The sequence below is a fragment of the Struthio camelus genome, chromosome Z (assembly GCF_040807025.1).
Source record: "Struthio camelus isolate bStrCam1 chromosome Z, bStrCam1.hap1, whole genome shotgun sequence".
NCBI classification, from domain to species: Eukaryota; Metazoa; Chordata; class Aves; order Struthioniformes; family Struthionidae; genus Struthio; species Struthio camelus.
The window spans coordinates 39501172-39789529 of NC_090982.1; the positions used below are offsets into that span (position 1 = coordinate 39501172).

At 40.6% G+C, this 288358-nt stretch overlaps 1 protein-coding gene and 4 long non-coding RNA genes across 15 annotated transcripts; all 5 read left to right on the forward strand.

The window, feature by feature from the left end:
* The first annotated feature begins 44996 nt into the window (after positions 1-44996).
* On the forward strand, positions 44997-82613 carry LOC104150260 (uncharacterized). Its single transcript, XR_695558.2, has 10 exons — positions 44997-45266; positions 46807-46869; positions 57445-58384; positions 58482-58604; positions 65111-65223; positions 65320-65508; positions 65623-65787; positions 81230-81344; positions 82049-82282; positions 82550-82613. It is a non-coding gene; the product is annotated as an uncharacterized lncRNA (long non-coding RNA).
* A 397-nt stretch (positions 82614-83010) lies between these two features.
* Positions 83011-89137, forward strand: LOC138064766 (uncharacterized). Of its 2 annotated transcripts, XR_011138022.1 has the most exons (4): positions 83011-83202; positions 83349-83460; positions 88292-88547; positions 88972-89137. It is a non-coding gene; the product is annotated as an uncharacterized lncRNA (long non-coding RNA). The 2 variants fall into 2 exon arrangements; XR_011138021.1 differs by lacking the exon at positions 88972-89137 and having other exon boundaries at positions 88292-88666.
* Positions 89138-89688: 551 nt separating this feature from the next.
* LOC138064767 (uncharacterized) lies at positions 89689-100794 on the forward strand. Of its 2 annotated transcripts, XR_011138024.1 has the most exons (4): positions 89689-90213; positions 90663-90737; positions 94027-94171; positions 98582-100794. It is a non-coding gene; the product is annotated as an uncharacterized lncRNA (long non-coding RNA). The 2 variants fall into 2 exon arrangements; XR_011138023.1 differs by lacking the exon at positions 89689-90213 and having other exon boundaries at positions 90233-90737; positions 98582-100788.
* A 13269-nt stretch (positions 100795-114063) lies between these two features.
* On the forward strand, positions 114064-201812 carry LOC104150297 (zinc finger protein 608). Of its 9 annotated transcripts, none has more exons than XM_068927617.1 (10): positions 114064-114403; positions 117354-118611; positions 153887-154142; positions 191414-191501; positions 191994-194451; positions 196209-196626; positions 197188-197360; positions 198307-198460; positions 199720-199801; positions 200807-201812. In XM_068927617.1, the coding sequence occupies exons 2-10, from the start codon at positions 117724-117726 to the stop codon at positions 200811-200813; spliced, it is 4524 nt and encodes a 1507-aa protein (XP_068783718.1). In that variant the 5' UTR covers positions 114064-114403; positions 117354-117723; the 3' UTR covers positions 200814-201812. The 9 variants fall into 9 exon arrangements, with proteins under 9 accessions (XP_068783718.1, XP_068783717.1, XP_068783720.1 ...); XM_068927616.1 differs by having other exon boundaries at positions 114074-114403; positions 117203-118611; XM_068927619.1 differs by having other exon boundaries at positions 114074-114403; positions 117564-118611.
* A 19735-nt stretch (positions 201813-221547) lies between these two features.
* On the forward strand, positions 221548-245051 carry LOC104150258 (uncharacterized). Its single transcript, XR_011138039.1, has 5 exons — positions 221548-221833; positions 222225-222348; positions 228780-228905; positions 229007-229082; positions 244593-245051. It is a non-coding gene; the product is annotated as an uncharacterized lncRNA (long non-coding RNA).
* Positions 245052-288358: the final 43307 nt, after the last annotated feature.

Here is a 288358-nt window from a genome sequence, read left to right on the forward strand (position 1 = left end):
GCGGTGTAGAGCACTGGCTAATGATCTTCTCGAGGCTGATCTAATTGACCTGTGCACTCTAAGGCTTAGTGGCAGCTGGTTGGTAGAACATGTGGCTCTTCTCTGAAGGGAGCAATTTGCAAGAGCGCATCTGCCTAATGACCACACGAGGGTCTTCTCTAACCCATCAGGTGACGCATAGCTTCCCCGTTCCAGTGCCACCCTTGGCACTGCCCTTCCAATCATATGCGATAGCCTGTTCGCCACCAATGCAGCTGCGTGTACAGTGTCCGGGAGTATAATTTGCTATATCTGAAGATTCCTGTGGCAAAGATTTACTTCACTAAGTGAAGTAAATACCTATTGTTTTTAAATACAGTATATTTTTCTCTCTCACGCTCTCTCTCTGGTTTCAGTATTCTCTTTGCTTTTTTTCAGCAAAAGTGAATGCAGCTTTATTTAGGATTCTGATGTCTGAAGAAATCAATATGCATATTTCTGAACTTAGAGCAGGTAGTGAAAACAAGGGCAAGAAGAGAAGGCAACTTTACTTCAAATATTTGACATCACAGAGTTCATCTGAGCAGGGAGGTTTTAAAGAAAAATGAAAAAAGAGACATCACAAACTTCACTCTGATGAAGTATACCTCATAAAGGAAAACTACTTAATATTCCCCCAAAACATGCTGCTTTTTCAAGAATATGCACTCAACCCAGTCAAAAGCCTTCCTGTCAAGGCTAAGCAAGTGGATGACAGCTACAGTCATCTTCCTAACACACACATATCTATATATATGTGTGTGCCTTACAGAAGTTAACTACTTAACAATCTGTATAATCATGGAATAAAAATTCTTCAACCTTAATGACATATCTGTCAGTGCTTACCACTTAGACAGTCAGACGGGCCTCAGAAGAAGTAATCCCATTTTGAAAGAAGAGTCAAAAAAGGACTCAAAAGAGGTTTTTAATTTGTACAGTTCTACTCTAGATTTTTCTCTTTATACAATAACATGTACATCTTAGTCTTCTCTTTTAATACAACTGCAAATCTTGGGAAGGGAGTGCATGAATTAACTGTTTATCAGGTATTTCCAGCAAAGGGAGTTATCAATTCATGTTTAGCCTGAAGCTGTAAAATTCCTCATTTCACTGTGGGAAATTTCTGTCCTCCTTTGATTAATGATCCTAGTGGTCATTATTTGTATTTGTGTGAAATCTGAGACTAGGTCAGTATTCTGGGGTTTGTAGTTTTTTCTGTAACCCTTTTCCACACACCTTTTTACGCAGTCCGAGTTGCTTGATCTATTTCAGTAATTTCACATAAGAATTTTAATAAACCTTTGAAAAAATGTTCATTCTTATTAATTTTCTAAGTGAGAATGAATTGTTTTCATATGCTAAAAAGCAACAAAGGATAGCTTTGATGGGTTATGTCTACACGGTTAAAGGCAGAACTCGCTTCAAGGCAGCTAGACCTGAACTTGGTCCAGACTAGAAGCTGTGTAACCACATTAGCATGGCACTGAGCCCAAGCTAATAAGCCCTGCTAAGAGGCATTAAAGCAGTTGCACAACTTTTGGATAAGGCCTGGCTTGCCTCCAGCCAGCTTGGAGCATAAGCAGGATGAGCTCAGGTTTGTCAGGAAAAGACAGTGTAGACAGTGCTTCCGATCCCTGAAACACGCAAGCTTAACCTGTACTCCAAACTTGTTTTGTAGCTTAATGCAAGAAGGGAATGTAAAGCTGGCACGTATGAAAACTGTAGATCTTAGGCAGCGATATTTCGGAAGTAAAACTGTGCTTGTATATTTTACTTTCTGTTCTTTCAACTTGTTCCATTAACAGATCCATTTGGGAAGACTGTTTTGTAAATACTGCTTGAAAGGAGAGTAAGAGATATGCTCAAAAGACTTGAGCAGCAGTTATTTTCCTAACTTTACCCAAGTCTTTCATTTTTCTTCTTCATATAGAGGGAAAAATTTTTTTTTCCTCAGTTCAAAGCCATTTATTGCAACTGCTTTATAGTCTCCTGCCACTTTTCCTGGGTGCCAGAATCCATTCATTTAAATGCATCTATTCTTGTGGCTGGACTGAGGGATGAGCTTCTGTTAGCTTCCTAAAGCAGCTCTGCGAGTGCTTGCCTGCTTTTCTTGATTTTTTTTTTTTTTCTTCTGGGCAGAGACACCCAATTTCTCGAGGACTGCTTCTCTTCTGAAATTGTTGGTGATGGAGTGCTACTGGAGACCACGGTGTCGTCAGAACTAGGAGAGCTTATTACATCCCTATGAAGTAAAGACTTTGTAAGCCTTGTGCGCGTAGGAAGGCTGGAAGGATGGTGTACTTTTGTTCAGTTGGCCAAAAAAAGGCTTTGAAGAAATTGATTCTCTGGAAGGGCATCACAGAGCAGAGAATTGGGTTCCTCTGTTTGTCTGTCATCCAGTGTGACTTTTACTGTATTTTAATTTAAGTCCTATTTGGTCTTCCATAGAGTGAATTCTTCAGTAACTAGTTCTTGACTTAAATCACATTAACAATATACCTGAAAAGTATTCTCCTGAGTATTCCCATTTAAAAAAAAAAAAATTAATATTTGACAGTTTCTCTGTAGAGAGGAAAGAGCATTTGAAATAATGTTGGGTATTTTGCCAAGTCTGTCAAATGAGTAACACTTCCACTTTCTCAGCTCTGTCTCATTAAAATTGTATTCTAATTCTGTCTCAACTTGGTCTCTTTGCTTCATAAGTCATTGCCTGCTCATTACTTGTAGTGTGAGAGATGAAATTTATTCAAACCTGATAGCAGGGATAAGGAATTGAAAGGCAGGCAGCTGGGAGAAATGAAATTAGCTTATTCTAATGCTTTTTTGACAGGATTTTTTTCGTAGCCATGGGTTACTCTAAGTGTCAGTTTGGATTTGTGGTACTGTCTTTGTTAGGTTTGTTTGTTTCTTTTTTTTTTTTTTAAATACATACCATCTTAAATGCTAAAATATGCTTTCCTTTGTCACATCATTTGAAATAATGTTCAATATCTGTGTTGATAATAAGGTCACATATTACTTGCTGCAACCTTCTGTAATTATTTTATCATTATAGCTGTCCAAGAGAGAATACATTTTTGCAATTGTTTTAAAGTAGATTCTTCAGCACAGTATTTAGATAAATAGGATACATTCAGTAAGGTTTGGGCAAACAGTATAAAATGCAATATAACTTACGTGCAATTTAATGTGGCATACAGAGGGGAGCTGAGCTTTCTAACCCAAATATTCTATCTCAAGCTTTGAATGTCAAAAGAATACACTAAGGAATTTCTAATTTTGAATATAGGAGAGTATTAGAAGCAAATTGACTTAAAGCACAGCACTTTTCCAGTATAAAATTGAGTTGTTAAGGAATTATATGGTCTAATTACTGAACTTGGTATTTTTGACTACTTGGATTATGAACAGATATTGTCATTAACTAGCTAATTAAATTGACTGCAATAACAAGCAGTAATTTAGAAATATGTTCTAAATTAGTTTTTATATGAAAGCAAAGTCTTTGTTGATCTGTGCATGTGATTAATGTCAAGTGTCATGAATTAGCTCAGGGATCTCTGGTGGAGGAAGGGTGTTGCAAAGAGAAGTATCTGTATTTGACAGAAACAGATGCAGTCAGAGGAGCAGTTTCTATTCAATTAAAAACTTGAACTAGAAAATGTTAATGAATATGCATACATGTATTTTCTTGAAGGATAACAGACAAAGCATCTCAGTAAATAGAGAGTGAAATATATTTCTCTCTCTCTCAAAAGGCAAAGCTTTCTTTTAGCCACAATACAGCCGATGCTCTTATCCCAAAATCTTCCCGCTTGAATTACTTGAAATTTTGCTATTCAGCAAATGAAGTATTGGGCTCCTAATCTTTATATGCTTACATACAATGAACACTTTCAAGCAATCTGATTGTTAACATCTGAAGTGGCCTGTTAATTAAAGATGGTGTCTTAAAAGCCTTTAAGAATCTAAACATGAAAAAGCCCTATGTACTGTATTATATGCTGAGGATATACTAACCATACTCCTAAGCAGACCAGATTTTGATGCGGATACACTGCAGGAAATACATATTAATTGGACAAACTGATCAGTAAGGGAAGTCTTTATTCTAGATTTTGTTTTCCCTTCCTGTTTAATAGTTACATCATACTTTCCCAGTATTCCTTCTTCCCTTTTCAGTAGTTAGATGCTTTGAATGAAATGGTTTAAGCTGGGTTGTAAACGTAAAAGCATAAAAAATAAAGACGTAGTTGTGGAAAGGGAAGCTGTCCTGGATCTTTAGGGGGAAAAAAATTAAAGATGTCCACATATGCCAAATTACCTGAACTGATTTCTAAACAATATTTGGTACCAGATGAGATAATATGAGATGAATCTCAGAGTTCTCATGACATTAATCTGCAGCAGTCCAAGCCTCACAGCTCTCCGTAATCTCAGCTGGGGATGGACAAAAGGTCAGCTCAGATATCAGTCCTCCAAATAGTAACAAAATCCTGTAGGGAAAAGGGAGAATGGTAGGATCTAGATTTTCTTTTTCTAATCTTTTTTTATTTTTACACAAACAGAAATTAAGGTCTTTGGAAGTTTAAGCTTTCTATGGTTGATTAAGGTAAAGAGTGATAGCACAGAGTAAGCTTTCTCTTTCAAAGCCCACCTTAAAACGGCATTCACAGAAAATGATACTTTTAAAGAATCATTGTATATTATGCAATCATGTATGAGCATACATGATTACACACAAGCATATACCATAAACCATCACAAGCATATACCATAAATTGGGCAGTGACTTGAAAAGATCATTTTATGTATCTAATTTTCACTGATAATAGAGAACTACCTTTGGTGTTTATCTGATTCGAGTCAAACCTCAGGAAACAACTGATTATTCAGTCTGATCACAAAAAAACAAAACCTGTATCTCTGGGGTTCATTAAAATTGAAAATAAGCTTTTTGAAGGAATTAACCTCCTGACAAATATTTGAGTTGAACAAGATGTTATGTTTCATCAGATGTAAATCTCATAGCTATGAGACTCTTACAGCTCTTGAAATAGATAGGCTAAATACTCTCTACCCAGAGCCCTTAGAGATTTTGCCTATGAAGCTGAAAGTCCATTAGCAAGTACCTTTTAACAGGTATCAGTTAACTTGTTGACACACAATCTGTAAATGAAATAACTGTATTTAAGAAAGGGAATGAGCCAGAAAATAATTAATCTCAAGAATATGCAAAGCTTTAGAACAGTTCTGAAGGAAAGAATAACTGAAGGCACAGAAATAAGTAGAAAGAAGTAGAAAATTCAGCACAGGATTTCAAAGGTATCTCCTGCTAGATTAACCAGTGTCGATCTAGAAAATCATTTCTCTTATCAAAAGATAGATCTTTCCTATCATGATTATTAGTTCAGCAAGTTGATGTAGCCTTCCAATACAAGTAGTAGGAGCAAACTGTTTGAAGTTGATAAATTTGTGGGAGAAAACAAGGAAAGGGATTAATTGCAATGGTAACATGCTAGCCTTGATGACCCAAGAGGGCATAACCCCATCGTGTGTGTTCCTAAGTAGAAACAAAAGATTTTCAAGAAATTCTAAATAGAAGGTCTCAGAAACAAGCAAGTCTTGGAGAGCACATATCTGCACCCTGAATTTGTTACAGTTCTTACTTGGAGTAGTATCTGTGAAGAGGGCAGAATAGCACCAGGTAAGTGCCGAGAAGAAACCTTGGGGAATTGAATGCGAATGTTATCAAGTACCTGTGTTAAGATAGCATGAGACTAACAAAGAACGTCAGATCTGAGTCACTCCCGCATTTACATGTGCTGGGATCTGTTCTTTTGACAAATTAATTCCAAATGCCTGTGGACTGCTTACTGCGCTGCAGCAGGACTGTGCTCGGGCTGAGGGAGAGGGGGCTGGCAATTGTTTATGATTGTGAGTGACTTCATAAATATGTTTACAGGCAGAAATCAGTGAAAGTGGAAACAGATCATAAATCTTAGGAAGATGTATTACAGAAAATGATCATGAAATCGCACAAGTGTTCATTAAATGTGAAATACAGGTCTGATAAGCTTCTTACAGCTGACATGTTTTCAAGAGTGCCTATAAATAGTGAAGGCAAGGAGCAACAAGGAGAGAAGTTTAATATGACTTGTGTGTTGCCGGCTTACCAAATGAAATTAGACAAGTTCAAATGAGAAACGAAATGACCTGTCCTTTGGAAAGTGTAGGGAGGTAAGCGTAGCTAGATAGCCTGCAGAGAAACCACTGAACATGAAATTGTATTTGAAATTTAACACATGAAAATAGAATTCTGTTATGGCTGGAAACCAACAGCTTTTGGCCAAAGTCTTAAACCTATTTAAACAATTAAATGCCATTAAGTACCAATGGCATTTTTGTTTGTTTGTTTTGCACTTTTAGCTGCAACACTTAGGTTTGGGAGCATGTAGGTGCACGTTTGTTGCAATTTAGGTGCACATAGGCACCTACCTAGGTTTTCAGAACTGTGAAAAAAGACACCAGGATGGTTTAATTTGGGCAGGCATGGATGGTACTCACTGAAGTGAAGGTATTGGAAAGTAACTGCAACGAATATGGGATAAATTGCAACTAAGATTTCAGATCATCCATAAATCAGGTTCAAGACCTTTGGACTGAGCAGAGAGTTATTTCTTATTAGTGGACTCTTTAAAGAAATTTGTACACAACTGATTGAGTAACAGTGAAACATTCTCAATCGGTTAGCTCCCCCATAAGATTCCAGGTGAGTTAGTTAATGCAAAATTAATAAATGCCTCCATTCAGCCATGCTCCTCCTTGCTGTATCAGGTCAAGCACAAGATACGAAGCTTTTACTGTGTACAGAGAGTCTTGCTAGCCAAAACCTCCCTAAATGTAGACAAGAGCAGTGTTAGAAAAGTTCTGTCAGATTCAAAGATCTCCTGTTACTATCACTTACTGTGCCAAGATTGTGCCCCATAGTTCTTTAATGGGATTACCTGGCCATTGACTTCCCAACAGTTTAGTAGATTAAAGTCTAGATGCTACTTGTGAAACTGTGACTTTCCTTGAAACCTGGGGGAGCTGTTGACTCCACTGCAATCAGAATTTACCTCCATATAAAAAGCTTCTTGAACATTAGCTTTGTTAGGATTACATCCCAGGGAACACAAACAGGAGTGTCATTAGAAGACAGACAGTTATAATCAAACTGATGGGCCGGATATCAAGTCCTACAGAAAGAAAAAAAGGATAACTTTCTGTTGTGTGCTAACCTAGAGGAAACAGGAGGTGTATTGATTACAGATTTTATTTGATAATTCTTTTTTGTTTAACTAAGCCCAGACCTGAGTTCCTTTTACTTCAGAACCTAAAATCTGACAGCTCCGCGAGCATCAGAACAGGGTGATTCCTGGTTTGGGACCCACGTGCACCCTCTTAACTGTGTAATGGAGGGCAAATGATGAAGAGGGGCAGACATCTCCTGTTCTCTGATTCCAATATCAGCTCAGAAGTGAGAAAAAGGAGTTCTGTCTTTCTCCTTTTTTGCCTAGGCTTCTGGATCATTAGGATGGCAGGCTCTTCACCTAGCTCAGGGAGGGAAGGGCAAGATGTAGCTGTGCCAGCTGGTGACGTAATCCTGACGGTGATCCGCGACTCGTGTCGCCACAAGGTCAGCAGTTGTCAACTCACCAGGCTGAAGCCCTAGGCTCGAGCCCAGCTTAACTATAACGTGATCATACTCTAAAGAACGCAAATGCAAGGGCACTGATCGTACAGCCTTTTTGAGGACTGTTTGCGACTGTGAGGTTGCGCATGCCTACCCACTCACTGACCATGTAAAACAAGAAGAGCAGTGTAAACAGGTTTCAGGTGACTGAGTAGCTCAGTGGCTGCACAGGTCATTGCAGAAGGAATTGTTCTGAAACAGAGAAGGGCCTGTGCAAGCAGAAAGCTGTTATAAGCCAGGGACAGTAATTATTGATAGCCCTGTGTTATGAAGCAAAATATCCTGTCATCTATCAGGGGAGTGTGAGGTGTCACAGTTGCTGCTCTCTCCTATCTTATCTGTGTCTTTTTAATTGACTGTATTACTTTGTGATTGATGTGTTGACTTGTATGTGATTTCAAAAAAAAAAAAAAAAAAAAAGGAAGAAAGAAAAAGAACCAAGGCCACTAGTAAATATTGACCTTGTCATGTAACTTAGAGGAAACTTTCAAGGCCCTCGCTCTGTCCTGTGACTCAGGGAAAAAGGATAGGCTATGAGAACTTGATATAACTCCTAATTTTCATGCTTGCGTCACACACATGGCAACACATATTTCTGGAAAGGCTTAGTGGTCTTCTCTCCACAGTGCTTTTCTCCTGTGGCTTGAGAAATTGTTTACCTCTTGTCTTTGCTGAACCATGCTTTCCTGTCAATCTTCTGGGCATCTTGAGGAGGCAGCCAACCCCTTCTCTGAAACAATATGACTAATGCTTTTTTGGTTTTGCTGACCTCCTCTGAATTTATCTCAGCTCGGTGGACTTGCATAGTATTGGCTCCTTGCATATTTTCCAAAGGTTCTCTTAGGTGTAAATCTTGCCACAATGCCCCAGCCAAATATCACTCATCTGGAATGACAGCCACACATTTGCTATAGCTGTCATTCTGTCATTCATCTCAGCTGTTGTTGCACTTAAAGAAGGCCACCAGCAATGAGCTGCTTTTCCAGTTGCTGAAAAGGTAGCCAAGGCTCGCTCGCTGCTCTTCCCTCTCAGTCTTTTTCTGCTAGCTCCTTTGCTCCTGTTTTGCATTTCAGTGTAGTAGTACAGGAAGACATATGGTGGAGCTGCTGTTGCCAGCCCCGTTTTTTGTTTTTCATTCTGTCTCTGACTTGGAAAATGATCTCTGTGCCTCAGTCTCTGTGCCTCAGCTTTTACAGAGCATTTTATAAAGTCCTTTGAGATGTACAGATGAAACATATTACTCAGATACAACTTAGAATCCCATGTTTTCAATTAAGATATAAATGACAGACATGCATTCTAATTTTATATTTGGAAAACCATATAAAATATCTCTGGAATGTAATTTGTGACCGTGTGAAAGCTGACACTTGGTTTTAAAAGCAGCTTTTGCTTTTGTCTCTTTAAGCGAAGCCCTTTCTGTTGACGCATAGTTATTTATGGAAATAAATGTAACTTTGAATAAGTTAAGCTAATGGAGCTTGCGGAGCTTTAACATGAAGGGAAAGAGTTATAGCATGCTGGGAATTTTGGTAGGAGTGAAGCTACAAAGAAGTTGCCACATTTGTTTAAAGTGCGGTTAAAACTCTGGTTTGGGAAAAGACAAAAGGGCGTAGAATTGGGTAGTTACTTTATGAATGTGGGTGTGTAATGGAGAGAGCTCATTGGTTTCATAGGTCTGTGTTAGATTCCCACAGCCCTGAACAAACAGCTCTCAGCCTTATATTTTCTAAGCTTTTGTCTTCCCACTTTGGAATTCTGACTGTGGGCACATTACCAAGCCAACTGGATTCACTACAAAGCTCCAGTGTAGCTCTTTTTATCACAAAGATCAAGACAACAATTGTGTGCCTACAAGAAAAGAACAACTAAAACCATCGAGCAAACATTAAAAGAACAATTCTAGAGATAGTTGCCTTTGAACTGCAATAATGGGCAACATTGAGTCCTGAGATTTGAATTCTGAGTAAAAGGAATTCATTACTAACTGCCTTTCCTTGTAATTATCCAAGCTGCTGGCAACATATATTTTCAGCAGCATTAATTTTGTCCAACGTAATATTTTGTAGTCGTGCTGAACCCCACACAATGGCAGTATTGTAAATCTACTTTATGGAGTTAGTTTTGTTTATTATAGAGTTCGTATATGAAAAAGGAAGAAATCTAAATTTTGTGTTGGCTTCTCCCCAAACCGCAGAAAATGGAGTATTGTTTTACAAGAGCTTGTTCTGAAATATCACTTCCTGAATGTAAAAGAAGTATGGTATTTGTGCAGATGCATTCCACAAGCATGCACAATGTCCAGCTGAAAAAATATTGCAGGAGCAGACCAATTTTTTTCTTTCCAGAATAGCCCAGTTTCACACTTGGGGAGAAGGGGAGGGGGGAGGAGGAAGGAAACTACTATTTTTACAATAAATGCTTCATTTTGCGATGCCCAAAAAGTAATTTAAGTTGGAATCTACCAGACACCAGTAATTCAGGGTAAACATTGTCTGAGAATCTTTGACCACTGCTGCTTTAGTTCTGGCAGTTCGAATCTAAATCGTATAAATAGTTTCTGTGAATCATCCTGCAGTGTTTTATTCCTCTCCCCGCTTTTTAGTAGATTAGCTTTGGATTCATTGTTAATCAGCTGCCTGAAGTTTTATTTCATCTTGAAAGGAGGTTACACATTTGGAAAAGTCCTTCCCAGATTATTTTGGTTTGAAAAGAAAAATTGCAGAAAATACAGCGAGCTGGAAACATCCAGTCTTGGATTCCCTGTTGTGTGCGTGGATGATGAAGTATACATGTGATGTGCAGTCTAAGCAAACTGAACGTTATTTAGGCTCCTTGGTGACGAAGGGGACAACGTTTTCCATTTCCATTCATAGCAGTGTGGGCAGATAGGTAGTCCCTGTTTGGCTGCTTTGCCTCCTCTGGTTTCAAAAAAAAAAAAAAAAAACAATGACAATAGCCTCTGTGTGACCTGTATGGGGAAACTATTACCAGAGTGACGATTTCCACATGAATTAAGTATCAGGCTACTTGGTTTCTCCTCCAAGCAATTGAAAGGTTACAGGAATACCTAATGGAAATACATTTAAACATTTTGCTTTACCAGTTACCTCTAGGATGCCCTGAAGCTGGTACAAACTAGCAATAAGAGCACCATCCTATTAAGCTATGAAGCTTAGTAAGAAATCATTGCCCACCCCCTGCAGCTTCTCAGATAGCATCAATTCAATGTTAGAGTCCTTCTTTCAGACCTGAAAAAAGGAGCACTGGTATCCTAGGAAGGCGGGATATAGGAGGAGAGATTGAATCTTTTATAGCACCTGGATGATTTTAGGCAATGTTCTGGTTTAACTCTAGTGAGTTTTGACTTATGCTTTGCAGGCATGTAACGTAGTCCACTAAATCCATTAAAGCTCTGCTCCTACTTGAGAATTTTCCTTTTTTAAAACCGTATATGTTTTAAATCGGAACTACCCATTGCTTGTACACATTTAGAAAATACATTTCTGCTATCTAGAAAATATGAACTATAAATGAATTGTTAATAAGTTTCTAGAGGGTGTGTTTTGTTTTGTTTTTGGTTTTTTTAGCTTTCTAAATTTCATACAGTTGAAATTTTCCCAAATTGTGATATGTCAGTCTAGTAGTCATTTAAATTACTCAGGAAAAAGGGGGGGAGGAGGTGTCAGGAAACATCTGGTCAGTAGATGAGATTTACAGCTTATCAGAAATACAAACACTTTTTTTGCCAGATTTCTAGGTTAAGTGTCTTTGTACAAAGTAAAGAGCCCTCCTCATTTTCTCCACTCTGCTCTAACTAGGCCATATAAATCATGCTGACGTGTTGAGGCATCAACAAATAGAAGACCTTTCCTTTGAACTGAAACTGTAATTGGCCTAGATTTGTGGTCCTCTCACTTCAGGGCAGCTCATGCTTAGCATAGCCAAAAGCTCTGCTGCTTTAATAGCAGACGAAAGAATATCCTGACACTGCAGAGTTTCTCGGGGACAAACGTGGCTAGCATGGACATCTCTTCTGCTGCACTGCTAGTAATTTTGTCTCTTTCGTAATTGGATTATTTTCCGGTACAGTCAGCCTAAGAACTACTTTTCTGGATATTACATACCTCAGGGGCGTGTTCTGAAATCTAAATCATTAGTGTTCATAAAGTTCTTTGAAAGTCTAAAATGAAAAGTGCTGTAAAAATCTAAATGTTTATTTTTTTCGGTCTACTGTTTTAAGTACTAAAAGTTCCCATAATATCCATCAATAATTAAAAAGAAATACTTTTCAGGCTGTCAAAAACAGTGTCCATGGGATCATATTTATTTAGTCATAGCCCATCACGTTTTTATGCTAGATTACTGAAACATCTACATCTCAGGTTGATCTTTACTTTCCGTTTCTCTCTGAGGGTAATTATTGCCTAAGAATTACATCACTATTTTGTACCTAACCTTGGGATTTCCACCTGGGTTTTACCTCAGTAGTTACCTTCTGCTGTTGAAGTGATATCTACCATCCTGGAAAACAGCATTGAGGCTCTTTTCCTTTTTGTAAATGATTTGCCTTGGTAAATTGCCACAAGTCCAGTTATTCCAGAAAAGAAGTTTCAGTACTTTTTATGAGAGCTAGATGATAAGGCCAGCCACAGGAGAATAATGCAAGTGCATTAAATGTCCATCAAATGCTATTCAGAAAAGGCAATCAAAATGAAAAGAGTGTAAAAGGAAAGGAAGTGATGAAACCATATTATATCAGTACCATTAGATTTTAGGAGGTATGTCAAGTTACTTGTTTTAAATTATCTGATGTTAATAGAAAGGTGCTAATTTGGAAAGACCTACAAACGCAGAAGAATGTCAATAAAGCTCTAGCAGGAAAATTAAATATTATTCGAGTGTGTGTCTGAGGGAGAGAAAAATTCTCCTGTAGCTTGAATATGCAGCTTTAAGTTGGGAATTGCCATTAAAAACTGATCATAAAATCATGCATTATTTATATAGTTATAAGAGCAGCACTGGGTATCCCAAGTTTTATATTATTATGGGATTATTTACCTCCAGTTGCCAGTCTGCAGCTTATTAAACATAAAAGGCTAAGGTATTTTTTAAAATATTGTCTTAAGAAAACAAATTTTTAGATTAGCTTTCAAAACCTTAAAAAGGTGGAAATAATCCCCTTAACATTAATTGCTGTCATACTAAATGAACTGTTCTCGTTTATTTTAAAGCCCCCAAACAGAAATCTCATTAAAACACTATCCAGCCTCTAGTTTGAAAGTGAGGAGGGGCTTCTTCTGGGGGAGGGGGGGAATCCCCAAAGCAGAACACCTTCAGACCTTTGATTTTCACCTTTATATCTTGAAAGCATTTCTTGGTGTCGTACATCCATTGCTGACTTGGAAATTTGAAACTTAATTATATTGGGACTGCGAGGGGAACTGTTTAAATGTATCTCTCAATACTGATTCTGGCAAGTCACGGTCAGTCTTGACTGTAGGTGTTAGAAAATAGTTGTTTTCGTGTGTGGGAGGAGATGACTCATTGTGAATAGGAGCACAAACACTTCTCTCTGCCTTTTGTTCTATTTATCTTTGGGATGTTCCCTCGTTAATATTTGTGAGAGTTTTTTTAAAAGCTGATGAAGAGACTTGGGATACAATTTTTTTTTTTTCCTTTAGAGAGCAGAAAGACGAGCCTGAAAATTCTCCAGGCTCGTTCCTCGGGTGGTTGGAAGGCTGGGGAAGAGTCTGCATGTTGACACAGGTAGAGACAGAGTGAGGAGGAGACCTCTTTAATACTTTCTTAAGTCAGTGGTCAAAGTGGCAGTAAAAGTAGTAAAATAAGACCTACGGTGAAAACTTCTTCAGCCTCTAGCATGAGCTTCCAGAGTGAGGTTAAGTGCATGCAGTAATTTTTGCCATGTAGTCCCCTCTATCCCTTTTCAACTCTGAGTGAGAAGCACTGTCTACGGTTAGATCAGGACAGGCAGCATTCACAAGGAAATACATGGGTGTCATTGACATACTGTTCGTTATGTATTCCCTTGAGACTGCTGAAGCTTTCTTTGTCGCATTCTTTCTTTCAAAATTGACTTTTTGTTTGCATATTTGTGCAAAGCAATGGCTTAATATAGTGTATTTTCAGTGCAGAGTATCAAAGATCATTGTGGAAAACTCAGTGCTTGTTTATGCTATTACCTCATGTTAACTCAAATGGAAATCTGCGGTAGGTGATACCTTCTGGGCTGCCTTAGGAAGAGTGTTGCCAGGAGGTGGAGGGAGGTGATTACTCCCCTCTGTTCAGCATTGGTGAGGCCACATCTGGAGTGCTGGATCCAGCTCTGTGGGCTCCCCAGTATGAGAGAAACGTGGATCTGCTGGAGTGGGTCCAGCAAAGGGCCACAAAGATGATTAAGGGACTGGAGTATCTGATATACGAGGAGAGGCTGAGAGAGTTGAGGCTGCTTAGCCAAGAAAGAAGGCTCAGCAGCATCTTGTCAATGTGTATAAATACCTGATATGGGGAAAGGGGGCAGGGGAAGAAGATGGAGCCAGACTCTTCTCAGTGGTGCCCAGTGACAGGACAAGAGGAAAAACAGGCACAAATTGGAATACAGGAAATTCCACTTAAACATAAGAAAAAGCCTTTTTTTAATGCGAGGGTAGTCAAACACTGGAACAGGTTGTCCAGAGAGGCTGTGGGTTCTCCATCCTTGGACGTACGCAGAACTGAACAGGGCACAGCCCTGACCAGCCTGCTCCAGCTGAGCCTGCATTGAGGAGTGGGTTGGACTAGATGATCTCCAGAGGTCCTTTCCATCCTCAGCCATTCTGTAATTCTTCTGTAATTCTGTGATTTACCAGGAATTATTACATTGTGACTCAATATGCTGTGCAAGATTTAAATTAAAAAAGAATGATGGTCAGCTAATAATAGTCTGATAATTCCTGATCTTTTAATTAAATATAGAAGTGTGCAAATCTTGGATTTGCACTTTTTCTGAGCAACGTTCCCATGTACTTTCAGTCCTTCTAGGTTTTTTTTCTTTATATATATACATACATATATATATATTTTTAAAACAAATTAAAGACTTGTTTCAAACAGCTGACTCCATTCCTTTCCAGGAAAGGGTCAGTTACAATTGAAGGAAAAAGAGCAAACTCCTTTTTTCCATTTTTCTGATACCTGTGTGGATCTGTTAGGAAAAGCCTCATGACTCACTTTTGATGTATGAGACACGGAAGAAATAGTAGACACTGTGCTAAATGATCAGCCTGCAAACATAATCTGGGGCCACTCAGCCATGCACTATGCGCAACTCGGTCATGTGAGCAGGACCTGGCACTTAGGGGAGAACAAAAGTCCCCTTTATATCTCTTCCAACTTGTAAATTGATATATGCTGAGTAAACCACATTCTCAAGAATAATATCGATCCTAAAGGAACGAAACTGATTTTCCCAAAAGTGCCTATAAGGTTTGTTGCATCATTTGGGATTCGACCTTTCTATTCTGTGTTCGCAGTGTTAACCATTAATGTTTTTTTCCTTTTTAAAAACTGGTAACTGTATCTGCAGACAGCTATTTCTAGAATGCTAATGCTTGTGTATCCTTTTCTGTATGAACATGTGCATGTGGTGAGGTGACAATTTATTAATGTATCATTATACTCGCGCTGATCTGGAGAAAATGTCAGGTTAGTTAAAGTATTTGTTTTTTCAGAGAAATATAATTCTGAAGAATAATTAGGAGGGCCATAATAATTAAGAGGATACCATAGTTTAAGGAGGTTCCTTGGAGCACGTTTGGCGGATTGATAAAGAAGTCTTTTTTTTTTTTTAAGGTGAAAGAAAAAAAATTATCATTCTTAAACCATAAATAGTTTTATTCTGCGATAATGATACCTTGTAATAAATCACATCAAATGAAAAAGGAAGGGCGCAAGAATCTTAAACAGAGCCAGACACACAGCAAATTTACAACACTATTTTTTCAACAAAGGTCCTTTTCTTCAAAAATTGTCTATCTGGAGGAGATTGTCTGTTCACTTCAGAATAAAAACCTTTTACTTCAACAATTTGCATGGCTATTGCCCAGCTCTTTGCTTTCAATTAACATTCTTGAAAACAAAACAAAAAAAAATCACTTATACAAATGTTTATGGAAAACAAATAAAAACAGCTGTGAATGCCATCAAAGTGGATACATTATTTTTATTCCAGCACATGTTTGTGAATACTTTCTTGCAGTATTCTGCCAGCTCTAGCCTTGAATTTGGACTTTAAAAAGCATTTACAAAATTCTTTTCCTCCTCCCTCCATACCACCACATTTACTCACTCGCACTGTTATTTTGTTTTCCATATGTTATCTCTAGCAAACAGGCTTCTACAAAAATACGAATGCAGAAAAGCTTGAGGCGGAGGTATTTGACATATTTTCCTTATTAAAATCTTGTGATATCTTTCAAATATCTAAAACCTAAGCCCAAAAAGCAGCGAATAAAAACCATGCGCACATTGGTGTACCAGCTGCATCATAAACCACTCTACCGTCGCTCTGTTGGTTACCATGATACTTTCTGAGTACATAGTCTTAAAGTTAACACTGATCTGGGTTTTGCGTTGTATTTTGACAGGCAGATCCTGCCTCCTGACTGTATTAGTGCTGCATGGTATCTTTCACCCTTCACGGGAAAAACTGTGTGTAGTATTAATAATGTATTTCTTCGGGGGGAAAAAGGAATGCGCTCAGGAGTAGAACGACCGATGAAACTCCGACTGTCAGACCTCCGCAAGCGCACAAGTCGGCTTGCATGTGCCTCGCTCCTGAAAGGAGGCCCTTGGCAGGAGCATACAGACTAGGTATTAGTACACAAGCCTAGGCTGCTAGCCACCTATAGAGTCATTTACATTACAAATCCCGTTTTACATATGCACAGAGGATAGTTGTCTGGCTAAATTACGTTCACACGCTGTTGGATATGCAGTCCCACAAGGCCAAATGTGGACGTTTCCCCCAGTGCTACCGGTTCTGTTGGTTGTGATGGTAGTCCGCTTGTTTGCACCCGCCGTCAGGAAAACGACTTTGAATAATAGCTGTGTTGTTCTAGTTGACTGCCATGCGCTTATGTGCCAAGATTTTTTCTTTTCCCTAAAATTAACCACTGTTGTCAGAGTTGACAGTATTACTGGTGACAGTACCACTCTAAGCAAGGTGCCAGCAATTTTATCAGGATATGATATATGACGTTATCGCTTTCAGGATAAGACCTCTTGTACGAAGGCGGCACAGAGAGGAGGGAAAAAAAAAAAGGAAGAGAAGGTTACTCATATTAACCTTGTACATTTCTGCATGTAGGAAGACATACAGAATTCCTGTACAAATGTGCTGTTTTTAAAGGCATGTTGTTTTGATTTTTTTCCCTCTTAATATTTTTAATACCTCATAAAATACACCGCTTGTTTCTTTAATCGTACTGTAGATAACAGTACAACATTGGTGGTCTTTATTGTGTTTTGGAAGAGGGGGACTATTTGCTTGAAAGCAGTGCTAAAAAATAATAGGATTATTCTCATCTTTCATTTAGCTTAATAATACACTACATACATTTGTCAATCAAATTAGAATTACTGTCAGACCATAATAATGCATTTTAGTTTAGCCAATATCAGTCAGACCTGATTTATTTGCTTAATACAAATCTAATTGACTTTCAGGCTGCTCTTCTCTTTTCAGCTGTTAACCGACCAAGTACATCTTTAATTTCCAAGACCGATGGTTTGGTAGCAGTTGAGAGGAAGAATGATTTGCATAAGGCCCCAGAAGGGTGCCAAAACTCTTCACGCTTTAAACAACAGCCTTTATTATTCTGTAAGTGGATGTGTTGAATTTTCATGCTTTTGTTTCCAGTTCAGCCCTGACAGAAAAGAATAAAGTAGATTTTGCCAGCACCCCTGCTGTGCCCTGAGGGAGAAATTCAATGTGCCTCATTTGTCTTAATTGGAGAACCGCCCTTAGCACCAGCTTTTTCTATGAATATATTAGCATAACAGACAGAGAAGTCTAAGCCCACTTTTTTTTGGTAGAAGTATTTTTTTTTCTTTCTAAGAAAAATAAAAACTGGGAAGAATAGAATACATGCATCATTTCCCAGTCTTCTTACTATTATTGTTGTTGTAAAACACGCTATACAGAAAAAATGTAGCCAGCCTACTTCATCTCCTAGGTGTTGTTAGGAGCTGGGTAGAGAAAAATGTGATAAATACCATCTATGACAGAGAGCTGAAAGCTGATCTTTATTCTTCATAATGTACTAATCCTATATATTTGTTCTCTGCCTGGTTATGTTGCTTTTTCAGATGGAGGAGATAGTTTTACACACAAAGACTGATGGGCAGTAACTAGGAATGAATCTAGGAACAAAAAACAATCTCACAAAAGTGAATTTATTAACACCAAAACAAAATGCAGCTATCTCTGTCAAAGGAAGATTTCGAGCCCCACGCCTAGTCATTTGAGAAATGTTAAATTCATCTTCACGTTATTCATTTCATAAAAGAACTCTAAATCTGGACAAACAACCTGTGCAGTGTAAATCATTTCTAAATCAGGGCTCTTTCAGTGTCAGATTGAACTAATGGTATTTAAAGGATAGTTTTTTTAAAAAGAAGTATTTAGTTTACACGTTCCCATGACTGATATTAATCCCTACATCTGTTAAACCAGCTATCTATTGCTTGTACATGAAAAACATGCTGGAAATAGGTAATTTCTTACTAAAGTGTGATGTATACGTTTTCCTGGAAGTGTGGCTGCGTTTTAGAAACTGATGAATCCGTATTTAGTCTTGATATTTCCCCCCCGAGGGTCCAATATACTGCACCAGTCACATAGCCACTTAAATAGAAGCTTTCCATGGGTGCTGGAATAAAGGCTTGGTGGTTTGAGGTTTTGTAGGCGTCTTGTAGACATGATGAAAAATTAAAATATTCTTTGGGGCAGGATTCTTCAGTCAACTGGAGGAGTTAATAGCTTTGAGGTTTGATTCCAGCAGGAGCTGGGGTGGAGTCATTAGCATAGCCCCCGGAGAAATAACAAACTCTTAATTCTGATATTTACTCTTGCCTGTTCTCTGTGGCAATTTATCAAAGCTAGCCAGTACTGCAACATTAGAAGTCTTTCACACCTCTCTCTCCTCCTATTACTCATTACTGAACCATTTTTCTCTTACGTGCACACCCTCTCTAAAACATGTTCAGCTGCTCTTGGCTGGGATCTTCTTACATCTTGGAGAGTAGTAATAGAAGAGCTATTTGCTTTCTTGTGCAAACGGATCTGCAGAATAATTATTTAGCGTGATGTATTTTTGAAAGTATGTGGGCATCCCACACTGAGTGGTTTCATTTATGTTAGAAAAATGGCAATGGTTTACAATAGTTTTTCTGATAATCCACACTGTTTTGCTGAGCAAATAACCCAGGATATCAGACAGGCATGCATGCTTTCCTTCCCTCATTTTGTTGCCTTGCTCAGTTTCTCTCCTTCTTGGCACTCCTTGCCTCAGTTTCCAACCTGGAGCTACTCAGACCTGCCTAGTGGAGAAGAGTGTCCTAGACTAACCTTCTAAGAACTTAAAGAGAATATCCTCTTTGTTTATTGCCATGAAACTTCCATAGGTATTAATTTCTAATGGTTTGTTTCCTAGGAAGGAGGGTAAAAACTATTAGTGGAACTGCAGACAGGTTAATGGTAATATGCGGCACTTCTTGAAGTAATGAGATGGTGGGGGAAAATGCCTTATCTCCATGTCATGCTCTGTAATTTCCCACTTAAAGAAAATTGCAACAAATGGTTTGTGTAGAAACAAAATGGTAATCTAGGTAGCAGGACACGTTGCGAGGTTATATCATTGTTATTTGTCAACATGATAGGAAGCTCCTATGAACAGAATCCTCTTGATGGATTAAGGCATCCCCTCATTTTTCATAGCACTAAATGATGCTCTCCTATTGCAGAACAAAACGGATAATCCCAACCTGAGGAACATACTTTTTAAATAATTCTCTTGATTATTTCCACGTGTACCACACTGCACATCTATAACAAATCCTTGCTCTGTCGTGTCTGTTTGTGTTTTGAAAAGTGTTTCATTTCTACAATTTTCTTGGATGGATATGGCCTTCAGTGAGTTGGATTTGTTGTCTGACAGGTCCTGGGCAGTAGTGTAGCGTTGGGTCCTTCCCAAGGCTTTTCTTCTATTAAGTGCCTGGCTAGCCGGTTCCTAACGTAAAGACTGTGCGGCCCTATTTATTCATTGTGTCCCTATGTTGGGAAGTTGATAGCTGCGTTTTCCTTCCTCCGTATTGAATGGAATAGGTTGCCCCTACTTGACAGCGTTTGAAGAGCTTTCTAGGGAAGAACAGCCCCTGGGATCCATACAAAGTAAGAGAGGATGAGGAATGGTTGTCTGCTTTCCATAGACAGCACACAAATGATAAAGTATTATGAGGACTGCAGCGTGGAAGAGTAAATGGTTGTGGAGGGAATCAAAAAAATATCAACAGTTGGCTGACAAGTGGGAGCAGATTCAGAGTTGACACATTTTCTCCCATGAAGTATCCTCTCCTTGGGCCTGTGGAACACAGTGTATTACGAGCTTAGCTCTGTACTAATGGATTCAAGGTTGAAGTTAAATGTTGCAGATGTTTATTCACTAAAAATGCATGCACAACTGCAAAAAAGGATATGAACATGTATTCATTCAAGTTCTTTTTCTTTTAATTCAAAAAGGTATCCACTTTAAAAAATAACCCTCTATTAAGTCTTAGTGCACACCTAATCATCTGTTTCCAGTTATGCCACTCCATTTCTGAACTTTTGTGGATACACGAGGGCTGTCCGCATGTGCAGCGGCTTTATACATTCTCCATTCATTTTGGAAAATGAACAAAAGTCCCACTTGTGATGTTCACAAGGCTATCCCACATTGCCAGTCATTAAGTCCAACATTACCCTCACAGAGCATTGAAGGAGGGTAAGGATATGTTAAGCGTTCCAGAGGGTGCACAACCAAAAGGAGGCATTCACATCTTAAACACACAGACTGCACCTATTCATATGTAACATAAATAATGTTTTTTTTCCAGAAGTATGGTTTTCAAGACATAGCTTGCTGAGGGTAAGGTGGTGTCATTCTCACTGTTCATGAATAGGGCAGTGTGCAAATTCCGCAAGCCGCGTACCTTATGTGTAGCATCTGTGTCTTAAAAAAAAAAAAGTTCTCTCGGTCTGCATGTCACACAGCGTTACCACAGTAAGCACTTACTCCTAATCAAACTCCTGAATAAATAGGCAAATAAAATGCATGCAGTTTGCTTGCCCTATTCTGTGAGTTGCCTCTTCTGTAGAGCTGTGGTTAATGGAACATGAGCTTTTATGAAACTGTCTGAAATATTTGCAGAAATATTTTATCCTGAAATGATGTCTACATCTCTGTTTTCACTGATGCTGTTTCTGTCTGGAAGTAGTATACATTTCAGCAGAAGCAAACAAAGAGTTGTAATGTATGGCAGTGCTGAGTCTGTGGTGATGAATTACATAAATAAATTCTACAAGGAGGAAAAAAAGCCCTTTCCAAATATTTTTGCAAGATTAAAGGCTGGAACATTTGCATTGGCATGTGCATAACCTAATTAACTCTTGTGAACAGATTCCTAATGTTCAAAGGATGACTTAGTGGAGAAAAGGTTATGCTTTCTTTAATATTATTTTCATTATCCAAAAGTTGGAGGTATTTCAGTGCTCACTTGATGCCTGGTTCCTAAAATACTACGCAAATAAAGCACTGAATTAAAAACTTAGTATGAGTCTAGTTTTTAAACACTGAATCAATTGCATACAAGAAACTATAGTGATTGTAACTTCTTCATTTATTAATGGAATTACTGGAACATTAATAAATATTGGTGCTGCTGATCTCATAACAGACTCCAAAGATGGTTGTCTGCAGATGTGTTTTATAAAATGTTACTCTCCTTATCAGAAAGAACCCCAAACTTGGAGCGCTCCATCTAACTACTCTTGTGTTCAGCTTTCCCGCAGGCGCTTAATCCACTAAGTTACTGGCCTGCCAGAAAGCTATCAAAAGACATTTGTCACTGGATCAAAATCAAATATGTATCCTGACTGTTAAGAAGGGTTTTGTCGGACTAAATGACTGTACCATTTTAGACACTGCTGCAAGATTAACGATGACATTGGTTGTCCAATTTTCACCCTTGGGGCAGTATTACAAAGATGTGCCCTTTCTGCGCACCTGATGTTACGCATACCAAACGCATCGTTCCTTCTGCTGCGAATCTTAGTAACGGTCCGCGTTTCCCTGCTCCCCCTCCACAGAGAAAGATTAATATGGCATGGGCGCAGTTTATCTTGGGGAGGGGGTTGTTGGATGGAAGTATACTTGCTGGTACTATATTATGTGGGTTAATCTCCTAATCACAGAGAATACTTAACGAGCGTGCGTGGTCCCTGACAGAATGAGGCCTCTGGCATATATTTTTGAGCCAAAGCAAATGAACTGTTCCTCCCCATCATCATTCCTTAGATGTTAAAGCTATCAGTGAGCAACCTGCCTTCAATTAGCTTTATGTTCTCTGACCTGCTCCAAAGCCCCTTCCTCTCTTTGTTTCACAGCACCCCATCGCTAAATGTAAGCTTACTTTCGCAAGGAAATTCAGCAAATAAGGTTTTACATGGGCATTTTGCCCTATCCGTACATTAGAAGGCTGCTGGATAAACAGCACTGTTGGCACTGTTCAATTGCTGTGTAGTGTTTTTCTCCTAGGTGGTATGCTGAGCCACTCTTTGGTGTTTCCATTTGCCCTGATAATGACTTCACTTTTAGCTTCCAGCTTCATGATTTTCTTTTCACACGGTACTGAGCTGCTTGCTCTCTCCTGCTGCTCGTGTCAGAGGCAGTTGAACTTGGAGGTCAGCGTGAAGAGAAAAGAGCAATATAATTGCGTACCACAGAGGCCAGATGTTTAGTAAGATCGTGGGGAATCTTGTCAGGAAGCCCCACTGAAGTTCCTGGGAGATTCACCGCTTTCCCAAAGGAAACTGGAAAATCGTATCCCAGAAAGAATGGTAGTCATTCCTTGACAGTAACATGCCAAGAGAAAAATAAAATGGGCTTATTTTTGCCCTTTATTCTATAATACATCTTATCTCTCCTTTTCTACTCTTAGTTTCTATCCATTTTTTCCTGATCCATCCAAAGGATAAGTTGTAGCCGGGAAACTAATAAGCGCTCTTAATTTGTGGAAGTTTTGTTCCTGCTCCTAGTTATGAAACATTGACAAAGCCATCACAAACTTTTCAGACATTTATTGTACAAAAGTACAAAAAAAAAGGGGTTCTCTTCTAGGAATATTCCTTCAATAGTTCACCGCAACTAATTGAAAAGTTTGGCATCTCTTTTCTTCAACATTATGGCCTTATATGGCACAATAGCTAAAAAGTTGTGCATTCTGAATGTGGAAAATCATTATGAAATATGAGGCTAGACATCAGCTTTTTGAAAATCTGAACTTAAAATTCAATTTTATCATGCTAAGAGAAGTAGCATATCGAGGAATGAAAATGTAGATGGGTAAAGCCCAATTAACGACAGATGGGCAATGACCAAAATTCTGGCACCTTAAAAAAAATCAGTTTTATCGCATGTGATTTTTTAAGCGATTAGAACCATGAGTGTATAAAATATCATCTCAGTACTTGCCCCCTCAAGGTGCATGATTCAGGAAGAAGGTGCTCACACTTACAATTTACACAGACTGAAATTTAAAATAACTGCTGGAGGAGGAACCTTGAGGTCAATACACATTTGCTACTTGGTTAGTTGAGCTGGCCAAGTTCAACTTGTGAGATGAGCCCTGGTGAGAAATGTGGGAATTACAGTCTAGTAAGCACCACCTGTCATCTTTATTGTTATGAGGGTAAAAATTATAGCACAATACGAGCAGATTTCTGGTGCTAACCAGTTAACTTATTTTAATGGTAGTTTTTAAGAGAAGGAAATGAATTTAGGCTATATAGAAGATGTTATTTTTCCTGCCCTTCCCTGTTGGGTACAATTTCTTTTTTTTCTGTCTGATCCAAGATCAAGTCTAAACTGGGAAGTTTAAAAAAAAGAAAAAAAAAGAAAAAAAAAGTGCTGGACAGTATGAGCTTAATTGTTAGAGATGCAAAGTTACATTAAGGGCTACAACCTCCTACAAATATAGAGGGTGTTTTTGCCATAGGGTGATTTTTGAGTTAACAGAGAGAGAAAGTTGGCCCTTGTCTATCCATAGCTGTGGCAGGTTGGAGGTGAATTGGCTCTTCCCTTAACTAGCCTTTGCTTCCAACTTTAGCATCTTATTTTTCTCCCCTCTCCTGTCTGTGCAATATTCATGCAGGAGAAACGTGGAGGGTAGACTTCCCATGGAGGCCCTCTACTACCTTAAATAATGTTCAGGCACTAGTGGATGAAAAATCTCTTATGTAGACGGATATAGTAAAACTTGTATCTGAAAAAACCTTGTATTTCTGTCGTACTATATCCTGTATCGGTTGTACTGTAGGGAAATGTCTTTTTAGAACCTTCTCTTCTGAAATAATGCTAAAATAATATTCTTAACAGGCCATCAATCACATCTCCACTCCCACTTTTAAATACTAATTACAACTGAATTTCTTCTTTGGTCTGGCTAGTCTTCAGTAGGACACCTGAGGTAGCTCATTGTATGAAAAGTGAATAAAAGCATATGAAACTGAGGAGTTTCTTTGTCTTGACAGAGCATAACATATGCAATGGAAGCGTTAGCTTTCCTAAAAACTTAAGCCGGGAATGTCCTGTATGGGTATAAATACTGTTGTATAAAAAGAGAAGAATGCCGCAAAGGGGCATCTCTGAGAACTTAAGTCTCGTTCTTGGCACTTGAATATGGAGCCACTTTATCTTCCTGGCCCCAACACATGGATCCAGTAAACTCAGCTTTAGCTGGCTGATTCCAGTAACCAATCATCTCTGTGACAGTTTACTTTGTTGAGCTCAACCTTTACTTGTTTCACCAGCCGGGGAAGTTGTCCATTTCCTAGAGAGACATAACTGAACTGTATTATCCATCTAACAAGCCATTCTGCATCCCCAAGATGTGGATGTGCTATCTGTATTAGCACAATACGTGCTCTGCTGCATGTGTCTGAGCAGTCCTTTGCACGAAAATGTCCTTGTAATAGCGTCTGTCTTGGATATTCAATTACCACAGAAATCTACTGGCAATACTATTTTGTTCCTCTGCCATTAGTTGGATGGTATGTTGCTGATAAGCTGGGCAGTTCTGTCCTCAGTGATTCTGGATAAGAGAAGATCTATGATTAGGTTTGCTATGTAATATAGATATGACAAGACTCTTCAAAACGGTGTAGCCCCCACATAATTTAACATAATTTAAGTCTCTCATTTCCCACCTTATAATTATAATATATTAAGCTGTTTCAGAGATACTGAATATGAAAGTATACAGGCACTGAAGTATTTCTTGCCCTAATCTTATCAAGTCTGTAATATTTTAACAGAAAAGAAGGCCTAAATGCAAATTTCCATTCTCTTTGTATAACATTTATGCAGTAAAGAATGAGCTGAGTACACGATTTTTCATTTCTGGATAGCTAGGAATAGTAATGCATGAGCTGCAGAAGAGAGCATTAATCTCAAGCTGCTAAGAAATGAAATGTCGTAGAGAGCGACTTGTTCTTCACTGGCGCTTTCCCAGCATCGTTTTTTTCCCTAGCTGTAAGATTCTTCTTCGGGAGGGGGAAGATCGCACTTCTGATTATATTAGATTACAGCAAAGCTATAGTCTGTCATACATTGATTTAGATATTGTATTTGGAGCATGAATATCTCATGCATCCTTTCTTTCTTCTCATGTATATATAATTTTAAATCATTTTGAAGTTTGCAGGGGCTGGTGTAGGTCGAGGAAGGCTGAGATAGTTTTTGCATGTACTTTACTGTGTCACATTAGAGATAATTTCTAAACAGGACCTATCTTTTTTTTCGTTATTTTCTTTATTTTCTCTTTGTAATTTTAATTCAGGCTTGCAGCCACAGTTGCATGATGTCTTCTTGGTTGTTCTGACTTTTCTTTTGGCAAGCAGAGGTGCATTCTCATGTGAGCAGGAGCCTATGGATGCAAGTACTTGTAATAAAAACATGCCTAGTTTGACCAACTTCCTCATTCTCTAGTTGTAACATTCAGGAGGAAGGACACGGCCCTCTATTTAGTGGTTCTGGGCCATCTTTTTGACACTGCTTAGCCCTACTTCTGCCTTTGTCTTAGGAGCTAATTGGGACTTGAGTGATGTGAAGACTGTGAGTGAGTTCTTTGCACACAGGGGAGAAATTCACTCCTGGAGAATAATTACGTGTCCTTTGACATAAGGATTTTTTAATAGGAGTCAGAAGCTCCTCACACTTTTATGAGCTCCCTGTAATGTTAAGGTCCTCAGAAACCTAATCCTGTCATCTATTGGCACAAAGCTCCCAAGGACTTGCAGAATTTTGCATCAGTTTTGAGTTAGGATTATGGGTCTGATCCTACAGAATTATAATGATGATGAAGTCAGAAATCTGTCTTCTGATGATATGGTGGTGTATTTTATCTCACGAATCTCTTTTGCTAAGTTGCAGAAACATAAGGTACCACAGATATTCTGTAAACAGAACTCTCATTTACTTCTGTGTATGTTCTGTACACTTTGCATACTTCAATCATAATCATTTACAGTGGCCTCTTCTATTTAATTTTCATCTCTATTTCTCAGCTAGAACTCCTAAAATTTGTGTTATGTTTAGAAACACTTGGTAATAGTTTTGGAAATCTTGTCAGTCAGGCTGCCTCAAATTGTCATTGTAAATACAGAAGTCAGTTTGATTTCACAGGAAGAATTGTAAAAGTGTTCACGTATACCTGAACTGCTCGTGTGCGGATCAGTGGCCCTCAACAGCATTCTTGGAGAACCTAGGCCTTCTCTCAAATAATTAGTTCTGCCTTTCAAATAGAAATAGCCCTTCCAGAAGATCACTGGAGAACATATAGCACATGACAAATGTTATCGTACATCATGTAAACAGTAGAAAGCAAAAAAAGTATGTAAAAAAGTATAAATTATTTACATTTTGTCATGTGAAAGAGGAAAAATAGCAGGTTTGTGAGGCTGCTAGGACTTCTTCATATAGGGAGTGTGATTTCCTTGTTTCTGTGGTTATTTTTGTTAAGCTTTAAGTACTTATGGTGTGCTGTTAAGCTACGGTCTTTTTTGATACCTGTAACGGCATCACCAGCAGTAGCAAGATCAGAGTTTAAGGCTGTGTGCTTTCTCTTCTTTACCAGTTTTCAGGATCTTGCCTGACAAAAGTAGACTTCTTCAAGGAAATTTGTATTCACTGGTTTTGAAACAGATGGAAGTCCGGTGTTGTTGCTGTCAATGTGATCGTTACACTTTTAGCAGTTTAGGTCCTCTGGAGATCCATTTTGCTTATGAGTGAAGAAAGATGTCAATATATCTGCCTTTTAGATATGGCTGAAGCAATATTTCTTTGCAATAAATTGTTCTCCCTCAAACAATTCAATTAGTAATGGCATCTATAGTCAGCTTGGAATCCAAGTCACCTCATAACGTGACAGCAAATGCCATATCTTAGATTCACTTTGTTTCTCTCATTAGTGAAAGGCAATGGAGAAATTAATACTGCAATGTTAGTTCTTCAACTCTTGCTCTAATCATTCTTCTTTTAAAGCTGTATATTGATCCTATGTGCAGTGCAAAAATATTATCAATAACGCATTCTTTAAACAAGAAATTTCATTATCACAAGGATTTGCAAAAAATGGAACGTGTGTTTTAGCATTATGTTATATGCTTGAGCTCTCTCCACATTGTGAACAGTCAGCTTGGATAGTCGTGGGTACATCCTGCAAGCAGAATCGTTGTGAGAATGAAGGCTGTAGATGCCAGTGGAGATGGAGAGTTATCTACGGTGCAAGAGGCAAAGGTACAGATGCCTGTAGAGATGGAGAGGTATCGATGCCTATCAATAGGTATGGAAATGGAGAGGCATGGATAGGGATAGCTGTCGAGAGGTGTTGATGTCGATAGTCCTTGATGCCTACCAAGAGTAAGCTGGGTGCGAGAGCAAAAGCTGAGGTGTGTGTGGAGATGGAGAGGTATTGATGGCTGCAGCAGCAACATAATTTCATCTTGTTAATTCAGAGCTCACAGACTTGAGTGAAAACCGCTCTCATCTTCTAACTGAAAAACGTGCCTTAGCCATGCTATGAAACTTTCTTTAGGATACGTTCTAAATCCCACTGAAAAGAGAAATTCTTTCTATTCATGTCAAGGATTTTGTATTAGCCCTCAAAGATCAAATAACAGAACACAATGAAAGGAGAGAGGCAGGTAAAAGTATGCCAGTTTTTCTGTTATGCCCTTAAAGAAATTTCTCCACATACTTGTGTAGGGATGAAAACAACACCCATTGGGATCCTCATATATCTATGAATTGTTTGATTTTTTTTTTTTTTTTAGAAATTACTCTAGATGATCAACAACACCAAATTCACTTATCAGCTGTGCAATACCGTTAAATTCCTGCAGAGCCAGATGATTCATTGCTTTTATGGATGCTATTTTATGTCTTGTCATTTGTCTTAGAACAGCTACTCGTTCTCTGGGAGACAAATTCTCGTGTTTTTCTCTTTTATGTTTCATAATGTTTTCACTTTCTAGAAAATCAGCAAGTGTGTGGGGGCGGTATCATTCCTGTATTTGCATCTTTTTTTTCCTTCCATTATTGTTTGTTTGCTGGGTAGTGTAAAACATGTAGCACATACTTGGGGATTGCTTTGTAGCTTGCGACTGGGATGTGACAGTATTGTCATAATGAATCAAACTAATACAAATAGAAAGGCCTCTATTTTTCTATGGCGTATGAGCGTTAGTGGATTTTGAAGAAAATGAATTCAGTTTTATGAAAAATACTGAGTTCTGCAGTGCATTTCTCCCGCTATACCCAAAAGTTAGTTATACAGCACTTATCCAGGATGTGCTGCCTTGCTCTTCCTTATTGGCAGTACCTGACAACGATCTGTCTCCTGTATTGGTGTACTGGGATTTTAATGCTTTCTTCTTTCCCAAACAGGCTTCCATCTCGCACCTAAGAAAACTCTCCTGTTCATCAAAAGGATAAGGAACCTGTGAGTAATTCAACGTTATTACCAAGCTGTTAGTGGCTGTAATTTATTCCCCATACATCTTGACTGTAAAGGCATTTCTGTAGTATTTGTAATTCTAGTGTCCCGATGCCTCACAACAATAAGAAGACATTAGTGCCCCTAGAAGATGGAACTCTTCTATTTATTTTCTTTTCCAACTCATCTTTATTATTATATAGTGATTACTACTGTTCTGAAAATATTTTTGTGGCATCAAGCTTGCCTGTTATTGGTCTAAATGCAAGAGTGGCTGAATCCTTGGTATTTTAATTTGTGAATCATTTCCTTTTGTGTACCCAATGCCTTCATTTTCTTAAAATATTATCGGTTGAGTTTTTGCATGAGGTACTAGTCTGTTAAGAATGTTCAGTGTCAAGCATGACAATAAAAGTACAGTCGCAAAAGGGAGACGGCTATAGAAGGCATCACTGGCTGCAAAACTGTTCAACTTTCGGTTCAGAAAGGCCAACTTTGCAAGGCCAAGAAGGGAAGACTTGCAGCCTCCAGAAGCTCTACAACAGAGCCGCCTGGGAAGGCAGAGGGAAGCTATTTCCTAATTTGTAAGCCAAAACACATGAAAAGACAAAACAGTCTACTCTCTGTTCCTGAGGGCATGCAGATTTTTAAAAGAGGGAGGATAAGGGTGGTTTTCAGTGGAGGAAAAACCCTTATTCATAGCATGCAGGGAAAATGCATTAAAATCAACATTTAAAACAAAAGAGGATGTCAGTAACTAAATAGCAATTTATCTGTGAGATTTTTATATATGTGTATATATACACACACACGTATATGTATGCACATATGTATGAATGATATGATATGTTGCTCTAACTGTCCAGGAATCTCAAACTTGTGCAAATGCTAACTGATGAACCCTCACAACACTCCTGAGAACTATTTTACCAAGGAGGAAATTAAGCTACATAGGTTAACAATCTTCTCTATGTCCACACAAATCAGGTCAGCCCTGCTGATTCGCTGTTATTACCAACCATAACAAGGCTATTGTAATCCATTGCTGGTGAAGAATTGTGTTGTAGGGACAAAAGGAAAAGGGAGTGCTACTTCAGGATGGAAATGCCCACAGAACAAAAGCATTATTCTAAATTGGTTCTAGGAGTGGAAAATAAAGTTAGCGGCAATGTTTTGACTAGAAATGGCTTAGGCCCATAGGAGTCAGAAAGAAAAAGAAAAAAAAGAAAGCAAGCATGGTGGAAAAAAAAAGAGCCTTCACATTCAATATGCTTACTGTATCTTTACTTCTTTTTGTCCTAGTCACAACTTTTTTAATGACATGGTGAATTAAGTGTTTGACCTACGTATCTAGAGTTTTCAGGAGGAGTAATATCACAACAAAAGTCAATACTGGAGTTTTTTTACTCACCTCCTTTTCTGTGTCAACTCTTGGTACAGAATTAAGGCATCTACGATGCTAAGAGCAAACCGAATCCAAGGTTGGGAATTTTTTAGCCTTTTAACATTAGCTGCAATGATAAGAAACAGCTGTGATAATGGAGATCATAGATTTTTATTTCCTAAAGCTTAGCTGTATTGGATGAAAGCTCTTGAACATAACCCACTTTTAAGACCTGTGAGAAAACATTTTGATTAAGGTGTAGACTGCTGTGGGCTTGTTCGCACCTTGTATGAAGGCAAGAGGGGCTAAGGGGCTGTTACGCAGCTCCATCATACAATAAAGGGAAGTGGTCATGTTATACCTCCCACAACTTGAGCTTGGGGGAGATTGATGAGACAGGATGAGAAATAAGAGGTAAATTGGCCTTGATCCCTTAAAAGGCATACATAGACCACCTAGCAAATTTATGGTATGCATCTGTCACAGGACCCAAGTTAGTCCAATCCAGTCTAGCTGTAAGCTGCCCCACTGCAAGGTTAACGTGCTCTTTGTTTGTGCCGTGACGATACTGGGAAGTGTATTTCATAGTTCTTTTTTCCTGAGATAAATGAAACTGTTCAGTAATTTCCTAATTTGTGAAAGAGTAGGAGGAACTATGGGAGAGTACTGGAGGATTATGTGCATCCTCAGTGAGGTTAGCCTGGATTGAATTTATCATCTAATTTATGTGAGAGATTTTTGTGTGCGTATGACAGGGATGGAGATAGGTTCAAGAATACTAGCTCTGCATTAGGTTTTGAGCTGGTTTGAAAAGGAATTTGAAATCTAAGTTTCTCTGTTAATTTAAACTCTTCTTGAAATGGTGACTTATTGGCGTATGTTATCTGGATCTTTTGTCTTTAATTTCCTCAATTTCTTTCTAAATTGAACAACTAGACTTTAAATTGAAACAACTTTAGTTTGCCAATCTATCTACATCTGTATCTTTCTGTGCGCATAAATCCAGCCACATGGAATAAACTCTTTGTTATTTTTTTCTTTCATCTGATCTGCATTTGAAGTAGCAAAATAGAATGGTTCTGTTTTCTTCTATGGTCCGTTGAGATTTTTGTGATGATGCTTTCTGCTTTTGTGTGCGGGAACAGAGCCAGTTTATCATACGCAATCAGGAGCTTCTACCAAACAAGTTTATTAATTTCTGACCTACAGTAGATCTTGTCTTTTACAGATTGTGTCTGCTTTGAGCATTTTTGCCTTTCTTTCCACTACTAGCAGTAATATTTCCCACATTATTATTACCTTTTAATACTTACACATTTTAATTATGTGCTCACATATCATTCCCTATTTCGATTGCTCTCCCATTGTCCCTGAACATTCATGTCCTGATCCTACAAAGACTTGTTTACCATTGAGATTAAAGTTATAAAGGACAATTTAGGATCACAGAATAATTCATATTGCGAGGGACCTCAGGAGGTCTCTAGTCCAACCTCCTGCTCACTGCAGCGTCAGCTGTGAGGTCGGACCAGGTTGCTCAGGGATTTATCTGGACAAGTCTAGAAAATCTCCAAGGATGAACAAGGCACAGTCCCACAACCTGTCATCAGGTAAAACCAACTGAATGTGTAAGTTTTTGGAGGGCTAGTGTATTAGACAGAGGGTTATGGTATTTTGAGATATTCTGTAATACTACTAAATAAAATCACTCTTGGAAGTCATGTATGAGAGATGCTCAAAGGAACACAGATTGTGTGTATGTGTGTATATTTATGCATCAAAACTAATTAAGGTCCCAGACTATTATTTTTAATGGAAAGAACTCTTGTATAAAAAAAAAATGACCTATCGGTTACACACGCATTAAAAACATCCAGTTTTGTCAGTATTGCTTAGAGTGTTGCTCTCTGAGACAGCTGAGTTGATTTAGCATCTCACTACCCTTGTAAAAGGCAGGTCTCGTCCTCCTTTCTCTTCCCTTTATCTGGCTGTGTAATCTCACCCGTTCCCACATGCCAGTAAGCTAGTTTAGCTAAAAATACGTATTTTTTTGCCCCAAGGGTCAGTTTCTGCAGATTCAGTAAGCTGAATTTGCTCCTGCGCATGGTTAGGAACAGGAAGAGCAAGGTGGTGGGGAGGTGGCACTGCTCATTTTCAGGGCACCATAACATTAGATTGTTCAGCTGCTGTCAGTCTGCATCTTTAAAATTCTGTATTTTTGCTTAAAAGTAGGTTTTGGTAGTAATAATTTATACACAATTAAAGATACCATTAAAGCTAGATTAAGTGGGAGGAAGGACTACAAATATTTATTCTGAATCAAGCAGCACTGATGGTTGGATTTCCAGTAAAATGTTTTTTGGTTTTGCCCTGTTTTAGGAACATCATGTGTGTATGTATGGATATATGTGTGGGTATATATACATATACAGAAACGTACATGTATAGTGTTCCATAGTCCATGGAATTTTCCAGCTACATTGACTTTATGGTATCCTCTGACCCATTTTGAAGAAGTCTTTCCAGTGAGAACTACGCTGTATGTGATGGAAATCCATAAATTTTACTAAAATACCAAACCATCTGCTCTGATGGAACTTGTTAGCTAAAAGTTAGCTTAGCGAAACATATCAAATCATTATGACATTAAAAGAAATGGAATATAAAAGAGCATTGGCGGGATCTTACCACGCACTGTACACCAGCTTAGCAAAAATGTTCAGAAATTCTGAAGACTAATTCTGTAACTCAGATCCATTGTCCTGAAAATGTTCAGGATACAGAGCTAAGGTTGTGCATTCAGACTCCTGAATTCTTGTCTGTGCTACCATAATGTTCTCCTTACTATAAATTTTTGTATGGAATAAAAGGAAAATCCTCGGTGCTGCAAAATAATTAGTATGTGCAGATATCAACTGAGAGATGCATGCTCTTAGGTAGGAGCTCCATTTGGACTCGAAAAGCCCAATAAGCAAAGATCTCCCAATCAAAATCAAAAACAGAACAGAAAAACACAAACTGGAAAAATGTCAGTGTTTTTACTGTCTTGCGCTCCCTTGCCCAAACCCGTGGCTTTTATTTCCTCTCTCTCTCTAGAAACAAAGGTGTAGAAAACTCTTTAAAATGAAAGAACATTTAAAGGCAAGAGAGCACATTTTAATGCGAAAACGCTCCCGGTCTGCTTGAGGTGATCAGTCTAAACCTATCAGCAATGGGGCAGATAGTTAATGAATTATGAGATACTTGTATTTCATTTGGGGATCCCAGATGCAGGGAGTCCATTGCTATTGTTAAAACCCAGTGGAAAAACTTATTTAACCACGCTTTTAACTAGATCATTAATTGTAATTTGTTTCGTTGTTGCTGAAAAGTACTCCCATATAATATCAGTAAGGGTTAGAGAGAAAGCAAAATGTCTGATTTCTTAACTGAATGTGGGAAGGTATTTTAAAGATTACTGCATTTTTTTGGAGATTTAAGTCCCTTTCCAAGTGAGAGTATCATTACAAATGTTTACTTCTTCTCTTGCAATGCAGTCTGTTTTCTGCCTTTGCAGATACCAAGTGAGAGATCCTCAGACGATCTAATATAACCATTTGATTATCTTCTTCTGGCGTTACTCCCCACACGCGTCAGAAAATAAAACTCTCCATGACAGCGCATAACGAAATTACAGTAAAAACGGAAACGAATGTCACTAACAGTCAGCATATCCCAGTTTCACCCGTTTTCCTCTCATTAGTTTGCTTCCTCGAGCCAGGGCGAGAGCAGAGGCGTGAAGCGGGGCGCCGGCACCGAGGAGCCAGCACGAGCTCTGCGGCCCGGTGAAGCGGCCCGGCCCACGTGGATTTGGGTTGGAGACCTCGGGGCGGGCCTGGGGGCAAGCGTGGCCCGGGTGGGGTGTTTGGGAGCGCCGCCCCTGAAACGGCCGTGAGCGAGAGAGGTCGGAGGAGGGAGGCCCCGTCCCCGTGAGGCCTGAGGAGAGTGGCACGAAACGCCCTAGGAAGAGAGACGCGCGCGCGTGCGCGGCTCCAGCGTCACCTGCGACGCCTTGTCCAAAATGGCCCCCACACGACCCCGTTCGCACAAGGGATCGTAACCGCGTCGCTCCCCGGGGAAAATCAGCTGCGGAGGCGAACCCTGGCTCTTGTACGGGGATTTCACGAGCGTCTGCTGCTGTCTGTGACTAAACTCACGGTGTCAGCAGCTTTTAATCATGTTAGCTGAGGAATTAGTGCATGCCTCAACGCAATCTGTATCATCCGCCGTGAAGAAATAACGAGAAATAAGTGCTTTCTGCTGTCAGGCGAAGCCGGAGCAGCAGCAGCAGGGATCAGTCCGCAGCGACTTGGAGCCCTGCGTCGTTTCGCAGCCAAAGTCAGTAGCTCTCCCCATCCACGGCGGGCGAACGGGGCAAAAACAAACCGCTTTCTACGCGGTGGCAACGCCTGAAAGGGCTTTGCCTGCAGTAATCCGAAATCCAGGGCCAGTCTGTCCAGAACTCGGCACCACCGATCCTGAGAACCCACCCATAAGCACGTTCTCCTCCCTCTCCCCTCTCCCCCCCCCCTTTTTTTTTTTTGAGTTAATCCTCTTAAAGATTGTGCTAAGCAATGAAAGGACGGGATGAAAGAGGCCTTTTTCATTATGACCACATAAACTGCTTGTGTAAATGTTTCGTTAACACGCTGCTTGACCGGCGTTTAGTTCTCCCTTCCCCCCGTCGCCATGGCCCTGCTGCAGCCTGCCTTGGCTAAACCTGTGATTTACACGTGTAAGAGAAACATTCCCACACCTGAAGGCTGCGCTCTCCTTTAGAGGAGGAGGGAGCCACCCAAAAAAAAAAAAAAAAAAAACCATTGTGGACAACGTTTTAATTTACACTTCTTGTTTTCATGCGTGCTTAAGAAGATGGATTGCTTCCAACTACGCACCGGTTTTGTTTTTTATTTTTCTAAGGTTCCTCTGATATATGTTTGTCTCTCGCAAGCGCCCTCAGGCAAGCTGACATTTATTAAGCATGATGGGTTTGAGAAGATATTTATATGTTTTTATTTTCTTGGCGGAAAAGGCAAAGGGATTCAGAGGAGGTTTGCCCTTTTGTACACTCAAGTACAGGCAATATGTTACCCTTTAAGCCCGTGGGTACTGGTCAGCTTCCTCAGAGCCATGGGTAGAGAGAGAAAAAAGACTGTAAATTGTCAGGTGAAGGCTTACAGCATGTTTTTTCTTATATATTTGAACCAAAGGGTGTAGTTTTCTTTATTGAATAAGGCATCCCATAATTTTTCCCTCTACTCATATGATTACAATCGCCATGTTTTGTGTTCTGCAGCTAATCCTGTAAAGCCTGACCATTTGCATTATCCTATTCAAACAGAAATAAGATATTTTCCATACTGTCGTCGTTTCTCTAGAAAAAAACACGACCTGCACTGTGCACTGCTTCCTATCAATATTAGACACATGGGGCCAGCTAGATCTGCCTCATCAGCATAAACGTCCAGTAACTCTTTTGCAGCCAGTGGCATTACTCAAGGAAGGCTTCACTGGAGTTACTCTCCATTTACACTCATGCGGTCAGGAGTGGATTTGGTGCATCCTGCGTGATATTTGCGTCAATACAAAATGCATTTTCTCTTTTAAAGCAGGCATTATTTTAATCTAGTAAAGTAAAGTATTTTAATCTAGTAAAGAAAATGAGAAAATAACAAGAATTGTTATCACAATCAGCTCTCTTCCTTTTGGGAAGAATGTGTGAAATTATTATTATGTTTCCATTCTACCACAGCTCCTGTTACCTGCAATTACAAAAATAAATGGAAAACTGCTTTAAAATATAGCCCTTATATTGCAATCAAGTATTTCTTTTCAAGCCCCTTTTGTTGCATTAAGGTTAGCGCTCCTGCTTTGCTATGAGTTTACAGTTACTATGGCTAATATAAGTGCCACATTTAGTTTGGTGTATGTAAGCTTGTTTGCTGCCATGACCATGAGCTGGTTTCAAAGTGAATAGATTCATTTGGATCAACAGTCCCCCCAGGGGTAAATGCTTAAATGTATTCAACCTTCTTAAGAGCTGAAAAACATCAATACCTTCATAAAGCCACTTTGATTTGTATTGACTAAGGTTGTGCTGCTAATTCACATATATCATTGTTTACTTCACAGAGCTTTTAACATGGTATTTGATTTATAGAAATAGTGATTCAATTTCTACAAAGAAGTGGTAGGCTAAGACCTCCCCCAGATCCTTCCTGTAGCTCAGAAATGCTGAAAGTCAGAGAGAGGAAGCCTATCATTGCAATGCAAAAATTACTCAGTAAACGTTCATGCGCAGTACATATTTTACTGGCCTAGGAACAGGTAATAGCAATGTAGATGTGTCAGATAAAGGACAATCAATTATCTAAGCATGTCGCTAATGTGACTGCAACAAAACCATTGATTTATATCTCAGCAGAAGGTGTCTGTGAAGTGCATTTCTCATGCTCTACTCCATACATGTCAGTAAGAAACTTGTAAGGAAAACGGAGGAAAAAAATCTAAAGGTCTTTTTATTGTTCTTTTTTTCATTAAGAAAATATAACCAGCGATTCCCTACAGGAAACACTTAAAGCGCATTGGTAAACCCACATAAATGGCATACAGAGCCCCATACAAATAATTGCAGCACTTACATTTGGTATGAGTTTAGAATGTTTGTTTGATGCTACATCAAATACAGGCTTAAAAATGTCTTTCGTAGCTCATTAACTTTAGGCAGCTACAAACTGATGGCTTTAAATAAAAGTTTGGTCCAATACACCAAGAAGAAATTACTTTAAACATCTTAGTAAAGTTTTCCTGAACTATGTTCTTTTGGATTTTCCCTGGGTTGGAGCCAGATCCTACAGATTGTCAAGCTTATGTATATAACTGGGCTCACAGTAGTTTTGTTGAATGAAACACGATCAAAACTATACAGTTTTATGCCCAGGAGTTTGAATGGTCTCGCTTGGGCTGATCACTTGAGCCTCACAGAGAGCAAGAGTTTCTCTTCAGCGTTTCCACTGGTAGCCCATTGCACCGATGCAATCTTCAGGATTAAAAAAAAAGGGGGGGAGGGTACTGCAAAAGTTATCCTTTGCTGCTGTGAGGCCAGTGAGTGTGTCTTGAGTGCAGCATGGTTTTTCAACAGAGAGTTTCCTATCCATCACTTTCAATGGAGAAAGAGCCATTGGATACCAAAGCTGTAAGGCAACCTTTTCCCGCATTTGTGAGCTGCATAACTTTTGCAGAGGAAAGCTGGCTTAATTTGGGGGCTGAAATTGAAGATCTGGGTTATAGGAATGGTGCTGTCATGAAAGCAGTACAAACTCGAGGTTCAGAAAATAACAGCGGTGGAGCTGCTACTTTGTCAGGACTGTATTTTCTGGATTAAGCTGTTGATAAACAGAATATTTTTATGGCTGCAAGAGAAATCACAGTTCCAGGGGAGATAAACTTAGAAAGCTTAGACACACACTATAGGGCTCGTCAGCATCTCACAGTTAATTAAAGGAGTGAGTGGAAAGCATCAAGGCTTGCTCCCCTCTGCATGAATAATTCACTGCCTGTATCCATTATTAAAGCCAGTTACTTCACCACAATGATTTCCAGCCTGCGATGGATTGGTCTCAGAAATGAGAGATAAATTGCAACAAGGCTTGCAGCTATATTAATAAATTGAAAAGAACATTTATTTGCTCATCTAATTAGAACTGTAGTTTTTTCCAAATGGTGTAGTAATGCATTACCTTGACAGCCAATACCTGCTGCAAGAAATAATTAACAGAAATGCTTTTTATTAAATTCTGTTTCACTAAAAGCAAAAGTTTTCCTCATGATTTTGTTCCCTTTAAACTGTTTGTTTCAACTATTTTACAGTAGAGGTCTACAGTGGATTCAGCATTACTAAAGCAAATGAGATCTATGCGACTGAAGTGCCTGTAAGTAGTCATAAACTTGCAGATAAAATATGCATGCATAAAACAGTCTACTTTCACCAACTCTCTTTATTAGAGGTGTAATTGTATGATATGGCCTCTGAACAATATCTGAAGAATGCGATCATTGTTTCAAAGCTTTGGTTAATGTCACAACCAAATAAAATACTTCAGAATGAAGAATTTGCTAATTTTCCAACTATATTGGTCTAATAAAAGCTGTTACCTCTAACTGCAAACCTCATCTTGAATTCATTAACATCATTCTTATTTATTTTCAAATATATTTGCTTAGATTACCAGATAAAGAAATGGAAGGTATGAAGAAGTTTTCATATTGATGCAGTTTTGGACTGTCAAAGTAACTGAGATGTTATAATACCTCCTTCTCCATAGATGCATTTTAAATTAAAATAGAAGCTATAGCTACCAAAAGTTTAGCCTTCCCGTTCTTCAGCCTCCCCCAGCAGAGAAGAGACTGCGCTGTATTGCCAGGTCTTTGCATGAGGTTTGCAGATTTGTGCTTGTCAATCCAGTCGGTTGTTATAGCTGGGGCCAATGTACCAGTGGAAGCAGAAATGAGAGCGTGCCGTGGCTAGTCATCTCAGCTTACCCTTCCCAGAGTAGCAGGCCAAGAACCTTGAGTTTGATGTGGGAAAAGATAGGAGAGGAGCCAAAGGGTTTGAGAGATTGATAACGTGTGCCTGTCTGTATATGTACAAATATCCATATATATGTATAGGTATACAAATATATTTATGCAGTGGCCCATACTCACCATATGTTTACATGGGGAATGGCTTACTATATGACTTAGAGGAAAAAAAGGAGGTTGGTGATAAAAGGAAGGACCATTCTGAACAGACTAATTTTTTTCACTTCCTTATATTTTTTTAGTGACATTACGTTCTCAGTTTGTCATGTGCATAGGAAATATTTTCTAGTGACTGTTTTTCCTGGATGGTATTTTCCACTAAAAATGCTCTCCAAATAAACTGAAATGATCGGTCTTTCATTTAATGATTTTGGAATAATCTTTAAACAATTTTAGGGGAATAATAAATCCATGGATATGGAATGAGACAGCATGGCTGGGTTTGAACTTGCAATTGTTTTTATTTTGGGATCCAGGCACATAAAGAGATTTGAATGTGCAGCCTGCTTCCTTCTGGTATGCATTCATCCAGCATGGGAACATGAAGCTTGTGTGCTTAAAGAAGCATGTCAAAACTGCTTTGTTAAAAAGAAGGGGGTGGGGGGAGAAGCCCTAGACCAAGTGACAGGACTGAGTTTAGTGTGCTAATCATATTCGTTCTTCTTGTAACCTAAGGAGTTGCACTGTAGAATTTAAATGAAATGAATGGTGTTTCAGACAAGCGGTTAGTGATTTTATATGGTCACTGTCATTTTTCTTCTTCTGGGAATTCAATTTGTTCCTATTATGCCAAGGTCACAGATTGGGGAATCTTAGAGAACATTACTTCTCTGCCTTTGATGCAAAGGGTCAGTGGATTAGTACAAAGCAGAATTAATCCAGTGTGCTGGCTCACCAAATGATATTTAAGTCATTTTTAATGAATGACTAGGAGTTCCTATTAGTTTTCTTAAGGAAAACAGAAGCAAGCCTACAAACAAAACCTTCAAAAATGAATATTCAAAGAGAAGTATGACTTCATTGTCAGCTCTAATTGCTAGTTTTACCTTATTAGTAGAAGCTTTCTGTAGCTGAGTCTGACATACATTTGTTTGCACACTGTTATTAGTCAAGACTCAGTGAAGTCTTGTAATTAACACCTCCACATTATCTCATGCAGTGAAAGCAGAGACAAAAACAGATGACTCACTTTGTTTCAGCTTTGCTCTTGTTTTCTGATACAGAAGTACTTAAGAAGAAGTGTGAGCTCATCAGAGTGCCATATGGAGTCAACAGAAAGCATAAAGGGTTTTTTCAGGAAGGAGAGCATCAAAGTTTGTTAAGAACTAAAGGGTAAGGCCTCGTCTAAGCACAGTGTTACTGAGCCGGTTGTGGTGTAACATTTTACCAGTATAATTACATTGGTATTAGTCGTTGTGTTTGATTCTGTTTACACCAGTAAAAAACAAACAAACAAACAAACAAACAAAACAGTGCATCTGCCTGTGTAGTTTATTTCCCACCTAACGGAGGGAAACATTATACTGGTACAGCCTCTCTCGCCTCTCCGTGGTGGTGCCCACACCAAGGAAGTTGTACTTTTTAAGCAATCAGTAGCACAACATTTCCATGTTGGAAATTCCCTGCTAGAAGTATCACTCATCATGCGCTATGCATAAGTGGATTTTCTGCGCTTATCATCTACGTTTTACTTGAGGTTAAAACTCTACTTCATCATAGTCAGGCGCGAGTTCCTTATTGGAAGTTAAATATTCTTACGTATTATTTCATTAATGGGCCATAGGATAAATTGTTGGAGTATGTGCCTTAAACCAAGATGTAATTATCTTCTGAATATCTGGTTTCAGGAAAGTCACCTTTGTTAGATCAGGCTTATCTCAAAAGTAATTTGTCTGCGGAAATTCAAGTACCTAATTCACACACACATGCTGCAAAATTAAGGTTGTTGGGTGTTGTATTCTGTAATGAACCACACTTTTTTTTTAATGTGCTATTATAAGGGATGGGAGAAAACAAACAATATAAACCTCAAAAAGAAAAAAAAAAGCCCCAAAACCTGATGAAACAGTTACAACAATAAGGAGGAATTACTTTATTGCAGCAACAGCATAGCCTTTCAGTTAACGAGTATTCCCAAAGCAACATGGAATTCAGTCATTAAATTATTACCGTTGAGAGCTTGGCTGAGTTAGATATTCAGATAATAACAAAGCTTGTTTACTGGATGGAAGCCAGCCAAGAATATTTGAACAAGTAAAATGTACATGAAATTTCCCACAACTCTGAAATAGCCATCAGAAAGGGAAATGATCGAGAGTGATTGAATTCCACAGAGCTGCTGTCCTTGGCTGTAAGTACCCACATCCCTCATAGCAGAGCTCTGCAGTTTGATGCGTTTTACAGCATTACCATTGTTATTGATCTAACAACCCCACGTGTTCCTGGTTTATTATTTTGCTACTCAAGAATAACTATCTTAAATGATTAGGTCACAAATGTTATTGTATTATTGTGATTTGGAGAATATTATTACAGATAGGTCACTTCATTACTGAGATCCCAAAGGTGGTGTATATGGAAAAAACTACATTAGTTAAGTTCTCTGGAAGCTGGCAGGGGCTCATGCACAACTAAGGCTATCTGTATTTTATCTCTAGCCTAAAAATGCTGCCACTGAAGCATTTTCAGGTGCATACTACTGTGCCTATTCAGCCAAGCTATACTGAGTCCTCCTAAGGGAAAAATCTTTCCTAAAAAAACTTCAGTTGTCTACTGCAGGTTCTTCAGCTCTGGTTGCAATAGGTCATGGCACAGTGGAGTTTGTACTAAAATAGAATCCTGCAGTGTTTTGTAACCTTCAAATGGGGTTTCTAATAATAGCGTTGCTTCTTGGTTTGGGTACTGGCCCAATGACTGTGGACATCCAGAGTGAAGCACACGCTGTACACAAATCGAATCAAAATGTTTCTAGAGGGTATAGGCAGTACTCTGGGACACATTCATATTCTAGAAGTATTCCTGAGAGAAACGTTGCTGGACTGGTTTTGGAATAAGTACATCCAGACTGAAAGGAACTAAGTAGAAGCCCCAGCAACAGGAACTGGTCACACAAGCGTTTTGCTCTGTACATTAGGCTTGTCTGTACTAGTGCACGCGAGGACTGCAGCTGCCACAGTAGGAAACCGCTGCGCTGGTCTGCGCTTGGTTGAGATGATGTCCGATTGACCAAGTAATTGCCACCAGTGGAAATTACAACTTTCCTTTGGTATACTCCGTGTCCGCAATGGCAGCTATACCGTTTGCCTGCTACTCCCACCTGAAATGAGGCAGAGCAGGTCTATACTGGTATCACTGGGAAATGCACAGGATGAGCTAGCCTCGCCGTCACCACAGAGATGGGGAAACCAGTGGTTACGATGCTGTCCCTGTGGTAAGTGTCACAGAGGACACCGTCCTTGACTTTGCCCATCGTGCAGACCTGTTACGTGCTCTCGTGAAATCCCCCCCATCTCGCAGTACTTTTGTAAAAGGGGGCTATTACAATCTACTTGTGTACAACATACGTACTCTAAGGAAAAGTGCTATTTAAAGGCCAAATGATACCTTTTTATTTACAATATCATGCTATGTCTGTTTGGAATGGAGGCCCTTTTCCCTCATTTCGGGTACCATTAATACACAATTCACTATAGACTAGGTATTAAGATGCTTGTCCGATGCTGAAGACATCTGGATATTAATGTCAGTGATACTGGTTGTTACAAATAGCTAACACTCATTTTGTTGGTTGACCTCCAAAGGAAGATTAATGGTCTAAAAACTGGTCATTAAATATGGTAACAAATGTTTTTCAGGGAGGTTATTGCTACCATAAACTTTAATCAATGGTTCATAGGCAGCAGCCGCTGGTTCAGTGTTCTGACTAATGACAAATTAACTATTTCTTAGCAGTTAATAAAGACTTTTCACCAATCTGCATACAGAACATGATTTCCTCGGTTGGTAATTAACGTTGTCCCCTGGGTGCAAACTCCATATATCCATACTGAAATTCCACATTGGCAGAGATGAAAAGCAGCAAATTTAATACCATTTCGCTAGAGATTTTTTTCTTTAAATTGTCTATTTAAAGCAACCAAAGCAATTTTTAAAGAATAGGAAATCTGGCTATTTAACGAGCTATTGTTTGCCGAATAGTATCAATCATGTTGATCCTTTTCCCTTTCCTCTGTTTCTTAAATGATTTTTTTTACACTCAGATCTAGCAAGCACCAGGCTGGAACTAGTTAATGATCTATAAAAGAGAAAAGGGTAGGGTTGGAGGTGGGAGTTGTTTGTTTTTTCTAAAAGCTAACTACAGTTAGTGTGAGAAAAACACTAGAGAGCACTAATAAATATATGCCTTATAATAGTAAAAGGAAAAAGGTACATCTAACCTTTCTAAATAGCCTAAGGGCAGGGTTTTGCTTTTCAATGAAAAGGTCATCCAGAATGAATTAAAGTCATTTTCCTGCTGAGGTCCAAGCATGTGGCTTCACTTTGAAGGCTCAAATAAAGTTGTTCTTATCCATGTATCTTGGAGCGATGCAGAGTTTTACAAAATGCTTTGCAAAAATCTGTGACGTGTTTTCATTTTGTCAAGGCAAACCACATTGCAACAATTAATAAATGGCCTTCCAGGATGAAGTTTCTAATAGTGATGATAAAGGCAAAAGACTTTTGCAAGGTGGTTATTTATTCGCTTTGGGCTCTTTCAGTGACACTCTTGTATCAGTTAATCCTTCTCATTTTTTAGTATTGCTCACATTTTCATTCTTTTACTATGTTTAATATTTTAGTTGATATCTTGCCTCGACTGAAATTGTGTGTGAAAATTCAATAGCCAGAATTTCATACTGCCAGAATGACAAGGAGGGATACTGAGACAGAAAATGTGAGAGAAGGCATCTATATTACAAACTAAAAGGCATACAGTCAAATCTATGAATGCACTGTTTATACTGTAGTGATTTTTTTTTTGAAAAGAAGGCACAAAGTTGCTATATTATATAGTTCCATTTAACTAGAATTATAAAAAGAATTACTTGCAAGCAGTATCAAAATGTGCTTTTCTTCCTTGTTATATGACAAGATATTAGGAGGAGAAACCAAAAAAGCTGAAGAAATATATCTTATTCAGAAATGGTGTTTCATCTTATTTTCCTCATACTGTTTTATGCAAGCAATATCGCATGTCAGAGTACGAGATGGTAAGTCTCTTGGTTGCAGCTGTTCTGAGGTAGAGGCAAAAACTGAAGGGTTACAAAAGCCTGGAGAGAAAACCTGAGTTTGAATGATGAATTTGAAATAAAACATGAATTCCAAATACCCGGGAACCTTATGAGTGCTCAGAATCCAAATTGGTGTCTGAATTTCCCAGTACTGAGGCAAGTCAGTAGGAACTGTGTTTGATTCTGAACTTGCTCGTTTGGGCCCACCTCCAAATATCAGAATGACTTGTTCTTTCGGAATGTTTTGCTTTTTTATGACATTTTTGTAGGATTTGTAGCCTGTTTCGCAAAGAGGATTGCACTCTGCTGAGCTGAAACTTTGGTTAACATACCTGAATAGCTGAAATTTCATTCAACAAAACAGTATACTTTTTCCAAAGATCATTTCTACAAAGGAATGCACTCAAGAAAACAAGTCAACATAAACTAATTAAAATATAGAAGATTATTACTTTGCCTTTCTTATTGGTCTAAGATATCTTTAAACCTTTCCTAACAGCTATTGGGTACCACCAGGGTTACTAAGAAAGAGGTCTGGATTAGGAATAAAGCAGCATCAAGATTCCTCAGAAAGGGTTCTTGCAAAGCATTCCACCAGTTTTCTTTTTCTTTTTACCAGCTGTGGCATGACTGAAAGGCTCACCAATAATTTGCCTGGCATATGTTGGAATTTTGCCTTTTTATGGGCTTTTGCTTTCCCAAGCAGCTTTGAAGGAATGCTAGAGGCACACGTGCCTGGCTGGAGGCAACGCGGATTCCTGCAATCCTCATAAAAATAGTGCCCATGGCTGAGCTAAAGTTTTGAAGTGCAAGGATGGGAGAATGGTAATTCAGCCTCTCCTAAACTCTCATTACCTGCAAATCTGGATATCTGGAGTCCTTCAGAGACATCAGGTGCACAGGGGACGCTGATGGAGAGGTAAGAGCCTGCTTGGGTGTGGAGTCTTCTTATCCATTGTGGTTTCGGGGGAACGCCCAGTGTTAAGGGAATACTGAATCTCTGTCAGCTTCTTGGCTGAGCGACTTCCAAAGCACAGAGACTATTTGTGAGAAGAGCGGTTCTGGTGCTAGACTCCTGGATTGACTGTTATCTGTGGAATGTAAGAGGAGTGAAAAGTGCCGATCAAAACAGAGATGTTGGTAATTGAATATTTGGAAAACTGTTAAATGCCTCTATCTGAAGTGTTCTCTCTCCCTCTCTCTCTCTCTTTCTCTCTCCCTCTTTTTTCTTTTTTTTGGAAATTTGCTCTTTCATAAAATGCGTGTGTGTGTGTTTTTATTCCAAAGCATCCCTCTGTTGTGGTTAGGTTCCACAGGAGGGTTCCAGCTTGTAAAGGTTAACCGTGCAGAAATCAAGACTCGGTGCATTTTTGCAAAGGTCACACTCATCAGTAGTTCCGGAAAGACTGCTGGGAAGGGCTATAGTAACTACCCAATGATTGAACCGTGGCTCCAGGTTTCATTTCCTTTAAGAATACTGTTACAATCACTGGTTGTGTCACCAAGAGATAAAGAGGCTGCTCAGTCACTTGAAATTCAATTTGTACATTACTGGAACCTACCCCACCTCTTTCCTTCACGGTGCCTAGCAGCTGCTTGCTGGCACTCTGAATTTCAAATGCCTGAGCTGCAGGAAGCAGCTTAATAAATGGGATAGGTTTTGATTAATGTAACAAGCTGAAAATAGACAATGATGCAATGCATATCTCAGCAAGAACCACAGGCTCGGATCAAATCTTTGTGTTCTGAGGAAGACTGCTACGGCAGAGGGTTCACCCAGAGATGCATATTTATGTTTCTATAACACCTTGAAGGTTCAAAACCTACCAATATATAAGATTTAGACCTGTAATCCTGTTATGCCTATAAGCGTATACTTCAGGTGACTGCGCAGTCATGAAGTTCAAGTCTAGATTAAGTATGTGACATTGAGTTCCAGCAAGGGCACTGTGCACTTCACCACAGAGCTCTGATTTTATTTGCAGGAAGGAAATACCGCATTTTTTTTCTTTCGATGTTAGAAATGTAAGCAGTCAGTTGCTGTGCTGCAAAACAATGGCATCAATATGTCAAGTTTAATTAGTAATTCATATGCATACAGTAAATTACATGCTTTGACATTGTTTCAGATAAACAGTCTGTGTGGCGGTTGCACTCATCCATCGTGGATCTATAGCTTTAATGCTAGGAAACTTATTCTTTGTGAGTTCCTGCTCTCTCAAGCCCCAAACGCGCAGAATTCATATTATGCTGGAATTCTCCCTCAGCAACTTGCAGATTTGCGGTTTTACACAATCGTATTTCATCAGGGTAGTATTCACTCTGCCTCACAAAAGGAAATAGCTGACGATGTCACTGACGATTATCACTGCTTTCTTACGTAAAAAGAAAACACAATTAATACACGCTCACAAGATCTAAATTACCAGGTCTTGACTCTACTCCTTTTTTCCCTTGAGGTGTGGCAATGAGACCTGACAAGAGGTTGGACACAGCGTGGCAGCCTGTTTCCAAAGGTGCCGGTAAGCGACTGTTGGGTTTGGGTCTCTGGCAGCGTTCCCTCCTTGGCAAGTGTTGCCGAGTTGCCTTTCTTTAGGTGCGTTTACAGTAAGGGAGCTAGTCAAAGGATGGCTTTGTATTTCTCCCCTTCTTTGCGGGGGAAAAAAAAAAGTTCTCTCTATATTATGAAATAAGTGAAAACCTAGGATTTGTGGGGTTTTGTGCTTTAACAATTTTGAGCGCCAATTATTTGCTCAGTGTTGTTGCTTCATACAACCTTAGGCGAGTTAAAATTTATATTTGTTTCATTAACGTTGCCAGAGACTAAACTCTTGTATGAGGAAATAGTTCTGTAACATTACATGAGTTGGCATTACTGAAAGTGAATTGGTTTCTCAATACAGGAATTAAAAATCTTTGGAGAACGGTACAGGACAGCTGTATTTTTGAATTTATATCGCATATGTTCGTTTTATTGGTATAAACAGCTTGTGCTAGTCATTGGTTGTGACTAATTGGATAATCACCAATTGATTACTGAAAGCTTCTGATTCCCAAACCAGAATTTTAGGATTTCAGTGGATTTAAGAAATTCACTTGAAAAACCTATACTGGAAATGTCAGTAACTATATATTCTGGCACGTTTCAGTGGATTATCAGGGTTGTGGATTAGTGATACTCCTTTTTTAAAAACAGCATTATCTTTAAAATCCCATTCTGTGTTTATTTTTAAAGTCTAAAATACTCTGTTCCTATAAACCAATTCCTTGTTTGTTTGTTTGTTTTTCTCTGGGTTAGCCATCCTCCCTCTCTTCCCCCCACTACTGCCCATACAATGGAGAGTTGATGGTAGTTGCTTTAAAGGAGATCAGATCAATAGTGTTAACTCTCTGATCAGTTGTCTGCCATGAATAACAAATATTTTAAGTGAGCAGTTTGCAAACAAGCCATGGGCTAATATTTGTTTGCATAAACTATTCAGCACAGATGCATAAAAAGATATTTTGTGGAAAGCAGGATCAGTTTACAAATGATTCACATACAGAAAAAAGCTACAGTCATCAGATATTTTGTTCACAATTAATAATTTAACCAACTCTAGCAGGGATGCTGAGAATATCAAGATAGCATGTATTCTCTCTCTCTCTCTCTCTCTCTCTCCCTTTTTTTTAACTATTATTTTCAACAAAATTAGCCCATTGTCCTTCTTAATTTTGAGGTGAGTTGATAGTGGTATAGATAAAAAACATGTAGTAGAGCAAAGCGATTCTGATGACAAACATGGACTTAATTTGACTTGAACTTGAGCTTCAGACCTGATGAGGGTGAAACAAAAGGGGGAACTCGCAGAGCCTGGCTTTACATTAGTGAGCTGCCTATCCCAAGCTTCCCGCTACAGGCAGTGGCAATGGCTAGGCTCCCCTGGAGGCAGTTCAGAGACAAGAGACCCCCCCACCACCACCTTCTCTTAAGCATTCTTTGAATTGCTAGAAATCCTCTCTTGACGCATCTTCTTTCCAAAGGCAACTAGAAAGTCAGAACTCACCTTTGTGATTAATCCCTCCGAAAACTCCACTTAAGCTTGAAAGTGTGATATTATGACATGTGGTCTCCATGTTTGCCTTTTAGCTTCAAAGTTCTTGTTGTTGCCAGCATTTCCTTGGAAGCTGTAGCTTTCTGGTTTGTGATTTTTTTAGGGGTTTATTGAAGGAAAGCAAGGGAGGGATAGAGTCATTTTTCTACTTTCATCTCATTTTAATCGTTGTTGTCTGTGTTTCACACGCTTCTCAAAGAAACAAACTGTGTTTCCCGTGTCTGTGGAGGAAGTGTGCTTTAGCTAGGGGCCTGTTGAGGGGCTGGGGAGCGTGGTTATGGCCCACTCTTCAGGGCCAGTAGCTTCTTTCTGTTGGCACATAGACAAGAGAAGTAAAGAGACGTGAAACGGGGTTTGATGAAGCGATGGGAAGGTGGAAAAAGACAGCGAAATTTAAGTTGTCCTTAAGGAAAAGGATAAAGAGTTTCTTTATGGGGATGTGCTAAGATCCAGGTAGCTGAAACAGTGGGCTGATTTTTTCTCTTTTTTTTTTTTTTTTTTGAGTGAAATGCAGATAGCGTGGAACCATTCGTTCTCCTCTCTGAAAATGCAGAGAGGGACAGGGAAATGCAATATGAATCTGCACTGGAGTTTCAATTATAGAAATAAAATTAATGGATTTTAGAGATGTTGTGAGGGGATATCTGGTGGGACATTCCAGTGGTATCCTTGAATTTAGGAAAAAAGGCAAAAATGAAGGTGTCGATTTGCAAGCCCAAAGGAAAGGGAAAGTAATAAGTGATTGAACGTCAGCAGTAACAGGCAAGGGAGGACAAAAAGATGATGTTCTACTTTGCCAAGTAAAGGTTGCCTTAGTGCATAGGTATCCTGTTATTTGAAGTCACAGCTGGAGGTTCAAGAGTGACAAGAGGTGGTGGCGTGACAGTTGAAGTCATGTGGCTGAATTAGGTTGCCCTGGGACTGGGTGTCTTATGTGTCACTTGCTCATGTGTTGTTTAAAAATAAGTAGTTAAAATCAGCTTCGGTTATCCAGCACTGCACTGTTTAAGAAGATCCCATCATCGTGAGTTTTGTGAGGCCAAATTTTGAATGACTGGATGTACACAATTGAGTCAGTGAGCATAAAAGAAAACACTCATGTAATTGGGATGCTTTCAAGAATTTTTAAGAGTTTCTTTTTCATCCTGATCCAGGGTTGTAAACAAAAAGGAATAAGGAGCAGCATGTTTTATTCGTTTATGTCGTACCATTTATATTTTGTGGTACGTGCTTTGAAGACTTCTGAAAGGCAGTGCTGTACACAGGGGAGACACTATACTTATATTTGCACACCATTGTGAGAAAGTACATAATTACACAACATCAAAATTTCTCAAATTGCTCACAATTTTTAAGTGAGTGGATTCAATCCACTGATATAAAAGGCAGATGAAAACCTCAGCTATTAATTTTATACTGCTGCTCAATTGGTACTGAATGTTCCAGCACCAGCTGAGTTCTGCATGATGCTTTTGGTGATTTATTGTATCTGATAAAGGCAGCTCTTTGATTAAAAACAGAAGGCTTTGCTGTCTTGTGAACTACAACCGCTCCTAGCGTAACACTGAGTGGCCTAAGGAAATGTTTCGTTTGAAATTCTCCTGTTCTGTTTGATTTTTTTTTTTAATGCTGTAAGCATGCCAAGGGTGTGGTCAAAGTAAGTAAACATAAGTATAATGAGTATAAATTTAAGGAAAATAAGTATATTTATCAGTTTGTTACACAGTGCTTTGCGGCACGGTCCTTTTCATCTGCTACACTGCCTCTAATATTTCAGGTAATAGTTCCTCTTTCTAAATTTTGAATACTCAAACAACAATAACACTAGAGAGTGTTTTTTTTTTTCCTTTTTGTTACCAGAGCTGCTGTCTTCTTAGTATGCTTTAAAAGCAGAACTGATTATCTTAATCTTGTTAATATTCTGAGAGACAGCTTTATATAGCAGCAGCTTAATGGTGATCTGCAAGTGTTATGTCTTAATACAAATGCCACCTGGTTCAGCCACATATATTTGTATGATGGCAATAACATGGAAAATCTTAACTCAGAGTAGATGTATGAAATAATGTCAGAGTATTTCAGCGGGTCAGGGTCCTGTTTACTGTCGAGCACCAGACAGTGTTTACCACAGAAAGTATCGGTTTCCTCTGCATCTTTCAGTACAAATTTATCTAACTGAGTTTTATTCCAGGGGAAATGATATAAATTTTCATTAAAGAAAACACTATATTATGGCAGCACTAAATGAATCATCTGCAATCACTTTTAAAATACTTGATTTATTTTCCACAGTTGGGAGGCTGTAAGTTAGGAAAATATTTTTGCTGACAAGAATGAAATATAGTCTGGATATAAATAAAAAAAAAATCTCTCTAGCTAGCTGAAGTGTTTGTATGTGCGTGTGTGCATGTGTGCGCAGGCATGCCTTTCTCTTCCCTGTAATTATGTAGGTATCTATGTGCATGAATATATATATTTTGGCCACTTTGGGAAACACTTGGTCACCTTCCTTCTCTAAGAAAAAAGCAAAACAAATTGACTAACCAGTGCAGGCTAAAATAAAATCCATCATAATAGAAGAGAACATTGTCCTGGAGAGAATATATATTCACACATCCTTCTGTGAGACTTTCATATATTTGGTGACATTGTGAAATGTCATTGAAGAAAAGGTATTTCAGTTTAGCCTTGAGCAAACAGACGTAGTAGAAGCACTGTGCATATGCAAAGCCTTTTTCTTCTTCCAAAAGGGACCTTTTTTGCTATATACACAACTGAAGCTAAGGTTAGGCTAGTGAGGTGCTGCATGATAAGAACTTGGTTAGCAAACATGTTGAGCAATCGAATGACTTGAATAACAAAATCCCCAGCAGAGTGTTTCAGAGCTAACTGCGTTTGCACTCTGCAAGGAGATCAATGCTTCACCCTCATTGATTTTCTTCCGTCGCAGAACCAGGATTATGCACAATGTGAAACTGTATTCCCAGACACATTCAATCTGATTTCTTAGTCAATGCTAAAAACGCATAGTGCTGTCCTGTAAACATAAGGTTAGCGAAGTATAGCGTATCAAATTTGTATTTCTGGTAAGGCTGCATGTTAAACAGAAGCATCATAATATATTCTGGGTGTGATGCAATCCATCTTACAAAAATGTTAGATTGGTGCTAAACAGATCCCCTTGATATGTATTGCCTCCAAATAAATGTGCAGAGATGCCAAAGAGAGAAATTGAAATGCATTGCATGGATTTATTTTAGTCCCACATCACTTTAAAACGTAGTATAGTTTCCTTTCTGGCAGACTTGAGCTCTAGTGTAAACACATAAAAAGAAGTAATTTCTTCAGAAACTTTAGAGCGGGAATGTAGTACATCTTCCGAACTTAAATGACCTTGCAATTTACAGTGTATGCTAGTTTTCAAAGAAGTAATAATTGTAGTAGAATAACCGAGTGGGAAATGACAGCTGACAGGAGCTTCGTTCTGATTTGCAATTTCCCCTTGTTTGTAGCTTTGCTACAAGCTATGGGAATGCTATCAAATGCTGTTGAGCTGTAGTTCAATTTGAACACTGGAATGAATTAAATTAGCTCAGTTCGGAGTTTTCCTGAACCATGTGTGGGTGCATGTAGGCAGTAACAGCAAACGAGGACCAAGAAGGGACCCTGATGCCTCGACCAAGACAGCTTCCTCTCTTCAGCTTCAGTCATGCCAGGCTTTGCAGAAGCAGAGACAAGTCCTGGAAGCTGTAAGCTGCAACAGGCCAAATAAGGCATCTCCCAGAGAGACATGTGCGCCATTTATAGGTAACTTACCCAGAAACTGGGCACTGTCTGTATTTCCTAATTTAAGATCACAATCGCTTCTTGTTGTCTGTGTTTCTCCAGTGCTACTAACCAGCTTAGCACGTATGTGTACCTAGAGCAGGTCTCACGTTATGCAAATATAGTAAGTGAGAATTAGGAAGTTTTAAGCTACTGAAGCCAAAGAACCTGGGCTGATACATCTATAAGATCGGCAGTTTTTTGTTCGTTTCTTTAAATTTTTAGACCTGAACATGTCGGTTGGTTAGGTTGATTCTTGTTGATTCTTGAAAGTCTTACAGAAAAACCCTGAGTCCCATGACCTGGGGGAGGCGTGCTATGTGCTAAGCACGAGCTAAAAAATGACAACAGCACTGACAGCACACTGGAGGACTTTTATTAAGTGTTAATGATCTGAATAGATGTGATGAGCATAAACAGTAGCTTGGAACAGAGTGTTCTGTTAAACTTGGGGAAAAGATATTTATTTGTTTTACTCTAAAAGGTAAGAAAGCCCAGGCAAGGGCCAACGACTCATTGTGAAGTTCATATTTATTGTACTTAGCGATGACTGTTTTTGACAGTTTTGAAATACTAGATCAGGAAAGCACTTATGAATCTAGTTGACCTCTAATCATCAACCAAAATCCACTAGCATATGTCCTTAAATGCTTCTTCTGAATAGAGACAGCTCTGTCCACTTATTTGAGCACTTTAAGAAAATGAGGCCTTCGTCTTGATCCAAAGCCCACTGAAATCACTGAAAGACTTTCCACTGTCCTCTGTTCATCAGGGTCGATATTTCATTCCTGTAAAAACACTTCCAGTGCATGTTTCTTAAGTGATTCCAATTTCATGTTAAAGACAGATGTTAAAACAGTACAGTGAAAATTGTCGTTTCTGGAGAAGTCACATTTTTAGAACCTGGTGTGCTTGATCTAAGTAAGAGATAGCAGTCTAAATAAACACTGTAAAGTAATTTGATAATGCATAAGTAGAAGGATGCACTCTGAAAACTAACACCATTGTTTAACCTCAAAACTATGCTAATAAGTAGGGTGATAGACATGAAACTTGGAATAATGGAGCTGTTATTCTAGCCTACCAGGCTGTCTCGGGGGACTCATAAGTGGATTTGCCATGCCATGACTAAATGTAGCTCCAGTCCAGTATTTTACATAGCCTAAAGTATCTTGTTGCAGTATATTCTCACATTTATCAAACTAAATCAGGTTTAGAAGAAAATATATTCTTCACTCTAGAAAGAAGACATCTGTGTATATTATTTGCATGCTATTTATTGGCATGCATGTAAAATTGAAGAATCCTCCAGAAATAACCTGTTTGTGAAAAAAGACTATATCAGCACAAGAATTTCATTAATTTTCAGTGTATCTGTTAAAAAAATATATCCTTTTAAGAGGGGGAAAAAAAAACAGGAAGAATGCAAAACATTATAAACTCAAACGCATATATATGCACATGTGTTTGTCTGACCTGGAGCTGACTGTAACGCAGAGCATACTCCGAGAATTATCTGAACCCAGTTTACGTTGAAGTCATCTACAGTTACTCAACATTGACTAGTCAGTGTATTTCATTTCTTTTTACGACAGCCATACCCTGCCAATAAAAGATCAAATACTTTTGGTTGCTGGATTGAATTTTTAAAAAGTACTTGATGTTCTCCTGAATCTGCTCTCAGTTACAGCTCACTAAAGGGTCTGCTCCAGTGGTGATTCTATAAATACAAACATAAGCTGAAAAAGCTGCTCCCAAAGCAGAATGCACAAGCCTGATGTTAAGTGATTTCCACTCCACTCTATCTTGTTTACACAGTTTCCAGCCTTGAAAGTGGGTGGTTATGCAAAAAAAAAAAAAAAAAAAACTGTTTTGTGCAGTGTCCAATTTTCTGTTGGCCTTTTGCAGCACAGAAACGTACAATTACAGTGCACTTGAAAAGCACTCAAATGAACTCATCCCAGCTTCCCAATGTACAAAGTCATGCATTTTTAGATAAATTACGTTAGAATGAAGACAGACAAGCAGGAGATTGCACTGTGGTTTTATTTCCGATTACTGGCAGTTAACTTTGGGGTTTTTTTTTTATATCTGTTTAAAAAAAATGCAGAGGATAAGAAGTCCTAAGGAAACCACACAGCTTATTTAAAAAAAAAAAAAACAGTAATGTTAAGCTTTTATCATCCTCTCATACTTGCGTTAGACAGAAACCTGATCTTTTAATCATTCGCAATCACTGAAGTCCCCTAGGTTACTTTCCAGAGTGGGGCTGCCTGGTCAGTGCCTGGCATCATTCCAAGTTAAGCACAGTGAAAACCCTTGTAGCAACCATGGGAGAGACTAGTCCTAGTTCAGCTGCTGTAGCAGGTGCCTGCTCAGTGAAAGTTGCACTGTTGTTCTTTCCTTTTTTTTTTTTTTTTTAATTTTTAGTACTTTTAAAATTTAATTAACAGGCTGCATATGAAAGGCTTTTTATTACTTGTAAGTCGCACAGGAGCGTGGTCCCGTGAAATGGGTGTTGGGAGCTGTTCTCCTCGTACCCTACGTCCTGTAGGAAAATGCCCTCCTTCCCTGCCCTTTTCTTCTGTGACTCCTTGCCCTCCCCGAAGTATTTCCATGCTTCACTGCGTTAATCCCCCTTGCTGTTCCAAAGCCTCTTGTTCTGCAACGTGTTCGCTCTGCGTCGTATTTTTCTCACCCTGGTACCCTCGCTGCTCCTTGACGGTCTTCTCGGTGGCGCCTCTGCCCCTGCGTGCCCTTGCTTCCCCCCTGCCCTCGGCTCTCCTGCCCGTTCCCGAGGCCTCCCCAGCTCCTCCGGGGCACAGTCCCCATCACCGTTCGTCGCCAGCACCTCTTGGAGGGGCACCAGCCCCGGCTTCCCGGCTCTGTGGCACGCTCTCTGCTTTGCATCCCCCGTCCTCGGCACGCCTTTCTGGCCCTCGCCTTACAGCGTAGGGGGTGGCCATCTTTCCTAAAAGGAGCCCACGGTTTGCTCCCGTGGCAAAACACGGGGCAGCCTTTGCACGGAAACGGTTGTTGTCTCGATAGCAGTAACTTGGTGTCAGTCCCGCTGGCTGCAATAGGGAACGTTTCAACTAAGGGCAACCTTTGTGTGTTTGATAGCAGAAATTGGGAAATCACGGGAGATTTCAGTGTATGCACACACCCACCTGTCAAGACCTTTAAATCCTTCTTTGATCTTCATTTATTTTACAGTTAGAGCGTACTTTCCCTTTAGTCATTAGGGTAATGCGATTACAAATGCGACAGTATTTGTGGCAGCTAGTTGAGCAGGTGTCTGTGTTACGCAGATCATTTGAAATAAGAAAGATTTTTAAGGCCAGATAACATGTTGTTGACTCTGGTTACGGCTCATAGGTGGCCCTACGGACAGGTTTGAGGGCAATTATATTTGCTCTGACTACAGTTTCCTTAAATGCAATGTTCTTCATTTTGTGTGCTGGGGCTGCAGGTCCGATATTACGGAGAGAGAGTCACGTTCATAAAGGCTCCGGAGATTAGCCCCAAACTGTTAACGTACTGTTGGGCCACACAATTTCACTGTTGAGTTGACCAAAGGAGATGATGGAAGGAGCCGTTCTTACAGACAGCTCGTGGTCTCGGGAGTCAAAGATAGGAAGCCAAAGCCTGTACTCAAAAATGTGAGCGCTGTCGCGCAACTGCTTATTTCATTCGGATATGCAGCCACCCCAATCACACGCGCACAGGAGATCTTCTCATGGGCAGGATTAGAAAATAGGACTCTTAACAGCCAAAGCAAAAACTGGTTACCTGTGTCCTGCTCGTTACATGCCACATTAATGAAGAGAAGCTTGCCTCTAAACAAATTGCCTTTGGCTGAAGCAATTTTCTTCGTTCTATCTTCATTCTGTCTAATTCACTCTCTTCTTTTTTCCATCACTACATGAAAATCCTCATTATCAAATGGTGCCAGAAATCTCTGTTAATGAATTATGACCCAATTTGCAACCCACATTTACAGCCAATAATATACAGGTGATAGAAATACAGCTTGAGAAGACAGAGGGATTTCTTCCTGCTAGTTGTGGTGATTTTCAGTCTTAGAAATTATAAGAGAAAAGTCTTAAGCACATGGTAGCTGTAAGACTCTCCGGCTGTAGTGCCATTTAAATCAAAAAACATCCTCATTAGCATCCAGGAAATAGAGCTGTCCTTTAATGTACAACAAAGCACCACATACTGAATGGAAAGTTATTAAGTCCCAGATGAAAATGGTTTCTTTTACTTATTTATTTAGCTCAGTCTGCAGCTAAGGATACTAGGCTAAATAACAGAAAATTAAAAAATGCATATAATAACCATACATGTCAAATGGCACTAAGATCCTCAAGTTCTTTTATCCCATAATTCTCAATAGCATTAATCATTCTCTTATTCAGTCTTGCAGTTTATCTAAATCCCAGTTCTAATGTATTCAGCCTTATACTTCTATCATTGCAGCATGCACTGCAGAGTCTTTACCAACCCAATATAAATACAGAAAATCTGGGCATAGAAGTGGTCATGCTGGACACATAAATTAGATGGATTAGTTCATTGTTTTCTTTGCCTTTTTTTTCTTCCTATTGAAATCAATATTGCTTCTAGGTGGCACAAAAAAATTGCACAGTATTTGAGTCAACACAATACATTTAACTTACAGGAATCTGACTGCATTTCTTAAGCCTTTAGAGATATCTGCTTGCAACTTCAGTGGCCACAGAGTAAAAATTGGAACAAAACATGAAAACACTGCTTAGCCCATAATTCAAATTCCTGTAAGTGGAGGACTTTCCAATAAAATCCAGACACTTGAGAGGTATGGAAACGGCTGTGGCTCAATAAAGTTGATTGAGTGCCCTTACCCCTTCATATAGTACCGGTCAGGGGGAGGGAAAAAAAAAAAAAAGATAATAAAGACTTAACTGTTAACTGTTAGGTCTCCAGATTTAATCTTGTGGAAATTCTCAAGAAGTCTGCAAAGCTCATCATACTGCAAACAATTAAAGGCATTACTAAATGTAGCAAATGAATAACATACTAGAGCAAAATAGAGTGGTTGATTGATTTGATATGTGACTGAAGGCTGCTCTTTGTCTTTTTCCCCTTTCTGCAATCAATAACATAAACCTTTTCACTTTCTTGCCTCTCCTGCAGCTCCCTAATATTGCCTCTCCGCTGGATACTACACTTTTCTGGGAAAAGTTGCCCGCTATATTGTTCTGAGATGACTGCTCTCTGTGACCTCGATCCTGCAAATAATTGCTATCAACTTTAATACTAGATTGAATGAAATTACTCTTCACGGAATTTACCAAACTCATTTTGTTGAAATTGTTATCATGATCTGACTCTTAATTTTCCTTTGCATAACAACATGAATCCTATGACAAACTTGCATAATGGGTCTTTGTGCTTTTATGCTGATGCAAATGAGAATTATAAGGCAAAGGTGATTGAACACAGAATTATACAATAATCTTCAGCTGTATTGAAATATTCCTAAACTTTCTCAGTGGTCTGAGAAATGTCCTGCCAGTACACTTATTTATTTGTGTGATAGCAGTGCAATGCAGTTGCTGTGGATTGACAGGAAAGGGGCCCACCTGGACACTGTGGCCTGCCAAAAGCCAGAGTGAAAGGCAGCCTGCGAACTAAAACACGGACTTGTGTGGGCCAAGGGAAGATTTATGGGAGGAGGTAACAGACCCCTTTCCTATGATGTGTGAGCTCTGGCCAGAAACGCCTTTTCTCGGATAACCACAGAAGTGGAGAAAGAAGGTGAAACGAAACAAAGGATCTGAGAAGCTGCAAAGCGTTAGAAAAGGTGGATTCAGGACACGGTTTGCGTGGCTGCAAGATTGCTCTATCTGAGCGGAGGCTCCTCACATAGATCAAACTGCAGCTGAAGAACTTGCTGCGTTTTGTTGGGTTGATGTTGAAGAAGGAAAGCTGTTATCAATCGTGAACGCCTTCACGTCCATACTGGAGGGAAAATCAATTCTCTTGTTCTGCATAGTTTTTCAGCTACTTAGCAGTAGTGAAAGCAAACAGAACACAAACCTATTTTTGCTGTGTTGAAGTCCTCACTCCGAAGGTGAGTTAGCAGCAGCAATGCTGTGGCTTTGGTGAAACTGAAATTTTAAGCTACTTTTGGGTGGAGTTCAAAAATGGAGTGTTCCCTTCTACTACAGCTCACCTCTCAACTTCAGAGAAAGCAGCATGCTGTGACAGAGTGGACGTTTTGATCTCTGAGAACTTTCTTCACATTTCAGAAAATAACAGTGACCTCTTTGGATCTTTAAACTACAGTCTAGGTAAAAGGAAATGAGCACAGAGTCGAATTTAATTTCTGATCTTTGTCCAGCAAATCTCAATGTTTTAACCTTATCTCTGTAGTTGAGACATCTGAAGGAAAGCGTCTAGGGAGAGCTCCCACGTGGTGACTCGGCACTGGTGCTCTGCATGCCCTTTCAGTCATCAGGGTCTCACAGCTCAGCTCATAGCAGAATATTATTTAGAGTAGAGCTTCAATAGTTTTCCACATTTGCTCCCTCCTTTTCCCTCGTGACATGTACAAGCCTGACATGTTTTGCTGTATGAACTCTCCTCAAAACTATCCACCTTGCTCTGCAAAGAAAAAGCGTCTTTAGGCAGAGCTGCTGTTGTCCCTATATCTTTTAGTATGTGCTTCCTCTGAGGTAGGTGGTTGCAGATATAATTTGTAGATTCTTCACCGTTTATTTCCTTAACCAATTGCTTTCCTGACTTTTCTGATTATTATTGATTAATAACGCTACTCCTTATGAGAGTCGGCAAAACTAGGTGAGATATTGGCTTCCGAGTCCAACACAGGAGCTTCTTCTGTTGGGGAGAGGAGTGTCCTTAGTGTGGATCCAGCAAAAAGTGGTTAATTCATCCTCTACATTGTAAGTTTACAGGATAGCCCTTTGTTTACTGCATAGCTGAGCTGAAATGATTCAAAACAGCCTTTGCATGCAGCCATCTTCAGCAAATGTTGCTTTTTCCTTCAACACTAAGTTGCTTTTCTTCTGTTATCACCCCTTTTCTTTGCCTGTCTTCCTGTTAGGGTCTGTTGGTAGGGTGTAAGGACCAACCCAGCAAATATATTTTCAGTTTTGCATTTCATTGAAAGCACAAGGAGCTTTGGAGGTTTGTAATGAGAACTTAAAAATCAAGCAGCTGTGGCTTGCCAGCCCTGGAAATGTTGCTCGCTTGAATTTTGAACTCACTGAGCAATTCACAAAACATCTCTGCTGAAAAACGTACCACAGTTTATGTAACTGCTACAGCAGTTGGAGGAAAGTACTAATACTCTGAATGGTTTATATTACTTTGCATAACTGGCATCACAACCTTTGTTTAACATTCAAGTAAGATTAGGCAGATAAGGAAAGAAGGCAAGAGAGAGGAAAACTTAAGCAAGCTATGGTTAAGGCAGTCTAAAGGTCAAAATTGTAATATTAAATAAATCTTACATGGTTTTATAAACCCTAATTTATTGTCTATGTGCAGCTGACATTTTAGCTCTTGGTTTAATACCAAGCACTTCAAAGTATTCTTGTAGAAGAATAGTCGATAACCCTCTTACACAGTATAATTGGAATTCTGCGTGTTAGAACATTTGGTTTCTGAAAGATTTTTGTAAATGTTAATAGCTGTCTTATAAAATGGTGTAAGTGTGAAATGCTATGAAAAGCAAAGGTTTAAATGTCACTGTGTCTATAATTTTCATATTGTAAAAACTAAATAAGTTTTTTGGACTGAAAAACCTAAAGGCCTGCTGCAAGTTTGAAGATATAAACTAGCTCATTATTATTTTTTTGAAACTGATATGACAGACACATTTTGTAAAACTGTGCGAGTTTTAGGCTAAAGTGTACTGGCTGGCAGTGTTATTACTGCAGCTTCTTCCTGTTTACTGGCACCCGTGATTTGAGTATGAATAAGTCATGGCGATAAAAGGATTTACCTGGAGAGCCTTCCTGAGTCTCATCAGAAGTATTCTCCTCTTATGGATCCACTGGCACTCAGGCTGAAAAGCTACTCGCATTTTGTCTTGGCTGAGCATTATCATTTTCATCTACTGACCGGGAGCTGTGGTACATGAGCAGGAATGTTTGGGTTATTTTCGTGAGGGCGTTTTGTGCCTAACTGGAATGGAAAGCATAGGTGTTTTAAGCTATAGTGTGGAGAGCTTTTCCATTAGCTTAGGTGAAGAATGGAGTCATGAATTTTGGATTACTGAGATTTGAAAGAGCAAGTTTTCATAACCTAACGCTCTAAAACTCTCCTTTAAAAGAGTAAATAGCACAGTAATGACCATGCCACAAAAAAAAAAAAAGCATCATTATTTGTCTTCTTTATTCCACCATTCTGAAATATAACTTAAGAATAAAAAGGTAGCTCATGACAACCACAGTCTCAGCACTTTTTTAGGAGTTACCAAGGGTATCAGTTTACCATCCAGCCTGTCTAAATCAAAGAGACGACAGCATTTATGCGAGCAAAAATACATTATAAAGAGCAGGTAACACAAACAAAAATCGTGCCAAGAACGCCTTGTCCTCGCATGTGGGTTTTAGGAAGCCAAAACAATCTTTCCCTCATGTACTGTAATAATAAAGATTTACTTCAAGCAAAACAAGATAAGATAACGTTTGTGTGCTAAAGGAAAGGACTCTTTAAAGTCTCGTTGCAAAGTCTGTGATCCCTCATTCCCTAAGCTGATTTCTTTAAGCAGTAAACTTATTTACAAGGCTGCTGTTAAAAGAGTGTGTCAAAAGTTTCCACAACTTTGGCACTCACATCTCCATCCAGAAAAAAATACCGGGGCCAGAGAGTGCATCCAACAGCAACCAGGCGGGGTGCAGAGGCCAGGGGCCTGCCTCGAGGGTGGGACTCCTGGAAACTGTAGCTCACCCCTTCAGTGCAGCAGAAAAACTCCTGTCGCTTGAATTGTTGGAGGTCACTAAGCGCTACCAGTCCAGGGAAGCGGGTGGGATCCTGTTGTAATGGTTTTGATCGTCCTGTGGGCTCCTCAGGTCTAAAAAGCCTGGGAGTAGCGAGGAGGTGGGGGCGGGGGGAGAGAAATAAAGGGTAACGCGCGTGGAGCGTATCAGCATGAAGCGGGGGACAAAAGGGGATGGTGCAAAAGACTGGAATTAGGGAGCTGTCAAAAAACGTACAGCTTGGATAGGAAGACTGGGTTTATTGATACTCTTGTTCATGGTTTCTGGTGGCTGACTGCTGTCGTGCTTCCAGGCAGTGCAGAGCCTGGATCTGTTCTCCTGTGCAGGAGATCCGTTGTCCTTCTGCTTGCTCTAGAAGTTGGCAGCAAGTAATAGAAGGAGCAAAGAGGTTATAAATAATTTTGTGAGGTAGTTTGTGCCCTGTGTCTGCCGGTCTAGAGAAGTGAAACACTGTCAAACAGAAACTGGAGCGTGGCTGTGTTAGTCTATATTTTATGAAAGCAATTGCCTAGTCAATAGGCAAAAACCTGAGTTTTGTTTTTCCATCAAAGCCTATCTAGGGCAGCAAGTCTCTGTTATTAGCTGTTTTTTTAATGTCTGTGTTTAAAAGGGCTTAAGGTATATTTATTTTCGATTTATGGAAAAAGTGTTTAATATTCCTATTCTGTACTCATATAATCATTCTAGGAATTTACAGCATTTGAAAATATTATATTACTCATCTTCAAATTCAAGCCACTTGTCTTGTATAACGGTCCATTTTCTCTGTTAAGAATAAAAAAAATATGATATCAGGAACATAAAAGACAGCAGCTGGCACCGACTGTCTTATTTACAATAACAATGGAAACCTTAATCACCTGTAGAGTCCAGCAGGCTAATGTGAACATACAGTAAATTTTCGCTGAAGTGCATTATGTTAGAAAAGGACATTTGTTCATTTTGCATCCTGAATGATGCATGGTTTTATGATGACATTTCTCAATCTTTGTGTTTTCTTCTTTTTCAATTTCCATCTTTTCAGTCAAAGGAAATCATCAAGTGACCTTGAAATCTGCACTGGCATTTTCCTGGCAGAGAAAGAAGCTCTCTTCTCATTTGCAAACATGAATAACAATTTGATCATTCTTAAAACTTCTAAAAGGTTAATTATGCTCTCTCCGTGAGTACTGAATAAAAACCTGCTTTATCTCTGCCCAAATGAAACCCACAGGGCTCCCATTCCCTCTAACTCTGCTTGGAGACCGAATCCTGCAAGCTGTCAATTAACTCCTATCAGCTCATAGATCTGTGTGAGCTGCAGTTGATTTTCTCATCCGAAAACTATGACAGTTCTCATTTGCCAGAGCTGTTGGGTGACTTTAAAAAAAAAAAATCACAGCAGGAAAGTGTTATCTGGTTGTGGGCTTGGTGGATAGAAAGGGAAAGAATGAGAAAGAGAGAAGCAGAAAGGTCCCGGGTTAGAGAGAGTTCATTTCTAGCTCTGAGATTTCTGCCTGGTTGCAAAACCCCACTTGAACTCGAGTTGCGTGTTTCAAACAATAATAGAAACTGAACATGGTTATGCACTATGGGCATGATTCCTGGAGTGTATTTTTTTTTTTTTTTAATATTACTGTATTATAGCAACCAGCCACTAAGGAGATGATACCGGCAGACAATAGAATTGGTAGAACAGAAACCCCAACGTTAAACATTTACCCAGCTGGTATTATTTCCTGGTTGTGAAATGGCTTTTTAATTTGGAAGTCAGAATAGTAATCTACAAGGGAAAGACTGAGAGGCTCTGAGAATATTATTTCGTTTAGCTTGAAATAAGAATAATGCTATTTTGAAATGAAACGAGAGAAAGCAAAAAAAGTAAAAAGAAAATGCACTGAGCATTCGGTGATCACTATATTTCTGCCTGCTTATTTTAGTTTTATAGTTTAGGGTCAGCTCTTGAGGAGTCAGCTACTATAACTTGCAATAAAGTCAAAGGAACTTGTACCGATGGCTCTGCATGTGTTAGAAGCCGGAGCTAGAGTAATTAATTTTAGAATATAAATCGATGGTGTTGCAGTTAGCACATGCCTGGGACTCAGGAAGCCAGGTTCAGTTCGTGCCTCTGCTTTGACCTTTGGGAAACTGTTCCTTCTCCCTGTGTGATATTAGTGAGTCAGCTGTACATATCAATGCCTACTCTTCAAGTCAAACAAAATAGCAGCTCATGTTCCTGACAGTATCCACTCCTAAAAAGATTCATCATTCAGTTTTCAATGGAAATGAACAATAAAAATTACAAACCTGTACTGAAAAAAAAAAAAAAAAAGATTGATCGGTCTATTTTATTCCTGTCTTCTGTAAATTTAAGATGCAAGCCTTTGGGACAGGTATGATGACACCTTATCTTGCTGGAAGTGCTTACATGTCACCCCCCCCTCCCCAAAATAAATTTAGTAGTCTTTATATGTGAAAAATGAATTGGAGAGCCAATGAAAAACTAATTAATCAGGATGTTGCTCCATATTTATAAATATTCCTATAATACCCTTTCACCTTGCTCTCTTTCTCAGCACTTGCTGAGTTGCCAAAGCCGTCGCCAGGTAAATCATTCTTGACGCTGCGCTCAACCGAGTGAGCTCAGCACTGTGCAGGATGGGTTTTCTGCGGTAAGCGTCTGTATTGCATCTCTGAGGGGAATGGGAAAAGCCTTAGTGTTGTTAAATGAGCCAGGCTTTCACCTCCAGAATTATTAACATCAGTAAATGACAGATTCCTGGACAATTTACAGCTTTGGCAAATCACATGCAACTAGTTAATAAAAAGGGGGAAATGCTCTTTAAATAAAGGTGAGCTAAAAGTTCACAATGTTTAGAATAACCTTTGCAAGCACACATGCACCCGCAGTGTAATCTGGTTATGTGCTACCTGATTTTGGGGAAGATACATAATTCCATTGTAGCTTTACAGTATATCTTAAAAAGAAAATCAGTGCAACTAGTCTGTTTTTTTCAGCCATAATATAATTGGCAAGGTGGTATACAATGTTTGTGGGGTTTTTTTTGGAGAAGCCTCTGAAATAGGCCGCCATACAGAACATTAAAATATCTTTGTGAGGCTTTATTTCCTTTTCATTAAGCAGTAGAACAGAACAGCTGTCAGCGTATCGTGGTATATATGTTTATACGGCAATATTCTGCCACTTCTTTCAAAAGATCTAATGAACGATGCAAATCCACAGTGATTTAATTCTATTTTAAGTATAAAGAAGCTTTAGTGAAAAGTTTTACACTATCTTAATTATGCTATCAAGATTACCTGGTACAGAGAGAAAAATGGAACACCTACAAGGCAGTCAGTAATTTAAAAAGCTGAAATATATGTGAAAATGTCAAGGATTATCTGAGTTAATTTCCAGGTTCTAACAAGAAACCTCAGAAATGATCATCTTACACTGTCCATAGAAACACCTATTGTAAAAATTTCCAAAAAAACTCCGAGAATAAAAGAACACAACTGAGGGCACAAAGTCACTGAAAGAGGTAGTGGTGTCAGAAAATCCACCCAGAAACTGGAGTCTATGAGGTAGAACCGTTGTGCGCTTAGTAAATACTATCAGGTTTTTGTTTGTCCAAGTGTTTGTTTATAAGGTTATATCTATTTTGTCTCTTTCTAAATGTATGTCGCTCCTTCCTTTTCCTCCAATACCTTCATGAAAGCCTTGTGTTTTCCTTCCTAGTCTCTGGTCATCCTTCTTTTCTGTTCCTTTCAGACACAGTTTCTTCAGCCGCAGTATATTTGGTCCTGGTTACTTTCTTTGGGGTAATAAATGTTTCTCTTTCATTCAGAGTGAGCAGACTTCAGAAGGCTCAGTCATGTAACGACTACATTCGTCATTAATGCAAAGCAACGTGACAGGAAAATTGGAAGAATATGGGAAAACCTCAATTACTTCAATGAGGTAAGTGCTGCAAGGCCTCATTTGCCAGAAGCACCTGGGTCATTGGTGTTGTAGGGACAGCTCATTTGTCAGTGATGTGGTTTTTGGCCCTATCAGGAAAACAAAACCAAAGGCTGCACGGTCAAATCAGTACAGTCAACTGAGGAAGGTGGATTCCATCAACTTGGGAGCAAATGTGGGGACTGAATTGGCAGAAATGTCCAGATAGTTCATGGGAGACTCAACTGGACAGCTCGTGCCGTAAGTGAAGCTGCACTTCTCAAGAGAAAGCTTGACCTCTACCAGGTATTTTAAACATCAAAGGGCAATGATGCATATGGGGGACATGAGAAGGCTATTTTTGCGAGGAGAATAATATTTTTTGATGACTGACGCATCTAATAATTCTTCCCATTACAGATGAACTGGTGTTGCACTGGAGTTTTCAATTGGCTGGATCTGGGCAGGAAGACCTCCACAGCGTACATCCAGAAGCAGCGGTCTAGTTCCTGCACTCTACTGCTGGCTGCAGTGCCCTTGTCACCAGTGTTCCTCAGGTCTTCCATTTAGCTGTTTGATTGGCAGGTAGGTTGAACCGTCCTATCTAGGCGCTCCTAGGACGCTCCTCCAGTATTAAATGTAGTTGAATGGTGTTTTTTTTTTTGCAAAGAAGTTTAGAAAAGCCCCCACCACCCTTGAAGTGATGTAACCATACATTCCTCGGCTTGTGAAATCAGCATTTAATCTGCTTTTCCCCGGAAGGTGGGGCAGAATTTGGAAATAAGAGCTTATATTCAAAGTTTGCTGTAACAGGAGACGCAGTGCATTCGCAAAGCCCTGTGCTTATACACACCCGCCAGGTGCAAACACAGACTTGTATGAGCACGTTTCGACCGTTTACCAATATTTGCCAATTCAGTGTTCTTAACTATGTGCCAATGCAAAATCACCTTTTATGCTGAATTTTAAAATGCTGATGTACACATTACAAATGTTTTTAATTTGCATACCATGTTTTGAATGCAAAGTAGGAATGGATGAACCCCAAGAATATTTGTGTGTTCATATAGCAGAATGATCGTTCACTCAACTCTTCTGCCAGCGACCAACTATTTTTTCTGACGATGGTTTATGTACTACTCCATGTTTCTCATAAATAACTAGATATGTGGAATGTATTAAGGATGTAATCAGCTTGGTATTTGGATTACATTTCTCTTCAGCTCCCATTACAATCAGTGTAAAGGTTCCCTCTGATTTCAACGAGAGTTAGATCAGACCTGGGGCACTATTTTTTTAAGGCCACATTAAGTGCTGCTGTTCATTGACATTGTTTCCCAGACACCAGCAATTGTTCACTGACCCAGATGTGAACTTGTATTTTTTTCTATCTCTGTTTATAGAGACCCATTCTCAGTCACGCTTATCTAGCCCCGTCACAGAGACCTGTTTAACTTGCTGAGAAGTTGTGATGGAGCAAATCAGAAAGCCTGCAGCAAACTGTTTATAGCTGAGTCTGTCAGAACGAGTATTAAAAAAAAAGGCAGAGAAATAATATTTACATAGAGTAGGGACCTCTATTTTACTCTTCCTACTTCTGGGCCATTACTCAGCTGTAGGAAAGGAGGTTAGTACTCAGAAGTTTTTAAAAAAAAAAAAAAGTCACTAGATGCTGAAATAGGTGGCCGTTCTCCTCAGCCTAGTACTTCCACCTGACAAGGCAAGATGATAAATTTTGCAGAGCTCCAGGTTCGTTTCCAAATTCCTGCCCACGTTTTTGAGCAACGTTCACTCTTGCAGGACTCAGAACCCATTTCCCCTAGCAAAGGAATCTAAAGCGTTGTGTGAAGCTGATAAAAAAAGGCTGGTGAAAGGCAGAAAGGAAACAGAAACGATCAAAAGAGGGGTATTCCTATCTGCAGAACACAGCCTGCTTCTGATGTGATGGTGATGATGATAATTTGTGAATACGTTTTGCAGCACAGCATTTTTAGCCACATTTGGGTTCTATAAAAATTTTCTCTTATTCACATAAATATTGCTAATGCACCACAGGAAAACTGCGTGATGTTTCAGCCTTTCAGTGCTAGTTGTGTTTGCAACAAGGGTCGCAACCCTAAAAAAAAGTCATACGTACAATGACCTTAAAACTTGCTGACTTCAGTGGCGTTACTTTGCATGTGTAAATGAACGCGTTATTTTTCTTCTCCATTATTCACTGTATGCATGTTCAGAATAATTAGAGACAAATATCCTAAAGCTCTCAGGCAATGTTTGAGTTCAAACGCCAAAAAACCTTTCCCGTTCCTTTTGCTCTCGTTGCAACTATCTTTAGATGATCTATGAGTTTTTTTTAAATGAATGTAAAGCTACAGAAAAGAATGAGCTCGCTAGCAAATAGGTAGTTTTTCAGTCTAAAATCTGCACAAGATGTAAACTTTACCATGAATAAAAGAACAAGTCAAAAAGCAAGTATTTCTTCTCCACTGACAGAGGAAATGTCATCAACTGCAGGATAGGTTTTGTTTTCAAAAGAGTATAAAAAATGATTATCAGTGTGCTCAGGCTTGTCTGGAATTTTTGGAGGGTTTTCTTCAATTATTCTGTGATGCAATGGGACTCCAAAACAACCCCAGTGCGGGGGGATTTGCTCTCTCTTGAATACAGCCTACGAGATGGCAATGTAAATCAAATCAGCAAAGAGATTCATGATAAAAATGTGGATAAAGGATTGGCTTTTTTTTTTCTTTGGCAAGAAATGTAGTAAGAATATTTTTGTGTTTTGTGTTTTTGTGGCTGCGTTCTAAACTGGTTCCATGATATGGCCACACTTAAACAATCTACCAGACAGGTGTATTTTAAAATGTGGTTGAGCAAACAGTTGAACTGACATATTTGAGTAGTAATCTTCAGCAGGAACACGGAGCTGTGTGGAGGTCAAGACAGGGTTATTCTTAAACCGGATCTGCCTTCACATTACTCCCTTTTTGCAAATATTGAATCGCACTTGGAATGGCAACTGATGCATGTGGCTGAGCTGCAATTATGAAAACTGCAAAATGTAAAAATAAGCCTGGTTATTGACCTAGGCTTCTCACTCAAGCAGAACAGGCGCGCGTTACAGACCGGCAAGCTTGGAGGTATATGACAGCCTGTGAATTTCACTGCTCTGTCCGACACACGTTACATTTGCTGCGTACTGCTATTTAAACATGTAAACACCAAGATAAAATACTTCAGGAAAACTTTTGAAAGGCAAATGCCCCAAAAATGGTAATAATTTTGGCCTCGAAGTACAGCAGAATGAACACTTTTTAACTGGAATGTCAGTGGGTTCTTTGCTGACGTACCCCATGGCAGCTCGGTTACCTCTGCAGTTGACTTACTGATAAAGTAGATTAATATCTGACTCATTTGGCCTTCTTTTGTGGTGAACTGATAATACTACCTTTTCCACCTTTTTGGCACACCTAAATAGACCTACTGCCTGGCGAGTGCAGGAGTATCCAGTTCACGTTCCTGTCCAGACTGCGGGGAGAGGGGACAACTGAGAAAGCTGCAGCGCTCTGTTTTCATGCTCGGTATAGTCTACTGCAAAGTGAGCACCCCCAGTTTCACATCACAACCATTACAGCTGTAATGAGGGATCTCTCTCCTTTTATACAGCATAAAGCATTTGAATACCTTGGAGTTGTGTTTCCCTTGTCCGTCTTGCACATTGGTATAGGATTCTGCTTGTTGAAAGGCTGGTCCCAGACTGCACAAAGTGTGTTTCCTCTCTGCTGAAAAGTAGTTAGTTGATTTTACCGCAAAACATCCCTCTTGCCTATCAGATATGCAGTAACACGCTTGTAAGCGGTCGCTGCATGAAACGCGAAGTTTGAAATGACGCGGTTGTCTGGGAGGGTTTTTTAGCCATCAAAATGTAACCTTAGGTTACATTTTTTTGCACAAAAGCTATTCCATATATGACAGTATTCTGTCTTTAAAGAATAGGCAGGCATACATTATTTTTAGACTAGGACAGTGATAAATGCACTAGAGATGCAACACGGCCTCTTGGAAATTGTTCCCATGTGGGCAAGAGGAAAGTGTCACATGGCGTTAGGCACCAGGACATAGACTGTGTTCTGGGCTGTGGAGAAAATTGATTGTAATCTTCTGTGAGTACATTTACAATAAAGTTTTTTGGCAAAACCATTAATTTGATTGGACATACAGACTGTTGTGCGAACAACCTCCGTTTGCAACTTCTGCAGGGAGCACCCATATCTTATTAAATTCCTGTGCTGTAAGAAATACCACTGAAAAACAAATTTTAATGGGTACGTCTTAACGGCTCTGACTGAGCGTCAGCAATCATATTGCTTCTTCAGAGGAGCTGGATAGCTTGAATGAAACACTCAGAGAGGCTGTGCAGCTGTGAAAGATAGGTTACTGAATTTAAATGATTCAGCACAATCGTTAAAATTCCTGAAAATGTCTGCAAGTCATTGCACACAGATATTTTCAGATTACCCCTTGAATACAGGAGGATTGGCAGTGAAGAAAAGAGATGGCTGTGAAAAGATTGTCAGAAAGCCTTTTTTCCATGAAAAAAACAGTGCCAATTGTGGAGTTGCAAACTACCTTTTAGTGCTAGTTAGCAGTTGTGGTTTCAAGAGAAATAAATGGCACATACTAAGGAAGGCAAACCAATGTTGCATTAATGACCCGACACCAAACATTCTTCATACTCAGGCTAGTCTGACTGGCATGCAGATTTGTTTCATAAACAAAAAGTAGTGTTTTCTCTCTAAACAATTCATTGTGAGCAATTTGTCATTGCAAACAGCTTCTGGCAGTTGACCAATTCCTTTCAGAGAATCTTTCTTTAAACCAACTGGCCATTAAAATCTTTCCCTCCAACAATGTCTCTGATTCATTCGCAATGAATAATTTGCTGGGATTACTGTATTTGCTGTATGAGATGGTATAAAATTTTTATGTCAGAAGCAAAATTGTTAACACTAAGTTATCATTTCGTTTTCTTTCTCACCTTCCCCCTTCATAGTCAGGGTCTGAACCCATCACATTTCTCAAGGCCAAAAAGAATTTGTCTGACTAGAGCTATTGATTGGCCTTAAATACATGTACTTCAGATTTTAAGTCATTATTTTCTTTTCATCACGTGAAAAAAAAGGAACAGAGTCCACAGTAGAGGAGAATAATTAAAATTACTGCAAATACAGAGAAAGAAAATGTAAGCATTATGATAAATATAAAATCATGGATGATTGAAAACGTGAAAAAAGAGATTAACAGAGTCCACTCGATTCACATTTGGGCATTTACCAGCTTCTAGCCTGGAACGTTAAACAGAAGAATATATCAGTATTTACACTACCTTCTGTTAACATTTTAATGTTAACATACACTTTATATTCCTTTCTCTTACTTATTTTCCTGCCTCTCAGTCAACAGATTATTATTTATTCCTCCACTGATTTCAAGTGTTAGTAATAGCTATTATGTATGTTGAGTGAGATAGAGGTATTTTGGTTATATGCGTCATCTACCTCTGTAGGAAAGAGAGCGTTAAGTTGAAGGTGTTGGATTGGGAAGTGGAAAATCTGAAATTCAGCTCAGACTGTCGTGGTGATCAATTTCTGTTCAGTTCCTGTTGCCCTTTGTAATCCAGAGGAAGTCACTTCTGCAACCTGTAACTTTATTTTCTCATCTGAAAAATGAAGGCAGTAATCTTTGTGGTCTCACAAGTGTTGTCCAATGCTAACCTCATTGGTGTCTATGAAGACTGTAGATAATTTGGTGACGAGAGCAAAGGAAAGGCCTGTAAAAAAAGATAAAATAAACTATGTGAAGGAGGAATTGATTTTAACCATAGCCAAGAATATTTCCTGTCAATACTGACATATTAATTTCATTTTCCGTTACCTCTAGTTGTTTTGTTTAAGTTAAAAAAGTAACCTCCCAAACTGTTTAAGCTATCTTATTTATTGGACTGTTTCTAGGTTGCAGTGGTTGTGCAGAGGCTTAGCAAAGTTTACAGACTGTATTACAAAGTGTTATTCTATGAAGCAGCAATGGCCAATCTTGGCCAATCTTTATACAGAACTTGCATGCTTTTAATTTGAGGTAGCGCTGACCTGGTTTCTGATACCATCCTTGTTTAATGCAAATTAGACTGATTAGGGAGTCTGTGAGCTTCCCTGAATATGAGTATAAAATGAGTCTCTTTCTGTTTCGGCCTTCTGGACTAAAGAATGAAGGACGCATACCTCAGAACTAGTGGATGACAGTAGAGAGGGTAGTTGTATCGGATAAAGAGGAAAAAAGGCAAGCCTAAGAGAGTATTAATTTGCTAGTGGGTTACCCCGGCATTCCCAGGTGACCACATCTAGCTTCTGATGCCTTAAAACGTCACCTTTGTTAGGCAGCGTGAACAACCTGTAGTTCAGAAAATCTAGTTTCCTTTAGCTTTCAGTGTTGAGAGCTCATGTTATTGGAAAATGCAGTTATTACTAAGGAAGAGTCTTACATGTCATAAGGAATCCAAACAAAAGATAAAAACAAGATGAGTATTCTCATAAGTAAATAAATAAACTGGTCAGCACAGAGACTGCATGATGTTTGGATGATTTCAGTTCAGCTTGGCCCAGTAGCTAGACTGTCCTTTCCTAATATTGCTGTGAACCTTATATGCTAATGTGCAGTGTATCCCCAAGTGTATATACAGTATACCCCCAAGAATGCCCTGAAGGGCCCAGAAAAAAACAGTTTGTAGCACAAATACTATCCCTGCCAAATATATAATCTGTGGAGTGTGGGGACTTGAGAATATTGTCCTGTGGCAAGATACATTCCATTTCCACTCTACAGGACTTAAAATTATATTAATTGTGTGGTCTTATATCTTCTCTCACTGCTGCAGACAAAGCTTGGATGACTTGAAAGGCTGTCGGGTATTCAAGACATACTTGCTATCAGTTTGGAAGCACCAGCTTCTTTATCATCACTCACTCCCCAGTGCTAGTCAGAGGATTGAGTTATTGACTTAGCTATGTTTTCTCGATACCAGTGTAAGCTGATGCGGTGGACAGGTACAAGGAGCGCGATGCAAGCGAGAGAGGACAAGCTATGTTGTCATGTGAGAGCCTTCCATGTGCAAAGGAGCAAACACTTAACAAATGTACAAGAACATGACATTTCCAGATTCACCTATGAAAGGTCTTAGTTGCACATCTGCTGGTGTGTTGCAGATGTTATTTAATTGTAATCTCTATTTTATGAGGTTCCACTGTGAATTAGGCAATTCTTTAGTAGGGTTTCCAGGTCGCCACTCACAGTGATTTAATATTCTGGGACCATTAAATATTCTGGGAGCAGACCTGAGGGGATTTGATGACTTCTGTGTCATCAGTTTTAGTTTCCTGTCATCATTTTCATAAATGGCAAAGGAGAGGGAGGAAGGGGTGAAGGAAGCAGGAAGAATCCACTTGAAAATGGTAAGGTTTTTCCCTTTGTTATTTCTGTGGGATTTCCAGAACTTCACTGCGCTGATGATTAGGAATCTCTCCAATTCCAGCATAAGTGAATTTCTGAATAGCGTGTATCCTGCTGTCCATGTGCCTACATGTCCTTCAGTTAATCTTTCTTACCTGCCACCGGTAATCCAGAATATGTATTATCTCTACCATGGGTGCAGATGCAGCTCAGATCCAATAGCGCTGTCTGTACCTGGAACTGGAAGCACTGGGCAAGGGAGGGAGCCACCAGGAGCAGATACAGAGTTAAATGTATCCTCACTGAATGCGCTCAGACCAGTGACTCGGTAACATCGTGCTGCTGGGCCTGAGCGGAATCCAAGCGAAACTCCTGCTTTTGCATGTCTGCTGTATGACCAAAAATCTGTAATTTTCAGACTTTTCTTGTATTGAAAGTGAACATCAGTCAACAAGACTTTGGAGGGCTAGTGGGGTGGAGATAAGGTCAAGCACAATGTTAACGTAGCATTTCTTTGTTCCTGTTGTCTCATGTGTTAGCCATTATTATATCACGGGCCAGAGTACCTAAAATGAGCTGCACTCTCCTAGCCAAAGGCTATAGCAGTAATGGACAAGAAAAGATAAGACAATATGGAAAATGAAGACTTAAAAATTTCTCTTCCCCTTCCTAGGCACTGGCCAGTATAATATTCCCATGTCCATAACAGGTGTACAGGGGGCTATGAGCAATTAAGAATTTCAGAAACAGGGACAACCAAATGAGTATCCACTGAATGTCCTGCCATTTAGGTAGTGTGCGTGACTTATCAGATTTGCAAAGCAATTGCAATGTTTAATTTGGCTAAAACTCTCCACCACTGGACTCTGTCTGTCTGTTTGGGACATTTGTCCAATATGTTAGACTAATTCAGCATGCATAGGGAGCGCCTCACTATGCCTGCCTTGGTAGGATTCATTTTTGTAAGCGTTTGCCATCTATCTCGTAGGTCTGGTGCGTCCTGCTGCACTAGACATCCTATGATTACAGGCTCCAGGGAGGGTCTCCCACATCACTTGCTGCAGTCCCAGCAACACTCACATTTCCCTCTCCTGATCTGGTTGGCACCCCCATACTTTGTAAGCTGTAGGTTCACCATCTCTGCTATAATTTATGTCATAACACACACCTTATTATTCTCATCTCCTCTGTGCGATATGGATCCCTGACTTGCCGGGAATGTAAATTAAATACAATCAGTATTATTGCATCTGCCTTTCATTTCACAGGCTTGATCCTTGATATGTGGGTGTACATGTACCATGGGTACTATTTTTTTTTCCCTTATGTCCTTAATCCTTTCTAGTAATTCCAGAAGATATCTGTAATAGGCCTGTCAATCAAAAGGGAGCCAGAGGAAAATGCTGCCTCAAAGTACAAGGTGGCCTTGGCAGACTTTCAACAGTGCTTGCTAATCCTCAGACCGAGTGGCAACTGCAAAGCTGCTGAAACAGCTGGCAACAGGGCTCACCAAGAAGTCAGTTGCCATCACTAATAAAATGTTATCTACAGACTGATAGCTGGGTCCTGAGAAAAATAGAAGAGCTACAACTTCTCAGACCAAGTGGCACTAAGGTATGAAGGATCTTGTTTAAAGTTCAGAAGCAAGCTTTCTACCTAACTTAGAATATGTGTGTATGTGTCTGTAAAATTATATTTTTCCACTTAAGTAATCTCAGAATCTTTTCCACTGAAGTCCACAAAATCTATTGCGTAGCCTAAGTGCTTTGACAGTATTTGATCACAGAGCAGTTGCACAGGAATTTCACCAATGTGAATATGTTCAAAGAAACAGAATCTTGATGCATTTTTTCTACTTTTTCATCCTGTTAGATTCCTTAAATGAAAGTCTTTCTGATTAAACAGAATACATATATAGTCTGTAATTTAAACACTTAAATAGATGTATAGTTCCTCTGTGATATCCAGATAGCTAACCTATATGTAACAAAAGGCCCTGAAAAGAGACTACAAAAATCAGTTTTCTTAAAAAAAAAAAAAAAAAAGCATACATAGGATACAATATTGATTATTTCTTCAGGAAGAACTGAAATTGCTTCTCCCTTTTTTCTTAAGAGTAGGAGCTTCATGAATTTGCATGCAACATTGAGCTCTTAATCTTATTTACTTACTCTGCTAATGTTTTTCAAGGATAGAAAATATGCATTTTTACTGCAATTTATGCAATGATCATTGAAAGCGATGGTTTACTTGGAAGCTAAGGAGAATAATAAATGTTTCATAAGCATGATACCTTTCAGTATAGCATGCACTTATAATTGCAACTTTTACATCCAAACACAGTGAAGTGGCAATTCACAAGCAATTAGTAATAAAAGCTGATTATCCTATGGTTTGCATCATATCTCTGCATGTTTTGAATCTCCTAACTTCTCTCGGTAAGATCAGTCTTTGGGGCTAATCTCTCCCACGTGAGCAATGCTAGAAGATTGCCTTCACTACAGAGCAACAGAGAAATTGTTTAAGTAAAGGTAGTGACTGTATAAATCATAAGCCACTTTCTCAGATAAACGCCATTAACTAAGTCTGTGTACAAATGTGACACTGTGCTTCCTTGCCTTTGACAGCCCTTTGGAAAGGCTTAAATGTACAAGCTCTGACTAAAGCTTTCAAAAATTCATCGCTGAATATTTGTTAACCTTGTTCCCTGTGATAGCTGTAGAACAAAGATCATACTCTTCAAATGGAGATAAATTACTATCTTTCAACAGATTATCGCCAGTCTTAATCGAGTTTGCTCCTACAGCCGAACAGCCAGTGACCTTGTTACTTGCACAACAAACATCTCTGCTGTTTCCCGTGTGCAGGAAATACGTTTAGTCTAACGAGCCTGCTGCGAACAGTTCCATGGATTTGGTATAGTTACAGCTTTTATAGGTAAGTTAGGAAATTCAGCCGGCTGGAGGGTAGAGAAAAGCACACTGACTAGTGCGTGGTGGCAGGCGCAGAATAATCAGAAGACAGAGAAGGTCCTAGGGAGGTTAAATAAAACGCTGAGATTTTCACACTCTCGTTTGAAACATGAACATCTCCCCCATCGTTTGTATATCATAATTTGTGTGACTTAGCTAAATTTCAAATGGAGCTTGTGTATATCGGTCACCTCTTCAAAGGGCATGCTGCATCCTCAGCCGATGCCAAACGGCACAGCACTGAGGATTCCCAGGGTGCCGTACCACACCTCCTCCAGCTGCGAGACTGTCTAGGCAGCTGGGTCTCCTCTTACTGTAGTGTAAGACAAGGTGATCTGGGCAGATAAGATGGGGCCTTCCAGTGTAGCTATGTGCCTTTTCCAAGGGTTCTTTGCTTTTGTTTTATTTCAATCGAGAGGACTCCTGCAACCCTTTATTTGACATCAGCATTTCAGCACCCATTTTTCATACTGGAACACGTTGGCTTGGCAGGAGCTGCGCTTCAGGGAGTTGGCACTCGAGCTGATTATGGCCTGGCTCGCATTCTTTGCAGAGGTGTTGGGGTGGAGATTAGAGCGTTATTAATTATCTCGTAACGGCATTAAATCCCGCACTGCGTGGAGCTTTGGACTGCCCGTGCCAGCCCCCATTCAGCAGAATCAGATTAGACAGCACCGGTTTAATATGCAGTTTTTGCAGAGAGCGCGCTTTTTTTCCCCCCCATTAACAACATGACTTTTATTGGAATCGGCCCCTCTTAATGTTTCACAATGGCACAGCATGGGAAAAGACGAAGCTGCGGTGAAGGAACCGTTCCTTGTTCTCTGAAGCAGCCCGTGCACTGGTGGGCAGAGCTGTCTGAGCACAGTTCAGAGTCAGTCCTGACAGGAAAGGTAAGCCGGGGCCACTCTGAGATAAAGCGTTTGGCATTACAGCGATTCTATGCATTGCAGCTATGAGACTTTCTGTGCTCTTTCTTCTCCTTTCTTTTTAGTTTAATAGCTATGGGTTTCACTGAGTATTCTTTTCATACCTTTTGGGAAAAAAAAGCCCCCTTGTGAACGTTGCAGAGTGCTTCACTGCCTCAGTGGGAGTGGAGGTCACCCAGCACCATGTAGAATTAGGCCATTAACAATGACATGCTGAAGCAAAAGGAAGCCTTCATTGCATGCTTCTCAAAACTGCAGCAAGGGAGATAGTAACATTTTGCCCTCACCGTGGAATTTGGAAAAAGTTTCGAGGCCAGTAATGATAATAAAAAATAACCGCTGTCACATAGCCTGGAGACAAACCTTCATAGGAAGCTTCCAAATGATTTTTTTATGCATTTCATGTTCCTCTGGCCTCTTCCGTGTCTGATCAGTCTCCACGTTCTTCCGGTTTCTCCGGCTTTTGTGATCGTTGAACTGCCCCTGCAACTGTTCCTTATACACTACTATAACAGGCTTCAGATAAAAGAAAAAAAAAAAAAACTTTTGCTGCCTTTCACTCATTTGCCCAGTCTTCTACTGCATGAGGTGATTATCCCAGGAAATGGTTAATGGTGCTAAGTGTTTTTATATACTAGAGGAGACCCCAGGATTTGACTGTTACTTTTGTAAGTGAGCCCATGTAATTTTGTTTTTTTTAGGGGATAGGAAAGAGGCTGTTGTAATCATATGGCCATGAAATGAGCTTCTTTTTTCTAACAAAGCAGCTTGTGAGACTCCCATCACAAATGTAATAGTAAAACCTTAAATCCAGAGGGGTTTTTTTGGGTGGGAGGGCCAAAATAATTTGCTAGAACCTCGAAATAACACTTACAAGGTTCAAATGTGAAAAAGCTAAGCACCTTCTAGTGTTTATCATCTTTTGACTTTGTGTTTGGGTCAGCTGAGCTCTGCTTTGTGGAGAGAAGGATAGTAGTGAATTATCTCTGCGTTCTCCTTCCCTTGCTTAATCCGTTGAACATCCCGAGGTCCCTGGCAGGGCTATTGTGCGTACAGAGGTCACGGCTGCTTGACTTCTAGTCCGTAATCACAAGCAAACCCCACTAAGTTGTCTGGACCCAAGGCTTAGGTGGGACTGAATGGCGCACAAGCAGCGACAGCAGCTTCGCACCATCAGCTAGATGGAGTCATAGCTTAGGTCGTAGGAGCTGTTGTTCAGCTGCCTCCTGCAGCTCACAGCCGCATCTCCAAGGCAGGAGTCTCAGACCTGCAAAACACTGCCCCGTGAACCTCCACAGATTTGCGTGCCCGTGTACTCCCTACTTTATTTACCCTTTCAGGCCTGCATTGACCCTTTGAGGTACTCCTTGAGCATTGCAAAGCTGTCTTAACATAGGGCAGAACTTGCTCTCTTAACTCAGCTTTGTTGTAGGTTCAGGCTAGTGAATCAACAGGGCAGTGAGGCATGGGAATACTCACATACCCCTGTGCAAACAGGAACTTGCAGACCAGCTAGTTAGGCTGACAAATGCAGGCTTTGCATGTATATGCAGGTATGCAGATACACTTGGCATATGTTCAAATCAGCTGCTCTGCTTCTTTTAATTTTACGCACAGTCAAAGGTTTTGAGGAACTAGTGCAATTGTTTTGCAAAGTCAAACTGCTGAGCTTTTTTTGTTTTCAGCTGAAACACTCCGTAGGAGCTATGGAGAGCCTTTTTGGAGACAGGCCCCACATTAGCAAGGCGTTGCTTGTGAGGAAAGCTTTGTCTCGTCTTTGCAGAGATGACTCCAAGAACTTCATCAGGCCACCTCTGTGCATCATAAAATCGCACACTATTGCATGTTAGTGAATAAAGTATCAGAGGGAGCCAAAAGAATTTGTGTTTACACAGGGCAGAAATCTTCTTGTGTAGTGCATTGCAGCTTTTATTATGATGCATGTTTATTGCTCATAACATTCGAGCTTCCACAGATTTCCAGCCAATTCATTCTCTTGATCAATGGCAATAACTGTCCTATCGCCTCTGCGCTCTCATATGAAAAATTCCCTGAAGTGGTGGAGGCTTAGGCTACTAGAGGTGCCTTTGTTCTCCCTCGTTCTTTCTCTTCCTGTAATTCAATCTCTTTGTTTTGTACAAAAAAATTTGCTGCAGCAAAGTGTTTCTGGGCTTGCGAATGCATAAGGGAGTGGGATGGGGTGTTGTGAGGTTGCCTGTAATCACAAGGGACCAGGTGATGGCTTAAGTTTTATATTCCTGTTGCTTTTCTAGGCAAGAACTTCAGCCGTCAAACACAGGCTGATCACTTTGCTATTTTTAAGAGTCAGGAATATACCACATGTGTAAGCATCTGTATTGAGTAAAAAAGATTGTGCGTGTGAATTTGATATTTGCAGGAAGAGAATTATGCAACTATTTGGAGACAACCGCATGCACCAAGACTGATTCACTCTCAGCTATGCTAACTGAGGAATAGATCAGGCAGGCTACTGGCTGCAAGACTTTTGTGCATCATTGCACGTTTGACCTTTCACATTCAAGCCTGAAATGTCAGTGATCTGCATTTTTGTTCGTTATACAACTCGAGCTGTGTAACTAGCTAGTGTTGTGTTTTTACTACTCTTTGTTTTTATTATTATTCTGTGGTTAACCCCAGGACTCCAGAGGAACTGTTGCTTGCTGTATCACACATGCTAATTTTGCTTACCATGCACATTTTTGTCTTTGCATGACTCAGAAATATGGCTCAGTGAATCCACTATAAGTGGACCACAGTTAGGAAAGAGCCTGTAACTCCACAAAAGTGTTTGTTTGCAGAACAGCTGAGACAAAAATGTTCTGTGAGGCTTTTTCTTGTATATGTTTTCAGAAGCATGCTTAAAGCCTAAGCTGTAATCTGTCTTGGGTTGAGAGTTTGCTTGTTTGGTCGGGTTTTGGCTTCCTTGTTTGCCACTCTCCGTCTGTTCGTCTCTTCTTCTTACTGTGCTTTTGTGTAAGAAACATCGTCCCTTCTTGTTTTCTCCGTTGAGCCTTTTGCACCATGACATCTGGACAGTGGTGGATTTTGCTTAGCATTCAAATGGTTGGATTAATAACGGGCTGGAACTCGAGGGAAGTTATGTAGAATTCTTTCAGATACGCCCCTGAATTTGGATAAAATTTATTACAGATGTCAGTGTTGTCATAAACTATTTTAGGCCCTTCCTGGCACTTTCAAAAGTCTGCCAAAGAGAATGTTAGTCTCTTATTAAATTTTTGGCTATTTTTTACTATTCTTTTTGCAAATTTTACCCAAAGAGCACCAAAAATATAAAATTACTGTACCATTATCCTTGAGGTCAGCCCTTCACCTGCTATAAATATATCTAGCTGGACACGATTTTATGTGGAAACACACCTTTTGCATTCCCTAAATGCTGGCAGGTGCAAATGCCCAGGGATAAGTTGATTGATATTATTATATAAAGCCTCCATATGCTCAATTGATATTATTATATAAAGCCTCCATATGCTCAATATATTTAATTATCTGATAACAATTGTTCTTGGTAACTGATTAACATTGGGACTTCCTTTCTTCCACTAGCATCAGCAGTGTTCACCTCTGCATATATTTGCTTATATGCAACCAAGAAGTTGTTGAAGAGGACATAGTTCTTCTAACACTTCAGACAACTCGTCCCCTACTTACTGTGCCAGCGCAGTACCTATTACTGTTGTTCTAGGAAGGTAACATGCTTCCTAAATGAAACAGAATTTAGCAGATCTCTAGCTAGTAAACTAAGATCAACAGGTCAAGTTTCTTATCAGCAAAGTGACACAAGAAAATGGGTGGAATGGAAGTTCTGGGAAGAAGCGATCCCCTCAGCTCACGCTGTATTTCTAATGAAAATGCCTGAGCTTGAATGCTAGATGGCGGTGGGTGAGTCACTGCACTGAAGTACCTGCTTCCTCAGGAAGAACCTAATTCTCTTTACTAAGTTGATGCGGAACATAGAGCAAATAGCCTCCTAAAGCCAAGTGCTTTATTTTAGCTCGTTTTCTTGGTTTTAAAACAGGAGGCCTACATTTCCACATTACTTAGGGCCAGATTTTCAAAACGGCTGCAGCTACAGCACACAACTTCAGGGTATGTGACATCCTGGAGAGGGGTCCCTGTTGGAGGTGTGCAAACTGTCTGTGGAGGGCTGGGTGAGAGCTGGGTCCATCCCCAGGGGTTCAGCACAGCCGGCACAGTGAGGCTGCGCCTGTCCATCCCAGAGGGCCAACAGGCAACGCAGCCTTGTTCTGCATGTCGGGGCTGAAATCTCCTCCTGCAGACCACTATCAGCAATCTTTCCTTCAAAGATCATCTCTCTTTCTTTTAAATACGTCTAGGGAGTATACAAGTTGCACAAAAAGTCACCTCGTGAGTTGTCTTTCCAGTCTGAGGGAAATAAGATCTTCACCTCCGTCTTTGTTTTCCCACTAAATCACCAAATGACAGGGCGTTCTGGGTTTGAGGCACTCTTGAGTCGTTCTCTTGAAGCTATTTCACTCAGAAGAAAACAGTACCGAATTAGCAGGATTATTCCCAGAGAGGGAATAAGATTCTCTAAACTTTGTTCTCATCCTGCTTCAGGGACTGTTTATATTGGCATGGAAAGGGCTAAAGATAAACATGGATGCATCTTATCAATCTGAGAACCCATGTAATATTCATCTGTGAAGGCAGAGTTAGAAAAGCGTGAAACTAGGTGAGTACAGGAAATACTAGCTTTAAAAAGGAGCAGCATAAAGGGACAAAGTTAATTGCAGACTCATGAGAGCAGCAGGGAGCAGCAAAAGACATTTATGGAGAAAGGAAGGGTGACAAGAAGGGAGTAGAGAAGTAAACGAGACACAGAGAAGGTCATCAAAGCTGGAGAAGGCTAAAAGGCTGAAAACAGTAAGAGAACAGCTAAAGGGAACAGAAGAGCAGTAAAAAGATTTATGCAAAATGATGGAGCCATTAGTGATTCCACTGTTAAAGCTGGATTGACTCTGTCTGCTAAAATGGAGCTTACATCCATTTATTAAGCAAAAGAGCAAATGTGGATCCTAACCAAAATTACACCACCTCTTCTGTAGATAATGATTCAATTTTCTCAAAAGTTACAAGAAAATTGTTGAAGGAAATTGAACAAATACCGTTCCAGTCAGAGATTGTTAAAACTCACCTGAAGGAATTATTCTGAAGTTTCTCTCCATATTCATATATTTAAAGGAGGAGGAAAATTACAGCTGCAGATCCTGAGATTGAATGGTATCCATCACAGTCGTAGCGCACAAGAGTCTGTCACTGAAGCCAATAGGAGAGGAAATCATGCCACTGGCCTGAATTTCTAGATGAGCAGGCTGAGCTTCGCTGCACAGTGTTGGGCATGTTTTTCAATTCTGCTTTTTTTTTTTTTTTTTCCAGGAACGAAGCAGAGAAAACTTGAAGATAGTCGATGCACTCACTCACTAATGGCCGTATGTTTCAATAACAGTCTTGTGGGCAGCAACATGGAACAGAAACTAGACTGTGGATGTTTTACTGCAAGAAAACTAAACAAATCAGCACAACAAACTCCACTGCGTTACTGTTTGTCTTGGGAAACACTTCTAAGAATCAGTGAGACTTTCCACAGAGGATTTCTTCAACAGAACAAAGGCAAATATTTTCCTAGGGAATTTTGTTGTTTATAGTAAATGTATTTATATTTATAATAAAATAAGTAAAGGGATAATATAAAATAATAAACTAGTAACTGTTAAAGTCATTAATAGTAAATAATAAGTGACAAATGCAAATAGCAAACTAAAATATATTCATATTTGTAACAACTTTATTGCTGCATTATTCATTCACTGGCTTTTGGATAAGGTGACTGACCACTGTGCCTAAGAAAATCTCTTCTTTATACTCTGCAAAGCTCAGGAACCAGAGCAGGATTCTGACACCTGACATCCAAGTCATCTGGATTTTTCTACACCTTTAAGGAGGCACTGTGAGAGAAGACCTGTGGCATATACACATAAATATATGCGTTGGAACATTATTCCTGAAGCCTTAAGACTTTAGAAAGTCTTCAGAGAGATTTAATTTTGGGGTTAAGAGTACTAACTGTGAGAGGCTGGGACAAAGAAGAAGCTGCAGAAGTTTCAGCAACCAGATGCGTCGCTGCAAAGTCTTTAGCGTCCTTGCTTACTCGCTCTGAAGGATTTATTTTACAGTGATAAATATATATCTTATAAAAAGAATACCTCTTCTCAAACATACGTGGTCTTCCTCTCGACACCCTCCCCTTTCACAGCTTTCTCGTTTGCCCCAAGGTCCTCCTGATTCACTGTTTCTACTCATAATAACTTAACATCCTCTGTACTGAAGTGTATGAGTTAACTGCACTTCATGGTGTACAAACAGGGGCATCAGTCATTCCTGTGGACTTCCTAATATCTACAATAGCTCCTGCAGCCTTCAGAACTATGCTTCATGCTATTCTTTGGGGAAAGCAACAACATACGGAAATTCACTCAAATAAAAGTCTTAATGGTCTATTAAATTGGATAAATAGTTACGGTTACAGAAAGGTAATTGTACTTTTCCTTGATACATCACTTATATTTTAATTTAATGTTATTTAAATTTTATATTATTTTTCATGAAATGGATTTTAAACTAGCTGAATGTTATAAGGTATGCTGGGACATGTTGTGAAGTTTCTTCCTCTGTACAGTTTCTCCCAGGTTTACGTGGCAATTTTCCTCAGAGATTCTTCTCCAAATTCTTTATTCTGGAGGTAAAAGTCTTTTCTTCTGCAGCGAAGAAGCCGAAGACAAACTTACAAGGTAAGTGTTGGAGATGTCCTCTAAAAAAGCCAAACCGAACGTTTTTTTTAAAAATAAGTCATTTAATGTTCTGGGGAACAGCATGGCCCCCAAAACTGCTGTACCGTGCTTGCTGGAGGGTTAGTAACCTTCAGCATGCAGGTGGAAACACACAGCCAAGGCCAGGTAGAAGGAGGAACAACTTAAGCCATTTTCACAGTCAAAGAAAAAATAAAACGTAATTACAAGCTGCAGTACAGACAGGTTATCCTGTCTTTTATTTTCATTAAGAGAGCCGTGAGATGATGAGCAGCTGTGACTTGAAGCACTGAAATAAATGTTCTGGGGCGCTTCCTGACAACAGTCTGACGAATTTTTACATATGCATGTAGCCGAGCAGCGCGTTTCTATTTCAGTCTATATGTTGTTGATGGCAGTTTGGCCACCGGCAGTATACATGAGAGATGAGAGAGATAGATCAGCGTACGAGTGCGTCGTTTATTATAGTGCTTCCTGAGGTGCGCGCTTAGACGTTGCCTTTTTCTCTAAGGCAACTACCTCATCAGAGGTAGTGAATCTCTTTGAATTACAATGGTGAGAACCAACCTTGGTGACAGACTGTGTTAAAGCACATCTTGTAGGCAATTTATGGCGATTAAGAGGTTGTTGAAAAGGCGTCACTGGAGATTTAGGGATCACCAACGTGGAGATTTTGGACATGTTTGTGGAGGAATTCCCGATGGGGATTTTGTGTGGTAGTTGTTCTACAGGTTGTCGTAGCTGGATAAAGGTCAAGCTCAAAGGAATTCAGTTTGGTTGAAAGAGTAGTTTCTGATGGCAAAAGAGCTGCCTTCTGAGTAATTTAGTTGTCATCTTTCTACTTTGTCCCGTGGGTTACGTTTTTTGCTCTTCTGGGCATGCTGCAAAGTCCGTCTTATCTTTGGAGGTATTGAGGGAGTCTGCAGGTTTGTAAGAGAAGGAGCTGAAGATTATGGATGATTCAGCTGATTTTTTATGGTGTGCTGTTGTTAGGTGGTACTACTTTAGGTTCCGTGAGAAGCTACTAACTGGAAAATGCATAATAAGCAATTTAATGAATAAAGATCTTTTACTGGGAAATGTTACATTTTCTGATGGGGTGTTAAATTTTAGAGGGTTCCAAGAAGCCTGGATAGGTACCAGGAAAAGAGTAAAATGAAATGAAAGAAATAAATCCGATCAATAAGAGCTGAAGTTACAAAACGAAGGCAAGTCTGGATTGAAATGCTTAACGTTATTTAAAGAACTCCATCACTAACTCTTCCCTTGACAGGTTTATTCCTTCAGCAAATATTTCTTTGAAATATTTCCTTCCATGTGGCATTACCATATGTTTCATATTGCATATATTTCCATAAACAGAGCACATATACACATTTTATAGACTATTGGTCTTTTTCCTGCTCTGAACAATGTTGATGAGAGTTTTCTCCCTGACTTTTATTGGAAAAGGTTTCTTATTTTTAACAGATTGAACCGTATCCTCTGCCGTTTGGGAAGTCTGTACTTTGCTAATATATTCCTTGTAGTGAAAGTATAGAGAGCAGGGACTAAACTAGTACGGTTTCTTGTCTGAAGAAGTGCCTGTATCAGTGAGTGACACCCAGCGCTCGCCCTGGGGTCTGCTGCAGGCTGCCGAGTGGTGCCAAAACATCCGCCTCATCCAGCGGATGACGTCGGCCTCGTCCAGGCCTCGTCCAGGCCTCGCTCCTCTGCTCTCGATGCTCTGAGGCCACCGCTGTGAATGCTTCCATTTTGATCACCTCGAGACAGAGAAGCAGGAGGTCATTTTCGGGGAAAATTGAGGCTTTTAAGGTGACTAGTTAAGCAAGCAAAATCGGAGACATCCACATTCGCTAGTTTAACAAAAAATGCTGGGTTTAAGTCCGTCTGTGAGCAATGTAATGCCCTTGTCGGATACACCTAGCTAATTAATATTCATATTTTGCTTAGAATAGCATTAGCTTCCTTTCTCTAGAAAGGAGGGTCAAGGGAGGAGACAGCAGAAGTGTGCCGGTGTATTAAAGCCACACTTCGCCGTGCACGGAGGCCAGCCCAAATGCCGGAGAAGCCTCTGCTCTCCCTGCCGTGGGCAGCTCCTCACTAGCCTGGGGCAGCAGAAGTGCTGGCGTGGCCCTGTCCTGACCCAGGAGCAGGAAGCTCATCCGACTGAAAGGCAGCCCAGCCAAACCCTCTCTGCGCGGTTCAGGCAGACCAGTTCCCTCATCTCTTTTTGGTCCCTGCCTCACGACCGCTTCTCCAGGCACACTACAGGTCAACGCAGCTGAGGGAGTTGGGCAGCTTTAGCAGCACGTGGGGTTGGCCGTGATTTTGGCAGCAGTGCCAGCTTCCGGGTACCGAAAAATACAGCCTAAGATTTATTTCCAATAAATGCTGAGGCGACTTTTCTGTGGCACAGGGGCCCTGTGATTTCTTTTATCTTGTGAATCCGACAGGACTGAAAAAATCTGTATGCTCCTGGTACAGAACGTATAAACAAACTGGGTCTGAAAACACACACGCAACATAGACTTAGCAATAGTTTACCAGTGTGGCATTTTCCCCTTTCTCTGTAATATCTGTCTCTGCGCATAAGATTAGGTCATTCGGTTAAGACCTCCTTTAATAAAGTAATCTCCTGCTAGTTCTACGGGATGGCCTTGTCTTATCACCTATTTTAATGAGGGCAAGAGTACAGAATCAAGATCACTTATTGATGCAGTTTCTCCTTCGTTAAGGTTATCCAAGGTAATGCAGAGGTGAGCAATCAATATGTCTGTTTGAAAGAAGAAATTTTCAAGCTGTATTAACGTACCTTTGTAATCATTCAAAAGTGTCATCGTGGTAGGTAAATATCTTCCAAAAAGGGGGCACTGATGAATCTTGTAGACAGAAATTCTGAAAGGACTGCGTGTGATTTTTTTAGAACAGCAATGAGAAATTTAACATTTGTACTCTTTTTATTCCTCTTTTGCCACACAGATGATCTAGCTAATTATTATGGCAGGATTATTCCCTGTGGAACATTTTCACAAGTGTTTTCTTCCGTGTGGCCTGTCCGTATATCCAAGTAAAGTCCGCTTGTACTTAAGGAAAGAGGGAAAAGGAACTGAATTCTCCATTATAATACCATGCCAAAGCATCCTTTAAAGGCCATATCTGTCCTGATAGCATATACCGCAGCACACCCACTTGAAACTCATTCTTCAAGCGAGTGGGAGCCATAGGGAAAAAAAAAAATACAATTAGAAAAGTCTGTATCAACAGCTTGAATAGCATCTCTCTCCACCAGCTATCACTAAAACAGAAGGGAAAATGTTGCCAACTGTCACTGTTGTCCCCAACAGTTCAGATGTTGGCGTGACCAGAGAAATGTCAGAACTGGTAGGAGCACGGGAATACGTCCCACCGGGGTGTCGACAGCTTCTGTGCATCTAACGAAATCCCTATTTAGTGTTGATTCAGCTGTCCTTGCGTCATCAATTACTGCCAATTTGTTTTGCCTTGGTAAGGTCTAAGTTTTAGGATTTGGCCTATAGCACTACCCTGTTTACATGTGATTTTTAAAAGGGGGGCTACTGGATGTATTGTGCGCACACAGTTCTGAGCTCTCTCGCAAGATCCTGAGCTAAATGCTGTGGCTCTTTTCCCCTTGTCATACGCCCGTAATGTTGCAAAGGAAAAAAAAAAAAAGATCCTGTTGCTTGTCACAGTGGGTAAAATAAATATATTTTTCAGTCCATTAGTGATATAGTGCTTTCAACAGAGGAATGAATAATACCAGGTGTTCCGTGGGATAGAGACATTGTATTCACGTTTTGTTTCGTAGGAAACCATGGAATAAAGCCATGTTTGCATTTTATGGCTGGAAACAAAGAAGTGAATATTCTTGAAGTGGCTGCCTTCAGTGTGAAATGTGGAATGAGGGAGGTTTTGTTTACAGTGAGGAATGTCACTACCAAGTTCCTTAATCCTTTGTCAACAGTGAGCTAATTCAGCTTTCATAGAGACAGGGCAGGGCAATGAGTAAATGGGTCAGTTACATTCCTCTAATATCACATTATATTAACATTAGCGTTTGCAGGTCGCTCCGCTAAAAGGGCTGTCTCAGATTTTTGCCTCGTGGGGATTTTTGGATAAATCTTTGGCAGACTGTGCTATAAGAGTATGAGGAAGCAAGAGAAGGTGTCTGTGAAACGACCATGACACATTTTGCAATGATCTCAGCTATGCAGTAATAGCAATTAAAAGCTACAATACCGCAGTGGTCAGTACAATTAATGCCATTAAAGTAATTAGGCCTGGCAGCTGTAAGGTCAAGTAAAGATAGCTTCGTAACAGCAATATGCCAGGAGAAAATTACGGACATTTCCAGCTAAATTATACTCTCTAAATTATTGTCTTAATGCTAAATAAATAAAGTTATGATAATTCAAAGACTGATTGCAGACTTGAATTAGCACGACTACTTGCTCCGCAGTTGACTCGGGTTAACGTTTTTAACGTAATTAATAGCCTTTACTCCGTGTATCTGGTAATACATGGTGTTTCTCATTTGCATTCCTTTGCAATCTGCTGACAGTGCTAAATGTCTGAGAAGAAAGACCTCATCCACCGGAGGAAAATGGTTCTTCGTGCTATAATGCTTATAATGGACATGGTTGCTGCACTGTTTTAATAATAATGACCAGAAAAGGAATGTGAAAGAGAGAGGCTCTGTGCTGTTTTTCTTTTCAGTTTTGAGTTCCAAGCCTTTCCCGGAGTCAATGTGAAATGTAATTGCTCTTTTGACCTCTATCTCCTCTCTCCCCAGGTCCGAGGAAGAGCTACACTGGTTGATTATTGCAGGAATGAAAGGCACCCTGACCTTGCCGCCCGAACGCCTTGCTGCTTTCAATGTTGCCCATTATGCTGAAGGCAGGCAACTCCTGGAGAGAGCCGGGCAGCTACGGGAGAGCGGCTCGCCGGGCAAGCCGCCAGCCACGGCCGCGACGCAGGCACCGCCGAGCTCCTCGGGCAGCGCAGGGACGGCGCTGGGGGAGGCGGCGAGCCGGGCCGGCGAGGGGGAAGTATGTCCAAACATTGTTAGAATATAAAGAGCTTTCAGACACGGAGCGCGGATTGCTTCTTCGTTAAGAAAACTTGACATCATCCACCTGAAATGAAAAGTAACGGAGAAGCGCGGGAGAAAGACGAGTGCAGTAATAATTTTCTTGCAGAGGAATGTGGCAGTCGTTAAATTGGGGGGGGGGGGAGAGCAGCCTCAGACCCACAGTTTTCACAATAATAGAGAGACTGTTGCTGTATAAGGATCCATTGAAAATACTTCTCCAAGGAAAATGGGTCAAATATTCAGTTGCTATAATTGTGCTAAATCGGAAAATGTACACCATAAAATCTTTCTCAGAATATTTTTGGAGCTGTGAGAGGTTGGAAAGCATACTGCCTGGCAAACAGCCTCTCTTTTCATGTGTGTGTTTATATATATTTCAGAAAACCAAATCCTCAGAATTCACTGTCATAAGAAGACGTTATTTGAAATGGTTTCCTATTCCTCTGCCTATAACTTTCTCTGCTCGGAGCCAGCCAAGATGCCTGGTTGAGTGAGGTTTCTAATTTGACCTGAGGATTATTTGGAGACTTGGGCGAAGCTGTTGAAGGCCATTGATAGCGCCAAGTCCCTGCGTTTTATATTCAGCTATCTAAAAAGAGATTCAAAAAGCACAGGCGTTTCATTTAGAAACATAGCCTATCCCAGCTGGGTCACTAGTGTCATCATGACTTGAAGGCTGTCTAGTGATTCATACAAAATGAATCACTGCTCTTTATCTCATTTTTCTTTGGTTGAGTGTCCCTATGACAAAAAAACACTGCGAAAAGATGGACAAAACCTCTTTTTTCTTCTTCTTCTTCTTTTCCCTCAAGCAAGAGGAAGGACTGGATGAGTCACTGAAACTAAATTACTCTCTCACTTGGAAGCAAGCACCGCTTGACACATTGGCAGGGACACGGGATAGGGTCGACAAAGGTACCGCGTGCCCGGCAGTCTTGTTACACGTTCCCAGGCCTCCTCAGCTCCTTGCGTGTCCCGCTGGGCTGTGGGCGAGGGCAAGGGCTGCTGCTGTGGGCAGCCGGGGCTGCGACAGTCACCGGGTGGCCGCCCTGCCTCATACCAGGTCGCTTGCTCAGAAGTCCTGTCCGACGTTTTTGCCGTGCTGATGCCCAGGAAGCCCGAGCAATCAAGCCAATGATGAAGAAATTTGTTGTACAGCAGGTCCAGACTTGGGCAAGTATTCGTAGGCACGTATCCCCCCTCGTCATTGCTTGGGGCGGGCGTTTGGACCAGCAGCGGAGAGTCTATTGCGAATTTTGGTAAACTGTAAAAGCAGGTAATGACCTTTATTGTTAAAAGGCGTGTTCCCCATCAAGTCTGTGCTAGAGCTGGTGTGAGGTTGTTTACATTTATTCTCCGTGCTTTCTATTACAGTTATGCCTCTATGCAGCCCTGTGTTATTAAATTTCTGGTTCCTTGCAGGAATTTATGGCTGTGACCAGTGTCCGCATTTAACTTCACTATGATAAAACAGACTTCGTTCCCCAAAACCTTTCGGTGAGGTTTGTTTTCCAGCCTTTTAATTTCTCTTTTGCTTCTTCCTTGAGCCTTCTCCAAAGTATCAACAGCCTCCTTGAACAGCGTGCTCCTGTACAAATCTTCCCACCGCCAAAAATATAAAGGTAAGACTAAAGCCCTTGAACCTTTCTGAGAGTCACCCAGCTTTATCACTCAGCTGACTATTCCCCGTAAACCTCAGCTCATTTTCGGAGCTGCTGAAATCCTCTCTGCTGTAAGTAATGGCCTCTATTAGTTGCTCCTCGCTGAATTGCTCTACAGTATGGCTGCTCACTTTCTGTTTCTTTTTTGTTTAAAAAAAGCCACTGTGGTGTGTCAAAGTGAAGGAAGTTGTATTTTAAAATAACTGGCATAAAGAAGCTGCGTGTGCTAATACAGGGGATCCTTTCATGCAATTGCCATAACTTCAGTAGTTTTTCCCATGGAACAAATACAGATTATAGGCAGGAATTGTTATATTTACACTTTAGCTAGTACTGAAAGGGCTTTCACATTGAATACTCTTTTTTTTTTTTTTTAATATTACTTTTACTCATGTCCCCAACATTTCAAGAAGTAGCTGGCAGGATTTGTCTTGGAAAAGGAGCACAGCGCAAAAGCAGAATTGCCTTCGCAGGAATGAAGCCAGGTGAGCAGGAGTCTAACACGCAAACAAGAGAGTAAATATATTTTTTCCAACACACTGCAGGAGCTAAGTGGCTTCCCCCCCCCCCCCTTCTTTTCAGAGTTCAAATCTCTGGCAAACAGCTTGCTGCAAGCTCAAGTTATTTTGTTTGGAGAAATCTAAAAAGGTTAAGCCAACTAACACCATGAAACAAATGGATCAGAGGTATTTGAGCTCTGGAAAGTCAAACTATTAAATAAATTGTAAGTTCATACTGTGCAACTTCTTAGTTTTCATTGCCTTAACCTGAAGGATGAAGTAAAGTAAATCTGTGTCAGATAAAACAACATTAAAAAAAGTATGAGTAACTTGACATAACAGATATAAAACAGGAAATAATTGTTTTCACTCAGAAGGCTGCTCGTATGGAAACTCAGAAAAGGAGGACATTTTTTTCCTGCAAGCAGTTCAACGAACAGAAGCTGCCATTTGTACCCTGTGGTTTTTTCCTCTCTTCTTCCCTGTGCTCTTCCACACTTGCTTGCTAAAAACTTTGAGTTAAAAGTTAAAAAGGGGAGTTTTTACTGCAAACCTCATAATATATGAAGGTTTTCCAGCATTCTCTATGGGTGCAGTTTTCCATGACACAAGTACCCACTTAATATAAAAAGGTTATGAACATGTACAGCTGCATGCACTTGCAAAACCAAGTACTCTTGAACATTGAGCTTTGTGTATGCATTGGCTTGAGGCAGAAATCCTCGTTTTGCCTGTGATTCAGGCCTGGTAGGTATTCAAAGGGCACCCATATGCATACTTCATAATATGGTCTCCTGTACATGTAGCCCTTCGCTCCATCAAAAAGTACCCCAAAGTGTCATTTTTCTAAAGTACGGTTATTATGGTTACTGATGTTATTCAGAAATGATCCAATTCTAAAAATAACTTTATGAGGACTTTCTCTTGGTCCAGAAATGAGACCTCAGTGCTAGCAAAACTCAAAAGATGCAAGTAGTTCTCCACCGTGCTCCTTTTGTGGTGTATGGCCTCTCTGGGGTTGCCTTTAATCACTTTTTTTTTTAAGTTGTTTATTTTGATTGACGTTAGTGTCATATCGACAATATTTTATACTCTTAAAGTCTTTTTTTTTTTTTTGTTCAATGAGTCTAAGATAGATGACCGAAAACCCTAAAAAACATAAGTTAAAAATATTGGTGCTTTTGCTATCTGTCCAATCGGGCAACGTGCTGGAGTTTTACTCTTGTCGTTGGCCTGACCCAGGCGAGATGATATAAGCCTCTGGAAATATCGTGCACCTCCAAGGGCCCGTGGGTCCGTGGGCCCAGTGACTGGGCTCGAAGCGTACACGTTATCTGCGGTTGCTCTTTGCTTCATTGTAAAGGTTGAAATGTGGCATTTTAAAAATGTAACATCAGATAAGTAATAAGCCTGAATGTTAAGGGTTTTACTGAACATCAGATTTCATCCAAAGAGATGGAAAAGGCATCATTTCTGTAATATTTGCTCGATTAGGGCTTTTATTTTTGCAGGGAGGGTAGCTGTTGGCGGGGCGGCTGGCAGCCGGACGGGTAGGAGGACAAGCAGCTTCCTTGTGCTCCCTATCAGCAGCTCCTGTGCCATTTGCATCTGAGGGAGTTTTTTCCATAGCGTATTCATTTGCCAGTGAGTTAATGTGTCCCTGCATAATCAGATAAGAATGGCATAGAATTACTAATGATAAGAGGAGGTAGAACAAGGGCACGCCAGCAGAGCAGCCTCTCCTTCTCCCGCCTAATCTGAGTAGATCGTCATTTCAGCTATCTCCAGTTTGTTTCTTTGTTTTTCCCAAGGTGGTAGTAAGGGTATTTTTTTCCTCAAAAATCGAGTTTAGAAAATTAAATGCCGCGGATCGGCTATGACAGCTACTACTTCATTCTGTGAAGCTGGAGTTAAAGAATAAAGTGCTCTCCCTTGCAGCTAGGCAAACACGTTACTTACCTCCTAAATCCAATCCAGGAGCCAATTAATTATAGCAGAGTAAAAAATATTCGCTGGGAAGCTCCAAGCAAAAAACAAAACAAAGCAAAACAAAAAACAAAGGCGGAAAACTTTGCTCCCAGTGCAACATAACGCTGGCCACACGCAAGTCAGTAAGTCGTGATTGCATTAGAGCGAACGCAAACGCCATAAACCTTTAGGGTTGTAACGTGCTTTCACGAGGCAGGCCTGCACAGTGGAGGGCCAAGGAGCCTTTCCAAATTGCGTTGTGGGCTGGTATGGGGCCTTCGGGGCTCAGCGAGCAGGTGGTGAGCGGCAGCTGAAGGGCACCCGGCCCGCCGCACCGCACCGGTAGGGGAGAGCTGGGGCCTCCACCTCGGCCTCCAGGTTACGGCTGCGCTTGGGGAGTTGGGGTTGCAACCAGGGACGATGCTTCAAACCGTTTAACGACATCCTCGAGGGGTCCTTCTCTAACATCCAGTTACTGCAAAGCGTGAAGTCACAGCACTTTTAAAACACCACGCCAAAAACAAGAGTACCGGCTACCTGGTGGTTTCTAGCGCCTCTCGGATACTCAGCAATATAAACTCCCTGGAGTTGGAGTTTTATGCTGTAATATTCTTTCTAAGCTTCTGCGACTCAATGTAGGTTATCCCTTTTATCTGAAATACTTTGTAATGTAGATGAAGCTGCTTTTGAGTCAGGCAGGTGTTAATGACCAAGGTGGGGGAGGAAGGGGAAGGCCCAACTTTCTGGGGATTTGTCTGAGCAAATTCTCACCGCATTCAGCGAGCTACGCCCTTTAAACAAGACGGTTTATATCGAAAAGGGGATACTTCGTATGTTTATTAATTCTGCTTAACAACATTTCACAGTGATTTTTAGCATGCAACTGTGAGTATATATGCCAAGATATATTGAAAGCGAATACAGAGCAATTAATATCCATAACAGTATATAAACAGTTTGAAAGAAAAGCTCAATAGATTTGTTACAGTCTTTCAACATGTAAGTCTCTAAATATATACTATGTGGCGACCTTAAACGGTTCCTGCAATCTAAAGCTTTCCTGTGGATTTCGCTTTGGCCTTCTAAAAATACATGTCTACCTTTCCCTTTTGCAGATCATCTGCTCAGCAGGACAGATATGCCCTCTATAAACTATTCTGCCTAAGTAACATAAACTACATAACCTTGCACGGGCCCTTGCAAATGATTTGGACCAATGATGTGTTTAATTGGGAATTTAACGGGCAAAGGAGATGTTCCTTTGTTTTTCCCATCCACCGGTACGTTCTTCCACTTTTATTTCCAGATAACTCCACTGACTTTGAGGAAGGCGCACTTTGAACAAAAAGATGAACGCAACAGTGCAACAGGCCCATGACATCCTCACAGCCAAAGACGAGTGGAATTTGCACCGCCGTGGAGCAAGCAGAACAAGCTGTCGACCAAGGCAGGTAACTAAGATGCCAGTCAAAATAGTTTCCCAAGAAGAAGCACTAGGTCCTTGAGGAATGTTTCAGCCACTGTCACTGAAACTAAACTTTGTGACTGCTAGCATTGTTGAAGAACGTCAAAGAATACTTGATTATATCATTGAAATCACAAGTATCTGCTTCAAGCAATACAGTCTAGGAATTGCCCTAAAGTTTACATCAGCCTAGCCCATTCTGAAAAAAAGCCTGAGCTTGATGCTAATAAGTTCAGGCTTTATAGTTCTCTTTCTTCTAACCTCTTCTCTTAATAACATAACTGAGAAATATGAAGCTATCTACTCTGGCTAGGTTTTCATACTTTGTCCATCACTATAACCATTGAATACCTAGTATGGTCTTGAGAACTATAATAGCATCTATCTTCATCCAGGATTATGGGATTTCTGGTTCAGACAAGTATATGCTTCAGAACCCACCTTCGAACTGAATTCGGGTGCTAGACAAAAATCCTAGGTTTGATTGCCTCTGAAGTTACCTTATAATTAACAAACTACAGAGCAGATGCAGCACATGAAAAGTGCGGCTAATGAGATCCAATGTAGCAGTAGAACGCAGGGCAGAAGGACTCCAGCTATGGAAAGTGGCGCTTGTCTCCAGCCCTATTTGATGCAGAGATGTCAAGCTAATGGCCATCTAGCATCCAAGGTAGGTACTCATACAGGAGAAACAATCCAAGTAGCGTCCTTATTCTGTCCAGTGCAGAGAGGTTTAACCAACAGAAAGAGTGTTCAGATCAGAGAAAGGTTGGGAGAGGAGGGGTAAATTGCTGCACAGAGATTTCCAAATTTTCCTTGTCTTCTCTTGTGCCTGACTGTGCCCGCATTAGAACGACAACGGTTAATTGGCAATTCTTCGTCCCCTCTTGGAACGTATTTTTGGTAGACACCTGGTAAAAGGAAAAGAGCTACGTGCCTCTGATGCTTAAATATCATTTTGTTCCCTCTACACTGAAGAGTCTTGTCAAGTATAACGCATCACTTAGTGAATCACTGAATTTGTAATAAGCATCTTTGGCCTGCGCACAATTTTCCAAAAATAAGTGTAACTAGCTTGCTCATTTCAACTTTCTGCCAGTCCCTTAAGGCACTGGCATCGGCCCTTCTGGTACCCGGAGCGCACTTGGGAATGTGTGTGAGCTTCAGAACACTGAATTCCTACTTCCCTGTATTTGAATGAAAGTCAGTCCTGTATTTTTCCCTAAAACATACAAAATGTCAAAATATATGACGGTCAGAATTAGAGCCCTTGATGCATTATTTATAGCCATTAAGACATGTCACAGCAATAGTACTACATCACAAAGGCTAAGAAGCTTGTATTTTGAAAGATCTTCAAATGGATATTTATATAATAATCATTGTGAAGGAGTGGGTGTGTTCTGCCAGGCAAACCTCCGTAAGTCACTTCTTTCTGCAATTGCCAGGACCTTTTCACAAAATGTTACAGGAATTCCTATGAAGCTGTTGCTATCTAGCCAGGAAAAAAAAAATCTGCATTTTAAGAAGCAATTATTCATTCACATACTAGACTCTAAAGTTTTAAATGGCTGTGCATATGCTTCCGTTGTTCCCAAAGCTGCTGCATATGTTTGTTGAATTGGCCTTTGCAGTGGTTAGAGCTGGTCAAATACGTTTTTTTTGCAACTAAAAGGACAACAATCAGTTTTCTTTAAATAGCCCCCTCCCCCCCCCAGCTGTATGATCCAGAGTTCCAGTGAATACAAATCTATGTTTAGGAGTTATCTTATCAAGCCTCTTCTTTAAACCCTTGCAGCACTGTAAAGGCAATATTCAAGATGCACAGCCTTAAAGAAGGTTACACCAAAGCCTATGAATGACAGGGATTTTGATTTAGAGACAGCAACATGAATAGCTGTTTACAGCTGTTGATAAGCCACTAGAAGACTTCCAAAGAAGTATCATAGGGCTTGGCTTTCACCGAGGAAAGCCACAGATTAACAAACTAGACCTTCTCTAGAAGCAGGATGGCCAAGCAGCACAGGGTCCATCTGCAGGTTTGCGGAGCGACTTTGCAGGGCAAGTGCAATAGGTGCCCCATGCCTGCCGTTGGACTTGCCCCACTGGCCACCGAGGCTCCAAGGGCTCCTGCGCTGACACGGTGCCGAGTACTAGAGGTAATAGCGAGAAGCACTTAGAAACACAGCCGTCATCCTTGTCGATTGTTTTGGTCAATTATTATTGAGTTGTGAAAACTAGACAGAGCAATCACCTTTATGGTTTGGAAATGTACGTGGTGCTGATGGGCATACATAAGTTCTGCCAGCGCCGTTCATTTCCTTTTCCTGCTTTTAGTGCTTCATAGCATCCTACAAAAATGCCGGTGGGTGATACAGAAGATAGAGCACAGAGGAGGGGGATGGTCTTAGCAAATGGGTGGTTTTAATATTTGTTTTTCTTTCTGTTTTTCTTTTTTTTTGGTCAAGCAACTGCGAATCAAAATCACATTATTTGATTAAAATGTCTTGCATATCATGCTGCATAACTGGTCCTATTGTATCTCCTTTAGCAGCGCGGAACACGTGTCAATTACTGTTTGCAGGTTTGGAGATGTATATATCTGTTACACCATCTTTCCTGAAAAAAAAGGGTTTGAAAATAAAAGTGTTTTCATTTACTTTATTAACATTATGTAAATGGCAACATAACTAGTGTTGATTTGCTGCCACTACCTTGGAAATATTTAAGCATTATTATAACTTAGCTCAACATTCCAGTTTTATCTCTGAAATTAATGCTTTTAGGCTCAATTTATGCCTGTCAACAAATAATGATCATAGATGTGAGCTGGCTCATAATCCAGAGGTACTAGGTTACAATGCGTTGCCATGGAAACTGTGTTTTATTGCATTTTCTCTACTTGATTTAAGACATTTGACAATCATAGCAACTGTTTGCCTGTCTTCCCACATCATAAAAAATTCAAAAACACAAACAACCAATAGGGGAAATTCATACAGTTCTTGGACCTCACTATAAAAATAAAAAAGAAATGACAACCTTATATTTAATGGGGACCTTTTGTGAATAGTTTATCTCACAGAGTGTCCAGGAGTGTTGGAAAATTCAATCAGTGGTTAGTCATCGAATGGACCTGTCTTGCCTGTGGTTCATTTTGTTTATTGCATCATATATCTTTTATGATCACTGGGACTTTAGCCTGAAACAGCATTTTCTTTAACAAGAGCCATGTTTCCTCTAACGTTGTTTATTGCATCTGAAACATTACTCTTTGAAACCACGGTGCATTTTCAATTGAGCAAAGGTCTGTAACGGAATACAGCATGTCTGTGTTTATTCAGGATCCTGAGAAAAAATATCCCAGTTCATGTAACATTAATCACTTTGCCAGTGTTCAGCTGAGGTCATTGCCACATTCCTAGCAGTATTAAGCCGAGTCAAGATTAATCACGTACATTAAACCCTGCAAGGAAAGCACGTGAAACGGATCTGAAATTAGACATTTGGTGAAGGACTAAGAGAGCACTGTAACAAAATATGTTAGCAGAGCTGTAGCAAGCTTTCAGAACGGTATGGGATTTTTCCCGCTGAGTTGGTGTCAGCTCATCTATATTTAAGGCTGTGTTGATGTCTCCTTTATTTAACCCGTTTTTTAGAAGTTTTAAATAAAACCCCTAAAATCCACTCTGGATTGTACAAGTGATTTCTCCCTTTTACTTATTCATATTTATTAAAAAATGCATTAATGCATTCTTATGTAACTCAAATTAGGCTTCTGGGATTTTTAAAAAACAGGTAGTAGAACCCTGCAATATTTTAGGACAGCAAAGTTAATAGTCAAAGGATATTTAAAATCAGTTACTGCATCAGTTACTGATGTATCCTTTCTATTCTTTTTGTATGCTTTTCTATTCTTTTTGTATGCACATACATTGGTACCATAGTGCTTCATATTTGATGCTGATGTCATTTAAAGTGGCTGCATGCTGCAAGTATAAACTATGCATTTTAAGCTAAGCCCTTATGTTCTACATGGTAGACTGTAACAATTCCTTTGTCCGTTCTTGTAAACTTCCATTAAACGTTTATTTTTAGTGCATTACACTGTCATAAAAGGGTAACTGAAGCATAAATAATTCCCGCTGAAAACCACAAGGAGAAAAACCTATAGTGACATGAGGTTTACAGTCAGTTATCTGTGTCTTGAGAATATATTGCAGTGTCAAAAACACTAGATTCATGTTTAGAAAAATTAGGGAACTAAACAATTCAGCACTAGTGTTCAAAAGGAAACTAAACATCCTGAACTCCAAAGGCAAAAGTAAAGGAGGCAGATTAACTTTCTTTTGCCTTTTTGCAGTGTCCTGGTAATAGCAAATGCTTTCTTTTTCAGTGAGAACAGAAAGTTTCTTCATGCAACCAGCCTCAAAAATCTAGACTTGCCCTAATTGTAGCTATAAGGTGGTGGCCTACCACAGAGTCACAGAGACTGAATGAAACATGCTCTCATCACACAAAACATGCTCCTGGCTGGGGCTAGAGGGAGTGCACATTGAAGGATATCCTCCTCTCCTTGTTGACAAGTCCCATATTCCCATAGTCCCATATTCCTTCCTTCTTTCGGCCACGTGCGGGAGGGATATCGCCTCATTGGGATCCTCGAGAGGAAAGTCTGATCCTGCAGAACGAGTAAGTGGCATCTCATCTTGGTGAAGACTCTCATCCTGAAAAGTATCACTGCCACCAAACTCCACAAGCCTTAGGCATTTCTTCAGGGTTCAGATGCTATTAAGTTTATTATCTCCTTCCCTATGAATCTTCACGGGCAAAAGTGGGCTCTGGTAGCTGACAAAGGCAGAAAGTAGAGGGATCTAACGCTTCCCAGCACTTAGAAGTAAACGTTCCTCCGACGGATCATCGGAGACAAGTCCTGCTGCTGTGAACCACAGGAGAACTGCTGTTGGGAGAGGACAGAAGAGTGCTAGATCTCCTCTTGCAAAAAGTTCTCCTTCATCTGGGTCCTTCATTTAGAAGCTTTGAAGCTTTTCATTTGATTTACTCAAATGTTCATGGACTACTCATTTTTGCCAGAGATCAGATTTGCTTATTCCTATGCTTTCTATATCAGGAGGCATTTCCACTGCTTTGGAAATGGAGCAGAAACAGAGAAGCCATGAGATAGCTTAATTTGGAAGTGTTGGCAATGTGGAAACACCAGATCAGGGGAAAAAAAGCTGGTATATGCTGTGGTACACATTTTTACAAGCAATGTAACTTCCCGGTGCCAGTCCACATATCAGGTGGTGTCAAGCTCAGCACCAAAGTGCTTTTTTCAGCACTTGTGGAATCTCCTTATGCTTAGTCAAATAGGTGTCTTTTTGCTGGGAATGAGAGAAGTGACAGCAAGAAGACTTCAAGAAGCGCTGAGGGAAGGGAAACTGTGGTGCCCTACTTTGTAGGGTATCTGGGGGCTGAAGGGAGTGAGAGAGTGAGCTCCCAAAAGGACCGGGCAGCTCACTAGTGTCCCTGTCCCCATAGCGCTAAGGAAGCTCACGTGCACACTCATCTTGTATTCCCACAAGCCTTGGTGGAAAAGTTCTAGTATTTTCCAGTAACAAATGTTTTTTGTCTCTAATACTAGAGATGACAGGAAAAGCTCAGTTTAAAAATCAACTTAGAAACTTCGGAAATAAGCCTTTCAGTTATATGAGCTTTCTAATTGAATCAGGTGACAAGCAGAGGGAATTCCATATGGCAAATGATATTTTTTGCTTTCTCTTATTTTTGTGTTGTTTTCCTCCCTGGAGCTCAGGCAGAGTGGGGAGAGAAAGAAGGTATTTCTGCTTCCTGTGAAGCAGTGGAAATTGGTCACAACCGAAGGCAGGAGACGCTTCTAGTAGCAATGAAATTTCTCAGGCATCTGGTTCGTGTGTCCTTTCCCACACTTGTGCCAAAGTGAGGTCTGGAAACAATTGTTATTCAGATCTGATTGGCATGTGCTCTTGGTATGCCTCCGTAGAATTAAGCATAGTCTTTTCCCAGTGGTCATCTGGGAGGTTTCTCTAATAAGTTCCCTTCTGTGCAGCAGCTTACAGCATTGGAAAAACGCCTGCTGTTTTCCTAGGACGTACTATAGCTGCGGCTTTTGTTGTTTGGATACAGGTCTGGTGTTCGCTGTAGGACTTTGGAACAAACTTTGGAACGAACCTGTGATGTTGTGGTAGGAAGTGGAATACATACACTGGGCATCTCCTAATGCAGATATTTATTGTGTGGTTTTCTGCAAGGGGAGGGATTTGGACCTGTTGAACAACGTGTCCTTTCCAGACCCATACTCTTATGTTCTCTTGCAAAACGGTAAGGAGTCCAGTGATTTAGATGGTGTTCCTGGTTCTGCCACAGCCTTCATGCACAATACCTGAGGTTGTATCCTTCCATACTATCTGTCTATCTAGCAATTTGTCTGCTGGAGATTTCTGTCATATTTAGGGGGGGGGTCTCTCACATCCTCTGAAATGGTATATTATGAATATGTGCTCCAGAAAGAAATCATACTCTCTTATACTTGTACTGCTTGTAGAAAATAAAAGTTTAAGAAAACATTTTAAAAAACAGTTTTGCCCCCTCTTTTCTTCCTTTGAGAAATATTTGCTTCCAAAAACTTCATTAACGCAAGTTTGAAGTTGACTGCCAGGGCCTGGCATGCCTGCAGGATATCAAAATACGCGTGCCTCTGGAAAGGAGAATATATCGCTGGCTTTATCTGAGGCTAAATTGCACCAGTTACTGTCCCATTGGTTTTATGGGGTGCTGGGTTGGCAGTATGACTACAGTTAGAGTTCCACGATTGTAATAACCTGATACTGGTTTTCTGAGTTAATTCTTTATTTTTTTTCTGATTAATTGAATGATTGGTATCCCATTACTGAGTAACTTCATAGTAAACCTATGCCAGGCCAAGGAGTGGGGCTGTTGCTCAGAAATATTTCTCCATGCTTTAGAACTGAGAAGACAAAGTGAACGTGTCAAGAATGCCACTAAAGAGTTCTGATTTGGTTAAATTCAGAATGAGGAATAAGACTGTCAAAACTCTCTGTGCAAGGGAACGAAACTGTGGGTCCATGCCTGCCAGCGAAGGTGGCAGTGTAGTCCCAGACCGATGCACTGAGGGCCAAGGGAGATACAACACAAAGGAGTCCTCACGGGTGAGTCTGAGCCAGAGGTATGCAATGCTTTGACGAGTACGTAGCCTTCCCAGAAGACAGGGAGGAAGCCAGTGGGCAACGTGACAAGAAACCACGTGACTTTCTATCGGTCTCCTTGTTTCGGAAGGAACTCATACAGAGATTGACTTTGCTTTGGGTTTCTAAAATCGCCCACTGAGTTTCACTTAACACAAAAACACACAGATCAAGACAAGAAACAGTAGTTCTTGTAATTATTGTTTTGCTTCTACTTTATTACCAGTTTGGAGCATTCTTCTGGAGTCGATGGCCTGGCCCAGAATAGTCTGTGTGACTCTTCCAAAGGAGGTTTGTCCTCCAAACCCTTTACTGGCTTCAGGTCAGCTTATTATCTCATGCATTTGTTGATCTGACAGCCAAACCTCTTTGCTCTACTATCAAGGCATGTTTACTTCTCCTCTTCTTTTGCCTCTGATTTCCCATGTGTCCCTATGAGTCCATCTATACATCCCAGTTCCAACACCTTGATTTCTTTACTCTTTTATACAAGGAAACTGTTTTTGGCAAAGGAAGCTGTTGTGAATTTACAGCACACCCATTTTTCTGCACTGAATCCCTCACAGCATGGATGTGCTGAGGGCAGAGGCAGATTTCTCTTTTTTCTGCACTGCAGCCCTGCCGGTGCCTTCTGTCCCTAGCTACCAAAAATCTCTACCCATGACCATGCGCAAGGTGCTTTTGTGAGCGCGCTTTAGCCTGTTCCAGTCAAAATGAGCTGGAGTGGCTTATGGTTTAAATGCATTTTTTTGGCAATTCAGCTGGCATATCTGGTGACGGCTGCTGGAGAGACGTCTCTCTGTCCTTAGGGTACAGTAGATGAAATGGCGGAAGCCAATTTCATGGTTTTCTACCACTAAAAGGAGAGGTCCCGTCCCGCTCGCCCCTCAATCTCTTGTCCCTCGCTCCCACCCGGCTGCTGGCCATGGCTCCCTCCCAGGGTGCGGGTGCCCCTCTCACCTGATTCAGCTCACTGAGCCAGCAGCAAACCAACCCCACAAAAAGTCAATAGTTTTCTGTTGGCTGAACAAACCCCGCTGACTCGCCAAGGGGGTCAAAGGCGTGCCAGGGCTGTGGGATGGAGAAGATGAGACCACACAGCTGCGAAAGGCTGGGGTGGTGGTGGGGGGGGGGTGAGAAAACAGGGCCTGGGGCCTGGGCCTGCCCCTTTTGGCAGGAGCAAGCTGTTAGAGCAGCTCAAGTGTTTGGCCAGGCTGCACCTTGGCTGGGCACAAAGGATGCGCCCATGAGAAAGGCTGCAGCAAGCACCCTCGCTTGCTTTGCAGCGACTTCACTGCAGCCAGAGGTCTTTTGTTCCGTGTTTGTTCTCCAAATCCCCTCCCTGCAGGCAGGTAAGGGAAGTAGCTTCAGCCCATCTCCTTAGCATACCTATTGTCTGGTGCAAAGTACAGTCGTTGTGTTCAGCAAGCCTCCGCTGTAAGCGGGCCGGGAGAGACGGGTACCCGTTTGCAGGGGCCCACCAAACCCCTGCTCTTCCCACGTTCTCCCCAGCTCCCCATCCGTGCTTTACGTCAGGGTTCAAAACATTAGGCTTTGACTAGGTGGGAGGAAGGCTTGCCAGGAAACAACTTCTGGCTGACTGCACGTGCATTGCCCAGCAGAACCCGTTGGGCGCCTTATCTAATTAATTCTGTAATTAACGGGCACTGCCCAGTTTGGGAGAGATGTGCCTTTTTGGGGGAGCACAAGTAATGCCAGTGGCTGGGAGAGCAAACGTGTTTTTGAATTAAGTTCCCAGTGAGCAAGTTTGACCTGATTCCCTCTAGTAGTTAGCAAGCATATTCTGCTAGGCTCGGTGGCTGAGCAGCAGTGGAGGCAGGTTCAGGATACGACCATGAGGCTGTAAACAGCCGTGCTGATAAAATGGGGTTATTCCCTAAGTCTACATGACTTGCTTGTTGTCGCTGTATTCCCATGTCTCCTCCCAGAAGTTACTAAACCTCAGCTCTGCCAGCTGAGCTCAGAAAAGCCCTCTACAACTTGCTCAGGCCTAAGTGGGTTCAACTAACTTAAACAGTGTGAGTAACAGGAGTTCTGCTACTCTCTCTCATTTTGATTGAAACGGTCTAGGGCGCGTTCAAATAAGTAGTTGCATAGGCAGTTTGGAGCAGAGGGAGGGAGAGTGCAACATGCTCTCCCATAACCCTGGCAGGTTATGGGTGGTCTCTCTTCCCCTGGCATAGCCGTCTGCAGGGTGAACGTCTGTCTCTACCCCTCCAGTCTCTTGGGGAGATCTCCAGTGATGTCTTCAGAGTTAGAAACTTTTAAGAAGCGATTAGATGTGTATTGAATAAGCCATTAAAACATCATTTCATTTTAATGATTTGTATCTGCAAGAGGATGTAAATTAGTAATGGCCTATTAAACTTTACCATTTAAGGTATTCAAAAAAGACCTGTGAATGTTAGATTTAAAAAATGATGTACATATACATACCTATATACATATACATATATATATGTATACACACACACACACACACACACACACACATTCACGCATATGCACACGCTCATGTTACTGCAAGAACTGAAATCAGTTTGGGGGTTTTGGCCTCATAAAAGAAATGGCTCACACATGTTGTCCAGCTTGAAAGTTTCCAAGAGAGCTGATTGCCAACAATTATTTTATATTTTATGATGCATTCTTTCTCTCTATATTTGGGTTTGTTCATATGGAGTGCTCAGTTCCATACAAAGGTTCGTAGAAGCTGGAATTCCTAGATCCCTCCTGAAAGCTTGTTATTAGGGAGGCTACTTGAAAGTACTTTCCATAGCTGCTGGCTGCTCCTGAAATGCATAACAACAAGCTTTCTCTGAAAAAAAGGAAAATCTTAAAAAGAAAAAAAAATTGAGAGGACACTAATTTTCCTCATTCTGAGTAGGAGGTGTAATGTCTTTATAAAGTAATAATTAAAAGAAAAACAATTACTGGTGCCTTATCTGGACCTTGCAGCTGTACTTCCCCCTTTTGCATTAGCAGAGTGTGTTCTAAGGTTATGACAAACCATGAAAATTGCATCTTAAGAGGAGTTTTATTCTTTTTCCTAGGATTTGATTGAAACAGACAGCTACATTTTGTGTATATATAATTAGGCAGTAAAATAGGCTTTGAAGGCAGATTTCTGTTTAGTATGTGAGTCACACGCACAACAGTCTTTCATTCAGCAACCAAAGACTGATCTTTTTAATGCCTCAACTCGCTCAACATGTTTTCTGAATGCTACATCTTGCAGGAAGAAAAAAAAAAAGAGAGAGAGAGAGAGAGAGAGAGAGAGAGAGAGAGAGAGAGAGAGAGAGAGAGAGAAGAAAAAAATAAAAAAATTAGCCTTTAAGCCATATTTCGCTCTCATTTTTCCCCCCTTCCCCAAATGAAAAACAATCTGAAAAGCCAATCTAGCTAGTCTGCAGTGATTTAGCCTTATGACAAACTGATTTTTATCGTCTTTCTTTCCAGATTGTTGTCCAGGGCAGCACTGAATGCTGCACCAGCTCTAGGCGTATCTAATCCCTCTCATAAAAGGCCATTGTGGTAGTAAAACTGAGACCAATGGCTTTTTCATTCTCCACCTCTCAGCACTCCAAAGTAATGGCATTGGGGTCTCCTCTTCATGTTTTTCTTTTCAGATGCATAGTTTCTCCTTTTAATAAGGCTAAAATAGGGAGAAATAAAAGGAACACAATCACATTCTCCTCAAAGCTCTTTCTATAAATACCTTCTGGAGAACTGAGTTTAGGAATAACTATCTGCAATCTGAGTTGTTGTGACGTTATGTGTGAATGCAGGAATGTACCCCTGGAATTTTCTGATCAGTCTGAAATGTGTGAACATGTAAAAACGTTGGGCAGATAATACTCGGGGCTTCATATTTTCTGCTTAGGGCCACATGCTGCCATTCTTCCTCACGTCAAAGCCGGTGGAACTGCTGATGTGATGTGTCGTGCTCGGCGTCAGCACAGTTCTCACACCTAGTCCTCAGGAACATGGCGAAAGCCATTGCCCGCTTATCTGATGCATTTGCAATGCGTTCTTGCTAACAGTATTTTCTCCAGAAAAGACAAATTGTAACCTAGTTTTAGCACACAGAACACATAAGAACGTTAGGCACCCAGTATTTTCCTGGAAAAGTGCACTTTTTTTTTCTCAAAAGCCTGGACCTCGGTGTTTAAATGTTTTTATTAATAATATGCTAACAGATTATATTTCAGAACTAATTCACCATTTTGAACAGCAGTACAAGAGAAAGTTGGTCTGCATTTGATCACAGATTTTCAGTTGACCTCACAAGAATGCTTTTAACCAGCAAAATACAGAGCGCTAGATAAAAAGATTTATGGCTACGCATAGTTCACGCAAACTCATTTCTCCAAATTGAAACAGTGTATTTTAGTACTTCTTATTAATATCAGCATAATTAAAGGTGTCTTTTAATATCACCATTAAAAATAAAAACCAACAACCCTGTTTAAAAGCTATAGAACTTTGCTCAAGGCAAAATTTTAACCTGTTTTAATTCTGAGGGCATTATATTTGAGCACTTGAAATCATAGAAGTGTAAAATTAGAAAGCAAGATTTTTATGCAGATGTGCATTTATGTGTTCCTAAATTTCAAATGCGGGACAGAAAGGGAAGGGGCAGTATATGCTCTGCAGAATACTATTCCATAGTCTAGAGTACGGTATAATTCATAAGTATCTGTGCCCTTTAAGTACAATGTGGAGATCTTCTGTTAGGCATTCTTGATGAATAGGAGCTAGAAGGCGCTCTGGTGAAGCAATGGAGGAAAGATCCTCATGGAATTTCTACCAGGTTCTTTTTCTGGTATTTCTATTAGAAGAAAGCTGAAAAAAATAGCGTTTCTGGTTCCAGGACACCGCAGACCACCGCAGGCTCCATAAGGATCTCTGGGCATCTCCTAACGAGTCAGACTTCTTTAACCAGAAATAGGAGGTGCATTCAGAGGCCTTGTGGGCTCGGAGGATGTTGGGGATGGATCCTGTGCATCAGGCCTCTTTTCACGCCCCTGTCACTATTGAGGGAGCAAGGCACAAAGTCTGCAGTAATCCCCCCTTAGAGAGTTTGAAACAGTCGTTACACAAAAATAGATGCAGGTGAGAGCTCAGTGTGATTGTTTGGACTGTAGGCCAAGCCTTTGCAGTAGGCCCATAGAAGAGAGCAGTTGCAGGCACCAAAGGTCTGCTTTTATAGTAGTTATTTACTATACACAATTGTAAAGCTAATGCAGATGTTCTTAATCACGTTACACTTGATCTCCACATGCCTAACAAACACAGCTCTCAAAGCACCCTGTAAGTTAAGTAATCACTGTTACACCAAATTAGGACGGAGGAAGCAGAAGCAGTGAGAAGAGAAGACCCACAGATTTGAAAGGCTAGACTGTGCAGAGGCTCACCAGCTTCCTAGACAGATCAGCTGCTCTTTGAGTCCCACATGAACAGTGGCAGCTTCAGTGCCTGCCGCTGTTTTAAAACAGAGACACAAGTAATGCACTCAGGATAGCACTACAATCCTATCTTTCTTTGCTAGTAAGAAGAATGATCAGCCGGTGATGGTGCTTGTTGTTTGTTTGCCTTACAGTTATGGCTGGAAACACTAGCTAAATTTCACAGCCTCTGCTGTGCTACAAGTCCTAGGCATTACACCAAGGAGCATAACAAGCCTGCCAGCGAGTTGTACTCACGCCGCAGATTGACAGGGTAAGACATCGTTAATGCCTTTTTGAATGCTGGATGACTTCTTCTGCATTTGTGGATGCTTTAGTGCCTTTTGTGGAAAATTCTCACAGTGTTCTGCTCTTTTTGTGACTAGGCGTGCCTTACCACTGGACTGCTAAAGCAAGGCACTCCTTGGAAGTTTCTCCTCTCGTTTTCTCTTCATTCATCAGGCTTCTCCTCTCTTAAAATTAAACTTTTGCAATCATATCTCCACAAATAGTAACTGAAGGCGGGATGGGCCTTCTCCTCAAATACCATCAGTGCAGTTCTGCAGTGTTTCGGGTAGCTCCACAGAGCATATAAGCCTAGAAAGTGAATAATGCCTCTTCTGATTCAGGCTTCCTTTTTGATAAAAAATTTAACTGTGATATTTTTGGGTGAGGAATTAAGGAAGTTTTTATCTACCTGCATGAGTTTTGTTCCTTTTCAAGGCAAGATGACTGAGTCGCAGAGACAGGTACCATGACCTTCCTGAGGTCACACAGTAACCACAAGACATCTAAGGAAAGTACCCCAATTCCCCATCCTCTGCACTAATGAGCGCATTATTCCACCTCTGTATTTACACTGTCCTTTTTCTCTGTCTCCCTCTCTTAGGCTCAAGTCCCTCTCTCCTTTTTCTTCTACTGTCTGACCTCTGTGTCCACATACTGCTTTTCCAGAAGGTCCCTTCTTGTACCCTTGAGGATACATAGGTCTCTGTGTATCCCCCTTCCTGCCCCAGCACAGCAAAGGAAACAGCAGGGGAGTCAGGAAAGCAAGAAGCCACAGTTGCCTGCTCTGGCGCCCATACAGCACCGCTTAGGAATATTCTCTTCAGTTGTAGCTCCAGTGGTCCACGTACTTCATTTATTACTATGTCTCTCACCCTGATTATCAAGATCTCAAGCATTCGTCTTGTCCTAGAGCGTTTCCTTTCTCCTTCCACACCTCTGCAGTCTTTAAATCTACAGTTGTCAACTCCCAAGCACGTTCCGATAACTTCTTTGGTGAGTTTTCAGCGTCATTCCTCTTCCAGCTTCCTTCTGTCAAAAATGAAGCAGCGTGTTGCCTCGTTCCTCCTAACTGTGGCCGTGGCAACTTTCACAGATTCATTCCTCATTTTGCCAGCCAGTGCACACACTGCCTCTTCGTCATCATTACCTTACTCCTAATATACTATCTGATTTTATCTCTGGCTCATTCCAGCTGCTTATCCAGCGTCAGACCTCTGCCTAGTCTCTCTCCTTTTCACATTGGACAACAAATCCCTCTCACCCCAGCTTCCACTGCAGACTGCTTCTGCCTAATTGACTATTTCTCTGCAAATTCCATTTCAAGACTCATCTTCTCTCTCCCTGGCCTATGACTCCTAGCCTTCTCTCTAATAAAACAATCTAATCCTATTCCCCAAACCTCAGTTTCATTTCCTCATGCTCATTTGTTCTCTTTGAAAATCTGAAGTATGGCACCCAGCCACTGGCCTTTTGTACGTTTTTCACCTTAGCACTACTATAATGTGGATGCTGCCCAGATAAAATACTGTACCTTCATCCATCATTTGTATTACAAATTATAATTGACTGTGAAACGTTATGCTAGTTTGTATGAAAGAAGCTGTAAAAAAATATATTGTGTAATAGACTATTAAGGCTATGACAAAAGGCTGTAACAGATTTTAACATGTCGCCTGTTTCTCATCTCGCACAGTCTATTAAGCAAGAAATACACGTTTTTTAGTAGTATCTGAATGTTTACACAACACACTACATAAATAAATAATCTGTTGTTTAAATTACTGGGCAGAAATTGAGTGTCTCTTTTGCAAACTGAAGGCTATACCCGTGTCTAGGTCAAAGGTTTGTAGTTCAAATTCTACAGCAGGATTTCACGGAGCTGCTAAGTTAAGAGATGGGAAAGACTTAGTAGGTCATTCAGTCCATTCTAATGCCAAAATAGACTCATTCCCCATAGTACATTTTTAATGCTTTTTCCAGCCTAGTTTTAAAGTCCCAAGCAATGGGACTTAACAACTTCCTTTGGGACCTTATTTATTTCACTGATTAGCACATTTTACTGTTAGGATTTTTTTTTAGCTTAAACTTTTTCTTTCTTGTTTTATCCTCCTTGCTCTTAGAAAGGCAGGTTCTGTCCTGTCTACCTTTTGCACTCTCTATCTTCAAATACACACACACACACACACACAGACACACACAGAGTCTTTCATAAATCATTCCCTCTAATTGCCAGGTCATTTTTTGTTGCTCTTCTATAACCACCACAGTGGTACTTTGTTTCCATATATAACATATATCTGTGTGCTGAACCATGACAGATACTGACCTTTAGATTAGATATCCAACCGAGAGTCCTTGTGAGTATGCAGATGGATGTAAAGGAGTCTATGGACTGCTCTAAAGAAAACATTGTTAGCGTTGCCTTTCAGAAAAAGTAGTATCTAACATAAGTACTTGCCATGTGTATAATGACTCGCCTGCATGTTTGTATCACCAGTTCCCACAGTCCAGTCTATGGACCGTTGGCAGTCTGCAGAGCCATAATAAAGGAACCACAGCTAATTTGCAGAGCCAGTAATGTTTGCCCACATCAGTTAAAAGTTAGATCCTAAGACTGCAGGATAGGCGACAATAAATTTGGGGGGTTTTGCTAATTTGCTAATCAGATTTTTTTTTTCGAGCAGTATTAGAGTTTCCAGTGTACTGCTTTCAAGACTGCTGTGCGCAACCTTGTGCTTTGCAAAAATGTTACATACAAGAGAAATGCTATTCTCTGTCTAGCAAATTAACCGGACAACTAAATCCTCAAGAGAAGTAGAATTTTTGTTCTCTCTTTAGTGCAAAGGTAAAGAAAGAAGAATGCTGGTTTAATCACTGTGGACGTGCCACGTTTACTATCGAGATTGCCAGCACATACATGCGCATCTCCACTCGGCCAACATGAAATTGAGGAACAAAGGGTGCAGTTGGAAGACATCTCCCGAGGAAAAGTAATGAAGACCCAGCTGGAAATGACGGTGAGACTATCTGGCACTTTGAAACATGAATACATTGAACACCACTGATTTTAAAGTTGGTCCTTTCCACGGGATACGAGTAAGAACTAAAGCAGCAGCCCTTCCAAAAGGTGTCCGCTGGGAAAACTTGACTTGACCCTACGTCTGCCCCGTGAACGTTGCCGAAGGACGCAGGGGCCGGGGGCGGCGGGAGTATTAAGTGCAACCGGGCGGCGGCGCGGAGCCGGGCGCGGAGCCGGGCGCGGAGCCGGGCGCGGAGCGGCCGCCGAACCCCCGCGGCCAGGCTCAGCCAATGAGGAGGCGGGAAAGCACATTTCCCTCGTGGTGATTGGCTGCTGTGCCCGGCCCCGGCCCCGGCCCCGCGGGCGAGGCGGGCAGCGGGGAAGCGACTTTCCGCTGCTCTGCTTCTCGCTAAACGTTCTCGGACCGATGGCACTGATTTTATCTGGTTGCACAGGCTGTTCTGGGAGGAGGGAAAAGGAGCGTTTGCTCCTGACAAGCGTGTTTTTTAAACCGTCGAGGAGTGTAAGATAAGAGCCTCGCGTTGCTTTTGCTAAAAATAGGCGTTTGCTGGTAATTTTTCTTAGCGTATATGGTGCGAGTGTCTGGCAAGATAAAAGAAAAAAAAAAGCCTGAGGCTTTCTTTGAGATTATTAGCGGTCTGCAGCTGCATTAATTAGAAAGGGATTTCCCATTTTAGACAAACATCACTAATTTATTGGCCTTCTGTCTGTCTTGTAAAACGTACACGAGTACGAAGTTGTAATTGAATTTGGCGAGCAGGCAGAAATTAATGAAGGCAAAAAAGCCACTAAATCATACAACGGGCGTTGGCTTCCTTTCGAAATAAGGACATTTCCACCCTGACGAGAAGTTACGAGTTAAGTAGTCTTTTTGCAGCTGCTTATGGGAGGTGACTGCTGCAGATGCACCCTCAGGCCTGTGAGCGGGCTTGCTCTGATTTCTGCCTCAGCAATAGGTAAATGAAAGCCGCTCTTCACTAATCAATGCAGTACATTGGACAGCCTCTTTTGCTGTATAGGCCTATGCAAAAGCCAGAAGGGAGAGGGGAAGGGGGTCTCTCTTCTGAGGATCGTGATCTAAGGAAGTGCGTGAAGATATTTTACCCAGGAATTGGCGGCTGCGGTTGCAAAAAGGCTCCTTCACTGACCGTTGCTTTGAGGAATTAAAAGGATGGTGTAGTGCAGATAAAGCAGAGGCATTTTTGCAGTCTCTCCCAGTGACCGTTCCTTGGCTGGTTAACAGACCAGCTATTCAGAAGCAATTTTCTTTGGGCTGAAATTATGTGCTGACCGTAGCAGATCACTTCCCATAATAACCCTTCCCCCACCCAATGCTAAATACAATCTGTCTCCTACTCACTGTATAATAATGTGAAAATGACTGTAATTTTGCAGGCGAGAAGCAGCCCAAAGTGAAACGTGTCTAAACAGAGGTCGATTTTGAGAGATCGGGGATATTACCTAAATCTGGAAAATACATATTGTTTAAAAAAAAAAAAAAGCAACAGTCACGGGCAACTAAGCAGCATAAAAAGTAAGCCTGGTGTCGCTGATGTTAAAAATCCTCGCTAACCACCCAGCAACATCACCTCAGAGTTACCCTGGCGAGCCCGCCATTTGCGGTACCCTGTAGCTTGTTCCCCTCGCGTGGCGAAGGCCTTGGCGCAAGCAGCCATCCCCCATATGGGGATCAGCGTCACCGGCCCGCGTGCGGACCCTGCGCCCCCCGCGAACGAGCCTTGGCCGGTCGCAGGCCCAGGCCGTCGCCTAGGCCAGGCCAGCCAGCTTCTCGGGCAGCGTTTTTTTGTTGTCCTAAACACCAGCCGTGTTGGTTTTCTTTTCGTAATCACTGAAAAATTTAACGTGATCAAGGGCCTGTCTGGCAACGGGAGTTATCGGTGCTAATAAGCCCTTGGTTATCAGCCCCGAGGAGGGAGTGTTTCTACCCCAGAAGGGGAGCGTGGATTGCTCTGGGTGATTTCCAAGCGCCCCCAGCACCCGCTGGCTGCCCCACAGCCTTTGCCCTGGGGCTGGGGTGACCCTTAGCTGGGGTCCAGGGGCAGCGGGTGCCTCCCGAGGGCCCTCTGGCTGTGGGGGGCGGGGGGGGGCAGCGAGGCACAGCGCCACGGGGCCGCTTGGCCCCCCCAAAACCGTGTCGTTTTCCCCCGTGCCCCTGCAGCAAGCAGGTTTAGGTGGTTTTCCCGCTCGGCGCATCCTCCGCTAATCACGCCTTTGATGGAAAGTGTGTAACGCGGGGACGCTAATGCCCATAATTTCCTCAGCTGGATGAAATCCAAAGGTGTATTTTGTCACACTGTCATGTGCGCGCGGGGGACACTGTAAACGCCGCGCTGCGACTTCTCTCCGGAAACCATGACTCGGGCAACGCTTGCGTTTTGGCGAGAAAAATATCCCCCACACACACTTATCGATTTTCACAGGGAGATCATTGAGAGCGAAATTTAAAAAAAGAAAAGAAAAGAATTCCCCCCCCTCCCCGTGCCTCCGTATGACAAATAAAGGGGGCCGAGCCCCCCCCCCCCCCCGGCCTGCCGCGCGGGCGTGGCGGTTAAGGCCGTTGGAGAGGGCGGCGCGCGGGCACCAACGGCCGCCGCCGGCGCGAGGCAGGGGCAGCACCAGCGGGGACAGGGACGGCGGCAGGTCCCCGCCCCACGTGTCCCGGGTGGCACCGGCGGCGGGGAGCGGGACAAGGACAGGGCCGTGTCCCCGCCCCACGTGTCCCGGGTGGCGGGGAGGGGGGGTGCACACGTGGCCCCGGGCCCGCCCCCGCGGCGCGCGAAGGGTTAAGCGCAATTTGCAGTGCTGTAGCGTAATGGCTCCCAACCTAAACAAAAGGAATGATTAAGGGGGATATTTTCGAGCTACACAAAGCCCGATAGGGAAGATTTGTGTTACTAATTCCTGTGAAAGGATGTTCACGTGGTAGTTATATGGTCGCTTGCATTCACAGTTCGGTGCTTGCAGCAGTAAATCAGGAGGCTGGAAACAAAAGGGTTATTTTCTGCTCCCCCTCCTCCTGCAAATAAATAAATAAATAAATATATAAAGCCCGACCTGCCTAACTTAAGCCATATTGTAAAAATGATCATGCAATAAAATAGGTGTGGAGGGGAGCGGGGTGAAGCTAAGAAATAGGGCTGATGTGCGCAGGCTGCAGTACCTCGGTGTCTCTCAGAGCAGAGGTGGGGGGGGGCCTGCCGTGCCCTGAACCTCCCTTCAGCCCCTTCCTTCAGACACTGTTTGCTTTTCTCCTTCGCTAAGCACGAAAATAATCGCACATGTGTACTGCCAGCCCTCTCTCGCTGGGTTCAAGCTGTTATAATTTTGAATGAGGGGGCATTTAAAAATTATGAGTGAGACTCTAAATTGCCTCTTTGAAACCGGCACAGAAAAATCATTCATCATCGCTTCGAAAACTGCCCTGAAATTAAATTAAAATGAAATGAAGGAGTCTTCCTCCCAACGTGTGAGTCTTGGCAGAGCTGCTCTCCACCTTGGTTTTCCCTTTTTTTTTTCCCCCCTCCTCCCTCTCTCTCTCTCTCTCTTTTAAGCACTATGTAGGCTAATGCCGTAATTGAAATGGGAAACATGATTTGTATCTCGCTGCAGCAGGAGGCTGCCTACTGTAGCACTGGGGGTAGTCGGAGGGTTGCAGAACGCGGGGCTGTGTGTGTGTGTGTGTGTGTGTGTGTGTCACCCCCGCCGGCAGGCAGGAGGAGCGGCGGGCCAATCAGAGGGCCCGGTTTCATAAAAGCTGGTCTCTGATTGGCCGCGTGGGGAAGGGCATTGGGAACAAAGAAAAGTCCCTTTCAGGTAGGGAGCCGGAGCCGGCTCCCGCTGCCCCTCCTCCGCTGCCGGCCGCGGCCGCGCGCTGCTGCCGTCGAGGCAGCTTGTTGTGTAGTGTGTGTGTGTACATGTGTGTGTGCGCAGGGGGATTCTGATTTTGTTTTTGGTTTTTGGTTTTTTTTTTTTGGTGGTTGTTGTTGTTTTGATTTCGTTTTAAGAAAGGAAGGTTCATGGTATCTGGTGCTCTCTTCTTCCACACACAATAAATCTGTTGAAGACATTAGATTTTTTTTTTCCAAAAATAAAAAGCGGCTGCAACAAAAACACACTCAATGCAGTTAGAAGGAAAAGGTCAACTCGATCCAATACAGATCGTAAGTACGGTTGCGTGGTGTGTCTATAGCACTTAGAGGGGATTTTTTTTCTTTCATGGAAAGGGGAGCGTTAAAGAGTTTTGGGCGTTGAAATAACTAGGGTTTGGCGGGGGGGTAAAAAAAGAAAATCCCACAGGCAGGAGGATGAGGGGAAATAAGAGGGTGAAAGCACTGTAGTCACACAAACCATACTTGACGGTGCACTCGGGGGGCGTTACAGCATAGTGCCTTTTTGGGGGGTTTTAACTAACCAAGAGGGAAAAATAAAAGTGACACAATTACAGACCAGCCTGCATCCTTCCCCCCCCCCCCCCGCCTTAGCCCTCCAAGACCGAGTAACTTGTTAATAGGAGTGATGGGGTTCAGACAGATCCCGGTGGCACAGGAGGTTATTTCTCCTGTCACATGTGAATGCAAGAAATGTGAGGCTGAAGCCGGGGCGGGGGGCAGCGCCCATTTGTTCCTGGTGCCGTGAGCGTTTCCTGCCGACATCTCCCACCACGCCAGCCCCCAGCAGACACGGTGGAGGGGCTGGCTGGGGGCTATCAAACGGCCAGCCGCCGCCGAGAGGACCTGCACACCTCGAAATAATTCTTCTCCCCCCCCGCCCCCCCCAAAAAAATCTCCTCTCTCGAAACTACTACAAATTGCAGATAAGTCGAGGAAAGGTTTATAAGGGGTCTGAAACATACGCCTTTGCCATGGCATTCAGCCTCCCCCCCCCCAAACTTCAGGGATCCCCTTGGCTGAGGAAAACGCTTCACCTCTGTGACTGGTGCCGGTGACGGGGGGGGGGGGAAGCGAGAGCTAGACCTTAGGGGCTCCGTAGTGTGTGTGTGAGTGTGTGTGTTTTAAAGAGCAGATCAGTATTTGCTGGATACGCTTGTCACCCATTTTTGTTCTCACGACAACCAATTGAGCCCGTGAGCCTCACGTGATGCGAGAGGCCTGAACTGTAACGGAACCGCCGCTCCTCGGGGGTTGGCGGTTGCTGGCGCGGCCGCCCCTCCCCCCTTCCCCCCCCCCCGCCCGCCGCCACCGGCAATTCATTACGGCTTTTAGCTTCCCAACGCCGGCTAATTAAAAATACTAAGCTAACGCTCCGAGCCCGTCTGACTTACGGGGGAAGAAGGGGGAAGGAGGGCTGGTGGACGAAGTGGGGGGAGAAAAGAAATGGACTGCAAGGTTTGCTGAGACAAAGCCGGGGGGGGGGGGTGGGAAGCGATCTGTCCTGAAAAAGGGTCGTCTGTTTTATCTCTTTGGACTCTAATTACTGAATTACTTACCACATGACTGATTAGCCCAAGCTCCCTTTTTTTTTTAATTAATTTTTTCTATTTAATCTGGTCTGTGCATATTTTTTTTTCAACGTTTATTTGCAGAGAAAAAAAACTGTTCCCCCCCCCCCCCCGCATCCTATCCTTGGGAAAATTTACTTCATTTGAGAGCACGCTCTCCTTCCTCCACTCCCACAAAATGTTTTGATAACCGGTTTATCAGATCAGTGATTCCCCCCCTCCCGCTCCTCCTCCTCGGCCCCCCCTCCCCCTCCGTTTCCCCTCAAGTTAGTTCAAGAAATCAGATCTGTCAGGACGGGCGAAAAAAATGCCACTTCCCAACTAACAGGCGGAATCCAGCCCAGATTTTCAGTCCTTTCTTCTTCTTTTTTTCCTTCCTCCCTTTCACTAATTTATCCCGATGTTAGCACATTCTGTCTTGTAACACCCGGACGCCTGTAGGTTTGTTTCATGGGATCATTACTTACTGATCGGGATGGCTCCGAGGGCCGGGGCTGAAGACGGAGTGTGAAGTTGGGGAAACATTTTTAAAAATTGCTCTGATGATTGTTACCGCTCGGTGCTTATCCAGGGAAGCAAACAAACAAAAAACCCGGTCCTCGATGCTTCTGTTGTGAGTGTGAGAAATGACCTACCAGCTTGTAAAGTTGTGAGGAGCAGCGGTTTTTTTTTTTTTAAAGCGAGGAGGAAAAAACAAAACAAACAAAAAAGGACTTCTGATCCGTGTGCCAAAGTAGGGGGAGATATGTTATTGACCGATTTATACTGGCTGAGATGTTACTTGCTTTCTACTTCTTGATCACTTGCTCTTTAAGTAAAATGAGGCACAGAGTTGTTGCTGAGACGAGTGGGAACAGCATTTTGATTTGCTGGTTTAATTAAAAAATGATAAAGGATTAAAGGTAAGCAATATGCATATATTATATATATGTATGAATATTTCAGCAGTCGACTGTAAAAGGGAGAGATCCCTTTAAAAATCGTTTTAACTAAGCTTTGTCAAACACACACTCATTTGCGGTCACTGAGGCCACCTTGGTGCAGATCACTTAAAGTGTATGTCTTAATCAGTTTCCTGTACAGTCAGTAATGCTATATTTAACAGACCTAACAATTGTGTGACCTAGGAGTACATTAGAACTGCTTTTAGCACTGTTAGCTTGAGTGTATTTTTAAGAGAAAGAAGACTTCTTAATTTCTTTTTCTTTTTCTTTTTTTTTTTTTTTTACCTGTGGAGTTTAATGATTTTCAGTGAACGTTTGTATATGTAGGTTGCTGGCTTTTAATAGAAGCTGTATTGTGTCAGGGAAAATTAGGTTTCCCACTTCCCTCCGTTCTCTCCCCCCCTCACCCCCCCCTCCCCAAAAGATTAAGTAGAAAAAGAGGTAAAGATAATACAGGAAAGTCACAAAACTTCAAGGGTCTGGTTTAAAGCCACAAAATCCATGGAATGCACTGAAGAGTGAATCTGTGTCCTTCCTTTTCTCCCTTTTGTGCCTAGGTGGTGGTCCAGGGGGTTAGATTACAACATGTGCTCCAGCAGCTAGGCACGAGTCCTAAATCTGTATTTCCTGAGCTTTGTGGATTTAAATCATGTAGTTAAATTTTTGTTCTTTTTTTTTTTCTTCTTTTTTTGGACATGACTTTTTAAGAGAGATCGTGGATGTTGGGATACAACTAGATTCAAGATGCTCACTATAAAAGCATCACAGCCATTGCCTCCAGTTTAACAAACTTAAAAGCAAACAAACCCGTGGAAATATTGAATGATTTCGCTCCCCCTACCTTGCCCCCTTTTTATTAACCGTATTATATCTGGTAACACCCAGACAAGAAATATTCGACTTTTCCCCTCCTCACAGGAAAAGGTGGACGTGGACTGCAGGGTATAAACCTAGACATACCTGGGGGAGGAAGACAAGAAGAGTTAAATTTTAAAAAGCCCAACGGAGATAAACGAATGTCCCCACATCTCCAAAGGAAAGTTCATCGGATTTTTATTCTAGAGATCTCATCTTCAGGATGTCAGTGAACACTTCCACTGCAGGAAAAGGTGTGGATCCAAACGCGGTTGATACTTATGACAGTGGCGATGATTGGGAAATCGGGGTTGGGAATTTAATAATCGATTTGGACGCCGATTTGGAAAAGGACAGACAGAAATTTGAGATGAATAATTCCACGAACACCAGCAGCAGCAGCAACACCAGCTCCAAGGATTGCGGGGGTCTGGCTTCCAGTGGGGCTAATGCTACCTCAGCCTTAGCTGATGGCCTAAAATTTGCTTCTGTTCAGCCCTCTGCTCCCCAGGGGAATTCCTCTCACAAAGAGACTAGCAAATCAAAAGTGAAAAGGAGTAAAACTTCTAAGGATGCTAATAAATCTCTGCCTTCTGCTGCCTTGTATGGGATTCCTGAGATCAGCAGTGCTGGCAAGAGGCAGGAAGTCCAAGGGCGCCCTGGAGAGGCAACTGGCATGAATTCAGCACTGGGTCAAAGTGTGAGCAGTAACCCAAACGGCAATAATAACAACACCAGCAACAACAACACTATTGCCTCTTGTGGGAAAAACAAAGAGGAGAAACCAGGTAAAAACCAGGGCAGCAGAGGCTCCAAGCGGGATAAGGATGCAGGGAAATCCAGGAAGGACAAGCAGCATGACCTGCAGCAGGGCCACCCCAACGGCAGTGGGGGTGGCAGCAGCCAAGCTCCCCCTGGGCACCTGTATGGCTACGGGGCCAAGGGAGGCGGTGGTGGGAGCAGCAGCCCCTTCCACTGCGCCTCCTCCGCCGTGGGGGAGGTGAGCAAAAGTACCCCGGATTCAGGGTTAATGGGGAACTCTATTTTGGTAAAGAAGGAAGAGGAGGAGGAGGAGAGCCACAGGCGAATCAAGAAATTGAAAACAGAAAAGGTAGGACAAGCTCCTCTCCACCACCTCTCTTCTGTGTCTCCCTGTGTCTATGATAAACTTCCCACAACTGTGTGCTTGGCTCCTGTTGTTATCTCTGTTGTGTATGTGACATGCATCTGTTCTTCTTCTAAACCCCAAACCCCTCTCCCTAGGCAGAAGACAGCACGTTTTGAGTGTGCTGCTTTTCCTTTTGATTTCCTCTCCCCGTCCCCAGACCTGGAGAATGTTTCTGTTTCGTGTTGTGTGCCTCTCTTGATTTCGTTCACCCGAAAGGACAAAACCCCGAGATGACCCTGACTGAGCTGTCTCTGGTTTTAGCAGCGAGCAGCGCTGTTGGTACCGGTGGGATGGCACGTGTTGTCAGGCTGGAGGTTTGTGTGTTTGTCTAGGGGGCTGTGCAGCTCAGGCTCCACCAGTAGCGGGTCTTGGAGTTGTATGTATTGACCCCTTCCTATGACACCGGCCGATATTCGCAGCCGTTCGTCTCCCAGGCTGCAAAGGGACTGTCCCTCCCTTCTGCCTGACCCCCCCGCTTTGGAGTCCTGACTGCGCTTGGGCGAAGAGAGGCATCAGCTGAGACCTGGGCTCTGCCACTCCCCTTGGCGGAGATGCGGGACGCTCGTCGTACGGGGGACTCTTGTGGCGGTACAGCAGCCCAGAGGCCCCGAAAGCTGGTGTGGAGATGGGGAAGGAGTGAGCCAGCAGGCAGGCGGTGCCTCTAGTCCTCCTGGAAGGAGGAGGCTGGGAGGAGGGGAATGCACCTTGTACTGAGCTATGCGTGCAAAACAGCTTGCAGAACAGTTTGTCTCCTGTCTGGGGAGCTTTCTTATCTGAGCCCTGTGGGTTCTTGGATGTGAACTGCTTGTTTGCTGAGTGGTTGAAATGTATGAAAGAAATCAAATAGGGGTGTGTGTTTTTCTTGCTTTCTATTAATGTGGCAAGGATGCTTTCTGGCAGAGTAAATGGCCTTGTGTTTTTAGGGAAGGGCGGAGGGAGAGTTTGCCTTTTGTTACCGCTCATTGAGGCAGGTTCTGGTGTCATCAGGAACTGTTCGTCCAAAGGGCAGGCGGCTGCTTCTCCAGGATCGCGGGGGCTAGTTTTGGCCCAGGACTACGAGGCAGATGAAGTCTACAGGTTGCTACACCAAGAGAACCTAGTCTACCTGAAAAGTAACGCAAAAACTACCCACCTCCAAATGAGCAATGTCAGGGCGTTAGATTGCGGCTCGATTGTCTGCTGTTGGTCTCAAATTACCTACTTTTACAGCTGCCCTGAGTGAATGTTCAGTGATGGCAAAACTTTTGGGTCGGCGTCAACTGTACGGAGTGGTCTGCGAGTGTCTGGGAGGGCAGAAGATCTCAGGGAAAAGTTACGCCTTGTTATGACCTCTTACTGGCTTTTTGCTTTTCAGTGATGTTGAAGGTTGTGTAATTATTCAGTAGACTTTTTAAGGATTAGATTTGGGTGTCTGTGACATGAAATGTTTGTTAAGAAAGCGAAGATAATTTCAAGGGCTTGTGGTCAAGGCAAGGAGTGAATTAAATTTCGTATTGTGTGCCTATTATTGCTTTTAAGATAGCGTTATCTACAGATGAATTTGAATGAGCCTTGTGCCCTTTTCTAAACGCAGATGCGGAAAAAAAACCCAGATTGCTTTAATTCATGGGGATATGTTTGCACTTTGATTTATGAAAGCTGCGCTCGCTGCGGAAAGGTGTCCTAAAATCCCATGGTCTCTTTATTAACTTAGTACAGTAGGCATTTACTTTTGTTGCCAATAGTCTTCAAATTGCAGTTCTCTAATCTGCTTTAACTATCTAGATAAATTGCCCTAATCCGGTCTTCACAATGGCTGTGGTTAAAGAGTCAGAGCCATTTGATTGGATTCAGTGGCTGCCTGGAATGTGGGAGGTACTGCCCTTTTGCAACCCCCTTAGCCTTTTAATCTTTCAGCCAAATGTTCACATTCAACAATTTTGTTTAGCTGGCAATCTGAACATTTCAGTATCTCAAAGGCTGCTGTCATGGCAACAGAGATTAGAGAGTGGTGTGGTTTCTCCAGTTTTTGTGTTCTTTTCCCTCTCTAGTCACACAGGAAATTGTATGAAGAATTCATACACATGCGAGTAGTCGTACGTGCAATGTCAATCGGATCAGATGTAAATTGAGAGCAAACACGTATGGAGTGGTTCAGAGGCGGCAGCGCACTTTGTGTTGTAGTTGTTGCTTCTCCGGGAGGTTTGCAGCTTGCATTTCCAGTAACAGCCACTGCTGTTGGCACACAGTGACTTTAATATAGGCTTCGCCCATTAGAGTCGTGCAGCGTTGGCCATTGTCTGGCACAATGGTGTGCTCGCTTGCTGTCTTAAATACCATCTCGCAGCGTTTCTCTTCCTAAAGAATGTTCCTTTCTAGCCATATGATAATAATGAAGCTCCTTGCTGACAGCAGTTGCAACTTTAAACCCAGCCTGTGGTATTATTAGCGAAACTTAAAATGTCTTATGCTTGTTGTTTTGGCTTCCCCCCTCCCTCAAATATTTAATAATCATTATGATTTTTTTAAAAGGATTTTAGATTCATTAAAGTGTTCTTGTGTTGACTGTTTACACGCTAGGTGTGCGATAACTTGCACAAAGCACCTTTGTGTCTGTAGAGGAATATATAATTTTCAAGCCTGCATGTTTAAATCAGTTTCCAGTTGTCTTAATGTTCATGAAAGACACGTCTCGTGAATTTGTGTGCTTTCTTGCTTGATACAAGTGAGTTAACGCCTACCGATTCAAAACCTGAGGGTTTTTTGTATGTGGTGTGGAATATAATATTGCATTTGTTTACTATTTGTGAAAAGCTTGGAGCAGATTCCCAAGAGTTGTAGTCACTGTTTAATTTTCACAGCATGCCTCAGTGTCTATTTTTGGTCTATTTATTCTGTTTCCTTGCTGCAGAAAGTCATGTAAAACACGATAAATTGGATCTTATGAAGCCTAATTAAATCAATGACTGTGTTCTGCTGGTTCTTTTATGCAGAAACCACAAGTATGTTGTAAAAGTCGCCACTCCCCTAATATGTGGATAAAGTCAAAGCATGCTGTAATTCTAAGATGTTTGAGCTATATTCGTGCAGCCCGTTTTGTGGTTAAGCCACCAGTGACATGTCTGAATAAGTAGCTTTGACAGGTATGCTAACCACTCCTAAGATTTTTGGTGTTAAAACCTGTCTCCATTCCTCATCCACACTTTTTTTAGCACAGTTACTGAGGGTTTGTCAGCATGAACTCTTCATCTTTTGCAATGCTCTTGTAATTTTAACAGCTGTTACGTTGAAAAGCGTTCAGATTGTCTACACAGTTTTCCTTTGTGTGTTACAGGAAGAGTTTGGGATTTAAGGGCTCACTTCACTCTGAGATATGGAAAGGTTATATTTGGTGTATGAAAATGTGTGTGTTTAAGTGGAAATAATGCAGAAGGCTGAAGCTGTAAGGCAGAGCTGTAAAAACTCTGGTTGCAGTTTTAAAATGAATCCGTCTAGTAATATTCCAGGATGGAATTTATTTCTTTTGTATTAGTTTATTGTTTTTCATTAAGGCTGCATTTCATGCCTGAAAGTTGTCTTCAATAAATTATAGCGTGTTGGCGGGTATTGCTTATTTTGTTCTTCACTTTTTATAGCAGGACTGAGGGTGTTTTACACTTCGTCAGGAAATTCTGTGCGCCTTTTACCTATTGATGCAAGTCATTTAAGTACGTGCTGTGATTAATGATGCTGTGGAGATATGCTTTTCATGTACTTTTCTCGCTGGCCTTGGGTGTAGTTTATTCACTGTGAAATAAAAGGGCAGGGGGGGTCACTTGCTGTAATTACAGAACAAAGTCTATTGTTGTTTGACAGCAAACTGTTTTGAAAGCTACATAAGGGATTTAGCTGTTAAAAACATTGATAACTATGGGTGTCTAACAATAAGCGCAGCTCAAGGTTCTTAAAGTTCTGTAGTGTTGTCTAGTAGTGTGACGGAGCTTTTGGAGCTGGGTGAAGAGGTGTTGCCCTTTGGCCGAAGGAAAGCTTTTGGCCTGAACCTGCTGACCCCTGCGAATGTGTGTGACCGGGAGCTGCCATTGAATTCCTGTGCAAGAGCGAGAGTTAGCCTTAACGCAATGGAGGCCGCTCTAGAACACGCGCGCAGCCAAGCATCGCCGGTGATAAGCTGATTCAGAACTACTGGGAAAAATATTTCACTTTGGGCATCAGTAATTTTACAATTTTAATAACTTCATAAATACCCAGTAAAAAGGAGAGGATTGATTGTCCAGATGTCATGAGGTTAAGCACGTTCTCCATGTTAAAGGGCTTTGCTGCAAGATTGTTTTAATTACAGTTATATAAAAACTTGTTTTTCCAAAGTAGCATTTTATAGTCCAATAAATGAAATGTATGTTAAAAGTGCTAAGCAAAATCTCCCGTAACCACAGAGGTGTTCAATAACCAAACTCAAGTAACGTGGAAAGTACCATCTGTTCCTAGTTTTCAACATAAAAACAGGAATTGAATGGCTGTGATTTGCTCATACTGTTTGACTCTCGTTCTTTTTTTATTATTATCATTATTTAAAAAAGTTCACCTGGCACTTTATAGAAGCTTTCTGAAATGCAATAATACGGGGGAGACTGTGAAAACACATGTTCATACATACATTTAACCGGTTCCACTTTCATTTAAAGAGATTTCCAGAAGCTCAGTCATTGAAGAATTTATAATAGTGAATCACCTCCTGCAGGCAAACACAATGAGGGTCAGTTCTTCAAAGATCTTACTATTTAGCTAGAACCTGAATTATTCTGTCAGTTTTTCCCGGAGAGGTAAAAGAAAGAAAGGAAGAAAGAGAGAAAGAAAAAGACTCTCAAAGGATAACTTTAGCAAGCTCTTATCAGTCACCTAATTGTATATGATAAAACCATTGACTAAAATTTGCCATGCAGAGACTTTTCTGCTCTTCAGAGAAGCGTTCTAGAATTGTTGAAAGCTGGAAAATTATTCTTTTAAAGGTAACTTAAGTTCTGAACTGTTAGGCAATGAGATTTTTGGCTGCAGCCTATGAGCCCTGGATAAAACGCCATCCGGCCTTTGTTTGAGGTCTTTTATTGAAGCTAATGACTGGTCTTGTGCCGCCCTGAGATAAATGACATTATCTCTGAGTGGTCTGACAGGAAACAGACATGTTAATGGTGAAGCTGCGGGGAGGATCTGCTCCAGTTCTGACAAAAGAGTAAAGCCCGGACCCCTGGTTGCGATCATTAACACATAATGCATTCCTGCTTCTCCTGCGAGGGCCTGGGTAATTGGAAAGCTATTTTATCAACAACAACTTAAATCATAAGTCTGCAATGTGACGTTTCTCTTGCATGCTAGAACTTTTTTTTTTTTTTTTTGCATAAGAAATGTGTTATTTGGTTTTTAAAAGGTGTTAGCTCAAGGCTGCCCATGCTGAGGTTCTGTGGCCTGCTTGCTCTTAATTGAGCACATCCTTTGGCTGTTGAATGCAGTGTTCCCCTCCGTTTGGTCTGTGTTGTCTGTGGGATTTGCATTTGTAAAAGTAGGCTGTTTACTTCAGTGAGAGCAGGATTTGTCCTGTGCTTGCTTTGTAAGACAGATGGATTAAAAAAAAAGAAACAGCAGAAAGCTATGCTTCCTTAGATGAGACTGTTGAGGGGACAGTGGGACATAATGGTACCCATTACAAATTAAAAACCTGACATGGTAGAGGGCTTTGCAGCTCAGCATCTATTTCTCCCCATTAGCACTTCGCTCACCGTGTCCAGAAAGTCCGTGAGCGTATTCCATGCCAGCGAGCCCAAGGGTTGGCTGCTCCCAGTGGCGTGTTTTTACACTCCCTACTTGCTGCGGTCTGTATGGGGAGCCTCCGGATCTCAGAACGCTTGCATGCATCCTGCTGCCTTCGTTTGCTTGTCCAGGTTGTTTCAAGACCTTGGTCCAGTTGAGAGCTAGACTGGAGGACACTTGTAAGCGTCCGCTTGTTAAAATCCAGGGAGAGAGGTAGCAGAGCAGGTGATCTGAGATGTTCTTGAAATTGTATCAAGCGTGGGGTTAATCTTAAGCACAGAATTGTATTGTGGCACCCTTTTTTCCTCTCTGAAGCCACTAAGATGGCTCATGTATCCAGGAACCACACATGGGATTAAAGGTCACAGAGCATGGTCTGTGACATACTAGATCAGAAGACTAGTCTGGAGAGAGAACATAAAGAAATGGAGTTGGGAGACCTAGGCCAAATATGTTTAGAATTAGAGGTGCCTTCCAAAAGCCTAATGTATGAGTGGCGTCTTGACAGACCATACATGCACGTTTACCCCTCCAGCTGCAGGTATTATTATAATGACTTCATTGAAGCTTTCTTTTCACTTATGTGCAGTGTTTCTCCAAAGTTTTGATGTTACTGGTATATGTCATATCTGAGCACGTTTTGCAAGCATTATCAAGAATACGGTCTTGGAAATGCTAACATTTCTGCTATCAGAAATACCACCTTCACTTCTAGTTTGGATAAAGATAGTTATCTACTTTGGATTTCTGTGACACATCCTCGAAAAAAAAGGTTAGATCATTTCCACCTACTTAGGCAATTGTGTATATTTACTTTCTGAATGTTGTTACCGAATGTTCTGTACTTTTGTTATGCCGCTCATATATATAATTGGAATTGTATGTCAGCTACATATTCAGGAGTTGTTGCATGGTATACAATTGGGATGCCTGAATATAATCTAGTTTTAGAGTTTGCCTTGCTCTGAGCTAGGATACTTCCTTTTGGACATAGATGATCCAACGACCAGGTTATTCTTCACTGAATACGCTTAGCGCTATGCCAGTTGTACATTGCACTTACAATATGCCAAAACATACGCTGTGATATGGCATTGTATTTCCCCAGAAGGTTAGAGAGATTATGTGGTTCAGAACTGTGCTTTATTTCTTATAATAGATACATATGCTCTGAATCCTCAGATGGTGTCATACCTGTGGATCTGTGGCTATAGTGACTTCAGCTGAAAGGCTGTCCATGGTTTTGCTAAAATCTTGTGTTGGTTTCAGTATGTTTACATGTCAAGGAGGTTTTGTTTATTAATAATCACAGCAATTATATGCATCTTGCCTTTTTTTTTTGTCTGTACGCAATATTACCTTTTGGGTGAGAGACAGTAAAATGGCGGCCCTTGAAACTTTCTGATGACAGTGTAATTACAAAATGTAAACAATTTTCTAAAACTCAGGAATGGTCATTTATAGTTCTTCATTTTTTTTTTTCAATTTGGCAAACCTTTTATTTTTTTTCTTCTCTTCCCTTTTCGCACCAGAATGTTTCTGCCTAGTGAAGCTCTTCTGTGGTGCAGTGTTTGACCTAAGTGAATAATGACACAAGCTATCATTTTAAAATTTGCTTACAAATATGTTTGAAATAAGAGAATTGGAATAAAGATAATTACCAGTTTTCAAGACTTGAGGGGTTTTCTTAAAATGAGATTTTAAATCACAGGATTTTTTTGGTTACGTTCATGAAATTAAAACCGCAGTTTACTGTAGGCTGTGAGTAGCCTTTTGGGCCAATATGAAGATCAGACTATAACTTTTCATTGTGCTGTAGTCAAGGTTTCACTAAGCATTCTCTGTTGCATTTTTCTCTTTTAATTCTGACTAAATGGTCTTGGCAATTGGAACAAAGCCTTTACATTTGCATGAAAGGTTGTAAAACTATTCAGAAGGACTTGACTGACAAGCAAGTTCTTTGTAATTTTTTCCTTTTTTGAAAAAGAATGCTGAAAGAAAACTCAAGGGGGTGGGAATAGATAGTTTTTCTCTGGTGTCCCTGTGTGTGCATGAACATGTACGAGTACATATAATACATGCTTATACATAGGACTGTTTAAATTTGATTGAACAGTTTGAGCGAGTGACTAGTGTGAGTTGCATGCAGTGAAATCGGATTAGTGACTGTCTGTGCGGGTTTTCCATCTCATGTCTATCTGTGGTATTTGGTTACTTTGTTTACTGAACTCTTAAGCCAACACTACAAGTAAAAATGATGCATTTCAGGGAGAGATGCTTGATAATATGAATGCCTGCATTTCCTGTAGGTAGGCAAATACTGCAAAGGGTCAAAACAAAGGGGTCAGCTTTTCCAGCATCTACCTGTAGCATCCAGTGAGGCCATTCAGGTCAAAGCCAGTGTGAATTTCAATTTGAAGCTCTTTGTTTTAGTAAATAATGAAGTAAAAAAAAGGTTGGTATACCATGCTGTGTTGAATTGTCCTTTATGTTAAGTCTTCCTCGACCGTTACGACTTCCCAGTCTTCAGAAAAAACAAATATTGAAAATTTCATTCCTTTATCTTCTCCCATCTTTCCCTCTCCTTTTTTAAGTCTTCTCAGCCTAAATATTATTGCTGGTCAGAAACCCAGCTTGACTGAGGTATTTCTGTCCCCTGGGAATATCCATTGTCAACTAGTACCATAGGAAAGAATGTGCCCATGGGGGTGTTTCAAACATATGCCAATAGTGGTATGTGAACGCAGTTTTTACAGTTAAAAGAGCAAACTAAGATACATTGATTGTATTTGCTTGGTATTTATAAAACACTGATATTCGTGTTGTTGAATTGTCTTGTCATGTTAACCAGGAAGCAGATGGCATCATGCCACTGAAGTATACTTTTACTTAAAGGAACTTTAGAGGTTTTGATGTGTTTTCTTTTCCTCTTATTTCCCTGATGGCTTCTTTTTATTGAAGAGTAACATGAGGAGACCTGGTAGCAATTTTATTGCTTTCCCATGACAGTTTGAAATAATAGCTTGGTCTTTGGTTGCCAGTCAAGTTTCTACCAGTCAGCTTGATTCTGTTTTTTATCATGTGGCAGTGGATTATAAAAAAGTATATGTTTGTAGTTTGCCCTTAGAAACTGGCTCCTTTTTTTTCTTTTAATGCTTCAATTAGCAACAGAAGACTAAGCTCCAATTGGTCACACTTTTGTAAACTCCTAGAAGTGACTTTCTTTCATCCTTCTGATGAAAGAAAGCGCCCGAGTTTAGGCTCAGTTTCCCAGGAAGTTTTGAGGCACATCTGGCCCCTTTAACTGGGGACACGAGGCAGTTTGATTTTGCACACTTGTAGTCTTTCCCATTAGCCACTGACTTCATTTGGAGGGTTTTGTTAAGCTTCCCTCCTCCCCCCTCCAACATAAATTCACCCTAGTCCTGTGCTGCCTTCACTGATGAATTTCAGTGATACTGCACTGAACTATGACAGAAATATGTCTCTGGCACAGGAATAGCACCATAGGTGTTTGTTACATAAGCTTAGATTTTACGGTTTTTACTGCTTCCTTCCCCTCAACCGTTACGAAGAGTCAAATGCAACTTGTAAGCTCCTTTCTCATAGTGCGTAGGGCCAGACCAAATTATTTTTGGATTTCCTGTCACCTCCTTGGCTGATTTTTGCGGATGGCTCATGTTAAAAGCAACAATAATGTTTGAATTGGAAGGGTTTGGTCTTTGGGTTTTCATTCTTCATGGAGAACTGTTTATTTGTGTGTGGTTCGCCACAGTACATGGATAGTACTATCAAATCTGTGCTTTATTATAGGCTTTTAACAGTGGAGTAACGGCAGTAGTTGTGTATTTCTGGGTTTCATGTTCTTGCCAATACTTCCTTTTTGGAGGAGGGAAATGAAACTCTGTATCTCTGCAACAAAAGGTAACAGAAGCAAATTCAATTGAAAAGGGACCTGGTCTCTGAACTGGACGTTCTTTTGCGGCTAGACGTTTCAAATCTGATTGAGCAAACGTCCAGGGGTTTGTGTAGTTAGCCTGTTCTGAAAGCACGACTCTAATACTCCAGGAGTATGCTGGCTGTATTGAACATATTTGACATAAAATTTCACTGCCCTGGGTTTAATGTTAGGCAGGGTTATGTTCAATTGCGCTGTGTTCTGGGATTTGAGGAGAAAGATATTGTAGTAAGTTGAGCACAAAGAAGGTTGTTCTTCTACGTCCTGTGTTACTAGACAAAACTTCACGTTCCTACCTCCTTCGACCCGGTAGTAAGGTGTAGTTTGATGTAATAAACTTAGTGTTATTAGTTGCTGTTAAAGGATAGGATTATATATTGTGTGTGTGCGCGCACACAAACACACACACACACACACACACACACACACACACATATATTATACATATATAAAACCCTGCTACTGTTTTATAAATACAGCAGCTGAGATTTGGCTGATTGTCTATATTTACATTCCATGTCCAGATCCTTTAACAATCTTTCCTGTGATGCTACACCAGATGCCAAACACTGAAGGAGAAAGCTAGCAGCTGTTTCCATTACACCATTGGTACATTATCCCCTACACTTTATTTTCATTTTTATACTCTCCTTCAACCTTTTCCTACTCACCCCTTAAAACAGAATTTTTTCCTTCTGCCTGTGATTTATCCGTCTACAGGATTATGTGTTATTCTTAGCTTTAAAAAATAGTCTGCTTGAATTTTTTTTTCTCTTAAGAGCTTAATGCTTTGTCTCTTGCTGACAGTGAGGCTGCAGTCCTTTCTCAACTCCCAGAGGTAGATCATTGCATTATGTCTGCGTAAGTCCTACTTGAGAGGAGTCTAGGTTACAAAACAGGGCCCAGTGTTACCAATTTGATTAGTCTTACAACAACTTGAGTCACTATGTGATTTATACTTTTTGCACGCAGTCTGAATAGTAGCTTTTTCATTCTTACTCCTTCCCTCTCCACCATCTCTCTGAAAATAATAGTTTCATGGCTGTGTGCTGTTATTGCTGAGATATGACTGAGAACTGCATGCAGTACAGTGAAGCACATTCATTTTCATCTAGTACCCGTTTATTGCCTTGAGCACTGTAAATCTGTCAGCTCTTCACGATGCTTTCACCTCTTTCTTCATTTGCTCCAGCTTCTAGTTTGACAATGTTCCCCTGAGGCAGAATTCTAATCTGCTTCCAATTAGTTGCAAAATGTGACTCAAATTTCCACATTATGACTGCTGTTTTACTTGCACGCACACATCTAGAAACAAATTAATGCTCTTGAATATTTATTTTTTGAGCCTTCGGATTTACTTTGGGAAGAAAAGTTGCCAACTATTTTCAGATTACTTCCAAGATTTACATTTTTCCTCAAACTAGTAGTATTTATCACAGATTCAGAATGTCTCTTGTTTTTAGAATGTCTCTAGTTTTTAAAAAACCTTTCCAGCTGATTGGTAATTATTGAAAATACATTGCATTATGGATAAAATCTAAAAATGAACAATAATTACAATTACGGTTAGAACAATTTGTTTATAATTACCGTATCAATTCCGGATGTGAGGCATTTCTGTTCTGTGGGGTTAGCGATACAAATATTTTTTTCGCCTTTGACTGTAGTTCTTCAGGAGGAGGAACATACTTATTTGCCATGTATCTGCCTGCCACTTATTATCTGCAACTCCAGAAGCCATCATTTCGTTTGAGGGGAGGATACTGAGATTCATCTGGTCTTTAGTGACTGTTAATAGATACAACTCATGAAAACGTATTTATGTGTGTCCCTCTGTATGTGTCTCTACTTGTGCGTGCATGTACACATGGGCACGCTGGTGTACCTTTCAGATACTTGAGATGAATGGAGCTTGCAGGATTCTTGGGTAGTGTTCATACTCCTGTGAGCAGTTGCATTAGAAATATGGCCTTTACAGTTTTATTTCTTGGGGAAGAAGTGAAATTTTGGGTGGAAAGTGTGGAGACCTAGATTCTGCTGCACCAAGGAAGGACTGAAGTCTACACCCAAGCGGGAGTCTGAACCTTCGGTCCTCGTGCAGGCAAAACTGGCATCCGAGTCTCCATGACGCTTCTTCTTTGCTGCCCTTCCACCGCAGTGCTCTTCCACTTCAAAGTCTGTAGTTGCCTATATGAAGAAATGCTGTGTATTTAATTCAAGTATACCAGTAGCTAAATTTATAGGTGCAAATCTTTAGTAGAGCTTAGCACTCTGCAGCTTGGCAGATTGATGTCAGCAGCCGTAATAGACTTTAAATAGGCTTGCAGAATTTCATTGAAAGTAAATTGCTGAAGTTGATATTGCTAAGTACCTGTCATTTCTAAATGAGATTTGCACCTGTAAATTTAGCTATTCGTTTACAATAATTCACTTATTTATAGACAGCGAGGTTTTTTTTTTTTAACATTTCATTATCTTTTCCCATCGTAGGTTGAGGTGGTAGTCTGCTGGCCCCATATGCTTTGTGTGTGCACATCTAAATGAAGGTAAACACAGCACACACATTCGCTGTCTTTGGGTTCATACCCTCTGATAACTTATTTTCCATCAAGAACAAAAATGTAAAAATAGAGACAAAGGAAAATGACCTTGATATTTCGTTTTCTCTTGGGTCATAAATGCCTCTTACTGCAGAGATGAGAAACCTAACATGTCCTTATTTCTTTAAAGAATTCGCTTACTCTACTAGACTCCTGTGATTCACAGCATCGTTTTATGAGGAAACAATATTTGCAAACATTGTGAAATGCTCCAGCAGCATGACCTTTTTTTTCTTTTTCCATACAACATCAAAGTCTTTGAGGTTCAGCTCTGTAGGCAGGGTGAATTGCAGTTGCTGTGATTGTCAGCTGTTAAGAAGAAAGTACACAGACAATTAAAATTCAAGTGGAATGTGTGTATTTGTAGCTTACAATAACTGACTTAAAGACATTCGCAGTGTTTAACCAGGCCAGCGCATAAAACACACACACACACACACACACACACACACACACGTATGTACACGCACGCACACATCCACATCCACACATTATTAATTTTTCAGGCAAAAGCCACAGTGCTTCTGAGAAGCATTAAATGCTTTTGTTGATGGCTTATAGTTTTATAAACTCTAAATGAGCTTATTGCATTTTAACCAGCACTAAATAATAGAAGAACCTATGAGCCTCCGCATTGGACAGCAGCCAAGCAGCCACAGAAAGAAAGAAAGAAAGAAAAAAAGAAATGAATGGTTTAATTGTAGAGCAAATCATTTGTTTACAGATTAAGACCTATTTGGTAGCCAAATCCTATGGACAAGGAGGTGAAAGAATGAAGCACTAAGGTACAGGAAATGAGTGTCTGGCTTTATATTTTGTGACCAAGTTCTGCTATTTTTACCCCCTCCTGAAGCAGAGGAGGCAAGGAAAAAACTGAATTGTTTAGGGGCAGGCTGTTGAGCAAAGCGCACGTCTTTAGGAGGAACAAAAGGGTGGGAGAAGGCAAGCCTGGATGCCCTTTGCACTCTGCCTCCGACCTGCCAACTGGAGCTGCTTCCAGCTAAGGGGCACCAGTTGGTGGCTGGAAGAGCTGCCCTGTTTTGTTTGCCTGAGTTTGCAGGGAAGAGAAATGCTTCTATTAATCTGAGCAAACATAATACTTTTTTTTTTTTTTCTGGAACCTGTCTCCCTGAAATGCAGTTTGGCTTTCTCACAAAAATCCCCCCCCCCGCCCCTTTTAAAGGCAAGTTGTGTAAATGGGCCTTTTGTTTCAATAATCCTAATTAATTAGTGGACAGTTCAGATGGTTAAGAAGAGCTTTCGGGTCCTGCTTTATTGTTGTACAACATTTTTTTTAAAGACCCACTTACTGGTGGCCTGTGAATTTAAAGATATCATTTTCATGAATCATTGGTTTAAAGATCAAAGGAAATAAAGTATTATAGCAGAAGTGGAATAACCTCTACTTTAAAGGTTGTTTAAGCTTTTTTTTTTTTTTTCATTTGAGCCTCCTATTTTTCAGTGATTTCTAACTTTTCAAAAATATTTTATAAGCTGAATTTCCTGCGGCTTTTTTACTCCCCACTCATTTACTCGTTTTCCCACCATCACCTCCATGGAACCGAAATTGCCAAGTTTGAGTACAGAAAAAGTTCATTAGAAAAAAAATCTCATTCAGAACAATATATTTTATTTATACAAAACATCCCCATCCTCACTATCAGTAGCTTGGGAGGCGAAGCCTTCTTGAAAAATGCGTCATGATCCTTTATGTGAAAATTGGCTCTGATCCTTGTGAAGAGGATCTATTGGGCCTATGTAATAAAGACTGTAAATACCCCATTTTCTGTCTGCAATGGCTATAGTAACTTTGGGTGAGGGAAGGAGCGGGCATAGCTGAGGTTGGCGGGTTGTGTCTGGTCATGTGAAGTCATTTTAGGCTCCCTTATAGTAAAGAAAAGACATTGAGTTTTGTATTGCTTTAACTAACTAGGACAATTTATGTAAAGAAAAAAATAACTTGTCAGTTGTTCACGTTTGAAATCCAGTAAAAGACTGGACAGGTTGTTAGTGTACCTTGTGCTGTATAATTGTATACAGCAAAGGGGACAAAAAAGAGGTTAATGAGCTTCAGGTGTGGCATTTTAAAAGCTTAACAAAGTCCTTTAATATGGCGTGACTGAAATTTAGTACCACCATATAAAGTATTACCCCCTCTGCTTATAGATGAACATCTCAAAGAACATTGCCAGGAATGCTGCCAGGAACCGGTGCTCTTTCACAAGCTGTAGTCTACTAAATAGTCACCCTAAGAACAATATCCTTCTTAATATTCTATTTATATATATATATATATATTAGTTTCTGCTATATTTCTGTATCCAGAAAATGGGAAGAATTCCTATGTGGTAAGTGCATGCTGTTGTATTCCCAAGTAACAGGCCATTTCACACACTGCACCTAGAGATAGATAGACTCTGCGTGCTTTGAAATGAGTAGCAACATTAGCATTAAAATCTCCAGGAGGAGAATGCAACCTTGAAAGTTATGTAAGAAATGGGTCTGTTATGTGCAGTCTAATTATATGCATATCTGTGTACGCCGTATTTCCCTTTGTTTTTTCCCCTGGCAGTGAAAGAGCTATTTCCTCTGGAACATTAAACTGCATTCTGTTATCTGATATCTGTTTGGTAAAAAGAGCTTTGACATCATATGTTAAGTGACTGAAAGCAGTGTTCTGAGTGAGCCTTGAAGAACTTAACTTTGCATTATGTTCTGGTACGGCGATTTTGCTCACATCGGGCTTTAGAACTTGGATAACATGAACGGTGGAATTGCAAAAGCAGTCTGCGAGAGGAATTTTGTTTTGGAAAGCATAGCCTCAAAATAGTCATATATTTTTGCATCTAATTACAGGTTTATAGTTTCGTTGTTACTGCTTCTAACAGATACACAGTTGGATGGTCTTTACACTGCGTGGTAAAAATGATAGCATTGAAATAACGGACCAAAATTTCATAAAATCTCAAGACAGAATTATTCCTTTGTGTATGTATGCAAGGCTTCAGACAGCTATCGGTAGTCACGTTCACCCCAGGCTAATTGTTAGCTTTTTGATCAATGTAATAAAGTACGTAAACATTTATATGCTTTCTTAATCCGGTAGTACCATGTCCAAATGCTTGACAGACTTATTGAACTTCTCTGTCTCCTTGGTAGCGTCAAAAATGACAGTTAAGCAGCATTGCCATGAATGTGGGCCTCAGTAAATTGAAAAGGAAATTTGCCTTCTAAATGTGCAATTTAAGCCCAAGAAATTGTTTCATCTCAGGATTTTGCAAAATTTGATACGAGCTCAGTTTCATTTTGGACCGGGAGCCAAAGGGCTGGTCAAGTTCTGAGAAAAACAAAGGAAGTTGCTGAAATGGTTCTAACTCATTAAGATAAAAATAGCTGCGGATAATATTTATGGCAGCATAAAAGCTGCTCTGCCTTGTAATTAGGTTTAACCACTTTTAATTCTTCCAAGAAAAGCCATGCAAATGTAATATTACTTTCAGAATTGAATGGGGGGAGGGGAAGGAAAGCAAGTTAATCCGCTAACAAATTTTCAGGATCTTCCAGGAAGCAAACCCTTGATAAGTTTAAATGTAGAGGTCAGAGCACACTTTTGTCCTGTCAGACCTGTGTCTGCATGGCCCGTGGGTCTTTTGGATCTGATCGTGCCTCTGTTGCACAAAGAAGCCAATGCCTTTACTAATGTGAATGGACTCCAGCTCTGTGGATGAGGAGCGTGACACCTGTGTTGTTCATTCCCATGCTTTCAGTATGCTCAGTGTTTTGACCTAGAGAAGGTCACTCGCTCTGGAAACTGAAAGTCGGTATATCCATTTTTTTTTTTTCAGCTAACTAGGCTAATTTGTTTTAGTCATTGCTAAATTTGTAAAGCCTTCTCTGAGAAACCAGGTTATGAACAGGGAGGAAATGTAAGTTGTTTTGAGATTAATTGACTCTCCTTTTAAATCATAGCTTAGCTAAAAATATGCCTGTAGCCCACTTTAGAGCTTAATTAATAAATTCATTGAGTGTGACAGCAGAGCATCATTACAAGTCTTTCAAGAACAGAAAAGTAATTTCTTTGGTTTAGTTTAAGCCAGGTTGTGCTTACTAAATCCTATTACAGCACTACGGTGATTCTTTAGTATCTGTATCAGTTTGTTAGCGTGGAAGTGGACTATGCTAAATCTTGTTTTCTTGATTTCAGGACATGAAATGTCACATTTTTGCACAGTTGTCTTACAAAAGAATTTGCATAGTTCTCTTGCAAAAGAGCACCACCAAGTCTGTCTTGGCCGTAGTCTTTGTATTCTTAGACTTCTACCGTAGAGTGAGGCCATACCTGTGAAATGGGTGTAAATGGAGCTACGCCAGGGCAGAATTGGTTGCTAATTGCCCAAGTGTGTCTCATCCTGCAGGTATCAGTGGAACCACTTTGGTTTCTAGAAGAAACAGCAGCTGTGGCCCCACATCTGGTTGTGGCTACATCTACCTAGAGTACTATCGATGCTCATCACTTCCCCTTCCCACCTTACTTTCCACAAGGTGGGCCATTCCCTAGCCTACTTCTGTCAAAAAACAACAGAACAAAACAAGTCCAGGTGATGTAAGCAGTGAGTTTTTCCTGACCCAGTGTCTGACTTGACTGGGATGCATGCAGGGTTACATAGACAATTTGAAGAGGGAAGCAATGATCTCAGATCAGTGATGGAGGGCTGGGTTCGATACCCTCGGTCGGTGTGGTTTACTTGCAGCCGTAACAAGATATGCGACTACAGGCTAAGTATGCTGATTTGGGGGGGGAGGGGGGGGAAGAGGCATTTAGACTGATATTTTCAATGTCCTGGTTAACCAGAGCAATCTATTTAAAAAAATAATCAAGAGGACTGAGCAATTAAATTCCTTTTTCTTTATTATATCCCATTACTTGCTTTCTTTATGAAGGCTATCCCTTTTTTGTGTAATTTTTTTTATCCTTATTTCCACTAAATTGGTGATTATCCTTACTTTTACTTGCATTTGATATGGTGCTACTTCCTTGCGTGATATTCTCATGTTGAAGTGCCTTTTTCAAATCTTTTGCTATCTTGTGCTGTATTCAATATTAGTCGAACAGGTGGAGTATCAGGAGAAAATTTTCCCCCGGATCTTCTCGTTCATTTGACAGATTGTATGTGTCGTCAGATCTCTAGTTCCCTGGTGTAGTTAGTCAGGTTCCCCTGTTGTTTCTGTGGATTTATCAGCCAGCTACTGAGGAGAAAAAAGTATTTCTGAATTAATAGGAAAACGTGTTGTGAAACTGCAAAAATGCATAGAAGGCTCCAGTGTAAGCACTGTATCTGGGACAACTGTTTTAGGGCTTTCTTTTTATTTGGGGAACCAACTGGGCTTTGACAGGCACCATCCCTTTGGGTTAATGACAGCTGAGTACAGAAATCTATGTGTCCTTTATTGTCCTGTCCTGGAAGCCCCCATCTAGAACTCCTCTTTAGCAGGGTTGGAAGGTGCTCAACTGCCTGTCCAGTGGCCAGGGGCTGTGGTGGTCACTGGGAAGGATATCATGGGTAGCAACAAGGACAGCATTCTGAGACATAATGGTAGGAGCTGGCAGTGGGTCACTTCACATAAATGGAATTTACCTGGATGAGAAGAAAATTCACTCCCATTTTTCGGAGAAAGCTCTTTTGACAGGGGGAGGAGGACGTTGAGCAATGTCTGTCTTCTCAGCAAGAGGAAGGATTTTTGTGGACGCTTGCCACCGGATTGTGGAAAACTCACTTTTCAGCTTGGAAGGCGTTTTGGAGCTGACACAAGATGGAAACGGCCTTGGCTTTCTGGCACTTTTGAGTGCTGGTCAGTCTTTTGGGGATCGATCTTAGGGCTCTTGATGGCCCTGTATACCTAGTGTAATAGATATGGGTCACCTTCGGTAACAGGTGACTTTATAACCCCTTGTGCAACCGGTTTGTTTTGACAGATTTGGTGCTTGTGTGCCAACTCTGTGTTGTTTAGGCAGCCAGGGTGGGATCCAGTTGCAGAAGTGGCATGGCGTGAAGTTGCTAGTTGCGCTGCCGTTCTTCTGAGTTGCGCTGCCGTTCTTCTGAATGTAACACACGTGAACTAGCTAATAGCTAGGTAAGTTATCTCCTGGCGAGGAAATAACAAAAGGGCCTGTTTGGCAGGGAAGAGGCAGCAAGAGAGCAGTGAGGGAAGGGCAGGCCAATCTGGTGAGTCTCTGTGTTGTGATATTGAGGTTAGGATAACCTATGAATCTTGGCTTTCTTGTCTTTCTCTGGCTGTCATATGGCCCTGATGTGATTTTGCCAGTCCTGGATAGGTGAAGCTGCAATCTAGCTTCTCAGCAACCGGTATATACCTATATGAGCATTTGGTGTGCGCTCATTCCTCTTAGCCCCGTTTCCACAGTGGAGAGGAGCATATGGCAGTAGCTAATTACCGAAGAGTTAGTTTCTGTTCAGTGTGCCTGCATTTTCATATAGATGCTTATGCTTGCAGTAACTTGGATTTCAAACTACTTTCATCTCAGCAAGAGAAGCGTAAGAAGCACGAGAGATGAATATCAGCAGTTGCTTTCTTTAGAACCGAGGGCTGAAAGGAAAACACCATCTTTCCTGGTTACAGTTAACCTCCGCTTGAACTCTGGACGGTTGAAACTGGCACCGGCCCCTTTTCTCCATTCTGGAACTTCCTCTTCCAAATTTGTACAGAAAGGTATCTTGGGAGTTACCATAATGATGACTGATGTCATTTGCAGGGCACTGGAGAGCTGGCTTAAATGACCTGGCCTGACAAATGGGCTTTCGTTGGTTGGGAAAAGAAGCAAAGCTGTTGACTGTAGTTGTGCCCCCATTCGTTATGGCAGAAGAACTTCTAGGCTGTTTTGCTTTGTGTCTAACCTGATGAAAGATCTGAAGAGTTGCGCTGAGGAGCCACAGATGCGGGCTGCGCCGAGACCTGTAGTTGCTTCCATGTTACTTGTGCTTGAGTACATGCGCACAGTTGGCGAAAAAAGACTTTACTGGGATGGGTGCGGCTCTAAATTTGGCGCATTTAGAAAGTAAAGGCTATATTTGGCTTGCCAAATTTACAAAATCTGTAACTAATTTAGGGGATGTTAACGTTTTTGTCCATATGCTTGCCTTTGATTCAGAAACTGTTTCAGAGTTCGGTGAAACGTTGTTTGTTCCCAAGATGTTAACTTTCCGAAAAGTCACTGCGTATCAGTTAATTAGGGGTGTTTATAGGATCAGCATGTTATTAAATAAACAAATTCCTGTCAGTAATTAAAATGTGAGCATGATAATCTTAAAATACAGTCATCTGACCTCTTTAAAGATACAGCTTATGTGCTACTCTGTGCTATGTTTAATTAGAAATCACAGTCTAATAATGGGAATGTTTACTCTCTAATGAAACTAAATATAGAGATCTCTTCACTTTTTGTCCCCCAGCTGTGTTGTCTGTATTAAAATTTGAATACTTCCTCCCCAGTCATCTCAGTTAAATAAACTTGCTATTGATCGGGAACTTTACTCTGCTGATTAGCAGTTCTTTACTGCCCATATTGCTCTCTAAAGCGCAAGGATAGCCTAAAATGGCTGCAGATTATGATGTATGGCTGCTCTTGTGAAACTGCAGCTGTGAATCTAAAAGAGGATGTAACCATGCAGAATCGCTCTTTTAGATGGTCATTAGCACTGCATAAGTACAAGCCTCTTTTTCAGATAGCATTTATTCTTCACGGTTCTTCTGCTAGTATTTGATGGCAATGTCATTTGCCGAGCACTGAATAACAATGAACGTTTTATTGAAGTACAGTATTCTGAACCAGTGCTTTTTAAGCTGTTTAAGTGCTTAATTTTCGTTTGACTGCTTCTTTTCATGCAAATGTGAGTGTAACAGAAAAAGCCAATGCATTCTGCTCTGTTGTGCTGCCGTGACGTATGGGACGGAGCTGAAGGCTTGTGTGTAGGAGAGGGAAACATAGCTTCATTTGTCACATTTATCCATTGGCATCCTGCTCCAGTTTTATCCTTCCTTCTTACTTTTATTTAGAACACACACACACGGACACGCGCACACACACACACGCACACACACACACACAGACGCGCACACACACAGAGAGCACAAGGCTTTCTCTGTGCTACTAAGGAAGAAGCAAGCCAAGAAATGGTCTCTTTCATGGGAAGGAAAAGAGGACTCAGGTCTAAATAATTCCTTGTTTAATTGTTTTCTTCTCCTTCCAAGGATCTCAAAACACTTCCAGGCATTAGGGAGATGGTTTTTGAAAGCCAGATTTTTATGTGGTGAACACGTACAACTGTGGCAAGATTTTCAACAGTCTAGCACCTACTTCTGCCCTTATGAGAGTCTGAGGGAAAGCCCTGCACCCAGTGTGCTTTGTTCTTTTGAACATCTGGCCTCTTATTTTGCTTTGTGAGCTATTTTGAAAATCTGGCATCAGTTCTGGGTTTTAAGCTCTAATTAAATATAGTACACAGTCTGACTATAAGCTTCACAATACCCGGGGAGGGGGAAGGGGAAGGCTGTCCCTATTTTACAGACAACGAAACTGAGATAGATCACTAGGTTATTGAAAATTGCCAATACATTTTCGTACTAAACAGCTCCATCAAAAGTGACTTTCAGAGCCTAAATTCAGACCAAAAGAAATATGTCCACGATTTCAGCAGTTCTAGGTTTTAGAACCACTAAGCGAATTAATTACGCTATGGCCAGGAAATTAGTCATACTAAGCCATAAGGACTGGTAGTATCCGTTCCTGCATTAACATCAGTCTCTTAACACGGTTTGGGAATGTGAATTAATACTCGTTTTTAACTGAGTAGAACAGCAAATAGTACGTTCTTTCTATGGAGTACTAGCCAAATACTCTGCAGAATTTAAAGGTCGCAAAGCTAATGGTAAAAAAAAAAAAAAAAAAAAAGTACGCAGGTAGCGTGATTCCCTTGAAGGGTGATTCCCTTTAATTATTGACCATATTGAAAGCTAGTGGCAAGTCTTCAATAGATGCTCAAGCTAATCCAGGCTAGGGTGGCTTAAATACTTGTTTCTTTGCTATGTAGGATTTAAAGAATTTTCTGTATGTTACGCATAGCAAAATTCAAGAGGTTCGTCTTTCAACTTTTTTTTTTCCCCGCTATAGAAAGCCTAGGTTGCAGTGTAAGAGCATGCATGGTGTATGTGAAGTCCTTTTTCAGAGATCTGCCAACTCTATCTCTGTATCTTAGTTGTCTATTTATGCTTTTTCCAAAGTTAGTGTGGGTGTGCCTTGTCTTCTTTCTCTATCCTCATTACACAAACAGTGCCTTCAGGAAGCTTTCAGTCAGTGTTTTCTGCTTGACCATTAGTCATAATGATACTTCAGTGATAAAGGAAGCTTTATTCCCAATGTGTTTTTAACTGTGCGCATCAGGACCTGCCAAATATACACTGTTGACATCAAAGAGATTTTGCAGAAACCTGTAATTCTGCAAAAACACAAACCGGGTTGTATTTTCACCTTTCATATTTCACATTCTAAAAGGAAAATTGACTGGTCTGCCTTTGGTGTCCAGAAGGAGTGAAATTCCAGGAGTAAATAAAACCAGTGTCAAGCAAATCTGACAATTTCTATTTTCAGTTACCTAAAATGCTAGTACTAATATAAGCAAGGTAGTTTCATTTTTAATCTGTCCGTACCCCTTTAAGGTAATTCAGTGCTGATAATGTTTTCTATGTTTTCATGCTGAATAGCTCCCTCAAAATTGAGAAAGAAGTGTATCTTTATATTCACTGTCTGGCTTTGAACGAAAATACTGTGTAACGCATTGAGAAGTGTTGTCAATCAGCGCGCATTTTGTGTTTTATTGTAGTACAGTATTTACTTTAACCCATTTAAGAGTCCATGCAATAAGAAGGAAAGTAAAGGCAGCAGAGGTGTAATAAACACTGGTTTAATTTTTACAGCACAGTACATTATAGAACTATAAAATTGTGTGATTGGCTAAGTCATTAACACTGCCTTAAATCAAATAAGTGTTTAAAGCCTGACACGCTTAGTGCTGAAAACCTGTATATCAGCGACTTTCTAATAGAGAATTAAAAAAAGTAAGCAGTGCTGCCTAGAACAAAGATTGCGCCACTGTGCATCTTCATGAGCTCTGCATTAACGCAATTGTCTGATTATTATTAGACTTCTCCTGCGCTCCCTGTTCTACAGCAATCGTACCTACATCGGTTCGATGATTCCTTCAAAGCTGTGCCACGTAGAGCCTGCAGAGGATTGGTACAGGATCACCACCGATAAAGAGTAAATTTCTTAAAGTCCTGCCTCACACTTATTTTATGAAAGATTTTGTGTCCGCTTACTGTTACAGTGTGCGTTTATTAGTAGTCTGAGTTAGGGGGCATAGTAAGGACCAATCTAAAAGCCGTTCAAGTCGGTTAAAGTCTCTTTCCACTTTTCTAATAGGATCTCGTTCATCCAGGCCCTATATTGACTGTGCATGTTCTTGAGCTGCATTTTTCAAATGTTGATTTAAGAGATCCATAATTGCCTGATTTGAAACATCTCAGATGTCCCAGATTTTTGTACACGGTGCTTGGCACTTTCTGAAAATGATGACTTTTCAATTGGAAACTTTTTCTTGACCCTGTTTTGAACACAGTCTAAAAATAGATAAACAGTATCTCTTTATAATTTGCTAGATACTGGAAGGCCACTCATGTCAAACTTAACTTATGTCACTGGACACATTAAGTTCAACATTTGGCATTAGTTTGTATTAGCTCATTCACATTTGAAAACAATGTTAGAGAACATTTGGAAGACGAATTTCCTGTCTCAGCCAGCTGAACAAAAACATGATCTCCTAATAAATTTAGCCTCGTTTCACTTTGAAGATAAAATTTTTGCCACTATCAGCCGCACAGTGTTTGATCCACTTTCTTATTTTATGATTTGGTTATGAATCTAAGTTACTGATTTAAAAGACATCTCCCTGAGAGAGATGTTTTCCCAGGTTAGCTTTTAAGCAGCTGAATATTAAAATCGGTAATCCTCATAGAAACAGAGGGAGGGAGGGAGGGAGAGAAAAAGAGAGAGAAAATACATTGAAAGTAAAAATACCAGGTTTCTGAAGGTGGCTCCTCACAGCAGGGTGGCCTGACTGGACATGGAAGAGATATACATCCACCTTGGGTGCATATCAGAGAGATTCTTTTCTTTAAACCAGTGGATATAGTCCCAAGCCAAGTCTAGGAAAAAGAAAAGGTATTTTTAAAATTGTATCAGCTGTTAAGCTGTAAGTAATAGATTTTAAGGACTCTGTGTACAAGAGGCTATACTTTTAGGCATTGCTTTCTGTATGAGGGAAAAAAAAAGTATTAGTCCAAAGTAGCCAAGGACTCTGACACGCAATATTCTGTTATAAACTATCTATGTTAGTTTAAGATGTTAACGGGCTTTTGTCACCGGCCGCTATGTTTGTGGCTGTGTCAGCTGCATCGGTTGCGTGAGAGTCCTCCATCCCCTTCAGAGCACAGCGTACACTCAGCGTGTGGGTCCAGCTCTGCACAAAGCAGTCCCAAAGTGAGCTGTCGCTGTCCTGTCTGCCTGTGGGCCCTGGCTCCCTGGCTGGCATGTCAGGATAAATCCCAGCAAAAATCCCAAACCTATCATTTTTGTTTTTCCTTTTGGGCCAGATTTGAGTTGCCCACTTATATGGCTCTATGGGCACCAGGGCTGATACAGGACTGTATCTTGAGTTAAAATTGTCATTATAGATGTCCCTGAAGCGGTTAAAGCTGCGGTGGCCAACCCTGCTGAGGGAACCCGAAATCTGGGAGCGACCCCTCTTTGCTGCAGCTGTTTCCTAAAAGGGCAGTTCTACAAAAAGAACCTGCTGCTTGAAAAGTTTCCTGCCTGCGTGTCCTTCGAGGCATGAATCTGGCCCCCACAACTATTTCATCTTGACTAATACTGTGCAGGATGTGTATGTGTTAATAGGCCAGTTTAAAATGACGGAAGATGGGCATGAGTACCTGAAAGATGGGAGGGGAATGGGAACTTTTTAAACCGGCTCATCTGACAAAGAGTATGTGTTCTGGAGCTGTGCCTAAAGGTATAAGTTTCAAATCACAGGTTGTGGGGTAGCAGAGCCAACCTAAGAGGTTCCTCCTGCTTCTTCCTTCCCTGCTCGGAGGTTCATTGCTGGCTGTACCCAAGCTAGCTGGTACAAAGGGAGCTCTGGTAAGAGCCCACAAACCAAATTCTCTCTTCCGTGTTGCATACCCTGAAATATGTCATTGGCTGAAGTGAACCCAGCACAGACAGGCTGTAAGACAGCTCTGTTTATTTTCAGGCCCTCAACTAGGGTCCAGACGGGGCTAATTGACGAGCTGACCAAGCGCAAAGACTATGCCAATTAATATTGGTGTATTTAAAATGCCAGCAGCCGGCTGTTTGAACTCCATCTCAATGGGCATGTTTACATTTGTACGGAGGAATAAGTGCTCCCTTTGGAAGTATATTCTTCTCTTGTGTGCCTTCATTTATATGTAAGAAGAATAAACCCCTACTCAGACACCCAGGATATAAGTAAAGTCAATAAGAAAGGCACAACTGTGGGATATTTTTTCCGTAAGTTGGAAGACCGAAATGAACCTGAAGATGAGTTGTTAGTATTCCTAGTTTATAGTTCTTCTAAGTCATTAGCGAGGTAGAGTAAATGGATGCCTTTAAGGCTGGCTAATTTGTTTATAATAGTAAATGGCTCTGGTTTCCTCTGGAAGAGAAAAGCCATCAAGCACTTCTGTGCGTGGATGTTCATTTCCAAATATCTGAATAATGATTGAGGTTGTTTAATTGATACATTCAGGAAAGGAATGCATAGAAGTTGTCGCCTTTATCCACCAAATAGAGCTTTTGCAGCCCTTTACAACTTCCCATATGTTAATGAAAAACATTTTCTGAGAAATTGGCAGCTTTGTGCTTTGTAGCTGATGCCAGCTTTTTTCATGGACCAGTTCAAGGCAGAGCAAGAGGAAAAAAATGCCTTGTTTTAGTGCCTGAATTACTCTGACAAGCTTTCACATTGCCCCTCCTCTTATTAATATTCTTTTTGATGTGAGCTTGTAAAACAGAGGATTGGCTGTTAATCTCTGGGATCTCAAGGGCTTTTGGCAGTGGCCCATAATTGATGTGTTCACATGGCTGTTGTCTGACTACTAATGATTAGACAGCAGTGTTATCTCCCAGCTAAATCAGTGTTGCTTATAAATCACACTTGATAAACTGCAGTTTCATTTCTTCAAAGAGTCTGTACATGTCTATATACTTTGATAGAACTGCCAGAGGCATTTCATGATTTCGTGACAGTTTAGATTAGGTTTATTTTTTATTTCAGTTGGGCAAAATATTTGAATTTCTACCAAGTGTAGAAAGAAATGGCTTTTGTTGTTAGTAAGCTCATCATGCAGTGCTTAGAATAACAAGAATATGTACAGTCAGGGTGGAGCAGAGAATAGAGGGTGCATGTAACTAGAATATCACACGTGAAATGTGGAATATTTGGACTCATGATTTCTTTTGCTTTCTTGCTTGAACAGAAGGAGAGTTTCATTTGCAGCAGGTGCTGATCACTTTGTCAGGCTATAAAAATAGTCCGTGAGACAGTGTAAGAAAGGAGGAAGTTTAAGGCTAGGTTGACATACTGAAACGCAAGATGTTTCAGCTATGGTGTTTTGGATTTTCTGAGTGAAATTGTATCCTCTCCATTTCTCTGTTCTTTCTCAGCAAAACAGGAATCATAAGCCCCAGCTGGAACTCAGCAAACATGAACCTGTGTCTGTGTTTGGGTGCTTCCATAGCATGCTAATGAGGATCCCTAGGTACTAAGGCAGAATCAGTAGGAATTAATGTCTTTGAGGTAGGGACCTGAGAACAGAGATCTCAAGGTCACCTACTTCTAAGCCATAGAGAGGAAAAGATGTGCTGTCTGGTTCAGTGGCCTGTAATCAGATGATTTGGTGCTGATAGTCTAGCTGCTTTCATAAAAGAGGGCTAAATGATACATGAAAGCTAGATTTCTCCTCTCTGCCAAAACTGAATTGCCTCAAAACTGAAGCGGGTAGGTAAGTAAACTCAGGAAGATCTTCCCTGCTGACTCCAATGCTTATATTTGTCTTTATACTGTAAGTTTAATCCTTCAGTCTTACTCTTAAGGACTGTCTGTTTGACACTTTGCATCAGTACCACGTTCAATTTAGAAAGAGGAAAAAAATAAACCTTTTGGAGGGAATAGTTATTAGCAGTTTCCTCCTCATATGGATTATTTTTCTGTTCATAATCTTCACCGTGGCTGGATTATTTTCAGAATTTTTTTAAGGCTTCTTCAAAAATTACTTGAAATGCTGACTTCCTCTCTCCCCGGTAAAACAAACACTGCGATTCAAATTCTGCCCACAGTTATGCTTCAGTGGAACTACTCTGGTTTTACACCAGTTGAGAGGAGCATTTGACTGTTGTAATTAATTGGCATTCCCTAACATATCGTAAAAAACCCAAACTCCATTTGAGAATAAAGATTTTTTGTTAACTGTACATCTTCAACAGCAGGCATTTGCAGGCATAGCTAAATAATGATTCAACTCCCTTTTCAGTTGAATTACTCGAGTGAAGAAGGTGAAAGGCAATTTTAAAAACTGTTTCATTTAATGACTTGCTAAATAACTGTGACTGTATATGTCCTATTTTTAATAGTGATAATACTAACAAGTTTTAAATAAAATGAGGACGTGAACTCGTGGTAGTATTTGTAGGTAACGGCGTGAGGTCATATGAGAAAGAGAGAAGCTGACTAACATAGGAGACCTAAGGCAATAGTATATTGGATGATACTAAGCCCAGATCCGTCTGTCTTGCCTAAGAAGCCGAAGGGCCAGCTAAATTAAAAATTTTGGGGTCGGTGGACACTGGTAGATATTGGTCCGTGATCCAAGATACTAGTCCATAAGTTTTTAGAACATGCTAAAAATATCATCCATAAGAGTCTGGTCAGACCAAGAAAAGGTTTTGGTACAGGTTAATCATCGAGGGAGCTCATCCTATTTCTGAGGATCACAGGACGTTCTTTGACAAACTGTGGCAAGAGAAATTAACAGTTCAGTAGTTTCTTCCACCAAAATCTATGGGAATTGAGGAAGCAAGGGCCTCAGTCATAATGCATGCAACTTTAAAAGTTGCTCATGAAACAGAGTAGACAACAAATAGGGCACTACTATAGGGCACTGACGTGCAGAAATGCTGAGAGGTGCAGAGAAGCTAGATTAAGAGATACCCGAGCTTTGCTTTAATTGCAATCTTGCTTTACTCTGGTACATACAATGCAGGCTCCTGGAAAGCTTGCACAATTAGATTGATTCTGTATAACCCCATAGTCCCGAGCGGCTGAAGAGGCAGCTGTTCCACTAGACTGCAGTCTGTTGGTAATGGAGAACTTCTGCTGTGGGGTCAGAGAGAAGTGGTGTGATTTGCCTGGACACTGAGAATGAAAACTTGAAAAGAAATGAAACAGTTAAATGGAAATCAGTCATGATGCAATTAAGTTATCCATTATCTTCCTGTATGCAATTCAGGGTGGGAAAGCTTTCCTTGATAAATTGATACCTTGATAAGTGATACAGCAAGCACAGCTTCATTCCTCGCGGAAGTCTCAGACCTCTTAGAACTGAACATTGACAACTTCAAGGTATCAATTATTGGTAATGCTGTGGGACTGCCATATGTAAATACCTTATCTCTTTTTAGCTAGGTTCAGAACCCTGAGGGCTTGTGTCTAGAAGAAACTTGTGGAAAAAAAAGATGTGATTGCCATCTTTAAAATTAAAATCTTCATTGCTATAGTTTTCCAAAGGGTCACAGAACTAGGTAGAGCAGCATCTAATCCCTTACCAGGACACAGCTCTGCCTCAGTTTTTACCATATTTGGATGCAAGACACTATCTGATACAGGAGCTCATCTTATCCATATTCTGTCTAAACCTAAACAGAGAAATTCCTTTCTTGACTTAGAAAATGGTGACTCTATCTAGACAGGGTAGGGATTTTAAGGGAATTTCAGTGCTGATTTATGCTGTTTTAAAGCTTAGCAAAGGGTCAGGCAGTGACTGACATACAAGTTTGGAAAAAAGTTTGGATTGAGGAATTGACTAGGAGAACTCTAGTTTCACTGGAGAAAGGTGCTCTAGAGACTTTTGAGCAGAGTTATCTCAATCAATATGATTTTCTTGGGCTGAGAGAGGAGAAATGTCTTTACTAGAAATTTGCAGGTGGTAATCTGGGCATCCTCCCATGCCTCTGCCAAATATTAGAGTTGACATACAGTTTTTCACAGATGCAGCCTTTGGCAGAAGGATATCGCTGGCAGCTGTCAAATGCTAATCTTTCCCATACTAAAATGGGTGAATGGCTCTGGGAAATCCCAAGCATCTGAGCTAGAAGATATAAGGGAGAACAAGGAATTCTCCTTGCCTGTTGTTTTTCTTGTTTTTCATTGATCTCCCTTGAAAGTCCATGTTTGGAATAGTTTAGCACCATTATATCTGCAGTAGACCGTACTGAACGATTTGCGTTCTCGTTGTGATCATCATTGTATGTTGTTATTGTCCTGAAGAACATTATCATTACAGTATCTGTGGAGCTGCTGCTGATACAGTCCCGCAATGCCTGAGGAGGTCTGGAAATCTGTATGCGGAAGGAATATATAATTACCGACAGATCGGGTGTTTGCAGAACGGTGTTTGCTGGTTGCACAGTGGATTGGAGTGGCATAGAGGATCTTGAATAGAAGGGTGAAATTTTTCCATTTTCCTTGCAGTAAAAGCTTGATAGTATTGCAGAGGTTCTATAAGTGGAAGATTTTGCTTAGTAGCAAGGTACACACAATATTGAAATTATTCCAAACATGAGTGATTTTCTGAAAGAGTAGTGCAACAATTTATTTTACAGTGTCTTTTTGTTTGCCCCCTCCCTTTTTTTTTTAACAACTCAGTTGATTGAAGTGGAAAGGTTCATTTTAAGAGTAAGAAATACTTGGAATCTCCAAGTAGATGCTGCTTGTATTATTCCGTTGAACATAATTGCATCTCAGGTTTCTTGTCCGTGCTGCAGTATTTGGAATGCATATTTTTTTGATTACTCTCAAGCATAGGCTCTTAAGTCTAAAACGTGGATGAAATTTAGGCAGTCTGAATCTCCGTCATCCTTCCTTCACATTCAAACTCTTGTGATCCTCGGTTCAATTGACCATAATAACTAACCTCCTTAGTTCCTCTGACTTTTCCATGTGTTGAATATAAGACTTGTAGATTTGCCTCTCTGTTGATCACAATTCTTTTCTACATCCAGGTCCTGTAATGTTTCTATTCTATTTTCCAGACATGGCAATGTTTTTTTTTTTTCTATTCATTTGATGTAGAATTTTTGTTCATCTAACTATCTTTATTAAATAATAAATATGTCTTGCAATAAATCAAATGTCTTCAGAAAATATTTCAAAGATATAATTAGACCCTTCTCATCTCAAAGCTGATACTAGTTTTTTCTTTAAACATCAGTTTTGTTAAGTATGATGGCAAATGCTCCTGGGTGGCTTCTTGGGTGATTTTAGATGCAAAAAATCCTGAATTGAGATGAAAGAGAGATTCTTTGTAGGGGCCGTTTTTATTACATGATAGAATATGGGTGGAGAGCTTTGTTTTTTAGATGTATAAATTCTTTGTGGGGCAAGGTTCGTTGGGAAAGGAGGCATCTTTTTTTGGATCAGTGAGATGCCTGGAAAACCAGACACCCTTTTGAGCATACAGGCATTTTTTCCATGTTGCATTCTCCCACGTTTGTTTTCTTCCAAAGTAGTTTTATTGATTTCGTTAGCATTGCTTTTGATTTATGGTGCTGTGAATGAGTTTGGAATAAGGTCTTCCGGGGTCCTTGTTGCTCTAGAACTGTGTCAAGGCAGGGCAGGCATACTTTATACAAAAACAAGTTAATCTCCCTTTTACCCTAAAATTTTGGTAAAGGAATTTGGAGAAAAGCGGAACTTCCATATGGAGTTGAATTCCTTTATTTCCTGCTTTTCATGTCCGATATAATGATTCTTTGGAGTATTATTTTGTAACTCCAAGGAACTTGTCAATGCTGGTTTCAAGGCTGGAGGTTTCTCATTCCTTTGAGTCTTATATTGGAGTCTTTCTTAAGGAAGGGTTTAGTTTTGCAAAGGGTCAGGCTTTTGTTTTTAGGTACGTCCCATAATAGGTTTGGGATCTTCTTCTTTCTGCATTCTTTCTACTACAGTAAATTTTTCTCAATTTAAAAGGCAGTGTGGTCTCTTGGAAGGGGCTACCCCAAGCTTTGAACCTCCTCCTCTGCCTTGATCCGAGCTGTACAGTGGTACATGGCTTAAATGGCACATGGCATGGGCCCTTCAAAATCATGCGCTGGGTGACACTGCAGTAGTGTATGACCTTGTTGGGCCTTAGTCTGCTAGCTCTGGCTCTTGTCCTTCGGAGATCACTGCCAAAGGATTATTTTCATGAATAAGGTGGAGCTACATATATTTTTAGAGTTATATACCTGCTTGCAACACAATGATGGGGGCGGTTTGGGGGCTATTAGTTATTTAGTTTGCATTTTGTGATTTGTGACAAAAAACATTTCACACTTGAGATACACACCATCTGAAAGTTTGCAAAGTTGAAACGAAGGAAATATATACAGAATACATCGACTTGATAATGTGATCAGAAGCCGTCGTTTTAAGTATCTGGGACAAGTGAGGTTATTTTGAGCAAAATGATAAATCCCCTTTTGGTCAGATTAGTACCATAGCAAATTAGGCTTGGAGCGTCTTTCTGGGTTACCACTCTTCTTTCATCCGTGCAGGCTTTCCACGGGAGCAGAGCTCTATCCCATGAAGACTTAAGGTTCTTCCGTCCTTGCAAGCAGGGGCCTAAGATTTGGCTGATTGTGGTAGTGTGATGTTGGGCTCTCTGCCCTAAGGAGTCCGCTCAAATCCATGTCCCTCCTGCTATGAGCTCAGCATTATCCGCCGAATGCTTCCTGGTTGTCAGGAAATCGCTTACAGAGGCCGCAAAATGTTAATTTGCAGACGTGTTTGTAGAGCCTTACATTGCGTCGGGAAGATAAGCTTTCATGAGAGGAACTTAATTTGAGTGTGTAAATTAAAGTGCCCGAGTAACTGCAGGAAGTCCTTATTTGTTAGAAAGACTTGCCTCTTTCTGGTCAGGGTGACGTTTCTTCTCTCTTCTGTACCCTCTCCCTCCTACCGACTGATGTCACGCAGCCACCAAAACGTCTTTGTGTCTTGTTCAGAGCGAGGAGCACTCCGTGGAGCTCTTGCTCTCCTTTGGTTGTGCTGCTTACGGCTGAGAACCGCCACTGCCTGATGACAGTCAAAGCCTCGGCGGTGGAGCGCTGCCACGAATAACGCGCCCCGCTTTGTAGCCTTCGGTGCTAATCAGCTCTCCAAAGCCCTTGAAACAGGCTGAAGGAAGAAAATACTGCTCGAATAGTTCTGTCGGGTTTGGAGCATGTGTATTAAGAGAGTATCTGTGGAAATGACCTTACTCGGGTTTAGGTTTTCGGCCTCCTATTGGAATCTCTGGTGTGATAAACAGCCAGGCTACCGCTCGGCGTGCACCAGCACCTGGGAATAATCATGCAAAAATAACAGCGAGAAACTGCAGAGCGTCTGTTCTTGACATTAACTTTCCTCAGTTTGACAGAGTGCCACCACCAGATGTTAGACTTATGTGCCTTTTTTCCACTGGAGATGGCCGCCTTCCTGCCTCTCTCTTGGCTGCTAATAGCTTACATCAGTGCCTTTCGGCGGGCTCGGGAAAACAGTGGTGTCACTCCAGCATCGCTACGAACTGCCGCTTTGCTGTGCTGATGGCCCGGTTATCCAACGAGATGGAATAATTTTAAAATGGGGGAAACTGGGGCGATATTTAAGCTCTGTGTGTTTTTTTTTCTCATGAGGGAGGTCATCCTTGCACAACGAACGTGACCCTCAGGGGCGGTAAGCGTCCACTTGCTTTGTGACCGAAGGTTTTAGTGTTCTGGTCTGATGGAGGAACAGTCCCTTTTGCTGCAACAGCCACTTTTTTGGCCTTGTCTGCCCTGAGTTATTTGAGTAGGAAACATGAACATTTATTAGCAAGTCAAAATAAACCAGAACTAAGTACAAATATTTGTAACAAAGAACTTAGTAGGGGACACTGTGAGATCCGTGCTTTCTTCTTTTCGCTCCCCCTCACTGTTTATAATACTTGGAAAACGGAAGACGGCATCTGCCAATTTTGTCTACAGTCATGTAAAACATTTGCTGTTTTAGTCTGATAATCGCAAGCGTTTTGTTTGTTTCCCCGGGCTTTGGGACGAGCATGTTTTATGGAAGAATGCTGCGTCCTGGGAGCTTTTGCACAGGTTTCCGAAGCAGCAGGCAAACTGTGAAGCAGGCCGTTCATTCAGCGTTGCTTAGTTTTTATAAAGGGACGTGGCTTAGCTTTTGGAGCACCTGGGCTCCATTTATCTGCCGGTTCCTCTTCCCGAATCTCTTCTGGCTGGAGGTAAAATACGTGAAGAGCTCCTCTAAGCTCTGTCGGAGGTACGGATTGCTTCCATTGCCCTGCTGGGGCTCCGTCACGCTGCCCGTGCCGGGGTGCAGGGCTCGGGGCCACCTAACCTTTTGCCTCTGCTTGGCCCCCGACAGCCAGCAGCTGTGGGGCACAAAACCAGTGTCCCCTCCCGCTGGGCGTACATGGGGTTATACGTCACGCTTACCTAGTTCAGGGAGACCTCGCAAGAAACCAGCTGCTGTTGGGGCTCAGCTGACGTTCGACTTGCCTGCGCGCTCCGCACAGCGGTCTCGCCTGCGCTCGGCCTAACCCTGCGAGGGCCGTGGCGCAGAGAGCGGAATAAAGATGTAAAGTCTGATTCATTGCTCGGCTGCGTTGGTTTTATGCCACCGTAACTCGGCTTTACTCAGTAGAGTGCTGCTGGCGTTAGCAGACCTAATAGTCATGTTTTGCGCTCTGTTTTGGTTTTCTTGCTTTTTTTCTGTTTCTAACCTAAAAATTGCTTTAGTCCTAATTAAACAAAAAACCCCTCCAAAGACTGGGTAAGGGTCTGTTTGTAGCGCCTCTTCTCTCCAGTTCTAGTGTAATCAAAATCGGAATCGAGGGTGTTTTTTTTTTCTTTTTTAAGTGTTTGCTTATGGCCAGGTAGGACAAAAAACAAATAAATGATCATACAGAATTTTCTTTATATGTATATATCACTCTTAGGCTTGGGTGCACAGTTAAGAAGGGCTGATTCTCAGTTTGTATCAATGGTGCTTAAAAGAATGAAAACGAATCCACAGTTGGAAGGGCCATTTGCAATTTTAAGAGAGTTCTTTATGGTTTTGGATTTCCATTTCATTTTCTCACTATCAAAAGTGGCCACGTGATTAAGGGATCCGATCTAGTGATGATTAAGTGATGAAAAAAGTACATGACACAAGTATACACCCTTCAGTCCTTTCCTCTCTTTGCCTCTTTTGCCTGCTTTGCTTTAAAAGGAAGCCAAATTAACTTTGAGCCGCACTAAGATACACTTAAATGAAGCCTCGAAGGCAACGTGCTGTGAGTCAGCCTGTCTTTCCTGGTGGGCCTGCTTACAGGGGTCCAGAATGAAAAGCTACATAAAGGTGTTTCATCATCTATTTGAAAGCAGGCAGTGCCATTTTTTAAACCGTCGGATTGAAGAAGGTCATCTTGATGTGAAACCTATGATCCGGTGGGCCAAACAAACGTGGGCTTTAGTGTGTAACAAATCGAGGGAGGATTCCCCAAGTGGTACGAACGAGGAGGTGATCCTGGCGCTCGCCAGCTACTTAAGTGGGTGCACTCATTCCCTCCGTTCCTCATTTACTCTTTCATGTCACGAAGGACCTCATGGCCACAGTATAATACGGAGCGCCTTCAGGACCAAGCCTATATACAGAAAATCTCCTCCTGGGTATACTGGAAGTCATGCAAGACCAGTAACTTCTTCAATTCCTATATAGATAACGTCGCTATGTGAACTGTCTGTGTACAGGCTGCTTGTCTGGCGAGTTGTGTTCTTCCGCATACACATTTTGGAAATCCTTAGAAATTAGATGGATTGGATAAATTCTTGTAAAAGTCCTGATCTGTTATTTCCAGTGAAAAGATGTAAATGTGATCTGTTAGGTGGGTGATCCTAATGTATTTTAAATGGTTAGATGACACGAGATTATGTTTGATGGCATATGGATATTAGAATTGTTCCAAGTGCTGTTTTGTCTATGATGCACAGGAAAAAAATGGCGTTTATATGTCTTTGTACTGTCTTTCTAAATGTTTTTCTTTAAATAGAAAACACAGTTCCCAGTTTGCAAAATTAATTTCTATCCACAAATCAGTCTCTGTCAGTGCTAAGAAAAAAGTGGCTTTAATCCTTTTTTTATTTTTATTATTATTTCATGCTCGCAGTCTATGACAACAGGGAATAGTCTTGTAGAAGTTTAGCAATTTGCCTTGTTTAGCATGATAGATTTTTTTTTGTGCTTAATTTTTCATGTGCAGCATTTGGGCTGATGTTAAAAAAAAATTAGATGAGCTTATAAGATTGAAATCACCCATGATACACCGAATCCCCACATACACAAATGCAGTCTAAGCAAACTGGGTTTTCTTTTGTTTGTTTTTGATTTTTTTTTTTTTTGAAATCTCACAGCACCATTATAGTAAGTTTGTCTGTTGTTTTCAGGTTGATCCCCTGTTTACAGTGCCTGCACCTCCACCTCCGATTTCCAGCAGTATCACACCTCAGATTCTGCCTTCCTACTTTTCCCCATCTTCATCCAATATTGCAGCACCAGTCGAGCAGCTTTTGGTACGGACTCGTTCAGTGGGTGTAAATACTTGCGAGGTTGGAGTAGTAACAGAACCCGAATGCCTTGGACCCTGTGAGCCTGGGACCAGCGTGAACTTGGAAGGAATTGTGTGGCATGAAACTGAAGAAGGTAACTTGTTTTTTCATTAGGCTTGTCTATTAGATATGTTAATGAGGAGGCTTTGCTGTATCTGCCTGGACGCTAACTGGGGGCTCGCTAGTCTTTTGGGATGCCATTGTGTACGACGGCAGTCACAGCTCAGCTGGTGAGTTTTTCTTTTTTTTAAAAAAAAAAAACTTCTAATTTAAACAATCAGATTTTCCAAGTGACCTACCAGGTAACCCCAATTAGAAATAGGATAGTTTTCTGCCATTGTACGGAGAAAAGCATGTTAAGAAATAGCTAGCAGAATAGCATAAATATGCTAAACAGAAGGATTTTAGTTAAATGTACAACACGAAGGGAATATAAGGATAGGAGTGGCTAGAAACGTACAAAGGTGAATAATTTTGGAACTCAGATCCTATGATCCAAAAGGTCACCATTACATAGTAATAGAGGCCTCAGAGCCCTCTTAAAAATTGTATTTGATGTTGTGATGATTGTTTGCATTCTGGTTGTTTGAAACATGTTTTAAGAGGAAAACATGCGTGTTCAAAGAGAAACGTTCCATCTGGCGAAGAAGCGCTAGCTAAACCAAACTGATTTCTTGACTATCCTTGGGAGGCATTTGGCCAAGTAGGAGTGCTGGAGAGCTTTGGGGAACACTAGCTGGTGATAGGCTGCGATTTAGAACAAAGTCAGTAGAAAGAGGATTATGCTGTGATATGCAGATTTTTCCATTCTGGTTTTCAAAAGCTCATTATTAAAATACCAGCTTTCTCTTGTTCATGCTAAAAATACTGCAAGGGTACTTTAAGCTATTGCAATTTTTGGCTTGATAGTGGTGCACTTCTCCAGTTGCAGCTGCCTAAGAGTCCTCCTGTGATTGTTTTCTCATGTTTGTGTTGAGTAGTATTTAATTTGCAGTGGTCTACCTTCCTCAGCCGTGAAAACAAGGTTATTTACAAAAGGACATAATGAAAGAATACAGCGGTGCATTGCTTCACGATAAATCCTGACATCCTTCAGACATATGCACAATGGCATTTGGTCCTTTCCAATGATATATAAGACCTCACCAAAGTGCTCTACGCTGTCCTCTCAAAAATCAATATCGAGAGTCAGATTTACTTGCTTTTATATGCTCTCATCCATCCATCTTTCTCTCTGTGTATGTCTACAGCAGATTCATAAGGTAGATTGATCCTTTTAGATTGTTTTTAAAGCACAGTATAAATTCTGGTTTAAAATATCCCTGCAGAGATGACTGCCCTTAGCAGCTCCAGTCTTCCTTGACTGGCCTGCATTAACCAATGCTGGAATGTGTGGGCGTCAACTGTGGTGACATGAAAGAGCAGTAGCTGTTAATGGTGTTATTCTTGCTGAATAAACTAAACTTCTGACCCCCACTGAATTTAAGAAGCCTGCCTTGTTAAAGATTTTGGCACCAGAAATGAAGTATTTAAAGAAGTGCATTCTGGCCAGGATGACATTCCATTTAGCATTTTCTCAGCACTCTACTGGTTTAAAAGCTCATGCTATTTAATGGAAATTAACTCCCTTAACCTTTTCCCAGTTTGTCTAAAGCAATTTTCAGAAACAACTGAGGGTGCAATGAAGACGGGTTTGAGTGAAATGGTTTTGAACGTGCCCATTTTCACAGGTTTGCAAATAGCGTGTAGTGACGCTACAGGTGTGAGTGGCTGCAATAACAGACAAAATGGGATTTTGAAATACCACTCTAGCGATACAGGTAGCATGTAGATTGTTTAAAAACCTGAAGATAATGCTTATGGTTTCCTTTCAAATAAATTTTACTGTTTCAGACCCTACTTAACTGAAGAAAATGTCATTATTTTTACTCTGGTTTCCGCCCAAATCAGTGCTCTCAGTCCTCTCTGTGTTACGAAAAATGACTTCCTAATGATCAGCTTTGCATTTGAATTTCGTTTTGACGTTTGGGGCACACGCGCACGTATATATTTAGCTGTTTTCAAATTTCCTGATACGTTCATGAAAGCAGCTATATAGCAGCTTGCGTGAAGCCATGTCTGCCAAATTTTACAAAGCAGGGTGCAGATGGGTCTTTTATTTATCTTTAACAGAAGGATGATTATCAGATACTCATTTTCTCCAGTTATGATTTTGACTTTAATTAGGCCAGAACATGACCTTTGCTAAATTGATGTAAATCCAGAATACTCTAACTGAAATCATTGCAATTGGTGAGATCTCAAACCATCTTGTTGTCCATAAAGTCCAACTGAAATACGGGTTTCTTTTGTGCTGCCCATATGTTTCATTCATATTCACCCCCTCCAGTGCTCTCCAAGGCCTAATAAAACACACACGCAAACTGATAGCTGTCTCTGTATGGGATGGCTTTTTTAAGGTAGAACAGTTCTAAGAAGTTAAGGTGTGAGAAGTGCTGACCTTGGCCTGTGTTTTGAGGTACTTGAATGATTTAGCCTTTCTGTAAGGTGAAGCGTGAGGCGATTAGAATATGCTTGGAGGACGTCTGCACACCCTACAGCATATGGGAACGATAAGCCACATGTGCGTGCTGGGCAGCTTTCATTTACTGCTGTAACTAGCAATGGGAATGCAAATACAGAAAGCATGTGGGGATCAGAGTTGTACTGAGAAGGGTGCAGTCGGTAGAGGAAGGTGAAATCAGATTATTTGGAACTCGTTATTAAATCTAATCTGCGCTCCCTAGAAGAGAAGGTGTATGCTTGGGAATTCATGGATTGAAAGGCGGCTGGATCTGAAATAACTGGTTTTCTTTTAGGAATGTTAAACAAGTTGTCACGTTCTGTTGCATTTGTTCGTGAAGGTCACAAGAATGATGTTTGGTTTTATTATTCATGTTTTTAAGATAATCGGTCCACAGGGGGGAAAAAAAAGCATTGGATTTCAGACAAAATTGTGGCGAGTCAAAGACAGCATCACTACTACAGCTCTTTTCATTTATCCCATGCCAATCTATTCAGTTGATTTGATCAGCGGATTTAATAAATCAGACCGTTTTTCCCGGAGTATTTCAATCTTAAGATGTGTAGAGGGAAGCTGGCATCTGAAGTCTGTCACATTTTATTACGAGGCTTTGTAACTAACCACGGCTGTGGTTTTACTAATATAATTGACTGAGAAGGCTGGTTATCACGTGGGCATTTCTCGGTTGCACTGCTCACAACTGTATACTGCTTAATTTTCACATGCGTGTGCAGTGCGCTTTTTCTTCTGCGCGTCATCCTTGTTTGGCTATGACTTGGTATGTATTCAAAGCGGTATTAATGGCTGGCGGGGGGAAATGAAGAAGCTGGTTGAGGCTACCTTGAAGTAGTGCAATGAGAAACAGTTTATCGGCAAGTCAACCTAAAAGCTGGCGGCTGATGTGGATATTTGATACCGTAAACCACTCTTCAGTAACAGTAAAAATCCATCACATAGCGTTACTGGAGGGGTGCTTTTTGTTTGGTCGGTTCCTCTGATACTCTGTGTGTTCTCTGGGAAACAATTGTTAAAAGTCTGTATTACTATACTGAGAAATAAGGTTAATCTAGAATCAGGTACTTGCTAAACGGTGTAATTATCTTCTGGGAAAGCAGTTCTGAAGAGAGCAGTAATTGTTTCTTACTGCCTGGAGGAAATAAAAATGACCCAGAAAAAGGGGAAACCACCAGCCAACTTTCTAAATTGCTTAGAGCTTGCTTTTTTGTTGTTTTTGTTTTGTTTTGTTTCTCACACTCGGTTGGCCTGGGTCATGTCCTGTTTTTGGTACTGCATCTAGTAGTGGAGTCAGCTTGCAGTGGTGAGAAGCACTTGTTCTGCTAATGTCTTGTTTGCTTGAAGACGGCGGAGGAGACAGCCATCCGTCACCTCGCCGCCTTTGTGTGCAGAGCAAGCTGTCAGCACGCCGCGCTCAGCTTCTCACGTTGCTGCACTGACATCCTTCCTCTTTGTGCAGTTTGGGTACAACTTGCCGTTGTTGTTTGGTCATAAATAATGGAGAAATGAATTGTATTTTTTAAAGAGTTCTCTTGTCAGCGTTAGCGTGTTGGCTTTTTAACTCGAGCCTGGTTGTCAAACGTGAGAAGTAGGAATCTGGGGCTTGCTGTAATTTTATTATATTGGATCTCAGAAAATCTGATGGGATCAGCCCTGGGGTCTTCCAGATGTGTGCTGCCGTCAGTTCTGACACTATTTTGCAGACATTTCCAATAGAAAGGAGAAGACATAATTTACACGGAGGCGTGCTGATACCTGTCACGGATGGGTTTCCCCACCTGCCACGGTTGCGTTTTGTATGCAAAGACAATGTTTTGAAAACATACCGATCGCACAGAGCTGAGCTTGATTCCTCTCTGTGCAGTGTTAGTTTTGCAAAAAGTATCTTGAAAAGAATACAGTCTGTTTGAAATCTCTTTAGTTCTATATGTGTTCATACATGTGTGTATAAGTAAGGGTGTGTATGTGTGTATAAAATTAAAAGAATCAGAAGTAGTCTGGCTGCCTCTGATTCCCCTTAGCATTTTTTGTGGTTTAACAACCGCATTTTCCTACTTTCGCAAATACAAAGGTGTGATGAAACAATGAAACTTGTAATGTTGAAAGCTCTGTCAAATGCGTAAGTAAACACATGCAGAAATTAGAGAAGACTGTTTTTGTTTGTCTAATCTCTTTTATCAAAGAACCTTACAGTAAACCATAGAAATTCAGACAAACATGATTAAATCAGCACTGTTGTCTTAAGTTCAGGCGAGGCTTCTAGACAGAGGTAATATGCTTTATTAAACCAAGTGATACAATTGAAAAAACAGATAAGCTTTCAAGCTCAGCATGCTTGGACTCTCTCCTTTTTGAGTGATGCAGAACATGAACTTGCTGCACATGGGGAGCAGTGGTGTGCCATTCTTTCCCATATCCAGCACAGAGCTGTAAAGACAGTGGGGATTTTTACGAGAGAGAAGCACTGAAGAAGTTCAGAAATGAGGCTTCCTTATGTCTGTGTTAGAGAGAAGTGGTTCATGGAGGAGGTGGCTTTTCTGGCCAGCTACCTTAAGAGAACACCTGAAATCCAGCTCTCCTCTACTCATGTGAGTCATCTGCTGACCCCTATGAACATCCACCCATAACAAAATACAGTCTGTTCAGAAAAAGTCTAGACATCTGCATGTTTTCTATTTTTAAATGTTAAGTTTTATTGTTCCTCTTTCTACTGTTTGAGATAGGAGACTCAGTCAGTTAAGGGACTTAAGGAAGGCTGCAGTATGTAATTCTTTATAGCCTTCAACTGTCTCATTTTATTTCCTAGGGCATTTTGAATCTGACCCCTACTATGTGCCACACAGAAACTTGTAGCAAAACAGAAATGGGCCCTATCTCACATCGGGGAGACAGGCTTGCATGGAAACCTGTGCTGTGCTCTTAAGGCAACTCCACCTCCTTTACAGAAGGACTTTGGGAGACTCTACTTCTGGATGTAAATGGAGCGTCTGCCAAAAGTTTAAGAGATTAGCGTTACAGGATTTGAACCGCGAGAGGGATTTGGCAGTAGGTACGCTGAGGTTTGTGGGGCATAAGCGAGGCCTTTCTGGTCACTTCACCAATATGCCTAACTCTATCTGATCAGTGTATGTGCTTGTTTAGGGATATAAATCCTGACGTTGTCCTGTAACTGGCTCCTACAGTGCTTATTGCACGTTTCTCCGAAACATTCAGTGCTGGCCGCCGTTAGAGGCAAGCTAGTGGGGCAGGGTGGACTGTTTGGTCTGAGCCAGGATGGCAGTAATTTCATCCTGACATACTTTACAGCTGTGATGCAACTGTAGCAAAATGTGTAGGCTCAGAGAACCAAAAAGGGAGCCATGTCTGACCCAACCAAGTAACTGTTGGGCATACAGCCTTCAGTTTCCAAACTGCACTACTGCTTGTGGTCCATTTGATACTGTTTTCATCAAAAATAACTGCAGCAAGTAGTAATTTTAAAGGCAAGCCCCTGTGTATCAACAGAATCCCCTTAAAGTGGTTTTAAACCATTGGGACTGACTCCTGTGACCCAGGTACATGGTTGAGTTGATGTGCCTTTAATGAGTTGCCATGAATCAGCTGAGCTACGGTAACCAAACCTTTGCAGGCTCTTAGCTCGCAGCAAACAGTAGATAAATCACGTCTGTAGAAGCCTTCTTAGTGAAGGAGAAATGCGAAATAGATCATGGGTGTTCCCTGCTGGCAGAGTTATATGTCAAAGGGGGGATATTTTGACCTCTTCCAGTTTAATTTTGATTCTTTAACAAAGCGCTCCTTTTTCCAGAAATGTTCAATTAGTCATTCATTTTAGCACTAATTTCAGTTTGAGGTTATTTGTCTAGGTGATGGAAAGTCTCACAGATTAGTGAAGATCTGTAATAGGAAAAACTTGAAAAAAGTGAGGAAAAAAACAGAAGCACTGCTACTTTCCGGGCTTTTTATACACAGCAGAGAAGTCAAGGTGGTTCGTCTCCTCTCCCATTCCTTCCCATCGCTGTCATTTCAGGTTAGCAGATTTTTTAAGCCCGTGTAGACTCTTGAAAGAAAAGCACCTAGGAAATGTGTGTAAAGATGCTGTTGTTATGTTAAATTAGATTTTTAAACGTCAGCTTTCATCCCTGAATGCATAGACACTGTAGTGCTTGTCCTGTGACTTTATTTATTGTGTGGCTGTGCATCTGCACTGCATGGAGGAAGGCGTAATTTGTTTATCACCTAGTGTCTGTCGTGTTGCTTCGCCCTTATGGACACCCATGTAATGCTAAGTAGAGCATAGCCACAGCTGAGTGACATAACTGACCAAGAATATCCCAAGAATATATTTAGCCAGGGCAGGAACAGCCAGCTTGTCTGAAGGGAGCTGGCAAAGGCCACTTTCTACAGCTCAGTGAGAAGAAGGAGTGCAACTATCTGGGTATAACCCAAGGCAGAGAGTGAAAAAACTTAACATGTTCCAGGCAATGCTTACATAAAAAGCTGTATCTTGCCAGACTGCTGTGGAGGAAGACTCCCTGCACTGCTTGTACGTACATAGAAAATTATCCCTTTTACAAACAAGCATATGGGGGCAGGGAGGGTGCATCGAAAAAGGAAGGCGGATAATTGAGATTGGAAACATTGGCTTGGAGCTATTTGAATATGAAACTGAGCCTGCTCAAGCAGTGAGGTTATGAACACTGAAGGAAAAGCAAGAAGAAAAGCAACAGTTTTGAGCATTTACTGCTCAAAAGCAAAATCACAATAGCCACAGATTGCTTAGAAGTGAGACCGTTCCAGTACGAAATATTTGCAACATGTGCTGTTCGGGTTTGTAGCTAGCAAGGGGGAGGGATGCCTGTTAATGAAGAAAGTGTGTATGCGTGCAAGTGGTTTCTTACTGAATAAATACTACTGGAGGAAGGAATGAAAACACAGTTGAAATGCTATCTCTAACTGATGTGACTCAAGGATAAAACCACTTACTTAAAGATGTTCTCACAGGCACTCTGTGACAATTTTGTAGACAGTTTTAACTGGTTAGGACAAGCTGTGGTCTTCTAGTTTGTTCCACTCCTAAGTTTTGCTTACGTTGTAGCGTGGTAAATGAGGGGCTCTCTCTATTGCTATATAGAGCTATATTGCTCTATAGTTACATTTTCCCTAATAGATTAACAGCAGCTTAATAAGAAGGTTGTTTTTGCTTTTTTTTCTTTGCCTTTTGGGTTGTGTAGCAAAAATCTGCTTTTGGTATTGGGACTGACAAGCCTGTATAAGGCCAACATCTGGCGTAATATCCAGCTTTTCGTATTTTAGAATCAATGGGAACTTACATTTCTTCCCCCCAAGGGTATATTCATAATTCATTCAAATTATTACTGATGTGGTAGTAACTAGCTACTAGTCTGGAACTGTTGGTGACAAGAGACAATCCCAAAAGCAAAAGGAAAAACTCAGTTTAAAATTTTGAGCAGTGAAGAGTTCTTTGGCCTTCAGACTGACTAAAAGATTACAGATTATGTTTTTGTTCCAAAAGGAGGAGAGAGGAAAAGTAGAGGTCAAAGGTGAAAACTAAGAATATCAAAAAGGAAAAGCTCAAGGGAAATAGCTTTCTTGATTTAGACTGAGAAACTGGGTCTAGTTTTATTAAAGCTAGAGTTGCAATGGAAACCCCAATCAGGGTTCATCAGTTCCCAAACTCCATCAGATTCATGGGGAAAAAATAACATTTAGCGGGGGAAAAGGCCCATTTCAGAGCACTTTGTTTTAATTCTCTGTTTTAAAGGAGTATCATCTAAGACAGAAATGTTTATATTTACATCAATGTTAACACTTGTTTGTGTATTCTTGATGCAAACTTAAATCTTGAAGAATTTTTAAATGGGTAGAAATAAAAGGTTACAGAATTCATTCTTAAGAACAGAATTGATTATCCTTGTTACAGGTTTAATCAGAAGAAAATTTACAAAAAGCCTTCTTTTCCCCATCATCTGAAGCTACAGATTTTTTTGATAGAGGTCAGTTACTTGTTTAATAGTCTTCTATTTGGGAAGGCTACTAGGGCTTTACTTTCACTGTATTTAAGTGATTTTATTTTGGTGGTGAGGGTGTGTGTTTCTACATAGCCATAGCAGGTAGGTCAGGTTGTTTGAATTCCTCAGGTGACTCAACCAGTAGCATAAAAATCTCATTTAGTAAAATGGAACTGAAGTTAATTGTCAGTAGATGACAATTCCATCACGGTCCTTAGCACTGAAACAAGTGTTATGGAGAAACAGTTTCAAGCAGAGGCAGTTCCAGATAAATCTTCAATTAATCTGAAAGTGGTTCTCCCCTCGCCCGCACTTTAAAACTGCCTTTAAGTAGGTTGAAACAATTAATTATCTTTTACTGCCTATTTACTTTCCCCTACAGTGATTGAACCTAAACTTCTCAGCCTTGCATTCATACAGAGTTGGCTTTTGTGGATCTTTAAAGCCTGAGGCTGTGTGACCCCCCTCTAGTTGGGAGATTTTAGAAATAGAAAGAAGAGTCTCAGGTTTCACTGGAGCTGTTTTCCTTAGGGAAGAGGTAAGCTGATGTCAACTTTTAGAATAAGAGTATCACTTCTCATGTGTGTTCCAGATTAAAAAAAAAAAAACAAGTTTACTTTTCAGGTTATTCTCTGCAATTGTATTAAAGTTCTGAGAATTACGGATGTAGGTTCTGGGATTTCTGAAAAAGTTTTGCAGTGAATTAGTATTTGCTCCCTGAGAATTTTTGCTCAAACCACTGCTGGTGGCAGTGAAACCAATACAAGTTTCCCATTGTCTGCATCTAAGCCAGGTTCAGCCAGAAGGACCTCTGGCTATCCGGAGGCTTTGCTCAGCTTCAGAGTAAGAACTATCACTGCCTACAAGACTGAAAAGCAATTAAAAAAAAAAAAAAGGAGTCGAGAGAGAAGGAGAGGAACAAATCCAACATTGGAGCAATTCCCAGTTAGAGGCCTGGATTTAGAGATGATACAACCTGCAGTAAGGTCAGTGGAAGCCCCTGCTGCACCTTACTTAGTAAAATCAGATTATTCTAGTTATGGATTCTAAAATATGGAATGGCGTTTCAGCATCTTCCCTATGCGCTTCAGAAAGTCTTTCATTTTGCCATTGTTGTGTGAAGGAAAGAAAGAGTCTTACTTGGTAGTCCTGTAAAAATTAAGAATTTCATATTTGTAAGCACATCAGAGGGCCTGTGTGACTCTTAAGTGGCTTTATAGTTTAGCCCCTGGACAGTAGCTGCTTCTGAACTTTCTCAACTGGGCCAGTTTGGTGCAAACCTGAACTGGGCCCGGTTTGCTCACGAGCCGAGAGCTAGTGAAGAGGGGTGTGAAACATCTTCCTCTTGAAACACAGTGACACCGTGGTTTGTTTCTAATTAAACCGGCTAGTCGGAGTTTGTTAGCAACAGGATGAGCTGGGACTATGTTCAAACCCAGTTGTGGCGGGGAAGGAAGGGAAAGCAGCAGAGTTGTCCTCGCAGATGCCAGTGCAAGCCTGAGACGCCTCTGCAGCACTTCCAACTTCTGCCGAGCCAGTGTGAACGTCCGAGGCCCTCATTTAACAGCAGGCACTTTCTTCTAGTGTAGCTCTTTTGCAAATTTTCCACCACAGACCTTGGAGTCTTACTTGAGAGTTTTCTCTGTGGTTTTCTGTGTGTCTCAAAAACTGCTCAGACTGTTTTGTTTGAATTTTCCCTTTTCCCAGCCATGACGTCCTGCAGGCCTCACCCTCTACTTTGTTAGAGTGAGACACGTGCTCCAGGCTGCTGACCGGAGAAGCTGCAGGTGCCCGCGCAGCTAAATCACATTTTAACTGGCAGTACACCTTTCCTGCTGACGCCTTCATACTGACAATAGCAATGAAGCTGTGCAGCATTTTAGTCCTTTATTTCATGATACCAGTCTGGAGGTTGTCCCGCAAGAATTGACAGGCAGTTTCTCCTTCAGATAAGGATTAAAGGTGGCACAGAGATTTGAATTTACCCACTGACGGTGCGTTTCTGTGAAACAAGAGCCAGAAAACAGAGTCAATTTCTTTGTTCTTATCTTCGTTCTGCCCGAGGAAGTGGCATATTAGATTGGTAAAAATAACGGAGGAGAGGGGCAGGAGTAAATCCATGCTTCGTTTTGCTCCAAGGTTGGAGCGGGTGATTGGGTTACAAATTGTTCTGTTGGTCTAGACAAGAAAGTGACAGGAAATAAGTTAGAGAAAATGTTTTTGTATCCCTACAGCGTTATCTTGGAGGAGCACAGTCAGTAATGCGGTTGTGCAAAGCAACCTCCATTTGGACAGCCGGCTTGATGCAGGCAAAGCTGCTAATTTGTTTTCAGCTTCAAGGAGATTTAGAGTCTTTGGATCCTTGGCAGTAGCACACAATGTAATTGTTTCCCTTCTCCTTAATCTTCAGTCTCGTTGCGTTGGCTTAGCGCGGCTAGGAAAGGCTGGAATGTTTGCCGAATTAGTGCCCCAGAGAGCTGCTTCGGAAAGGCCGGGAGAAGTTGCTCAGGGGCTCTGCTGACTCCCCTGTCTGCTCTGAGAATGCTCACTGGGCTTTTTGCGATTAGATCGAGTCGCAGAAGCCCCGCACAGAAAGGAAGAGAAATTGGTAGCTACGAAAAGTGGGTGACAGAATTAATGCTCTTACCCTGGCAGCGTTACTCAGTTATTAGGGGCTGTCTGTGAATAACAGCTTTGCTTTCATCGATTTTCTGTCTCTCTCTCTTCCACAAAACTAATCTTATACCCCTACAATTTTTAAATACTTTTTTAAAACCTATCTGTATACCAGGAGCTTTGTTTGCATTCCTATTATTTGCTGATACACAGTTTGGCAATGTTTATGGAAAGCAACCATTTACGTTTTTAGATTCTGTGCCATTAACATACCACTGGTTATAATCCTAGCTCGAGTCACCAAAAATGCAGTCTTCAGAAAAGGGATATAGCATATCATTGAGCAATTAAATTATTTAGTCAATGCAGTGGTTAAGCTTAGGTCAGCTTTGAAGGGTAAATTTCATTGCTGGGATACATTCTTGGCTATGAATGAATGCATGAATAATCTTTCTTTGAACCTTAAGATGCACAATAGACACAATAACTCTCGAGTTGAACTCTACAGGCAGAGCAGGCTGATTTATAGGCAGCTGTTGAAAGTGCTTCTAGTCAAATTATTTTTTAATCTGTGAAGTAGAAACCTGTAGTATATTAATTACTGTATACCATTGCAGTGGTAGACAGACAAAAGCTGTGCAAGTCTTTACTGCGGGCTTTTAATTTATAGATTAAAAGAAAAAGTAATGATTTTGACATGGTACACTGCCATAAACTGAGAATCACTTGTCGGGGCTCCAGCAGACAAATAGCTGAAGGCGTTATCGACCTCAGCTGCTCGGCCTATTCATCTGTGTAGGTTACCTCCCATTTAGCGGAGGCAGCAGCAGGGATGATGTGTGCTCCCCAGTGCCAGCAAGTTCACAAACTGGTGTGAGCTGGCATCAGCTTCTCGTTATGTTAATGCTATGGCTGGTGGTGACCGAGGACCTGGCACACATTGCTTTCTGCCGTCCCTGCTCCGAGGGCAGGAGCCTCCGGCAGAGCGTTGGGGCAGACATACAGGAGGGGTGGCAGCGGCCGCCGGCATCAAGCGTTGGCCGAGCTCATCTGCTGGAGGGCTCGGTTTGCGAGAGGGGTCAGGAGAGGTCTGGTTCCTGATCAGCGATCGTGTCTTGGCCCAGTGCCCCGTTAACATGGGGGAAAGGGAGCTCTTGTCTTGATACCCGTCGCTGAGCGGTAGTGTCTACGTTGCGCGGTGCTCGGAGGTTTCTCAGTTGTTGTCAGGCATATTCTGCTTTATTAAAGTCATATCATGGAATTTGTTCTTTAAGAAGTCCTCCTGAGAATTAGTTGCAGAAAAAGCAATTTGCTTTTATTTTCTGATAGTTAACAGGCCAAGCAGATGGGAGAGCAGACCTGGAGTGGTTTGGCTGGCTGACTGCCACCATTCTATGAATTTTGATTTGTATGGATATGTAACAGTTTTATTTTTCCCTTTTTGGAAATGTATGCGTGTAAGTCTTGGGGAAATTAATGGTTGCTTTCCTGTGAAATGTGCACTTGTGAAACAACTGTTGTAGCAACGCGCCGTGCCGGCCCTGCGTTGTGTCAATTAGGAAGCGTGACATCAGCCAGCTCCAGAGGCTGTCAAAGGCTACCGCAGTTTTCAAAAACGTCATTCCTTCACAGCTTTTCGGAGAAAAAGCTGGGGGGAAAAAAAAAGCCAGAAGTTGGAACTGCAGTTCAGTTCACTTTCACTGTTCGACTCTGCCTCTCGAAAGGAATAGCGTTCTTCGCTCAACCACGAGTGAGTTTTGTTGTTTTTTTTAAAAACTGTTTGACCTTACGTTGTTTTGACTTTGAAAGAAAACGAGGCACTCTAATGGACAAAAGCTATATTCATGACTAAGTGTGATTTGATCAAAATTTGCAGAGCTGAAATTTGACGTCACGCAAGGAGGAGGGGGAAGAACGCAACTTGTATTTCACCCTTGCTGTGTCTCCCCTTCGCTCCACTCCTGCTCCCTGCCTCTCCGCTCCAGAACAAACTGTAAGAAAGAAAAGAGTTACTTAAGCATTTAATAACCGGTATTGGTGGTATTGGTGATGACGTTGCCACTAATTACACGCCAAGAGAGCTACAGTTAACAGTAAAAAATGCTGGGGATTTAAGCACATGACGGACAGCCTGGGTCATAGTTCTTTTTTTGTAGCTTTCCCCCTGGAAATTTAAAGAACTTGGATTCTCACTGTTCAGCATTTGAATCTTGGAGATCAAAAGGCCTTTCCTTCAAAGAGTTTCATGTTGTTATTTAAATGGTAATTGGCTCTATCCTCAGTTTGACTATGAGCATTTTAACTTTAGTAGGTTTGGGATTTTCATTATTTTCAGGTCCGTATTTCTAATGGAGGAGGTGATTTGGGGAATGACAAGGATTAATTGCAAATTTGGAAGCCGGTTACTTGTAGCAAGAGTGGATAACTTTTGGGAAGGCACATATGCTATTTGAGCAACATGTGTTCCGTAATAAATGATTTTGCTGTTGTAATAATCTATCTTCTCTTTATTGCTGGCTTATGTTTCCATATAGTGTGGACTGTGAAGTAAGCATAAACTTTAGGACTTGTTAAATTATTTCCAGTTAAAATTTTTGGCTCAATAGAGTACTCTGAGGAGAGAAAAGCCTTGGCCACAGAACTCTGATCTCCAGGGAGCCAGTGCCTTTAAATAGTAATCATTGGTGAATGCTTTCTACTGTAATCCTCAATACTTTCTGGTGTAGGAAAAGTTACAGTCCCATGGTGTTTTTAGAAGACAGAGCAGGCATTTGACATTAATACCCATTCACTCCTTGCTGGATGGGACATCCGCTCCTCTCTCCTGTAAGGTCCATTACCTTCAGCCTCAGCCGCCTGTGCGATGAAGAAACACGCAAACTGCTATCCTTGTTATTCAGGAAAGGCCAAATATATTTTTGCCAGCAAATAAATCGCTAGCCTTAAAGTGAGCAAACTGATCTGGAAGAGCTTTGCAGAGCAAGTTGAGACATGATTGTATTTCCTGCATTTGGCGGGTCGCTTCTCTTTCTACCGAAAAACAAAGGAGACAAAACAAAAGCTGCTCGGATGAGATGACTGCAAAAATGGCTAAACCGTATTCAGGATGAAAATGTCTTCATGGTAAATATTAAACAAAACCCTTCAGCACTGGGTCAAACAAACAAATCGAGGGACGTTAGAATTCTCCGAAAGCAGCAATTCAGTTTGTGCAGGGGAAAGGGGTGCCGGAGGACTCTGCGGAGGGGACTCCCAGTCGCTGATGCAGCACCAGCAACTGCCTTGAGATCCTCCGGTGTTCCCTAATAATCTTAGAGGGATCTTCCCATTCATGTATTTATTTCCTACTGGCTTTAGACCACCCAACAGCACATCTACTGTGCAGCTTTTTTTTTTTTTTTCCCCCCAGCAGTCGCTCTCCTCCCTTCCCCCAAACCTCTGGAGCATGTGTATTCATGTTTTTGCTTTCTGTTCACGGAGGTATCCAGCTGGGAAAATATAGTGTGTACAATACTCTCTGCCTTCAACTGACATTTCTCATAAATTGCAACAGAAACACTGCTATCAGCAGCTTAATAGCAGGTAGAATACAGCTCTACATATCAAGTCTCAGCAGGATACAGAAACTATGGTTACCAAATTTCCAGAGAGAAAGGGTTGGGAGGGAAGTTTTTATATAAGAATAACTGGGGGGGGGGGGGGTGAGGGAGGAGAGAAAGAAGCATTTAAAATGGATTCATTGAAAGCTGCGTTTTTGAAAAAAAGGCATCTCAGGGCTGACTCAGTGGCTTCGGCCCTCACTTTTTGCTGAATTCTTACTTTAGAAGACCTCACAAGAGGTTTCTGTTCGAAGCAGTGCAAAAAAGCAGCGCAACAGCCTTTCCGCTCCGGACCTTAAAAATAACCCCCCTGCAAACCACGAAACCCATTCCTTGAAAAAACTTTGTGAAAAATGAGTGTTAGCTGCCACTCTAAAAGAAGGTGTTTATGACAGAAAGTCTGGGTCGGCCACAGTGCGTTTTTTGCCTGAAATACAGTTTGGTGGAAATGGACTAGTAAAGAGCATGATATTCCCAACCACAGGATTAACTTAGTGTCCGGTTTGTCCCTAGCTCTGTTTAGACTCAAATCTTGTCTGAAGAAGTTCAAAGACAGCGTAGGTTAGAAAAGATACCACAGTACTGAAACGCTCCGTGTGAAATTGCATGATCTGGGTTTTATCAATCTCTCTTGCACAGTGCCTGCTATTGAATAACACAGTGAAAATAAATTAATTGATTTAGATTTATTTATTTATTTATTTATTAAGCCAGGTGAGATGTGAGGGCTATGATGTGGCACAAGTTGGTCAAGTCTGCATAACCATGCCAGAAAGGACAGGATGTAATGGTCTTGAATCATGGCAAGAAAGACTTAAGTTAGATACTGGAAAAGCATTTCCAACAGCAAGGATGACGGGGCTGTGGAATAGGTTGTCTGGGAGCCTGCTGTTAGAGGAAAGGCTGGGCGAACACTTACCAGGAAGGACGCTTTTGCTGCTTCAGAAGCTGGAAGGGTGGCCTGGACAACTTCTTGAGGTCCTCTCAGCCCCAGGTTTCTGTATGTCCAAAAGAAAGATAGTTATAATTGGGATTTTTTGTTGTTTTTATTTTTTTTACTTGTCATACAGGGACTTTGTAGGAAAGTAGGACATGGTGTGTTACCCCCTTTTTTTTTTTTTTGATTTAAAGTTAGTCAACATTTTGAGAAATACTTAAAAGTAGCAGTAAAAAGGAAATTATGCTGTCTGAGTGAGAGCTATATATGAATTATAGTAGGCACCTATTAATCAAAGGGACCCATGAGAACCAAATATGAAACAGAGCACAGCTCTCCTATGGACAGCCTAGTAATGAAGAGACCAACTGTTGAATCTATACAGCTATGGGAAGAAAAGGGCAACGTGCAGGTATTCAGACTGGAAAACTACCCCTGTGCTTGGCTTAAACCTTCATTTCTCATAGCAATACCTAGCTAGTAGATGTCTCATAAATTTGCAGGAGGCTTCTCCAGTAACCTACCCTTTTCTGTAACATAATCTTTTAAAGTTGTCTTATGAGGAATGGGGGAAGGCAGTGTTATAAACATAGTACAGCATACTGAGATCCAAGAAATGGCGCATAAATAACACGAATCTTCCTTCTGTGAGGACAGCTGTTGGTTTCAATTTGGACAGTAAATAAGATATACTACTCCTTTAGTTTTTCAGACTATTTCCAATGCAATATTTTCCAATGGTAAATATTTATTAGCATTTATTTGTTTCTTTTGAGGGGTGTTGGTTGTACGTTGAGTTTTGCTTGGACAGAAGAAAGAATTCACTTCAAGGTCTTGGAGATACAGCTAGATGTATTTTATTTATGGTATCTATAAAGCAGTTGGCGCTCAGCCATACGAAAAAAAAAGAATTTCACTCTTAGTCCTTCCATTCTTCTCGTTCTTTTCTCATTATTTCCTGCCAGGGATAGTATTTAGGATTTTCTGAATTCTCTGTTATTTTCCCTATGAATGACTGTGTGAGTGACAGAGAAACAAAATAACAGTGAGCGTAACCAAACAATATTCTCTTCTGTTTGTCATTCATTTGGGATCTTTCTGCAGTCGTCACTCGCACCATCTTTAAGATCAGAAGACGCAACCATGGGAATCGTTAGTTTAAGCAGATGCATTTACGACCCAGCTATCCTATAGGCAAACCTTGAAACAAACTTATCCTTCTTCCTACCTTAGAAAACACAAAAGGGCTGTGAAATCACTAAGTCTTTTTTTTTTTTTTAATCTGTCTTTGTGAGACACCTGTCATTTTTATATCACTGTACAACTAATGAAAATTTTAACAAATCGCTTTTTTTTCTGAAGTTTGGTGAAGTTTAAAGTTCTCATATGAATTTCTAAGTTGGTCTGCCATATAGTAGCTTGAGAGAGCTAGGGAGCAGATAGGGAGCAGTCTTTACCCATTTGATTATCTATCTGTGCTTCCTTTCCCCCAGTGAGCAACTGGCTCACAAATTTATTCTCTAAAGAAAGAGGAAGTTTACTTATGGCCAGCAAGAGAAAAACTCACACTTCTCTAATTTTTACGTAGGTATTTCATTTATCTCCCATTGAGAAGTCCTTGAAGAAAACAGGTCCTCAGCCAATAACAACCTGGGTTTTGCTTGTTTCTTCTACAACCCCTAGACAGGATAGATGAAATGGTATAGTCTGAAAAATAAGTGTTAGGCAGTTTTCCCTCGATGCAAATTCATCCTTTTATGGCTGCAGCAGCTATGATTGTGAATATCTGAAATCCAAAGCAATTTGGAAGGTTCTGTATGCAGTGCCTTTGCTTTCAGAAAAGATTGACTTAAATCTCTTTGGAAGCCTGCTGTCTTGACTTTCAGGGCCCTAAATTTCTCCTGCAAGATGTCCTAATTACAGCTAAGAATATTTCCCATTCAGAAAATGAAGATTTCCCATTCAGAAAATAAAGATTTTTTTGGAAGTTTGTTAGCATTTGGTAACTTTTAGAGCTGTCCTAGAGCATTTTCCTTCTCTGCTGCAGAAGGCTACACTCCTCTTGTCTGAGATCCTATTGCAATAATTTGAAGGACCCTGTGGAATCCCCGAGATGACAAAATTATTTTCTTACTTTGAAAATCAGGCCTGTTAGTTGTGTAAGTAGGACATCCTTTAGAGGGAGGCAATCTTCGTTCTACTCACTGGATTCTGACTGTTTCTGCTGGTCTCCTGTCAGGTAGATCCTCCTATCCATGGATGTCTGTAGACAGGAGGCCTCTTTGTAGGCAGTTTCCTCATGTACTTGAATATATTTAACCTCTAAAGAAAGACAAAAATTATACTGTGTTCAGATTTGTAAATAGTGGATGTTGACTGACTTGAAAGTACATGAGGCAAACTCTGTGGCCGCCATTTTGGATGGAAGCACGTCTGGACCTTCTTGAAGGCTGTATCCTGAAAGAATTACCTGCAATCTTTTAGTTTAAGGATGTTTTATTTCCACATTCCAGTTTTTCAAGCTTATCTGCCTCTGGAGATTTGCCTTTTTTTTTTCATTAGGCATTTGGAATACTGTGAGTGGTGTCTGTTCCCTTGTTTACACATGATTAAAGACAATATGAAATCTTTTCAGGAAAACAGAAACTTCTTGAAGGGAATGGTTGCTGAATACATCATTGTTTGAGAAAAACAGATTGCTTCAAGAGCGTACTTTTACTTTCAGGACCTTGTCAGAGTGAACAAAATGTCTATATAAAGAGCTTGTATAAAACCTTTGGTAAATTCTGCAGTGTGATGGACTAAAATCAGGTTTTGGTGTTGGTTCTCGGACATCAAAGTCATTGGACAGTTAGTTTTATGAAGAGATAAAAAGGGCTTTTTCAGGTGAGAGAATCAAGAAGTAAAATGAGTTAGAAGGGGTCTGTTTGGCAACATTTTATCACGCCAGGGAATCTTTGCCCAAGAGTTTTTTTCATAGTGTCCCTGTGGTTTTCAGAATCCGACCCTTCTCACAAACGCAGTGATAAATAAAGGCAACAGTTTTCCAGTAGCCTACCAATCCTGTGAGCTGGGAAGAGCTCACAAAAACCTGCAATGGTGGGTTCCTTAGCCGCAGTTCTCCTCCAGTGTCCCCAGGCCTGCTCAGCTCCCCAAGCAGCTGTCTGTCTGCCTGCACCCAAAAGATTTCCTGCTAACGGAGATCGTTTCTGATGGTTGTGTATAATGCATCGGACTCTGCCAAGGAAAAAAGGGTATTTCAAAAGATGCTAGCTAGGTCTGGGCTATCTGTAATATGGTGAAGGGAGAAAGACATTTTGTATGGCCTCTAAAAACGTTCTTCACGAGCACTCATTAAAAACTTAGCTTATTCTATTTAGTGAGTATGCTGTATCTATTTTAGGTGGTTTCAGAGCTTCACTAAGAGGAATACATTGTTCTTGGTTATTAAGTCTACTGTCCGCCATCTCTACCTTTATTTCTTCAGAAGCAAGATGCCTGCCCTTCCATGCTGTTTTCATTGGTCATTCTCGCATCTTTTTCTCAAAATGACTTTTGTAGTAGATATTCAACCAGGATAGGAAAAGTTTTCCAGGATAAAACGTGATTTCTGTCCATAAGATCTACTTCTTTCTGCTCTAATCGTTACAGATGGACACAAATCTTTTGTTAAGTTCCCGAAACAGGCAGAAAAAACTCCATGTTTCTGTGTCCCTTGACCATTGTGCTAAACGTATGGTCTGAATTTCTAGTACTCTTTTCTGTCTCTGTCAGAGGAGAGACCCTGAGAGAGAAACCAAGCCAGTTTAATCTAATTGACTAAAATAACATAGCCAAAGGATTATTCGTAGGAGATGTACGCACAGTGAAACTGAGAGGAAATGGTGCCACAGCCTCGGCTGCCTTCTGGGTGAGCAGAGGCTTGTGCCGAAGAATCGCGAAAGGCAGCCAACTGTCACTCTTTTCACACCTTCCCGAAGTGTTACAGACTCCTTGTCATGGCATCTGTTGTTACTGCATTTGGTTGTCTACTGTTTAGAGACGCGGTCCATTAACGGGAACCCATGGGAGGAGACATACGGAGGTCTGCCCTTTTCCCCATTGGCACCTTTTCCCCCGTCAGTCTTCTTTCCCCCTCTTCTGCTTTTCCTGATAAAACGTCCTGATTCTGTGTAATTCTGCCCCATCCCTCCTCCAAGCCTCCTTCAGTTTGTCGGTGACTATTGCACAGAAAGTGTGGAGGGGAGAACGGGGGAGGAGAAAAAGACAATATGTTATTTGCTAATGACTTTTGTGGTTTAAGATGGTCATCTTTATATCTTGTGCCCTGAAACACAGAGACTTCTCTCTGTACAGCAGCTGCGTGGGTTAGAAAGTTGTAACAACTCTGCAAGTAGCATGGGGGAGCAAGAAAAAGGGAGAGATCTTCCCCCGTGGTTGGCTCTCAGCTTACAAGAGGGCAAATACTCACCCCAGTGAGCCCCCAGCGTCTACAGAGGTGTAACCTGGTCACAAAAATGGCTTTGGCTAAGTGGAACTGTGTGTGCACGTGTTAGAACTGAACAAGCTGGATTTTATAGGGGTTGGATCCATCAGGCTGGTATTTGACGAAAGGAGATCTCCACATGAGGTGCGGAGATGCTTCTGTATGGTATAATGATAGCATCATTTCACTTGCTTCCTTCCTGACAGAAACCATTAGCTGGAGCGGATTAGCTGCTGTCTGAATGGAAGTTGTTCTGACAAAGATGATCATGTAAGGAGCGAGCTGTAGTTTTATATTAGGAGAGAGGTCAGGAAATTAATGCATCAGGGGATTTGCAGAGAGAGAACAAAACATTCCCAGAAGCCTTGATTTTTGTGGCCTGTCAAAAGCAGCTTTCTGCGAGTGGTCAGAGAGAACATAAATGACAATAAAACACGCAGGGAAGAGTTATACTTAATCCGACCAAATACTATGCGCAAAGTCTTTATCGCTTTTTCCTGCTCCTGCTCTTGCAGACATATATTTTCAGACAGTATATTTGCTTTTTCCTTTTGGTTCTAGTCAGGGCTTGCAAGAGTTTGAATTGGCTGACCTTTTCAGTATCATAAATAGCTAGGATTAAGGGTTATACTAGTATGATCTGGTGACAGTTACTGCAATTCAGGCGTGCTATTTCTTTTTTTTTTCCCCCCTTGGTTAGACTATATTCATCCGCACAATTCCCACTGCAGTGGTGATTGAGTTCGCAAATACTGTCATTGCAAAGGTGAGAAATTCAGATGTTCCTCACCAAACTTCAGGAGAATTTGAGGGCGACGTGAGTGAGTGGACATGAGAATTAGGCTCGTTGGGCTTTTGATCTCCGTAAGGTGCTCTGCAGCGTGAGGCTGAGCAGCAGAAAAAAGCATCTGAGGGAAAGGAAAAATTCTCGTCATGAATTCATGTGACAAGGAAGTGAACCAAACCACACAGCATGTACTGCAAAGTTTTTATTGCTTCATAAATTTTATTGAGATAGAAATTAACCAGTTTCCTCTGTGTTTTAAACAGAGTCAATTTGTGTTTATTGACACAGAGGAAGCTCATCTGTGCTCAAGAATAGATCTGTTTTCTGTTGGAAAAGGCTGCGCTTCAGAGAGATTTTTAATACTGTCGTGTATTAACATGACATACCACGCATAAGAATCTGTGGTTTGGGCTTTCTTCACTTAGCAGCAGCAGCTTTTCTACCTGATTGGTTTTGTGCTAAACGGTGAAGTATCACAAAGGAAGTATCAAATTGTAAGAAAGCCACCGGGAGATGCAGCAGACATGCCAAAGTCAGGAAATGGTTTTGTGCATTTCCAAAAACTTTTTCGCGCTGCATCCACGTTAGGGCAGTGCCATGTTTGCTGAAGCGTTTGAACAGTATTTTCATGCCTGTTTAGGGAGGGACGTAAGCACGTTTGTGTTATATCGTGGCAAATGCTTTCAGGAACGTCTTGCGCTTAAGCTGTATTATTCACTAAGAGTTTTAAGCTGGCTTAAAACTTGTGGAACATACATAGTTTTATTTGGGTGCTTCAATATAGGCAGGTCCTTCTTTTAAATGAAAGCTTAATGAGCTGTGAGCAGCTGAAAAATGAAAATGTATAAGCCGAACCCAGAAACGTCACCCAGGTTTTTCTCTGTTTCCACAGTAGTGATTGTACAAGATGGGATTTGCATCTCTGAGCAATAAGTTAAATACTTTCCAAATCTCCTTGAAATCAATTTCTGGTGATCACACGCGCAGATTGAAAAGCATGGCTTTGACGTTTACGTGCTGCAAAGAAAACGGGTGCCGCCTGGAAGGCAGCGAAGGCCGGCGTTTCATGCTCCGTAACCTGCATTGTCTGTCTCCCGTGGCTGCGCGCAGGCCCAGCGCGCCTGCGCGCGCAGACGCACTTTCTGGAGGAACAGCTTTCTGCTCTGTCGCCTTGGTTTTATAAAAGCCCTGTTTTCTTTATTGCCTTTATCTATTACCTCTGTAAAATTTATTTAAGCAATGACAAATTTCTCTTTTGGGCCCAGCGTCTAACTACTGTCAGGCTGTTGGTAAGAGATTTGTTGGATATGACTGTTCATTAAATTGCAAGGGTGAGGCTAACTGTCTGGAGCCGCTGTGGGTAGGTGGGTTATGGGCTGCACTTAGTGAATGTATATCAGCGGAAAGACAAATGTGCTTCAGCAGCCTCTGGTTTTGTTCAACGAAAATGGCTGTTGATTTTGGAAGGCTCAGCAAAATCACTGTCGTTTTTCTAAGTCAGGTATCGTTCACCTTGCAGGGGACCCATGAAAAACAGGTTAGGTTAAATATTGCAGCATTACTTCTCAGCTTTGTAACTTGACAAGCATAGCATGCCATATTGATTTTCCTATTTTATTTCCCTTAAAAAAAAATTCTCAAGCTGAATGCAGTGTCCGTGAGTGATAGCTAATTGACAGTGCCGTGAACAGGAATCCTCTTCTTACCTGCACCACAAGTACGGCTCAGGGTGCTGCAGTGCATACCTCTTTGCACTGCTTTGCCAGTTTTTCTCAGCCACCTCTTTATGCTGTTCATTCTCTACTTGACCTCACTAAAATCCAGGAAGATTGATTTTAGCCTGTAGGGACAAGAAATGTGATATTGCATGCATTGATTGTTATTATTTTTAAGAAAGGAAATAAGGGAATATTCATAAGGGGAAAAACTTGGGTTGTTAAGTACTGTGTGACAGTTTCATCCACAGTAACTACATAAATAAATTGAAAGACCTGCTGTATTTTAATTTCTATTATGCTACTCCAGAAGTGCTTCTCTTACTGCTCTGTTTTTTCAGGTGTCTGTCTAAATAGCTGTGAAACTTCATCTTTGGCACAATCTGAAAACACGTTATTCGATGGACTACCAATTATGAGTTCTTTTCATTCTTCAGGGCATAAATATGGGAAGCTGGAAGCCGGGAGGGAGGGAAATCCGTCATTTGAAACTAGCTTTTAGTCTGCACTTGATCTCCTCTGGTTTTGTATGAAAAGCCATGTTGGACTGAATGACAGCTGAAAGGGCAAGCTGCTATATCAGGGGATTTAGCAGAAGGAAACTGCTGTTCTCTCAACCAGCACCTCTGCAGAGAGCTCACGGAGTCTCTTACCCGTTCCAGCCCAACTGGGAAGGCAGGGCGCTAACAAACATGAGGCTGAAACGCTTTAATTGAAAATGCCCTTCACTATCTTAGTCCTGATACTCAGGTTTCAGAACGTTAATAACGTGCTGCATTCGTGCGCTGCTATCGAATGCTGTTCTGTCATTTAAAATGAGATAATCCTTTCCTAAAGGCTGAAGATTTTATGGCAGAATCATCTAAAGCTGCAGCTAAGAAGAAAAAAGAGCTATTCTCTTCCTTCTGTTTCCTCAGTACCCAGGGAAATTGATTTCTGGAGTTATTGCAGTTGGTTTCTGCTAGTTGATCAAGAGTTCCATTCCTACCAAAACAAGCTCTTAATTTTTTTTCCCTCCTTTTCTTTTATTTGTTCCAGTTTTAGCCTCGATAAGGAGGAAAACAGAGATGGACGTCTTTGCCAAGTGTAAAATCCAGTCATGCTAAGCAGTGGGGAAATTCTTGCACCAAAAAGAGTGTGTGTGCATTTGGCAGTGGCACATTAAGACAGTGTAAATGACCTGTTGGTGGCAGTGAGATTTATATGTGCAACTAGAGTGACATATGGCTGTTTAAAAATAATTGTAATAGTTAAGGGTTAATATTATCACTGGCAAGTCAGTATACTTCCATGTCAGGCATGTACGAGTTTCATTTAAATCATCTTTAGCCTTCAAAGAAAAATGCTAGGGAGAAATAATGACATCATGAATCAGGTCTGAAAGTGTTTTTCCATTTTGAGCACAACATGATATTGATCTTGAAATGTTACAGAGTGAATAAAGAAAAACATATCCGTTTGTCCACAGTTAGCATAGCGTGATTCCACAAGGGATATTTTTAATCACAATCCGGTTTTGGTCACTAGTTTGCTACTACACTAGTTGTATTATGGAAGATACCAATATTTTTCTGGCAGTTCTGTGTGACTGAACGGTAGTTCTTGCTGTGCATACAGTTAACCGTAGGAAATCTTTTTTAGTATATACAGATTCTGAGAGTAGCTGTCTGAATGTTAGTTACACCTTCCTCTGCTCTAAGTAGGCCTCTGAGGGCTGGTTGGGTCTGTGATGATTATTAGCAATTAGGAAGGTGTTACTTTGGGGGAAAAGGCGTTGGGGGCCTTTGTTCTGCAGATAGGAGTCAATAAGCGGGGAGCTGCTCATAAACGCCTTTCTTCCTCATTGAAGCCTTGGACTTGCCCTAACTTCATCAGAGCAGGGAGAGGGCGAATAATGGGAACAATAGGAGCCGTGGAGTTTGACTTGGGCCCAACGCGAGGAGGCTGTAAAAGCTGTCGAGGCCCCTGATGGATTGGCTCTCCCGGCGCAGTCCTCAGCGCAAAGCAATCACGTTGCTACCTCTTAAGAGAGGGTTGCGTGTGCCACCTGGGGTCAGAGCTTATCAGCCTCCGGGGCCAACATTTCAGACGAGGCCAAAGTGCAGTCGATAATTTATACCGAAATTTGGGTGTAGATTCTGGAGCAAAAGCGAGTTTTATCTTGGTGTTGTTTGGCCGAATTAAGTCATGTCTGAAAGTCCAACCTCTTTTTGCTTTTAGTGACGTGGGAAAATCAATTCATAATGTTGAAATACACTTCTGTCATCTTGTTAGTTGTACCTTAATGAGGGAGGGCATGCCAGTGTTGGTCATTTGAGGGAAGTTTCATTGCCAAAATAAATGCAGAGATTTTTAACCTCAGACTAGGTTGTAATTTAGGTTTCTCAATCTAGAGATTTTTAGTCCTAAATTAGGACTAAATCCTAACACGTACGCACACATACACAAATGGGTAAATCCTATTAGGATTGCTGGAAGCTTAAGATTTTATTTATGTTTTATGCAACTCTGGCCTGCTCCCGGTGTCTGAATAGATTTGCTTCTAAACCTGTCAAGGTCAGAGGTGGATCGGCTCTAGTGCATGAAAAAGCCAAGTGAAGCTGTAGTAGCGGCATGGTTCACAGCAGGTCAGGGAAAACTTGCCTGTCTCTTCCTAATAAATGGAGAAATGGGGACATGCTGCACAAAGGAGACTTACAGGAAAACAGTCCAAGTAATCACTAGCAAAGGAAGAGAAGCCTGCCGTGAAGTGTTCCTGAGCCCTACTGGGAAATCAGGTTGCTGGTAACTTCCCTTTGCGTTGCATTGGTGTTGGTGAACAGCTGGGCAGAGCCAACTGGTTAACTAGACGTTTTTACTAGTTTAGCCACTTGGGAGGTAATTTAAAAGTGAGGAAGGGGGGAAAAAAAAAAGAAAAAAAACCAACGCACATTGAACTGCTCTGCAGAACCCTGACACCTATTGAAGCTGGTCAATTGATAAGTAGCTAACTTTTGTGCTGTCCCCGCGAAATGACGAACTTTTGTGCTGTCCCCGCGAAATGATGACTTTGCTTCAGTAGATGCTAACAAAGGCCCTTTTACCTTTCTTCTGCTCAAGGAGAACATTATTAGTCATACTTCATTAGGCTTGTTTACAAAAAAGAGCTGGTGTCTAAGTGTGTTACTGAAATACTTGCGACTGCTCTGGCATCTTTTTCCCCGCTAAAAGATAAGAATTTTGTAATGGGAAGGATACCACTGCCTCTTATTTTTGAGAAAAAATAGCCTGTCAGATAAGAATTGTAAAAATTATGTGTCATTTCACCACCTGTATTCTTTTAGGTACTTTTTTTACAGCTTGGCAACGCATAATATATGTTTTGTGGTATTGAAATCTGGAAAGTGGAGTTTCAGGCAGAGTTTTGTTTTTCATCTATTGACTGTAGCAACAAAAGACCTTACAGTAATGCTACTACAAATCCTAAACTGAGGCACTCATTTTAAGAATTGTGTATGAAGGAGGGCCTCAGACCCACAAGGTTTCGATCCGCTTTTCCTAGGCAGAGGTGAAAGTGGTGTGGTGGGCCTCAGCACGCTGTTCTTAACTGACACGTTTTAGGTGGATGGGTGGGAACGAGAGGTCGAAGGGACAGAACGCTTCATTTACTCACGGGACTGTGCTTGCCTCCCAGGATCGGCTAGTCACAAATTTTAGCTGTGTGTGTTTTACTGTGACCTTTCATAGCGGGGTATTACTGTCTTAAGATCTTAAGAGAGTTTACTTCACAAGCATAAAAGAGGTGGCCCTGCAAGCCCCACAAATTGCATGGGGGGTGGAGGGGGAAGGGAAAAGGCACTTGTCTCTTTTTAGCTGTAATAAGAAATCCTGAGGGAGTTGTGCAAAATAAATCCCAAACGTTTTCCCCCCGCTTTGTCTCGGCTGCATCTGTCTCAGGTGTTTGCTTACACTTTTCCCAGGCTGAGCACAATGAAGTCTTCATGTGATAAATGGAGCTTAATGTAGACACACACACACATGCGTACACACACACACACATGCGTACACACACACACACAAAAATGAGTAAAATGCAGTTCAGGAGATTTCAGTGTTTTCAGCCACCGCTTTAAACTGCTATTTTAAATTCCAGTGAGTGGAATAATAGAGAAGTTATCATGTCTAGTAACTGCAGTTGGCCTTTGTAAGGAATGGCTTGTTAGGAGGCTTTATGATTTACTGAGGCCACAGCTGGCTGCCAGCAGAGCTATAGGAATGTGTTCTCTCTTGGGCCTGGTAGCTAGAGATGAAAAGGATCCAAAGCTGGCACAAAAGCAAATAAATGCTTTGACTTTAAATAAAGCATCATAATTTATAAGAGGCTCTGCTTCTCAGTCCCAGTGAGGTACATGGATCAGCAGCAGCTTTTTGAGGTTGAGCGGAATTGTCTGCCTGGCTGCACTGCATTCTGATATCTGCAGTCTACAGATTGGGAAGCGTTTTCATGGTTTTGGCTTGGGATTTTTTCTTTATCCCTGCTGCTTTCTTTTCCACAAATTCCCCCTCTTCCCTCTCCCGTTCCTTTATGTCGCATTAGCGGCTCTGCTGTTCGGTACAGAATTGCGCCACTGTTTGCACCTGGCAACTCTTTATCATGGTGCAGAGCACTGCGGGACTAATCACCAAAGACACTCGAAAGGTTATAGGGTTTTTTTGGTCACCTGTGGTTGGTTTGTTTTTTACTTGCCCAGTGAATTGTTCTTACAGTAGCAGAGGTCAGAGCTGGGATGCAGACTTCTGTTGAGATGTGCTAATACTGACCTTAAGAAGAAAAATAAAAAGGTATAAGATCCTTAAGGGTTTTTTTTAAGATAGGTAGATAGATATGCACACGTATATAAAAATATATATCAGCTTCCCTATTTCTGCAGCTGTTTCTCAACAGTCTGCTGATGGAAACAGTACTTCTGTGGTCTGGTGTCTCAGAAGAAGAATAGGAAGGAGGCAGATAATTATTAAAGGAACTCCTGAATGCTTGTCAGGGTGAGAAAAAAATGGTTTTGGTTTTCCCTTTTTGGTCTTACTTCTCGTATTTAAGCAACAGTGCTTTCCCCTACACTGCAGACCTGTTTTGCTTGGCTATTTACTCGCTTTTCAGGGTGAAAGAGTTGGGGGAGAGAAATAACTAGCTGAAGAGATCCTGTAATTAATATAAACTGCAGGAAGCAAGTGTGACAGATGAGTTGAAAAGCCCTGTGTTCTGTTGCTTATCTCAAGTGACATATGGTCCTAGGAGTACAAGCAAAGGCAGTGGGTTGTGGGCTGGGTTTTTTTTTTTTATTTTTTATTTTCACGCTAGTAGAAGGCAGAAGAGTGGCCATGTGTTCCCCAGAGCGGCAGTGTAGGGGCTGAAATAATACTCCTTGAGAAGTGAGTGGGAAATTTAGGGGATTACAGAAGAGCATTTCCTCGTCTAAATTTGAGACTGTGTGACTTTTTCTTTTTTTTTTTAGTGTCAGGCTATGTGAATCACGGTTATGATTATTGAACTTAAAGAGAAGAAAAAATCTTCTAGAAACAAAATACTTCATTTCTGAAACAGGTTTGGTTTTCTTCAGAACACACAGATGTTAAATGATTTTCAGCTAACATTTTTAGTGTCGGCCGAAATAGAGTAAGACTGCAGTTTTATTCTCAAGCTTCAGTAGAACAGTGAAGTGGTTCAGTTACTCTGGCCAAAGAAAAGGTACGGTTTGTATAAAAAATAAATCTTTAGTTGTACTCTGGAGGTCAGAAACCTATGGTTAGTTTATAGTAACATTAATTGCACTTTTTCCTGTAAACACTGCAAACATGTGGTCTGACATTCAAGAGGTGCAACAGCAATTTATCCAGAAATTTTCCTAGTTCTGCCAAGAACTAATCATTTTGATATAAATCTGACAGGAGAAAACTATTTTGGTCACTGTGGCTTCATAGTTTTGGAAATCACTGTTCTAAGTAGCTCGTATTTTAGTAGAACTATTCAGTTGCGGATAAACCTACAAGCCATTTGGGACCCAATCTGGTGTATTTTCTGGAGTTATTTCCCAGTTTTCAGTGAGTCTTTTATTGCTCTTTTAATGAGTGTAGAATTTAGCCTTGTATTTAATTAGGGCCATTTTTTTTTCAACTTTTCCATTTGCATTTAGATTTTGCTTATTGCTTATTTGTTAGGCAGACTATCTTTAAGAGAAAGGGACACTGAAAACGTTATGGTGCTGTTATTATTATAACTGATAAGGGACATTAGCTCTTTGATTAGATGCTGCCCCATCTTCCAGAGCCAACCTAACTTTAGCATTTAGGTCATTGCTTTGTCCAGAGGCATTACCATTTCATATCACCCCTAGCAACAAGCCTTCCTAACGTTTATTTTATTCTAAAGCTGGAAAAGGATAATGTTACGCAGGAGGCAAGGGAGAGAAAAGAAACCAGAGCGTCTTGTAGCTGACCAGTCAACTGACTATTGACCAACTGTCTTCACGAGAAAGAAATAAATGGTGGTGAATAAGCTAGAGTCTAGTTTTCCAAGAAGCTCAACGATTTTCCCAAATCAATACAGCTCATCAGGCTTCAGAACAAAGGCTGCGGGGGACGTGACAGTGATGGAAGTGGCTGGGTGTTCTTTTGTGTATTAAAGCACATGGGCCCATGGGGAAACAGGCCTTCTTCAGTTATTTCAGTGCTGCTTCTTCTGTGTACCCTGGGATAGAGTTAGATTTTATATACACACACACACACACACACATATATATATATACATACATACACATATATATAATTATTAGGTGGGATGAAAAGGTTGTCTCCTGGATGGCCCGACTGAATGGCTTCAAGAGGTACTCCTCCCTATTTAATTGCTGCTGCCTTTCTGAGTGTAAATGAAAGTTTGTAATGGGAGTCCAGGGGATGTATGTTTTGCTCATACCTTATTAAAGGTATAACACAGATTTTTCAAGTTAGGGTGGTAGTTGCTACTTTAAATATCTTGTGCTGCTGACTTCCCAATTAAAGCAGAAGGAAAGGGCATGACATTTGGATAAAGTACCCATCAAATTTCGGTTGGCGTTACTCAAAACCCACTGGAAATCACATGGATATGAACTGAGTTTGTTGGCTGTTGAAGAGGCTATAATTTACGTGGCGCGAGTAATGCCAACCTGCTTTAGCCACCAGCAGGGCAACATTATCTAAACTAGCATTTTTTAGCCTTTGAGCCCTCTAACCTTTAAGCTTACTGTGCTTTCATAAAGAAGTAAATTAACACCACAGCTAAGTGTCTCAAAGGTTTATGACTGTAGCAGCAGTATTTCATTAAGCTTCTTTTCCGTAATGCTGTCCAATCTTCTCAGCTTCATTACTGTACAGTATTTGTTCAGATAAAGTCCAGTGTCCAGGATGACTAATTGCAGATCTGTGTTCCAGATGGTTTGATTACAGGATGTGGTTAAAGCGACTCTTCAAACATTCAGCCCAGCAGTAGGGCACTTAAAAAAAAAAAAAAAAAGGAAAAAAGAAAAAGAACAGTCTTGCATTTTCTGGCCACCTGACAATCATTACATTCTCAGACTTGCTGATCTTGATGTCTGTTACATGTGCACCTGCTGTAGATGCAGTGAAGTTCTTGTGCCATGTTAGGCACAGCGTATGATTAAAGTAGTCAACAAACTGTGTGGCTACCAGATCAGTATTCAGCAGAGAAGGCTTGACTTTATACGTGAAATGTGTACGGTTAATTTTAGATTACCTCCTTGATGGAAGCAATCAGGAAAAAGTGGGGCATTTGCATTGCAAGTCTAATGCGAACACCATTCTGTGGGTTTTGCAGGTGTACATGTAGAGCTGGGTTTGATGAGGCTGTGGTGGATGTTTTGAGGCAAGTGAGTTAATGTGTGCTTACGAAACCAACGGCAATAAAAAAAGCTTGAGATGATCCTAAAGTTATGGATTTTCACCCTGCTGCTTTTTGCACTTGAAATGCTTTAGTTACTGTTAGACCAGTGATGTCAAGTAGGTATGTGTGGGATTAAAAAGTTGACAGTGCCAAATGCAAAATAAGATGTGTTTAATCCATGATGGCCGTGTACTCACAGATGAAGCATAGACCACAGTTTGGCTCTTCCAGGTATGTCGGTATTGTTTGCTAAGTAGCAAGGCTGGCACAAAAGGCAAATTGAATTTGATTTGCAGATGAATCTGTGGATTCATCGATCGTAAAGATATGAGGAATTGATTTTGCTCTGTTGTTACGTGATGATATGATGTTACGTCAAGTGATGATATGATGCCTTCTCAATAATGAGAATTGCATCTCAGCCTTGACGGCCTGCTGTACCGCAGGTGTATTGCTGCAAGAATTTGTAATATTAATGTTTTTTTAAAAGAATCTTGTAAAAATGACTACAAAGCACAGTATAACTTGGTAGCTCTTCTTTGTCATCAGCAAAAGTTGTCTAAAATAATGCTCAGCATAGGAAAAGCAGTGGGCAGAACTATTAAATAGGAATTTTGAGCAAGCAGGACTGCCCTGATGTTTAAACAGTAGTTTTTGATAACTGAAAAGCAAACAAACAATTCCTACTGCTGGAAGATCATCTGGATGATCTTCCACAAATGAGTTACATACATGTTCAGAAAGCCTTTGTGCAAATCTGCTTTTGCCAAAATTTTGCAGTTATTCTGGGCTGGATTCTCTATGAAGAAAAGAAGGAAGAGCTCCCTCTTTTTCATTGCAAAAATGAAGCCATACTCATTCACCCTCTCAGATAACTGGTCTTTTGAGTTGCCTGGGAAAATAATCAGCTTTAACTAAAGCAGAATTTTGTAGCATTTGCTGTGATCTGAACACCAAAGCAGTCTATGCTGTAAACATTAAGTCAGGCTTTCCAGTCTAATTAATTGAGTAATGTCTACTTATACTGGACTTTGAACGTGTTTATTTTCTGAAGCCAACTTTTCAAAAATTGGGGCCTGCATTTAAGTTATTAATGTGATAATTTGATTCCTAAACATATGATCTCATTTTCAAAGTTTTGAATACAAAGCATAAAAATTCTTGATTTATGTTTATTGCTCTGCCGAAAGTGGAGTCATGAAAGCAGAAGACTTTGTGTCTGTTTTAGACTAGATCCTTTGGTCTTTTCTGCATTAGATGAGAGAACATCTGCAGGAGTGTATCTTGTTAGATGTGAGTATTAGATAGAGTTAGATTCCTACAAGCTTGAGGTTGCTGCTAAAAGTGCCACGTCTTTTTTGCTTCAAGGTAATTAATGTGCACAGTATCTTAGCGTGGTGCTAAAGATGCCTTGTCAATGTGATGTTTTTATGTCAAAATAGTACATCTGCATTTGTTAGGCTAACGCTAAAAGAACATGGGTTGTTTTCTTTTTATTATAAATACAAGCCCTGTAAAGATTCTCGGTGCTAACCTGCAGTTTCAGGTATGAAATCTACAGAAGATCAATATTATACAGTTAAGAGCCTAAGGCTGGGCACTGGACAGTATTCATAATTTCAGTCTTCTGTTAATGTCACGACCAGTGTCTTACATTGTTTGCAGCACAGAAATAAGAAATAATTTAATGGTAACTTATACAGAAGCACTGTGAATTACCTTTGTTTTTGTCTTTAAAGTGCTTTGGAAATAATTGAGATATCTTCATTTCCAAATTGTGGTGGCATTCCTTATTCTCTAAACTGAATTAACAGTAGAGAGCCAATGACATTTTAGTGCTGCTCTAACTGTTCTTGGGTTTCTTCTTGCCATGAATCTAGCTTGCTACATTACGGTTGTGAATGTGCTGAGCTAAAGGAAAAAGCTTATGCAAGTATATCCAGTGTGAAAGAAAATACACAAACACAGAATCTTTTCTTGCTCCTAGCAGGCTGAGGAAACGTCCCTTGATGTTAGAGGAGTGACAGTGGTGGGCACTGGGTGACATCCAGTGTGCACCTTCACCTTGCATTAAGGCTTTTGCGTATGATCCTGTCTTGGCTAATAACGGATTTGGGCAGAAAAGGTACTGACTAGCGTAGGTGGTTGAATTATAAAACTTCCAGGTAACATGACCCTGTTTTTCGGTACTAGATTGTGTTTGACAGTTGCTGAGCGTATGTTTAGTGGTTACTGTATCTACTCCTCAGTAATAAGGATTAGCGTGGGTAACAACTTTTGAAATATTGAAAAGATGATTTCTTATTCTTGGCTGCTTTACTTGAGGATTTTTGACACTGAGGACTGCAGAGAAGGGATTGCTAGTTTCAGAAATACTGTAACTGTGAATAGTTACGTAGTTTGCAAACGGAATGATAAACCAAATCAAATCAAGAAATTTATACTCCCATGTGAAGATATGTTTTCCTCTATTAAATTGAAATTTTGTTAACTGTGCTCTGATAATTGGTGAAACGCTGAGTTGACACCTTTACTTGGTGGAAGAAACCTTTTTCTATAGTATTCACTATTAGTTGACCTTACCTCACATAAATGGTGGTGTTAAATATTTTAGACAGGTTCCCTAAATTGCAATCTTAGAGTCCAGCTACCCTTAGATACACTGTATTACAAGCGTTGCAATAGTGATTGTTTTGAATAGTTCAGCCTCTTGTTTTTTTCATGTGAAAATGCATTTCCATGTTCAGGTACTATGAAACTTGTGGTTTCCTCGGAATGTCTCCCCATTTTCCCTCCTGGTGAGACAGTGCTAAAGAAATGATTGTTACAGGACATATAGTCTAATAAATAGGAAACCCCCCTCCACCCTCATTACAGAGGTTTCTTACAGCTTGATGCAGCTTCAGTGAGGTTTGCTCCTGTAAGTGATACGTGACTTCACCTCCTAAGATAGAGGTGCCAGTACGTGGAGAGCTGTGCCCCAGCGCACACACACTGAAGAGGGCTGAGGACAAATTAGAGAAGGGCTAGTGGGTCTGTGACAATGTGCGCTGCGTGTTGGGATGCGTTACTCAGAGACACGTTGAACACTGCTGCAGTCGGGTTGGTGTACTGCTTCCTGGAAAGAAGTCCCAGCAGAGAGTCTTGTTTCGAAGCAGACTCACTTGAGCTTGGTGCCAAGGACAAATGTTTTGGATCAGAGAAATCTGTAACAGTATGCCCCGACTGAGTGCAGCAAGGATAGTCCTTCCTCTGCTCTCCATGCCTGCAGCATATAGATTCTGCCTCCTGTCCACTTCCGCTTTCCAGTGCTTTGGTCTAATGAGCCTCCCAGTTGCATGTTTCCTTAGGGGGTCAGTCTTAGCTCCCATGCTGCTTCTATTCTTTTGACCCATTTCTGTGATAATTTTAATAGATTAAATGAGCTCTCTTCACTGTCTGTCCTGTGAAATCGTACCTGTGGCTGAGTAATATGCTGTTCATTGGGGAAAGGAAATTTATTCCTTACTACAGTTATTCTAACACAGCGTGGGGATTAATCTTCCCTCCGACTTACATACCGGGGCCTCAGCTAAGACCAACAAAATTAATAAGATGCTAAATGTAACTGACTTTAAAGGAAGAACTTATTTGTGTTTGCTTTGAAGTATTGACTTTCTTACGCTGGAAGGTCATTTGAATGTCTTCTAAGAATTACTGAAATATTTGCTTCGTTTTTTTTTTTTATTATTATACCTACTTTCCATGCCTACTCTTTTGCCTTCTGTTCTATTAATAGATAACAGACTATCCATGGTTCTGTTGTATAAATGAATAAATAAATATAGGACGCAGAAAGAGACGAGAAAAGAAATTTTGCGGATGGAGAATTCTTTAGGAGTGTACCATGATTTTCAAAAAGGTAACAATTACAGTAAAAAAAGAAGGAAAGGTAAAGGTGGACTAGTTAGCGGGAAAGGAAAAGCAAGCACACTTAATTCTCTTGTAATCTTTTGGGGGAAGTCAGAAAGCCCTGCCCGGCTGCGTACCTTTAGGAGGAGATTGGACAAGCACTGGTAAATGGACTGGAGGGAGCCGCCCTGGTGCTGCAGGGAGAGGGGCTGTGTGACACAACAGACTTAGAGATGGAAAATACCCGTGGTTTTCACCCTTAGCCCTGTGGAATCACGGCTGACGAGCTATTAAAGTGAGAGGACAGCATCGAGGTGACCAGCGAAAACGGCGTTTTCATGCATCTCTCTAGTACGCAAGCGGCAGGTGGGCTAAGTTTAGCTTGGAGCTGCTGGAGAAACCAAATTTCCACTGACGAATGGTTCCTCCGTGCTTCTCCTGGCACGTGCTTGTCACCCTTCTAAGTGTTTGCCCATACCTTCAGGTAGGTTTAGGGCTTACAAAACAGGACGTGATTCCAGCGCTCCGGAGGAGCGATTCCTCGCTGACTGCACCCGCCCGGCCTCCCCCTTCGCCCTCAGCGGCAGCGGCTGCCCGCCGCCCGCCCGGCGTGGCGGAGGCGGCGCCGCGGCGCGTCGCGTCCTCGCAGCTGCTGGCGGGTGGCCGCCCGGCTGTGGTCGGGGGCCGTCTCCGAGGGCAGCCTCCCGCCCTGAGCGCCGCCGGCCGCCGTTACCCGGCCGTCGCCCCTCCCCCCGCCCCGGCCCACACCGCGGACGCCCCGTCACTAACGGCCCCCGCCCCCGGCAACGGCCCCCGCGCGCGCCGCGGGGCGGGCGGGGCGCCCCTCCCCCAGCCCGGCCCGGCCCAGCCCGGCGGGCGGCGCAGAGCCCCGCGGAGCCGCCGAGGAGCCGGGCTCGGCGCTGGCCCCGGGGCGGGTCCGGAGCGGCTGGGAAGGGCGCGCCGGAGAGCGAGCGAAGAGAAAAACGCCGCCTCCCCTCTTCCTCCCCGCCCTCCCCCAGCAGCTTTTTCAGGTGTCTGTTGTCATTTGAAGGGGGCAGGAAGAAAGTGCATTTTTTTGCTGCGGGCTGCTAAAGTTGCGTAGGTCATAAAAATAAACTGAATTTCGGTTGGCTGCGGTATCAGTTGTAGCTTAAGCCCTTTTCTGCGTCAAAACTCTGGATCTGGCCCTGCCTGGAAGGCTATTTCATCTTTCATCCCTTAGACCGTGTTACCCCAGCCTCTGAGATGGTTCAGTCGCCTCATCGTAACGGCAACTTAAAACCATATGGGGAATAATTTTCAAATCTGCTATTGAGAATTTTCAAGGAAATCCCTTCTTCCCATGTACCTCCGCTAACAACACTTCAAATACTTCCCTGCTGTTAAAAGGCCCCCAAGGAAATAAGCTGCTGGCTACATGTTTACTTTACCTTGGTGCAGCAGAGAGGGAGAGTTTTAGGGCAAAATTAGAAATCACACCGGTAACACCAAGCCGGCGGCGGGCTGGAAACGTTTTGGCACGGTGCCATTATTATCTCCAACAAGGAAAGTGTCGCCGAAAAGTGAGTCACGAGGCCGGCGGCCGCAGCTGAGCGTCTCGGGCCTCCTGCAGGCGGGAAACGCTTCGCACCGCGGGCCGGCCTTCGGCTCCGCGCGGTAAAAAAAAAAAAAAACAACAAAACATAAAAAGGTGGAGTAATCCCTTATTTTGGTGTGAGCTCGGAAGGGGAGAGACGCCGCCCGCCCGGCTCAGGAATATTACCTTGGGTTGACCTGCGGCAGTTAATGAATTACGGGGGTAATTATGCTGACTAGTCCATAAACACGGCGATAAATTATCTCTGTGAAGACGAATTTGAGGGGAGCCTGAAAACATTTGAACGACCCCCGCCCCCTTTTTAGTTTTATTTAAGACATCCTTACCATGTATATGTTTCACACATGTTTCGAATACAGCAATACTCTTGAGTCGGCCTTAGGTGGGCAGATGTATTTACATTTTAACAGAAGTCCTAAACGGAAAAGCAGTTAAATGACACAATACATTTCTTAAAAGAGCCCTCTTTCTAAATATTTGTATTTTGAATCCTCTTAGCTTTACTGTAAGGTTGCAGTTCTCATTTAATCCCTCTCTTTCCGCAGAGGAAGAGGCGAGGCAGATAATACACGTTTGTATCTCTGCTGAACAAAACTTACAATGCGTATACGCGCGTGCATGCTTTGTGTGTGTGTGTGTGTGTTTTTGTGTGTTTGGATATATGCAATTTCAAATAAATAGAAGCGTCATTATCATATTGTTTAAAGCAAAGCAGATTCTTCTCAGTCACCTACTGATTTAAACACTGTAACTGGTGCTCAGTTTATGCTGGCTGGCTGCCAAACGAAAGCAATTATGTGCAATAATAGCAAAATTAAGAGGTGAGTGTTGCCGTTTTACAGCAGGACATGGCAAAAACCATTTCCTTCTGTCAGCTGTGTCTTGATTACACACACTCGCAGTCACACAGACATATATTCTTACACCCCCACCCGTGAGTGTGTGTGCACACATACACACGCACACACATTTACACACACCCACACACCTACACATGCACGCCTGTTCTTTCTTGCTCGCTCGCTTTCCTGTGGGTTTTAACTTGAGGTCACTGAAACCAGAAAAGAGGAAGCGTATAGACCACAGCTCTTGAAAGCAAATGAAAATAAAGCTCTGACTTTGTGGGGAAGGAAAAAAGAAAACAAAACAAAACAAAAAACCTACCCCAATTATTGTTCTGACTGTGATAATACTTTGTTTTTCTCCCACCGGCAGGTGTTCTAGTGGTAAATGTTACATGGAGGAACAAGACTTACGTGGGAACGCTGCTGGACTGCACAAAGCACGACTGGGCCCCTCCCAGGTAGGCAATCATTCTGGGTCTGTTTTTTCTCTGCTGTATTTTCAGTGCCCCCTCCCCCCCCCAATCCCTGTCAAGCAACTATACAGAGATTAATAAAAAACAACTGGGTGTAATTGAAAACATGCATCAGTGAAATGAATAATTCTCTGTTCCACACTGGAAAGTGGGGACGTTAGGGTGGGAGTTTTTGTTTCCTTTTGTTTTGTGTTTTTGAGAGGGGAGGGGAAGTATGTGGGATTAATTCAAAGGGGAATTAATTTAAGAATCCTTTTTTATAAGTTTGGAAACATTTTCTCTCTGTTGTTCTAATTAGGTGGTTTTTTCCTTTTTTTTTTTTTTAACGACGTTCCCTTTGAGACTGTAACGTTCTCATTTGGAAGCAGCACATCCTTCCTTTAACATGGCTCAAGGTTCTGTTAGGGGAAGCGGTGTTGTTTCAGTATTTATTTAGTTCACAGCTCCTGCTGATGACATCTGCTCTTGTTTATATAGGTTTTGTGAATCGCCAACGAGTGACCTGGAAATGAGAGGAGGTCGGGGCAGAGGGAAGCGGGCAAGGTCCGCTGCAGCTGCAGCTGTACCTGGAAGTGATGCGAGTTTTACGGAGTCCAGAGGACTTCAGAACAAGAATCGAGGTGGTGCCAATGGGAAGGGAAGGAGAGGCAGCCTTAACTCGAGTGGGCGCAGGACACCCCCAAACTGCGCTGTAGATGACGTCAAAGCCAGCCCCTCATCCACAAACAAGAGGAAAAATAAGCCTCCAATGGAGCTAGATTTGAACTCCAGTTCAGAGGACAATAAGTCTGGAAAACGTGTTCGTACTAACTCTAGAAGCACTCCCACCACTCCGCAGGGGAAACCCGAGACCACTTTTTTGGACCAAGGCTGCTCTTCTCCAGTGCTGATTGACTGTCCTCACCCCAACTGCAACAAAAAGTACAAGCACATTAATGGACTGCGATACCATCAGGCTCATGCACATTTAGACCCAGAAAACAAACTGGAGTTTGAGCCTGACAGCGAAGACAAAATTTCAGACTGCGAGGAAGCATTGAGTAATGTGGCACTTGAATGCAGTGAGCCAAGCACAAATTTGTCAGGCTTTGATCCGCTAAAAGCACCGACGTCTCCTTCCTCCATCACTACCCCAGGGACCCCCAAGGGAAAAAGGGAGCTGACCAGTAATGGCCCCAGTGCAGTTATCAGTTCCAAAACTGGCAAGAATTCGGGCAAAAAGAAGGGTCTGAGCAGTGAATTGAACAGCCTTCCGGTAATTTCTAATATGGCAGCCACCCTGGACAACTGCTCAGTAGCAGATGGCAGTTTGCAGACTGAAATGCCCAAGTTGGAGGCTGAAGGGTTAATAGACAAGAAAGGTTTGGGTGATAAAGACAAAGGTAAAAAAGCTAATAATTGCAAAGTGGATAAAAATCTTTCCAAACTGAAAACAGCCAGGCCCATTGCCCCAGCGCCGGCGCCAACTCCTCCCCAATTAATAGCTATACCTACTACAGCCTTTACAACCACCACTGCAGGGACAATACCAGGACTGCCCTCTCTAACAACTACTGTTGTTCAGGCTACACCAAAGAGCCCTCCGCTAAAGCCTATTCAACCAAAGCCCACTATTATGGGAGAGCCAAGCACTGTAAACCCAGCTCTCACGTCGCTCAAAGACAAAAAGAAAAAGGAGAAGAGAAAGCTAAAGGACAAAGAAAGCAAAGAGACTGGAAGCCCGAAGATGGATTCTAAGCTGGGAAAGCTGGAGGATTCAAAAGGGTCTGGGAAAGATTTGTCTGGACATTTTTTAAAGGACCACCTCAACAAGAATGAAGTGTTAGCTAACGGACTGTCGGAGTCTCAGGAGAGCAGGATGGCAAGTATTAAGGCCGAAGCCGATAAGGTTTACACGTTCACGGACAACGCGCCCAGCCCGTCCATAGGGAGCGCCTCCCGGATGGAGTGCAGCACTTTGGTGAACGGACAATCCTCGATGGCGCCGCTGCACGTGTTGACGCAAAACGGCGCGGATAGCGCGGCCGCTAAAACCAGCAGCCCTGCTTACTCCGATATTTCTGATGCGGCTGATGACGGTGGCTCTGACAGCCGGTCAGAGGGCATGAGGTCAAAGGCCAGCTCTCCTTCGGATATCATTTCTAATAAGGACAGTGTTGTAAAAGGACATTCTTCAGCCACGGCACAATCGGCTCAAGCAAAAGAGTCCCATTCTCCCTATTACCATGGCTACGATCCTTATTATTCTCCAAGTTACATGCACTCTGGACAGGTCAGTGCCCCAGCAGCTGGGAACAGTAGCACCCCACAGGGACTGAAGATCAAAAAAGAAGCTGAGGAAGAGGCTGAAAAGAAAGAGAAGACGGAACCGTCGGATCCCAAGAAAAGCGAAACCAATTCCTCTAATTTGCAGCCACAGCATCAGTCAGTAATAACACAAAGACACCCTGCACTTGCCCAGTCACTTTATTACGGACAGTATGCTTACGGACTCTATATGGACCAAAAGTCCTTAATGGCCTCCAACCCTGCTTACAGACAGCAGTATGAAAAATACTACGAGGACCAGAGACTAGCAGAACAGAAAATGGCACAAACTGGAAGAGACTGTGAAAGGAAGAATGAACCCCCCTTGAAGGAGATAGGAAAGGATGATAATAAGCAGAAGAATATCCCATCTGCTACTATTTCAAAGGCCCCTTCAACTCCAGAGTTGAGCAAAAATAACACTAAAATAGGGTCATCAGTCCCTAACAAAGGTGAGGAGACGAGCAAATCGCAGATCCTCTCCAATCACCAGCAGCAGCTTCAGTCTGACAGTTTCAAAGCCAAACAAATGGAAAACCACCAGCTCATAAAGGAAGCTGTGGAGATGAAATCTGTTATGGACTCCATGAAGCAGACGGGAGTAGATCCGACCACCAGATTTAAACAGGTGAGATCACAGGCAATGGAACACAGGTGTCTTGATTTATTCTAAAAGCACGTGAGATTTTGTCCCTGATTTTGTTACGTTCTTTTACCTTTGCAGTCAAACAAGCTCTCCCAAGCTTTTTTTCTTGCTGGATAGTACTGTAGTCGGTGAATAAACCAACAGGCCTTTCAGTTGAGCTGTTTGAAAGGAAGAAAAAACTGTCTAGCAAGGTGGTGACAGAATCCAGGCTTAAGACATGAATAGACTATTTAAAATTACATGCAAGAATAAAATAGAATTAGATTTCTCTTTAAGATGTAAATTCCAAGCAATTTGCTTAGTTCGGAAATGAGAAATTTGAAGCAAAATAAGCAGCTTTCATTGTGAGAGGACTTAACGTACGTTTGAAACACGAATTGAAGTGTTTTTTTCTTCTGTTAAATGACAGTTGGCATTTACTAGAGATGGGTGAGCTGATTCTTTGAAGAGTTGGCTTGAAGCTCAGCTCTTCATCTTAACCCAAGGTGACCTTTTCAAAACAGTTAAGTTCCCCTTGTCTCCTGAACCAGCCCCAAGCCCCTACAGGCCTACACAATGGATGAAATCATCTCTCCATTGAAGTCAGTGTTAGTTTTGCCGTTGACTTCAGTGGAACCAGAATTTCATCCAGTGGCTCATGCTGACCTTCCTAGATGTCAGATTTCCTTCATTCGAGGTAATGTTACTGTCTCTCTGCGCTGACCTGGAGCCGCAATGTCAAACGCTTTCATGTTGTGCTGTACGGTACATCGTAGACTTCACCCTAACAGGCCGTCTTTCAAGATGTGGTGGGGTCAGGTGAATGGGAGTTGGGAGCTCTAAAGGAAGTGGGATGGTACGGGCCTGAGGAGGAGGTTTCTGCTGATTCAAATGAGTATTTGAACCAGACCGTCCAAGCGTCTAGTTCTGTGCTCATGTTTCTGTTGCGCCTGCCATGATGTGGATCTGTTGGAGACGATGTTTACGATTAGCCCTTGCGTAGCTTGTACTTTAAACAAAAAAAAAAGTCTTCCTGATGTTGTTTATTACTGATTTGATGTAGTCCTGGAAAGAATGCACCTCCCTAATTCTATACAATGTTTATAAAGTGATCTACGTAGTTATGTTATGCAAAAATACATTTATGATATCCTGTACTTGTTCCTTGAAGCTTGTGGTCCTGATCCTGTAAATGCTTATCCACGTGTCATTTTGCAAGCTTAAAGTAAGGCTGTCAGCTGCAGCAATCTGCCTAAATGTCTGACATGCCACTGATTCATCAGTGTTTGCAGCATCACAGGCAGCATAAGCATCTTTCCAGCAAGATCAGTTGTTCAGGTTCATTGTTCCAGGTAATCTAAGTGCTCTGACATATCATTAGGCAGCTTTGATTTTGTGGTTCACAGGTATTTTTTGCTCTCTAGTGGGAAAATCTCTCAGTGGGCTTTAATTAAAATGTTTTATGTATAGTATGGTCACAGAACTTTGATACGATGCATATATATTTCATGATTAAACTAGTTAAAGGCATGACGGAGGATATAAGATGAAGCAACTGAATTACATTTTGATAATAGTCTCTTACTCTTTCACGGTAATATTAGTTTGAGCTCAAGGCAAGCAAGCAAACCTCTCCTCTATATAATAAAGGTATGTTCTTAAAGCAGCTGTTAAAAATACATTAACCAAAATATGGGAAATACTAGTATCTTCTTTCAACATCTAAGTCCAGAACAAATTTTTTTTCTCCTCCACATTAGGACCCGGATTCACGAACATGGCATCATTATGTCTATCAGCCCAAATACCTTGATCAGCAAAAGTCAGAAGAACTTGATCGTGAGAAAAAGTTAAAAGAAGACAGCCCAAGAAAAACACCTAACAAGGAAAGTTCCCTGCCTAACCTTCCTGTCTCATTAGCAAGCATTAAAGAGGAGCCTAAAGAGGTCAAGCGTTCTGATTCCCAATCCGTGGACGAGAGCAAGATAAAAAACGATGATCGAAAGACTCCTGTAAATTGGAAGGACTCTCGGGGTGCTAGAGTGGCAGTTTCTTCACCAATGAGTCAGCATCAGTCATATATCCAGTACTTGCATGCTTATCCTTATCCACAGATGTACGATCCCAACCATCCAGCCTATCGCGCAGTCTCTCCTGTCCTAATGCACAGCTATCCTGGTATGTATCCTGAAACTTGCCTTGCGCACTAGTAAAGATTTACACACTCAAAATGTGGCAAAGCCCGCATTTCAATATTTCTGTTCATTGCTGGAGTAAATTAGAAGCTTCATGGATGACGTTTCTTTTGCTTGTGCTTATGCTAGGGAAGGTCCTTTAGGTGAAACAGATTTAACGCAAGGTGTTCCTTTTATGAACTGTCAGAGTTCCCGACTACAGTTTCCTCAACTCTTGACGGTTTGCTGTTGCTGTTAGACTGACAGATAGTTTATTGCCTATAAAAATATTCTAAGCACTTACTGTCAGAACCATTATAGTTACTATTCCTTTCACTTAAAGAGGACCCATAAATGTCTGAAATGGCTATCAACTCAGCCCTCTTTATAACCGCCATTCATCAGGGCAAATTAAGTGAAAAAATCGAAGAGCAAAGATACAGTTTGAAAGTCACATGAGCTCTTTCTGATGTTACTCTCTGTCCTGGCACCCCCCTCCTCCCACCTTGATATAACCAAAATGTAGAAACAGTAACTTGATGTGGCATTTATTGTTTACCTGCAGGGGCCTATCTCTCTCCAGGATTTCATTATCCTGTTTATGGGAAGATGTCAGGGAGAGAAGAGGCGGAGAAAGTCAATACCAGCCCGAGCATCAATGCGAAATCAACCACTGAGTCCAAAGCACTGGATTTGCTCCAGCAGCATGCCAACCAGTATCGCAGCAAGTCCCCTGTTGTAAGGCTTCATCTGTTGTTACTGAAGAGCAGTACATTTGGGGAGGGCTAGAAAATAACATTTCAATGCACACACACACACACACACAGAGTCTAGCGTCGAGCTATGCGTGCTTGATACTTTTTTCTACTACTACTAAAAAGAAAAGTAATTTAAAGTCAGGATGTTTCCTTGGCATAAATTGGAAGTGATACGTATAACAGGGTTCTGTGCGCAGAGTCTTCCTAACTTAAATAAGTGGACTCATACAGAAACTTAGATGCGGAGATATCTCATGGTACATGGCAAAGTTTGTTGCAGTTAAACAGGAAGCTCCTGTTTGAAAGCAGATAATGAAGCAAGAAGTTGAGCTGTGGGTTTCAGTAATATCCCTTCAGTAGATTTACCGTGAAGCCATATCTTCTGAATAGCAGATTGCCAGCATCTACTTTTGAAAATTTCCATGTTGGAACAAGCACTGTTATTTTACTTTCAGATACGTTGGTGCTAGCTTCACCTGTGAGCAAGTCACTGACTCTGATTCTGTTTTTAAAGGGCTTTCTTGCTGCTCAGGCAGGTTTGTTCCCTAGTGTGCATTAAAGAGGGCTGAGGACTAATTTACATCAGCTCTCAGCAGCCCAAAGAGGATGTTCAGGCATTGGCGGGTCAGCCAGACTTAAGGGAGCCCAAAAATAGAGGTCAGCGTGGTGGCTTCCTGCCGCAGGGTGTCACCTGAAAATCTGTGCCTTGAAAATCTTCCAGATTATGTATAACCAGAATACCAGAAAAAAACAGATACTCTAGCTTTGGGCTAGAACAAGTGCAGATCTCCAGTACACTGGAGAATCAGCTTCATCATCTGAATGTAAAAGGTCATTGCCAGGTAGTGCTAGCAAGTGTGTTTTGGTTGTGATTTCCTCCCCTTTAAAATTCTCACGTCAGTTTTCTTTCACCTTTTTGTTGTCAGCCTGTGGAAAAATCTGCAGCTGAGCGTGAACGGGAAGCAGAGAGGGAACGAGACCGTCATTCTCCTTTCAGCCAGCGGCATCTCCATACGCACCACCACACACACGTTGGAATGGGTTACCCACTTATACCTGGTCAATACGACCCATTTCAAGGTGAGCACTAATGGGATTCGCTTGCCTGGTGGGGTTGTTTCCTTGACATTGCAAGCCATACGTACATGGAGTGCTTTGAATAGAGATCCCGTTGTTAAACCAGAAGGGCTGTACATTTAGGCGGAAGGCTTGAAAATTCCCAGCAAGGACTAACAGCAAAGAAAACCTCCAGTAAATAGCTTCGTGCCTGAGAAATACCAAGTTTTTGTTTCCAGAACTGGTTGTCAGCACATTATTAAAGATTTACCAGTTAGGCTGTTGTTCGCTTGAACGTTTTGAATCCTACTGCAAACTGACATCAACTGAGTAAAAGGCGGTAAAAAAACAAACCAAACAAACCCCTTTTTATATAATTAGGGTTGTGTAAGCAATGGAAGAAGTCTAGCAAAGACAAAAGCGTTTTATACGGAACATATTTTATGTACAGGGCGTTGCAGTCACAAGGGTTTGAGTTTGTTACAGTTTGAGCCTCTGAAAGAGACCTCTTTGTATCTCGGCAAATGCAGTGCACAGAGTTGCAGTCAGGGAAAAGGCACCACAGTAAGACGTGATTCATTCTCCCTCGATTTTATATCAGTCTTTGACTGTGTTTCTCTAACCCTGGATTCTAGCTGAATTAAAAGGAGATTTCCTCCCATGCAGCAAAGTACATGCTATCACAATTGGTAGCTAAAATGACATTAATTCATTACATTCACTCAGTGCCTCAGCAGTTATTTTTCCTGTGTAAAAGTCTTGAAATTTCTCAGTTTGATTCAGTGATTCCATATGCCTTATGGGATGCATTATGCTTGTTCAGTAGGAAAACTGTAAAAATGGTAAGTTATTATGAAAGCATTGTATTCTGAGCAGCTAGCATGTCGTTTCTGTAATTCACTGTGACTTTTTGTTCTTGTTGTTTCCTGGTACCTATTATTTCTACTGAGCTTCCTATTCAGGAATTCATACAAACCATTTAGCACCATGCAGTGCAGTACTTGGAAAGTAATACAATAAGTCAGAATGCTGTATTTTCTTGTAAAATACCTATCAAGGAGAATTCAGTATGCTCTGTGAAGGCATGTTGGTCATACGGGGCAGACTGTCTCAGCACTGCTGCCTGAAAACGTTTGCCTTTTGTGTAGTGTTAAAAGCCATTTTCTGACGGTGGGTTTTTTTTTATTTGTTTTCGTTAGAGATTCTTCCTACCATTCTCTGAACACAAAAATCCATTAAAACCAGAAGTACATCCACATTCTTTTGTTTCTTCTTTCCTTCAGGATTGACCTCTGCTGCCCTTGTTGCCACTCAGCAGGTGGCTGCTCAGGCATCTGCGTCTGGTATGTTTCCTGCACAAAGAAGGTAAATATCCAGTAAATCTTGAATTATACATCTTAATACAGAGAGGAGAAAGCAAATCATAGTTTTTATCGCCTAGAGGTCTGCGGTTCCTTATAAGACCCAGTTTTTAAGGAGGAGGGGAAAGGATGACTGGGTTTTGAGGCTAATTTTAGTTTTTATTCTCATTAAGATGACATTTTGTCTTTGAATTGTGTCCTTTAATCATAACGTAGATCATCAAGAGGGAGCAAACAGTCCGTTTTCTGAACTTTTTCACAGAATGTGTTTTAGGTTTAGTTATTATTAAGAAAAAACAGGTGATTATGAAATATAATTAAGATCCAAATGATTTTAAGAAGTGGATAAAATGTCATGTTCCGTTTAGATCCATCTACTACCAGGTAAACTTAGGCTTTTGTGTAATCTGCAAATCTGTCTGGTTTGCTGATTTTATATTGCAGAGGGTTTGCTAGGGAGTCCGTTAGAGGTTGCGTCATTTTTCAGTTATGTAGGAATTCCATGCTTTTGCCTCTTAGTTATTTACTAGGTTGCAAATAAGATTTACTCTTCGACCTCCAACAGGAGAGACACCCTTTTGTGTAATAACCATGCTATTTTAAGTGAAAAACCCAATGCACCCCTAACAGTAGGGTCTCTTTCATCACCTCCATGTTAAGTCTCAGAGAGTTTAATGTGTTATATAGTGCTATAAAGTTCCATGGTTACTGGTGTCTTTTTGAAAACCAGTGACCATGTCAGACTTCTAGCTTGAGTTATTTGAATGGGAAAGGAGGTTTCTGGCTCTGAAAGACCTGATGCAGTCCAGGGTTTCAGAACTCAGAAGATAAATCCCGACACGTTTGTTAGTACGTTGACCTTTTGGGGGAGGGAGGAGGATGTGACTTGCTCTCTTTGCGGCTTGAGATTGAGTACTGTGCAGATCTCATTTCACAGGGTATCTGAGATGCAGAAAATGTTAGCCAAGAAGGACACCACATACTGAAACATTCTTCTTTCTCTTTTCAGAGAATGATGAGTTTGGAAACGTACATTGTCATGTGACTGGATCACATGAGGAAGCGCTTTATTACAGACATCAGTTCCATGGTGTTAATTTGAAATGCCTTAATGGCAGGCAAAAACCAGTCATTTCATTTTTGTAAATTGCAGATTTTATCACAGAGTAACAAATGTTGCTGTAATTAGACTTCTGTTTTTATATATATATATGCGTATATATATATACATATATATATAAAAATATATATATATTCTTTACTTTTTTTGTATCAGTAACCAGGCTCGCACACAGGGTCTGCTGCTAAGTTGCGAACCACACAATAAAGGAGAAATGTATTTGTCATGTTTAGAAAGTGTTAACCGCGAAAGGCTGTTTGTTTCTTTTCTCTTCTCCTTCCCTTTTTTTTCTTTTTTGTTTTTTTTGCTTTCTAATTGTAAATAAATAATGTTATGTATCAGTGTGCCTGAACCTTGCATACCCTTCTGATATTTCCCACAAGCCCTCAGAGAGGCTAACTGTGATGACACTTTGGTACAATGTAGATGTCTATTTGGTGGCTCCTATTAAGATGCATCAGTGTAAAATGTTACTGTATTCACTGTTTCATTGTAATTGTGTATTGTGAGAGATATACATTTGGAAGGCATGGGGTTGCCAGTACCACAAAAACTGTGTTGTACATAATGTATAGATTTTAAATGGGGAAATAATGAGCATCTGTGAATAATGAAATGTCTTTTTTGATAATCTTGAATGGCAAATAACCCAATAGCCTGCATACCAGAAGACATCTGTGATTGTTCTATTACTTGAATAGTCCTGCAGTCTTTTTTTTAATGTTTACAATTATCCAGTTTTAGAAGAGAGACTTTAATGCCATTGCCTGGTTACTTGTTTTATGCTGTAATCTAGTTTATTTTATGTAAAATGTATATTGAATGCTTTCATTTTTATACCTGCCTTAAATAATTTGGCAATCAGAATAAAGAAAAAAAGTTGTTTTTGTACTTCCTTGGTGTCTGTCTCAACTTGCTTTCCCACGGCCCGCTTTGGGAGCGGAGCCATCGATGCAGGCGGTAGAGCCCACGGTGGCCCCTGGGCCCACAGCACCTACCGTTGCCTCTCCCGGGTCACGGCGCGGCACCCAAGCCGGACGACTGTGTGGATCTCCTTCCCTTGACTTCAGCAGGTTCGAGGAAGGCCCCTAATAACCTTGGGTGGTATTAGCGGTAGTTAAATCTCTAATGTCTTTTGTAGAGCGGCTGTATGGGCTGTAAATTATAGGCTATTTTTTTCTGTTTCATCTGTACAGCCCCAATAAAATGAATAGATACCTAAAAAGGGAGGACAGGTAGACAGGAAAAAGTCCCGTGCTGTACTTAATTCCTACCTGTATTGCTACAAAATAAATAATTTTATCGACTTGCCACCTGTTAAGTTCTGGTGTTGTAGACACAATACACAGTAACGTGAAAGAGCACCGATTACGACATGAAAAACATAAGATTCACTGGTCAAGTTTTTAAAGCTTTAATTTTTATCCTTTCCTGCATATTCCATTTAGATTGATTGGCAAAATTGGTTTTAAAGTTTTACTGTCTTTTTTTTTCTTGGCAAGATGAATTGCTGGAGGTTAGAACTTGTTTGTGAAGTGGGCTCCATTTCTCTTGCCTTGTGAATACTTAATATAGAAGGATGCATTAAAGATTCCCAACAGACAAGCACACTTGGACTTTTTATATTACTGTGATGAATCTGCCATTAATATTGCTATAATTGTTTTATTTTTATAGACATAAAATCAGTCCCCTTAGTGACTAGTAATAAGGTTTATTGATTTTTACTACACATTATTCATCTCTGGCTTACTCTTACCATCTTGTTCTGAACACATTCAGAAATCCCCCAGCACTGGCATGCAGCAAATTAGCCTCATCAGAAGTGGGAAGAAAGGGGTGTTTTCTGTGGGGTGGGGATGTTGTGAATGCAGAGCTCCTGAGCAATTAAATAAGTGCCCTATTACTTCTATATTAAAAGCTCTGATGGCTTTTGTATTGAAATGCGCCATTGATTTTTTTTTTCAGCCTAGACCATTAATGCTTCTGCAGCAAAACAGATCTTATAAATTCACACTGCTGGTGATTTTGATTTAGTGTAGTTTAAGATTGAGTGTCGTAAGTAACTGGAATGAATTACTCTGATTGATACGGGGTAAGCAGCAGTTTAAATGATAATTAATGTTATAGCTTTATTACATCCTTGAAGTCTGTAAGAGGGACTAACGGCCGTTGCCATTTATTGTCGTCCTCCACTAAGGGTATTATTTTCCCTCCATCTTTATAGCTTTCCTCTTGGTTTAACGCTTGCCGTGCTGACCTCGAAGGCTGTGCAGCGGTGAGCGTGACTCCCTGGCTCCCCAAAGCCAAAAGGTGTCCGCGCGTCCGGACTTTGACGTGCAGTGGCTGTAACCATTTCACCACTGTGTGAGACTCTAAAGGATGAGCAAATCGGAGTGGTAATAGGAAGAAATTTTACAAACCTGGGAGCTGTCTAAATGCCACAGGAGCCGGGCATCGGAAAGGGACAGTTCACACAACGTGGGACGGCCGCACCTGACCGCTCTTGCCCGCGCACAGGGCCCGTCTCCTCCAGCTGGCACCTCTCAGCTCTGCTCTTCCAGCAGCTGCAATTGCTCACCCTGCTCCTGTCTTATCGCCCAGATGTTGCTGGCTGTCTGCAGAAGTAACCCGGCACTTGCCTATGTGCTTCCTTCTCTGTGTTTCCAGCCTGTTTGTGGGATACAGCTGAAGGAATAAAGGGTCTGCCAGTGGGAGCCCATCACACGGGCCCAAAAACCCCAGCCAGGGAGTTAATGCCCGTGGTGCTTGTGCTGGGAAAAAATGGATGTGTACAGAGAAAGGTGGGTTTTTTTAGAGCAGTTATGTAGCTTCAGAGCCTGAAATAGGACAGGGGTCTACCTGGCTAAAGTGAATGGCTAGCAGAGCTGGACTAGAGCTTTTCAAATGGGGGCTGGGAGTGACACTCTTCCAGTCTATTATTTTTGCGTTCCCCAGTGACCTTAGGGAACACATAAGGACTCACGTAGCTAATTCTGTGCCGTGCCTCCCCCGCTTTCTTCTGACGGGTGCCTTGCTTGGGTATATGCATAGGGTCACAATTCCCTGACAAGTCACGGCTGTGTAAGAGCCGTAGAGGACATGAGTGAGGGAACCCCTGAATCCGTCCTAAAATATGCCAGGGGCTGTCGAGAGCACAAAAACTGCCCTAAGCCAAGAACACCAGAGAGCTCCTTAGCAGCTCTCCGCCGCAGCAGTGCCAGGGAGAGCATCAGGCAGGGAACCCAGCTCTTGCTTCCTTCCAGAGTCACAGTCTTGTCACGCGCTTTTATTAACCACTGACAGATTTACTGTCCTCATCGTTCTGCCTCAAAAATCTCACTCTAACATTTGCTTGCCGCACTCTTGTACCCTTTTGCCTTTTTTCCCCCTCTCTTTTCCCCGTTTCTCTCTCCTCTTTTCTCTCTCTCCACCTCTTGCCCACTTAATAAGCCCTCTAACTTACTTCTATTTGCTGTCATCAAAACTCACTCTTTTCTTTCTGCTTGTACAGCTAAAATCTTCTTCATGCAGTCGTGTTCTCAGCCCGCAATTACCCTTCTCTCTTTGCTTTTATCACGCTCCCTCCTTTGACCTGTGCTTTTTTTTTTTTTTTTTTTAGGTTGTGTTAATGCATCCCGTCTCTCTTCAGCCTAAAGTGTTTGGGACAGGGAACATGTCTCGCTTCAGATTTATACAGCGTAGTTCATATTTATAGTTCCTTCTGAATAACAGCAACGGATGCTTTTAGCATCTCACAGGAGATAGCACAAGATGTTTGATGAGTAGCTAGAACAGACCATTATTAACAAGGAGCTGAAGATAACTGAGAAAAGCCATTGCAATTTTAAAAGCTATGTTGAAACCACCTTACTCCTCAAAAATTGGGAACAAAACCAAGCCCATATAGGCATTTTGAAGCTGTATCTCCATGTATCAGAGTGAATTGCAGACATACAGTCATTACTGAACCAGCTTTGTTTTGTTTTACAAAGGCAGTTCTATTTTCTTCATTTATTCACATTTTAGCCCTCTACTTGGCTTTCTGTACTGATCTCTCTATAGTATTAGCATAAACTATGTTTTCCCTTGATGCAGTTATTTTGCTCAGGTCAATTTTTCTTAGCTTCGCTTAGCTTTAGCCTTTTCTTTCCTTTAAGTGGTTTTTTTTTTGGGGGGGGGTGTCTCTTACTGAGCAACACAAGAGGACTGCATGAGGCAGAAGGGACATTTCTTGGTAGCGGAGTAAGTTTTCCATTTCAATTTAACATGAAAAAACCCTAATTCTTGGTTTGTACTGTTTTCTCTATCTTCTTCACCCCTTTCTTTATGGCATGAGATTTATAAAATCTTGTATTTTTCACAGAGATCAGAAAACAAGAATGTCTAATGACTTATAACTGCTTTTCAGCTCATTTTCCCCTTGATGTCTTTACTGACCCTGTTAGCATTGTGCTTTGCCCTGAGAGTGAGGAATGTCTTGTTTGGTTTCTCCGATGTTTACTAGTTGAATCTGTTTTATTATGAAGGGCGGGAGAAAGCCTTTGGAAGACAGTGTGTTTTTTACTTACTTAACCATTTCTTTAAGGCTCTGCGGTGCATGTAGAAAACCATTAACAGAAGCTGAAGTTACACATGGGCAGTGATGGGAAGCTAGACCCTATTAAAATCCTCGCGGTGGTTGTTAGCAATTTTTATGGAGCATATGCTAAATAGTGCTTTCAGTCTCAGTAGCAACTCTGAAACTTCTCGTCTGGACTGACAAATTAGCGAACTTTAAGATTTAGCAAAGGTAATTATTACTTGCAACCTGACAATATTAATCATGTGGAAACCTTGTTATTCTTCACCATAATATTATACAAAAGTGCTTTCAGGAATTTGAAAGCAGTTTTTATTATAGATGAATGAACTCCTGTAGACCAAGCTAATACCTGTAGTTCTATTTCCGTGGCTTCATAGTTGGTCATTTCAGCCGCATGCGGAGGGCATTGTGGATGGTGTAATAGTGTACCTTAATTTCCCGATTTCGATCATTTAAATTTGCTAATGCTAGAATAGTGCTTGTTTATTGCTTTGAGAGTAATGTACGTTCATGAAACTGAATAGTGTAGCAGTGCCTGCTGAAAAAAACTAGCCAAAAAATTAGGCAAATGAAAAGTGAAAGAGGAGTTCTTGTCTTTATGTCGTTCAGATCAAATTCACCCAGAAGAGTGGAAATGAGGGGTAGTATAGAAAGCCCTAGAGTTTTCTGGTTGAAGAACCTCCCACGTAGTTAAGAGGCTGCTATGAAAAAATGCTCCTTTTTTCTTTATTTTTTCCCTCCATTTTCTCAATAATACAAACTTGTCCGAGGATTATCTCGGTTACACTAGAAATAAATTGCGGGGAGAAGGGACGATTTTTCTGATGTGGGCTACTGAAAAGGACAAGATTTGCAATTTGCTTTAACAGGAGCTGGCGTCTACTATGTGTGCTCAACTGTATGGGCAGCTTCCTCATGCAGAAGAGGTTTCTCCCTGGTCTGCTCCCTGTTCAGCAGTGGTCCGCTCTGCTGGCTGCTGTAGAAACAAATCTACGCCCTTCCTTTGGGGCTCAGCATTTCCCGAAGACAGTGGCTGGAAGCAGGCCAAGGACTACCTGGACCGCAGGGAAGGTTCTGCTTTTGCATTTCATGTACATGCCAGAGCAAAGGCTTTTAAAATCTTCTTTTGTCCACACCTTTCTCCAAATCTGTCCCTAAATCAGTTCCAGTGTTTGCAGTGATGAGCTTCATCAAGGTGCTGATTTTTAAGCAGAGCTCCGTACTAAAAAGACCATTAAAATGTCAGTGGCACAATATTGGCTCCCCATGCCGTGTACTGGAACGTTACAATTTAATACCAACCCTTCCCTCAAGTATTTGCTGGGCTAATTCTCAATCTTCTTGCTTTGAAATAAGTTGGCTGGCTCCCTGGCTTCCTTTAATAGAGAATTTGCCAAATCCTCTCAGCCAGTGGAGATGGCTGTGACTGTGCTGAAGTCAGTTGACCGCTTTCCCTTTTCATCTGCCAAAGGTTGGTCTCCGTCAGGTTATTGCTCTAAAGAACCGAGAAGATGCAGAGGAAACTAGAAAGAAAGCACCAAAAATAGCAGGACAGAGTCCGCTGGCTCTTACGCTAGCGCACCTCTCATTAATCTCAGGTGAGTTGTGCTGCTGCAGTTAGGTAGGAGCTTGGTCCCCTGAGACAGAGCGATCGTTATAATTCAGCATAGCTCTTTAATTCTTCCTTGAGTCTGTGCACATATCAGGGCAGCTAAGGGTGGTGACTGATCCAGGCCCCTTTCCCATCTCCCTTTCACATGCACCCTTTTTTAGATCATATGTCTGCCCCAGGCTCACTTCTTATATTTTTACTCTCCATTATTCCCTAGTGATAGCATCAAGGTCAGATGCTCAGTTTGAATGACCAGTAGAAATACTCCTATCTTCCGATACCATCAAAAGGAAATTGCTGGCTAATAGCTAAAGAGACTTGAAGAAGAACAAGTAGTTGTGAGACCAGTGAATGAAGACCAGTTTCCAATGGCTTTCTTGCCTGTTTGGACCCTCAGATGTTCAGTAAAGTGTGATTTTTTCCTAAATGAGGCCACTAACAGGCTGTCTCTCCTCTATCTGTATTGACTTGTTAAATTATACAAAAATGATGTCATTGGAGTATTGACCTTTAGTTTAATTGCAGCTGGTCAACAGGCTCAAGTGTTATGTGTGAGGGAAAGGCCATGCACATGGCGCGAGCGCAGGAGCTGTAAATGAGAGTTGCGCAAGGGTCTCGGCAGCGTGTCCTTGCCACGTGTGTCTTGGGAGCTGTGAACAACTGAAGGGCGGCCGCGAGCATTGTGGTTTTGCCCCCAAAGATGGGGCATGTTCGCGGCCCAGCCCCTCGCTGTGAGGTTACTCCAGGGTCCAGTTTCTCACCCAATGCTCTGCACCGCGAGTAAGATGCAGAGCAGCTCCAAAACCACACGTATTGTAAGGGGGTTGTGAAAACGGTTTTATCATTTGTTCGTTTTCTGGGTAAAGACATGAACAACAAGGGAAACTGAAATAGGCCTGGGTGATAGCTCTTAACTCCTACATCCATCACTAATCAGGAGAATTTATAACTTTGAATCAGTCCATTATAGAGATATTTATGTTTTTAGCTGTAGGCTTTACACATCTCTATTTTATATATATATATATATATATATACACACACACACACACATATATATACACACACACACACATATATATAAACAAACAAAAGAGGAGCCTAGATTTAAGAAAAGCTATGGCCATAGGTTTTTTTTTATGCTTTTGGGTGCCAACAAGCAACAATGAATTTTTCCGCTGTTTAATAATAAGGTAGTTAAAGATACAAGAAAGAACAAAGAGTTATTTTTGAAAGCCATTGGTAGTAACAACATAATGGTTTCATTATCTAAAGTTCAGTCACAACAAGGACAAAAAAAATCCCTCTTGTGTATGCTGAAGAGCTTTTCAGTTTTGAAAAAAGAAAAATCAATACCATATTCACGGTGCTGTTTGCTTGCATAAAATATTGACTGTAGTCACACTGGCGGCTTTACATAAAGACTTAAAAGCAATCTTGATCGTCTGAAAGGCTCTAATTGTTTTTTCCCCTATCCTGAACGAGTAATGAAAGGACAACAAAAAAGCAGAACTATATAGTTATTTTATAACTGGCACTAACAAATTTCACCAATTACAGAGTCCATTCTGTAAGCAGTGAATGTGTGGCTCCCAATTAATCTAGTGTACCTCCAGGCAAGGTCTAAATCAGCTGGATACAGCTAAAGCAATTTGCACACAGCTAAAAGCAAATTGGAAAATAAGTGTTCCACGCTACTGCATATCTTTCCAAGCCAAATACACAATCAGTATTCTGGCAGCAGCACTCTGTCATGTTATTTGCAGCTATCAATTTTAATTATAACGATTATTGATTAGTTGGGAAAGTGAATAATCTAATGTTCAAATGAGGTTGGCGAGGCTTCTGGGATCTTTCTTCCCCTTTCATGCACATGTCCAGTTAGTGTTAGGAAATACCAAGCAAAGAACATACCTGTATCGCAGTGCTGAGCTTAGATAACTGTAATTGAAGTTGCAGCAGTGATTTTTTTTACAACAAACATCCATTTTTAGGATTCACAGCTCTGCTGTAAAAAGGTAGATAAGAATTGAATCGGGGCATGAGAAGACTCAGTTCAGGAACATAGGCCAACCCTTGCAAACTCGGGCACCTAAAGTCATGCACCTGTTTTCTTACTTAACAGCCCAAATAAATGAGCCGCTTTGTGAGGGAAGGGAGAGTGCTCACGTTGCCCGTTGACACAGCTATTTTGATAACGTATTTACTCTTAGACGTGAGCTGTTTCTTCTTCTAGCACGATGCTTCTCTTGAAACGGAGAAAAAGGAAATATCCTACCTCAATTGCACTGACAAGAGTTTTGTGCATTTCAGCTAAATAAACAGCTGAGGCAAGAGTGCATCCTGACTGCAGCAGAGTTACAGCCTCAAAGGCTGAGCCTAAACTTTCTGAAACCAAGTTTTTGGTACAGGCTAATCTGCTCTGCTAGCCAAATACCCTTTGCTGTGTTGCTGAAGACGTTCGGTTTTCATTTGAATTCATTCATTAAACACTCAGCTAATAGTTACTGTAATCCAAAGAAGCCCCTTCAAGGATACTGCAAACTGCCCGCTTCTGCCAAGGCCAGCATTAACGGCAGGAGACTTTTCTTCCTATCTCCCTCTCCTTCAGAGCCACAAGCTTGGGGATCAGAGGGACGAGCCGTGGCGACTGTACCTCTGGGGGCTTAGGATGTGATTGCCACTTGGGCCCTGAGGCTGGATGTGCCTGTGCCCTAGGAACGGGCTGTGCGGGGCGGCACAGAGCCAGGCTGGCAGCCGTGTCTGACGGCCAGCCACGGCCGGTGTCGCCAAGTGGAGACCTGAGGCTGCACCGCCTGGCCTGCCCCTTCTCGCTTAGGCATGCCGATTTTGAAAAGAGGGGCAAGGAGGGCAGCTGGGCCTAATAGCATCCTCAAACATTATATCTCAGTCCACTCAAGTTCGTCCCTCTGAGCCTCAGGCTTTTAAGCGTGCAGGAGACTTCAGTCCTGCAGACGTCCTCGTACGGTGTGCAAAGTGCGTCGTGCAGACTGTACTGCTGCTGTGGTGCGGTGAGCAAACCCCGAGGGAGTGCAGCGGGCTCAGAGCCCGGATTACGACCTTAACCACTTTGGGGTGTAAAGCAATGAAATAAGTACAGACAACAAAAATAATTTTGGTGCTGTTCTGAAAATAATGGCCTTTGGCTAGCTTGTATTGTAGGTGGCGCATTGTACCGTTGCTCAGAAACTGTAGTAGGATGTGAAATCAGGAAGGTCAGCTGCTCCAGTTAATTATCAAGAGAGAATATTTTCAAAGACCTGCATAAGGATTTAGTCATACAACTCCCACTGTCTTGGCAAAGCCAGGGACAGCTAATCATCTGCTTTGAAACAGTGAGTGAGTGTGTCCTTGAATTAGACAAGAAGACCTCTCCACCTAATCAGGAGCTGAAAAAAATGTGCTTACAGCTCCTGACATTGCAACGGAGAAAACAAAGCAAAAAAGAGCAAAGAGATGAGAATGAATCCGGAATGTGCCAAACATGAAAAATGCCTGTGTTTGTTTAATTACCAAATTTGCTCTTTGAGAGAAAAAAAATACAGGAACCCTTAGCTAAACATGCATGTGTACCAGATCACCTAATGATCAGCTACATCTTTGGCACATGCGCACACGCACTGAGTATAATGCTGTAGGCTGACATCCCTCCTGCTCTGTCTTTTGCCTTTCTGAGCTCTTTTGTTTGGAGTCATGATTTAGTATTCTTAGTTAATTTATTTTAGCCTGCCCTCCAAAGATTTCAATCCACTCAGCTCAATGCTATACAAACACATTTAAAGACAGGGTCCTGTCCCAGTGATTTTTTTCCTTCTTCCTTCCTTTCTCTTTTGTTGCATTCCAAGGGAAAACAAAAAAAAAAACCAAAAAAACATAGCAATTTCTTGTTTAATACCATTTACCATCATAGTATTGTTGTAATAGCGAGCCATGAAAAGTTGCAGATTGCATTCCTTCAATCTAGCATATAACAATGTGCTTCATATTTTGTTAGGCCATAAATTGATAATCTCAGAGCTTCTCTATTATTTAAAACATGGTATTAATATTAAAATTGCTGTGCCTGTCGATAACTTTGGAATCAGACACGTACCCCAAGGGATCCGACTCCATCTGCAATAAGTGCTTTTCACTTCAGATTAATATATTTTCATTAGCCCTGTCAGCCTATGCAGATGGAGCAGGCCTCAAACCACACAGGGTCAAGTAGGAGCCCAATTAGACAAAGTTATTTTTAAATTCTGGAGGGCGCAGGGTCAGCACACTAGAGATATTTAAGCACCTAAAGAGGTAGATAGGTGTCTTAAGGATTTTTCAGAAGCACTATCGCGCTGAAGTGAAGGGGAGTTAGGCATCTGGCAACTATCTTGTAAAGCAGATTTTGAGATGCCCACAGGGAGCTTATCTAGATGCCTGAATGCTCTTGAAAATCCAGTTGCTTTTGGAGCAGAAAAGTTCAGACAACATAGCAGAGGTGACCAGAGGTTTCACTTTCCCCCTCCCACCATCTCAAGTTTGCCGAGGTTCAGCTTCAGGGCCAAGATTTAAAATTCTGAAATCCGAGAGCCTTCGGATGCGCTCATGTTGCTTGGGAGGACACACGTATGGCGGTCGTCCTGGGAATTAGAAGCGCCGGGGGGTCAAGAGAGAGAAAACCTAATGGCCATAGGTGGGCCAGCTCAGGTCCAGTGGCAGTGCAGCTGCAGGAGCTCAGCACTGCATCTTGTAAATATTCAATGTTTCCAGACTGCGCTGAGACACGACATGGGGATTTATTGACTCAGCTCTAGGTAAAAGAAAGGGCAAAATCATCATCCAGGTTGCCAATCTCTTTCTTTGGAGGTCAAGGAATACAAACCCAACCCTATCCTGACTAGCTCAGTCATCAGTAGCAGCCTCAAGCCTAGAAAAGAGCAAGAATAGGGCACTATCTGTGCTAATACTCTCCCATCTCCTGACAATTTTCAGCCTGGGGATTTTCTGACCCCATTGTGGTTTTTCTATTCAATAATTTATAATCTTTTTTAAAGTCCTTGTTCAGTCTCCCTTTGAATTCAATATAAACTTCTTGTACTCAGAGTGTCCTTTGGCAAGGAGCTTCCCACATCCACTATCCATTGCACAAAGAACCTCTGTTTGTTCTGAATGTAATTCCTGTTGTCTCTCTCTGGTGATCCTGGGTTCTTGTATTGGAAGAAACAACGAACAATTTCTTTCCTAGTCACCCATGCCGCTCACAATCGTGTACGCTTTAACATCAACACCTCAAGTCATCTTTTTTTTCCCCACACTAAAGACTGCCAACCTAATCGTTTTTTTTTTCATATGGAACCTATTACTCATCCTTGTCATCCTTCTCTGAACCTCTTCTGTTTCTAATATATCCTTTATAGTTGTAGGGTACGTAGGTATAGTTTCCATTGCAAGATCTGCCCATTTGTCTTTGACTTCCTAGGTTTTAGCCAGATATTGTCCTATATGCTCTTTTATGTCATGACTGGTGAGTTTCCTTAAAAGCCTAGGTGAAGGTCCCTTGTCAAAAGCCTTTTGGAAAGCCAAGAAGACAAAAACAATTGGGTGATCCAATTGATTCCCTCTTTTCCATGAGAGGCTGTCAAGAGGTTTACAAGGCAGGACTTCCCTTGCCAGAAACTGTACATACAAACCACGTCTGGAAGTGTATTTTGTGTCAGTATCCAGTATGAAAGGGATGTAAAGTTGTCAAAGTCATGGGAACTTTGACATTTTAATCTAATTCTGTGAATTCTCTTGTGATTTTATGCAAACTAGGAATAGAGCAGGTGAGACATAGATACTTTGCAGGAGAGAAATTAGGAAGATGAGAGACAGATACCCTCAGCACCATTTTATTAAATCCACCTTCTTGTTTTGTTCTTAGAACCACAGAATAATTTCTACTGGAAGAGACTTGTGGATGTCTCTAGTCCAACCTGGGCTCCGTCTGGTTACGTGACCTTGCTCAGGACTGTGTCCAACTGTGTTCTAGATAACCTCAAGGACAGAGATCTCACACCTCTCCCAGCCCTTGTTCCAATTTTTCACCACCCAAATGGCGAAAATTATTTTCCTTATACCTTACTGGAGTTTCCCACGTTCTAACTTGTGTCCGTTGTCTTTTCTCCTACCCATGTCCACCTTTGGGAAGGGCCTGGCTCCGTTCTTCTACATTCTCCAGTTAGGAGGTTGTAGACAGCAATCAAATTTCCCTTCAGCCATCTCTTAAGGCTGAACAAACCCAGTTCTTTTAGCCAAAAAGACATGATACATTGGTTTGACAGCAGCAGCATCATGTTTCACATCTTGTTCTTAATAACGAATAGGACAGGACCAGGGTACAAGTAATGTCCACATGGAGTTGGAAGAAAGTTTTAGCAAGTTCTTTAATTAGGCTGCTCAAGAACAGGCGGTTAGATCTAAAGAATTACATTTGAAGTCAATGACTAATAATTCCTTAAGAACTGGCTGAATGATGTAATATGTACAGTACCTATCAGGATAGAGAGTGTATGGATTAGGAAGAATAATCCTAATAGAATAATGACCCCTGAGGAGGCAATCAAAAGCTGGTAGAAATTAAAGCAATTCAGGATGCTCTAGCTTGCACTGAAGTAATTTCAATACCATGTTCCTTCAGAGTGTATGATGAGCTGTGCAAAGACCAGCTGAGGTTTTAACTGCTGGCTTGCACGCTGATGTAGTTGAAGTATCGGCTCTTAGTCTCACCAGAGACTGTGAGTTGTTCCTGACGTCCACGTGGTTCCTGGCAGAAGTGACAGGGCTCCGCATCAGGATAGCTGTCTTCCCTTGCCTGATATTAGATATTATATACCCCACAAATGTCCTCCGCCATTTGCCTATTTCATGTATATGAGTCCACTAGTGAGTAAAGCGGGAAGGTGAGCTGAGTCTTTTCAGTCTGCTGGTGATAAATATCTCACAATCAATCCTAAGAGTATACTGAAATACACTTCCCAAAGTTTGAGTATGACTGAGAAGCGGATAAAGACAAATCAGCTGAAGCTCACACTGGAGAACAGCAAAAATCTCTCCAGAACAGCTGCTTTCATAAAATTCCTGCTATCTTGATAGGAAATACGAGTGGCAGCTCGCATGAAACTCTGACCACAGTAAATCCAACACTGTCTACTTAGATTATGATCCAAATCTGGAATCTAAAATGTTCAGAGCCAAGAATTTGAATACCGGCTGTGTCTGCTCAGACCTATAATCCTAAAATTTATTGTAATGCTCTACCAATATGAAAATATATTTTTAGTAAGTGTCAAATGAGAGGCGCTATTACAGACTTCAAACCAAGCTCTGTCTTTTATTGTAGGCAAATACATGACAGCAACCCAGACTGCAGTGCTAACTCTAGAGAATATGGTCCATCCAAACTTAGACTGATATCTACTGCTGGAAATGTGGACGAGTCTCCCTGTCTGTGGCATATAATTAAATGATCTTTACACCTGCAGGTATTATCATCCTGTTTTGGCTCGTGCACAGATTTGTTCTAGCCTTAACAGGAGTTCTATTAAGGCTCTTATATAGGTAAGTACACAGAGCGAAGCCAACAATCATCTGCTTTAAAAATATATTAATAACCTTGTGTGCGTGTATGGGGAAGAATCAGGCCTGCCTAAAGGTACCAACTAGTATCTGATCCATTAAATATTTCCAGTGTTGAATTAAGTATTTTGTCCAAACTACTTACTTACACTTTGAATATGCCTTTGTTCACAAGTATGTTAGAGATCATAATAAGACTCTGGCTTCATCCTGGTTTTTAGAGATAACAGTGTTAAAAGTGCAAAACAACATCAAGCAAATCTAGACAATGTGAAAATTAATAAAAAAGCAACAGAAGCTGTCCTTGACAACATTACTGCTAAACCTGCCCTATCATGACTAATGCATCCATTTCATAATGATTTAAGTCTCTTTCAGTGGTTCTGCAATATTATATAGTACCTGCAAAGAGGTCTTTAGAAAAGTGAGATAAAAATGGATCTGATGCAAAGTTTGCATGCATGAAGGCTCATTTAAAAGCTTATGGCTAGACCTAATTTCACAGTGAAGGATATTTCTTTCCCTTTCTATTTGTCTTATTTTTGATACGTTACAATTTATATTTAAGCCTACTTTTAAAGTTTTATATATATTTAATATATGTGTGTACACACAAATATGTATATGTATATGTATACACACAGACATACACACACACGCAACTACATTCTGGAATTTCAAACAGCTAAATTACATGTTGTATTTTCAAGAGGCATAAGTAAAATAATTTGTTAACTTCTCCATAACTGCAGAGGCCTGATTTAAAGATATTTTTGAAATAAACTGGTGGGGATTAAAGAGCGTCCTCAACATATGCAAAACTTGTGGTGTAGATAGAAGTGGCGAATTGCTGTCGCCCATGGGTCCAGAGCGCGCCCCAATACCAGCTAACAGCTGTTGCAGATTTATTCTCTTATGCTAAAAGAAATAAATTGCGCCAGTGTCCTCAGTGCAGCAAGTTACAGATTAGGCTCCCTCATGACTGAGGCAGTTGTGAGCCTCTGGAAAGGAGAGCAGACAGCATATGCTGAGCATGAACTGTGGTTTAACTTTTTAATTGGTTGAAGGAAATCTTAAAGGTTTGGGACAAGGAGACGCATTGGATTCTCCACATTTCATCAGCATTTCTGATTTGTTTAAAAGGATTTTAACATGTATAAGTCAGCCTACTGCTGGCCAGCACATATCTAGCCTATACTCCAGAGAGCTCCTGCTGCTATCTCCCTCCTTCAGCATCCCTCAGTCCAGGGCAGCGCCAGCAAGGAAGGACTTTGGGGGAGCAGGGATGGGATTTGCATGGCGTGCACCGCAGCCTCCCTTCAGGCCCTTCATCTCCCGCCTCCCAGCCTGCAGCTAATCAAGTGCATTGAGCGTGTATGACTTTGTTAATGCAGCGTGTGTTTTGTGAAGGTAGAAGGTGCAACCCAGAGCAAGGTCCAAGAGCATGCGAAAAACGTTAAGGAGGCCAAGTTTATTTTGTTGTTTGCACTCTTTCCTTTTGCTACGTCAGCTCCTCCCCCCCAGCAGGAGAATTATACAGATTTGCACTCACAGGGCCAGAAACAGTGTGCGCCCGTAATTAATTCAAATTCCCACTGATGTCAAGGGTGTAAGTGTAATTTGGCCCAATGGATCAAAGGCAGAGTAGAAAGAAGCTATTCCCACAGAAATTAATGGAGGTTGTTCTCACTTAAAGCAGGGCTGACTTTGGTTCAATGACGATGAATTTCACTGATTTGCATTGATTTGCTAATGAGAAATTTACACCACCATTTACTTTGCCTCTGGATTTGACCCTTTCACTTTAGTTTGAATTGATGATTACTGTGGGAAGAGAAGACACTGAATTCACTTCTTTGGAGTGAACATAATTCAGGGAGCAAACGGTAAAAAGAATTTGAGAGCAAAGTAATCCAAGGTTTAAAAAAACTAAAAAAAACAAACAGCAGCAAAAAGAGTGGCAGTCTGAAATCTTATCGCTGTGACTAGCATGTGATTAGCGGCACTCCTAAATGCCAGCACTGCCCCCCCATTAAAATTTAATTTGCTATCAGTGAGGGCATAGCGTACACAAATACCATTTTAATAAGCCCTTGAATAGTGGTCTAAAATAAGCGTCACTGCCCATGTTTCCTCTCAAACCAGCTGATTGCGGAGGTCTTCGCTGTTCAGACCTCACCGGGAACACGAAGGTGGGCGTGGGGGGGGGGGGGGGCACCAGGCTTTATGCACTCATTGCAGAGCAAGGAAGAGCCCGTTTTGAGTCACGTACTTCGGACCTGAGTCGCATCGCAGGCACCAGGGGTTCGGAAATATTTCACAAAGCAGCGCTGAACCTTGGTGCATGGCTGACCTGCTTTAGCTAAAGGAGAGAAAGCTCACATTAGCATGTGAGCAAAGGAAGTCAAAATGATCTCATTCATGGGGCTTTCGCCCATTTAAGTAAGGGGAGTCGGCCCTCCACAGAATAGCATGTCTTTCTCTGGGCCACACAGGGCTGTCTGCCTAATTTTCCTCATTCTTAACCTTTGCCTCTCCCTGGGACTGAAGTGCAAGACAAAGCTGGGACGCTGCATTCTTCCTTTATATCTTAGCTACAATAGCGAGGAGGTGGCAGGGTTAAAAATGTTTGCACACCCATGGGATACCTTGAATGTGCAAGGCTGTCCTGGCCTTGCTATCTCTGATTTGTAAGACTGACCGGCTTGAGAATGTGCAGCTCTTCCAAATCCAGTATGTAGCAGGCAGCCACTGCCACATAACCTTAAATGTAAGCCATCTAGTTTAAATTAATGATAAAAAAAATAGCTTCTAAATAATAAAAGTCCCCAAAGCAAAACTTTCATCTAATACTACTAATTGCCTTTGAATTAGTTCTTCTCTATAATGCCACGTTAGCACAGCACTGCATTAATTATTGAACAATATTTAAATCATTGTGAAGGAATACATTCATTTACCACCTCTTTTAGATGGGAAATGTCTCTTACAGTATGTCACTTTTTAAAATCTTTTTTATTTAAAATAAAAATCTTCTGTTTGTCTCCCATTTTACAGTCATGAATGTTTGTGAAGACAATACTGCAATTGAACCGCAGAGTACAGAAGAAAAGTGTTCATCGTATCTTCAATCTTACAATTAATCCTTTTTTTAAAATCATGCCTCTTAGCAAAAAGTATTCCTGGTATGTTGTTGCTGTACTGGTTGACAGCTTAGTAAATTGCTTTTTAAAGGAATCTACCTGCACTGAATTAATTATTTATGACACTAATAAACTAAGTATTCATAAAACTATAGTGATTGTGCCAACACGGCTTTTGAATGTACCTCACTGTTGAATAGCTAAAATTCACATTCCTTTGAAAAAGAATTGCAGCCTTTCCATGACTTTATCTCAGTTATCTATACAGTGTAAAAGATGAAATTACCATGCCTAAAAGTTAAAGCAGAGATATACTGCAATAGAAGTATATTAGAGATAACTTTGTTCCTTCACTATTGTGTATTTCTACAAAACCTATTTCTTCTCTTAGCAAATATTCGAAGTAGAGTTTTGTTGTTTTATAAGACCTCCTTTATGTTGCCCCATAAAAATGCATTCAGGCTACAAATCTGTTGAGTTTATCAAACAAACATGCATTTTACCTTCTGGGTTTGGGTCCACGAGAATTTCTTTTTAGGGAGTTCTGGTAAGAGATGCAGCTCCTCAACGGAAAGCTCTTAAGGTATAAGTCAAGGCATCCTGGCCTTCACAAATGAACACAACCACAGCCGAACACATATACAGACAAAAATCCCAGAGCACATGTATATTTTTTCCTCACTCAGATGCAGGTCAGAGAAGGCACTGGTATTACAGGTGCTCAGTGCCTCACCAGAGGACACTCAGATATGGTATTAGTGTACGAATGGGTAACAGAGTATGGACATGTATTGGGTCGTGGGGAAAAGGGGAGAGGTACCGTTACGGGTCCTTGCCCTGGCGTGAGTACTGAAGATATTTTTTACAGCTTCTAGATGGCATTTTTCTTCTTTTTTCCCTCAGTAGTTCTCCACAGGATATATTGTAGTTGTTCCACGAGCTACACTACAGGATGCTGTAAGACCCAAATAAGTCTCTAAAGAGCTTTTTAGAGTCTAAATAAGTTACAGGAGCATCTACCTTTACCACACCATTTTGAATGACCTCTCCTTGAGTGTTATACACAAATTATGGAGGCATCTCCTTTGTATCTTTCCAATATATATCATATTAAACTGAAAATTAAGAAGATCCAGAAAATTACAAACCAGCCAGCATCACTTCAGTATCTGTGAAAACTGTGGTACAGATCCTCCTATAAGCTATTTCTAGGCACATGAAGGACAAGAAGGTGACTGGGAAAAGCTAGCACAGATTCGCCAATGGCAAATTGTGCTTGACCTGCACAGTTGCTTTCTGTGATGAAACAACTTGCTCAGTGGGTGAGGGGAGAGCTGTGGACTTCACTTACCTTGATTTTAGCAAGATGTTTGATATGGTTTCCCACAATGGCCTTGCTGACAAACTGGTAAGATATGGATTGGACAGACGGACCATGGGATGGGTGGAAAATTGGCTGAAACGATGAGCTCAAAGGGTGGTGGTCAATGGCTCTAAGTTGAAATGGCAGCAGGTCACAAGGCGAGTTCCTCAGGCTCAATGCGGGTTGTGATACTGTTCACTATCCTTATAAATGATCCAGATGACAGAGCTGAATGCACCCTCTCCATATTTGTGTATGACACCAAACAGGGAGGAGCAGTACATACACAGGAGGTACGAGTCACTGTATAGAGAGATATTGACAGGCTGGAAGATTGAACCATAAAGAATTGCATGAGGTTTAGCAAAGCTAAATGTTAAATCCTGCGTCTTGGAGGACTGAGGGATGTGGTTATCCCACTCTACTTGGCACTTGTCAGACCATGCCTGGAGTACTGCATCCAGTGTTGGTCCCCCCAGTGCAAGAGAGACAGAAAAACATGAGAGGGTCTAGAAGAGGAGGTTCACCAAGATGATTAGAGGGTCGCAGAGCTTAACATATGTAGAAAGGTTGAAGAAATGGAGTTTGTTCAGCCTTGAGAAGAGAGGGCTTACAGAGATCTAATCACAGTCTTCCCATACCTAAAAGGTAGTTGTAGAGAAAATGGAGGTGCTTTCTTCACAGGGTTGCCTGGTGACAGGATGGGAGGCAACAGAGACAAGTTGCTTCAGGAGAAATTCCATCTGCAAAAAATAAAAAAATTCTTCATTGTCAGAACAATTAAGCAGGTTGTCCAGAGAAGTGGTGGAATCTCCCTCATTAGAAACATTCCAAACTTGGCTTTTGGTCCTAGTTAACTTAATTTAAGGCCCTGATTTCAACAGGAGGCTGGATCAGCTGAGCTCCAGGGGTCCTTTCCAACCTAGACTTTTCTGTGATTCTGTCATTCTCTGGTTTTTCATATTTAAATTGAAGATTTGGCCTTACCATTTTTTTGTGTTTATTTTCACCTTAGTTATGAATACAGATAGGCATTGTCTCTCATTTAATTATACCTGCATTTCACTTTACTTTATTCAGTCCTCATAATCTTATATTTAATGCAAGGCATAACCATACGTATAAAATGCTTCCAAGCCAGCCCACATTAAAGTGAGCTTTGCCTTTTTGAGGATTCTGTTTTCTGCATATTTTGTGGACTATTTCAGCTTACAACTCTCCACAGTCTTGTACCTATTTCTTTGCTCTGCCTGCTCACAAATCGCTCTCCTGCTCTAATCATTCAGGCCTCTCTGAGACGGTTCACCCTGCCTGCACGTTGTGAGACAGGCCAAATTTTATTCTAGCCTGGACACACACCTGAAACAGTCAGAGTCACATACCATATCTGACAGATCTGATCTTTTACAGCCTTATTTATTCATTCTCAGATTTCTCCTTTTGTAGGCATTCATTCAATTCTGCTGTGCCTGATGTTTCTATTCTAATTTTTGTTCTTGGTTGCAGAATCCACTCCCTTTTCCTCCAAATTCCTTTTTTCACACTCTTTGCATCTAGTTTTATGAACACCTCGATTTTTTTCTTGACTGAGATGGTCGTTTGTATTTTCCCACATAGACTTCTGACATTTAAATCTTCAGCACAGTATTCCCTTTGTGAGAAAAATCCTTTGACCCTATAACCTTAACCTTCACTAGTATCTGGATTCACGTTGGTACCGTAGTCTTTTCCCCAAATTGTAAATTCCTCTAGGTGACTAATAATTGCAGAGTGAAGGAGTGTTTGATGGAATACGAAATTGTTCAGCTGACCTCCTTGTAGGCCAAGATTCAGCTACGGAAGGAAATCTGACCATTGTGTCTCTAATCCATGATCCTTCCGTGAATTTGTTAGCCTTCTTATCAGAGGTGATGAAAGGCATCATAATGTTGTAGAGCCGTAAATGCCCTCAGCAGAGCTTTCTAACACTAAGTGGAAGACTCAGCATGGCAATGAGGCAGTGATTGGATGCATGGCCTCAACAGAGTAGATATAACAAATCCACCACAGATCTTGCAAAATAGACCTCATTATTTTGAAAGGTGCAACTTATTTTGCACAATACTGAGATGATGGCAGCTATGGAAGATCTAAAGATAAACTTATCTTTGTAAATACAGCAAAGTACAAAATAATTTGAGATTTTGAAAATCAGGCCATAGGCCACAGATCGTATCACCAGAGTTTGCGTGTTCTGTCCTTCTTGTTTGTATTAGTCACTTCAGGGCCTTTTTTTCCCTTCCTGTCCTGTGTTGTTACAACTGGCATCTCAATAGTCCTGGGTTACTTTCTATGTGAATTTGCAGTCTTTCGGTTCCAGTTTCTAAGCATGTGAGACTTCATGCCTGCTATTCCTTTCATGCACAGTTTCTGGCAGTTTCCACATCTGAGCTACATATGACCCTCAGCTATGACTTCTTTCTGAATGCTATTTTGGGAATTAACGCTACACAGCGATGGCCTGGTAGGGTTATATCACTGGACGGCCTATTTTGCTCAATCTGAAGAATTGGTCTGAGCAGACCAGTGCACCTTTTGAGAAGGAAAAAACATTTTCCAGGTATGTATGTGACCTGCTATTTCCAGTCTAGACATAACCGGAGTCCTGTTGAAGAAAACATGATGGTCTGAAGATTTTGACTGCATCTCATTTTGTTGAAAACCGCCATATTTGAGACTCATTGTACAGGGCATTTTCCTTTGAGATTGTTTCATGCCACTTGCGTTACAAAACCAGATGCCTAGTTTTTTTTGGTCCTGAAGGTAAAAGATGAAGGGAGACATTTTGTTAATTGTCTTTGCTAAGAACAATTAGACTAAGCTAATAGAAGCCGGTTGTCTTCATCTTTCTGTGAGGGCTACGTATGAGCCATCTTACCAGGATATTAAAAATGATGAGTAATCTGATAAGGGTGAATGAAGTTTTTCTTAAAGATGGATATCTTCTCCAGAGCTACCTGATCTCTTTCCCTCCGTCACTAACGAACCATCCTTGGAAACTAGAAGAGTAACAAAGAAGAGAAAAGGACTATAGCTGCCTCAATCATAGATTGGATCGAAAGAATCACTGCAGAGGTGAGAATAAACTCTTGTTGTGATACAGCATCTAAATGTTATTATTTATGCATGGATCTGTGTAGTTCCTGTATTGTCCAAGAATAAGTTGCATGAAAAATTCCGCTGAAGACCTTGTGTATTCTTTAACTGTGGTTTCCAATGAGAAACAGTTTAGACCAGAGTGCCATGAAAGAGGAGCTCTGGGAAGTCTGCATAAACTATCTTGGAAACTTTATGAAGGAGAGCTTCTGGGCTGACCTTGCCGAGTCCCCCATCCCCAGGGGGAAGGAGGTTCCCAACAAAGAATCCCTACCCTAGGAGTACACCCAGGCAACCTGCAGGTGGAAAATAATCAGGTTCTTTGTGTGGAAAAGCTCAAGATCCAAACCCTGGGTAGAGTGATTTCCAAGCACATGTTACGACTTAGCCAGGTCTGTAATATAAACAAAGCACAGAGGTGAAAGAGCAAAATGGGAAAGTAGCATTCCCATCAATAGGAATATATTCCCTGGAGCAGGACAGGAAGGAAGACCCCATGAGAAATGAGAGGATAGGAGATACCATATGGTGAATCAGGAAAAGATGCAAGACTAAGATATGGGAAAATCCCATTCCAAGAAACAGCTGAAGGGAAGGAATCAAGGCAAGAAGACGATGACTTTGGGGATAAAGGATAAAGAAGGAAGAATGTGGTGGTGGAGAGCAAGAAAGAGACAATAGAAATCAATGAAAAGAAATAGACAAAAGAAAAAAGAGGAAGAACATAGGAAAAGGAGAGAGAATGAGAGGATCAATATAGCGTACCACCTATAAAAACAATAAAGAATGAACAGAAAAGAAACACTCCTTTCAGAGATAAAAGGAACAAGTAGTTAAAGAAGAGAAAGGTGAGAGAATAATGTGTAAAGCAAGAAAAAAATCAAAGATAAATAATATAGAAGTAGGCAGAATGAATCGGAGATAATAGGAAAGAAAAGGAGGGGAAAAAGACTGAAGAGAGCAAAAAGGAAAGTCAATATTCAGCAAAAATAGATCAGTGATTTTAATTGGATTTATTTATGTGTCTATATTTAATGGTCTTTCTGCAGCAGGCTTATCTTTCTAAATTTTGGTATTAAAATGCAATGACTACCTACAGACTACTGTTCAGCTATATTTTATGATTCTACTACTCATCGCATGGAAAATCTGTTACTAATGCTACGTTAGGATAATCTGAGTAGTAGAGGAAATCTTTGAGAAGGGACAGCCTATAGGAAAAGAAAAATGAATTCCCCACATTCATTATTCTAATTATTCTTCTGGAGTAAAACTGAATTCAGCTGCTCTGTTAATTAAGAGGCCAAAAGAGAGCTCATCTCTTTTTTAGCTGGACTTTTTCTTACAGGCACTATTTACAGTCCATCTAAAATTTGAGGGTTGCATGCCCCGTTCTTTTGCACGCAGCAAAATCAGCAGCTTACATGTAAGATGTTTTGCTTCTTTTCTCAGGCTCTTGCTAGTGTACTTAGCAGAGAATGATTAAAAACTGTGTGCTCTGTTAGAACTGTTATAGTGTTTAAACAAGGAAGTCTGTGTTTGTTTAAGAGAATGGGGAAATGGTTATCTTGACAGATTAGACTGAAAAAACAGGACAGCCACAGTCTAGCACAGATGTCCAAATTTGCCACTTGGCTGGTTTTTTGAGGTCCTCTAAACAAAACTTGCTTGTGTGTTTGTGCCTTTGCTCTGTTTGACACCTGACTGAGGAATGCGATTAAGCGCTCCTGCCAGGGATTGCATGTCTCTAGTGGCAAGTGTTCACAGGGCTGAAGTTTCTTCATGTCTGTCTGACTGTGTCATAACTTACTAACGGAATAGAAGAGAAACATCCCAAAATATATGAAGGCCCTTGAAAAAGGTCAGTTTACAAAGAAGAGGCTGTTTAGGAAAGAAAACCGGTGAAAATTTTTTTAGAGCCTTCTAAGTTCTCTAGCATATCCTCTCACTTAGTGACAGAACATGCAGAAGTGAGAAACATATAATTTGTCTGTGAAATACTGAAGCCATTTGCAAGACACATCACAGCCTCACAGATGTAAAGCACATCTCAATAGAAAGAAACGTTACGTCCTTAATCAGTGTGAGATGATCATTTTCTAATGCATTTAAGATGCATGCTTCACTTGATAAATCCGTACAACCGTCTACTCAAGCATTTTATCAGATTCCAATAATGTTATCATCTGGAATTAGTTGTCCTCACATTACTTCCTTGACAGAAAAGACATTTCTAAAGCCACCGGCAATTTAGTTTCTCTTTACACAAAGTTTTGCTGCGTTAGAGTAATATTTAGTTGAAAATAGCAGAGAGGACACAAACTGAAGACAAAGGCTTTCGACTTACTGGAAGCGATCACTACACTCTTCAGACTTACTTATATGTAAGCACCCATATTGGCATGATAGTACACGTGAGAAACGCCTTCCTTAGCATGCGTATTCTGTGTATTACATACATCCAGGCCACGTACACAGATTTGGTGTACACAGCAAAAATAGGTCAGAAATTCTGGGCCAAATCCCGGAAAACAACAGTGCGTGGTACCTACCTGATGATGAGGGTGTACAAATATCTTTACAGTGATTTTCTCTAATCCCAGTCTTCACAACTACACTGAGTAGTTTTATCGATAACCAGCTGTTTGATGGTTAAGCTGTTGGTTATAATGGATAATGGTGAATATACAGTTCAAACGAGAAGAAGGCTTTTTTTGGAGAAATGATTGAAAACCAGGTGAGCAATACTTTGGACTCCTGTTAGCACAGTGGTGGCAGGCAGCCATTTTATAAAGCACGTGCAGCAGAGGGATTATTGTCGTTCTTATAATTTTGTGCAGGTTACCCTAGATCTAGAACTCAAGTAGTATTTTACCTTAAATAATATCAAAGATAGTATATCTACCACAAATGTGAGATACCTGATAAATGTATGACATACGATAAATGTGAAATACATGGTAAATATGAAAATGAGACTGCCTTGGGACTCCAGCTTCCACATAGCCATAAGGAATCCATGGCCATTGGATTTTTTTTTAACTTGCAGAGTTGCTCTAAGATTTGGTAAGAGATGTTAATGCCCAGTTAGTAATAAAAAGTTTAACTTACATCGACATCTGCTTGAAATCATGACGCTTTTTAAAAGTAGTAATGTAGTTGAAGCTCAACTTCATGATGGATCTTAGAGAGTTTATTTATTTATTTATTTATTTATTTATTTATTTTGCTGAGGAGATGTTTGAATTGTTAGTTTTACCTTAGAAAAAGGACATACTGCCAAAAGGGAAGACTAAGGGCCTTATGGGAGAAAGTGTTTACGCCAGGAGGCTTCTAGTTAACCACTGATACATAGTTTTTAATATAATTCTTTCATCTTCAGCTACTGATTTGATCAACCCTTATTTGTTTTCTTCCCAAGCTTTGGACTTGTAGGATGTGATACTTCGGAGTTCATCTACAAAAACATGCTGTACAGACAAAGAGGAAACAACTGCTTATGGCTGATATCATCTGCTTGAAATAGCTGTCTATCACAAAAAATTGTAAAACCTTTGGGTTTTAAGGTGTGTCTATGCATGTATGCAAAAAGAGGTTCTTTGCCTAAAATGCAAGACCAGCTTGATTTATTTTGTATGTCACACTGCATAAATATTCCCATCTGCTTTGCAAAGGGGAGAAAATACGAGATCCGAGGTTAGCTCAGCTTGTTTGCGGAGGATAGGTGGTTAGCTTATTTTCAAACTTACGGAATGATACTCAAAAAAAAAAAAGATACAACAAACTGTAATGACTTAAAACAAAGAGATGAGTAATTGCCAATAATTCAAGGCAAAACAACTGAATTCCTTCTATGATAGGACAGTAAGAGAGTAGCTATGGATGCCACCTATCTTGACTTTAGTGTGCCTCTGACTATGTTTTACACAACCTTCTTGACTATAAGTGAGGAAGATGTGTTGTCCACTAAATGACTGTGAAGTAGGAACAAACCTACCTGGAAGACAGTGTTTGGAGAAGAGCTATCAATGCTTCACTATCAAACTCAAAGCATTTACTGAGAGGGGATTCCCATTCAGCCGTTCCCCATCCATTATTTTCAGTACATTAATGAGTAGCTTACTTACATAACAAAGTAGAATATTTATGCTTAAAAATATACAGCTTTTACCAAATTGGAACAGTCTGGAAGTGCATTGGAAGTTGGTATTACAATGCTAAATCATCTTCACAAATTGGCAACAAGCACTGGGAAAAAAACAGCACAAACGCAAAGTGTGATATGTAGGTAAGGACAATAAACCACCCAAGTACTGGTTATGTTGCAGCTCTGTACGGGTTTATCATGGATCAGACTGAACAATGTCAGCAATGTCAAGCTTTTGTGAAAACATCAACCATCGTGCTGGGATATGACATAAGCAGAGTCTGCAACAAGTGAAGTAACGATTCTTCTCTCCTGACCAATGGGAAGAACTCGGCTCCGTGCTGTGCCTGATTTTGGACATTACACTTCAAGATGTGACCCGTTAGAGTGCGTCTAAAGGAGAATGAGAGAGTGCGTCTAAAGGAGAATGAGAATGGCCAGAAATGAGGGATGTCACTTTTGAGAAGAGTCTGATCAGAGGTACAAGCCTTCAAAGGTCTAAAAGTAACAATCAAAAGGGAAAATCAACTTGTTCTTCCTGGCTACTGTGGACAGGTTGAAAAGGAAAGGAATCTCCGCAAGGGAGATTTAAGTTGCACACCAGAAAGGGAAGCTATTAAGATCTGCCATACTGGGTCATACTGCAAGTCCTCGTAGCCCAAATACTGGCCATCTAGGCTATCATCATCAGGCTCTCAAGCACTGATGATGTCTGAGCTCTGGAAGGTAGCATTTCATATTGAGATCTGTCCAACATATCTAGCATTTTTCTTTTTTTTGGATTAAAAAGGTTATGGTGATGTCTGCATGTTCCTAAGGGAACGTCTCAGTTTTGCATGGATTAAACTGTGTTTGCTTTAGCACTCTAATGATGATGATCTCCTGTCACAGGGAGAAGTGCCCCTACGAATGCTACAGATATAGCTGTTGTTTTCACAATATCTTTCTGTTAGATTTGCAGGTTTCGGGAATTACCTGGATCGGATGGCGCTGCTTCCCCTTAGCTTTTTTCTGCATCTGTTGGAAAAACCTTTCTGGTTTTTCAACTATTTTTCAACCATTTTTTGATCTTTTTTTTACAGTTATCTGTCACAAAGATGTTCATTTCCGTGGGTTTTTGTTTGCAGCAAGTACGTGTTGTTGTGTTTTCAGCTCCTGCAGATGATCTTTCAGGAAAAATATTTTAGTGCTGACTTGTTCAGTTAGTCAGCAAAGGTATTTTGCAGGACTAATTAAGCCTTGCTAACTTTCTGTAGCACTTACAGCTCATTGATTTACCATAAATGCATGCAATCCTCTTGCCGTCTTGGCTCAGGATCAAAACAGTCCTAAGTGGAGTGCCCTCCATATAGTCAGGTCAGCTGAGAATATTTGGGCTGAATTGTATGATTTTCATCTTTTTTTTATTTTGAGAATTAAAAAAAAAAGTTGCAGGGAAAGGATGAAGCTGTGAAAGGACTATGGTGGTTGTGCTGGGAAAATGTATGAATATGACTTGACTTGCTCAGATGCTTTTGTGGGGACTACTTACTTTCCTTTAAAAGGTAACTATTCGTATTTCTTTCAAGTTTTCTAAGTGAAATGAGTGTTCAATGGTTAGATTTACTTCCCAGAAAGCACAGAGAGCACCAGAAAAAAAACAACAACAAAAACTCTTGCTATTTCTATACTATTAAATTAAAGAGAGCTGGGGATTGCTGCTGGGCACTAGATCCATCCATCTACACTGACACCATGCCAGGGCTGCCTCAGCCCAATTTTGGCCCGTGCAAAATCATGGGATGGGACCCTTGAGACCCTTTCCGACCCTTCTCCATTATCGGTTTGCATTTGGCCATCTTGTTTTGAAGGATAAGGTAGTTTAAAGGTAGTTTAAAGGAAGGGATTTGTGCTATTCTGTGTCGGCTGGCCTCATTGCCAGAGAATGGCCTTGGGCACATTGAATTTACTGCCATATCATAGGCCATCTGTCCTGGACAGACAGGAAGGCATTAATGTTTTATCTCTAGTAAAGGGGTTTCTACCTCAAGGCTGAGGTCAATGCAAGGTCACTATGAAAAATCTTGGCCTCTAACTGTTTACACAGTGACTACCCTTCTGGTTTGTACAAGATCTGCCAGTTCCCAACATAACCGGCACTTTTGCTGTTAAGAACACAAATACTCACTAGTGATAATTACCGGAAAAAATACAGAGCTCCTCGTTCCTTCCCCTTTTACGAAAGCTAACTTTGTCCGATACTATTTGACATGTATTTGTACAGGACTGAAGACAAACGCTGGAAAACCGTAGCTGATCTTATTTCTCAGTAACCACTAGCAGAGCAAAGCATAAAAAGAATAATCTCAACCCCGCCAACAATCTTACAGCCTAGACACCCCGATAAATTGTAAGCATGTTGTAACTGGTGACCATTATGCAATCACTCTGCCCCAGCAAAAATAGTTAGCAGTGGTGTGCTGTTGGTAAAAGATTTTTTTTTCCCTGCAGAGAGAATAATACATTCCCACGGAGTCTTGGGATTTAACCTTGAAAGAATCCACCGTGACTGAGCAGAAATCTTTCAGTACGTATGTACGTCTTTCTAGGTTAAATGCAGAGAAGAAGGAAAAAAAGCCTCAATAAAAATTTGACTTATTTCCCTACAAAAATGTCAATAGCAATATTCATATATTGGCTCCAAGAAAGGTACAATATGTTTGCTGACAGTATATTTACCCTGAGACTTACTTTACGGCAACAAATATACTATTTGAATTGTCTGTAAAGCTGCAGTGAATTAAGTTAGCAAAATTCAAATTGACTTTTGGGGTAACATCAATCAATTATGCTTTGCATAGTGCTTCTAGGCTAGTACCAATGAATACAATACAATGCCATTTATTTTATTTGGCATCCTTCAAAAAGTACATCATAAAAAGCTGCAGGGAGCGTGACTGCAAGGCAGCTCTCGGTTTCTTTTGGCGGCCCCCTTGCAGCCCCACTCTCGCTATAGCTTTTGGCTTTCTCTTCTCTTGACCCTAACCCCAACCCTAGCACCAGACTGAGCCTTCCACAAAGCCTGCAAGTCTTCCCCAGTGGTCAGCACAGCCTTTTTTTTTTTTTTCCCCAAAGAAAACTAGATTTTGGCTCTTTCTGTCTGCAGTTTCCTGTTAGGATGTGCTCAGTCCTGCTTTGGGGATGTTAGGCTCCTGTTGCTGGGGAGCATGTATGTGGCCCAGAAACACTGTTCGAGACCCTGCAGGACGCCTAGACTCAGTGCAGTGATGGTGGTGACCCACTGCAAGGCGTACTCCCCAGTGTCTGTGCCCGGGCATCGTGGCCCTGAGCTAGAGCAGCTCCCAGGAGCGGCGAGCGCTAGGTACCTCTCCAGTAGGCTATGGAGCAGCATCAGTCTCAGGGGCGGCGGTTAAGGTGCCAAGACACTGTGGGGTGAAGGAGACGTGGCAGGAGGCTGGCAGCCTCCAGGGTGGGTGGGAAGGACCTTTGCAAACCCTCCCCCCTCCCCCCCCATAGAGCCAAGAGCTCTAAGCCCCATGGCATGGGGAGGGACAGCCAGTGACTATGCTCGAGCAAGCTGAACAAGCGGCTCCCAAGCAGGAGGGAAGCTGGAAATTTGTGATTTCCGGCAACAGAAAGAAAGGTCCTTCCTCACTGGCAGCTGTGTATTTGCAGAATACAAGCAGTGCCCTGACAGCAGGTGAGGAGGCACAAACTCCTCCAGGGGAGAAGTCAGGGCCAGCCTAAACTAGCAGCACCAAGACGCTGAACCCATTCCCGAGCCCAGTTCTCCTTGAGGGTGCACAAAAAGCTACAGCGGGTGCAGCAGGGAGGCAAGGGAAGAAGGCAGGAAGGGTTCATGAAAGCAGGGGAAGACCTGGGCAATGCTGCCAAAGAGAGGCGCATCAATCCCACCCACAGGGCTTCCACAGTCGGCCCTACATAATGGGTGGAAGCACAAGTCTTTCTGCTGTTTTTTAAATCCACCCAAACCTATCAGGTTCTAAAGCACAGCTTAAAATCCAGTGTTATATGTTGATGTCTGAGCTGGTAGCTCTAACAAAAGAAGCAGGGGGAGAGAGAGAGAAAAGAGAGAGAGAGAGAGAGAAGGAGGTGGCTAGTGAAAGTGAGGAAAGGAAAACAAGTGCAAGGGACTGAGCATAGTAAAATGGAAACATAGAAGGACTTTGGGAAAATAATAGGAAAAAAAAAAGTTGCCTCTACATAATTAATGCCCCATTAATTCTAATTTTTAAAGTAAATACGACTCACATTGCTCATGTCTGCTAGCGTTCTGCTTCACATTGTTTCAGCGCACAGGCTGCTTCATATTCCAGTAAAGAAAACTTAAAACATATGAAAATACTTAAATAACTGTACATTTTGGTATGTTATTGCCTTTTTTTTTTTCCTGATTGACGATGTGAGAGTGCACACCTCATTGCAAAGTAATGCTTTTAACTTAAACCAAATCAATTGGAAGTGAACATGTTTTATGCATTTATGCTTATAATTTGAAAAAAGCATTTCCTCCAAAAACAGCACTGCCTTTTAACTACCCAGTGAACAAGTCACTGGAGATGCCTGCCTGTCTCAGCCAGTGAGCATTTACTTGTATTGTCTTAAAACTGCTACAAGTTTAGGGCTCACAGAGCTGCTGTAGTCTTAATGAAGCGGTTAATGATGTGTGAATTATAGATCCTGACAGCCTCTTTAATAAAATCAACAGGACTGCATCCACAGTCTACCATAGCAGCGAAATAATGACAATGCTGTCTGCTTAACATAACGCAGTATCTTTAAGTAAAGCACCAGTCTGGCGTCCTTGTACTGAAAAATTCTAGTCAACACAGAGAGGAATGCGAGCAATGAAGAACAAGCTGATACACATGACACTTCATTTCTTTCAGTTTGGGAAAGAAACGCACTAGCCACAGGGAATTCACAAATGAAGCATCATGTAAAGCAATGTGTTATTCATTGTTATTGTAGCAGCTTTTCCGGGAGATCCTTCATTGAAGTAAAGAGCTGCATAATGCATAATGGACCTTAACAGTCAACGGTTTGCCTTTTTTTTTTTTTTTTTAAGCACATGAACTTTATCTTCCCAATAGCTTTCAATGACCAATTGTCCTCACAGCACAGCTAGTTGGAATCTGATAGTGCTGGACTGCACTTACTTATATGGAAATTGGTGCTGTAGGTATGTCAAGGGATTTTTCCATACACTTAGCCAATCAAGAGAGAATGATTGTTGTGAGAATCAAAGGTCTTTTTGCTTTGCTTTTGGTGATCAGCCTTTCCCATTCAGGGAAGATTTTACACGTCTTGTATATGTGTTCCCTAAATAATCTTGTTTTATTGCCTGATAGACTGAAACGAAGCACTTAAGGGTCTGGAAAAATCCAAGGCTACTTTTCTGTATGTGTATATGGTTTTTCCCCTAAAGTTCAGGGAACTGTCTTCCTCTCACTTATTTGAGCTAGCAGATACTCTAGCAAGGGAAAGGGAAAAAAACTAAGCCACTTTCACTAGTTCATCCAGTCACGCCATTTGCCGGGCTGGTTCAGGTAATATCTGAGTAACAAAACACCTAAAAGCTAGAAAATAACTGGCAAGTAAAAGAAACACCATCAGGACACAGCAACAAAAGGAGAAGGAATTACTGAACTTGTGAACATATTCAGGATACGATAAACCTGGCCTGCTGCACGGAGGTGGTCAAAGTGACATCTTCTCTAACAGTAAGGGGGCTACTAGCCGTAAAGCCTGTCGCAATCGTCGTGTACAACCAAAGCAGAACGACTTGCTTAGGCACGGCCAAACCACTCAATTAGTTCCAAGAAGTTCAAAGTCAGCTTTCCTGTGTTACCGAAGCAGTGTTTGTATAAGAAACATTGACTACTGCTGTTCTCTTAACTCAAAAAGTAAAAAGGCATGGATGCGCTCTCTGCATTTGAGCCTTTCAACTCCTTTTTCCGTTCTTTCTTTTGGCTCCCACCGCAGTCCTCTGTGAGCACCCAGATGTGCACACATATTCACACAAGCACATGTGTTTATACCTCCTTTCCTATTTGGATCTCACAGCTTCCAGCGTTTCATGTCCCACATCTCTTCCACTAATTTTCGCTTTACCCCTCTCAGTCAATACCGCCTTTACCACAATCCAAATAAGATCCCAACTCCTCAAATCCACTCAGCAACTGCAGGCAAAAATGCAATTGCACTTTTCTACCTTTCACATTCCTTGTGAACTCAGAGACCCTAGATACAACAACCCAGACTGGTCTCTAGACGCGTCATATCCCAGCCCATGGGTCCATTTATCCTCCCTCCCTTTCTTCCTACATTTTTCCCAACAAACAGGGCTGAAGGTACTGTTTGGGACAGATGTTAGAGGGAAGATGATGGAAATAAATGCAGACCAGCTGTAAGACCGTTAGTCTTCTAGCAGGTGTACACTTCTGGCAGAAGCACAGGCCTTTTGGTCATCAAGCTACTGCGCCCCTATTACCATTAGCATCAGTGGTGGCAAATCACAGACAAGCAGTGGTATTGTCGTCTTAGACAGCCTGTGGATGTTCACTTTTTAGTAATGCACCTGACAGCAAGAACTACAACAGAGTAAATCTCCCTCCATTGTAGCAAACCTTCCACTTCGAACATCCTGAGTAGAGCCATAGGCTGCCAATATTCCCATTCACTTCAGTCAGCTCCCCAGAGAATGAAGCACGGCAGCTCCTAAGAAGTATGGGAAAAGCATGGCTCTTGAATCAATAGTCCCCAGCATAGGGAAACCACTAATAAATATGAAAAAAACCTCAGTTTGAGTGTGCAACCAAAGTCAGCATTATCTTTTTTTTTTTGGTGGGAAAGCGAAAAGGTAGAGCTTAAATTTTCTTTAATCAAGATTTTTGCATGAGGTGTTTCCAAATTTTGGTCAGAGAATTATCAATGATTTATAGATATCGCAAGCAATATTGGTTTTCTTTTATTTTTAGACTAGCTACAAGAGAAAAAGAGATCCAATCGTACAATGATCCTCTGCTTCATTACCACACGAAAGAGGTTTAGAAAAGCTTAGGATAAGCAATGGGATTTGTGAGCATGTTTCTGAGTCAAACCTTAGAGCTTTTTGAGGCTTGCTTACAATACCTTGCCGTTTTTGGCAATCAGAAGCGGGAGGACCTTAGAGAGAGGTAGGCCATTAAATGATTCAGCTCTAACCTATAATGGTTACTATTGATATCAACAAAACCTGTGCTTTCTATAAAATAGAAAAATACTGGCTCATCCTGATTTTTCAGGGTGATTTTTCTTCTTTTTTTTTTAATAAAAGTGTCCTTTTTTTCTATGGCAATATACAAGGGAAAATCATTGTGGAAGTAAGTTTTGCACTGCAAATTACATTAACTGATGGAGAGTTGGCAGTGGCACATATTTGATTACAAAAATATCAATATTTTATGATCATAAGGAGCTAAATGGTGAAAATTTGTAAAAATGCAATAAGCTCCTAAAAAGGGGTAGATATCTTTTATTGTATTAATGTTTTTCAGGGCTGTGGGAGAGCCAAGGAGGTTTGCAATGGCCCGGGGACTTTTTAAGCATCATCTCAGTGGACAGCTCTGATGCTTTTATTCAAGTACAGACCTAATCAGGTCTGGGTTTGTAGCTAGTGTAAACTGGCATCGCACCACCGAAATCAATGCAAATTTTCGGATTTATGTATTGAGAAGCTTGTCCTTATAACGCAGGCAAAGCTTTTACACTGCAGCTTGCAGAGAGAGACAGTGGAAGAGATTTTCACAGTCAATGCCAGAACTTCAGCCAAGCTTTTGACAATTCCTGCTTTCTAATTCATATATTTTTTTTTTAAACAAAACACTTGCCCAGTTGCAGCCAGATACACAGAGTTCCTATTGTTTCAGGAATCCGCAGTGACCCCAGAGCCCCATCCAAAATCATTTCTTTCTTACTGCTTCGTGGGATTTTATGTAATTAATAACAGTTAACATACATAATTGCTGCATTTTATAAGAACGGTGCAGAGAAAAACATGCATCATTGTAGTGAGGTCCAGCTGTGTAAGGAAAGAAAAAAGGGCCCTAGCAAGAAGTGCCTGAAACCCATCTGGATAGAGGCTGGGTTTGTATTACTGAATATCTGAACAAAGTGCACTAAAATGGATTCAGATTAATATTTTACTGTTGTTTCTAGTCTACAGAAACTGTGACTTTCAGCTCAAAATAATCAATAAATCAAATATAACATCACAGGTTGTGAAGCGTTCCCTTGGAAATATGTGCCTCATTTTTATTACTACCATGTCACTTAAAACAGAATTCTTTGTCTTTGGCTTGATGAGTAGGTATAAAAGCAATTCCACAGCCAACTGTCAGATAAAGCAAACTCAATTCATGTCCTATAATGACAAGGTCATGCACCACATAGAACCACTTTTAGATTTGCTTTGAGTAAGCTCAGATGAAGAAAAGCTTGTATCAAAATAAAAAAGAGCCATTGAAGGGTTTGGATGAGTCATCCCATCTCACCTGAGAATACATGTAGATAAAAGAGTATAGCTTTGATGGAGGCACTAGTGAATTGGTTATGTTTTCATAATGACTTCTTTACATTATTGAATACAATGGGAACTTTAAGGCCAACTGCAATAACAGTTTCTCATGAAAAATTAACAAAGAATTTATGGAAATGTAGCAAAAGTCCCAAAGCAATTAGCTTAGATTTCTCTAGAGCCTGAGAAAAGCCTGGGTAATTGCAGGCAGAAACTGCATAAAGTGGCTATTTTCATTATCACAGGATACAGAAAGTCCATTTTCATCACAATGGGACATAATGATGTTAAAGCTAACGTGGAGATATGTTCAAAGAGGTGGAGGCACAGTTTATGAAATGGTTTGATTTACGCGACTTTCAGATCCATTTTAAAGATCATTTTTGAAAGGGATGGGGTAGGTTTTACCTGATGTTTTCAAAGCCTCCTGCAAGTTAGGAGAAAAAAATAGATTGCAGTCTCAGGAAGCTAATTGTACATTACCAGTAGGATGCACAAGAATGAATTTAATTTGTCTTGAATGGAGAAGAGCGAAACTGCGATACAAATTGGCACACGAATATCCGTTTGAAAGTACCCATTATATGTATGTTTACAAGTGCACTTCTGACGCTAGTGCTGAGAAGCTCGGAAACGGAGCAGTAGTGACAGGCTAAGGTCATGTGAGAATCACCCTTAAAATCATAAGAACATTGCTGAGAGCACCTGTAACACATCCTCAATCTTTATTTCTTTATTTAGTACACGAGCTCTGTTGATGCATTTCATTTCATTCCACTATTCTGTGTGTGATGCACGCTCACCAGTCTAATTGCTCCTCACACGAACTGGAAAGTCATATTCTGGTTGGATGCCCACGCTCGAATGATTTATATTACATAACACAAGCAGCCTTTCATAAGCACAGATGTCCTTTGCAATGTCACACGCTTCGATCTGGAGAGTATTTCCACCAAAGACCTCAATAAATGGCTGTAGGTAAAGTTTTCTATTACAGCACAGAATAATTTCTACACTATTACAGTACGGCTCAGAGGCCATTATGCAGGCAAAACTGCCATCGGTCTCCAAGGGATTTTAACTACACAGTCAGGCCTTATATGTTCTCGCAGCTGAGTAACGTAAGTAGCATCCATTCTAGTTTTTAGGCTTGATTATAATCTTGTTCATATCAGTGTAAATCACAGCAACTTTACCAATATTTTCCTTCAGTGCAAATCTCTAGTACAGATGGGCTAGCCATTTTTTTCCACTAGCTCATCAGTTTTCCTTTCTGGGAACACCGAGATATGTTGGTATAATTGTAACAACGGCTAGTATAAATCCGTCTTATTACAGACTAACCACCATTGTCATGTACTAATGTGTGACACATTTTCCCCCATGAATTCTGTGATAACCTTTTTTTCATGTATGAGCAGGAAGGATAAATAGATAGAACATTTTAATTAGCAGGGAGTTAACATGTGGTAAATCAGCACTCGTGAGTAATTGCTTATCACATGCACACAGACACACATATATATGTACATACACATACAGCCCATTTTACCTGGATTTGCATGCTTTTACAGTTTTAAAATTAAGCATTTTTAGTTATATGTGTTGTCCTATCATACAGTTGCACTAGCCATTAAATAATAACAACACCAGGAGGCAATGCTTAAATGTTTCAACAGTTGGGGGGAGGGTTCACTTTCTCCTTTAGGTTTTCTTTCTCCCAAAGACTGATTTTTCAAAAAAGAAAACACAGTCAAGTAAATATAACGCACCAAAGCATTCCATATACCTACAATGACCAGAAAACAATGTGATTCACTGAAGCAAATGCTTGCTTGAAACTCTGCTGAATAAGAAGCACTGACATTAAACACCCTTGGATCTGAAACTTCTGCCTGGTTTAGACACCAGGAGGTCAAATGAAGTTATTGCTCAAGGGCTAGTTTAAAACTACTTGTAACATGTTTTGATTTACCGATTATCAATTCAGCTGAGCAGCAGTGGAACATATTCAGGGAATCGCATAAACAAATACATTCAACTGTACTGTGGATTAACCTAAAGTGACACATTTATTTAAAAATCTGCCTACTACTTGTCCTCATTGATTAAATGCCCTTAAGAAAGTGAGTCTGATGAAATAGAAGCCATTAAGATTCAGCACACCTCCTCCACTCCTTTTGATGGTTGACACATTCCCTGGAGTGGGAGATTGGACGGCTGATAAGCTAACACTGAATTATAAGCACTTTGTGGAATGTCACTGGCAAATGAAAGATCTACTGTTTTGCTTGCAAAGCAACAGTGTGCCTTAACGGCACAAAAATGTACAAGATGCAGAATTATTTCATCCTCTGTGCTGAGAATATAAATGAATATATATATGTGTGTGTGTGTGTGTGTGTGTGTGTGTGTGTGTGTGTGTGTGTGTATGCTATATATTATGCATGCATTTTTATGGCAGAGATCAGCTCACAGTGCAGCACAGCCTGTTCCGAGGTACAGTATCATTGATCAGGAAAATAGAAGTGTCTGTCTAGGATTTTTTTGGTGTTGTCAGAAAGGCAAGCAAGCATGGTATGATATCTCCATTGTGTGTGCCACGGAGACATTTTTCTGAAGCCAGGTCAGGGAATAGAAAAATGGCAGGGGGAAAGGTTTCCTCGGCCCTAAATTGCACTGGATTCAAGAGATTGTGACTGAATGTGAGAAACACTTCTGAGATTATTTGTCCTCTGACAGTAGTCTGCATAATCCTCCACAGGTGTTGAGAGGCTTTCCTAACAATTACAAAACCATCTAGAAAGGTGATGATCTTGGGAGTCATCCAGAATGGTCAAATATCAGAAACTAAACCCATGGTCTCCTAAAAATGTCTTCAGCAGCAATGCGGGCATAGAAACTTGAGTCTTCCCCTTTCTCCAGTCACTCATTTCCACTCTGGCATAGGAGACCGCGTGGTTTCAAGGTGTCCCTGGACTGGGGAGCTGATCTTGCAGAAAAATATCAGGCGGGCCCTACCACCAAACATGAAACTTCAGCCCCCAGGTCTTTCCAAAGCAATAACATGAGCCCTGTCATGAAAAGACACTTCACTGATTGCTAGACATTCTCAGCTCATTGCAGCAGTCTCACTTGCATTTTAGCTGTAGATAACTAACTGTGGGTTTTAACACCCACCATCGGCCTCTGTGTTGATACCATGCTGGTTTGTCTCATTACTGGGTATTCAGTTTGATCTTCTGTATTTCTACAGTGCTGAGCTAGTTTTGATAGCTCAGGATCAACTATCGAATCAAGCTCTCCTACTCACCTGGCTTATTTTGGGCTCCAAATCAGTCATACTGCACTGAACTGTAGACATCATTTTTTGTCATGCTGTGCGACCTTCACAACTATTAAGATGCTACTGAACACTCAGTAAGAGACAAGTTCTTCCCTTAAAAACATCAATCTAAATTGACAAGAAAGGGAAGGGCTAAAGGTGAAGGCATTTAGACAAAAAGACTAATTATGTCCCATGTTATTGTTAGTACCGTGATTTTGGTGGTGAGTTGCTACTGCAGTTTAAAAAAAAAAGATTATCAGTGAACAGAACTAATGAAAGCAGGTTTTCTAAGAGCAGATTGCTTTATCCTGAAGTGCTCCATCCATCTCATAATGTTGCATCTCTCTACACTCTTCCTGACCCCGTTTCCAGGCAGAGACAGCCTGATCTGGAGCTACTCACATAGCGAATGGCCAGCCAGCTGCTGTCAAACAGCACATATTACAGCTGAGTATGGCCTGTCTTTCCCTTTGCGGGGGCACTGGGAATATTTCTGTCCTCTACCCAGCTGCCAATTTTCACACTAGGTTTAGGAACTTTATTATCTTAGATTTCTAGTCTGCGTTTAAATGCAGTTGAATTGGCAGAATTACAGCATTACATTAAATATCTTTTCCTCCTTATTACTCTAACTGCAAATTTCCTTTCTCAGCTCCCACCTGGCAGTTTTATGTCTCCGAAAGATATGAAGAGAAACTCAACATACCCCCACACATATTCCAACCTAAATACAGCTATTTCACATAGTTGTAACCCAGGCCTCCAAGTCATAATATTTTGGTGTTCACGACAGGGAAGAATGGAATAGCAATCAGATAAATAAAGAATGGAAGAATACTGAAGCCCGTGGAGGTGAAGAGCATTTCGGATAGACAGACTGAGAAAAAGCAAAAGAAAAGCACTATGTAAACTGAGTGGCTGCAGTATGACTTTATCTGGGCCATCACCTTTGCCTTGAAAGAGGCAAAGAAAGTTGTTAGGGCAGCTCCTGATGTCCAGTGCCTGAATGTCTGCTATAGCCTCTCTGTACGATTAAGCACTGAAGGAGGGATTTAGCTGCCCACACACAGATCTTTAGTGTCATTTGTAGCGCCTCTGAGTACCCTAGCTGACTTCTAGCTGCCACTCCAGAAAGGCGCAGGTTTCCCAAGAGCTGGTATCATATATGCACAGAGCTGGTAGATATCTCAGACTCACTAAGGTCTGAGCTTGGCTATCCTGCAGTGGAACGAGGCACCAATACGTAGGCAACCGAACTGCGCCCCTAGATTTATAAGTTACTGCATCTGTGTGGGAAAAGAAAGAATTGGGGTTGGAGATGTTGGGTAACTGTTCAGTTGTGCGGTTTCCGTTGTGAGACAGCACCTGGAGCGCTGTGATCAGGGCTCCCAAGCTCAGGAAAGACATGGACACACCGGAGCGAGTCCAGGGGAGGGCCACCAAACTGGTCAGGGGGCCGGAGCACGTGGTATGTGAGGAGAGGCCAAAGGAGTTGGGTTTGTTGAGTCATAAGAAGGGAAGGTGAAGGGGAGACCTTATTGCTGTCTGTAACTACCTAATGGGAGGGTGCACTGAAGATGGAACCAGGTTTATCACTTTAAGATCTTGGTTTTGCATATAATAGCAAGGAAAAGCTTTTAAAAAGCATTCTCTAACTCCTTGGCAGTTAAGTTGTTAAACATTTGCGGAGAGGTTTTTCTATTACTCACACCATTTCCAATCTAACAGTTGTCAGGTGAATGATTAAAATACTCTGCAATGATTTCAGTTTATCTGCTACTGCCATTTTGAAAAGTCCAGGTTAACTCTGTCTAAATCTCCAGCCTCCAGGTGTCTAAAAGTTACCGACATATAATAAGAACTATATGCATTTATGTCTCTTCTGTAAAGGAAGTGTTGCACGCCAATAAAAAGCTGCAGTAAACAGTAGATTGTACAACCCCAGCACGCTAACCGTACATTAGGCTGGTATTAGAAAACCAAAGCTATTAATGTACAGAAACAAAAATATCCAATATCATGAAATGACAGTGCTTTAAAAGTTCCCAAAATCCTTGAATATTCACCTTAAAGACTCTTTTTCCTATTGAGATCCATACTATTCCGTTTACGATGTTTGATCCAAATGGTCTTTTAAAAGCATGCTAAATGGGTTTTAATCTGTTGAAGCCCTCCGTTTCACTGCACCCTTTCCATATGACCTGTATCAGCTGCTAAGAATCTGTAGTTTCAAACAGAAACTAAGCACCTGTATGCACAGAAATACCTTTGTTATAGAAATACAACGAAAAATCTTATTTATTCATTTTCTTGTAAGTTTGTGTGCCAGAACTTTTATCATCTAGACGATAGGATTGCTATTTATGGCTTCAGTAACTAAATCCATGAAAAAAATGCAAGAAACTAAAAAATTCATAGCCATTTTGCTAGTTTTATTATTCAAGTTGAAGGGTTTTTTACAGTAAGAGCAAAACTCAGAGTGGAAAAAAAAGGATTTTTTTGGCCTACTTTGTTTTGTGTCTTTAGTGTAGACCAAAGTCTTCCAGAATGTTTATTAAATCTTTGGGGAAATGCCCAGGATTCGTCATTAAGAGAGGGTTTAGTCTCTTCATTGCATGTTCCTCCATACCTATGTGAGCTCCCTCTGTATATGGATTAAACCTTTCTATAAAATATGGAGATTCTGTGGTGATTATACAAGCAAAATCAGTGGTCCTACACTTGTGTCAAATTTATCATTGGGCATTACCTGACCTGTACTGACAATTTTAGTGAACGTAAGCTAATTCATCTTGAACTTCATCTACGAAAATCAAAGGGAATCTTCCTGTTGGCTTTGAGGGCCTTGGCTGTTAATAAAGGCTGGATGAAAACATAAAACTTGCAAAAGACGAAATACTTCAATCCCATGCTGTCAAATGCTTTCTTTGCATCTAAGGATGCAGAGACTGCAAGGCTGCCTGGTTCCCTAGTCCACAATTCTAAATTGACCAATGCTTCTACTTCCTAAATCTTCATCAGTTAGCTTTGCTTGAGGAAAATATTGGTCGTTTCACTTACTTCATGTATGTGTGTTCCCAGCAGACTGCATAAGGTAACCCTAGTCCTTGTTCTACATGACACCAAATTTTGGCAGTTTTAACATAAGAAATGGTGAAAGCAAAGCCTGGATTGTGAGCTTTCAGTATAAGGCTGACCTCAGATTACTCACTTCAAAGCATACTACACATGGCTGGGTGCATTGAAAATTTGAAAATTTTGAAAGAGCTTTTAAAAAAATATGGCGGAAGACATAAACTATTGATTGTTTGTGGGCTGAATAGGAAGAGATTTAGAGCATATCACTTCAGAGAAGAAGCAAAAAAAGTTCTTTAGAAACTGAATGAAAGTTTCATAACTGATACAATTATGACAGGCAAGAACATTTAAATGGATCAGGTTTTTCAAGTTAGATGCTTGTATTTGACCATACAAATACTATGCACATTGAATTTTTGAGCATAAATTCGAATGCCTACTAGGCAAACCTCATATTTGATCTGGACCAAAGCTGGAGGGGGGTCCAGCTGGGCTACGCAAGTATTTCAGGGAGCTAGCCCAGTAAGCTGGGCTAACTTTCTAGCTGGGCTGCAGGAAAATGCACGCGTTATAGGAAGTATGCATATTGTTATAATCACCTAACTTAGAAAATAGTGGCTTAAAATTACCTTCACAAAGACTGTCATGGTATTAATGAGATGGTTTCCACCAGTATGCATTCGCCTAAGCGCATATTAATACTAAAAAATGCCAGCTGTGATTAACACATTTATCCTCTATTTGCTTAGACTGCTTGTTGCAGCTGAAAAATACGAATTTAAAATACAGAGCTTAAGAACAGGTGTTGCAGAAGGAAAGAAGACGGAGGAGAAAATGTCGCTACTAAAAGAACCCCAAAATATGCTTAAATGATAGTGTTTGGAAGGAGGATTTTTTTTTCAAAGAAGAGGGGGAGATCTATCCATAAAAAGGGAATAGGATTTGAAAGGGTGTTTAAATTTTCTTTGCAGTTCTGGCATGTTATAGTTCTTTAGCATTGAATTTCTTGGCTAAGCAGAGATTATCGAGACTCAACCTTAAAAGATACTGAAGATCTCATGTGTGTTGCTGCGAAGCCTTTACTGTCTCTGAAATCAATCAATGGCAGCCTCTAGAAGTGCAACAATTTTGAATGGCACACAGACTGATTTAGGAGCCAAACTTCGTTGAAAATCTTGGACAGTTTGCATATTCTCCCTATCATTTAATTGATCATGACAAAGAGAACCTCTGATTTAGTTTAAATGGTTAAAGATCCTGATGGATTCACCCTAAGTGGTATGAAGCTGAGTGAGCGCAGCAATTTTTCCTCCTTTCATCTCTTTTTATCTACCTTTTAGCTTTAACCTTCTTCTCTGTCATCAGCTTTTATTATATCTACCCCTTAGAGGATCTGATTCAAAAGCTACTGATGTCAATGGCAGCCTCTCATTGACTTCAAAGGGCTTTGGTTCAACCCCCAAATGACTTATTTTAAGCATTTGTTTTACACAGTGCTTTTTATTTGGTCAGTGAAATTATTTTCTAAATAAGAAGAAGCCAGATATTTTCTGAAACCATAAAGTGAAAGATGAAGAAAAATAAATCACTCAGAGGTGTATTCTCTAGATTGTGTGCAGTTTTAACCACAGGCAGTAAATTCTTGCCAATTAATTTACATTAAAATTGACCAGTGCGTGTTAACTGTGCAAAGACTACTCTATATATTAACATTATTAGTAATACTAGCATTAATCCTACAGCAATTTTTACCGTGAATAGGAACTGTACTTCCCCCTCATAATTTATTTTCCATGGATTGTCATTCTGATAGGGTTTTGATTACAGTTGTTGTTAAAACAGCATTACCTAATATTTTACTCTCATATGCAGTGACAGTCTTGAAAGAATAAGAAACCAGAGACCACACGGTATATTGCATTGGCAGCGGGTTAAACTATTTCATATGGATGTCACTGACTTGAATTTAGTGCATTTTGGCATAAATCAAGGAGCATCTGCTCTGAGTAATGGTGGATAATGCAGTGCTAAAAATGCAGTCTGTGAGACAACACTACTCCTGCCATTGCTACTTGGTCAGCAGTAGGAGATCTCCCTAAAATCGGAGAGCCATTTTGCCTTACATATTTTGGGAAGATATGCCAGAAGTTTAAAAGCATAACAAAAGCTATTTTTATTCACAGTTTATTCAATGCACGGTTTATTGCATGACAGGGATTTCCACAAAGCAAATCTGAAATCTGTTTAACAGCCTGGAATTTTGTAGTTATTTCTCTCCGTCCCAACACTCCCGGGAGAGAGGATTCATGACGCCGTATTATATCTTGATGTGCTGCAATAGCCAACGTTTCTCCACAGCTCACGGTATCTAGTTTAAAAGCAAGTTATAGTACAAATGGGTGCAGCGTGTGCTAATGAGACATCATAAACAGATATTAAGTCAATTTGCAAAAATTACACTAGTTCCTCTCTTACGGCTATAAACACTGCCAAGGGGAAACAATATACTGCATTGCACGGTTCTCAGGGTAGGCTCATACATTGTATAGAGTTCAAATTAGTAACATGGAGCTCTATGCAGCTGGGCAGGAATTAAACAATGTCTCTTTCATGTTGCAGATGATTGATAGGGCTGGCAAAAAAGTATGGCGAAAATTTGAGGATGCATTCCAAATAAACCATGTCATGCAATTAGTTATAACCCACTCTCCAGTGTACACTACAGCATTATTTAAAAGAAAGGTATATCAGAATTTACTGGAGGAAAACAGAAGATTTAGGTATGTCAAGTATTTCTTAGCCTGAACTGCCTAATGGGTATCCTGTTACATTTTTGCGATATTATATGCGCTTTCTTCGCATACTCTGTTTTTAAAGCAGGCAGTCATTTATCTTAAAAAATTCCTTCTGTGCTAACGTTCAGCATAGAATGGCTAATATCCTGCCTATGAACTATTGTTTTTCACTCCTTTGTTACCCAGACTACCTGTCAGAGAGACATAACTCAGTGTAACTTTATTTTCACACGAATTTTTAGGTTTCCTCTTTTTCCTTGTACGCTCTATTTTAGTTTGTCAATTGTATGCTTTCAGGTCAAGCATCACAGGAGAACGAGAGAGTCCTGGAACTAATTGAACCAAAAGAATAACGAGAGGTCATCGCTGGAGTGACGAGAAAGGCTGCAGGATAGCTAGCCCCAGACTTGTGAGGAAAAAATGAAAATAGCAACAGTAATATTAAAAAATACTAAAACACACTCTTCTCTTCCCACAAAGAACCCTACATGGTTTTAAAAAATGGTGAGAAAGAGGCTATTAGGAGTTAAAAAGATATCCTGCAGAATACAGAAGTCATGTCCAAAAAAGAAAAATAGAAAATAATATTAGCTCTGACAAGTTAAATATAAAACTGAAATAAGGCCAGCCACAAAGGATTTTGAAGAGCAACTTGCTAAAAACAAACAAGCTCATAATAAAATATGTTTAAAAGGACCTCAGAAGCAGGAAGTTGGCTAGAGAGCGAGTGGGACTAATACATGATTGAGGTGTAAAAGGAAGATTAAAAACCCCAGCAGGAAAGCAAAATAGACTGTTTGCACTATTTCACTCCAGCAAAAATCCTGAAGGTTCTCTGATCCTTTCAATTATGATGGATAAATCTATAGAACTGCCTCAGTTGAACTGCCAATAAAACCTATTTCTAAACAAATCAACAGAGGAAACAGGAACAAATTGCTAAGCAGGATCACCTTGAAATGTTCTAGACCTGGGATGATGGTTCTTTCAACCTTCCTATTTTCACTCCTCTTCTGGCTCCTTCCACCTCCTTCCTTTTATCTGATGAATATGACATGCAGTCCCTGTACGGATTTGTTCTAAAAAAAGGTTTTACTGACACTTCAATCTGGGGAGTGCTCCCAGCACTCAAGGGAGCCCAGCTAAATTGGCTTCCATAGGCATCTCTCTGAAGGGAGGGGAAGGTGGCACTCTGCTCACACAGTCTCCTCTTGCTGTGGCCTGCTTGCTAGCACTAGGCAGAATTAACTCAAGACCTGCAAAAGAAATCAGACATGAAGGTGATAAACCATCAGCTGTGGCACATAGGACAAAAGCATGTGAAGAACCGTTCATAAAGAACTGCGAGCAAAACGCAGAACATCATTATGCCACTGCATAAAGCTTTGGCTACAACTACTAACACAAGTCTTGATTCCCAAATACGGCTATGGTCACCTCATCTCAAGAGACTGTGCAGGAAAACACAGAGAAGGACAACAGGGACGCTCAGAAACACAGAACAATTTTCACACAAAGAAACTAAATTGGCTCAGACGCTTCAGCTGGAAAAGAAACAATTCAGGAGAAAGGTGATGGACAGATATCTGTGAAACCATCGGTATTACCGAAGGTGAAAATGCAATAATTCCCCGCTCTCATAATACCAGGAATAGGGTTCATTCCGTAGAACTAGCAGGCAATCTTTTAAAACAAACAAAAAGAAAAACTTCCTTTCTCCATACAACACATAATTAAAATTATAACGCTAATTGGAACAGGAGACTGTGAAGGCCTCAAGTGCAAATGGATGCAAAGAGGGATTTGACAAATTCACAGAGCTAGGTTACTCAGGGGCTGTAAAAAATGAGGGCCTTGATGCAACTTCCAACTCAGGGAATCTCTAACGCCTGGACTGTCAGAAGCTAGGACCTACATGTAGTAGGGATGCTACAGTATCCCAGTCCCAAGCACCGCCTACTGACTGCCGCTGACTACTGGGCTGGACAGACCCTACATTTGACCTGGTACAGTCCTTTTTATTTCTTTATGTGCCTCCAGACAAAACATGATCCTAATTTTCTTTTCTAAAACACAGAATGACGTTGCTTAAGATAAAATGTGGTAACAACTTCAACCTTGTTACATACTGTTTCTCTAATGAAGAAGCCAACCTAATAAAACCTAATAAAAGCAAAGGAGCAGTGTATATAATCATTGTACTGTTTATAAGGAATAACCTTCTTTTTCACATTTTAATTGGAACAAATTGGCAAGCAGCTGCTCACAGATTCACAGATATTAATCACAGAATCCAGGCTTTCCAAACACTTCTGACAACATGTTTATTATCTTTTCTTTCACCATTTTAATATTAAAAAAATCCCTGAAGTTAATTATGCTGTTAACAGCAACTCAAGAGCACATACAGAACTCGTATACTGTTATAGACTAGTTGAAAAAAAATGCAAGTATGGAGCCAAACATATTTTGTATAAATGAAAGGTAATCGAACAATAATAAAATGCACATATATACCAACATCTTTAGCTCATAAAACATTAAGTGATGCAAAATTCTGTAATTTCAGTAAATGCAAAATCACACAGTAATTGTAGCTACTGCTCCTGCAGAAGGAAATGCAAAAGAGAAAAATCCTCCCTTCAATAAATTGATCATATGAGGCAAATATTGACGTGCAGGTAACCACATTTAACATGGGTGGCCAAACTGGCTGTGCATTCCCAGTGTCTCCAAGATAAATACCCTACCTCTGGAGGGACTGCTGAGACTACCTTCATCCTGAATTAAGTCTGTGTCTAATGTTGATAGACTAGTTCCCTATCCCGAAAATAGCATAGAGAATACTATAAACGGATAACTCAAAAATGTCCTCATATAGAACTGTGACAGAGGACAACTCAAATGAATAGAAACTCCACCTAATCTACACTTCTTCAGCAGACCCAAAGCATTCAGTTATGAAAGTCAGACGGATTTTTTTGAGCAAGGTCGATATACGTGCAGTTGAGGCTAACCCCTGTCCATGGAGGCATGCACATTTTCCCTATCTCTACGTGTTAATTAAAGGCAAAGAGGCAGAGCTGGAGATGAAAATGTCCCAAGGGCAATGCTATGGCCAGTGGTGTTCAAGGCAATGAAGGAACTGAAAGTTTGAAGCGAATCATGGCTCTGCTACAGAAACCAGATGTGGAGGCAGCACACAGTGTGCCTGAAATTCCTTTCTGTTCATCTTTGCCACACATGGTGTATGAAACTATCGAAAATGATCTCCAGCTGCTGTGCCGAACCTCATCCACTTCCGACTGTTTTCAGCTTCAAGTTTGATAAGGCTGCATAATGGAGCACAAACGGGTGTTCATGACCCACAAGTGCTTCACAAAGCTTTCTCCTGTGAATAGTCCGCTTCCCCAAATCCTCTTCTGAACAGGGGAACCTGCTGACTCCCCCCATCTTTGCTTTGTTCATCTGGCTTAGAGGATGGGGAAGCAAGCACTGCAGACCTGTTTCTCCCCCGCTCTGCAATACTTTTCACAAAGGCTCCGTCAGATGTAGACAGCAACGGATTTATAGCTGTTTATCAGTTTCAGTACCCGTGCTGTGGAGTCATTGCAGATAAATTCTGGCTTTCCTGTATTGGTCCACCCTTCTTTATGATGAGGTGTTCTGACAGAGGGCCATCGGACAAAGGACTAATGGGTTAACACATCCATTATTCCCACAGAATTGGAGAGTCGAAACAAAATATATTCTTCCAGTCCATAAGGAGACGTAACAGCTGTAAATGGCTGTATGATTTGAAATTAGGAGGCACTGCCATCAGTCAACAATTTTACGTATTTTAAAAGGAGTATATTATTTTAAAATAGTGAGAAGAACCACATCTCTGTAAATTGTAGCCTTCAAACCTCTGGGGGTATCCAGCATACCCACCTCCTAGCAGAATAAGGAATAACATAGTAAAAGATAATGAAAAGCCAATAGAGGAAAAAAAATCAGAATATGGGAAAGTGGCAGCCCTGCACATCCTTAGCTTAAGAGCCTGTACGCATTGCAAAGGGCTTGCATTGAGAAAGAAAAGTAGGGGACTCTTTACTTCTTCTTTGGTCTTATCAAGATATGAAATTGAATTTGTCCCTTCACCAAGAATCCAACTGAGCAGGTCATTTTAGCAAGGATGAAAGCAAGCCTAATTTTAAAAGTAAACCTCCAAAGGTACATCATCACTTGTTTTCCTTGGATGACCTTTCATTTCACTATAAACTACATCTCTCACTTTACAAATTGTGACTATCACAGAGTGGAGGGGAATTCAGGAATTATGCACAGCCAGCTGGTATGTTAATTGTGTGCTGTTTATTCAACAGCAACATTAGGAATATAAAACCCTCCTTACCAGTTCTCCGAAAGCCTTTACCAATAATAACACTTATGTAAAACTTAAGGGCTGAAATGCTCTGTGTTTATGAGGGACTGGATATTATCATATTAAAATCATTACTAACCTAGTGACTGAATATTTGTTCTGAATCCTGTCAATACTCTAATGGCAGTAGTCTTGGAAACTCCACATCTGCCACAGGATTAATTACACACATAAAACATTATCATTTCCCCACATCTCCTATGAGGTGGGGAGGCTGCTAGAATGATTAATGGCCCTGTATGACATACAAAGGAATAAATGTAAATGTTACCCAGTGGATAGAAAGATCTGTTCCTGATTCATATTAGAACAGGTTGAAGGACCTTAGTGGTGCGACATTATTCTTTCAGGCCTGCAGGCAATGTTAAGAAAAAACAAATCTACAAATTCTGTAAAATTTGCTATTCAGCGAAGAGAACTCCTACCTCACACGGCATTTTGAATTAGTTTGAACATAGGAGTGTGTGTGTGCACACACACGTACAGGCATATTGAACAAGTTCTGTACTAGAGGAATGACCTCACCTGTTTATTGTAAATAGTGCTGGTTCTTCTTGGGCCAGTCTTAGATCTAGGCCATTAGAAACCTCCGGATTTTGCCTGAGGGTCACTCTTTAGGCACGGGGTTGGGGGGGATACTTTTAGTAGCACAGCAGGGAGGCACAGGTTCAGTCATGACAGAGTAGAAAGAAAATCGGAATAAATATTTCAAAGACAGTTCATTATTTACAATTAAAAACAACAGAGCGGAGTTCAAAGGTGACATACCAGCATGCAATTAAGGCCATGGTCAGACCCCAGCAAGCAATTAGGCAAGAATTATAACAAATGTAAACCGGAGATAATCTATTGATCGTGTCATTTCTTCACTGTTTATCACTTCTTTAGATGTCCTCTAAGAAAGACCCCAAGCGGTCCTCCACACTTTTGGTATTGGAATCTGAAAGACTATGTTACAAAAGCCAAGCCCTTTGCTTATCCCAAACCGTGTGTTTCTGTCCCTGCTAACTCACACTTCCTTCATTCAGACGATCGCATCCTATGCGTGGGACTGAGAGCTGCAGCTTGTGAAAGCCGTAAAGCTATTGCAAAGCTATTTGCCTTCAGCGTGAACACGTTCATCAGTCAATTAAATCTCAAACTGATTATGAAATTTACACTTGCATCAATATAAAATTATATATCCGCATCCCCAAGAGGGGCACAACTGTTGTGTGAGCCAGCAACCAACAGCCTGCAGGCTGTCCCTAACAAAGGCAGTCACAGTGGAGATGGAGGTAATTGAGGCTGATTGATATTATAATGACCTGGCAGGACAAAGAATCGAACACTTCTTTTGAGGTGTTACTGACTCCATAACTTGCCGCATTGCTCACCTTATGAAGTAAGACAAAACAACAATAAGGTTGCTAGTGATCATTTGTTTCGGGATGCACAGCTAATAGGATTAATGCAGCTTTAAGAGTTATTGCTGAGGCTGCCTGTAAGGGCAGACAGGAGGTCCACGAGGAAAAGGGAAGACGGAGGAGGTGGTTTTCTACCTCAATACTGATGGAAGAAGTAAGAGAAGATTTGCTGCCCCCTGATTATCATCCAGAGCTCTTTGGTGCACCATCCTTCTTTTTCCCACAGCCATGGGTAAGTCATGGTGGCCTCCCGGACTTCCCTTTTCTGCTAGGATGCTATAATAAGCAATGTGTGTTGCTTCCTATCCTTCAAGTTTTTCTACCAGCCCCGAAGCCTGTTCCACCAGCCTTCTACTAGTCTATTACAATGATGAGCACAGAAAAAAAGATCAGTAAAAGTCCTACAGCCTGCCTTATGGGATATCCAGTAAGTTTTCCAGAAGAGGGCAAACTGAAAGCTCTCAAAGTCTATGTCAACATTTTGGTGCTCTAACTTGAAGTCCGATCTACTTTAGTTTATCCAGTTCCTAGAAGCTTTAGGAAAAAAATTAGGTTTTTTTTTTTTTTTTTACAAAAAGGTTGCTGCCTTTCATCAAATGTCCCTATCTGAGAAATGCCTAACAATACTATAGTAGTGATGAGATGCAGACAGTGTAAACAGATTTTATAATTAGTAATAGCAGAGATGACCGATTTAAGATAAATACAACCTTCGAGATAAGCATCATGATGGTAGCAACATACATAGAGAGAACAGCTCCTGAGCTACAACATAAACAAGAAACCTTGCAATAGTATATAATGACTGCTATTATGCTAATCAGAACAATTACACTCATTGTTAAAATTTAATTAAGGTTGTCCTTTCATTCTGTATAATTATTAAAGAAGTTTGTGGGGAAGTCTAATTGCCCTATCATATAGGAACAGAGAAAGCCCCTTTGTCCAACAAACAAATTTTCTTTTAAAGCAAAAATATTACATAATAATAAATTTTCAGAAAGAGTTCAATTTCTGAAAATTATAATTAAGGTGCTGGAAGGGGAGGAACAGCTTTTGCAAACTTAAGAGGTTCTGTGCTGTTTCTACAGCTCTTATATTTTTTATTCCCATTTGGCAGAAGCATACAGGAGAGGATGACTGTCACAACCAAGTGACACGGTAACCACCACAGCTCTCTGCGAAGAAATAATCTCCCCTAGGTCAATGAAGAGACAAAAAAACTCTGCCTTCCCTCCTCCCTGACTGGATAGCAAAGTGGAATTTCTCTTGCATTCCCAAATGCCAGCTCTGCCTCAGGACGCAGATGCACCTCCCCTACATTCCAGCAAACAGCACACAGCTCCTGCTTTAGAAAAAATGGAGACAACTGGTAAGAGTTTCCAGAGAAGAGTTTAAGGTTGCTTCTTCTGACAGCGAGTTCAACGACTTTCTTTTTTTTTTTTTTCCCTCTTTCTTTTATTCTAATTTTACGGGGAAGTAATTATAATGCACAACTGTTGTATTTCTGTAAAATCTTAAATGAACACAAAGTACACATATTTTTACTCTGAGTTACCACTACTGCTAGTCCATGGCCACCTCGTTGCTAGTCTTTTCCACGCTACATTTTTACATTTGTTATCTTGTGGCAAACCACACATTTTTGGGTTGTGAAGCAATAGCCTAAGAAATTATTTTGATTAATGATGTTGACTTGTTTTTGTTGTTCTACAGTTGCAGAATTATATAGTTTCCAACATTCACATTCTTGCATGACACACAATGCGGACTAATATGTGTTTTGTGTGCAAGAAATGAAGAGCTGAAGCCTATTGGTAGCTGGAATTTTGCACGTTCCATAATGATGTTAGCTCTCCCTGCTTCTCAAACCAATATTATCCCAAAAATACAGTCCATTTTATGAGATGCATCAGATTGTACAATTTAGATAACGCAAGTCATTTGAGTCTGTTTATTGTTGAAAGTGGGAGATAAAAATAAAAAGACTTCTTTCAATATGGTTTTGGAGGCTACAGAAAGAAGTGTATTCATATTCTTCTTCTCTGAAATCTCTAGAAATTCATGAGGTTCCTAATAATCAATAAAATGTAATCCTTAAACTAATTACATTTACATAAAGCCCTCAGGTGTCTCTCTTTGCATTGCATGGTGCTTCAAAATCTGCTTGGGAATGAACCTTTGCTTCACAGTGAAGCTATGAGGCAAAGTGAAGCTAAGTTACATGTCTTTATTCTGGCTCTTTGGTGGAGGAACTACTGCATAATGGAAAACTACTGATCTTCAGGTGTCTTTTGACTGAGCTACGTAAATTTAGCTAATGTAACAAATGTAAGAAAACAATGAAGTAATTATTCCTCCTCAGCGTAAGTCTGATGCAACAGTCCAAGGAGCAAAGCAACAACAACAAGTGTGTTTATGCGTAATTATTGTGCTTTAAAACTTCCTGTGCATCAATTTAAGGCTCAACATAGCAAGTTAAAAAACACAAGGGACATCTGACTCAGTAGCCTACTCTTCTTCCACAAAACAACTAAGGATGTATGGGGCCTATTGGTTTACATCTCGCAGACTTCAAATAAGTGCCTGCCAAAATCCCATTAAGTCAATGACAATTAAGCAGCACTTAAAGTTAGCCACACTCTTTAAGTTTTTAATTTCATATGGCTATGCTTAAGCTGATGTTTAAATCTTTGCTGATGGGGTTCTTGCCGAGCAAAGGATTTTTTTCCCCACTGAGTGGTATGATACATGATGCAGCAAGGACAGGCGGGGCTCCCCGAAATACAGGCTGGGACCTAAATTCTGCACAACAGCACAGCTGCATTCGGAAACGGCAAATAAGCTGGAAAGTGAAGTTTTTCAAGGAAGGGCTCAGAACATGGGACCAATCATATTTGGTCTCTAGAAGACGACTACGTCCAGAGGAGAAGATCCATTAGTTTAATCTGCTCAGCAGAGACTCAGAAGATTTTGTGTCTTCTCCAGCTTGAACCTGAGGAAATCACTTAGTCTGGGCCTTCTAATATATTTAGGAGTCTAATTTTTGCTTATTATACCACCTACTAGATAGTTTCATAAAAGTAAGAATTAGATGCCTAAATATTTTTGCAGATTTCTGCCTCACTAAACCACAGCAAGTGTTTGCTAAATGTGGAGAATGATAATTTTTAAAAGCCGGTGGCATGGTGAGATATCTGTGTTAATGTTTGGGAGGGGATGACAAGAGGACCAGATGCTATATAGGTAGCAAGCATATGATTGGATAGGAAAATTAAGCTTTCTGAATGAAAAACTTGAAGTATACATCTGTCATTTGAAAATGCAAAAAAAAAAAATTAAAAACATTCCTTCTTTTCAGAAAATCACTTCAGGCCAAGTTTCATAACATTTTTACAGATAAAAAAGATTAAAACCGATACTTTTTTAAATCATAAAATTATTAGTTGGGCTGCTTTTTAAAAAATTATGCCTATAGTCTCATTAACACCAGACTTGCGCTTTGTTGTTTTATGTGCAATAATATCAACCAGATACAGCTTTGTGGGTGAACAAATTGAAGATACTAAGATCAGTCTGTCAGAGAACATAGGTGCTATGCATGTACTGTGTACTTCAAGACCCAATAAGTCTAGTCTGACTTCTCTTCCCCAGCTATTTGGAAGTCTTTTGATTAAAATCTTAATTAAAGAAAAATTAGGCCTCACTATTTTTATAGCCATTAAACCATGGAAAAAGGTTATATTTTAAAGGGAGCTGATAGGCCAGTGTTGCTTCCCAAACCATGTAGATAAAGTTACTCTATTTTTTTTCCCAATAGTTTTTCCATTGGCTTTTGTTTCAAAATTAATCTCTTTTTCAGGTATGCTAAATAGAAGAAAATGTATAAATTTGTTTAGCTATAAGCATTTCAAGCAGTCTGAAATCGGAAAATATTGAGCTACTTGACTGGATATTATAAACAGTACAGATGCGAGTGACGGAGATAATCAGAGATAGGAATAACTTCTGTATGAAGACACCCAGAGCAGACTGAGAAGTTCTAGAAATTGCTCTCGCAAAAAGGAAATGACTGAATGGAGAATGTGGCAAAAGCCTCTGAAATGCTGAATGTCATGGCACGAAGGATATGAAGAAATGATTCACATTTACCACAAAGTAAGAGCTAGTTGCCATCCAATGAAAACTATGACGCAGAAGGCTTAAAGCTAAAGCAAAAGGAGAAAAAAGTAGAATTTGGCAATACCACATATTTTGGATGCTGAAGTATTACTGTATGCAACATGTCTATCCAACACAGACAAATTCCTAGAAAAAAGATTCCCCGGAAGTCATACACAAAATCAGTGCTTACGTACAATGGTCCAGGTGCCTTCCCTGGATCTGGAAGCCGGGAAGGTATACTGGAGGAAAGAGTACTCCAGCTTTGCTTCTTGTACTCTTTCCCTTAGCAAACGTTACTGGCCATGATTAGTAAGAGAAAACAGGGCTAAACGGACCGTTGGTCTGGTACAATATGATCATATTCTCCTAAGCAAAGAACTCTGTTAGATTCATTTCTCTTGCAAGGTACGAAAAGAGTTTTTACAACGACGCAGAGAATTCCAGCCTGTTGCCTGAAGAAGATAAAGTCTGTTAACATCTACAAGTATAAACATCTTAATAGAATCAGAAAGCATCGTGCATTGCTAGTGAGACACACAGCTAACAAAGAGGCATCGAATGTATGACTTTTCAGCTGAGTTGACTTTTACATCTCCCTCTAGGCCCTGAGTTTTAAGCTGAAACATTCTTCTGAGATCCTTTCAGTTCTCATATGTGAGCACTCGGTTCCACAACAGCTACGAACACACAAATCCATCTGCAGCTCTCTGTTTTGTTACAGAATGGTTTTGTATAAGCTGTGCTGGCATGGGAGTCCAAAAGAACAGTGAGCTGAAAATGAATGATTCCTAACTCGCCCAGACTGGAAATACAAAGATATCTTACAAGCCTCTTATAGGGAGGATATGTCTTTGATCCCGAACGCTGTTTTCTAAAGTAATTCTTGGGGCATAGCATGGCTTATCTTTTGTTATGTTTACACAGTTTCTCATACAATGACGCCCTGACCTGGTTGAAGCCTCCACGTCTTACCACGGTAAAAAATGATCAAATCAACACAATAATGATATTGATCATTCTTCGTTAGTCTCATGAAACAGTCAACTCCTCAAAAAAAGGTTATATGCTAATCATGATTATTAGCTAAATATATTGCTTTTTTTTAAAAAAAAAAAAAAGCAAGGCTATCAATACCCAGATTTTAAATCTATCTTCTAAGCCCAGCTAGGAGGGATTTTGCTTTCTTGAATGCAATGTACACATATAAGTTTATGTTTTAAGTCACATTACAGCCTAACTAAATGCACTAAAACTTCTTATCCATCCATCAAAAGAGTCCTATTGACTTTCAAATGACTGTTACTTCCCTTTGTAGATAGATTGTATACACAGCTTGAGAGTGACGTGTGTGTGTCATGACACCTAATAAAAAAAGAAAAATAAATGAAGTAAAATGCTTCTTCCAGGTCACTGTTCACGCAGGTTGATCAGTGAAGTAACAAAATAACTATGTTGAAACAGTATTTGGAAAGCAAGGGAGGTTTACTACCATGTTTACTCCCATGTGGTATGTTAGAAATCTTAAATGCATAGCTGAAGGATGTCTGACTGCAAATGGCTTATAAAAATATAAGCTCCTAAATGGAAAAGATAGGTAGATGACAAGTGTAAAGATTTGTCAGAATTTAATAACCCTTCTCTCTAAAGCTACCAAATTAAAAAGAAGGGAAATATTTCAGACACATGTAAGAATGAAGCCGGAGGGTCTGTCGTGGAGCACCATGAGGCAGCTGACGGAACATGCAGCAGTGGCTGGATAACAGAATTTCTCTCGTGTTGAACAGCTTTCAGAGAGATCAAATGTAGGAAACTGTACAGCACAAAGGACGTGTAAGGACTGGTCCAGTACTGGCAAGAGAAACAGATCAACACGGGAAGGATTCAGATCTGGATATTATAAAGATGACTATTTACCTTGAAGTATAAACCTCCTGTGTGGTCTAAAGCACATGGTTAATTCAGGTGCTGTCAAAATAATAAGTTAGGATGAAAATCTGCTAGAGCAGAATTTTCTTCCAGTGCTTTATGTTCAAGTGCATAGTATTATACAACAAAGCAAGGTATACGGAAGATTTTTTGTTTTTATCTCTAGCATATAGGGTAATGTCGGAATGGCATGTCAGTTGAAGAAAATACCATGTAAAAGATATTGAGCCAAGTGGTCTCGTATAAGGACGTGATCATTCATTAAGATTCATTTGCTGTTTTTTCACAAAAAATTAGAATAAATTTTGCAAGGAAGAAGACATCAAAAAGCTAATGCACATGCTCAGATGCATTGCATATATGTCAGTATGGCCTTTGACTACTCCATTATCATATCATATCATATCATATATTAACTATTCCATTAATGTTCCTAACATTAATCCTATCTAAAGGGCTCCGTACTGACATAAAAATCTGACCATCTGGGTTGAACTGAAGAATCAAGAACTAAAATCGTCACTGTTGCAGTGCTGTTTTTAATTCATGTTTTGCAAGTTACCTTTGTATGCCTGCATTGTTAACCTATGTATGCCAGATATGGCTAGGACAACAGCTAATAGAATTGAAATCCTATTTGTTTGCACCCACAGAACATAAGAATCCATCACAACTCAAAGCTCGCTCAGGGCCACACATTTACTTTTGAAGTTTCCCCATGTAAATAATAGCAGAATAAAATGGTGCCATGGGCTAATGTAAAATAATGCACAATGGTAATTACATGACAATGCACGCCAACATTACCATATAATTACCTGATAACTGAACCATTAACTTATCATATCCCTGCAGACAATAGGCATGTTTTAATAAATTCTCACAGTCTTCATGAATTGTATCACAACTGCGTATTTTTTAAAGAGGGATTTTGTATTCAGATCATTTCTATAGTCTCTAAACCCTTTCTAAAGTTCCAATCACAAATTAATAATTGTAACATTATTAAGGCCAGATACAAGATAAGATTGTGTAGGCTAATACAGACCTGTTTAATACAATTGTGCATTTCTCTGTCCTTTTCATATCTCAGGTATTAAAGTTTTAGTATATTTGTTTATAATGATGTTTATAGCAATTTCTTCAGGCTTTTATTAAAGATGTGGTGGCAGCAAGTAGCGTAGTATCGAGGCGAGCTTCTCAAGTCTGACGTAATCCATAGGCTCCCATGGGCTCTGTGGCCCATATTAGCCCAGAAGAGGTCACCAGGTGCTTGGAACGTGGGAGAAGAGTTAATAGTTAAAAAACAAAAAGCCTCCCTGAAAGCTGTGAGAAAGACTTCCTTTTGAAATCTTTGTTTGCGCATGTGTGCACGCGTGTGTGGCTTTTTTATGTCAGCCTTCAAAGTAAGTACAGGTGAGCCTCAAATGACAGCAAAATTACGTTTGAACTCGAACAGCTGCTTTTTAATTTTAGCAACCATTTGAAAAGGAGGAATTCGTTTTATGTGCTTATATCTCAATGAGTTGCTGAACTGCAGAACCCTCAGGAACCAACACTCGCAAGCGCACGGATGCATAATGGAGCTTGAGAACTGTTAGCCTAGCTAATATCAGCAAGCACACACCCCACAGCTCTATCCTTTTCTACTCGCACAGTCCTCTATCTGCCATCTGTTCAATACAGGATGGAATAAATCCCTTTTGATGTGTGTTAACACTATCCTTGCATCAGTTAAAAAAAAAAAAAGTTGGAATATTAAAGTGAAACTGTAACACAGTGTGAATTGCAATTTGATAATCTGGGTGGTTAGGATTGTGAAATTTTATTGGCACCACTGGCTGAGCTCTGACGGGAGGAGTGTACGTGTTTGCCACTGAAAACAAATGCAAGACTTCTTAGCAGAATTTTCCGCACTTGCCTTCATCTGAGGTTGAGATATGCACGCAAGGCACGTTGAGACCCTAGCATCCCATCAGCCTATTGCAGGATGATAAGACATACCAGATCTTTCTTTCTGCTGTGAATTTTTGACAGAAAATGAATTTCAGAGTAGCAACCAAACTAAAGAGAAATTAATACATGTTCATTTGATATCCTGTATGCAAGAGTTTATCCAGTCATGCAACAATATCAACACCAAGTGACATATTCGACCAATCATAGTCAGGCAACAGAGAGGAAATGTTGAGTGCCGAGTATACAGAAGATTTCATGGAGTAAATTTTTGGAATAAATTAGAATAATGAATATGCTAAAGGAGATCTTGATCCGCTCAAAAATATTCCATAAGCATGAAAAGAGGCTAAATTCATCTGCTAAATTATTCACTGCAAATTATTTGCTTAGCTCTAATTATGTTTATTATTACTCATTCGATCTAGAAGGAGAACAGCAAAAACCAAGGCATTAGACAAGAAAGGTGAATAAAAGAATATTTTCTTACACAGCCAGCTGTGTACGGCTGTCCATATACACTTGTGCCGTTCTGCCCAACAACTTTGCAACCTAAGATATTCATCCTGATGATATTTGGCGGACAAAAAATTCTCAAGAAGTATCACGGTGCCCGAGCCCCAGAGACTGTGTGATCGTAGTGGAGCACCCCCTCCTGCTTCCTGCTGCGATAAATGGGGAAGAGGAGCAACTCAGCACCGCTTCCAGCACACGGCCTGTACAGCCGTGTCCTAAAGAAACGCTCTCAAAATTCAGTGATTATCTTTCTTGGATTTCCAAATTCATGGTTATGCAAGAGAGCACAGACTTCTAGAAATTAATCTCTGAGAAAGAAGGCGCCTACCCTAGATTGGAGAATATTCTGCTCTATACAACCTAAAGACTGTTGTCTCTTTCAGTGTGTGGCCTGACTAATGTTTCCAAGCTCTATCATCATAGTGCTGCTATCAAATGAGTCAGTAGTAAGCCACAACATTTGCAGTGCAGTAAAACTGAAGTGCTCTTTTTAACCATGGTAACGCATTGCACGTCAGATGGGCTAACTCGCTCAGATTCGGAGATGCTGGAGATATTAAAGGGATACTAGTGGGCAAGAGGCTTACTTCTAAATTCTAGCAGTCTAGAGGTTTGTGATTTTTAGCTACATAAGTGGTCTTGAGAAATGTGTAAACTGGAACTTTTTCTGAGATCATACATCCCCAGAGTAAATAGGTCCGAAACTGCTGCTCTCTAGTTTAATTATGTTTATTAAGTCCCAGTTCATTTCCTGTTTTCCTGCACAAATGCTGCCCCAAAGCATTATTTGGTTATACAGTAGTCTGTTTAATGATTCTCCTTCTCCAGTTTTAGATTCAAAGAGCAAATATTTGCATGCAGCCAATACTGCAGGCTCTGTTTATGGCTCTGACATGAATGCATATACAGTTCTACATGTACGCAAACAAATTTACAACATGCATACCTTTTAAATGAATTCATTTCATTTTACTTTCTGGAACTCATGTTTACATACCGCTCTACTGTAATAATCTATTGAGAAATTTTCTATGCAATCATTAATGTGTTTTCATTTTAGTTCCAAAAAGGGTTTTTTATTGTAAAGCCCTCCACTGACACTCTGCTCATGCTTTCTATTATCCTTCCAGCTTTGTCTTCAGCTGAACACACTCCCTTTTTTTTTCCTCCTCCAAATGATTATTTGCATGAGGATTTGCATTTAAATGGATGCGGAAAGTGCATTAACAACACCTACACTAACAAAGCAAAAGCTGCTCACTATTTGTTACTGACAGACATGAATAAAAAAAAAATTCAATTAATGTTTCCCAGAGAAGTTCTCAGGTAGCTGCATTTAGGTGGAAACTCTTCATTAGATTATATTTAATATAAGCTATGCATAGAGCACTGTGTAAGTGTCAGTAGCCTGATTAGAAAAAAGAACGATCTCCAAAATCTAACAGTCGTGTACATCTATTTTCAGTATAAATGCACTGGATTCCTAGAATCTCAAGCAAGACTAGAATTTGCTCTGAAATTATTCCCAATTTAGATGTCCATCTGTTTTGCAAAAAAATTAAGTGAAATGATCTCAGGGTAAAAGAGAACAAGCCCCAAACCTATAGTAATGTCTGATTTTTGTTGTGCAGATCATGGAAATTTTGCAAATGGCTTGAATATATGAAAGAGACAGTGTGGTTATGAACAGAACTGTTGTGACTTGCATATAAAGTACAATCATAAGATGTTCATTTGGTGTTATAACTGAGAAAATTAAATTGGACTTGGCCAAAGCATTCTATTACAGAATAATGCTTTCTGTTTATTGTTAATTATTTTATGTTTGCTATAGCCTGTTTAATTGTATATTATTTATATAGAAACACATGATTTAACATAAATAATTTACAGAGAATATGGAATTAATTTCTAATTAACTTTTAGCTCTGGTGGCTTGTAAAGCAGCTCTAGATTAAAACCTTCTCTTTTTCTATTTAGTCCTTGAAGGGTGGCAGGCACCATAATTGCAAACATTCATTCGCAACATTTTTTCATGTTTAGCACAATCTAGTAAGTATCATTAATCTAAAAACATGGTGTGAAAGAGAAAAGGAGAAGAAAAGGTATATTGGGAGTCAATAAACATTATTTGTCTTATAGTCTTATATTTTTCTGTCTGCAGAAGAAAAGCTGAACAGGGAAATTTTGTGGAATTCTGACTATAATGTGGCACCAACGCCTCTGAGTCCTAAAATACAATTATTGTTTATTGCCTAAAAACAATTTGCTATATATTGTATGTGCTAAAGAGAAATCCATAAACTTCAGAGGTAAATCACTAACAAGTCTTTCTTGTTTATAAGAATGAAAAAAAAAAATCTGTATTTCCCTTTCCTATGTGGAATAGCTCTAGACAAAGGAAATTCATTGCTTCCAATGAGATTGGCAATGCAGCAGTGAAAGAATCTGATTTCACATATTATGGCTAGTATTGTCCTTGTCTGTGCCATAATAAGTGTAATAAATATGGCAGATTCTAAAACGAGCCCTACAGAGGCAGTAATTGACTTGCAGGCTGCATAAGAAACAATGATTCTCAAATGAAATAACCAAAGTGGAATCAGAGGATTTACAAACGCTTTTCTCAGAGTTGCATTATGTTAAATCTTCCCCTGTGATCTTCTTTCCAACCTCTCACACTTCCAGGATAACTTTTAGGAGGGCAAAAAAAATAATAACAACAGAAGCGGTGCCCATATCTGGTACCATCACCCAAGCAGTAGAAAAGATCAAGGTCCATCTGTCCAGGCAAGAGAGTGATTTGGTTCCAAACACTGATCTCATTTACACTCACACCACTCCCACTGCCTTCAGAGGTCGTGCACGGACAGTGCAGAGGGCAAGGTCAGACCTGTTGGTAAGGCCCTGTGCATTTAGCGCTGAGGAGTCATTAATGCAATGCAGATGTGTTGCACTGGGAAAAATGCAGAATTTATGTCGGTGTAGCTCTATTCAGTTAGGTGAATAAAGCATAAACCCCTTTTCATATCAGTTTACTTTGTCTCTGTTAAAGAGTAAAGAACAGTTAGCTTAAGCTATCCTGGTTCCACTGAAATCGACAGTATTTTACATTAGCAGAGGATCTGTCTCCAATGTTTTCACTTACACTTTTATGTCAATTTACTTACACTGTTGAGAATTTCTTTAATGCACAGAATGCCCAAGTCTCCTATACTCTTCTATCTTCAGATCTGCCATCATGTCAATAAACTAATTTAGACTGAGATGAGTTTTGTGTATTATTCTTAATATGCATTCACAGTGTGCAGTGTAATTGCTCCTTTGGAGCTGATAATGCTTTTTTATTGCCTAAAAAACAATTTGCTGTACTGTGTGGTAATATAATCATTGGTTTATGTTGTGAATACATGTCATTATATATGGAGGGCCAAATTCTACTGTCAGTTAGAGTTTATGGGACTGAGCTGTGCTGTTGCCAATTTACATCCATGTACAATAAAAGTAAAGCCACTGGAATGAACAGACTCCCTCTGGTGTCACCAAGATCCATCTTTGGCCATTACATCTTATTGGCTTCTGGGCTATATGAAAAACTTTGAAATTGTAAAGCCTGAGAGGAAAAGGCCCGATGGAGGTTCCAGAGGGAGAGACACAGAGCAGGACTGGATTTAGAGGGTAATTTCTTAGAGGGAAAGAGAAGGTATGGGGACAAGAGCTTCACTTCCACAAGACTTTGTAAATCTATCATCTCCATGTCTCTCCAAGTGGAAGCCACATTACCGAGATGAAGACCTAAGAGCTGCTGTACAATGTAAGAGACATTTGGGGGATCATGAATGTAATTCACGGTAGCTAGCATGCAGTCAAGAGCCCATGCTCCGTGATCAATAGGAAATACCTGTAGGACAGATCCCTGCTTCCCTAAAATAGAGACCTAAACCCTTTCCTCAAGGGGATAATAATCTCTATTCCTTAATTTTGCTATTTTCAGAATATATGTATCTATTCAGAATACATGCATATATATATATACACACACATATATAAATACACACATATATATATATTTTTACATACAGAAGTAGTGCCTGCCTAATAACCTACCAGTTCACATATGCACTAAAGAGAAGGGAGTTCAAATCTTATCAGACAAAGAAGAGACTGGAAACAGTGTGCACCTCATTCCTAGCTGAGTGCACTGATCTCTGGGCTACAGCCAACAGTAGGACCTCGTCCAGCTGCCTCTTCTGTGGAAGTAAGCTTGTTCAGAGCATGTCTAATGGAGCCAAGGCCTGAGATAGGTAGGGAACAGGCTTGTGATCTTGCTCTATAGTGCTACAATGCACGCAGGTGCCTGTAGAAGCTGAGGACACTCAAAACTGGGAGGCTTCAGGGTCCCATCAGGGTCCTATGTATGCCAGTGGCAGCCAGATGCTGGGTATGGTGCCTGAGGGAGTCCTCCGTGATTAAATCTTCCTTGAGAAATCTATTTATTGAATTAAGAAGAAAGACAGAATTATGAAGAAGAATGTCTTAGCTACTGTCTGAAGGTCTGAACAGAGGCAGATCATGAATCAATGGCAAACTACATTCTCCAGTTTGGACTTAGCAGACCACTAGATGAAATCATCACTTATATTTGGGAAGGAAGTGGAGGCTATACATCCAAATCAAAGAGCTCTGCCCTATTCAAGTCAATGGGTAAGAGACAGATAGCTTTAAGGGAACTGGAAGACTTCATACCTCCTCAGTCTCATCTACAAAGAGAACTAGTACTTTGAAAAGTCCATTATGTTTTTTTTTTCTGATACTAGAGAAAGTAAAACGTCATGAAGACAAAGCTATGTATTTGCAGTGGATATTTTTTATTATTATTATATTTATACTTATAATGGAATAAATAGAATGTTTATTCTATGTACTTAGAAACATACTGTGTCTTTATACAGGTTATTGATTGTCCCCCCAGAATACAGCATTTAACCATAGCAAGAATGCTGTATCACAAAATCCAACAAAAAACCCTAAGGAATAAGCAGCTCTAGGAAACCTAAAATAAATAAACAGCAGTAGATTGCCCTAGGCACATGCTTTTACTAATTTTGGTTTGTTGTTGTTCATGTCAGTTAGGTTCAATAAACTAGATTTTTGGTAATGCTTTGCTTTCTTGTGTGACACCTCAAGAACCAGCTGCCAGTTTCCTGTGTTGTCATTAGACTTCTAGTTCCATATGGGAGTGCAGGGTGCAACTCGTCTTATTCTCTTAGATTGCTTATAGCTGGTTTGAAATGCTGCTTGGAACAAGGCCAATAGCAGAATCCTCTATGTGTAGGTGTTACTTCTGTGTTTTGCCTCACAAAATGTTCACAGGGAAGTTGAAAATGTTGCCTGTTTCACCAGTTTGTAAAAATATGCTAATTAGAACTGCCTAAAGTGTGACAAAAATTTCAGGCAGTCAAAAAAATTAGAAGAGAGAGAGTGATAATGAGAAAGAGCAAGAGAAACCTGTGATTTGCAAATATTCCTGTAGGTCTTTCTTTGAGGATTAAGAAGTACCTTTAGGGCTTTAGGTACGAAGAGGTGAAGGCTGCTCCCTTTTCTTTGGAGGCCCGCTTTCTTGGAGGCAACCGTACAAAGCTGATTTCAAACTCATTTGAGTTCCTATTTCAGTCACTTTCTTCTCCTTGGATCAAAACTATATGGGTGAAATCTTGGCCCCAGTAAAATCAGTAGGAGTTTTTCAGACCTTCGATGGGGCCATTTAAGTCTGGTTGACTATAAGAGAGAGTAATTGGACAGCCAGGACCTGTACAGATGTTCTAAGTATGTCCACGTTCACCCAAGATGCATACTTTTATCTTTACTGTATCAGGACACAGATTCTCATCAGAATAGCTTTTCATTCCTTTCCTCAAGTCTGGAATGATATTTGCATTTATCTGCAAAGAGCTGCAGAATAATCTCACAAAACTGAGTGACTGGGTGATAAAAACAGCAGATGAAACTCAGTGGCTATAAATGCAAAGTAATGCACACGCAGAAAAAAAGTCCTAATTATATATGCACAGTGATAGGTTGTAAAGTCGCTCAGGAAAGAAGGCTTATCACTGAGGACAGTTCTATAAAAAAAGGCAGTTCAATGGCAAACCAAAAGGGCAAGTGTTGATGTTAAGAGTTATTAGGAAAGGCTGTGAAAATAAAACAGAAAATCTCATTATGCCAATGTATAAAATCTACTCTAGATGCCATTCCTGAACACTGCAGAAAGTAGTTTCTCCATCTCAGAAAGGATGCAGTCAAATGAAGACATATATAAGGAAAAGCCACAAGAATTATCAGGATAGACAAACAGCATCTGTCCAAGGAGAAACTTAAAAGAATAAGAAATTTCAGCTAGGAAAAAAGATGATTTAGAAGGGAAGAGGAAGAGGAAGGCCTATAAAACCATGAATTATGGATAAGCAGGAACGCTTGTTCAGAGCTTCACAATACAGAGCCCAGGGAGGACTTGACTCAGTGAATTTATCAAGCAAGCGAGCTTAACACAGACTTTTCGCACAGTGCATAGTTAGAGGGTGGGATTCTCCGGCATGGGACATTAGGGGATTAAAAAAAAAAAAAATTAATCTAGACAGGGTCATAGAGGGTAGGTTAATTTATGACTGCTGTGTATGAAGCCTCTGCTGAGGAACTGGCCTGCTGCTTGGTGGGTATACCAGGAAAAAGATTATTCCTTTTTCATGAGGCAAAATTAGTTAGATGAGACAATATCAGTGCAGAAAATGAAATAAGAAATCTTACAGTACTCTCAGAAGAATCAATAGGGAAATGCTACTGAATGAAGATAACGTGAGATATAAATAGAAAGAAACCATCCAGCATTCTCACAACACATGAACTGTTAAATACTCAGGAAAAAAGTGCAGGCTGCCCTGCACGTTGCTTAAAAATAGATCTTCAGCATATACAGCAATGACAGGGAAAAAAGCAGAAACAGGGATGATAGGTTGTCTTAGGAAAAGTACAAGAAATAATACTGAAAGTGGTCTAATGTTATTTTAAAACGCAAATTACTGAAATTCTCTTGCTTTGAATACAGTGTTCAGTTCTGGCCAACCTATCTCAGATGAGAAAATATCAGATAACAGGAGAGAAATGAAAGACTCCACAAAAGGGCAATGAAAATGGTTACAACAGAAAATGCTCACTGGTAGCAGCAAAATGTAAGGTTGTTTAGTTTAGCAAGGAAAAAAATAAGAGAGGATATAATAGACATATGTCATAAAATTAATGGAAAAGGTCATCTCGCTACTCTACTTCACCAAAACTGAAGCAGAACACACTGCAAATGAATAGTCCTAAATTCAGAGGAGCTGTTAAGAGGAGTTATTTTCCCTTCCAGGATTGCTTAACCCACCTGATTTAAAACCACCATATGGTCAGACAGAGGAAGGAAAAGGATAAAAATCACGTACTGAGTGAATCAGGGAAGCATTATCAAACCAACATATGCTTTCTTTTTCTCTCATCTGTCCCCTTTCCAGTACTGCAAAGATGTCAGTAGAAGCAATTCCTTTAAAGATCTGAAGATGCAATATTCAAAGCAACAACCTTTGTTAAGGTGTTTCCCCCATTCTCTGCTTTACAAAGGATGAAATTTTAAATGACAGAGAAGCCAGCTTCACAGCCTGGAAACTCTTTTTCCAAAAACTAGAGACCGGTGAGAACCAGGAAGGCTTAAGAGGAGCTTAAACAGGGGCAGTTCTTTAATTAGAGCTGTATAGCTAATAGACACAATATTTTATTGATTTAGAGGCCTCAGACTTGTCAGCTTCACATTTCAAGGCTTGTAAAACTAAGTCCAATTTATATTCTGTAGTTCCTCTGTCCACTATGATAAAGGTGATTTATTATTTTAATTCAAATCATTTCTCATAGAAAATTTTCTTGTTCTTTCTTCTTAAAAAAAATGAGTGTTAAGAAACCCTCTGAAAGGATCAAAACAATTTATCTTAGAAATAAATAGCTGAATTTCCTCCCTGAAAAATATTACTGATGCTCTGCTTTAGGTTTGAAAATAACCTGCTACTTCATAACATTTCACTTCAGCCGTTTCCATTTTGTACATTATCTTACATAATCTAATCTTTAGAATTTTAGTTTCTGGAGTTGTTAATAATAACAGATGATTAATTTTGGTAGATCCTCATTAGTAACACTATTCATTTCAGATCCTCATTAACCTGTCAGATAAGAGCTTTGGCTTCACCACTGCAAGAATCAAAGCAGGTCCTAATAAGCTCTAATTAGGTGAACGAGGTGTCACACGTTATCTTTCAGTGTGTTTGTGTGTTAGTGGATTGATAGCTTTCTGCTCAGATTCAGTCACCGATACGTGATTTTCTGCACTTGGTTGGATCATAGTTCTGTTTACAAGAAAGAGCAGGAATAATGCTATAGCTGGAGAAGCATGATTTGAGTATGAAATAAAATGCAATGGACACCGTTTAGCTGAGGAGCAACTGCTGGAGAGGGACACATATTTGGAGCCGTTCTTTTGTAAATACACACACTGCATATTTGTGTACATCAGCGATATAGTGTATTTAGCCTACAGGGGACTTATTTAGTAGTTAAGAGGTCATAGTCATACAGAAGGATAAGCAAAAGAGCTGAACTCTGATGTACAGCAACATGATAGAGTGAGATTCAAAACTCCTAATGACAGTTATCTGCTTTTGATCAGCATGGCGGCACCGAAACATTTCTAAGGCTCTCTCAGGGAGCTCACTGATTACATTAGGAGAAACTTGCTTGAGTCCACCAGAGTGGACCATTTAGTGTTCCTGGGCCAGCTACAGAAAAAGCTGCCTATAAGTGCAGTTGTGAAGCTCAAGCGCCATTTCTATTCACAGAGATAGCCGGCGCACTGTAAATACCTCTTCTGAAATACCTTATTGCGTCTGACAAAACAGGAAAAGGAGGATGGCCTACGGCTATTAGGATCGTTCACTTCTCTCAGTTCATTACCAAGGATTCCTCTGGTTAATTCACTGGAGGGGGTTACAAGAGAAGAGGAGGGGCAAAGAAAGTTGCATGATAAATTAACAGTATGTAATTTGCAAATTAATTACAGATAAGCATTACTGAAAAATGTGTATTTCACGGCAGGAACATAATCATGCCCATGAATCACAGTCCTTCTAGGGGTGCACTAACTGCAGCTAGAACTTGTGGCATGGCCCTCTGCTGTATCCTCTTCTTCCCCTTCCTTAGCTTTGATATTCGCTTTCTCATCTGTGTCACTCAGCGCTAAAAGGATGTCTCAGAGCACACATTCAAAGAGTTTTGTTTGTGGGCATTAGGCCCACTGCTGGCAGCTCTAGTGGTTCAGGTTCAGTGAAATCCAGATATTTGCTTTAAACATAGCAAGCTCCTGTTGTTATCAGCATCTTTCAAGCCAGGTCAGTTTATTGCTTCCTAGGTGCCAACAGATAGCCACAGAAACAACAAAAAGTAGGCAATGATAGAAGGGGAAGAGGAAGGTTACTTAGAAAAGGGGCAAAAGTCACACTAGTAACTATTCTAAGCTAAGGAGGCAAAAGCAGAGAGAAAGACCAGAAAGGCACAGGGAAGGAAGAGAGACTGAGGAAAAGAGACGAAGATGTGTTTAAGACTGAAAACATTTGCTGTTGAAAGTATCTGTTTGCAGATGCTCATTTTTCCAAAGTTCTCAACTTTTTTGCCCTGTGATTATATATGGCTGATCTCTGCTCCAAGGTGATTTTTTTACCCTTCTTACAGTTGGAAGAAAATACATTCAGCTGTTTCTGATTTTTACCTGAGTTGAAAACGCTACACTTTTTAATAAAGAAAAAGTTGTTGCAACTGGATTTTTTCTCCTTCGCATAATTCAGAAATGACAAAACTTTGATATATGAAACTCAGCATGTAACTAGTCCCCAGTGAATAGCACATATTTTGCTAGGTTGTATAAGAGTTGATTGTAAAATAATGGAGTTATGAACATTTTAAAGTGTGCCCCAGAGCAAATGCAGTAGAAAATTCCATCAATGTTTAAATGGAGTTTTTAACCAAAGACACGCACACGTGCATAAACCCGGTTCGGTGTGTAACACAACACTTGAGCTACAGCAAGGTAAACTTTTTTTTTTAAAATGTTCCAGTACTATTTCTGGATTATGTCAAGCTCTTTCTCATGTCCTGCTATACATACACACCCTTATGCATTATAGACCCAAGTCACGTGAAATTAAGGTGACCTTTTTACAGTATCTGCCGCACCATACTACGGGTTCCAATTAGCTGCACTGGAATGAGTGATTAGTCACCGCTGCTGAGGCCAAACACGTGAACTTGGTTCGAGCTGTCTGGGAAGTTCAAGTTATTTGGGTTTTCTCCATTTGATTAAGCAGAGTCAAACCTCAAATACTCATGAATGTGAAAAAAATCATTACTGTTCTTGTGTAAATATAGTAAAATTATTCTTTTTTGGTTGATGATTTTAGCAGAACTATGTTGCTGGACACTTTTTTAAATTTTCTGTAGGTTTGATCTCGCTTCCTTTGAAATCATCAAGAACAGGACTGAGGCCTATATCAATACGATGAAAATAGTGACAAGACTGTAAATGTCCCATAAGGTGAACAAATTGTAATTTCCTTCTAATAATTTATCTTGATATGAATGAAAAGCCAGTGGAAAAAATTAGCTCATTTTGAAAAATGAGGGAGTCTATTTTCCTGGCACAAAACTTCTTTTGCCCACTCATGCGCAGCTGAGCCACCTCAGACTGCAAGCTATCCAGGATTTTACAAGCTAACCAAGTTTGGGCCTGTTTTTTAATGAGATGGAAGATTTCCAAAGAAAACCCAGGTGCTGTGGGACACAATGTTGATGAAACAGTAGGTGGCATGTTTCTCTGTAGCACGGCTTTTATTAATGATTTATCGTAGGCCCTCATCAGCCTTAACTTAAACATATGCTTAAATTTAAGCACAAGTATTCCCTTTGAAGTCAATAGGATTATTCACATGCTTAAATTTAAATAGGTGCTTAAGTGATTTTCTGGATTGAGGTCTGAATCCTTGGGAAGGTGCCCGCTGCAGATGATGTCCATTAGGAGCGGATGAAAAGGAAGTCCCCAATGGTCCAGTTTAGTCACCTGTGTTCCCATGACATGCTTTGTAAAGACAAAACAAGTAGGTAGCACTTGCGCAGCCATGTTATTATCTAGAAATTATTACATTAGCTAGCTATTATAATGCCAGTGTAGACTGTTCTTGCAAATAAAGGGTAGTGTAAATGTTAAGCCTGTGAGACTGTCCAACAGAAACAAATTTTTTGCACGAATATATTCAGAGTTAAACTCAAGTGGATGCTTCCTCTCTGGGTTTTAATTGACTTCTCCCTGAACACCGTACTATGGCTCGCCCAGGCCTCCGTAAATTTTTCCTGTATTTTCATTTCAAAAAAAAGGACAGGGGTGTTGAAGAAGGTGTTGATTTCTGGTATGGCAAAGTTCTAGATACAAAATGAATGCAGAATTTGATTGAGGACCACAAAACTCTATAGCCAAGGGCAAGTGTATCTGTGGGGGAAGCAGTGATCTGTTATTACAGTTTGTAGAACAACATAATGGAATACTTCATAAAGGAAGGTGCTTGACTTATGTAAGTTATTACTGGAGTTAAAGGGATTAACCAATGTAAATTTCTACTGCCTTACTGGGAGAATAAATTGCAGCAAATATTTTTACTGATTTTACCAAATAAAGACTTTTCTACTATCCTGGCACAGCATCTTAATTCAGCTAAGAAGTATTTTTTACTTTTTACCCTTGCTCTGTGTGCTTTGGATTATAATGCAGTTTTGCTTGGCAACAGCCACAGCTTAAAATTGTATTCTGTGCATATAATTTTGAGTTAGAAGCAGAAAACCCAGGAGTGTACTTTTCAGTGCATCTGTTTTTGTTATTGCTTAAGATGTGTGCAATTGCAGAGCATCTAGCATATGAAAGGATATATTTGAAAAGATTAAGCTTTAACATACTACAAATGATGCTGAAAAACTCATAATGTGGAGTATTTGCAAAAAAAAATCTAACTTCTATTTAACATGGTTGCAAAACATAGCCTGTAACCATGACTAATGTTCATTGATTGACTGTGTTTGATATACTAGAGCATACAGAATGCTGTTTGAATAGAGAGAAGAGAGAAACATCCAGCATTTTGACTTTGGCTTTAATAGGGTTGTCTTGATTACATAGCACAAGCAATGATAAGCTTGATTAAGTGACTTTATTTCATTGAGGTCTTTAAATAGCTGAGTACGTAATTTGTAGCTTAACCTACTCAGTTACCTTTGTGTAACCATGGCAATAAAATACGCACTGGAATGACATTTGACATTCTTGTAATTTTTTTAATTTGCAATCACGATAGCTCTATAAGTATGCTTTATTTTAAGATGGCTTGGGAATAACAGATATGTAAATAACATCCTTCCAGCAGCCATAATCCTAGTAAACTTGGTCTTGGTTACATTTTCTTTTGAAAACAAGCATCTAATTTGGAATCATTTGACTGCGGACTAATGGCCAGTACCAGTTTGAAATGAAAGTAGAGTATTTGGACTTAACGAAAAGAATCTGAAAAGTAGACAGAAATCACCATTTTGATCATTGTCCAAATCCCATTTCTTGAATATGGCACGCAGTTCTGGTCACTCCCTCTCAAAAAGGGTATGGAAACACCACCAAGAAGGGCCACGTGCGTGATCAGAGCTGTGGAACAAGTTACAAGTGAAATAGTCTAGAACTCTGCTGACTGGGTGAGAGGTGATATGACAGAGACCTATAAACTAATGAATGGTGCTGAGATTATTCCTGATTTCTCACAAGAAAAAGGGGGATATTAATGAATTTCCCAAGCTGCCAGTTTAAAACTAATAAAAGGAAATATTCTTTCATGAAATACACAAACGTGAAGACTACAGAAGCATTCCCACAGAAGACTGAATGTATAAATATGTTTAAAAAAGGAATTAGAGAAGAGAGCTCTCGGTGGCTATTAAACATAACTGTCCAGATGCAATCTCTAGCACAGAAAGTCACTCAGTTGCCATGGGGAGGAAGCTGGAAGGAAGTGAGAGGGGACAAATCATTTCTAATATATCCTATTCCTTTTTCCACATCATCTGCCACAGGCCTCTTTCACACATAGGATCTGCATTTGATGGACCTTTCATCTGACCTAATTTGGCAATTCTAAGGTATCACTATCTGGTAAGGAAAAAGCATTCACTTGAAAGGCAGATCACGTCAAAATATCTCTGCTTTAGATAATACCAATATACAAATATTTAAGGACACCTATGTTCAGACAGAAAAAGCTCCTGTAGCAGATTACCACATTAACCATGATGACCTGAAAGGAAGTTCTGGAAATTTGCAAGGTTCAAAATCTGAATCATTAAATTCAAAGAAGGTTTGGGGAATAATTTTCCATTTCTGACAGATGCCTTCTGGTAAGGTAATGCTTATGTCTCCATTGGGTCTCTTAAAATGCTTTTGAGAGGTACATTTTCCCCAGTTACTCAACCTTTTTTTTGGAAGAGTCCAAGTACTACATGCTGAGGAATACAATCAATAATTGTGTTTCCTGACATAACAGTGTGGAGCAACTTATACAGCTGTAATACATCTTGACTGGATTTTTTCCCGTCTCAAGGGGAAGGTCTGGCTGGAGTTAGAGTATTTTGTCTTTCCAGTCAGGAGGCAGTCTAGTCAACCAACTGTAGGCAAAGAAACGTTCCTCTGTATCAAAGACATTAGAGTAGTTGATACAGTCAAGGGTTTGCTAAGCTGATTCCCTAGTACAAAGCAAGCCAGCAAGGCTAGAGGTTCGTTGACTTCCAAGGCCCTTGTGAAAAACTCATCTGAACTCAGGATACAGGGAACTTAAAATGCCAGAGAACTGCTTTGAAATTCAGTTTAAATGCAAATGCCATGATCACAGACCATAATGAACTGACACAGAAGAGGATTCCTCGCTCCAAATTTTAGTGTTCCAACCTGCCTTCCAGAGTGACTTCTATCCTATTTTGGATCAGTCACCTAAAAACAATGCTTAAACATTTAATTAGTTTCATTTGGCTACATTAGTTAAATGTGTTACTGAACATCGATTCCTTAATTCTCACAAGATACCCATTAGGCAGGTAAATAAGCATTAGATTCCCTGTGCCACAGATGAAGGAAATGAGTGTGTGAGTGATGTGCCCAAGGCCGCATAGTCAGACAAGTGGTAAAACGTTATTTAAAAAGTTAAGACTACTTGGCTCCTGCAGACTACAGCTCTTCCTTTCTATCCTACTTTGCAAGATAATTTCACTAGGACATCTAATTTGACCAGTTTGGTTTTGATTGCTTTTCTTTCTCACTGAGGTCCAGTAGCAGGAAGCTACATGCTAGTTCTACCCTCAGTGCAGGGATGTTCAGTGACACATCAGTGATGCTGTTTGAGAGCCTGGGTAAATAGTAGGACACATCATACCTGGGCCTCATGCAAGGTTCATATGGTCAGAGTTTAGTGCGGAGTCTGCCCCCAGAGTAACTGTGCCATGAGCCGCCCCTGAGAAGTGACCACCAAAAATAAAAAGGCTCCATAGTCCATTCAAAGTTTTTCGAGGAAAAACATTATACAGCTAAAGAACATTATCACAAAACACACTGTCTTTAAAAACATACAGTGCAGAAAAATCAATACTCTGCTTTTAAATATCATTTGAAATATGTTCATAAAGCAAATGCCTCTTTTGTTATTACAAGGTGCTTTGTTCAGTCAAATAGACTACAAAACAATAGGTCCCTTATCGCCACAACAGCACTATGCAGCAGTATTTTGGCTGTGCTAGCATTTTTTCTTAGCTTTACTGTCCATCCCAAGGTAAAGTTTTGCATACTGTAATGTCAGTGAAAAAAATGTCAGCATTTTGCAGTGTTGTCAATTGATATCCGATAGAATTAGAATAAGGAGGCCAGGAACTGCTGGCTGCTGTCACTCTGACGTTGTCATATTGCAATAGTCAAGCAGAAAAAGCAGAGACAATAATCTTTTTCTTAACACAAAACAGTTAAGTAATTCTTCGCCTCCAAAGACTTAGAAGTCATATTGAAGTATTTACAAGGTAAATGTGATGATGAAAGAATTACATAGGTGGATTTTTACCTTTATATGTGCAGCAAAGATAAATAATAGCCCAAAAGTCATTTTTGAACTAATTTGCTACACTAGTAGCCACTTCTCACGAGCAGTTTTATGAGGCAAATATTTCTGCCATTGAATTTCACAGAAAGTGTGTTTGGGGCTTTCTGCTAACATCCACTTTGTGGTTGCCTGAACAAAATTTCTGATAACACCAGAAGCTGTGGTTTCTGTCATTTTTCCAACCAATCTTATGACAGAAAGACTACCTAGGGACTGGGGGAGAGCAGAAAGGGGGCAGAAAAAGTGAGGAGGCTTCTGGTTGTTCAAACGTGGCTATCAGGTTGTAATATCAAAGCTACGCTGCAAAGGTCATGGGATTTTTTTTCAATATTGTCTTTTTCCTTTTTTTTCAAGGCAGGCAGGTATCTTCTTCTAGGTTCTGCTCACTTTTCTACTTATTACTCATATTGATGACCAATAAAGATGCTGACCAATAAAGAGGATAACAAATAAACCCAAACCACCAAGCTAATACGCCAAAGGGGATGGACCAGCTGAGCTCCTCTCCTGTTCCAGATTAGGACGCAGAAAGCAGCATGGAGCATTGCCACACCTTTTGCAAGACAAATCACAAACTCTTTGATACACCCACTGATAATAATCAAAAAAACTAGCATACTGCCATAAAAAATAAAGACCAGTGCAGAGATACACTTCTCCTATAGATGAAATTTTTGATAAGGTATGCTACTTAACACAGACCTGGAGGGGATGGGATGTGTTCTTGATCAGCGCTTTGTCTGGGAAGCTCTTACAGACATCAGGAGGAGCGCTTAAACATGCTTACATGCTCACTAATTTTTTCCCCTGACAACAACAGCAGAGTTATTTGCATCTGTTAGAAGAGTTCCATAATATTTCATGTAGTGTTAGGCAAGGTAATATCGGCAGCTTCCAGTAAACTACAGATGGTTAAAATGAGTTAATGTGAAAGATGTACAATATACTGTTGGCCTCTGCTTAAAAATAGTGCTCAGCATCAGGAGAGAGAGACTGTTTTTCCAAAAGCAACGGCCAAGATGCTGACGGAGTTTAATAGGATGAAGATGAACACAATCGTGTCCCTCGCAGCAGGGACAGCCCAAACTTCTGACCAGAGCCTTGATATAGAGTCAATCAAAAAAAAAAAAAACCAGACAAAATTGACTATGCCAGACAAAATTAATTTGTGAGAATATGATGAAAGAAGCTTAGCTGGAACTCTGACCCTGGCCCACAATATTACAATAGCACATTTTCAAGCTCCTACTTTTCTGTCAAAGGGTATGTCAAATGGCCAAACAAAAGATTCAAAACCTCGTAGTAACTGCCTAATCCTGATGTCCCAGCCCCTCCAATTCCATATTCTTTCCACCGATAATTAAAGATCCAGTGAGCTGGTCCTGCCATCTCTATTTATTGTGAACATATTCACTTAAGCAAGGAAGGGTTAAACACCGTTGCTCTGAGTAAACATTTAAGTCCATATGGAAAGATAAATGAGAAATAAAAATAAAGAGACTTCAAGGTACAGATTCATCCTACTTTAGCTCTGAATAACTGCAAGAAGTGTCCCCTTCTCCAATCAGAGAGGAGGGCTAAGGGCGGGAGTGAAAGCAGTCAGGCTCCTAAACTAGCAGCATTTTTAAAATGCACAGAGTGCAAAGTGTCATTTAAAATTGACCCATAACTTTAAGTATCTTCACTTTAGACATTGTAAAATGGTTATGAACAATGGTTACTGAAGATACTAAAAACAGACTTTGTGAAACTTACTTAATATATTGCTTTCAGAAAATAGTCTTTTCTTGAACTAGCTTCAAACAATTCCCCCACTGGGCAAAAAGGAAAAGCCTGTACAGTGCATTGCAATGTGAAATTATGCTAGAACTCTATTTCTTGCCTCACAAGCAATCTAAATTCCTTTTTCTCCCCTCTGTTTGTTGATTTTTCCACTCATATTTATTTCAGGTTTGAAAAAAATTTGCAAGCTAGACTAAATGGAATAAAGGAATAAATGTTTGAGAGCACGCTGTCTGGACAGAAATGACACACAGGGCCTCAATAACCCTATGAGGGTCTGATTGATATCAATAATGGTGGTAATGTAATTGGTAAAAGACAAATGTTCAGACTTTCTGGCCCAGAACTGCGTGGAATTGTTCACTTGTTGTATGATATGGAGGAGAGCAGAATACATCTAATAATTCTTTCTGGGATCATGTTCCTGTCCTATATGTACATGATCTGGAGTGAGGTGGTCTGAACATTGCCTTTGGTTGAAGTTGTAATACCTCTGTCAGCTACAGAATCTTAATCCCCGAGAGTATAGCATGATATATAGCTGGATTTTGGACAGAAAACGAAAGTAAAGAGAGCCAATAAATTCTTTTCTAGATATGAAAGTACTTAATACCAAACCTTTGACTACCAGCCAATGGCTTCAAAGGTGTAAGATTAGGTTTACAATAAAGAGGATACAGTCATTTTGAGGGAGAAAATAAAATAAGATTAATTCCCTCCATCAATAATGGCAGTGTCTGAATTTTAACTTCTAACAGTAGACTGTAATAGATGGGAATTTTCTCAGTGGAAATTGAATCAGTTTTAGAAGATTTAGACTCTCTTTAAAGATATTATTAATTGTAGTTACTTCAGTGTGTTGTCAGTGTTCGCTGTGTGCTGGCCAACAAAATAAAATATTGTATAGATTTAAGAATATTAAGTAAGTCAGAGCAACGGTTCCAGTTCTGGAAGAATTTTTCCTGGAGACAGATATATAATCTGAATACCAGGCTATGTGTCTTCCCTTCCAAAGGCGTAGATAGAACATTTGGTATTCTAGGCCTTGCATATTTTTGAATCTTTTCCTTTGTCATGAAATAATCAGGTTGATTAATTTTCTACTTAACAGAAATTGTATTCTGGTGAACTGTAAACAACTGAGAAAAAATTATTGTCAATCATTGGAAAAAGAATGTTATTAAAGGTAGAAAAAAAAGAATGCATCCATGAGCTAATGGAAATAAAACCAATAAGCCCTGAAAACAGTAAAGGAAACATTAATTCAGTCAGCGCCCTTTCAGTTTGCCTTAGGAATCATGAGTAGCAATTTGAAATCCTGTTTTTCTCCTGGGAAGAAGTGATGCCTGGAATATGATATAAACTATACTGATCAAATAAAAAGGGGAGCCGCAGGCTAAAACAGAGAGAAAGAAGTTACAACAAAGAAAAACAGCTAGTTGTATGAAATGACACATTTATACATCAGCAAAGTAAAATTAGAATCCTCTCCATTTACTTTATATCAGCTGCAGAAGAAAAATAGCTGCATTACAGAGACCAGACAACAGACCAACATAAAATAAAGGATCATTTTGAATCATCCCAGAGGATACCTTCCAAAATATGCACTTAAGATCTGGAGATAAAATAATATCATTATCTAGTTTTTGGATAGCAAAAATGCTTGCAATAATCTTGAGCATGTTCAAGAGATGTAAAAAGAACCTGTAAGTACAAATCTTTAAGCAACAATCATGTGCAAAGCAATTTTCCCTTAAAAAAAAGGGTACCAAAGAACAGAAAAAAATCCTTTATCTACTTCAGAGAAGAATTAGAGCTTGAGGGTTTCTTATTCTCTGGTAGCTTGAAATAGGGCTACCAAGATGATTAGAGGGCTGGAGCACCTCTCCTATGAAGAAAGACTGCAAGAGCTGGGCCTGTTCAGCCTGGAGAAGAGAAGATTGAGAGGCGATCTCATCAACGTGTACAAGTATCTGAAGGGGGAGTGTCAAGAGGATGAGGCCAGTCTCTTCTCCGTGGTGCCCAGCAACAGGACAAGAGGCAATGGGCAGAAACTGAACCACAGGCAGTTCCATCTGAACCTGAGAAAAAACTTCTTCACTGTGAGGGTGACAGAGCATTGGAACAGGTTGCCCAGAGAGGTGGTGGAGTCTCCTTCGCTGGAGATATTCAAAACCCGTCTGGATGTGACCCTGGGCAATATGGTCTAGAGGACCCTGCTTGAGCAGGGAGGTTGGACTAGATGCTCTCCAGAGGTCCCTTCCAACCTGAACCATTCTGTGATTCTGTGATTCTTATTCAGTCTAGTTGTTTGACTAATATTCAATCTTTAGATTTATACTATCGAAAGATATAAGAAAGGTATGCTTACTAAATAGCAGTGCTGTAGTGCTAACAGGACTAACCACAGGCATTTCCAGAACATAGGATACAACACTAAAGAAAGAGGTGGGAGGAAAAGGTGAATTTACTCTTACCAGCAATGACTTTGAAACCCACCGTGTGCTAAAACTTTCTTGGTTTTCTTTCAGTGCTACATCATACTTCCCATAGAGAAGGAACAGCGTCTCAGAAATACTCTAGGTATTTGCATTTACTGTTACAAAATAATGGCTGACACTATTGTATGTGATAATTGAAAAAAATGCCCTCTAGCACTTAGTAGAAGCTTCATGGCAGAGATGAGCTTTTGGTTAAAAATTTCTAGCAAAATGCATCTGTCCCAAATTTCAGCTCCGAAAGCTATATCTCTGCTAATTAAGGAACAGCATGTAAAGGATAAGTTCTGTGGATTCATAACATAGTAGGTTTAGAGGGGATCAAACACCTAAAATGACAGGAGAACCCAAGGTCAAGATCTTACAACTACATGAAAATTTACAAAGAATTTTAATTATAGATGCTTTAAGCAAATGCTCCAAAAGTCTAATGGAGGTCGCATCCTTCCCATCCTTCGTGATTATGAGAATATACATCAAAGCAGGTGGCAAAGGAAATAATCCAGATCTGTCTTACGTCTTTGATCAGAGGTGTAATAAAACTGAGCTTTGCTCAATCTGCAGAAGACATGAAGTAGATAAGACAGGTGTAGAGAGCAGTGCAGGTGAGCCATTTTTGCCAGGCATTTCTGTTTCATCCTAGATAACAGAAAGGTAAAAAAAAAAAAAAAGTTTTATATTGATGTCTACTACATTATTCCCTAAATTTCATACCCACAATGTAAACAAAAAAGCAATTTTTCTACTTCTCATTTATTTATTGTATAAGAATCTATGTTCCACAGTGATGTCTACAATTTATAGATAAGTCCTGACTGATCTATCTGAATGAAAGTAAGAGTTATAGCTTTTTTTTTTTTTTTGGCTTAGTTCCTGAAGTAATCTGGACTCTGTTAGGCAGATGCTTGCTAATGAATAATACAATTTCAAACTGAAGCAACAAATGCAGTCATTGGTAAGTGCTATTGTTCTTTTATTCCACCATCATTTGAATTCCTTTCCTATTCTAATAGGAAAGAAAATGAAAGTTTTAACAGAATGTATTGGGCATGGTATTAAATTAGATGTCATTTTCCACAGGTCACCCATCTCACTCATTACCACAAATGAGAGGTGCTTTCTGAAAAAGTAACCATGCTCCGGGTTTCCCTCTATTCTGCTTTTGGTCCTATTCACTGTAGACTGTTTAAAGTTTCCTGTCCACACAGAACTGCAGATTTTCTCAGGGACTTCCGTAACAGGCATCACTATGGTTATCTTGAACACTCCTCAGCCTCACCCATTTTGCAAATGGAGCCTGGTATTATAGTGATATTAAGGCTGAATCCTGAGGTATGTCAATTCTTTTTGGGCATCCAGCTTGGAACCTCTAGAGCCTCCTTTCCTCAGAATATTTAAGATTATAACCTCATTTGGTAAATGCAAACATAAACCTCCCTAATGTCAGAGACAGCAGCAAGTTCTGAGATTTGCAAATCTCATCAGTGGTGTCTAAAGCTGGGTGCTTAACTTCAAATGACTTCAGACAAAAATCTGGTTTAAGTGATTTGCTAGTACATCATTGCATGGAGACTCAGTGGCAAAGACAGAATTCTTTTGACATTTAGCTGCTTAAGTGAAGATATCATCTATTTACTTTATTGTTCCTTGCCTCTTTCACTATGTACTTCCAAAAAATCAGGAGTCGTTTAACAGACAATTATTTATTATTTTGCATATGACTGTCATTGCACAGATGTCACAATAGTACTTGCAGACTAAGGAAACACATTGCAAAAACTAACTGCAGTGGGAGATTTGGCAGCTACTGTAAATGCTGACTGATTACGTGTTAATAGAATTTTTTCTTTTTCTTTATTTTCTTTTTTTCTTCATAGAAAAAAGGCCCGTATCTCCCTCTTTCCCTCTGTAAATGCATAAATGTGCCTGAATGTATTTGTGTGTGTTCACTATTATATGTGTATTCACTACTATTCCACTATTGCGTACATGTATGAATGAATATATATCTGTTCATCAATTTTATTTTTCAGAATAAATCAATGATTTGCTTGGAATATCTCTACAGAACTGCTTACCTGCTTTTTAAAGATACATCTTCTAAAGTGGCTCAGTTTGAACACCTAAAAATTTAAGTCACTTGCCATACATATTTATCTGTTTACTTTGTGTGTACTACATGAGCAGCAGGTTGGGAGATCTATTGCCTGAAATCAAATCCATAGGAAGACAGACACTGAGTCCTGCAGTGTTTTGAAAAACAATGACTTAGTAACAGCCCTGCAGTCTACAAAAGGACTGATTTCTCTCCATCCACTACACTGCATTTTTCCAGCAGAACGAGGGCTGAAATCTCAAAGTAGGTTACAGGATGGCAAATTAATCTGCCTAGAAAATAGGATCCTCTGATCCAGCTGGCAAAGAAGGACTTGGAGGATGATTAACAGTTCTTTCATGTGTCTGCCAAACAACCTCAGAATGGCATCAGACTCTCTCCAAAGATTAGAATAGGTTAAAGAGAAGCTATTGTTCAGAGTACCTGAGAATGAAAACATATTTCTAAGTTGTCAAAACTTATGACTGAAACAGGGAAAAAGAACTGACTACTTTAGGTGGAGTTCAACATTCAAAACCGAAAGCTCTCTAGGGCTGCTCTGCTAATCGTCTTCTCTAGAGAACTGAAAATAAGGAGCTACAAATGAAATAAAAGAATCCCTGCCTGCTTAACCTTCTCACTGAAGGGAAGGCTATGACAAAAAAGCTCTTAAAAAAAAAAAAAAAGACATCACATTCAGCTGTTTGAAAGTAGCTGTAATGAGGGCTTGTAACATCTCATTAGGAAACTGTCAAACCCCAGGTTGCTTTATAAATGGACAATCACGAGCTACAATTACAGAAGAGTGGGAAATACAGTGATAGAACCAAATATTGCAGCAGGAGAGGATAAGGTGCATGGCACGTGCTGGGAATTGAACCTGAGTATGTTCCTCTAAGCCCTTTAGAAAAATCTTTTGAAGGAATCACTAGGGTAACTTTCATAGGAAAAAGAAGAAGAACAATGTTTTAGCCAGTTTCCCATTGAGACTGGAATCTCTGTGACTACAGTTGTGTAGTAAAGGTCCCAGGGGAAGAGCATCAGGTATTAGACCCCAAGAAAGTACCCAATGAGACTTTTGTTTTGTCAGGAGAACATATTTAGCAAAGAGGTGACAGTGTGACTAAAGCACTGCTATCATACAGTTTCCCAGCTCTACCGTGACCAGAGGAAAGAGGGCATAATGTAACCACAGTGGGTCCTGGCAAAGCGCAAAGGTAAACCCCATCTATGATTATTGACAACAAAAAGGTAAGAAAAAGCAGGGAATTTTTAAAAGTGAAAGAAAACCACTTAGCTGATAATCTTAAATCTTTTTTTTTTTTTAACCTATTTTACCCTACTGAAATGTAATCTATTATGTAAACCATTTTTCCAAAAAGTGTATGGCTAGGAAAAGAAGAAATACGACTCCTCTCACAAAAGAGATTATAATTGGTCGTTTAGCATGTCATTTATCCTGCCTGCATTCTCTGTATATGGAACAACAGAAACAACTTCCTGGATAGAACCAACAGGCATCTGGACTCCCACTTCCAGGATAACAACTTCCTCTGAGATTCGGGTGTTAGATACGTTTATCAAAAAATGGTTTATGAAATGTCCAACTGTCCATGAAGAATAGCCCTATAAGGAGCAATTCCAAGACATCATTGTAATACAGAGAAATAGACTACCTCAGAAACAAATACACGCTTGTGTTGAAGGACATGTTGGGAAAACCTGATCCTAAGGAGCCCTTATACTAGTGGCAGCATACAGACTGATCTCTTGTGGAAAAATGGTTTTTCTCTCTGTCTCCTAAACAAACTTATGTTATGCCTTTTATGATGGGGACCTAACCAGGGATGTTTGCTCAAAATCAGTTCTTCTGCTTGGACTTCAGTTGTCAGAAGAGTGGCATCTTGTGAGATGACCAAACAGATAGCAGGCACCAGCACCACCAGCTGAACTCCCCAAAGCAGTGGCCAAGTTGCATGAACCTCAGCATAGAAGCAAGCCAGCCTGTTAGCACAGAAAAGAAAGAGGAGAAGGCACTGTGCACCCAAGACAAGAGCCAGCCAGTCTTACCCCTATGGAAATGCACTTCTGCAGCCTGTACTCAATAGCACGTGAAACAAGCAGAAATTCCGGAGGCAGAAGAGAAGTGCAAGGAGATAAGGGAAGGGCCTGAATGCTACTGCTGTCCCTGTGAGGTTGAAGTTTCAATCATTTACTTTACTTACTAATGCTCAATCCCTTAACTGTCAAAAATTAGCTTCCCATGGGAAAATAACACTTTAAAAACAAGTCAAGAATGAATAAGTCTTCCATGTCACTTGGTTCAACTAATGCACATTACATGCTTGTGCTCACTCCTGATGTTCTAGCTAATTTTCCATGTATTTGACAGTTAAGTTCCCTGAATTAAGTGCAGCACAGATTTCCCGATTAAAACAAGTTATTAGAATTTTTCCCCTGCATACAGCAAAATTAATCAGTCATAAAACCAAAGCACGAGTGTCACTGTTTTGGTGGCATTTGTGACAGTTTTTCACACACCTTTGGTTTTGAAGATTACAACTGCATTCTTCAGAAAGCTGTTGAATATTGACAAGACAGAATTTTCTGAGCAGTTTTATCACTGAGACAGGGAAAGTGAAAGGCAGAAAAAAACCTCAGAAGCCTAAAGATGAATGTGATGTTATATAGGATAAATACATAGCTCAGAACTCCATTGAGTTATAAATGTTCCAACATTTTAGAAACGTCAAAGTTTAGAGTTCAGGTTTGTGATATTTTGGAATGAGATGTTGCTCTTTCTTTGTGTCAGACACTTCCTTCTATGCATGTTTATTCTAACATATAAGTTAGCTCCCTCAGCAGGCACATACTTTAGCTAGACCAGCATAACAACTGAAAGATATTAGGATCTCTTTCTGGGAACATATAGTGCATCACTGCTCCCCATCTGAAATTAAATATTCCAAATTTCTCTTAAAAAAAGATATCAATGTTTTTTCTTGCAAATGCCTTTACTTTTCTTCCTAGGTCAGTAATAAATAATGTTTCTTTAAGTTTCAAGCATAAAAGACTACGCACAGAGATTATAGATTCATACCTATAAAGTCCTCTCTACAAAATACATAAAGCATAACTGATTGTGAATTTCTTTAATCTTTGTTGCCTCAGTGTGTATATCTCCCAGTTTTCACCGCCTCCTCGCTCAAATTCCCTTTCTAGACATTTTACAAAGCATAATGTAAGTAACATTACCCATCATCTATAAAACTAGGTGTTTGTAACCAACCACTGAAATTCCAGAGTAAATTTGAAAAAAACCTAGTTTTCCAAAAAATGAAAGATGAAAGTAGTGCGTGTACTTACTAATCATTTTCATGCAGTAAGAGCTGAAATAAAATAATCTAAAATTCAAATCTTTCTTCCTGAACAAAGTGCTCAAAAGCATATTTTTGTTCTAGAACACGAGCTACTGGTAGCTTAAATTAGAGGCCAGTCAGAAGTCCAGATAGCAAGCCCCCATTTGCTCTCTTTCATCACCTGAGTGCGTGTCACAGTTAACTGATCGTTTGACAGAACTTGGATTTCTTTATTCTGAGAGAATAAGACCAGTCTTTGTGGATTACTGTCTGTCTGTCAACCAGTAAAAACTTCAATAAGTTTATGCAAACTTTTGAATTTCTGGAAACATAAAGTACTCCTACACTAGTAGCTGTTGGACTGCATCCAATTCATTTGGTGTATGTCTGGTAGACATTCATTTCTCAACAACTACTACTCAGAGAGAGATTTTTTACAGAATCCGGAATAGAGGACCGTATATTTCACAAGTCTGTTAGTGAACATTAACACAGTTCTGACATTGGCTCAAGGCTTTTCAACGGTGTAGGCAAAACTCGCTCTGGCTGTCCCCAGACTGGGACTGCTCCTGGGTAGGAAGGGAGGACATGTGGAAAGGATGCTGGAGGAAGGTATTGACAAATAAACTTGCTACTTAAGATACAGCTAAGGGATCTGAACAGAGGGGGAATTACTCATGATTCTAGCATGTGCATTTTGTTGTTTTGTCTGCTGTCCTATGTGACTGCCTACTTTGCTAAAACATATGGCAACTCCTGACAGTACTTCCTGGCACGTTGCTTTTTAGGTTGGGACTATAATGTGGTAGATAGCTGAAATGCAAGCAAAAAAGCAGTAAACATAAGAACAAAGTAGAAGGATCATAATAGTGCAATTAAGCTGTAAATCCTAACTTTTTTTTTTTTTTTAAAGTGTAACTTAGTTAATGATTGAGGTGATCATGAAACTGCGAAATATTTCATTTTCTTCAGCAGACATAATGGTGCTATGGGCAGCATAGAACTTCCTCTTGCACCTTAAATTCAGCCTACATTATACCTTGTTAGCCCAGCTCCACATTACTTTTTAGCAGAAACTGTCAATCACATTAGCAATAAATGGTGTGAGAAATTTGAGAGAGAATAGTTTTTTTTTTTTTTTATCAGTGACATGAATGACACGCTAATTCAGTGTTGCAACTTAAGTTAAGACTTAGTCCAAAACTCCAGAGGTTAAAGACCAACAGAAGCATTCTGCATAGTTTTGTTTAGATAGAATGAAACATTGAGATGGTCCATTTTGTACCAACTACCTTTCAACTTGGTGCTACCACTCCATTATAAGGTTGGTCTTTCTATACCATATCAATTCAGTATATAACCATAATTTTACTAGATTGTAAGGATGTGTCCCTTTATCAACATTTTCCTTCTGTGTGCTACAGGTTTATTGTACAAAAAATACACAGCTCATGGCTACATCCACTTTATGATTATTAATTTTCCTCTCCTACTGCACATTTCATTGCCCTGCTTGCACTACAGGATTCTACATAAGAAAATACTGTTTAGTATGGGTGATCAGGGTGAAGTTTTGATTTGGACTGTTCTTAACATATGGCTTATATATTAAATGCAAAAAAGTATCCATACCTGATGCAAAACACTGATATCCCAAAGTTTAGAGATGTTCAGATTCAAACTTTCTGTTTAGGTTAGTTCTTTTGTATTGAGATACACTGCCTTTAAAAAGTATTGAAAAAGTTATATCCTAGATATGATTGTTGTGTTCTTGCGGCACAGTGGGGGATGTTGTGTGTACTAAGAGGTGTCCACTTCATAGATAGATGCATTCCAGTATTCACACTTTCAAAAATTACTAAACAGAACTCTGAGCTAGTTTAATTAGAACCAGAAACCTCCATAACCTTCACTGTTTCTTAACTGTCTGGATCTGATGTTTTGGATCTGCCCACTCTCCAGGGAGAACTTGCCTAGAGAGCTGGACGTTCACTCTCTCCAAGCCCCAAGCATTCAGTATGGTATAGCCCTTTGTTGGGTGATATTATTTCAGCAATAGAAGTACAGTTTACAATCCCAATTCTTCTACCAGCCCAAATGGTATCATACCCAGGGATGCCAGACTCAACCTCACTTTCCCCTATATTTCTCTTAGATATGAGTGTCAGACCAAGCCAAAGATAGCACAGCAAGACTCTTTTCCCACATTCTACTCAATTGTTCACCCATAATATTCAGGCTAATGAACACCTGGCACAAACCTTAATGTAAGCACCAATATTGAAAATATATTTTAATGACATTTGTTAAAGTCAAATTTCATAATCTCCTGCTAATTCAGTATAATAATATTGACATCATCTGAACAAGCATATAAAAATAAATCCCTTGAGAAGCTTGTAACTTTCCTGTATTGGAAAAGGCTGTAACAGTAAAAAAAACAGTGGTTTTAAAAGGAATAAACAAACAAAAAGTTATGTTGTCATAGTCCTTAGAAGTTTTCATGGCAAGTAAAGATATTAGGGATAGGAATACTAGGATTAATCTATAAAACTGCCACACCAGCAAGAAAAAGCAACGGAGAGAGCCAATCATTTGCTATGATTAACAAGGAAAAATGAAGGTAAGTGCTATGAGAAATGGCTAGCTTTTGGTTAGATGGTGGATATTATTCATGCACATACATGGAGAGGTCCAGGAAGAATAAACAATGAATCATCAACACACAAGATCTGTAACCTGATATATTAGCCACCCAAATGAGAAGGAAAACAGTGTTGAGTTTTCTGGAACATTTGTTACCCTTCTGCATAACATAAGCCTAGTTTCTTGTCCTAGTTCTGCTTAGTAGCTCCATTAACAGCAGTAAAGCTTTCTGGTCTTTTGTTGATGTAATTGAGAGCACGAGTCTGTTCCCCTTAGATGCAATATACTGCTACTAGCAAATGTACAGTACAATAGGATAATAAGACTTTAGAAGATATTAAATTATAAAACTATTTACCTTTAACTCTCCAGTTTAGATTCATCTCCAAATCTTCATGCCATTGACCATTTAATAGCCAACATAGAATGAGTTAGAGATAATTAATTCAATTCCTAGAAAAAGTAATAAAATCATCTGTGCTGGTTTTTAGGTCTGTAAATGCCAGCTGACTACCATGCAAGTTCTATACAGTTCTTATCGAACTGTATCTTAACTAGAAAAGCAGCATAGTATGAGTAGCACCTTTGGACAACAGGCACCATTATTTCTGAACATTAACAGCTTAGAACTTCATGTTTTGGGGTTTTGGGGAGGAGGGGTTGTTTGTTTGGTTTTAAGACAAAGAAAAGATTTTCCCATGAGAACAAATAGTAATTATTAACTCTAGGGTAAACTAGTAGAATTCAGATCAGTTTGTTGCAATTAAAGTTTAATTGATAAAAATTAAGTAGAACACGGTAAAAGAAAAGACGAGAAAATATAAACATGCTGAAGTTGACCATTATTAACAGCATAACCAGCTAGGATAGGAGGAAAAATAGCAGAAGAGGCAAACGCTGTTTTTTGGTCTACAGACTTGACTTTAAAGCGTAGGAAAAAATAATCTTTTTTCTCTGAAGACCATCATGGTACCAGCTTCTCAAGAAAATCAGATTCCCATCATCTGAAAGCTTGGTGCTTTTGATATATAACCAAAGACCTTTAGCACTTTCTCTAGTACAAGTTCCAGCTCTTATTTTGGACCTTGAACAGACCACAGATGCTAGAGTGTGATTCTAATTCAGTTTATTTGTATTTCTTTTAAGCTCTAAACAGTTCAAGGCAAAATCTTCAATGCTATCCACCAGCTGATTTGTACCTAATAATAATATTTCATTCATTTGAAGAGATTTAATTTGTCCTATTTAACTGCTCAGACTGTTGCAAGATGTTTACAACAGCTCCACAAGCAAAAAAATTCATTAAAGATACTTTAGGCCCTGCGTTTAAATCATATTTACAGGTAGCATCATTTGCTGCCTGCCAGGATCATGAATAGTGCCCTTGTTGGCTTCAGTATTTAAAGGATTTAACACATGATTTATCACTTCACTTCAACAGATAATCCTGATGCATATCGAAGATACAGTGGTTGGATGTCTTCCCATACTTTACATTTCCTACCTATATATAGGGAGAGAGAGATTTAAACAAAGGACTTCAGGCCTGTCTCTTGGGTCCTCTGTACAACTGAAGCATGTATTAAGTAGTGTTTAAGCATATATAAACATCACGTGAATGGCTGCATTCTTAAAAATTGCATTGGTACGTACGGGTGAATATGTGCACATTTTCAGAAGCGATTTTTAGAAATTAGGAAGTATGGGACTCATCTCTTGCATGTTTTCTGATACATTTTCTTTCTTGTGTCACCTACTTTTCCTTAATTTCAAAGCTATGTAAAAAGACTGAGAAAGCTGCAATCTACCCTTGAGAGAAGACTCGATCAGATTTTTGCTCTCGTTACTCCAATTCAAAATGGGCAACTTCATAATAGTTTTTCTATCAACTTCAGAAATACATCCCAGTACAATTTAGAATGAGGGAAAGTTGCTAATAAAAGACTTCTGTGTTGCATTAGTTCAGGAATTAAACTGCTGGCCATTTTGG

What these genes read in the sequence shown, in the direction of transcription:
- LOC104150297 (XM_068927622.1), top strand. Translation starts at nt 117,724, where the DNA reads ATGTCAGTGAACACTTCCACTGCAGGAAAAGGTGTGGATCCAAACGCG. An exon ending in AGAAATTGAAAACAGAAAAG is followed by an intron (nt 118,612 to 153,886) that starts GTAGGACAAGCT and finishes TGTTGTTTTCAG; the next exon opens with GTTGATCCCCTGTTTACAGT. An exon ending in CGACCACCAGATTTAAACAG is followed by an intron (nt 194,452 to 196,208) that starts GTGAGATCACAG and finishes CCTCCACATTAG; the next exon opens with GACCCGGATTCACGAACATG.